Raw genomic sequence first — 237558 nt, 5'->3', positions numbered from 1 at the left:
TCAAACAGTTTGACACCAAGAAGGACTATCATCAGCTAAACTTTAGAATTTCAAACAGTGCTGTTAAAACCACTTGTCTAAACTTGTTAGGGAGGAATTTTCCAGCTGAAGACAGTAAGACTCGCTAATTTTTTATTGCTCTTAAATGCCAGTGACATTTTCGGTCAAAAATTCTCCTTTGGTTCTTATGCCGACCTGAAAATCACAGTGATGGATTTTTCTTTTCTTCTGTTTCTTAGTTTTTGCATTGATAGAGAGAAGATTTTTTAGAAAAAGCTTTCAGACTGCCTAACGTCAAATTTCATTTTACATTCCAACTGAATCAACTATTGAGATCTCAAATCAAGATACCTAGGCCAAAAAAATTATCACTGGAAGTTACTAGTTATGATGACGTCATCTAAAAATGTTGAAAAATGCTTTAAAAATCTGCCAAGGACTTGACCTCAACTTTTCTTGCGTTCTTCCACTAGATTAACTATGCAGATTTCAAATCTGAGATGGAACGAAAATCTGAACCACAGGACACCCAACGCATGAATCCTCCCCTCCCAAATCTTTTCTAAAAATCAATAATCAATGTTTCTCTGAGAATCGACAAATTGTCTATACTCATTGAAATTTAATGCAGAACTTTTGATAAAATGCCCCTTTTAACAAATCCATAATTTCTTCCTTTTTAGATCCACAGATTTGATTTACAACTCCACGAAATGAGTCAGATCCACACTTATTTTAGTCCCTGTAATAAGGTTATGCGAGTACATTTGCTTAGAAGGAATTTTTTAAATTCAAAATCAAATCACAAAACATTTTAATTTTTTCAAAAATCAATAAGCCTAAGCCTAGACGGGAGGGGGGGGGGGAAATTATTCAGTATTAGCATGAAACCTATAGTAGTAAGCATAAATCCAATATTTTCATGAAAAAAGTTTTTTCTGACCGCCGATTGCGCGGAGATCCATCGAGATCTATCGAGACAAAAGACGCCCGCGTATCCTAAAAAAAGAGACCGCACTTTTCAAACCTGGAAAGGCTAATTACATGAGGTACCTTTGATGCATTTCTCACAAGTTTATACTGTTAACGACCGGGGTAAAAGGTCGTTTGTTCCTCTAAAGACTTCGACCCCAATGCCTTTATTCATTAATGTCTTTTCGGAGGAAAGCTGCATTTCACAACTGAGCCAAGTCTACCTGAAGCAAGAGAGAGGATACTTTTTCCAAACTGTACAAAGCCAAGTGCTCAGTCGGGTGCCTAGGCCCCTACGTCTACGAAGCTTCTTGCTTAGTTAGTCGTTGTTGTTTATGAGTGTCGGCGCGGCTAAACGGCAGAAAGATGTATGTTAGAAAGCTGAAGTGCATGGTTGTACTTATTTCTACATTTGCTGTGTGTTATATTTATTACTTTTTGAATGAACAGAGTTGGTCTTGGTACCTGCATAGCGCTGAGAAAAATTCTCGGTGTCAGACACCTATTGAGGAGATGAGGGACTTGATTCAACTTACCAGAGATACGCATATTATTTTAGACTCTAACAATCTGACGCATTTCCCTATCTATGGGAGGTGAGTATATTTTTACATAAATTGCAGTGTTCATTGTCTCTTTTCCTAAGTGGCAAGCCATGTCCATATATCAGGGGAACTCTAATCTAAGCTGTATGTTGGGGTGAACTAACAATCAATGAGGGAGCAATGAGGCTATATTTAGACAAAAATGTGCATGTGGATGATCAAATATATACAAAGAAGTTTCTTTATCGATTTTTTGATTATATATTTCGATATGAATTGTCATAGGAGAGTTGTATGGGACAGCAATAAGTTGAAGTGTCGAATGACCTGTTATGTTATAGCATTTTCAATGAATACAATTCATATTTTGTCAAATCTCAATAAGTGTGATCGTAAAATATTCATATAAGTCACCCAATATAAGAGATATTTTGTAGGGTCCAAATTACTTCAGTGTGCTCCAACTTTCCTCTGCCCCAAAATTACCCCAAGTTCATGTGTTTTACTAGGTAATAATCTTTGGGTATCTCTATAGAACAAAGCCAGGGAATTATCTAAGAACAATTTTGAGGACAGGGAACTGTGGTGGAACACATTTAGAATATTTTTGTAAGAATGTTTAAACACAAAGCCTGCATAACCCTCTTCATTTAAATCCTCCCTTGCCTACAAATTCTAAGCTCCCAGGACATTGAAGCAGGCCTCTCTGGGAAAAAAGACTATAAAAAGCCCTTGCCAGTTTGGCTGTGTGGACTATTTAGCCCTTGCAGAACTGTTGTTTATTTTTCTATAATTGAGTGTTTACAAAGGCAAAAATACATTACCTTAACAATTCTTTAAACACTTATCACCTTAAGAGGACATTTTTATGTGTATTTCTACCTTTAAATTTTGTATTACCACTCCTTAAAACAAGACAAATAAGGAACACCACTTGTTAGGAATAAAAACACGCTGGATCCAATGAGAGTCATTGTCATTACAAAAGTTTAATAGCAATACAATGTTATCAAAGGCTAACAGAAGATAAATTTGATTTGCAACCAAGTTCAAGAAAATATTATTCAAGTATTTGTAATACAAAGTCATTCTATGTCCATTTCATGATTGTCAACTTCATTTATACGACTGATTGAGTCACTGAGCTCTCATTCAGATTCATAAACTTCTTCAAATAGTGCTTCAACTCTTCTTCTCTTCACTTCAGGCTGTCCTTCTGTCAATTCTATTCTCCTTTATGACATGTAAATTTCAAGGGCTCTTTCAAAATATCTTCTCTTTCTTGGCATCCCCAATTTTTATTATTGCATTTAATAAGCATCAAGTCCTCCATGGTTTCACGGTGGAGAGAAAGCCTTCTGCGACTTAGCACCAATGTTAACACAGAGAAGGTAGCTCCAGTGTGGAGTTGGAGCCAGAAAGACAAATCAGCAAAGAAACTAGCAGGCAGGCATTAGGGTATTCACTCTTGCGATGTGTGACAATATTTTGCCATGTCTTCTCTGGAGTTAAAGGGTTTTTTTACAGCTGCTTTTATGAAAAATTTTACAGCAGCATTACATTGCCATAAAAATTCGTGATTCAAAATCTTCCAATCGCTTTCTCAAGATATCAGTTAAATCAGCAGATATTGATGATATTTTGTTCAATGATGTTTGAGCAGTGTCTGGACAAAGTTGGCTAATATCATCCATCCTTAATTTGATGTATTCCCTGTTTTGTGGACTTGTTGCTCGTGTCCTGCTCTGCAATATTCTCAAACCAGCACAATCTTTCCTACGTCATTGTCTTCAGACGTAAACGACCTCAGATGGTTATCAAGCAGTACTTCTCTGTGGCATTCAAAAATATCTTGGAGCTGGCCAATAGAAATGTCTACTGTAGGCTTCATATTAAAAGCCAGAAGCCCTACACTTTCAAAAATAAAGGACAATGGTTGCATTACTTCGAGAATATCCAAAGCTGTTGCAATCCCACAAAATGTCTGCATCTTTCATCCTCTTAAGCAAACATTTTAGTTTGTCCTTTATGCTCCCACATTTCTGCTCAGTCACATAGTTCTCAAATGCTATCTTCAAAGCTGGAAGCGTTTGCAACCTGTGAGAGTTTAGGAACGCGAGTTTTTGTTGAGCGGCGTTACCTAATAGTTGTGTTTCTTTGACAAGCCTCCGTTGACGAGTAGAACTTCGGTGTAGTCTCTTATTTAACGTGCAGAGAACACGGAGTCAGAGGAGCTTCAGTAAGACGCGTGTTGACTTGAACTGGGGTTATCGTAACTAAATTAAATGAATCTATCTACACACGTATATTAAACTGATTGTTCTAGATATAATCGAATGACGCCAGGAAAACAATGCATAGGTTGGGAGAGGCAAGGTGACAACAGATGATCAATGGAGAGGAAATGCCATGGGGGAATAGCAGTGTTTTGATGCTGGTGATCTTCATGGTGATTAATGATGATGATGTCGTAATTGCCTTTTGGGAAATGTCTTACGTGTTAAGTGGAATGTGATGAATAGGCAGAAAAAAGTGTATGGCATAGGATGGAAAATAGGCCTAGGCAGGGTCACTACAAGAGAACCCACGATATCTGTGGGAAACAAAGCATGTTCCAGTTATTTTAGGCAAAGCTTAATAAATAGTGCCAATGGCTTCAGCAGCAGCTGTGACTTCTGCTTTTAGGGCACCTGACTGTTTTAAAATATTGAAGGTGCTTGTGAAAAAAGTTTCAACGTCTTTGATGCATGGGCTGTTCATGGTAGCCTTTGCAGCAAGTTTGATTCTATGATTCACACAGTGAATGGTTAGGAGCCAAGGTCATTCAAGTTTGAGTTGTGTGAGAGAACCTCAATATTTTCCCATATTCACACTTGCCTTATCTGCTGTTGCACTGACCAAACATGTACCATATTTTGAAACGCCAAGTTCCATCTTTATCAAGAAACCGTTGGCTTTTTTACCTGATTGTGCATCTGTGCCTCCAAAGTGAGCCATCTTGCCCATCTTGTTTTCCTTGTATAAGTTTAACTCAATTTTGTTTTTTGACATTTTACCAACACTTCAAAATGCTTTAGCGGCATGCTTGGTGTTAAAGCAAGCTCATATACAGTTCTCAACAGCATTCTGTATGAATCCTTTGCAGATGCATTAATGCAGGACACGGCAATTCTTTTATATATCGGTCAATCCTGCTCAACTGACAGTTCAATTTCATTATATTGCTTTTCAGTTGTTTCTAAATTTTATATTTGGTAACATTGTTTGCCCCATCAACAAAAGGTTTCACTGCTGTTTTTACTTCCTCTTTATAGAATGGACTTTTGATGATGGAATCATAGTTTTCGCACAAACTTTACACAAAATATAATTCACCATAGTTGTCCGGCTTTTTCCAACAGTTTTGAATAAATTACATTCTCTTTTCCCCAAGAAAGAAAATTACTGAGTTTCACTGTTTCTGCCTTTGCCTTGTTTCACAGGTTAAATGTGGCTTTTTTTGGAATGCCTAGTTCATATATTGTGACTTGAAAAGAAATTGTTTTGTATTTGACAGCATGGTGTAACTTTTCTCATTTTAATGTTTTGAAGCGTTAATCACCCTATATGTTGTTCCTTTCTTGTGAAAACATTCCTTTACCATTGCAAGTTTTAAGAGGTCAATGCAATAGCTTGTTGATATGTGCTATGTAAGGAAACAAAAGTCTCCTATTTATAACGCCATTTGATAAACACATAGTTGTGTTAAAGTCAATGACCTGATCTAAAACATTGTCAATTTACTTTCATTTAGGTATGTGCTCATATGTTGTGGTGATAACTGATAAAAGGACAGACTCAATGGCAATATTGAAAAATGATCAAATTCAAAACTATATTTTTCCCAACAGGAAACGCTTTGAGGTCCCCATTTTTATAATTCACTTTAAGCCTAAGCACCAAAGCGTGAGCACAAAGTATTCCTGCAAAAAGTTCTGTTCATCACAGATAAAAGGAGATTCCCTAAACACTTTCAGTTTCTGAAAGATGCCAATAAAACATGCTTGAATGATGCACCCCTGGATAAATTGAAATCATAAAGATTTTTGCCATGGTTTTCTGTTGTTGCAAATCAACTTGCTACAATATAAAAACAGCCCTCCTGATTTCCCTTTAGTTTCAAAATGTATCCTAGAATTTTTGGAGATTGTGTGGGACAAGCCGCGAGAAAAGTTGCTTTATAATCTGTCATTTTTAAATAAACCTTTCCCAAATACCTATAAATAAACCTCTTGTATGTATATTTTGTATGAAGAATGTTTAGAATTTGTAGATAATATGTTGATTGTCATAACAGGTGTTAAGTTTGGTTCGCATTTTTTATTAATTTAAAAATTTCAGTCAAAATTGTACAACGATTAATTTTTGTATCTGTAGCTTATTTGGTGCATTGCGATACAAAGATCCACTGCCTTGGGACACTGATGTAGACCTATTTCTAAGAGCAGAGGAACTGGATAACATAGATGAAGATAAACTTTTGAGTGATTTCAAAGCTAAAGGTATTAAAATATTTTATCGTCCATGGTTTGGAGCATACAGAATCACTAGAGGAAGATCACGTGGTGATTTGATGATATTTAAGAACTATTCAGGGACAATGAACAGGGTTGGGATGGAGTCATATGCTTTCTTTGTCAATTATAGAAAGCATCACATATTCCCTGCTCATCTGATAGAAAAGCCTTTACCAACATTGAATTTCTGTGGAATTAAGATGTTTGCACCTAGAGGTGGTATTGAGCTGCAGAAATATCATTATAGGAATGATTGGTGGCTAGAAAAGAAACCCAATGGATGCTACAATGCCTCAAAATATAAAAAACCAACAAAGGAATGAGTAATGTCATTTTCTTACTTTATCCAGTTTATCAAACTTTTGAAATGAGTTAAAGTGCTTTATTGACAAAATTTCAACCAAACTGAAAAATTAATGTTCTATATACCAACCAGTATGTATAAATAGCAAATTGTATAATTAATTCCATGATATTAATGCTGTAATATTTCATAATTTGTTAGGTCAACTTGAGAAAATATTCTGTGTTTTTGTAACATAACGTAACATGACCTTCCCACTGCAATCACTCCTTGAACCTAAACTTTTGTATGCTAAATTAACAGAACACAGGTATCCCAAATTACTAGTAAACAGTTTATGTTTATATACTACAAATATCATCATCATTTTCAATCCCATCAACAGTGAATCATCAAGAACTTGATTTTCCTGATCATCTTCAGTTTAATCATTTAAAAAAAACCATAAAAACTGTAAGGATGCTTCTTTTAAATATGAGAGTTTTTTGTCCAAAGTACCTAGTAGGGAGATGGAGAAATTAAAGAAAGCTAGCTAAATGCAATCTTCAAAGCAATGCTTTTGAAGAGGACATATAAGTTCTAAGAAGTCTATGTAGAGAGTTTATATTTGTATTTTTACAATTTGTACTAGAAAATTGTTTGGTCCCTTTTCTGTGACATTGAAGCAAAATCCTATCCCTCTATCAACAGTGTAGTAATCCATTGATTAAACTGAATTAAGAAATCTGTCTTTATTCAGAAATATGAAATAGCTGACAGAATACAAGGAGTTTTGTGAGATGTGTTTTTAAGATTAGGACAGAGCCTATTATGATATACACTTTGAGTTTGAAAACCTTGACCCAATTTGTGCACATAATATAACTTTCCCTGAAACATCAAAATGTCCTTGCTCTGTTCTGTTAAAAGATCTATGCAAACCACGAAATGAAATTATGATATTAGAGCATATGTATATGATGTTTTAATTGCATAAATATTTAATTTAAAATTTGTCTTAAGCCTGTAAACAACATTATGCACCTTATCAACTTGTACACCAAACATCACTTTAACCTGTAAATTACACAGTTGCATCTTATAAATACTTCACTCAGAGCCAGTTTCACAAAACAATGCACCTTTTGTAAATAGCAACAAGTTCAGCAATATTATAACTATATGTTTTCACACCTTTATATTTTATATATATGTTTTTTTATTAAATCAATACAATACTGTTGAAAAATTACTAGTAACATTAAGAAATGTACTTCCCTAATAATGTCTCCAAACACTAAGAATACCTTTGTTGTCTATAAATTTATCTTCTGCGAAAAATGTCAACTGCCCTACAATCAAGAAAAAATCTCTTAGTAAAATTCTGTTGTCACAGCCTTTTCAAAAATTACCATCTTATCAACATTTTCTTTTTTCCTTCAACTTGTAATTTTTGCCAGCATTGTCAAGCAAGTTTGTGTTCTTTCCTGGTTGCTTAAGATTTGTTTCTTTTCAAAATAGAGCTGTAAATTGGTTCCAATTTATATTTATTTTCAAAGTAGTGAATTGATTATTTCTATTTCAATACTGTAAATTATTGATTTCAGTTGTTTCAGACGATAAATTGCTTATAATATTGTTGTTTTTGAAGCATTGCTCTTTTTCTACTGATGACAGTGTGTATCCTTGCTCAACAGTTCATTCATTATCATAGCAGTTTACTTTGTGGGAGTGGGTCTGCAGGTAAAGTTACTGAAACCACTTCATGGGCGACGCCAGAGGAAGGGACTGGGGGGCTTCAGTCCCCCTCCCCCACTTTTTTGCACAAACGTGTTTTTATTAAAAACAAGAAAAACAAAAAAGATAGAAGAAAAGAATAGTGCAATAAATCCTTTTATTGCTTAATGTCTCAAGGAATAGGTCTATAGTGCCTCATAAAGTAATGAATTGCATTTTAAAGGCTGGAATTAATCAATCGCAATAAAAGCATGCCTTAAAAATGGTAAAACATTTTCAACGGTTGCAAAAAAATGACTACAAGAAATGTTCTGAAATGTATTTTAAGCTAATCTAAAGGGCGTGGTTGCAAAACACTTTCCGCTCGCAGGGAAGCCTTTTCTTTCAGATATACCTACGGCCTCCGACAACATCTTGTCGGTCCTTATAATGTACCGCATAACGAGTGCCCCATAAAATCATAGGCATGAATTATCGTGAAGCATTTAAATGTGATTCTCATTCTCAAAAGTTGGTTTTTAGTCTAACAATGCTGTCAACTCGAGCCCCTCCCCCCCCCCCCCACTTTGAGTTTCTTGTGGCACTTTCCTTTTCAAAGATTGAATCAGTATCGTCCACCCAACTTGCTTATAATTTATTGTTTGCCCAAGATGACTTGCTTGTCAAAATACTGATTTGACAGATTATCGAGAAGATCGGAAGCAACCTTGCACCATATCAAAAAGTTTGTTCCACTCATACATGAAAATTCTTTTGTGTGGGCCACAAGCCAATTCTGCAGCCATTGCAGTAGAAGTAATTATTTTGTAACATGATTAAATGTATAATTGTGCTGCGAAAATAACCCGGAAAAATGGTATCCCTCGCTGAACTGTTGTTTTTAAATGACACTTTGTCAAAGCCTTTATTTACTTTACTTTTCAGTGACAACAGGCCATCCAGAAGACCTGATTTTCTTGAGATATGAGTTGACTAGAAATCTGTAACACCAAGATTTTTTTCTCAAATCTCTTTTGTTATTAAAAGTAACAAGAACTGAAAAATATACAAGCGAATCTGAATATTGACCATCACAAGTAAGGTCCTCTTTTCATTCAATATTATTTCCCTACACTACTCTCGTCTGGAAAAAATGCCACAACTACATAGTCTATCATAACATAGTCAATTGACTATGTTCAAAATGTCGTTTTCAATTCGTTCGAACTCGCTCGTAAAAATTTGCTAACGTCTTGTCAAAGTGTTGCTTAATTCCTACAAATTTGAAGATGACGAAGTAAATTGCCTAAATGTAGCCCGAGGCCACCTCTTGGAATTAGAGAACGTCTTCTAATGAACGCTGAAATATATTTTATGGATTACTTCACCAAAAATTTTTACATGAACTGTGACAGATTTGCATTCGAAAACAAATCGATTTGAAATCAAATTTGCAAGAGACTTTTTACTAAAATTTTGAATGCTTTCTCCCTTTATTTGAAGAAATTTCCCCTTTGAGGAATTTACATTGATATTTTATCGTCACAGTTTCAAAGAAAAGTATTAGAAAGGAAGTAAATATGACCAAAAACTTTTTCTTTAAAACTTCACATGATTATTTAAAAAATTTCGAAACATCTTCGCTCAAGTTCATCATCAGAAAATTTCTAGGCCGAAAATGCTCATACTGTACGTGCCATGCTTTTTGCAAATACATTCTATGTTGCCTGTTGACTAAGATTTATCCCCTTTCATCACCTGCAAGCTTTCATACATAAACATAGGCTTTGTACTAACGTTGGTTGTAAGACTGCAATGGTGAGTCGTAGTTCATGATTTTAAATGCAAAGCTGTTCCAAGGGAAGCACTCTAATGAGCTTGGCATTTAATGACGAGCTCTTATTTGCTATCCTTAAACTCTAAACATTGAGCCAACACCCTTGGTGTCTGTCTTCTACTAAACACTGTGTTTTGACTTCAGTTCAGTTCTTGATCTTTTCTAATCTACCAACAGAAAAGCGATTCACTGGTAAATAAACCAACATTTAGTTAATGAAACAGCAAGGCTCGAATATAAGGGTTTCTTATAGCTAGGGAGATGACCGCCAAGCCTTGGTTATTGTGATATTAACAAAACAATTGCTTTTTTTTTCTCTTTTAATTAACACACCTTTGTACAAACGCATTAATACTAGAAAACTTGGGTTGAATGTAAACAGTTGAAAAATGTGCTATAATTTTCAAGTTGCTGCCATCAGCTTGAAGGCCATTTGGCCTAGCTCTCCATCTGGGCATTGTACTTTCATTTCAACACTCAAGCAAGTGCAGACACGACCTAACATCAGTAGACAGGAGCCATGCTATAATTTTTTTGCCTTTCATGTGATCAGTTTAGTCCAAATATTCTACCATTATCTTGCATCGTCATGTGTTGCAATACACGTTTTTTATTTATAAGAAACTTTATTACTAAGAAAAATTTAGAAACTGTAAAGTCTCCAATTTAAAAATACAGTTCAAAAGTTTTTATTTTGTCGATTTTTATTTTCATTTTGGAAATGATGCCGTTTGGATTTTGATTTTCATTGGTTTTTTCGTGAAGATCTGCGTCAATATTTTCAAAATATGCTCAAATTTAAGGGAACTTTAGGTCCCGAAAATATTGAAAGTAACTAAGAAACTTGAAGTACTATAACGCCAAATAAAGACTAAGCTAAGCTAACGAACTTTTAATATTTATTGCTGATCCAAATTTCTTATAAGAAAAACGGGTAGTATATGTAGCATTCAAGTTCTTGTTCGAGCCCAGTTTTTCAGATACTCTATATAAAGAATTTACAATCTAAAAAGATATGTATTTCCTTCCTCATAAACAGCGATAAAGTGATACAATTGGATGATGATTCGCATGAGTTTGTTATTGTTTGTTATTAGTTATGGTCTCTTGTGCCGGGCTTCCTTGCGTTTTCCTTGTATCCGCTTTTTACTAGTTTATTTGCAATACCGGGGGCGCTTTTTGGCCTCCTGGGGATTTTATTTATAATATAAGGGTAAGGTGTGTGGTTAAATCCTTGCGTTTTCATTCCCTTGGTTATCCTATCAGTATTTAAAGTTTTGTCATAGCGTGGGTCTCACTTTGCTTGTTGAAGCCTCAATTGAAGTGTGTTGTTTAGTTTTTACGTGTGACTGAGTGAGAGCTAGCTGTAAGACGAGTCAAATCATGATTGGAAAGGTCAGTGTTCCTCTACTTATTAACCAGGTACGTTTACAAGCTGTTTTAGAAAATACTTTTGTGTTTGTTACTTGGCAATTTCACCTAATATAAGTACGGATTCGAGCGTTCAAGGCTCGCTCGAAGAAATAGTTTTTCACCATGTGCGCCGGCTTTCTCCGTGGATTGTTTCGCTCATATGTAAGTGCACCTATTTCTGTCCGTAGTTCCGCAATCATTTCGCCGTCAAAATTTTCCTGAAAAGTAATTATTTACGGCTCTTTAGCAACACTGTTTTCTATTCTTCCAACACGGAAAGAAAAAAGTTTGTTTAAATATCCAGTACTCGGGCCTTGTATTTTCTGTTGACTATTTCTCGCTATAAATTTAAACAGCCTCTGAAGTTTTGTTTTTCTTCTGAAGCTCAATTTTTGCAATTTGAACGAAGCTTTAAACTTATAAAGCGAATTCAAATTGTATCATGTTTAATAGATTTTTGGGTTTGTTTTGTTGTCAATAATTGTCCATTCTGTGCTTGGTGCAGCAAGATAAAAGTCGCTACTTTTTTCTCTCTTCTATTTTTCCAGCAAGGGTCGGTGATTAATCATTATAGTAGTTCTAGATTTAAGCCATATAAATGGCGAATTTTGCACGTTATTGAGAAAAAAGCTAGATTTTTTCCAAGCAAGGTATTCCAATGCTTGGCTGCTTTTTAAAATGTTTCTGAATTGGGCCGATATACAAGACCCGTACGGCTTCTTTTTAGAAATCTATATATATATATTTTATATTTTAGAAATCTATATTTTTGCTGGTTATCTTTTGGAGAGATAAAAAGTTTACAGTCCTTAATAGGGTACATTAGCGCAGAAATTTTTTCTAGCAGGCACCGTGTAACATTCTAAAAGAAGGTAGGCTGAAAAGGGCGTGACCAATAATTTTTGGGACCACGCCCCTAAGAACGCCGGAAAATGCCGTTTTTAGAAAATACTTGCCTTTTTCCTCTCTTTTTTATAAAAAGTCCAATTTAGAGAAGATTTAACAAGACAAGACGCCAAGAAAATGACCAAAACAGGGTTCCTAGTCAAGACGAACTGCCACGTCTTTGGATCCGTTAGAGTAAAATTTCCAAAGTTGCATTAGGGTAAACTTTCTAAAAAGTTTTAACCCATTATTGTAAAAAAAGTGGTGGGCTATAGCCCCTGCTAGCCCAATGGCTGCGTGCTGTCTGGTTTCTAGTTCAAGTTTATGAGCATAAAATATCCTATAGCTCGCTTTGGGGTAATGCAGTTTGCAAATTTACAACAGCGCTGCTGCTTCATCAGCTACCGCTCCGGGATTCTGAATATCGTACAAGTTTTACTTTACCATACATTGATGAAAAAATTTTACAGTAATAAATTGCATTTAGGCATACTCTTTTCCATATGGAAACGATATACAAATTTTCATATCGTTCCGGGTTCCATATGGAAATTTCACCTAATTTTTGTTTTTGTCTCCTGGAAAATCCAAACAAATTCAATCTATTTGGTGTAGCCCTTTCCCCGGAGCAAGTAGAATAAAGCTAAGTAGGATCTTTTTATTTATGAGAATCAAATTTCCCAGTTAATGAATTTCTTTATACTGAGCATGCCAAAAAATTTTGTTTAAGGGGGCAACTAGGGGTAGTTGCCCCTCCCTCACATAGTTGAAGCAAGTCTGACGCCCCTTTTTGGAAATCGTGCGCCTTTTTTGAAGAAAGAAAATCATGTGAAAAAGTTTCTGAGACTTATAAGTTAATTTACTCCAAGGATGACCTCAAAGTATAGAACAATTATTTGGAAAATTTCCATATAAAGTTAATAGAGAGCCTTCTGTCAGTAGTTAGAGTCTGAGATTGTTGTATACAGCGCAAACTCGTCACCAATTTCTGATAATATTTCAGCGCCCCCGCTACCAACTACCCCTCCTTCAAATTTGCTCCGGATTCGCCCACGTTGAGCAAGTATAAGGGAATGCATTGTTCAAGTTTTGTTAGTGTATGAGTGAGTGTGTTGCTCATGTTTGTTGTGTCCACCATGTTCGTTTTTGAATGTGGTTGTTGTGGTGCTGGGGTTAATGCAGGGGGAAGCCTAGGTGAAGAACACTGAAAGTGAAAGGGACTCTTTTTTAAAATATAACTTTGTTGAGTTTTGTGTATCGATTTTCTGAAAGAACCAAAAATACCCGATCCCTATTTTCACACTCTGAGATTATATAATGTTGAAAAAGTACGAGAGAATGTTGTTTATGTTGAGCATGTTGAAAGAGGTAGACGTGAAGTCAATCGCATATTAAACTAACCTCACACTATATCACACTAGGATAATGTGACATCTGTCCTATATCACACTAGGATAATGTGAAAATTGACTTCAAATCGTTTTGTTTTCGGAAAAATTCCCAAAAATCCTATTGTTTCAGAACATTTAGTATGCTGTATCGAAATAGTAACCCGTTTGTGTCTACCAGATTGTTTCGATATTATTTGAATTAAGGGTGTATAACAAAAAAGGTGCCCTCGAAAGTAACATAAGCAATGATCTTTTGATGACAATTCGTTTGCTTTGCAGCTTTAAATGTCGTTCGATGGACTGTTACCCAGCGTCGTCTGAAGCATTGTTTCTCAGACAAATTTTCCCGCCATACCCAAGAAAAATTCCTACATTTCCATGGTATGTGTAACCCTACATAATAAAATCTATCTTGTCGTTATCTATTGTTAATCTGTTCCCTAACATGTGGTAACCTGTGGTAACTTGGGAGTTAACTCAACGCTTTTCGCTGGCCATTTAAATTTCCTATTGGTTGAAGTACACAATAGACCTATTTTACGTATCCAATCAGCTTATTCTCAGTGTTTTCTCGATCATAAACGCGCAACAAAACCTATTGTTATCTTTGAACGGTTAACTCATGGGACAGAGTGCATTTAAGAGAAAGCATTGGGTCAATTGTATCCTTAAAATGTTCTAAATTTTTTGAGATTTAGTTTACTGAAGCCGACACGTAGCTGCGTAAGGATCTATAAACCTTTTGGATCATGAATACCAAAAAATTATTCTCCGGGGGGACGAATAAATGATGCTAACCTCTTTTTGAAAGCACCTACTGTTGGTGATATGCTTATATCGCCTGCCCAATCTGCCGAGGTATAACAATTTCCACCCCAGTTCTTTGTACAGCTTCTTGCGTTATGTGCCCCTCCACGCACCAGTTATCGCTAAAGCAGCTGAATATTGAACAGATTTCAACTTATTCGTAAGATAACTATTTTTAAAAGCCCTGTTTTTTTAAAGTTTGGAATTTAGCTTCCAAGTCCGCCTAAAATGGATTCACTTCTATTTGTTCAAATTAAATATATCATAGGAAAATGAAATGTGGAAAAATTTCTTATGTATTGCAACTTCAAACTTAATGAATAAATTTAGTTATTAATTGTCCCGCATAGCGCTGACAAACCCTTTATGAAATTGCTGGTATGCTCAGCAAACATCCTTGTACTTGAAATTTGAAAGTTAAGAAAGATAATATTGATGTTGCCAAAGACAGGAGAGGTGCTAGAAAAGATTCTTGCGATGCACCAATTCTATAGAACACATTTTGCAGTCTTTATCTCCAGTCCTACAAAACTGTTTGCTTATTCTCAGATATGATTAAATTAAGAATTCTTTATATCTTTTGATATTTTGGCTTCTTTAAAAAGATCTCCGGTGATAAATTCTTCTTCGAGTTTAAAAAGGATTCTCCGCATTCTCTTAGTATCTCGCACAGTATATTCTAAGTATCGTGTTTCAAACAGCATGAAACTCTCTACACACAAAAATAGCTTTGTCGAAGATATAATTTTCATCTGAGCATTGATCAGAAAATATATTAATTGTGATTTAACTTTAAAAAGCATCCTAAAACGCCATTTTCCTGCTCGGAGTCAAAATATTTATTGATTAAATTGTCAACAACGCTTAATCGCCATTATGTAAGACAAAAATTACGGAGAAAGTTAATTCTTATTTTACAAGTGATGACCGTCTATGTATGTAAACATCGTTAAAAAGGTAGTCATTTCAACCTTTATGTACAACAACGCCATCAGATTGTAATAACCCCCCTTCATTCTTTTCAAAAAATGATCCTCAAATGATCTTCCAATAATTAATGATATGTAAATCTGCAGTCTAATTCCGTATAATTTTTTTTGTATCCTGGGCAGTCTGGAAAAACCTCTTATAACCCAAAGCTCAAAATAGCGGAAACCTTCAAATGATATACAAAATAAATTTGTCCAAAAGTTGGCCTTCCTTCTGTTAATGCCCTTGTACAATGGTCTGGGTCCTCTCTATAGAGATTTCTAGACTACATTTTACCATGAATATTAAACTACTGCACTCTTACTTCGCCAATCTGTTATTGGATTAAGAGAGTGAGGAAGGTGTTTTTTCTCCTTAGCAGAGGAATCTATTTTGTGAAACACGACATTTGTTTGCATTACGCGCTTTTTGTCTTGTTTTGGTATAAATTTAGTGATACTTCAATTCTTCTGGGAATTTATGTAAATCCACTGTATCTTGTCTATCCATTTCTAGTCGGGATTTCTAAAGGTTTAGCTTTTCACCTGCTGGATCAAGCAGAGACGATTAAAACTAAGCTTTTAGATAAAATTCCAAGTAGAAAAGCCTTTGGGCCTTCTTCGCATCTTTAGGCAAATTGAATAATTTATTATTGAGCCTTAGAAAATAAATCTAGCATTGACAAAAAATGTCATCCAACATGATTGGATAAAATATGTTCTATTTGCTTGGCCATGTTGTTTTGGGTTTTTACAATGTTTCATGGTGTTTTATGAAATTTGCCTTAGATCAAACATTTCGTAGATCATTTCAAATGCTTATTAGTTAGATCATTAATGTTGATCGTTAGCTAAAATGTAATAATTGTAAGAAACTGTGCAGCAACAGTGCCACAAATTGTTTTGAAATTCTTTTGATTCACGTGACCAGACCATAAAACATAGTCCAATAATATTTGACTTTCATTGCTGGATGAAATCTCAATAGAGCCTTCTTTCTTTCTTGCTGTGCAATTTTTCTGCACACATTTCTATTGCTCAGGTTTTCTTAAAGCCAGCGGCGTGATGCACTACGTTGTAGGAGCGTAAAAATACGTCACAATTTTTTAAGTTTCAAGCCGCCATGCATAATGCCAAACACGTATCTGCTCATTCAGTTATTTGGCATTCGGAGTAATGTGAAGTATAGTATATTGATCTCTTTTAAGAGCTTGCAAGAGTTCAACTATCTGGATTCACAGCCTTTTCATCGCCCTCTTCTTTAAGGTTACTTTTTACTTGGAATCCTTTTCAACAGCGGGTTGTATAATGTACGTGCTTAAAAAATATCATCGTATTTAGATTAACCATGTGGACAGGAAAATTTTGATCAAAAATCGTCTTAGAAAGGACATATGGCTGTCAAACTCTGCTTAATGTAATAATCGTTCATGTTTATCAGAATTTCCACCTAATTCACATCTGCCTGTCCTAGCATATATGGCAATCAACCAGTATTTAAACGCTGTTTCTTGCGAGCTGCCTAAGTTAAGGATAATGGAAAAAATTAATACTTATTCAAGGTAAAAAACTACAACAATTGATTGCTGCTATCAATGTTTGTCCTGTAGAACTAGAAAATACTTAAAAAGAAAATAAAAATTAAATGATAATTACATCTTTAGGAACATAGTTGTTCATCAATTGTTTTGTTATGCATAATAACTATTTATGATCTTCCTGAAAGCAGCTGCGTTGTCAGACATCTTTGCAGCCAATGGTAGTTCATTAAAAATCGTTTCACCCATGCAGAAGATTTCTATAGAGTATTTCCTTGAAATGTAAATTTGTAATCAGAGATTGAGTCAATCGGAGTCGTTCGTATTAAGGCAGCTATAGTTACAAAATGCAACGTTATCAATTGCAAATGTTAACTTGGAATGGCAAAAATGTCCTTTAAACTTTTCATACTGTGATCCGTTGATTTTAGGTTGAAACATTTGAACTTTATCCTTGTCATTGAAGTGACGACTCCGTAGAAGAATTGAAAGCAATCAATCGCATTTTCAAGCGTGCATTTTTAGAAATTGGGAGGACAGGATGTGATATAGGGTTCTGTTAATCGTCACACTACTAGCCATAAGAAGTAGGACAACCCTTATCAAAAGAATCAAATACGAGTCTATAATATAATTGAGAGTGTTTTATCATGATTGTGCATGATTCTTTATCGGAACAACATTGATACTTAAGAATTGCAGCTGTCTCAAACGCAGCGTCGCAATCATTGGAGGAGCTGTAGCCTCAACTCCACTATCCTTCATCTTTTCTGGCATTCTTTGCTTTACAAAAAGTCGCTTTAAAGTTTCCAAGTATGAAATTAGCTGGACGTGATGGCCTTGATAAAAAAACCCAAGTAGCATTTAAGTAAAATATTTTTATCACGTAAAATATGGCTGTTGTTACACTAATTTATCAGGGCTGCCCCACCCTCCAAAAACAAAAAGTTGTATCTTGGTCTTTGCATGATTGCACGATGTGGAGAATGCAAATCGTGTTTTCAGCTTGTTAAAGGAAGAAAGGAGAAAATCTAAAATGCTTTAGAACGTGTTAATTACGAAATATGCGTTGCAAGGCAGATGTGAATTTGGTTGATAAAGCAAAGTGTGGCAGCCAGATGTCCTTCATAGGAATTGTTTTGATCATAGGAATTCATGTCAACAAGAAAATGCATTGATGTTTTAAAGTGAAGCTTGTTCCTTCTTTATCACCCATGGATCTTTTTACAGCATTTTTAGAGAGTTGGTTCAGCCATGGATATGCTAATTAAACAGTGTGACAACTAATGCGCTTATTGGGAGGCTAACAGGTGATTTAGATGGTAAATTTGAGGGAACACAATCCATGCTGTATTAGGAATTGCTCTCTCTCTCCTCTAACAAGAAAAATAGACCATAGTTAATTCACAACATTTTACGAAAACGTTAGGAAGAAAAATTATTGCTGATATTAAGTGGATGGATAAAAGTACCTGTCACCTACAAGTAGATAAAAATTTTTCTCACATGCCTTGTTGTCAATGAAATCTATGACAGAAGGCTTTTTGCCGTTTTGAAAAACAAAAGATATCATCTAGTGCCAACCCACTTGTCTAGACCTTTGCTCTGTAGAGAAAAACACAACATACCCTATAATCTCGCATATAGGCGCCGCTCGTATATAGGCGCCGCTCGTATATAGGCGCCGCTCTCGCATATAGGCGCCGCTCGTATATAGGCGCCGGCGCTTATATCCGGATAAAGGCGCCGTGGCGCCTATATCCGGCCCGGTTTTTTTAATATCATTTTTCTTACTGTATATTGTCAGAGAAATAATAAAAAGCGATTTTCATATAGAAGATTCAATTATTTTCACTTAGTCTTTCACATATATCTTTAATTATTGGTTCTACTTTTGATAGAATATGTTCTGACACCTTGACAGTCACTAAACAAGGGACCTCTAGCTCCTTTCCTCTTTTGTTCTCCAGTGATGAAACAGTTAGAGTTAAACTCAAATACACAGGGACGACATTTAGTTGCTCTCGCCATTGCAGAATCATGTAAAAGGAAAGATTTACCACAAACGCTAAACTCCAAATATAAACTTTCAAATTTGACCCATAACATCTGAAAAAAATTTATACTAATGCAATCATAACATTCGAAGGCTCTGGTTCTGATGAAGAACACGACGAGGACATTATCGTAGAGCTATAGCATTGTGTTTTTAATCTGCAAAATTTCTACAGTTAAGATGTTTTTTAGTATCAGATGTGATGCAAAGTGATTTTTTTGCGATTTAAAGTGATTTTGTTGCCAAAAAAATTATAGGCGCCTGGCACCTATACGCGGCCCTATTTTCTAGACTTGAAAACCCAGAAATTTTAAATATCCGGATATAGGCGCCGGCTCCTTAATGCGAGACTATAGGGTAAGCATCAGTTTACACCAGTCTCATATAAGATGACTATGAAATCATTAAAGATCATCAAGATAAAAAGTTTAGTAATTTTTGAGTATGAAATTAAAATTAAATTTCATAACACTAAGAAATGTTGATTTAGGCATAGAGTTATAGAGGTAAATACTGCAAGGGGAGGGATAATGAAACGATGTAAATCACACTTATACCGATTTTGTCCCTTGTGTACCTGTGCTTGGTGGTACAGACTGGTAAACTATGTTGGTGGTTTGCCACCATTATCTTTCAATGTCACAACCTTAATGTCTTACATCAGCATAAGTGGGGCGCTACATCCCCCAGCCCCTCATCTCTAGCGCGGCAGTTCTTTGGTTAAAACAATTAAGAAACAATTTGGAGACACCAGACACTTTCCTTCAATAGCCTGTACTCATGAAATAAAACGCAAAATGGGTTTGTCAATAAAAGGAATGAGGTCAGTGGCATAAATGTTAAGGATGTGGACACACCTCCAAATTTCTTTTTCTTTAGACTTTTTCACTTTTAAATAGATCTTTCAGTTACGATAAACGCCTGTTCGGAATCAATTAAAACCAGTTGTATAAATTTGGAATTATTAAAGGGTGCTGCACTTGAATAAAAACGTCTGTTCTGAATAAGTTCAAACAAATTGTATGAATTCGGAATAAATAAGGGTGCTGTAGTTGATTTAAGATAACTCTGTTATCCTAAAAGTTTATAAGCTATTCGCTAGATATAAAAACTTCTTTAATCTTTTTTGAGATTTCAATGCATCGAATCGTATTGAATAACGCTGGTTTTCAATTCTTTTCGTAAATTGCTTGCTATTTGTGTCCAAAATGTTTGGCGTTTGCTATAAATGTTTGCAATTTTCTCCTTCAGACCCGTAGCCAAGGGATGGCATGGGGGGGGCAATGCCACCCTGGAGCAAGAGAATACCAGCTGTTTGCCACCCCGAACATTCTTCTGTTTAGAAATTTTTTTGATTGGATTTTTAGTCGTTTTTATTGGATGGCCGTAACAATTTGAGTGAAGTTAATATTGACGGAAATAAAATTTTTTACTGGCGTTTCATATTATCCATTTAGGACTTAAGATGATGGCTGTCGCTCAGAAAACTTTTGCTGCTAAGCAAAACTTGAAAAAATTGCTGAAACATCTGCCTGTGTGGGGAGATTTCCACCTCTACTCCGCAGGCCTGGCTTCAAGCTTGTCCTCCATCTCAACATTCACATCATCCGCATTCTGTTGTCTATGCCTCGACAGGTTTTGATGCATATAAAAGCATTTTTAAGGTTAAGCAAATACTCATAAGCCAGAACAAACATTTTTGAAATGAAACATCGTAGTTATGTCAATGCAACTCAATTAATTTGCAAAATGTTGTATTTAGATTAACTGGTTACATAAACTTTGTCTATCATATCCCGTTACCTAGTTACAATAATTCAGATCGTACAATTGAAATATTTTATTTTGTTTGATATATTAGTTTTGAAAGTTCTAAAAGCATAGCGGCACGATTGATCTCCTAATAAAATGGATATGGAACGTTTACAACACAATTTCTGAGGTTTCATAAATTGAGGTAACCTGTTGCTACGGATTATGAATTAACATTTAATTAGCAAAAGTTTCATTATTTTCAACTTTAAATAGAGTTTGGTTTTAATGAAAATTATATCAATGGAATATTTTTAATTTAGATCCACTATAATAGATAATAACAATTTGTTTTTTACAATTTTCTGTTTCAATTTATTACATATTACCTTTGCTTGAACTAATAGATTTCTAAACCACCAAGGCTGTGTTGCTTTTTACATTTTAGTATCCTCTGTGCGAGAGCCACAAAGAAATGGCATGATAAACGTCTTGAGGATGACACTATGGAGGAGAAGATGCGACTCCACAGGGTCGATCTCATATTTCTCTGTGGCTCTGGTACCAAGACAGAATACAGTGCCTACCAAAAGTACATAGATAACACCGAGCAATTCGCTCTGTGTTTCTATATTTTTTCCCCTCTTACTTTCCTGAATACTGCTATTATAAACTCACAGGAAAAAATAGTCCCGTCTCTTCTTTGTTTTATCGTATACCAACAATGTTCCAAGGAGTAGAGGGAAGTGGTTAGAGACTTTTGGCAGACATGGAAGTTTTGCAAAAAATTTGAAATGTCACCTAGCAGCATATTTTAATTATTTCTTTTAACATTTCATATCTATGAATAGTCTTTGCATAGTTTTTCTAGACCATATCTATGAATAGATAGATCTTCCAGACCTTATTTTATGTAAGGCTTTTGCAAAATTTTCGGATATCGTACCAATCTACTTTCAAACGTATTAGTGTGATTGTTCATTTTTTGGCTTACAAACGTATCACTGATAATTGGCATAAGTTTGACAACGACTTCATTTTTAAGTAGAAAATGTGTCTCATATTTAGCCATTCACTTTCTAGGTCCAGGAGAATAATAAGACTGTAGGATATCATTGGATGGGTTAAGGCTAAGGTATCTGACATCGATATATTTCAAGTATTACCAAAACCTTGACAAGACGAAATTTATTTTGTGCTGAAGCGATTCTCTGCAGTGAGTTTCAATACAACGAGCTTTCTGACAAAAAATCGGGTTTGGAGGCTGGATGCAATACCCTGCAAAATTGCCACCACAGCAAAGTTCGGAGATAGCATTTTATCCGTTTTTGTCATCTTACAGAATATCTTACTTCTCTGCTCTTCTTGAAATAGAAAATGTGCGAAAAATAAAAAACATAATGCATTGTGAATAGTAAAGCAAAATTAAGAATTCTCTTTGTTAAAAAGACTTTTTTTATCCTGTTAGTGGAAATTATCTAAGTAGAGTTACAATGGAAGCTATTAGTCAAAATACGAAAGGTAAAACTGATAAGCATTTTTTAATGTAGACCATACCCTTAGCCTGAAAAATCGTGCTTTTTTGCTTTCATAAATATAGTGGAACTTATCATAAAATAGGTTCTTGACAAATGGAAAACAATTTTGCCATACTTTGATGCCAGAAGGCATTATCTTTATTTTCTTTATCAAAATCGTGGCTGCTACTTCATTTATGACGTAAGTATAGAGATCTAATTCTCACATTCTGATTGTAAACCGGCAAAAACAAATGTCTTTCGTGACCTGGCTCTGTTAAGCTAATTAAGGAAAATCTCAATGAAATTCGATTAATTGTTAGTTGAAATTTCCTATAATTAATCAGCTCACGATAATTTCATGCTAACATTAAATCAATGTTTGGAAAATAGACGGGAAATGAAAAAGAAGTGCCTGTTACTTACAGCTTAGTCCGCACCAAATCATGTAAATATTGCAGCTTTCTCTACGCTTCAATTTAAATTTTTCTTCATTGTCAAGGAAACATAAATAATTCTATAGCTTAAATTACGATTTAAGTTCTAGTGTTTTTGCTTAGTACGAAATGACATGGTTTGCAACTAAGTAGTGTTTCAAACTTTAACTTCATTTCACATACAATCTGAACAATTTTTTGGCGGTACAAAATTTGTAAATGGCTTGATATAAAGCAAAAATTTTGTAGCATTCTGAAAGCTTTCTCGTCTGACAATGCTCAAAGCATAAAACGTCAGAATAAGGTTATTCTGAATAACGAGGAGTGTAAGCTGTAAAGTAAAAGTATTTGCCTTTTTCGAAGCCATTTTTAAGAAAAGTCCTTGCCAAAATTTATCGAAACACCCTGCAGTCAATGAAAGATTTTGATGAAATAAAATTGGTGGCCGTATAGTGCAAAAATACCTCCACCCTGTCCTAAGACAAAGCTGGTTGAAAGGCCCATTACTTACTCTAACTGATAGAGTTACGTTGGTTGAATTTCAAGTTTTCAAACTGATGTAATTAAGCAATGTTTCAAGAGAGAGAGGGATGCTTCTGGGCTTTTTTATTTTTCACAAAATTGAATAGAAAATGTTTTTGAATTTTTTTTTAATTTTTTTAATGGCATAAAAACACTAGTACAGAAATTGGAATGCAATAACAGCTAATTTATAATTAAAATTTGATAGAACCCTGCCAAAATAGAACCCTGCCAAAAATTCTGATATGCCTTGCGATCAAAATAATGTTTTGATTTTTCCAAAAGGAAGGTCTGCCACTGACTTAAAAATTTAGCATTTTTTAACATTTTTAGCCAGTAGGGAGTTTCTCACTGAGAATGTCATATATAAATAAAGTGTGGATCATACAGGCGTATTTAACTATGGCGGAACAAGATTTTTACAACCTTATAAGGTTTTTGCCACTCTTGATACTAATAACATACTATATGCTTTTCTAATTGAATTATAATATCAAAAGGTCAAAACTTAACTTCTTTTAGAACTTATGCTTGCTTGCTATATCATTACTTCAGTCTTGGATCATTCGATTAGTGTTTTTAGATTACTAAGACACCCTATGTCAAGTTTGAAGGTTAAGAGCGGAATATATGTTTTTGCTTATTATGTTGCACATCTTGTGTTTGTATTTAAAATAGAAAGTTCTTATACTTATCTTGTTAAGAAATAATTTAGAATCCTTTCAATAATATTCATTAATGAAGCTCTCTCTTTGAAAGCACCGATGTTTACATATATTGCGTATGCTTTTTGCAAGACAGCAGACAATTATAATTAGGTTTAATCTAGCTACAAATATTTTATTTCAAATGTAATTTTCAACAAATGCAGACATATCTACACTATTATTGAACCTCATAATCAACCGTAAGAAAATATAAGAAATTTTTTTCGTCTCTACATATTTGTCAGTTAATCATCAAAGTAATGTTATAATCACAACTTTAGCTTGCAATATAAAACAAGTCATAGCTTGCTAGGATTAATCGAGAGGCAAATCATTTCAAGAAAATATCGTACACCCTTGGTGGAAATCCCATTGTTTTATCGTAAAATTTCTGGAAATCCCTTTGTTTTCGTAAAATACCCCCATAAAGACTAGGATCTGTTTGAACATCTCAGACATGCGCCGAAATAGAAGCATCAAGATAGAAGTACTTTGTTTCAAGCTATTCAACATTAGAATTACGATACATTTGGGAACAAAACTGCATGAATACCCAATGGCTAATGAAAGAAATGATAAGAGGAAAGGTAGGCGCACACGAGAGCAAAATGCTTAAGCAAACTGCCACGAATGAAACTTTGCTTCAGCATTTTGCTCTCGTGTGCGCCTACCTTGATCAAAAGAGATTCATAAGGTGTAAGAGACGATAAAAAATCAGGAGTTGGTGTATGAGTTTCACGTCTGGTAGATAAATGTGATTTCTAGATAAATTGCAGATAGAAATTGATGCCTCTACCAAAGGATCAGGTTTACTCCACTTAGTTACACCGGTGGAATGAATGAGTAATGTTTATTTTTTTGTTCTTTCTCTTATATGTGCTACAAAAATGAAATACTAGCTCTCGGTGCTACTAATCCTTTGTTTCGAAAAATATTCTTTGCTTTATTCAATAGCGTATCCTTTATCTAAGTCTTTTATGTGTACGTAAGAAAGAATAAACTGCATAAGACATGAGACATAAACTGAGAAAAAAAATCCTCTTCTCGAGCTTAAAGACTCGACCCCATCCCGGCTTATCTTACAGTTTATTTCAAGATTTTTCCTCTCCAGACTCTTGTCACTATTAATTTTGCAGAATTTTGCACCAATTAGTTTACCAGTAAAATCGTTTTTGGACCCATCTTCTCTTTGAGGTCTGTGGAAAATTCCATGAAATAATCAAAACTTGGTCTCAAGTGTAATTTGTACTATTATTTTAAGTTGTTTACAGAGAGATATCTCGACAGAAACTTTAACAGGTCTAACATTTTTTCAATTTGATTGTCTCCTTTTGTATATGGCTAGAGAACTGAAGAATGGTGTCTGACATTATGCATAAATGTTTATACAAGTGCCCGTTTGTTTCAAGGAGGGCATTGAAAATCCTTGGTTTTTAGGTTGTTGTTTCTTGGTTAAATGCTATCCTCCATTTATGTGCCAAAAATTTTATGAGGTTAAAGTTATTCTCGATATCCCACGCAACTAAATTTGCACCCCGAAATGACAGTGAAATGAGACGTGTCATCAGCAAATTTTCTGTCACTCTACTTCAAAATTCACGTCAAATAATTGATATTTATAAAAAAGATAGGAACTAAGATCGAGCCTTGTGGAAGTCAGTGCACGGCGCATTATGCAATTTCTGACGAGATTAAAACCAAACAAATTGCGCTAAGAGTAAGAATTAAGCCTAAGACTGCTTCGTAATTGGCAATATAGAACCTTTTTGACTAAAGTGGAGTTTGTTATCAAAGGATAGGAATATGCAACACTTTGCTGCTTTGCTATTTTACATTGAAAGTCAAAGCCTTAAAAGTTGGCAATATACCAAAAGCTCTCCCCGTAACATTTGGAGATAAATTTCTAATTCGTCAATCAAACTTACAACAAATTTTGTTACCTTTCTGCGTGATTGAATAGTTACCAATCATGTACCGTTACAAATTGCCTTCAGTGGCGGAGCCACGGGGGGAAAGGAGGGACTAGTCCCCCCCCCCCCCCCCACTTTTCCAGTTGGTCCTTGAGATTCTTGCAAACCTGATGAGAAAACGTCAGGGGGGGGTTATATACGGTATCAGGACAATATCTATATCCGGAAGAAAATGATTCAAACAGGGGGCAAGGGTGTGGTTCAAAAGGGCATGGTCCCTGACACACCTTCCCCCCCCCACTTCTCCTAGGCTGGAGCCGTCACTGGATGCCTTTAGTCGCCATGAACAATATTCTTAATAGTGATGAATGTGATTTCGTCCCTTTATTCTTATTATTGATAGTAGTGACACAAATTATCCTTTGCCACCATAAATACTATTCTAATTGATTGAGTAGTGATACGAATCATTGTAAGCTGCCATGAATATATTCTAAAAGGTGATTGTTGTGATAAATTTTATCTTTAGCCACCATGATCAATTACAGATATTAGTGGCACAAGTCATTGTCCGCCGCCTTAGAAATATTCTAAATGATGATAGTAGTGATACAAATAACTGTGAACCGCCATAAATAATATTCTGAATAGTAATTGTAGTGATACAAATTGACTTTTGCCGCCATGAATAATGTTCTAATTGATGATAGAAGTGATATCCTCAACCGTCATTTATTTTATTCTTATTGGTGATAACAGTGATATGTATTATGCTTTTCCACTATGAATAATATTCTTATTAGTGACAAAAGTGATACTAATTGTACTTGGCCGCCATAGAAATATTTTAAATGACGATAGTAATGATACGAACCTTTTTGAGCCGCCATCAATAATATTCTTATAAGTGATAATAGTGATACAAATAACTGCTAGCCGCCATGAATAATATTTTAATTGATGATAGAAGTGATGCAAATTGTTCTCAACCATCCTTTTTTTTATTCTTAATAGTGATAGTAGTGATAGTAGTGTATATCTAGTGATAGTAGTGATAGGTCGTAAAAGTTTTTCTGTGGCTGCTGCGCATTTTTACAGCAACATTCCTATTTCAGCAAGAAAATTAGACTCTAGGGTTTTATTCAGAACACAAGTACATGATTTTATTTAATTATATAAACTTTTTAGCTAGCTTAATTTAATCCTTATTTTAATTTAATCAGTTTGTATATTTTCTTACGCACAGGACCCTAATGATAACAGTATACTTGTCATACTAATAGGTTATTCCTGTATAAACATTCGTGTAATTTTATTATTATTATTATATGTGTTATGCTTAGCTACAATGAATAATATTTTCATTGGTTGCAGTAGTGATACAAATTGTCCTTGGCCGCCATAAAAATAATCTAAATAATTATAGTAGTGATACGAATTATTTTGAGCCGCCATGAATAATATATTTAATGATGAATGTAGAAGCTATACATATTACCTTTATCCGCTATCAATGTCATTCTTGTTTGTGACAGAAGTCCTAAATATTGTCCTTAGACGTCATTCTAATTTTTTCTCAAAATTTTCTAATCAATTTTCCTTTATGAGGATCTGGTCGTAGTTAAAGTCTCTCAATTGCCTACCTTTTCAAAAAAGAATCTTTTTAGACGGCACACATAGACTTGTTTTTCAGTTTGTAACAGGCAGAAGGCTTGAAAAGGCAGTTTGTTTTTCAATTTGTAACAGCTTGCAGTTTAAATAGGGTATCGAAATAAGGACGTCACAAAAATCTACTTTTAGAATTTTTAAATTTTGACAATGTATCCCAAACAAGCATTACAAAACACCTCTAAATATGCAATATCAGTTGAATTTGTTTCAAATTGGGTGAGGTATGGACACATAAAGTCAATCTACCCCATCAAATTTTTTAATTTTTTCTCGGTTCATAAATTTATGAACCAGGCCAGAATAACAGTAATCCGTTAGCAAGCTTAAAATCTTTCTTTGGCCATATCTCGCCCAAATTTGAATAAGTCTAACTGATTTTGCATATTGCGAAGTACAGATGACTTCATATTTTGGTATTCTTTGACGTCACACTATGCTTGTTTCATATAGCTTACCTTTGTTAATCAAGACTCTAAAGACCTTCCATGTTTACACCCTGTTTCTTCGATATCTGGGCAAGATCAGATCCTCGAATAAGAATGAGTGTTGACCAGATCCAACCGTTTACATGGGATCTGGTCCAGATCGAATGCATACAGGATCACCTCTGAAGAAATCTTAATGTTCTCTTATAGCGGATCCACTAACTCTCTTGTAAGCAGAAGGTCTATCTTTCCTCTTCTTGATCCAATCCGGACCGAATCCATTCTCCTGTAAACGGAATGGAACAGGTAATTAAAAAATAAATTTTCCAAAGATTGATTTTTCGCGCAATTTGGTTTTATTGCTTTTATTGCTAATGCCACCTTTAGCTGCGGTCTTTTATTACTGTATAAAGCCCACGGAAGACAAATGCAAATCATTTGTCGATTACAGTGCAATTTTCGCTGATCAGATTTATCGATTATAATTTCATCACGAGGAAAATGAACACGCCGCAAAGACGCACAGTTTGCTTGGAAGTAGATAATTTGTCAAAATCATTCTGAATTTGCTAGAGTTATTCACGGCAACGGTAAACCACGTTTTTAGGTGTTAAATATTGGGCTTCTTTGTTGATAAATAAGCAAAAGATAAGGATGAGTATTTGCTGTTTCTAGGCGACTTTTGGTTTATCTTAGTAAGTACCGAACATCTGGTTTGAATAATACAGTTTAAGAGGTGAAGCAAGCAAATTTATTTATGTTCGACTTCGCAACAATTTGGCTGTTGCTGTTTCCCGCCCTTTTCAATCATTTTTTCATAACTGCACCTCTAGCAATGGATTATGCTATCTGACGTCATTTAAAGGAAAGGCATTCGCTTAGAGCCGTCCACTTGGTACGAAATGACATTTAAACCCCAGCCAGTCATAAAGATGGATGCATTTCATTTTCCATTCGCCTTAACAACTATTACATCTCACTATTACAAGGTAATTTGCAATTGGTTAGCCTGGTTTTACAAAAATCTTTCACAAGAGTGAGTAAAATAATCAAAAATGATAAAGAAAAAGCATGTAAATATAATTAGAAGGGTATGAGGTTAGGCTGGGCATGTCGATAATAAGAATACTTTTTACCATAGGCTTCATTATTTTGATCATAATATTTAGTAATATTTACAGGTTATTTGAAATGTTTATAGGCAATATTCTTATATTTAAAATCTATGTTTATGAACCAATATGTTGGTAGGTCCCTAATTTCTATTCATAATCAGCTAATTACTTAAGATTCAACCAGACATCAATTTTTCAGGATGGCACTGTCATGACACTTAGAAACTGTGCGTTTATTTGGCTACCTTTAACCTAGGATTCTAGTTTTGGTCAGGAAAAATGATTTTCACTCATCGATCAGATCGCTTCTGACGTTGAGAATTATGCTACTTTAGAATTTGATATAATTTGTAGCATGTCATGAATTGCTTCTGGACACAACAACTTGGGCTCTTATTTTACCTATAGTGTGGTTTTCGGTAAGCTTTCTGGAATTTAAAATTGAATACTTATAAACAGGTGTTTGGCTGCTGATAAGACCTTTAAAGGTTAGATACCTGTGATCAAGAACGTTATATGAACGTCTCTAAAATTGGAGTCGAAAATTCACAGAACTTTTCAAGCAACTCATTCTGCACAAACAACCTAATAAGTTCTGGGGCTCTTGATATGTGCGTACGAATAGCTCTGCCTATACTCCATCGACCACTTTTATGACATACAGGTAGCACAGTAATATTAATTTCTTGCAAAGATAAAAAATACACCATGTAAAATTTCTTGGCCGTCTTTTTGTTCAGTCCTTTGCTGCTTTGTTTACTCACTCGAATTTGATTTATGATTGAGAAAGAAAACTGAGCTATCTAAGGCCCCATAGGGTAGATGAACCAAAAGTTTAGGTTTAAGTCAAGGTTGATAAACAGCAAAACCAAGAAAGAAGAACGTGATCGTCTATGAGCCTACAAGCTGTCATTCTCTGATTAGGTACTTCATGTTTGAAAATTATTTAGGGTGACAAATAAACAAGGATCTTTGTTTATTTAGAAGTTATCTCTTTGCCGGTTGATAAATAATTTATGATTTTGCTTGTTGAGCAAGGACTATTGACAACTCTAATCTGTAGTTTACAATTATGAGCTACAACCAGCCCCCACTCCCAAAAAACAATTCTGCATTTGTGATTGTTAAACATTTTTGCATTATGTGTAATGAAATATAATTTGCCTTTCTTATCTCCCAAAATGCAAGAAATATACCCCTTGGAATAAGAGCATTTGAACCTTTGAATTATCCTTTGCATCTGTAACATACCGAAAAGCATGCCGGTGCCGCAGCCTTAAGATTAGATTCATAATTAGTGTGACTCTTACAAATGAGATTTTTTCTTTGTACTGATTTCCTGTAGAAGATACCTGCTAGACAGAGTTTCTTTCCATTAACAAAGGCCAACCATTTCCCCATAAATAATTTTTTGGATGGATAGAGACTTCATTAAAAAGGAACTCTCAGCCAAGAGTTGATTTCGCGTATTGCAAAATGATTATGAGATATACTCAAATCGACTTGAACATTATCCTTAATTGCTTTTACTTTCTTTAATACCAATTACATGCTTGCAGTATTTTATCAGCGAGCATACCGTCTTCTTTAAAATTCGTTATCGGCTTTGGTTTTCGATATCCAAATGTTTTTTAACCTCGCCCCAAAATTCTTTCAGTTTGGTCTGTTTCTTCTGATTCTTTAGAGTTCCCAAAAACCACTTTCTCCGGCAATTAATCCATATTGGAATTGAGTTAATAAGTGTTGGACCAGAATAAAACACGTTTGATAAAGCACGTCGATAGAAACGATTTATTCATTATGTACGTCCTAAGGAAAGATGGATAATTTCTTTAGAGGAGGAGGGGGCTGTAATGGTTTGAATGAGTTGAGCCATTCTGAGATTTAGCACTTGTCAAAACAATGAGTAATAAGCGAGAAAAGACATGGTAAAGATTTTTTACTCGTTTGAAGACGTCATTTTGCAATATTTTAAAAGGTCATATCTTTTGACAGGTTTATTTAACAACATAGTTTTTTTATGATTTTTTGTTCATTTTTGAATGTTCTTTAGAACAATACCATTGGTTTTAAGATAAGATTAAAAAATGTTTTGATGGCCGGGAACAATAAAATGATTGACCACGTGACCACCAGCCCCCTGATTTCAGGGTCCCTGACGGATTTTGAGTCAAAGACCTACCAGGATCACTTATCAAAAGAAAAAATCCCGGTCACCCTGATTGCTAGATTGCTCACGAAATTTCCCTGTCTAAAACCAGTTAAAATACGACATTCAATCTACGTATATTCATCATTTTTTATAAGAAAGCCCTTGTAAAATTTTTCGAGGCTCCCTCTTGTAGGTTTGACAGTGTCTGGGGGCACGAGCTCTGAAGATTTAGAGTTAGCTATAGAAGAAAAGTTACACAAACTTTGCTAGACTTTTCGTATTGTTAGAATTCATGAATTTTTTCATAAAGTTCGTGAAAGAATAATAGCTAAATGCAAATCCTAGAATATCTTGCATGTTTTCATTTATGATAATTTTCTGCGACATGATAGTGTTTGCAATGATCATCAAAGATTCCATCTGCTCTCTATTTACGCGAATTAGTTATAAAATACCTGTTAAGTAGGACGTTGTCTATATCTAAATTATGGGCTCCGGCTCAAGGGAAAATTTAACATCCATTACAAGAGATCTTGAAAAATACTTCACTGTTTAGCCAAAAAGTGGTGGGGGTCATGCCCCCCGTCCCCCCTCTTCGTCGGAGGACCTGTATATGCACTCACGTTTTCACCATGCGTAGGATAATGCGAGCTTCGAAAATCAAACGCCATTGAAACCTCTTTATTTCATCTTAAGGTAGCTCGTTTTGGTTCCTTCGGAAACGCCTTTAGCTGAAATAGTTTGATTTTTTTCGTTCACTAACAAATAAAAAAACGTGTTTTTTCGAACTTGCATCGAGTCTTATTTTAAGTGCAGAGATAATGGAGCCAGAAAAAGGAGGAAGAAAGGGCTAGGAGTGAAAAAATTAATATTGATGCGATGAATAGTTAAGAAAAATACAGGATAAGGGTGTTGTTGCAAAAAAACGAGTGTGAGTAAAAGAGGTGGTTGCATTGTGAATGAAATTGTGAATGAAACCCGGAAATGGAATTTATGAATGAATGAATTTACATGGGCCTAGCATAATCAAATACTTAGACGGGAAATAGTATATCAATCTAATAAATTTATTGATTGTTGTGTGAAAGTTGATTTTACGGTTTTAGGATAGATAAACTGTCGTAGGGAAACGGTGCATCACTTCTTCCATAGACATATTTGAAATGAAAGATGCGATATTGCATTTCGATAACAGTAGGTTCTAAAAGGCAAGTTTCCCTTGGCATATTCCTGGATCTCCTTATTGCCATTTTCTACGGGTTTTGTCTCTTCAAACAACTGTAGGCCCAGCATCTTCGATCTTCTATTGTCCGATGTTGAAAGCTTTGCTTTTACTAAAAGCTAAAAGTGTATTCATTAGTATATGCAGGTTGAGACTAATTATAAAAGGAGCAAATGTTGACATCTTCAAACTCGTTATATTAATAAGCTTGTAAATAGACTTGAGTTATACCCTCTCCATTCCTGGAACAGTAAAGGCCTTTTGATGAAGTGCAGGGGCGTAGTTTTGATGGCTTTTATCATGTTGAGTCTTCCTATGGGTAAACATATTTTTCTTCAAATTTCATGAATTTGCAGGAAATTTGCCAGTAATACCCAATTAAAATGGCAATATCATGTGGTCAAATGCACCCAATTAGCACGCCCTCTACCAAGTCCTCCTTACCAGATATCAGATAAAAAGGCTATTTTTTATTAAGATTGCTTGCTATAGCATTTCTGCCCGAGTCTTCTCTAATTCACATGCGGATACCTGTTTGTTCTCCATAACAGAAATTCTTTCAGAATTATGAATTCTCACCTAAAAATTATGAACATCACGGGTTCACGCAATCATACCTGTAAAAAGCATGAAGTCATGTGGCTATTTTTATTAGTTGTCTCATTTTGAGTGTGCAGTTTTAGCACGTGTTCGCGAACGTGGATACAGATGGCTATGTTGCCATCATTTGTCAGTTGAATGATCGTCGTGCTTTTTCTGGAATGTTTGAAAAATCAACCTGTCTTTGCTTCGCTAAAAGTTAGATAAAGCTGATGTACCGAAGGTGCTTCTTTATCATTGTCTATTGCTGTCTGAAATTGTTTGGCCTCGGAAAAACTAAATTCGAAAAATTATATCATGAGTTCACCGTATAATTAATTATATTTCAGCTGAAACGCCCTACCCTTAACCTGCCTCTAGTGTTCGCCCTAATCCCTGATTCGCTTTCTTTATACAGCATTTCGTCGCCGGCGATAAATAGCAAATTACATTCACGTTGATTTCGTACAAAGTTTACCTGTCAGCAGGAGGACAGCTGTTTGCCATTTTGAATTGTAGCAAAAATAATACTTGCCTCGTGTTACGTTTCCTTCAAATCATTTTGCTCATTTTTCGTAGTTCCCGAAAGAAATTGTTGTAGGCTGTGGGCGTCCATAGATTGCATGCATAAAATGATGGATAGGTGTCTGTAAGAGAACAACTTTCATAGTTGCGTTTGCCTGTTGCCAACCATTTTGTGCCCGTTAGCAAGAAAACCATGTTAGGATCTGCTTTACTGTTTCGTTATATTCGTTATATTATTACTTACAAAATATATTTCAGTATCAAGGAACAAGAATTGGAAGCAAGAAGAAACTGCTTTAGTTTTCAGAACATACATTTATCAAGATGCGTAAAATGAGATGATGTTTTAATCTTTCTAGTACATAAACATACAAAATATTATAGAAATAGCTTTTCTGGAATAGATAAAACAGCAAAAAGATTTGATTGAACTAGCTAGCTTTATAAATGGATAGCAACATCTAGAATTTGACAGATATGCTTAAAAGTCACTTTAAAGTGCAGATAATGTTGGTCATAGTTCTTTGATGTTTTGATGTTTTGTTTCAAATTTGCAATCATTGTTCCTCGATGCAGGATGCTTTTGTGTCAGTAGAACAATGGTCATAATAGAAGTCCAAAGTGAGCGAACAGAAGCCATCACAACCATGTTTAGTTGTTTACTAATAGCAGTCTGTCAAACTTAAGTCGCTGTTAAATTAGTTTTCCGGATACTGGCTAGTTTACATCATGAATACATTTTTAGTATAATCCTATCTTCTACAAATTACTAACTCAAATTGCTTCGTTGTCAAACTAAAAATGGGATTATCTTGATCAACTTAACGTACTTCTTGTAAAAATCGTTGTGTGTTTTAAATCTAAAGATGGCATCAGCTGATTTAGATTACAATAATCCACATCAATCCGTAAATCTGAAATATAAACACTGATCTAATTGCATTTCCAAGACTTGAATCCTACCTGTCGATTCGGAGCGAACCCTGGGCGAAGACTGCATAAATCTAGTTTTAAATCCTTTTGGTCTAAGAACCGACAACAGCAGCTTATAAAGAGAGAGATAACATCGATTTGGTCATGATCTGAAATACTTCATATTTTATCACAACTCTTGGCGTTTTATGGTGTCGTGAGAGGGTTTCTTAATGACTTGATTATTGATTCCTGTGATTACTAGCAAAGCGATTGAGTGTGATTAAATGATCGTTAAATCCCACTTATCAATTATCGTCGTGGCAGTTGACTTGTGAACGGCTGTAGGTGACTGGTTACCCGTCGGTATTATCTTTTGAGAGGCTTACAGCATTAATAATACGAGCCTCGATTGACACCGCGTGAAACGAACGCGTAAGTTGTTGGATAGCCAATGTACTGGATTGAATTTTATAATAATATGCTGATCACTCAAGCATGAAACAAGGATTTCTCGCTCGTTTTCCTTGCATATGGTTTTACAAATGTTAACCGTAATTGCGGCAACACCAAGATGCCTCTTGTAAAAGGTCGGAACGCACCGCAGAATGTATTTCTGGAGACTTTAGCGAAGAAATTCGACGGATCGAGTAAGTTTAACCTACATTTTGAATCCCGTTAACTTTCATATGTTTGTTTTTCCCAGTTTTAGCTGTTAAGGCCGACATAAGCTTTTTGAAGCTAGGATGATAGAGTTTTCTTTTCTTCGTTATGTCAAAGTTGTGTTTCTAAAGAAAGTTCACCGATGAATTTTTAAAATTTAAACGATATAAGAGCACAAAATTGACAGACCGCTGTATTTCCACTCAACAGCTATTTAATACACAAATAACCTCCTTTGTTAGTGAAAATAATTTCGGAATATTTCTCATGATTTAAAATGATACTTGCTCTACTTTAGGAATTAAATATCACTAAAATTCATGTTTTGAGGATATTTAATTGCGTTCAAATAATATTTCATTCTGAATGATATTCTTTAATAACGAAATTACGACCAAATCCTGTTGAAAAAAAAGCCGAATTGTTTGTTTCTTTTAAATCACTTTTTCACGCAAGACACAAAGGGTTTCATAAATTTTAATCGATGAAAATGTAACTTTTGACGGCTGTTTTACACCATACAAGTCGAAAGCAGATTTTCAAAAGACTTCGACACCATCGAGTTTTTAATCACCGTAACCAACACATTTCATTATGAACATTTAAAACAGATCGTGTTTCTTTCCTGACATGTAACTCCTTTAAACGATAACATCAAACACGTTGATATTGATACTTAAATCTCTGAATTTATAACACGAAAGTCAAAATACTTCAGTTTTATCATATGCATCTGTATGCAAATTTGCCAAAACATGATATGTATTCCAAGCTTTATATTGTATTAATTTTGCGTAACTGCAGCGAAAACCTCAAAACAGAGATAAACTCAATAGAAATTTGCCTGGAAATTTGTAAAATGAATGCACAGTAGGTTGTGTCTGGGTGAAATTTTGAAATCAGAGTTAATTTACATCTACCATAAGGTTTTCCAAATAAACATAATGCGGGCAGCCCTTTGTTTAAAACCTACATATGTTTTCGTAATTTTGTAAATAAGTTAATAGGCCATTCATTTGCATTGCGAGAGGGATCTCCTTTGTATATTTGTTTGTCCTTGCTGTTCAACTATGTTTACAAAGCGACATGTCCGCTCTTTGAACACCCAGGCCTTTGTGTAATTTCTGGTTTCGAAAAACCGATACATCCTGGTGATATTTTGGTCGTGAGTGCTACCACACAACTTTAACGCACACAGAACTAATTCTTTCTTTGTGTATACATCAATCAGATATTTTCGCTTGCCATACTGTTCAAAACCCGCATTTTCGTCAACTGTCTGGTATGGTGATCTTTTTAATATGCAAAGTAATTCATAAAGTATGATCCTCTCTCCGAGATATAAATTTTTCACAACATATGGCAGGTAAACATTTAAAAACAGGCAACCCCTATTTAAAACCTATCTTATTTAACTTAAAATCTTATTTCTTTTATTCCGGATAAGCAAATTCTTTTCTTCGTTCAAATCCAAGAGCTTCAGTTTGGATAAAAACTTGTCCCTGCTAATTATAATAACTTGTCCAGCGAAACTGAACCTCTTATCAATCTTGAATTTTTTCCCTTTAAAATACACACTTATTCCAAGATGGAAACCCATTAAAACCAACAATTGTGTGTGATACACTGCTCTAGTTGACTGTTTAGAATCGCGAACGCAGAATACAAAAGTTTAAGAAAACTGGATAGATGTAGAAGAAAAGTATTGTCAGCTGAAAATTCTTGTCATCTTGAAAAATTTGTGTAGTCCTACAAGATCTGCATGGATTGCGTGAAAGATTGGCAGATATTGGCCGAGGTTTCGCCTCTTTGTGTGATACTGAACCTAGTCTTAGAAAAGCCCGCACAAATTTTATATGCAATATTACCAAGTTGATTATATCATAAATATTATGATTATATCATCAATGTTATGTTATTTTTAACATGGCCGTTCGTTGACCTATTCTGGTCGTGGTGTGATGAACTGAGGTAAAGATTTAAAGACAAATGACGTCACAAAATTCTATATTTACAATGTTTGAATTTTGATCACGTATTTTGAAAGAGCATAATAAAACCGAAAATAGTATAATCCATCTTTTGTTATTACCGATTTGGCTGAGATACAGACCAGTGAACTTTCCTGTCAAACCACTTTTGGTTCTGAACCCTGAACTCTGGGAGATCTTTTCGTAAACAGGTTTGTCTGAAAGAACATTTTGTAAACAGAACAGACAAGAGGGCCAAAATTCAAGGATTCTGGACATATGTAGTTATGACGTCATCTTTTTCGAACGTTTTTCTCAAAAGCTTGCATCAGTTTCCCCACTTAAAAGCCATTGCTGCTGAACAAGAGCATGCAAAACACCATGAGATAAAGAGCATCGCAAGTATGTTTTGCACGATTAAAGGATTAATACCGTATATAGAAAGCGATGCCATTAATCCAGGAATACACTTTTGGATCCACTCTGTGCTATTATTGTCCCTACAATTTCTTTCTTATCGCTGCCCCCTAATCTCATTTTTATTCTATCGATATTTAAGAGTTGTTTACTGGTATTTAGGCAAATCTTTCAGCTCATTGACGTCTCGTTGCGATGATGCCCTCAATTCTATGCCTGACATTTTCAAATCAGTTATCGTTAAATCTCTAATTTCATTATTTTTAAAGCTGATTATGATGTAATCTACGATCGACGAAACTCGATTCGATTTAACAATAGAACAAACAAAGAATGAAACCCTTGGCATTGAATGGAGAACGGGAAACGATAAATTCTAAGAAAAACTGGCCTTGATCAGGAACAAACTATGTATCTTCTGTATCCCTTAATTTGTTTGGGTAGTGTTCTGCCTCATCAACTTTGAAATTTATGTTTCATTTTTCCCTAGATTGGCCATAAGTACTCTGTTTTTTCTTTAAATAAATCAATGTAAATTTCAATGTTTCTTACAGTCACCAGCATTTTTATCAATAGGAAATTTTAGCCAGGGTCTGCGCCACTGACCCAAAACTGGAGAGACCAGCAATGTAAAGAGAATTTTCTCTTATCCCCTCTAGCCCCAAATGTGTCAAAATTTGCTGACCTTGTTTTTCTTGTAAACCTCTTGTGGTCTATTGTATTCGCTATTATCTAAAGGTTTATATCTAAATAGATAATTAGAGTCGATTTTGATCGTTCATTTGGCAAAAAATTGGGACGTCAATAGCCCCCTGGCCCCCCTGTGGTGCAGGTTATGCTAGCAACATAAATTTGAACGATATGAAATAAGTTGACGTAGATTCAATTTGATTTTTCTTTATTCTCATGCTTTTTGTATATCAATTGGGTATATTCTATCAAAATTCTAATTTAGCGCATCATGGCAATTCTAACCTACTGACATTAGTTCATTTGCGGCATCCTTAACCCAATTAATATTTTATTTTTTTACTATCCGTTTCCTTCTTTAAATGTATCCCACCACAACAAAATTACTTTTCTTTCTAAACGTTTTGACGAACATGTAATCACCTTTCTTTATTTTCCAAAAAAAAATTTCCTTTTATCAAAAATATGACTTTAAACTTCCCACGCTTTTTAGCACTAATTACATGTTGATTGGGAAAAGTTTGTTTATCACTTTTAAATTGGATGGAAAAACCCTTTTAATAACGATAATATTGTTACCAAATAAATTGAGTACGCACGAGAATGAAAATATAATAGTTTGATTGTTAAAAACACGACGTTTCGAGCATGTACTCGTTTCGAGTATGTATTTGGCTTGATAACGAGTATATGCTCGAAACTTCGTGTTTTTAACAGTCAAACTATTATATTTTAATTCTGGTACGTACTAAGTTCATTTGCTAACTACATTATCTTTATTTTTGATAAAGTACCACACGCAACGTACATAAACCCTTTTAATGTCCGCTGTATATTAACTGAATGAAAAGAACAGTTGTTGTATCTCAGATCTCAGAGCAGTGAAAACCTTGTGTGAATATTATCGTAGACGCTTGCTTTGAAGTTCACGCCACTGCGCGGGACATAAACCTCTTTGCTAATGTCAAGACAAAGACCTTCCCAAAGTCAATTTTTGTTAAACTCCTTCGTACTACTGAGAGGGCATATCTAAACTGCGAAGGAGAAAAAAAGTGGGCAAAGGAAAAATAGATGACATTCAATAGACGATAGACGAGATATTTTTTCTTCGCCCTCCATTGTCTCCTTTTCAGTTCCACTGATCTATAAAAGAGACTCGATCTGCTATTGTGATCAGGAGGTTGCCATCCGAGAAGAGGGACCCAGAATAGCCCATCCGAGGAAAGAGCCTTCACTGTCACTCCTAGTTATGTTTTCACCTGCTTTGGCCTTGTTCTCTTTAGCACTCGTCCACACTGTATTGCAGCTCTCGTACATCCATATCATTTAAGAATTGGTTTTGAGAAATGGCTTCCCGCTTTTGTTTGGGGCCCTCTTCCTTCTGAAATCGAGCGTGCTTCACTTTGGTGCTCAAGACAATTGGAAGCTCGATCCAGTCTTTTTTAGAGATCAGTGGGAAAGATTCATAGGCCGGGACTAGACTGTAGGGTCAGTAAAGTGAGGCAGTGACAAAACTGAGGCTCATGGAGTAAGTCTAGGCCGGGACCACAACGACAAAACACGCGTATGACGGTTAGCAACAGCGTAGAACAGCTCAAAAACCCTTCAGACCACCATGACAAAGCGAGCTGAATCCGGCAATACAAACAAAAGAGTATGCCAAAACGACAAACGATATTTACAGATCTTTTTTCATCCGATATACGATCCTTTTTGAATCCTTTTCTTCTCAAGTTCCATTAATTCTATCTTGATCTTAAATCGAACCGCCACTTTCAGTCAAATGCCTGTCTCAAATAAACGCCTCTCTGATAATTAACGCCTCCAAGTGACGTAGATATTGGTTTTGACAGCAAAGGATTAATATGCTAACAATAACACAAAGAGGCTTTTAATTTTGATCATCATTTTTTACAAAATATCCTCTCAACCTAAGAAAGTTCTGAAAATACAAGTATCATGTTCATTGGAATAGATTCATGGTCTGGACGATTTCCCTAATATTCGTCTCTTAAGTTTTCAGCGGAATGTTTAGGAGATATGATTTGATGAAAAATCCTTCCATCTCAATAATTTATCTAGATAGTTAATAATAATTGCCAATTTCAAAGCTGCATCAAATTCCTTTAAAATCTTATAAACGCCGAGCTTAATTAGAGGAAATACGGTACTCAAAAACTTAACAACAATACAACTTTGCCCTAAGTGTAAAAACAAGTCTGACATTAATCCACAACTCTAAAGTTGCTAAAGCAGTTTTCAGTCAAGAAAAAGCTTTTATTCAAAGTTCCTCAGATCATTTTTATCAAACCAAAACACGACTATCCTGTCAATCTCGTCTAAAAACAACTAGATCATTGCATAGTCTTCCTGTGAATGTAATACAACAGGATAATGTGGTAAAAAGCCATTTTGCTAGGAATGGTCCTACCCGAGATAAAAAGGGCGTGGTAAAAGACAATAAACTCTTTAAAATACTTTACTTTACTGAGAACTGCTAGCAATGATTTCTCACTATAAGGACATGTGCTCGTAATTTCTGTAATCATGTGACAAAGCTTACAATGACTGCCAAAGGTCCTTGGAACACCCTGAGATTTCTGTGAATTCGCGTGTCCCCTTCTATTTCCATGTCAACAAGGAGGGTGCTGCCCCCCTTCCCTCTCATACAATGTTGATTCGCTAGCTGAAAACCATAGCTATATAAAAATGTATCACTTGTACATGTAGTGTTATTTATATTTCCGTGGCACAACATTGTACAAGGAGGGAGGGTATGTTGCAGCTCGTGCACAACGTAAATTATAGCAAGTGTTCCAAGACTTTGGCAGGCATTGAAGCTTATCATCTTATCAGTCAGCAAAGCAAAAGGGCTGCTATATTCCAGAAAAATGTTATATGATCGTTTGATTTAAACGTCAAGTGTCTGACAAAATGGAGACTCCCTTTGGCTCTGCGCCTGTATACGCTTTTTCTTGTTCGCCATGTTTTCACTGAAGCATGTAGCTCCATTCCAACTTTTTAAGGAAAAAACTATTATTTTTACACCTTGGCATAGTGCTTGACACGCGCTACACCTTTAGACTGGACCTTCTGGCAGTCCGTGAAAAGTTGCCTGTCTTAATTTTTTCCAAGGGCCTCAGATGCTTCCTTTACGCCACTGATTGAACTAGCTCAGTGCGTCTCACTAACTAGCTCATGCGCTTAAACGTTTCAGCTTAATTGTTTGTTATTCTGAAGACAGCCAATGGCCTATGCACCCGTGATTGACTCTCCACAGCAGCTCTCACCACTGATATCACTGTTTCAATTTCCACCCACTATCGAAAATTGCACCTGTTGAAGTCGTTTGCAACCTAGAGTCGGTCTTAATAAAAAATACAATAGATTTCTTTCGGCTAGATTTTTACATTTTTCAAACGAGACTGCCGTATCAAAGATACTGCAATGATGCTTGTGGTCGTATCTAATCCAGAGCTTTGCTGATAGTGTTATCAACAATATTCATCAAAAACTGTGAACAATTTAGCTTATTAAAAGCATTGACAGCAATTTAGTCTGCTTCAAATATTGGTCCTTCGTTGATCTCAATGCGTTGCATATAAACACATTCTATTTCTTAATTATTTTTGCTTGAGTGGTATTAATAAGCAAAAGGTTAAGATAGTTACAGAGGCAGGACTGTAGCTTTGCTTCCCAATGATCCTACTAGACATGAGAAGGAAAGATGCAAAGTAGAGAGGATGAGTATGAAAGGAAGGAAAATGTAGAGTGGGTTTGGGTAAGAGGATGCGAGTGAGAGTACGGTAACCTATATAAGAAAAAGACGAAAGGGCAACGAGAGAATTTCTTCCAAGGAAGAAAAAATGAGGAAGAGAGGTTTGGAAGAATGATTGACTCAGAAATGAAAGGCTTTAAGATAGAAGGAAAGAATGAAAAAAGGGATTGAAATTCTGTAAAGAAGAATGAAGGAGAAAAGGAAGAGTAAATGAGTGCAAAGAACGAGAGGAGGAACGCCTAGAGGAAGTGGGAAGAAAGAAGCGGACTGCAGAGAGCAATATGCGAAAATGCCTAAGCGTGCCAATTGAAGTTTTAACTAAAGTGAAAGAGGTAGGAGAAAAAAGATGAAGCAAAAAATACTTGAAGCTCAACCTTTTCTTCGTCACATTTATCATCTTCTTCAAACTCCACATTCACTCTCTTTCTCAACTATTTCTTCATCACACTCGTTGCAGCCTTACTCGCAATGCACGGGAAGCGAAGGGACAAGGAAGATTGTGATAAGAAGAATAGTCGAGAAAGAGAAAGTGGATGAAGAATTTGAAGGAGGTGATGAATGTGATGAAGAAATACTGGAGAGAAAGTGGATGCAGAATGTGATGAAGAAGAAGGAAGTAGCGAAGAAATAGTAGAGAGAGAGCGAGAGAGAGGATGATAGACATAGGAAAAAGAGGAAAGTTATAGGGGAAAATTCAAGAAGTTTACTGGCAAAGCAGATTCAGACACATAGCATGGCGATGCATTTCTTTTATTTCATGAACTTTTTTGACAAAACTTCTTTTTTCATGACAGGATCATGAATTACGTATATAACGACCATCGAGTTTGCAATTATCGCCAACTGCGATCAGTGCAATCACAGTTATCGTATCGAGGAAACCGTTGTGTCATTTTGGTTTACTGAAGCGCTTCTCCGAAGAGGATTAATGTCGGATGTTTAATGATTCTGTCTAGATAGAGCGATGTTTGATGATAAACCGGCAGGTTATCATTTCCATAACCCGGAGAAAACTTACATACGTATGATGAATATATCTTCAAACGGCAGCGAAAAGTGGTTTTCCATAAGCACCATTTGGCTTTCTGGTACCTGCAAGATAACATTGCATTGCATTTACAATTAAGGAAAGCTTTCAGTATTAAATCGAGTCATAAAACGTAGCCGTTGAGAGAGAACGTAGGAAAATCTTCTTAATACTTCGGATAAGCTTGGTCCCACCTGCCGGTCCGATCTAGCGTTGTTCGAGCTATCCACTTTTCCTTTAAAATGATATTATTCATAAGAATATTGAAGCACAAAAATGCTAATTAAGAATAGAATTAAGAAAAATAGAGGCAAAGGTATATTAAATATTCACCTTGCTGTTCTATATAATTCTTAAATTTTAATGTTTTTTTCAAGTTTACAGTAATAAACAGCAAAAGACCAAATCTAGATTTGATTGTCGCCTACCCAAACAACACTAGCTTTTTTCAATTTCATGAGGATGCTTAACACAAACGAGTTTGTTTTCTACAAAGGACTGTTTGTTCCTTCTCCACTGCCCACCCCACCCCTCCCACACGATATCTATCTCTTTAAAACAACTTTTCAAACTATTAAACCTCAAAACAAAAGTATTTGCACCCATAAAACGCAATATGCTAGTATTATTCGAAATTGTCTATGTTTTCAAATTGTTGAAAAAAGAACACGTTTACGAAAGATTAGATTTTTTCTGCTTCTCGATAAAAAAATAATATTTTGCTATGCTTTTGTTGAATAAGAATTGCTATTCTTTATTCGCACTTCTTAGTTGCAACTTGTAAGATTGCAAGATTCAAGGGTTAAACTGTCCCTTCATATTTAATGTATGGCTTTCATAACGATGATAGTTTTCAGAACGATTTGCCCAAGATTTTTATAAGATAGAACAAATCGACATTTGTGGTTAGTATAAGGGTTCAGAGGCCTGCCTTTAAAAGAGAAGTGGTTTAACTGTAACGCTTTTGATAAGCTTTGTATCTAATTAGATTTTTGTTATTTGACTATGAAAATATTTCCCTCTACTAAGAGGTCATTAATCGATGTATGAAGCGAAGACTTCATAGTACCCACAGTCGACTCTGGCTTTAGCCCCTCCACTTGAATTCATTTAGCCTGCGTGCAGACTCGAATGGTTTTTCCAGAGATGAATTTAGTTGAATGGATATTTAGGGAATAACAGCTGCTCTCAAAAGCACATTGGATATGGTCAGTGGTGTAGTGCTATCAAAATAAAAGAGGGGCTATTGCACATAATGTTGGGGAAAACAATAGCAAAAGAAGAAATTGACAATTTTTGGCATTAGCAATGGGGGCTCAGAGCCCCCTTGAGCCTCCCTTAAACTACACCCCTGGATATGGTATATGAGAAGAACATTTATTCATGTACCTGTTCCATTCAACTGAATTTATATCTTGGAAAACCAATCGAGTCTGTGTGCACATTCGCGTAAAACTCCAGCCTAAATATGCAAACAATTAATGACCATTTACAGCCAAGGAAAATGGATGCCTTTCTACTACTACAATATGAGTTCTGATGGCAGATTGTGTGACTTTACAGTATTGTTTGAAAAGTAACGACTTTGTTTATCGATTTCTAATCCAAATACCCATGTGGTAGAATTTCTTTTTTTTTCATGGCCTATGTTGTGCTGTAGATCAATCACTATTAACACAAGACTGGAACTAGATCAAATCCAAAAATTATCCGGATACGGGATCCAAAATAATTTGCATTTACCCTGGATTAGTCCCAAACTCTATACGTATACCCACAAAGTACGTTGCTAAGAGACATTGTAAACCCGTTCTGATTTGGATCAGATCCAATCCTTTTCCTTGTGATAGCGGATCCAAAAGTATAGAGACCAACCACCTCGTGAATGCAGTGCCTATTCTTACTCTTCTACTATTAACGGGGTCTTACACGATTTTGGAATGTCATCCTTGTTTTCATTATAAAGTGGAAAATCAAGATTCTTACGACCCAATTTATCAATTAAGAATTATTCAGCCTTTCTTTTTACTTATGGGCCACGTTCAATTCAACAGCGACTGCCTTACAAGATCCAGTGTTTGCCTCGCTTTTTGCGAAGCTCCAAGCCTCCCCACCATGCTTTATTTTAATTCTAAACATCTCATATATATGCCCTGTTGCTTTGATCGTTTGCTAGTTTGATAAGAACACCACAACACCTGTTGGCCAGTGATTATTCTTTCAATTTCCTATTTTTAATCGATACTGCTTTTGCAAGTTTAGAATAGTCATCTAAAGAAAGATAAATGTCAATCCTTTATTACCTCGATTCAACACACTGTTTACCGATGTAGCTAGATTGTCTAACACTCAACGACTGTTTCTTGTTCTAAATATTTATGTTATGCTTCTGATACTGCAAGAACCTTTTCTCTAAGGTACAAAATGAATCACCAGCCAAGCCCTATTTTATTCTGTCTTGCCCCCCCCCCCCCACATTTTTAGAATCTCTTATTTTCTCAACGCTTAGCCGTGACTGCCCCTCCGCCTAAAACAGCGTTGAGAGTGTAAGTGAAATGAAACGTCAACTGTTTTTAAACCTTATTCTTCATTTTATGGTGAAATAATATGGTTTTAATAGGTTTGAGGGGAATAGCTTAGTGGATCAGAAGATTGCAGCATCACATACTTATCATGAATCTAGGTTGTTGAGGAACTAAGGGGGAATTTCAGAAAGTTTTTAGAGAAGGATGTCATCTCGAGTTGGACTAACTTTTGAAAAGAATGAAAAGACATTTCTCAATTAATGACGAGAAAAATAAACAACAAAATTGTTTTCTAGGAATCGACTGGCTTCCCTTATTTGCGTCCCGGACAATAATCCTTGAATAAATTTCCAAAAGAGCTGGAGATCATGAAATAAACATACCCATAGGTACATGCATGTAAGAAAATGTCTGAAAAAAGAGAGAAATATCCTGAATTTTGTTTTATGGGTACTCCATTTTCGCACGGTTACACATTGCCAGACCTCATCACGAAACAACGTGAGCTTCATGGAGTTATAGCTTTTCAACTCTAGAGAAACAGAATTTGTATTGTTTTTTTAACAAAACCATATGATGTCTAAATAGATTTTTGATAGTCTTTGAAACTGAAGTCAGTTTCAACCACTGAGGGCTATTATTGTCTTACAAAACAGTGTCCAGCATTCTCTCAGTGGTCGGTTTTGCTGCCCAGTGCAAGATGCTTTGATTTTCTCCACGTGAAATTCAGTACCTTCAAAATAACATTTCAAAGACTTTCAACTTAAAAAGAAAGCAATCGCCATGTGAACTGTTCTGAAATTATGCAAAATGTTGGCTCAGTTGGTCCGGTTGTTTATCAATCCAACCAAGCATTATTAAAAAATTGCTGATGCAAGCTCTTCTACCTGTTTTTGATTAACCTATCAATTTTTGTCCGAATGCTGTAGGTTTTGAACATCAATTCCTTACGTACTCAACAGTAGTTCCCCTCACCAAACGTAAGAAAGAGGCAAAAATACATGTGTTATATCTAGGGCCGCCGAGAGGTTTTGGTTGCCGAAACACTAGGCCCCCTGCGAGGGAAGCATGCAGAAGGTTTTTGCGACCACGCCCTTCAGATTAGCTGAAATTGCTTCGCAATATTTCATGCAGTCACTTCTTGTAATCGCTTAGCACTTTTTATTACAGTATCTTTAGGCACAACTTTGCAACGTTTGCCTAATTTCATTCTTAAAATTAAATTCTTATTTTCAAAGACCTCATAAACCTGGAGGCCCTGGGGCAATCAGCCACCTGCCCCCAGTCTATATCTAGATGGCCCTGGCTATATCTTGTATCTGATACACAGAATGGACAGCATTATTTCTAACGTAGTTGGGTGACTGGCTTCTGAAATATTTGAAACCTTTCTAAGTCTGTAACGAGTTCTATTATCATGTATGGCTCTGAATACAAGCCTCTATTAGCTATGGAATATGCCGTTGTGATGATGATTGCAAATCGCATTTGCGTCATCAATTTGTCGGTCCCAACCCCCCTGCTGTCCTCTGCCATCTCGGTTCATATGGTCTGAAACTCCTCGCATACAATGCAAGCAAGCTTTCAAAAGAACGATAAACCTTTTAATTAGAAAAAAGAGATAAAAAAGTATGGATAGCTGAGTATTTGTTTTTATCATCAAGAATTTTATACTGCCATCTCCCTTTTCGTTGCGATGATGTAACTTTGGCGTGGCTCATACATGTTGATATAATCTTTGTCAAAAGTAATTATTGCATCAACATGAAATTATTTTGCAAAACTTTAGCAACATCTTTATTTTTCATTTTACATGTTGTTTTTGTTGGATTTTGATAATTACTTAAGCATTCGTCCATAGCCAATAAGATAATTTACTGAGAGACAAACAAAAAGGCCGCTTTTACAATTTAAGGAACTTGAGGCTCGAGTAGAACCGTTGGTTCTCCAATTGGTAGTGTAAAGGTTTTAAGCGCACTGGGTCTAGAATTTAGAAGGGCCTGCTGATAAACGAATTAATTAGGCAAAACACTGTATGCTTTACTTTTCCACGATGACGTAAAGCCAATGTGATTTTAGTGTGGTCTTGCCTGCTTTAGGTTGACGTTGTCTATCAATAAACTTCGGTCTGCTCATAATAAGCGTATTTCCATAAGAAGCTAGTGTCGGATAGCATGTGTTTCTCAGTTTTAATGCTTTTACTGGCAGATACTGGGCATACTTTGATGTTTTATAGTACATTTGAATCCTCGTTTTGCTTGTTGTTATTCTTTTACCTCGTTTAACACTTCGCTATTCAACAACAGCAAAACGTTCGTTTACACAATGTCACGCCTTGAAAAAATCAATGATATCACCAATAATTTAAGAAATTCATATTGCAAGCTGTCGGATTAATTAGAAAAAGTTTAAGATTCCTTTTATAGACAGTAGGTTTATCAGCAAATCTTGGAAAAACAGAGGCTTTATGATCAAGTAAATCGGATAGTAAAAAAGATTTGCCTGTACTGAAAGGAGAGAAAACAATATCGAAGCAAATTATACTTATGTCTCTCATTACAAACAATGTTTTGGTAAGACAAAATTGAAAAGTTGCTTAGAATGTTTTGAAATGACAAACGCTTCAGTATACTTTGAAATTTTTTCTTTTTTTAATCATAACTTTTAGAACTTCTCTTCGGAAATGCTTCATTTGATCAATAGAATTATTTTCTAGTCACGCTAACGCATTAACGAAACACTAAAAATTGAACTATTATGTTGAATACATTTGTGCATAGTTCATGTGATACGCTTATTTCTGCTCAAATTTTTTTAAGACCCAGTTCTTCAAATTATTGCAACAAAATAAAGGGAATTCAATTTGTTTCCTTTCATAATGTCAATTGACGATCTCCATTCTTCTTAAAGTTTGTTCATCGTTCTTTCGTCGCTTAGTGCTCTTAAAGATTTCTTGGATTAATTCATTTCTAATCTGCTTGAAACTGAATCCATGTTGCGATCAAAAACACCTGTAGATTGTAGACATAGAATATTAGAGTACTGAGTCGTACGTGCATATGTACCGAAAAACAAATGGTATAGATTTCAGGTGGGCGAATAGTCTCTTAGAGCGTGTGAAATTCGCAGTTGTTTATGGGTTGCTTTTAATCGTTAAAGTTTAACTTGCAAAAGCTTTCCATATCATGGAAAAGTGTCCTCTGAAAAGGGACTATAAACATAGATGGAAACTTGATTTGGAAACGTTAAGATCTTAATGAATTGTTATGAGGGAGCCTATCAAGGAAATCGTCTTTGCATTATAACATAAAAACGTGAATCATTTTATTCAATCATTTTATTTTGGTCACATGATGCTAAAAAGAGCAACAAAAACTGTACAACTGCAAGGTTGCTAGATTTTTATTTAAGTTTGAGCTCTGCCTTTCCGAACCTCGAAATTGCTGGCTGGCCAATCAATACAAGAATTTTGTGAGAAACAGACTGCTAGCCTAAAGATCTTCTCTCAGATTCCCATATGTAGTTAAGCTTATTTGCCCCCTTTGTCTTTTGCAAAGCAAGAAATCATTGATTCCTAGTCATTTTGAGAACCTTCCCTTTGCTAACCTAAACAATTTTGAAGACCTAACACCGCATACACATGCCCAATGCATAGAGTCTCCAGAATACTAGATACTTGACGAATTTAAAATTATATATTTTGAATTTCGCAGCAAGAAACGGCGTTTGAAGCCAAACTTTTCTTTTTAGTGAAATCACCATCCACTGATACCTCCTAATAGTGGACACCGCCTTATAACGGACATCTTCCAAAAGCGGACACCTGGCACCTACCATTAACGGAGCCCCCCAATAAAGGATGCCTCCCGATTAAGGACACCTTCCAGTGACGAACACTTTTCGGACAACTCCTAATAACTGACATCGACGGACACTTCCTTATAACGGATAGCAATAATTGACATTTCTAAACAACGGGCCAATGATTTCATTAAATGTTCTCACGCATTCCAAATGCTACAGGTACCTGATGTAAGCAGCTTTACTAAGCAGCTAAACTTTACAGGTTGTTCTATACACATGTGAGAAGCAATGCTGCATTAAGGAAGTTGTAATCAGTCTTTGTACATCGCATTTCGTGATCTCAAATTTGAAAACAACAAAATGCGGTTCCATTGAGATAAATTCTCACAAAGCATGCTTACATTTTGCACCCGCTTAACGATGAATCTGCGATAAAACATCAACGAATATTCGCTAAACCGCAACTTTGCTTGGTTTGAACAAACCCATTACCGCCATTTAGTGATAATTTGAAAGAACAACTGCTTTAAGGAAAACATGCGTATTTTGCTGCACGATAACTTCATAATAACTAAATAGATTCTGAAGTTATTAACAAATATTATATGTCACGTTAACCCTATGGGAAAGTCGCTTTGACAATCAAGGTCTGTTTTGAAAAATCGACGTTTAGTGGTGATTTGACTGGGAAATTTTTAATTTCGTAAGATTTTGACAGAGCTTTCAATTTTCAGGAGTGTAACGAGGCCGGTGAATACATTCTTGGTAATAAGCTGTGATTGCCATTATAAGTGTTCCAGAGCTATGGGGTCACAAATATCTATTTCTAGCATCTGGAGCATGTACCTGAATCGCCATTATGAAATACCTCCTAATGTGTGGAAACTGCCAGATGTGTTACAAATTAACTGAAATACGACCATATCAGCACAGGCTTTTCCCCGTGAACTAACTGTAATTATAATCTTGGTTTTCTAATATAAGTCTGTGGCAAAAACATAGGTAATCCATTAGCAAAACTTAGTTCTTTAAGGTTCTTTACCTTTGTCAATTTGCAATATATTTAACCTAAGCACGTCAAATGATATTGATAGTGCTCTTTCATGTGATGTATGAAAATGCAAAACTTTTTTAATGACGTCACTCTTTGCATTCTATTTATAAGAAGTCATGTGTGCAATAACTCTTATTATTCTATAAATGACTGTTTCAAGACTCGATATAATGTTTGGTAAGCTTTTCATCTTTTATCAAGAACCTATTATGTTAGTTAGTTAGTGAAAGTGACGTCAAAATAAGTTCCATGTTTCTGTCATATAACTGATACGTACATATAGAGCTCTCTAGACTTTTGTTTCCTTGTTACAAATTACGTGTTCTTTAGAGAATCAAGCATTGTACATGTTTCAATAAGCTAATGGTGATACCTTCGAAAAAGACACTTGGTGTCGTTTGAATCACTGATCTGTTTCAAAAGAGTGATTTTGATCAAGCTGTTTTGACACCATCTTTGACAAGCCTCTGATTCGGAGTTGTAAACGAGGCGGTGGAACTACGGTGAATTTTTCACCGATTAGCCCCAGCTAACTACTTTACCTATATCAAGATACTTTTGGCACATCTTGCAATGTTGAATAAATCTTAGCTCCTTAGGCCTTCAATTTCATAACTACATTTCAAGCTTGTTTACAGTTGCTGCTATTGGATTTGCATACAGAAATATGCTAGACTTACTCCATGAACCTATGTTGTAGCGTCTTTTAAATGAGGCAGTAGCGAAACAGAGGCTAATGGAGTAAGTTTAGAAAAATAATTGTTTCCCGATTGGCTATTAGCAAGATAAAATAAAGAACTGTATTTTATCTTGCTTTTAGCTGTTCATCTTGGGCTGTTCTGCTATTTAAATTCATAGTATGCAGTGAAGAAGTTATGTTTCTGCAATCAAGCTAAATTCTTATATTTCTCTACTGAGAAAGCATAGAATGTGTCATGTTTTTGTTCGCCATGTCACGAAAACAGCTGTTGAAATTTCGGCGGCTAAGTCCTTTTTATTTCAGTTAAGTCCTTTAAGCTTCCAAAGTACGTTTCGAAGAATAGTATTTTGTGATAATTTCCGACACAAGAACCATCGGGATTTTATTTTCGGTCGTTAAGGTATTTCATCTTAATTTCATCTATGTCTAAGGTCACTCATTGCATTGTACAGCTGAAATTTAAAAAGGCAGCCAAAAGCTGACTTTGTTTTTACTTCGATGTAATTCAAGAATTCATTTTTTCAGTAAATGCCCAAATTATGAAAACTTTGCCTTTATCTATAAATTTATTTCTATAATGTGTAGACTGGACGGAAATAAAAACATTTTGAGTTCTTTAAAATTTTCAGAAGTAGTTGCCAAAGTTGCCTCTATCCCCCCTCCTCCTAAATAAAGTCTCTGCGAAGTAATATTTTTTGTTATTTTACTTCGAAACTTCTAGATATGATCGGCGAGTTCAAAGGATTGCTCAAAATTGAATTGCACATAGAATTTCATTTTAATTTTTTTCTAATTTATGCATATACCTGGATGAAAAATTCCCAAGAACCTGACAGCTATGTTACTGTGACTATTGGCTCACAACCTCAAAATACTTTTAGTTTCAAAAAACAAGACTGAATTGAAAAATATATCTATTGCAGACAGCATAAAAGGTAATGTTTTCGACAGTGCTTACTCTTTGAAAATAAATAGCATTAGGTTGATGCATGATAGTCAATGATTAATTTTTAATGATCTTCACATAAAAACACATTTTAATTTTAAGGCTGGATTCGTTCTTGGAAAATGTTGGCCTAACTAAGATTCAAAGTTTTTCGTTACCTGCATTTTTACCCAGGGGCGTTTTTGTGTCACAATTATTCAAATTATTTGTTCCCTCTATGAGCAAATCTACTCCCTTCCTTGTTCCACAAAGCTTTCCAAGCCTTAAAAATTTAACAAAAACACTGGCACCGCGGAGCAAAAAATGCTAAAGCCCCCCAGCCCCCCTGCCTCCTGTCGCACTTTTTGCAAAAAAAATGCAAAACAGTTAATCAACAGTAAAGCCTTTTTTATTCGGTTATAGCCCCGCGCTTCTTTTTTAAATTCCCCCATTTTCACAACTCTCCGTGGTGCCTGAAACAGCTTTGATTTTATAAGAAACTGTCAATTACTCAACTTTCTCGATTGGGGCTCGTTCGAAAAAGAACCTTAAACGAGAGTGGGGGCTTATGAGAATTATTTGAAGTTGCTATATAGATAGCTGGTCTTGAAAGCCTTTACGTTTTTTTCGGTTCACTTTAAGAAATTGAACATTAAGCACGTCTATATTGACAAAAAAACACTTTTATAATGCTACTTTCTTTTTAGCATTTTTGATTGTCTGTAGGGATATGAGTTATGATGGGCTTTTGTTCAATAGCGATGTTCATTTTGGGTAGGGGCTAATCGAAGGAAATCTTATGTGAGGAAGGGCTTATTTAAGGGATAGCATCATTTAGAATAATAGAATTGGCATCAAGAGCCATTTTGGTTCTCAAACTTTTAATAGGGGCCTTCTGTCGATCCTTTAATACATTACGTCTTCTCCTTCAATACTTTGCTCATCCCTCTGAGAATTTTTAAATCTCTCTGTTTCCAATAAACAACTGCCGTTGTTGCGTGGAACAAGTTTAACAACGATATCAAAGAGGCCCCCTCGGTATACTTGCATAAATCTAAGTTGAAACAGTTGGAGTACGAAGATCTTTGATTTTGTACAGATATCTTATTGTATTCAGATGTATATATTATTATCTAAATTATTTGTTATTACTTTATTAGCAACTTTATATTTAACAGGGCCAAATTGTAAAACATTAACTTTTATTGGATTTGTACCCTGTATAAATATGTATAAGATATGAAATATATATGAAATATGCCTTTATATCAATGTACGTCAAATCACCACTTCCATAGAAATTTAGTTTTTTCTGTGAAACGGTCCTCTACAAAAACTTTTTATTGATTTTGTTTTCTTTGCATTACTGCTTTTTTAGAGACAAAATAGTGTAGCAACTATGCGCAGGAGCATTAGTTGCTATACTATTATGCGCAGGAGCATCATATGAACCATGTAGATAGATAGTACTATCAGTTTCATATTACAGTTAGTTATGTGTGTAGGCCGTAGGAGTTAATATTTTAATCATTGTTCTGTTTCGTTTGGAACCCATGCGTTGTTCTGTATCATTCACATCTGAACAACTTCCTGATTTATGCTCTCTATCTTTACAGAATCAAGTTTTGTTAAATTTGTAGGATTCTTTATAAATTATAATTTTTTGTTGCAAATTTATGAATTTTTTCAACGATTCTGTCCCATCTAATCTTTCTTTTTATGTGATATATTCAGAGATGGCAAAGTGTTCCACAGCCGTCAATAGAACAGCTATCTTTGCTATATCCTTTAGGATGACACCGAATCCACTTTCCCTTGAAATACCATAACCACATCACACTTACGTTTCCCGATAACAAGGATTTTAATGATAACTGCTGATTGTTGTATCAATGAAACTTAATTTCGGCACTCCAATTTCAACGTTAGTTCTGCTTATCAAACTAAGCACATGGTGCTGTAAAGCTAGGCAGATTGCTAACATATCTGATCAGCTTATATTTCTGGTTTAAAGAGCCTGAAGAACCGAAAACATACGACTCGATCACAGTTTGCTTAAAACTATAAAATTCGTGGCTTTATGATCGATGCAAAACAACTTTAAACCAAAGGCTAAACGCTATGAGCTCTGAAGCAAGTTCTACCAGTTTAGGCGCATTGCTTCGTGGCTGACAAAAGGGCTCTCAGAAATCGAGCACGGCAATAAAATCAGTGTAAACGATCCCCTGCAAATTTTCCTCAGGTTTAGCACCCCCCCCCCCCTCCTTTGCATGGCTATGGAAGCTCGCCACTACATGACAACCTCACTATCATGGAAGCGTATGAGGTGAACACTTTGATGGTTCTCCACGTTTAAAGAAAGTTTGAATGAAGTCTAATTGACGAATTTAAAACCGTCTGTAGGAAATAAACGTACAACCCCTAAACAGAAGTGATTAGTGATGCTCTCAGTGGATTACCTGGAATAACAATAAAACTAACATTTTCTTACTGTTTGAGGTACAAAAAAAGATTATCTTTATTGATGTGTCGTCCTCGTAATTCTTCTTATCCCCTTCAAAACCCTTGTTCCTCTTGGTCTTTATATTTGTCTGGCAAAGAAATTAGTGCTCCACAAACACATTTCACCCTCAAATTGGTCTTAAAATCGCCTTAACGATTAATCACGTTTTTGCAAGCCAGGGCAACCACAGTTCACTGGAACAGTGTGCAAGCGTAGGTGAATTAATCCCTCTCTAGAACTATGGCTTCATCCAAAAAATCAAACATAGTGGTTTGATAGAGCAATTGAGATTAAACTATGGACCCCAAAATTTCGTACAACTGGACTAGATAAGTAATTACTTCTCGATAAAGAGCACCTGATCTTTTATATAAACCTTGCTTTGGTCTTGTTTTTGTTTGGCCTTCTGACACTGTTATCTGCCCCTGAGCTCGTTCAGTCTGTTTAGTTTAACCTAAGATGAAGTGAATTACAACGTCCGGCGTTCACTCTTCGTCGGTTTTAACGTTTCAGTTATTATACTCGACATGGCCTTGCACTGCACTTGCAGACAATAATGCATAAGGTGTGAGACCAAGTCAGCTTCGTCGACCCCAGTTCATTCCACCGCTTTAGGCCGACCTCCACTTAAATCTTTTCGTTCGCGCGTGCGCTAAGACCGTGCGCATGCATTTCCTGAGATTGCTTGGTCGTAGAGAAACAATTTCACTAGCCTTGGTTGTACGTTGAAATCCAACTCTCAAAACGCATTCGTGCGAACAAGCAGGGACGGTGGCAGCCCCAGCCACTAAGCTCTAGGGAGAGGGAGGCCAAGACAAAAGTTTTGGGCCACGCTATAAGGAACGCCAATTTTTCCTAATTAGAGGGCCAATAACTTTTGGTTACTTAAAGGCAGATTGAAAATCATGGGATTAAATCACAAAGAGGGCTTTCCCATAATATCGATCTTCCCTAAACATTTACTCGTTGAATTTAGACGAAACGCAAAATTGACCCTGCCAAGGGGGGCGTGTCACCGCTATTGGTCAGATAGGAGCCAATCAGACCAGAAGATTTCTCAGCGTGCGCACGAGCGCACAAAAATAACGGGTATTAAAGTCATCTACTGTCTATTATGTGTCACAAAGTTGTGCATTGTTCATATTCTTGGCAGGAGGACCACGGTCCCTCTGTCTGTGATGAACTGCTGCCTCGAATGTTCTAGAGCTACTTTTTAGCTTGCATGGTTGCCCGGTATTATTCTTTTGTGTCGTTCATTTAAAGTTTATTTCACATCTGCTATTACCAAAAATTGTCATTCAGTTGCTCTTGAAGTAATCGCCTTTCGGTTTCAGGCATCAAAATTTGTTTGATTGGATTGCTTTTCAAATATCAAGACGGTATTTCAAAGATAACAGCCTCAAACCGGCCGCTATCAGTTACATTAGAACTATACCAAAACAAGACGCTGACATACATTTTGCTTGTAATTTGTTTGAATCGCCTTGAAAGTCGGTTGATGGTGAATTGCTATTAGCGTTGGAAAAACAATGCTTAAGAACGTAACTCTGAAGATACGTGGGATTAGACTTTGGACAATTTAAGATTCAAATCGGGTACAGGATTAATGAATCCTTTGTAAGGTAGTCTGGATAATAATAATTAATTATGATTCCCGTCAAAATAATAATTATGATTCCCTTCGCAGTCTCTGTCTCCCTTTCTTAATTTGTTTGCACCTTAAATCCTACATGGCCTAAAACTCATCTGCACTTATTCTTCTTAGGGCACTTTGGTTTGGCTCCGCAATTATTTCCCAGTAATATTAACAGACTTTGAAGACAAGGTGGTTCAAAGTTGCAAGTCAAATTACAAGCCTAATGTTATATATGTATTTATCAGATAACTAGACCATACCGCTTTGTCAACCGCTCTTGAACAAAATATTTAAATTAAACTGTCTAGGGTCAAATAAAGTTTTCGACAAAAGATTGCTGCGGCAAAAGAGCCAACCAGTCCAATACAAGGAAAGGGTTTAAAACCTTGCTTTGCAGCAAAAACAAATGTAGTTTTGATAACTGACGCATAAAATATCAGCTTCCAGAAGTAAGTAAGTAAGGAAGTTAGTAAGTATTTCAATGACACTAAAACTAAAACTAGTTACAAACTATGTGGATAAGATTATAAACTAATTACAATATACTATGCTTCAAGTTAAAAATACGGAAATCTCAAGATGAAGTGGCAGGGACAGCATCAATAGATCAAAAAAAATTGTTTTTTTTCATTGTTCCCATGACAAGTTTGCGTTTCAAAGACAAAATATTCTAAACTGCTTTCATTTTGTAGTTATTGTTATTATTTTAATTTTAGGTAGAAATTTTCTTCAAAATAATTTTGGTTCTATGTTTGAATGTGTTTACGTTTCTTATGTATCTTATATCAGTAGCAAATTGTTCCTTATTTCAAGACTTTTATTGCAGAATTTATTGATGTGAGGATCATGGCGCGAGCGACAATCTTTAAAGAAGTGAAGCTACCCTCCGTCCTGGAGTCAGAGAGCATAAGAAAGATAACATTGTTCCATGCGCATGCTCTTTGACTCCAGGGCGAAGGGCTACCTCACTTGTTAAGAAATTCACCTTATTGGTTTCCCCAACAAGCAGGAATGATAGGTAGCTCGAATGGGGGGGGGGCGGCGTTTAGTGCAATACGCATTCTTGATGGAAATTTTAAGTTTTCAAACCCATGATACTCTGCTGAAACTGCCTTTCTGTTTGAAAATTGTAGCCTTGAGTCCTCCTTGAAGGAAACTTGAATTTCCACAAATGTTGAAATATTCAGTTGAACAGCACACAACGACAACCAGGTGGGCCTGTGCTCTCTCGTGATTAGTAGCTCATTAACTGGAGGTCGTCTTATCAAAGTTGTGAAGATCAAATTTTGCAAATTATTCCATGAAAATCTACTACATCTTTATTGGAAAACCTATTATTTTGTCCGAATAATCTGTAGAAATCCCCACGTTTTCGTGGATATCTCGTACTTTTTTGCAAGAGCAAATTGCCTCTCGAAAATTTTGATACTAAATAGATTGTCCATTTTTTCGAGGTGTCCGTAATTCTCCAAATAGTATGATTTTGAGTTGTCCGTTGTTTCAAGGTGTCCGTTGCTTAGAGATGACCGTTGCTCCAAGGTTTTAGTTGTTCCAAGGTGTCCGTTTTTCCAAGGTTTTCGTTGTTTCAAGGTGTCCGTTGTTTCAAGGTGTCCGTTGTTCCAAGGTGACCGTTGCTCCAAGGTTTGAGTTGTTCCAAGGTGTCCGTTGTTTCAAGGTGTCCGTTGTTTCGACGTTTCCGTTGATCCAAGTGTCTGTTGTTCCGAAGCGATGTTTGAATTTATGGACGTTTTATGTGTACTGTGAACGCATGACTGCATGGTTTATCACGAAATTTAGTACTGTTTTGCCCTGAGAGGTTTTTCTGCCTTCCATCGTATTTTTCTTCAGTTCAATGAATCTGACAAGTGTGTTAAATCCTGGGGATCAATAAAATTTGTTTAATGATTAGAACAATGTTTACTTGACAATGTATAGGTGGGATGTATTTCTGTTTTGCGTGTATTAAAGCCGCAAATCAAACGATTTATTAAAATATTTACGATAAACATAAACAGTTTAAATCTTTCAATATTTATTGTTGAATTGCAATATTTTCCCGACTAATGTAAAGTTTCAACATGTACAAGGGTATAGAAAAAAAAATTCACTACGGTAAGACCTCCTACGCACGAGTACCTTTAAAGCAGGTTTTGTATATTAGGCTAGCTTTCAAGACCTTGGCATTCTGTATATTTCCGCAAAGACGAAAATCGTTAAAATGCCTGATGTTGGGGGATTTTTTGCAATCCCGGTGACGAGTTATGTATATCATTTCCACTGTCACATCATATCACATCAAAGGAGCATTTGTGACATCAAAATATAACGTACAAGTTTGCAGTCTATAAAGAAAATCGTTAAAAATCCATTAATTTCAGGAGAGGAAGCTTGCTTAAAATAAGCTTATTTCTTTAAGCAGAGGAAAATTCAGCCCTTCTCCAATTTTTAACTAAAGAGGGATTTGTGCAAAGCTAAAATGGCAGTTTATGTCTAAATGCAGCAGTTTACTGATGCTCTTTGTGCACGATCCGATAAAGTTAAAATAAGATAAAAAAGACAGCAAATTAAGGGCTATAGTTTATGGAACTACTTTAATTAGCAAGCATTTAAAATCTATGTCAGGTTTGAACTGCACAACCACGTATACATTACGTACACTAACATTTCCATCAGCTGGCAGAGATAGACTAAGGTCTAGTGAAAAAACGATGCCTGAACGTACGAGGTTTGAACACTTAAAAAATTGATAACTTGGCCTGCTCATTACTGTGCTTTTCAAATGCGGATACAATATGCTACGCTTTAGAAGTCCTAAACTTTTTCAATTTGAAATAAGCTCGCTGAAAAATAAAGCCTTTATGCATCTAATTTTCATCAGCTGCTACTTAACAGTCCTTGGAGCTGCTTTTGTGAAGATAACAGTACATTTCAATTCATATTAGAATCGGAGAGATGTTGCAGATGAATGTGTCCAAAATTTCTTCCGTCATAATGGATGTATTCGGAAATCGACAACACGTTTATGTCAATCATATTTGACTTAAGATCAACAATTATGAATATTTTATGTATTTTTATTTACTATTAGAATATCCTGCATACCAAATCATGAATGCAGATTAAACCTTATTCGTAGGATGCAGTGAAGAAAATGAGGTTTTGTGATCTCTGACAGATTAACAAATTTAAAAAGCATAAAAAATTGTTGCTAACCTAATTATAAAAACAGAGGAAGTCGATAATAGAGGGCTGGTTTTTAAAAAAGGAAACCAGAGTCTTGAACTTGTCGTTAAGACATGTAAAAGCTTAGTTCATTGCCATCTCTGGTGTTCATAATTACCAATTCTTTTTTGTTTATTCCCCAAAACATTACATCAATTATATAATTCTCGCAGTTAAACAATGAAAGTTAAATATTTGTTTTAACAGAAACGTATGAATGTTTTAGAAACATTCTGTAATCTTTTCTTGAAAACCTCTGTGAAGAACTGCTTTACTCTCAAGCGTCTCCTAGCTACAAACAAACTATCAGCTAAATTTAGAACCTCTTGAAAAAAATACAAACATGATGGCTTGTGATGACATGAAAAATATATTGTACGAAATTGACCAATTAACCTGAAAGAAAATTGTAAAATAATCTGACATGTAAAATGCAGTAGATTATTTCCAAAATTGCTTCAAATGTGAACACGTGAGCGGTAACTCGTTATCCATCAGTCCTGTATAGTCTGGAAACTATGAAGCAAGCCATGACAACAGTACTAAATACATTGTCGCTTTTATATTTCACTAGCCAGAGATTTTGCTGCATTGCACAATCAGAGGTATTCTAAAGTATGCTTTCTCATTAAACTATGAGGATTCCTCAAGATCAAACTGCTCTAGATTTAAAACATTATGACTTAACCCTGCAATCCAATCCCTTCAAACAGAAGAAAAATTTTCAAAACTTTTGATGTCAATTTTGTATATAGAACGATAACTGTTGCCACCAAAAATCTCCACTTTTTGCTTGAAGGGATGAATAGAATACAAATGAAAGTGTCTGGAACAAATAAAGTCACTGAAAATACTCTTCTATACACAAAGATCGTTATCAAGTATAGAAGAGGGCAATAAATATTCACTTTAAAGGCTCTAGCGCAACTGGCATGCTTTGTGGCAGCTGTCATGAAAAATTGACTGTATTTTTTATTTCCATAAAGTACGACGTTAGGCCAGTTTTGGAATCATTGTCGCAAAGCATACCGGTTACGCAGGCACTTTGAAGCACAAATTAGGACCATGATTATTCAAAATGCTTGCATGAGTCATTATCTGTTTTATGCTTTTTCCACCCATGATTCTCCCCTCACTGAAAGCCCAGCATTTCTAATTGCGATGCCACCCGCTCTTGAATATCCATAAATGAGTGCATAAAATTTGAACGATATTGTAACAGTCAAATGTCTACCTGATTAAGTAAACGAGTCTCAATGTGGCTGGTTTCGCAATTAGGTTTGATTTGTTTCATGTCTGGTTTGATTTTGAAAGTTTAAACAAACCAAAACAGAGCAGAATGTCTGCCTTAGACTCATCATCCTTGGAAACCCATCATTTTCTTATCTGATCAAGATAACTTGTTATTAGCCAATACGTTTTTTAATATCTTACAGCCTGGATATGCTTTAGAATTAACTTTTAATTTGCAAGATAAAAGTTTAGTTTGGGACGATATCTCTTTGTTTAGCATTTATCTGTATTGTTTATGTTCCTGCTCTTACATTTAGCATTTTCAAATTGGCGAATCTTAGTCACACTTTTGTTGCTTCTTTCAACAACCAGTTATTACGTTAAAAGGTTGCTTGTGCAGACGTTAGTGTATGAGATCTAAGGTCTGCTCGTACGATTAAAGTCAGCAAATATGTGTCTGCTGTTGAATTTTTCGTTGTCAGGTGGTGCATCCAGGATTTTAAGATAATTTAGGTTTTTGATTAATATCTTAGAGTAGAGCGCAGAATATCTAAGGAGCAAGCGTGAACCCAAAACATTTTGCGGAGTGGTAAAGAAGTGCTTTTTGCCGACAAAAAGGGTGTGTCTCTCTCTTTAAGAGTGTGGTCATAAGATAGAAAATCTTTTATGCTGCTTTTATGCGTTTCTATTTCAAAATTCAAACTGCTATACTTTGAATGTTCAACTACTACAGAAATGTTCTAACGTTTAAATTGTCGCAAAAAGGTTACAGGATGAGGATGAGATTCATTCTTTTGCCCGACGAAAATCCTCTTTGTGCCGATGGACAAAGTGTTAGGGGTATAGCGCCTCCCCGTCCCCCTTTGGCGATACCCCTGCAACGGAGGGGCGTTTCTTGACGAATGTATTGTGAAGAAATTGATTTTGAATCTTTTAAGAATTTAGTTTACACAAGAACATTTGCGTGATTTTTAGGATGACAGTGTCGAATCAAAAGACCAATAAAATTTAGAAAAAAGAGATACGTGTAATGAGAAGAGTGGTAGTGAAACTCTATGATGTGAATGTAATAGTTTTGATTAAATGCTGTGAAGTGCCAGGAGATGTGAGTTTTGTCCTTAAGCCTTCGCCCTAATGCGCTTGTGCAAATAATGCAGGTTTTCATTGGTTCATACAAATGGATGAAACAATAGCCCTAAACAATAGGAGTCTAGACTCGTCTACCAAACAGTATCAGAAAATATGGAAAACGAATTCTCGTAGTTGTTTGATCGTTTTGTCTTATTTTGTGACACTGTTAAAGCAAAAGATTTCTATTGGCTGAAATCAAACTTAAACCCGATAGAATTGCTTCCATTTAAAAGTTGACATTAATGCAGTGTGGCTTTGTGAGCTTTGGGAGAGTATCCTGAGTAACACAGACTGTATCTTCTTCTGCTTTTCAGTATAATCTTGCCATTCATCAAAGTATTGAAGTTCTCATCTTTTTTCACTTTTTTGCCTGCTTCAATAGGTATTAGGGTAATGATTTCGTTAAATCTATTTTTTGGATTATTTTTAATTTGACCATGCAGGCTGAAAGTGCTTTATAAATTACTCGTAGCTGTGCAATGTTAGCTACATGTTTTGCAAAATGGCTGAAAATGGCCGATATGGCCACATTCGCTCTACCTCTCTCCCCATCAAATCACGTTAATTTGTTCTTGCCTCTAGATTATATAAACTAAGCTAGAACAACAGGAATCCCCTAAAAAACTCAGTTCTTTCATTCGATATTTCTTATTCAATTGGTGACATATTTAACTGATTTTGCATTTTTAGAGGTAGTTTACAGATTTCTTTCGGGTTGTGTGGTCCAATGGAAAAAATACCTCAAGAATACTTGCGTTATTACGTCATACTTTGGCATTTTATTGCTCACAATCTTTGCACTTTTCATTTGAATATCTCAAGTAAACAACTCTGCGTGACGTCACTAGGGATAGCCTGCAGTTTCGATAAACATTCTCCGTCAGTTCTGTTTGGATATTTTCTTTTTGACAGCTAATTACGAGTTCTCTCGTAAAAAACCAGGAGAGTTTCCAATTATTTCATTTGAATTCCATTTGAGGGCATAGTCATTTTATTTCTTTATTTATCATGACCATTTTTGACCACCCCTTCCCTTCTTCGTATCCCGTATTCATAATGAAATTAGATCTTAACGATGTTTCCATTAGATAACATCAATTTTTGATTCAACTTTGCAAACGAATTTTTGGAGCCCATTTTTGGTCAAACAAATGAACACGTCTTATCCTTCGATGTTTATTTTTGACGCAGATTTGAGAATTATATTCTCTATTTTACCTTAGGTGCTAGAGCCACAAAATTTCGAGCGCGTAAACAGAAAGCTAAGCGTAGAAGCGGAGGAGTGGTTTAGCTTTTAGCTGAAAAGAAAAGGAGCTCCTCCGCTTCTGCACACCTACCTTCTATTTCTGCGATCGAATTGATGTGGCTCTGGTACCCAGGACATCTTCGTTACTGTTTTACCTGGGCAATTTCTGATTCAATCATTGAAAGAAATTCACCATTCACTCGACATTTGATTCAGAACTGCGATCGCTTCTACAGGACACATAGATGTTATGTGTATGGTATGGGTCGCGGACATCAGACCCAAAGTTTCACTGAAAGTTAGGATAAATCGCAAGTTTTCTGTTCTCGGCATATTAATCATGCGGTGTAGTCACTGCTCGATAAGCACTGCATCTCGGTGTTCTGAATGCTAACAACCTTCGTTGCTGGGTAGAAAGGAAAACAATTGCAGACAAAATAGATGTTACTTCTTGATTGAGTGTACTCTATTCTAAAAGTATTTGCAATCCATAATTTTACTATTCAGGCCTTTTTTCTCGCAGTGACAAACAAATAGACCAGCTACGAAATGTTTTGAAAGTTGAGAATGTTTTTGCTTATATGCTAAGTTGATGCAATTGTCTGCTATCTTATACAATGAATGTTTACTTGTTCAAACCTTTTTAGAGACTTCTTATTCATATGTAAACGTGAAATAAAATAAAAACTAAACAATATCTTATACAATCTTCTATCAATCTTTGCTAGGCCATGTTTTTCGGCCTCCAACTAAGCTCGACTTCCTGACAATTTAAATCACCACGCAAATCAAATGTTCTTCTGATTTCTTCGGAACCATAAATTTTCCTGCCTACCATTTAATCAAAACTTCGTATAACATTAAAATATTTCTTTAGAATGATACTTTAATTAGAAGCGTCAGTGTTTCTTTGACTTGTTTTGAACAAAATTTTGCAAAGAACGTTGGCTACGGTGTTAAATACTCTAAAGCGTCTTAAACGTTTAACGGCAAAGAAGCAAAAGCAAAGCCTCTTCCAAGAATAGTTTTACATTTTTGAGACTCGTTTTTTTATAAGATTTAGAGGATTTTCTATTATGAGACCTAGGACGATAAATCTTGACAATTTTGTTTGTATTAGTTTGGTAGGCTGATAAATTTTTCAATCCATAGCGCATAAAAGGCGCTTTTGTTAAAGTGGGGGCTAGGTTTTCCACAAATAGATCATCTTTTTAAATCTTCTATATCCAAAGCAGATCAGCTCTTTTATTTTCTCTGTTATGACTAGTGCAGTAACCGAGATGCTGTTAGCTGACTGTTGTTTCATTATCGAAAACAAACGCAGGTTAAGCACTTCAGTTAGTTATACGTATCGACTTTTAGACAAGTCAATTGTAAGATTTAGAGAAATATTTATTGCTAATAGTGGCTTTTGATATGCGGAAACCTTTGGAGCTTTTTGTGTGAATTGATACAATAAGTATTTATAATGAAATATGATGTTTTGACGCTATATTATATGATATTATATTACATCTTGTCAAATTATATTACATTATGAAATGCAACATGGAATAAAAAGTTTGATACAATATTATACAATATTATCAGGGGCATAGCTAGCGGGGGTGTAGGGGGGGGGTATAACACCTCCAATAATCCATCAATTCGTCGGTAATTCTTCAGATTGTCTACAAAACCCTTAGTTTGTCGGTAAAGTCATCTATCAGTAGATGAAATAGCATCTGAATTCTTCTCCATCTATGTCTTCGTCGGTAAGTTTTTCTATTGATGACCCTCCACCCCTCTAGTCTGGAAGGTCAAGAGACGCCACTAAATATGATGTTTAACGATATAATTTATCATCATTTAGTAAAACATCTTACAATTAATAGTACAACTTTCTTGCACTACACATTAAAGCGCTTGTCTACTCTGGCAACTTGGAGCACTCTGCAAAAGACATGTTGTTTAAAATGGCTTTGAACAAGGCAAAATTTTAGATTATGCTGTAAGCTTTCTCGTCTGATACTCCTCAGAGTATTTGCATGTTATGTTGTGAAAGCTTTTAGCATGTTAGTTACATACCATAGTTATATTTCTGACAAAAGCTCTTATTTATATTTTTATCTCTTTCAGTAAGCAACTTTGTCCTTGGCAACGCTCAAAGTGTTCAAGATTATCCTATAGTATACTGCAGCGACGGCTTTTGTCAACTAACTGGATACACGAGAGCAGAAGTCATGCGAAAAAGCTGCTCATGCAAGTTTCTGATTGGTATTGAAACTGAGAGAGATGTTGTTACAAAACTAACAAGAGCTTTTCAATCACAAACGGAAATGAAAGCGGAAGTTAAGTTTTACAAGAAAAATGGTATGGATGCACTATTCAATGGTTAAAGCTCTTTGTCATATAGGCTTATTCATATGAAATCTAGGAAATTTCATTGGTTCCTTATTTTTCGAAGTGATTGCCCAATTCCACAATTTTCGAAATGATTGTCAAATCTATTCTCGAATCTAATCAAAAAAATTTCTTGGGCTCCAATTGGAAAAATCTTTTCTGCAACAGCAATTGCAATCCTGTCTAGGACTATGATTCTTCCAAAGTTTTGATGTTTTTTACTTTAATGATATGTGCAGATTAGAACGAATTTTGTTTCTGAACGTGCTTGGATCTCTGCTTATCATATTAACCATGATTCACTTGATTTTTAACTATCTTTTGAAAGAGTTTCTTGCTTTGTGGAGAAGAAGGCAAAGTACATACTCTGTATCACTAATCAACTCAGAATTATGAAGAAGAAATTATATCACAAAACAAATATAATGCTGGCGGATACTGAGAAAAATTCAAGTCACAATTTGATAGTTTAGAGGAATCACCCTTTCGTTAATAATACTAGCTCTCCTTAGACAATATTATGTTTGTTATAAATCGTATCTAATTTGGGAAAACTCCATCTATTCGATACTTGGAACATATCCCTTGATCTTTCTGCAACAGAATGCGGACACAGATATGTTTAAAAACATTGGCAGAGGCTTGTCTCTTAAGTCACACACAAAATTGCTAAATCTATATGAATTTGCAGTGCTACTTTATCCCATTTTATTGAAAGGTCTATTTTTCAAAAATGCAATGAAAATCTTTGATAAAAAAAACTCGATGACATAAAGTGGATTTGGTACTTGGAAATTAAACTGTATTTGCAATACGATAAGTTGAAAATACATATAGAATGAGCCCAAGCATTGCTTAATGGAACCTTTGCTGCTTTTCACCGCTGAATAATTCACAGAACCACACTGAAATGCAATTCATTTTTACTGGTTCATGTACACATTCAGTCATGCAGCTCATCCTTTGCCTTCCAAATGTCGAAAACTTCTTCCAGATCTTAAACATATGGCAAACATACGTGTACTGCCATGTCAACAATATTTCAATCACAATTGTTTTAAAGTCATGCATTTTAGCATCCATTGCATGAAGAAAACATGTTATTATAGTAGAACCTTAATTTTTCTGAAAGTCACGTGGAATATGTTTTTAGGGATTTGATTTTATCCGTGCTCTAAAAGAACTGTTTTCTAGACAATCGTTGTGAGATGATCTCAGTAAGTTATGTGTAAGTCACAATTCAAGCTCAGTCAAATTGTCAGCGTATCTGATTTTCGAAGCAAGAAAGACGAAACCTTTCAATGTCAGCTGTCCTATTGTAGTTACTTTTTTTACTTCTGCATATATTTCCCAGTACCTCTTACAGTATTTATGAATTTTGCAGATTCTGCTATTTTACGGGTAAAAAAATGCATTCTTGACTCTGTAGACGGCGATTAAGCAGAAATTTTTTGACCTGTTTGAAGAAAGACATTTTGCTCAAAGAACAGAATTAATTGAAAAAACTTTTTATAATATTCAAAGTGTCTTTAAATTTTGAATGTTCTTTGGGAATATGTTTAAAAATGATAAAAGTGTTTCCTTCGATGAACAAAATACTGAAGGCTTAAAAAGTAAATGCTACTCAAAGATTCTTGATTTCTCAAGGATAGATATGTATACCTTTTAAGGCCACTTTGAAAATCTTTCATGATAGATAGAGGATTTTATCTTCTCTTGGTGCCTGATGTGCGAAAACTTGTAGCAGTGAATGTTCTGATAATCGGTTTCCGGAACTCTTTGTTTGAGGAAATCGTTTTAATTGTTGATGTGTATAATATAGCAAGCTTGCGGCAATTTTTGAGAAATTTCAAATATTTGAGAAATCTTTTTTTATAAACTTGCTACTTGCTGAAAGATAATTTCCTGAAAAATAATTTAAATGAGTTTTGTTAAATGCTTTCAGAGCACCCGAAATAAAATTTATAGCCAACTAAATAAGAACTTCAACTAAATAAGAAAATAAGAACTAAATAAATAAGAATAGTAACTTTTGAATAAAAATTTTGCTGGCGCTAGCAATTATCAAATGATCCCCATTCATAGATTTTAAATTTTAACCCATATTAAATAACCATTTATTTTCAAATGTCTTCAGAATTTTAGATTTAGAACTCTGATCAAATCTTTTTCTACTGACAAAATTTTCAGTGCTTTTGCTAAACTATGTCTATCTGTCAATAATACAGAATAGTTTTTTTAAGTCTATGCTCTGTTCAAAATACATTTTTTCATTAATAAGGTTTTGTTTGAAAGCATATCAAAGGATAAACTTTCAATTTTGATTTTCAGTCGAAAATAGTAACTTTCATACCTACTCGTTACAAAACTTAGAGAGAAAATAAGACAATTTTATCTGCAATGAAATTTAATGAAAACCTGCCACTTTCATCTTTTAAGATATTTCATCGAGGAAGGGCCAAACAACATCAATACTACTGATTTTTATGATTTCATGGCCATAATTTAAAGCATTGAATTTATTTACGATATATTCTAACAAAATAACAACTCTTCTTACAATTTATATTACAGTGTAATTGCTGCCTATGACTTAGGTCCTAATTATTCAAATTTCAAAACCTCGTAATTTCAAATTTACTCATATTGTACCAGTTATGTCATTGTATGAAAATAATTTCAGTTTCGTGTTTAAAATTAATCGTTTCAAATTTGCATCAACAAACAAAACTCAGCAGCTAGCAAAATATATGATTTATTATCCTCTCTAAAATTTGAAGACATGTGACGACATCAAGTTCCCTGTATACAGTACTTACAATTCAAGATTAGCATCTTGTTAAGATAGAAGAACAAAAAAGAACGACATGGATGCTGTTGACTGTACTTGCTAGCGTGTTCAAGTCTTTTGGTTGAAAGAAAAAACAGAAAGTAGCTTCTATGATTGATTTTTTGCAGTATGATTAATCTGTGGATTACCAAAAAGAAGTGGGTTTTAGTCATACAGCTGTAGTTCAATGAGGTAACTGAAAAATAAGGCATGTCTTCGATACAAATAGAGAATTGGCTCGAAGATTCCAAGTTTTCAAGAAAACAAAATAACTAAGCAGAGAAACATTAAAAAACTAAAACAGAGAAACTAAAACCAACATTATTTTAGACTTCAAACACTGAATTTTTTGATCTTATCAACTGATGTGATATGCTTTAAATTTGCTGATGAGTTGTCAAATTATTTCATTTTTCCCGAAGAAAAGTATTTATCTATGAATGTATTTGATGAAAAAATGAAAGAATTTTAATATAAGGTCAAATTAAAGTTGTTTTTGAGGCTGGATAATCTAGACAAAGATGCAGTTTCCATATCTTGCCTAACTGACTTTTTATAACCTTTGCATACATGAAATAAGTAAACCAATTCCTTCAGCTTGTTAATTGCAAGTAGCATACACCTCCTTTTAACTAACAGTAAGCAAGGGGCACAAATTTTCGTCCCTGCATTTCTCATATGTAGTCCAAGCCAGACAACTAACATCCATAAGCGAAGGAGACAGTTAGCTGGGAACGAGAGGGATAGGGGGTCGACAGCTCCCCTTGTTGGGCTAAAATCAGTGGCGGCTCTTGCTAATGGGCATCTGGGGCAATGCCCCCTCAAAAAGATTCAAAGGAAATCTATGATATTCATATTTAATTTTGAAGATAGTCTTACTGTGGTTAATTATGTAAGTTTGTATCTCTTCTAGAAAAAGCTCCTTGCTATCCCGTCTCGTCCTTAGCCTCGCTTCTGGCCCGCTAGTGCCTTGAGCGATGATGTCATTTTACGGGCAAAGTTTTTTGTGCCCCTAGCCGACATGCGCACAAGCTAATTTTCGACCTCGGGCATTGCGAAACGCGGCCTGTGATTGGCTTATTTGGAGGAATTCGGGGCAAGAAAAATTTTGCCCATAAAATGACATCATCGCTAAACAACAACCAAATCTATATATGCTTTTTCTTCTGCGCTCCATGACGATCAACATCAAACCATGATTACAGTGAAAAATTTGCCAACTCGACCTTTCTATCGATTATCGCAATATTGATGTTCTGCCCTCCCAACTGTGAAAGTTACGAGCCGCCACTGGCTAAAATGAATGTCGTTGTAGTGGGGAGGGGAAAACTTGCGGTATTTAAGTGGAATCCTAATATTTTGTCCCTGCCGTTCATTCAGGTAGAAAAGTCGCAGCTCTTTAAAATTTAAGTGCCCATATTCCAACAAGGATACCTCTACCTGACGGTAACTTTGGTTCCAAAACTGTTTGTTGTATGCAGCTTTCATATTTTTGCTAGGTGATGACATCATTGAAATCTGAATCTTGGTTCAGAATTTTCGATCTTGGTAGCACAATCTACAGAATAATTATGAAATAACACTAAATGTTGCTTTAAAATAGCAAACATTTAAATACATTATTAAGCTTCAGTATGTGTTTACTGGCTTGCATTTATTTAGATGTCTGCTTTTTCAAAATGATTTTTTAATTCTGAGCCGCAAAATATTTTTACCAGTCAATTAAATCTGTCGCAAATCTGCTAAAACATGGTACATGTACTTTGTCTCAAATCCCATAAATGTCACTGTTATCAAGACTTTGCTCTACAATTTATTAACCAAGCCAAACGAACAGTAGTTTTTTAGCAAAATGACTTTTTACTTGATATATCATAATCAATTTACATCATAACCGATTTTGCAACATTCGAGATATTTCATAATCCTTTAATGTGCAAACTACTGATAACTTCTCTTATTGATCCAGGTGCTCCTTTTTGGTGCTTACTTGACCTGATGCCAATCAGAAACGAAAATGCTGAAGTGGTTTTGTTCCTTGTATCTCATAAAGACATTACGAAGTCGAAGATTTCACGAACCGAAAATAACGACTGTAATTCGCACAAAGGTGAGAAAGCTTTCATAGTTTTCAATGCTGTAAGTAGGTTTTCAGAGCACATGTGCTCGAATTCTCGGCTGTCGTAATTACATGTTTTTTATTGCGAATTTGCTATTAGGTCTTTTGGTCCTATTTCACCTCATCTTTATAGCAGTGTCAAAATTGCGAGCAAGTTATCAGGGCCGTCACTACGATGTGGCGGGGGTATAAAAAACACCCCTTGGAAAAATTTCATTAAAAAAACCAGGAGTTTCTTGCCATGTAGGGATGCTTTGTCGACAAATTTTCAGATATTTCGGCCAATAAAGGATGGCTCACCCATGTTGTCGGTAAATGGATCCATAACACACCCCTTGAGTACAAATAACTAGCGACGGCCTTGCGAATTGTCCATATATTCTTTAAATGATATTGTATGTTACCCGCAGTTATGTATCTTTTTTTAATTTTTTCTGCGCATGCTCAAAGTGATGTGCTGCAAATGATCTGTTTTATGACTATATAGCTGATATCAAAAATGATAATTCGTGTTTCTTTCGCATGTTTCAAATGAAAGTCTTGTTTTCCTCCAACAGTTCTTAGAAAACGCAAATTTTAGAGCTAAATATAGCTTAGGTCTGTATCCATGCAACTATGGTTTGCCTAACCATAGCATAGCTAAGGCCGCAGAATAAAAATGAAAATTTTATGTCGTTTCTATTTTGTGCTAAAGCATATCAAAAAAACATTCATAAAGAGCTGGTAACTTTCAATTTGCAATAACAAAAGGAAAGTTTCGCTATTCTGAAAATTTTCAGGGAACTTTAGATTTAAGAAGATTTACCCATACTAAAAAACAACCATTCATATCTGGCTTATCTTTAAATGCATATCTTTTACAACAATTTACCTCACGATAAAGAGTCATTATTGTAAAGATTAAGTTCTACAATAACTGCATCTCAAACTTTGAATTCAGAGATCCCAGAGTAGAACGAGCTTGGTTATCAGTTATTATCAAGTTACTGAAAAGTGTAAGAGCTATAGCTCCCTGTGTCCTGTTCCCAGTCCCCTTGATACCCACCCTGTTTGTTTTACAACTTCTGTTGCCGCATGACCTTACAGCTTACTTTGCTGCCAAGAACCTATCCTCATTCATACTCATATCATCCATTCGTCATTTCTTCACTTTGCCATTTTTCATGCATTGTTTACTTAACATACTGGTTCTGGTCGAGAAAAATAACATAGTTATATATTTCTGACTATACTCGAAATTTTCATGCAAGCACCTCTTTGGAAGAGAGAACAATTTAACACTTCAAGAACATCAAGTTACCGTTGAAAATTGGCTCTAAAATGCTCTGTCAGGAAGACTTGCAGATAAATCAAGAAAGTTAAGAATCGATAGCAAGGGTCTCCATAGTTTTTTAAATTTTAAAATTATTTAGTTCTAATCGATCCCCAGAAATAAACAAAAAAATGATGCAGAAAATAATTAACTAGATTTCCAGTTCTTTATACGTCTATTGATCTTTGTGATTATCCCATTGACCAACTTTGGAAATCGCTGAATTTTAATGTCAGATGTATGACGTATTTTAAAGGTCAAAACAAATATAGAAGAAATCATTCACAAATATTAGCTTCCATAATATCCAGCAAAGAATTCAAATGTCTAGTGACGTCATTTATTAGACACAGGCGCACATTTAATGAAATAAACTTGCTCCAAGCCTGAATATCAAGGGTATAATTTAGCAATATAGAAAATACGTCATACATTGATAAGAAAAAAAACCTTAAAAAATACGTCATACATCGATAAGAGAAAAAACCTTAAAAAATACGTCATACATCGATAAGAAAAAAAACCTTAAAAAATACGCCATACATCGATAAGAAAAAAAACCTTAAAAAATACGTCATACATCGATAAGAAAAAAAACCTTAAAAAATACGTCATGCATCGATATCTCATCTGGCAATCGGGAAATATTGTTTATATTAGCATCGTTTCAAATCATTTGCTGCATGGATTGCAACCAGATCTTTGGTGGGTGGCCAACAATTCAACGTCACATGCTTTACTTGCTATTTTCTACGAAGAAGGACTGGGGTCACATCACTAACATGATATTTATTTACGTGTATCCTGAGTTTCCATTAAATTTGGCACTGAAACTGCTGCTCAAATAGATTGAAGAATAATGAGAAAAATATACATTTTCTGAGAGAAAATTTGATCTGATGATGAAAAACTGCGCAGGTGCAGAAAGTGTGTTTCAAGACCTAGGCAATAAATACAACATCATGCTGCAGAGTGAAACATTCTTACTGCTTCTTAACTTGGTGCTGAATCGTTGAAGAAACATGGCAAAACGATGAAATATTTCATTTGCTACAATTGTTGCATCAAATGTTACATCATTTGCCCAGGACTTGGCGGTGACCGGGCTTATCTCTTTTTTTCAGTAAACACTCGAGATCCTTCCATCAGCTAGAACTTGATTTGTTAGTGAATCAGAAGGAATTACCTAAAGTCTTATTAATTTCTTATTATATTTTGATCAATGGTTCCAGATTTAGTGCAATTTGGCTCAACAACTTTACACTGAGACTTTATTCATTGTAATTTGAAACAGCAGTGTACTTAGAATGACGGTGAAATAATGTTGAGCATAAAACTACATTTAGCAAAAATGGTGAAAAAGCCTAAAATGATTTTTAAAGTCCCTTCTAGAGAAATTGGCTGTTGGAATCCTACGTATCCCTCTTTCCACACCCTCTATCCAAAATTACCAAGCATATTATGACAGTCATGGAGAAGAGCATCGAAATCAATAGTTCTGTTACCTCCCTCCTCCACACTTCCTCCTTCTTTATTGCATTTTAATTGCCTCTTCATACCTCCTTCTCACTTCCACCTCTTACCTTCCTTATTATGCCTTCCTCCTTTTTTTCATTGCTTTTTCATTGCTTTTTCATTGCTTTTTCATTGCTTTTACATTGCTTCTTCATTGCTTCTTCATTGCTTCTTCATTGCTTCTTCATTGCTTCTTCATTCCTCCTTCTCACTTCCACCTCTTTCCTTCCTTATTATGCCTTCCTCCTTTTTTTTCATTGCTTTTTCATTGCTTTTTCATTGCTTTTTCATTGCTTCTTCATTGCTTCTTCATTGCTTCTTCATTGCTTCTTCATTGCCTCTTCATTCCTCCTTCTCACTTCCACCTCTTTCCTTCCTTATTATGCCTTCCTCCTTTTTTTTCATTGCTTTTTCATTGCTTTTCATTGCTTTTTCATTGCTTCTTCATTGCTTCTTCATTGCTTCTTCATTCCTCCTTCTCACTTCCACCTCTTTCCTTCCTTATTATGCCTTCCTCCTTTTTTTTCATTGCTTTTTCATTGCTTTTTCATTGCTTTTTCATTGCTTCTTCATTGCTTCTTCATTGCTTCTTCATTGCTTCTTCATTGCTTCTTCATTGCTTCATCTCACTTTCATATATTTGTAAAAGGCTTTGAAAAAAACAAACATTTAGTAAACTAAAGATTTTCGTCTGACACTCTTCAGAGTTTAAAACTTCTTCTTCCTTCTTCTTCCTTCTTCTTCCCTCATCTTAGTCCTTCTCAGTCCTTCATCTTCCTTCTTCTTCCTTCTTCTTCCTTCTTCTTCCTTCTTCTTCCTTCTTCTTCCCTCTTCTTAGTCCTTCTCAGTCCTTCTTCTTCCTTCTTCTTCCTTCTTCTTCATTCTTTTTCCTTCATCTTCCTTCCTCTTCCCTCTTCTTAGTCCTTCTCGGTCCTTCTTCTTCCTTCTTCTTCCCTCTTCTTAGTCCTTCTCGGTCCTTCTTCTTCCTTCTTCTTCCTTCCTCTTCCCTCTTCTTAGTCCTTCTCGGTCCTTCTTCTTCCTTCTTCTTCCTTCTTCTTCCTTCTTCTTCCTTCTTCTTCCTTCTTCTTCCTTCTTCTTCCTTCTTCTTCCTTCTTCTTCCTTCTTCTTCCTTCTTCTTCCTTCTGCTTCCTTCTTCTTCCTTCTTCTTCCTTCTTCTTCCTTCCTCTTCCCTCTTCCTAGTCCTTCTCGGTCCTTCTTCTTCCTTCCTCTTCCCTCTTCTTAGTCCTTCTCGGTCCTTCTTCTTCCTTCCTCTTCCCTCTTCTTAGTCCTTCTCGGTCCTTTTTCTTCTTTCTTCTTTCTTCTTCTTCCTTCTTCTTCCTTCCTCTTCCTTCTTCATCCTTCTTCTTCCCTCTTCTTAGTCCTCCTCGGTCCTTCTTCCTCCTTCTTCCCTCTTCTTAGTCCTTCTCGGTCCTTCTTCTTCCTTCTTCTTCTCTCTTCTTAGTCCTTCTCGGTCCTTTTTCTTCCCTCTTCTTCCTTCTTAGTCCTTCTCAGTTCTTCTTCTTCCTTCTTCTTCCTTTTCTTCCTTCTCAGTCCTCCTTCTTTCTTCCTTTTTCCTCCCCTTTCTCCCTTCTTCTTATTCATCTCTCCCTCATCCTTTCTCATTTTACAAGGCTCTTGAATAACCAAAGCAAACTTTTGAGCCAGCCAGTAATATCTTAATTTGTCTGAGATTCTATATCAACTGAAGTTTGGCGTTGATGTTAAAGCCTCTTGTGCAACCGGCATACTTAGCGGCAGATGTCTTGTGAAAATGACTATGTTTTGTAGTTTCATCACTGATTTTCATGCAGTACGATATTAGGCCAGTCTTTTAAATTATAGAAGAAGAATTTCTTTAAAAAAACATTTTTCAATCTATATATTTATAAATAGCCCTTAAATTTCATTTTGCTGGTTTTGAGGACAATTTTTTTTTTGCAATAAAATACAGATCAGGGTCATCCAGAAATTGGTCAGCTAGCATATTTATGCCTCATTTTCAGCAGCTGCCTGTTTCTCATTGTTTAGAACAGAGAATCGCATCACTGACATATCTCATTATTCTAAAAAGCGTGGTTTCTATTATAAGAATAGTTTAAGAATTTATTCAGGCTCAAAACAAAAAATTCTCAAGAATATCGAGGCTGGACCAAAATCTATAGCATTCTTAAGTGAATGAAATAAATATTGCTTTTGAGGCTAGCGATGCTATTCACCCCCAAAAATTTTTCTCAAAAATCATCGGTTTATTGAGCGACCCACTCTAATGATCTTTTTTTTTGATAATATGCTCTATAAGAAGGCAATAATTGATTAAGCCTTTTTTTCTCAAGTCCCGCGTCTAACTCCACTTTGGGAGAACCGATAGCTCGTTATTCTCAATTAAAGCAAAAGAAAAGCAGTATTATTATGTCGAAAAATATTGAGCTCCAAAATTAAAAACCTCGCGTCCTTTTAAACAGTTGTTGCCCTCCCAGATTAAAAAAGAGAACGTGAGAAATTTCACATGATTCTTCCACAAAAACAAAAATAACTACTTCATCTAGCTCTACCCAACAGGCCACGTGCAAATTTCAATCTTTTAAGTGTATAACTGTCAAATAAATCTCTTTAATCCATTACATATTTGATTTATCCAATTCTAGAATCTATTGGAAATGGTTCAATTACCGATGCACCTGTGCCAAGATTTCGAAAGTTTAGCAGAGATGTTTTGCTTCATATACAAAGACAATACAGCGGAAAGAATTCTCCATCGGCTGACAGAGGTGGAAAATTCCCGACCTCTTCCAGATCTGTGAGTCTACATTTCTGCTTTCTTTTTTACATGCGTCTTAGTTTCTACAGCAACCTTACTTGCAGGAGTAGCTGAAATACTGAAATTAGCTTTTGCCACTTGTGTCTCGATATCACGGGTTGCAAAGGCGATTAAGTGTTTAAAAGCTATTTCCACTGTGACGATGCTCTTCACGCAAAAGGAGCATTGCACAATTCCCAAACCCAACAGCTATGAAGCTAAGGGGGCTACAGTTGTATTATATCAACTTGGCCTACAGTTGTATAACAACGGCTAGTTTCTTTGGCCCAATTATCGTGTGGGATAATTATGGAATTTTGATATTACTCAATAAACGTAAATAGTTTCCTTTTCTCTACTCTATAATAACTACATTTGTAGCACTTGTTTAACAGCATTCTACACTTCTGAGAACAATAAGTACTAAGTCTAAGAACAAATAAATAAAACATTATAGAAGTAATGAAAAAGGTAAATCAAAATTAAATATTCAAAGTTAAAATTGTTAATATTTTTGTTAACATTTTTAAATGCATTTCCTTTCTATTTACTTCATTATATTTCATAAGCTAAAATCTATCTAAGAACAAATTAAATATTTAATATCTAACATATGTTGAAATTCTTTTTTCAAGTTTTTATGTTTTGATAGATTATATGGTGAATCGTGTAGGAAAGAAATTTCAAATAAATTGAACAATCACTCAAACAAAATAGACAAAACAACAGCTTATACGTAAGATAAGTTACTTTATATAAGCTTCTTTGAGCAATTCTATTACTGAAAAGAAAATTCACCTTTTGAAGGGTACTTTGGTTATATAAACTCTTTTTTCTAGTTTGCGATTGCCTACCGCAGATTGGCTCACCAAATGGTCTTTATCTTTTCTATTCCATTTTTACAAAAGGATAGCATTAAAATTGCTCAAAGAGGTGCCCCGTTCTATTACTTTGGATAAGCTGGTGTCCTCAAATCGAATTTTTTTCTTAAAATTGAATTTTATTAATTCATTCTACGCTAGAGAAAAGACAACCTACTTCTCCTGCTAGAAATGCTCGTATAAATTTCTGCTAAAATATAAAGTTTCTTTTTGATTTCACAATTTTTGCTCAAACCTTCTGCATTTAGATTTAAGTTGAAAAAGTGCATTGAATCTTTGGATTTTGGAAACATAACTTCATGATACTCAATTGTGCAATTGCTCGAAATGCTGTTGAGAATAAGAGATTCAGCAATTTTGGCCAAGTTTTTTCACAACCACAGTGTGAATCATTTTGAAAAAAGAGCAAATTTGCACTGTAACTAAAGTGAAACTGCTGATTTCCTTTCGAGCTGGAATAAATATCACTGATTCCTTCTGAAACATTCATAAAATACAAAACAATACAACATTCATTTAATTTCATCGTAATATTCCCCTGACAAGCTACCTCTTTGGCATATTCGATTCAATTCCTAACTTCAAAAAATTTACATTCTGTACCATTTTTGTTAAAAATATTATCTTCAAAGTATTAGCATAATGCCAATTTTTTGAATAACCAAACTCATTTAGCACAATTTTTTAAGAATTGCAATAGGAGCACGTTGAATTATAAGTAAATTTTACAAATTCTTAGCTGAAATATTCAAGGTGTTCATTTGAAAGATTGCCACTTATCAATTAAACGTGAAATATTGCTCTTTGCATTTTACTTTACTTTTTCCATAAAGAAACTATACCCAATAACTACTGTTCTGAATCTTTCCGGGTTGAAGGTACGAACCTGTCCATGTAAAAATAACAGCAAAATCTATTTCTGACTCTTTTAAATTTAAATAATACAGTTTTCAGTGTTAGCATATTTAACAAAGTAGTGTGTTAGCAAATAATGTGATTTTTGATAAAAAGTTGAGTGTCTCTCTTAGAACATAAAATGTAGTGTTAAGAGACTAAAGTTCCGCGTATAAAAGCATTACCTTGACGTTGCAACAATAAAACAGATAACGATTTCAAGTAAATGTAGCAACTATTTTTCAAGCTCACAAAATACCACTAGGCTATGCCTGCAGATACCATACGTGAATTGTCGAAACGCAGTTTTTATGCTAAAACAAACAGAACACGTAATACGTAACAATGATATACTGACGATACTCAAAAGTTTTTCGTTTTTATATTGGGTTTGTATTTTAAGTATAATCTCGAGAACTCTTGTAATTTCAAATTCCCAGCTATATTTAATGTGCGGCTTATGGAGCTTCTCGTAACGTTGGCGATCATCTTTTTTGATACCGTAAATGATAGACGTTAAGCCCGCAAAATCCGGACTCTCTGCAAAACTAATGAGATATGAATGCGCGCGGCATCTTTTCAGACCTTTTCAGCAATCAATCATTGTTTTTTCTGTAGTTATGCTTTCTTTAAAAGCTATTGATAAAATAACATTGACTGATCGTTTTCTAAATTTCTGCTCATTCTAAGCAAACATTTGGTGAGCTTTGAGAGTGATTTAAGCATTTGATCCTCGTTGATTTCCCCAATCCTTGTTTATTCTCTTCATCCTGGATGGATTTTTCAAAACCTTGATTCAGTTTTAGAAGCTATTCTTAATTGGATTGAAGCATCCATAGCAAGCATAAGTTCATCAATTCTTATTCAAACCAAAAAAGATCTTGCAAAGCACTTTATGAAAAAGTTTGCTAAGCAAAACGATTTTTGTATTTTGGTGCCTAGAGGCACATTTTAAAGTTATCTCAATCGTCATAAGCGGTCAGATTTTGATAGAGTTGTCTATTAAAAAGACAGAATATTTTAACGACACTTATGAAATACCTTGTGCAAAGCCTATATCTGTATTCTTTTATTACACCTAAGGTAACATCTTTTGTAGCCATGAAGGAAGAATAAAAAACTTTCTTGAGGATATGGTATTCAACATGGCCCCTCAACATGGCCCCTCAACATGGCCTTCCTTCTACCTTCTTGCTGCATACTAGGCTAACATAAATTGCAGGGTAACATGTCGGATTTTTTGAGAAAGAACTTTGGGATATGTGAAGAGAAGTCATCAAAACTGATAAGGCCATTTGTTCATTTCCACAAGAAGATAGTAAACCTGCATTTGCATTGTAAAATTTCATTTTCTTACATGTTTCAATGCTATCTGATGAGGCCTAAGAACCACTTTTCATAAATTATTCAATATTGAATATATAAAGTTAAGACTGCTTTCATTCCATTGTTGTTATAGATTCTCTTCGATTTCTCTTATATCGGTAGTTAAATGTGTTTGGCATCCTCTTGATCTTTTTCAAAATACCATTCTAGTCAGTAAGTCGTTCTCTTAGCATCTGTATCATAATGTGCCCCATGAATTGAAATTTCTGTTATTTTGCCCTTTGATTTCCCCGATCTTGTCAAGCACACTTATATTTAATCTTTTTTCCGTGCAGCTGATTATTCAATCTTCTGTATGCTCACAGCTCAGACGACTGTATTCTAGCTTTTTCAAACTTTTTCATTGCCCAGCACTCAGAGTTGCGATTGGAAATACTCGTCAAGTTTGCGAAGTTCTTTCTAAACTGAAACAGACTTTCCCCCTCTATCTCTAAATACTTTTTATCAAGCATTTCTGTTATTTACTAATAGAAAAGTATAGGAAAAACCTTTGACAGGCTGACTCTCCTTACCGTAGCACTCATCATTTACTCTCAAAATTTTGTTTTCAAAGTTCACTTCGAATGCATTAAGTTAGGAACGCTGAACGTCTTCATAATCGAAACCCTGCTTTCCTTTTTAAAGTGAAAGCTGGTGTCATCGTTAGTTGCAATTCTCCACCAGTATAAATTTGATTTATTCAAGCATTTTTCTGAGGTTTTATGAACTTGGCATGTCATGTAAAAAATATTTTCTTAGTGAAAAAAAGGTGTTAGCAATCTTGATGTCTTTTGGTGACATGTAAAATGGAAATACAAAAACTAAAGCTAATACAGAGATCTGTGAACCGACAAATTTCAAGATATGCAACAAGTTTCTGGATATTAAACCTTGCGTTTGCTATATTCTGTGTCCGCCCAGGTACAGAACCAGAATTTAAAAGGATCAGTATGGAGATGTAGATCAGTATGGAGAGTTATGTCTATCACTTATGAACATCCTCTTTTATTTGGTAGTTTTCCCTTCAAATATCTTAAAAGGAAATTCTTACTGGGACAAAAGTCTTGACGGATCCCTAATATGCGCTAAAGACGCAAAAGAACTCTTTGGATCCCACCCTGTTTTTGTTCCTTGAAACGCGTTTGTTCTGATGCTGAGGGCTAAAATGGGTTGTTTACAGTGGTGGCGCCAAGGGGTGGTATGGGGGGTAATCCCCCCCCCCCCCCACTTTTCTGAAAACATGGTCTACATATCTCTTCTAAAAACAGATTAAAAAGCGCTGGATAGGAGTAGATCAAATTTCCTAAGGAAAGTTAAATTGGTACAAATCACTGAAACAAGGCAAAAGGGGGTGTGGTCCCACTGGCCGCGCTCATTACCCTCCCACTCTGTAATAGCTGGCGCCGCCACTGATTTTATACTTTGCTTTGTAGCGTGGCAATTAAAAGTGAGTCAACTTCTGAGCCCTTTGCTCTTCAACATATTTTATTCAAACTATTAAACATTAACATTACGATCGATCTTTTTTAAGGCAAAGGCGTCCATAACATCACCAAGTCAATCTTTATAGAAACGTCATTTTCAATGCCTTAGCACAGCCAAGTCATTATGTAAGCCATCATTCCTTGTTGTTTTGACAGATCCACTTTGCTAGCCTGAGTTAAAAATCGTCCGTAAGAAGTTTCAAATATAAATTACCCAAATATATTTTCAAAAACTTCGATATCTAGTTTCAGGCCTTTATGGACCCACATAAGAAAACCTTTCCTGGATGATGGATAATCGTTAAAAAAGAAGAATGTACCTTGATTCATAATCGTTAGAAAAGAAAATGTTCCTTCATTTTGAGATCAGGCCCCTTTTGGGGTCGTAGTCCCGGGGCATTGCCCCGGCTGAACCCCCCTTTCGGCGCTACTGTTTTGATCAAGTTCCTGATAGATTGAGTATTATGTTGTAGACAAAATCAGATGAATCGGCTAGGTTTACTGAAGGCCCTGTGCTTAGAGCAAACAAAGCTTTGACAGAGGCTTTGAATTGCAATTGTTCAAGCCACAAACTTTTATCAGGTTAACTAGTTTTTTGAATCAATTACGTTGAAGTGCTGATGGATTTATTGTTAGTAATTTTCTTGCGTCAAGGCCAAATGTGCATTTTTCTCTTTCACACAAAAAATGTTACAAGTACTTCAACCTCTTCAATGAGCTTTGACACCTAACGCATGAATTTTGCTGCGTATCATTGAAAAAGAGAAAATCTTCCGTCAAAGTGTAAAATGCTGAGAGCGACAAAAGAAATTATGATCTGCATTTATGAAAAGTTGTGGTGTTAACGTGAAAAGCTCACCTAGACGTGTTTTGCAAATTTTTATCAATCCTGCTAAAATTCATATCCGAAATTTCTCTTGTATTTGAAAGTTTCCAGCTGCAATCAGAATGCTGCATATTGCTAGGAAATCTCACAAAAAGGCAAAAGCAGGGTGTAATAATATTTTGGTCGATCAAGGCTTTATCGAAAGCGCATATAACACATGATTTCTGAATCGCCATTGAACTCTTTCTTTCTGCGTAGAATTGTTTTTTTGGTCAGTGCACGAATCACGATTTACATAAAGGCAGCATAGAATTGTTCGCAAGCCTTTATAAAACCTATCTAGGATCGATCGTATCAATGGCTAGAGCCCCTGCTGTTGCCATCTTATATCATTTTTAAGATTTTTCTGGTAGAACCAGAAAATTTTTAAAACTTTTAAGATTTTTCAAGAAAGCTTGCGGCAGCAATTCTTATGAAAATCCCGCACTAATAACCGACAGGCAGTTAGAAAGAGCATTTAATTGTATCGAGCTACATCACAGGAAAACTTTTTGTACCAGCATGCATTTCGGCCCTTTCTCCGGCGTCCTTGGTCGTGCATCGGCTTCAACAATGCTGCTTTTATTCGAGAAGCTAGAAGTATATACCTGGTTAACAGCACAAAAGCATTATGTACAGAATTCTATCATTAGATTAAAACTTTACTCATGTATAGGACTACGGCTTGGCTATCGTAGTTCATAACACTACGTAAATTTTTAGTACACTTTTCCCCGATGATTTTGTTTCCTGGCCTTTTCAAAACATTTTTTGTCGTAGGTCACGTGCATCAAAGATTCCGTATCATAAATCAATAAACATTAAGTAGCTGCCATCTTTCTTCCAAAAACCCAGTGTGTCGGTTACATTATATATTTTGTTTTTGAAAATGTTCTCTAAACTATACCTGTCCTGAATGTCTTCTGATCTTCCCTATTGAACCATTAATGGCCTACTAATTAAAAGTTAGAAAATTCCTTTACAGCTCTTTTAAATGCTTTTTATCAAGCGTTAGAGCGTAATGGCCTGATTCGTGCTGATTTAAGTGTGTGAAATGATAAGTAAACCACTGTTTTTGCCTTATCTAATCGTTTCAAGCCAAACACGGAAAAGGGAGAAGTGTCTTTGATAAAATCATTGCCAGCTGGGATCTGAACGGAGTTTGCCTCTTTATTCTTTGAGAAGCTAAACTTCTTATTTCGGTGTTTAATCGTCAGGACGATATTTTTTTATATTTTCAAAATGCTGAGTCTTTAGTGCTTCCCGAGACGATGCCCTAGTACATACTCAATACTATGTTGTTTAGGTCTCTAAAACAATCCATTCTACAATTTAGAGGTTTAGCCAATCTCATTTAAATGCATTACACAACCTAAGGACTTTTTATAAATTAAAGGACTGTTCATTGATTATAATTACATTGCCTCTGGAGCGTATTTTGTAGGCCGTCTATTTTGAATAAAGCTGTCGGCCTATAGAAATAGAAATCTTGACATTTCATCATTTCAACAATCACTTTTGATAAAACTCGAACTCCTGTTAATGTCTGATAAGAATTTTGCCACAAAAGCGAAAAATATTAAGAAGCTGCTAATTACACTTGTGATTATGGTTTAAGCTTTCAGCCAATTTTGACCAAATATTTATGAATGACTATAGGAAACGAAATTGTTCGGGTTTTAGAATGTGATGCAAAATGACAACTCTGTTTTGTCTCTGCTTTATAAAACATGATCTCCTAAATAACTGGTAGAATACAAGAATACGTGAATGCGAGAATATATTCATCTTAGAAGCATTTCTTGGTCAACTCACCAGAGACATAGATTGTTAGGAAATTGTAACCATGATTACTTCACTGTTTAATAAATGGCTCTATAAGACCAGGCGGAGAATAGGGGAATGGTCACCCGAGAGCGAAATTTACGAAAGTGCTTTTGGTCAATTCGAGGGTGCTGATTTCGAAAATCGATGTTATATGGGGATTTTGGGTGCAATCAGCCTCTTTTTTGTGTTTGAAGTCTCGTTTTTGCGTATATGAAAGTAATCAATGAAAAAACAGTTTAAATGACAATAGGTTAAAGTCTTAAAGTTAATTAAGCATATTTCTTGTGCATAAATGCTTAAAATTGAATTATGGTCTGTTAAGGGGTGCCAAAAGCCTCGTTTTCACGAGAAAATTGCGTAATCTTAAAATTTTATCCTTAAATAGACATCCAAAAATCTTAATACATCTTATGTAAGGAATAATTTTTGAATTGTCATCCGAAGGAACTAGACAGCGCTATTAATTACTAACTGATAAATAACACTATGAAAAAACAACCAGATCATCTAAACCATAGTTTAATCGTTTCAAAGTTCTTCAAGATCGTCTTCTGAGTCACTGCACATGACACTCTAAGCGTAAAGCTCTTTTTCACTCTGACAATAGAATCCTCATTCACCCCAATCATGATCTATTTATTATGAAGCCTATAGAATAGAAAGACTTCTGCTTTCTTTTCATAGCGGTAGAAAACTGAGATTTAGGATCTCTTTTTGACTTTGGAACTTCTGCTCAAACAACTTGTGTCGGAGAAAAATTTACTCAAGATTTTCTTTGATTTCTATAAAATACACGACAAACGTTGCTTAATCATTGCCCGGTTTGTCACTCCCAATCAGTTGTGTACCCATGCTCATACGAGAAATACAAAAAGACCCCTTTCCTTTGACTTCTATGTGAACTTTCAAAACCGTTTTACTGAGATATAATGCCAAATGATAATGAACTTTGCACAAAAGAAGAAAGTGAACAGGAGTTCCTGCTCTGCTACACTATGATTCTGTTACACTATTTTGGCTAAAACTATACTTAATGGAGAATGCCGAAGTTTATATGAGTCTTGTTTTTATTGATTTATTGGTTTGTCTAGAATGATGATAAGTGAAAAAGGAAGACTTTGTGAAGCAAAACTGCCAACATTACTATTATAAGTTGCAAGTGGCCTTTTTACATGCAAATATCTTGTCTTGCAAATGTTGGATTGAATCAAATTGAGGTGGTGCACTTTCTCAAAAATCTTTGAGATCCTGTGATATTGTCAGCAACAAGTAATCTTGTTCTAGGTTGGTTGTAGAAAGAACCTTTTTTCAGTGATTTTTGCAGATTCAAAAAGTCCCTCTTTTTTCAAGTTTACCTATCCTAGGTTTAAGGAAAAGACCACCCCTTTCAGGTAAATGTTTCAAATGAGCTTGGGTACATCTGACAGTGTCGGCGGGATTTCCCAACTGACAGTACCCTCGAAAATACTTACTTTCTATTTTTAAAAAAACTGGAAACAAAGTCGTTGCAACCTTCAAGGATTCGTCAGTGAAAATAAGCTGAACATTAAAGGAATATAAAAGAGCTTACGGAGAGACATTCTTGGTCATATAGTTGTGCAATCGAACAAGCACGATGCAGGCAACTATGTCAATGCCTCTTAGCACAGCAGATGGTGCCATCAGAAGGACTGTTAGAGAATAATTGCGTGAAAATGTCACAAGTGACCATCAGCAGCTCCGGTGAACTATCACCTGCGGGGAAATTGAACAGGTTAGGCTTGAAACTTGCTGCAGCCAAATTTTTGGTTTGACCTACATCTACCAAGAGACAAATGGAGACCGAAATACCAGTACTGCTACCATTCCAGACCAGTGCACAAAAATTTTGATTGCCTTTCACAAATACCAGGACAACAGCATATAAAGGATTGTGAAAGAGTTGAGAGAGGTAAAGTTAGCCATACGCCTTAACGAGTCCCGACATCAAGGTGCTATGTGACTTCAACAGCTTCCAAATCAATAAAGAAAGCAAAGAAATATTGTTTAGTCTTTTTCAGCTTGCAATTATTAAGGATCGTAGTCAACTTTGTAACAAGGCAATGATCATTTCAAACAAATTTCAGTGTACCAAAGTTACAGAGGACCATGTTGAAGTTCCCAAAAAACTGGGCAAGTGACTATTCTAACAATATCCTTGTCCCAGGAATTGGGTGGAATGAAGATTTTCATAGATTCTCGTGGTACTTGAAAACAAAAGAAGATAATAGACATGGTATCATGAGTTCTAGAAAAAGAAAACATTACTTGGCCTGCACGCTTGAGTTTTCTCCGACACATATTGCTTGTGCAGAAGTTTGAAAGACATTAGGAAATCATAAATCTTAGTCTTATGCCTCCTTGTAAAGAAAAGACAAGGCTTCATATGCTGCATTACATCTCTATGATTTTCAACGTTGTTTGACGCTTCAGTTGGGTTTACTAGTAGATAGATCATGATTAAAGTGAATGAGGATTCTATTGTCAGAGTAAAAAAGTGTGTGCAGTGACTCAGAAGACGATCTTGAGGAACTCTAAAACGATTAAACTACGTTTAGATGATCTGGTTTGTTATAGTGTCATTTATCAGTTAGTAATCAATAGCACTGCATAGTTCCTTCCGATGACAATTCAAAAATTATTCCCAACAAAAGATGCATTTAGCTTTTAAGATGGCTGATGGCCTCCAAAATCCCCGTATAATCCCCATCGATTTTCGAAATCAGCACCCTTGAATTGACCAAAAGCACTTGGTCTCACAAATTTCGCTCTCGGGCGACCATTCCCCTACTCTCCGCCTGGTCTATTTCTATTCCTTTTACATAGTTTCTACAATCCCTGCCAGCAGTGTAGGAACACCACTGTCTGCGTTCAAGGACTAATTCTTCCATCTCTATTTTCAGCTAACGTAGGAGATTGAGAGGTACTAATTTCCATAGCTTGTATGATGTGTCCCTAAACTATCACACTGTTCTCGGGGAAGGGGATAGGAAGTATTAATCTTTTTGGAAAGCAAATGAAAAATGTTACAAGAAAGTGCAAATTATCTGGTGTTCCAAGAAATTCTAGCAGGTATTGCAGACACATTAACCTACCCTACACAAATAGACAAATATTTCAGCTAGCGCTATCGTAGGAGTTGACCCTATTTGCAGAATGTAGTATGTGCATATTATAGTTGGCAAGTGGTGAAGGCGTTTAGAATCCCAAATTACGCAAGAATGGCGGAAATGTAGAACCTTAGCATACTCTTCATCCGACATGAAGTATAAGGAAGCTCAAGGATTTTAGGGTATAATTAATGTACTCAATCTGTAGTAGAGACTCTATCCCCGATTTTGCAGTCATTAGGTCCCAGTTCCCTCAGTTATTAGGTCCTAGTCCCCAATTAAGAACTTTGAACACGAGTAGCTAAGATGGCGACCGCCAATAAGTATGCGAAGTTATATAAAAACAAAATTGCGCAATATAGTAGAAACATAAAGCTGCATTCTCTATTACAGACGAATGGTGTACTTCGTGCATTTTCTGTTTTGTGACACTTTGAAACATGTTAAAACTGTTTGGTGAAAAACTGAGGTTCCTGTAAAAATACTTATCTTTCTGGCCTATTCTGCAAATCTAAAAATCCACAAAATCGTTAAGCTAAAAATTAAATAAAAGGTATAGATATAAGCTGTCATCAAGTGAACATCAGTGTGGTAAAGATACAAATCAGTTCGCAATTTGAATAAGAAAGTAGTTCCATCCATAAAGTCAACCAGTACTTTAATATCAGCAATTTTAAAAGATTGGTTAAATTAAATGGAAAATGCATTAACAGTAATATCGAGTAAACTTTTCATACACAGTGATTCTATTTATGAGAAGTCTGATATGTAGCTAGGATAGTCAATACTTAGTTTTTTACAAGGCTACACGGTGAAAATAGCCCAATGACGCTACTGTATTTAAAAATACCGTAGGGAGTTTTGCAATTTCACATTCCCCTCTCTTCAAAAGACTGCCCCTCCACTAAAGGAGGTCTATAAAATTTCTTAATTGTACTTTACACTTAAGTTTGACGTTTTAGCTGCCATATGGAAATCAACCTCGTTTTGGTATAGAGGCTTCTGAAAACATTAATTTATTGAAGACTGAAATCGAAAAAGAGCTGGGTTTATCTTTAAGTAAAGCAAAATTAAAGCAAAATTTCTTTAAATGACGGTAAAGATTGCTTGGTTTGAGTTAAGACGCAGGTGTGGGCGGCACTGGTGAGGCAGATGTTTCAGTGACGTCATAGCCATTTGAATGTACTCCACAAACCATGGATTTAAGTGCTTCTGACTCAAAATTTAAAAGCAATTTTCTGCAATTTGCAAGAAATTATCGAAAGGAACTAGCAAAATCAGATACGTATGCTGATTAAATAACCAGCCTTGTGCTATGAAATAAGTTTGACAACAAATTAAGTCAACTATACTTTAATTAAGAATTTATCCAGGATCAAGTGTAAGCATTTTGGAAAAGAGTACATGGCTTTACGGAGAATTGTCTTACGTAGATTGAAAATAAGGTCTCTCTCATAAAAGCGGTGCCTCCTGTCAAATGATGATAGGTCTTCTAAGAATATTATCTAATAGACCTGGCAGATACAAAGTAATTCCACACATGCTTTATTAATCAATCATGTGATTATACTTCACCCAGTTACTGTTTTAAGGGGGAACCAGGGGGCCATAGTCCCGGGCTTATGACAGCCAAAAGGAGCCCCAAATCTCAAAAAAGATGGAAATCGTAAAGAAAAAGGGCCCCGCCGCCCCATAGTCCCTAAAACTGCCACTGAATTCACCCCATTTTAGGATGGAATAAATCATGAAAGTTTCAAGTGAGCAGAACGACTTTCTGAAACCTCCTCTCAAAAAGATGCACCCAGCTCTAATCTTGAATAAAATGATAAATTTCATCTTTTTCCATCATGAAAGTAAGCTAATTTTGAGATTTAATGTATATTATATCAAAGTTTTAATGTGATATTATGATTTTCTGAAAATGAAGGGGAAAGTGTCATCGGACTGGAAGTCGTTGCATGAAAGGGATGTTATTTCGAAAATAGCCTGTTCAAAAGGTGACTTGAGTTAAATCGTTTTATTTGAAAAATATAAAGATCTTGTTTGGTATAAATATAAATATAGCTTGCATTTTCAGACTTTTTAAAGTTATGCATTCAATACAGAGAAATTGTAGCAAGATTCTAGAAAAAATACCCAAGCATCAACTTCCATTGAATGGAACCCAGTACAGGTGAAAATATGATTTTTTTGTTGCCAGATTTTCCCTTTATTTACTCAGATTGGTTTGTCCTGTCGTAAGACTCCAGTCTCATTGCTTTAGATGCCCTGTGATGAATTTCTCAAGAATTTTTGCAGCATTTTTCAATTGTTGGTGGGTCTTCAATAATAAAGTGATGCTTAAAAAATATCGTTTCATTAATATTAAACCCTCAAGAGGATTAGTTGTAGTCGACCTTTTCCTTTATGTTAGTATGCAAAGACTGATGCTAGTGATTTGAGTTCTGTTTTAGCAATAAACTCTGCCATTTCTAGCTGAATCGCATGCTTTTGCTGTGTTAAACATTACCTCTGACCGCCATTTAATATTTATGAATGTTTTAAATCAAAAGATTATCCTTGCATGCTAAACAATTTACTGGTACGTCTAGTCCCGGCAGTGTCTGTTTTTTGCCGCAAAGGCTCCATCTGAACCGATTACTTGCAGAGCCAAGCAGTTTCTTGAAGCCTTAATCTCTTCCTTAGTGCTAGAAGCTATAGATAGAGAGCGAGTCATTCCATGATCAAATCCTAAATCTGCAATCAAATCTTAAAGCTCTGATTTGAGTTACTAGCTTCAAATTTGCTTGTGTATCATATACAATAAAATTATTCGTGGCTTTTATAATCCTCGACAATCAACTATGCTTCAAGTGGCTCATTCTATTAAACCAACTAACAGTGCATGCAATGTAATTAAAAATGTACTCATTAAACTTTTTAAAAACTTGCTTACATTTTTTCCTTTTCCACAATTAAGTGATACGTCTGTACTAATGAATATTAAGTGGATAATCATATTAAATCAAAGACAGATTTAAAATTGATGTTTAAAACAGCCACTGATTTTTTCAATTGGCAAATTAGGAGTGGCTGTGTTTCAAAGGTTGGAGACAGTCTATACTCCCATCAAACCTTGTAAATGAATTTATAGTATATGGTTTGGTGTTATATCGTATAATGTTTGGTGTTATATCATGATACAAAACCTATATTAACAATTAACGTGGTTTTGTTTCTAAGAAAACTATTGTTGGCCCTTGCTTTGAATTACTATCACAGTTTTACCTTAATTGTTGGTATTTTCAAACCGTCCTTTTTGCGAATGCTCTGACTAATGTCGGTCAATCACAGCTGTTGATTTTCAAAGTCAACAGGATTTCTTTGAGTTTCCTTGGCTTAGTTTGAGCTTCTCTGACTTTCCCAGACATTCATGCTTAAGTGTTTCAGCACCCCTAGTAATTTTGACCGCAACGGTCATAAAATTACTCCAGAACTTTGCCAAAGCAGCATGAGAAACACTTTAAGATTCTTCAATCCTATAACACCCAAAAGTCTCGAATTACTACTTCTTTCTCAAATACGATGCAAATCGATTTTAGTTCAACCAAGCTAGAGCTCCTGGATCCCTTTTTAGCCTGCAACCCTAGAAATAGCACAGCTAGTTATTTTGGAGGCAAGATCGTCAGTCTTTGAACGATTGAAAAAACAATGTAGGCCTATTTGGATAAACTCTGTGTATCCTTAGCCGGACAGTAGCTTCTAACTTCAAGTAGAACAGACTGATTTCTGCAAAGATTGCAAATTTAAGATACAGGTGGCTTCATGAAGTTTACAAAAAGTACTGAGGTGAAGTGGTTTACATTTTTTATAGTTGGAAACTTCAATACTCCTAGATATTTGAGGTTCATCTTGAAAGTCCTAGAGTATATGAGGTGTCTTTAGAGCTCAACAAGCAAATATGTTTTGCATTACTTGAAGCATTGTGATATTGCACAAGGATGTGGTTTCAATATTTTTGTTATAGGTTATACAATTCAGGCCCATCACCAACTATAGCCTCTCTCTGCGGTCCCTAGTAGATCAAGGCAAACTTGCAGCAGCTCGACCCTTTGCGGTTCGTTGCATTGCTCAAGGACTAGTACCAAGGAGCGCTAGCAGCAGCAATACATACCAAAGAGCAATACAAAATCTTTGCTTTTATAAACAATGAGTCCCATTTACCATTTACGGGCCCCACCTAGCAGAAAACGCCCGTTAAAGATAAACCACAGAAAACTCCCGATAGCTCGAATCCCCTAGAACCCTACCAACAACCAATAACCTAAATCGAATTGATACTGCTTTTTCTTTGGCCAATACTTTTATATAAAAATGCCCCCGATAATTCGAACATTTGCTATCTCGAACTATTTAATTGGTCCCTTGGAGGTATGGGTTATTAGGAGCTTATTGTAGATATCTGCTAACGGCATTCAAAGAATTCTAAAATTGTCCACATCAAGAGTTAAAATTCACTTGATCTTCTCCAAAGCTTAATCTTTAGACCCAAGAAGCTAAAAAAGTTGATATCATGGGTCCTCTTGAAGTTTCTTATTTGTAAATATAACTTTGACTCTCTGTGATTAGTTCGTTTGAAGGTATCTGTTTTGGATGTGAGGATGCGAGTCTTTTTTGATGTGACAGGTGTCTGACTAGGTGAATCCAAAATACTTGATATCAGGGATAATGTTGCTATAAGCTGAGAAATTAATAAACAATTTAAATTCTGTCGAATTTCGAAGTACAAAATTTTTGGCTCGTTGCAGAATTAAAAGGCAGCAAAGACTGAATGACATATCTTCAGAAATAAACATTTTTATCAAATACCCATTCAAAAGGTTGATCTCTTTAAGGTGATGAGATGCACTCTTGTTTGATCAGGTTTCATCAAAATGTTAAAAACTTAAATCAACCATGAAGTTGAATTTCAAAAAGGATTATCAAATGCAAATTAATGTAAAACCTCATATACGATCAAGTCTTATACGAAAAAGCATAGAAGATTTGTGAACCCCACTCTTTATAATCTCCTTAGGTTCTGTCATTTGCTATGAATATTTTGCAAGTAAATTCCTTCTTCAATAAGTCTAAATAAATCTAAATAAATGAATTCTTCAATAAGCTTGTAAAATAACTTTGTGTAGCACAGAAATGATGGAGGTACCCCCTAGACCTGAATCGGTAAATCGGGGTACTAATCTTACAAAGGATATAATGAATTGTGCATGAATATTATAATACTAATATTATGTTTCGCGAGCTGGGTATCGTCCTTGAACCTATCCAATATTTTTTTACTTTGATAAGATGATTTTTTTCTGTTATTAAACGTTGTGATGAGAGAATAGCAATCTATGATTTGAACATTGTTTTTTCGTAAAGTACAAGAAATGTTTTTTGTTAGAAACAAACGAACAATTTTCCAAAAGGTTGGCAAATGATTGCATGGAAAAGTACGAAATAATAAGATTTTAGCATTATAATAGTTATTCTTCAAGCTGTTTTTGAATGAAGAATGGTTTGATTATCCCAAACGGCTTAGAACAACAATTAAACTCTGCAAATGAAGATACTTTTTGTGATATTGTCAGCAAATACGATACACTCTTACAGTTTGAGCACTTCATATAGTCCTATATTGCTTTACTTTCAACAAAGCAATTCCTCCCCCGTCATTTCCAAAATAGGATTAAGTGCACAAATCTTACACGGAAACATCATAACTTTGAGACCTGTTTGAAAGTTTTGCGACTTCTGTATGATGTTCTGCATTGGCTTCTACTGTGCACCCCCGTATTGGCAGTAGATGATTTCCTCACGTTATAGCAATATCACTGAGATTAACGAAGCAGCCCCCGTTCGCTTTCAAATGATTTTCTAATTACAGGTGAAAGTACTTGATTTAAAGACGCTTGAGGTGGTTGCTGTTCTTGTCATAAAAATGCCAACAGAGTGCTTGTACTGGCGAAAGCATTCGACATAAATTGATTCATGTTCAGCCGTACGCCATTTTTTCTTCTCGTCTACTCGTAGTTCAGCTCCCACGATGTCGGGTTGTAAACATTTATGAAAAAGAGTTCTTCAAAGTACTGAAGCTTTTGAAGAAAGTATGAGATTCTCATGAGAAACAGCTGATGGAGTTCATGATACAAGTTTCTAATGAATACAATTGATTTTTTGTTAAATCGCATTTGCAGGTTATCTGAGCGTCGCTGCCATAACCATACGCTTTTTAATAAGCAGAACTGGCAGGCAGGTTACGTAGCTTGAAGTGAACAAATGGTCGTTTCTACGCTATTCTAGCCACGTGGTCGCAACGATAGTCGGCCAGCAGTTGTTTTCAACTTATCTGTTTGTTTTGCAATCAACTTTTACAGAGTTCAGAAGAATTGATTCGGGGTCATGTTTTTAAGCAATGACTTGCTCGAAATTGAGAAGCAACATGTTTGCTTTTTCTTAACTTGATGTATTGTTTTCGCAATAAATCACCTTTACGAAAAATATCTGAAAATATGACGGAGAATTAACACGCCATGTTCAAGTAAATTTCATATGGTACTGCTAAAAGGGGTGGCTGTTTTCGCGCAATGTTATCTTGTTTAATGAAGTGATTTTTGCTGTGCTGGATTATATGATATCGTTCATCAAATTGGCTGAAGGAACAAGTAGCTGTACATGGGAAGTGTGATTTTAGATGGTGGCATTGGTTGAAAGAGGCTGTCGTACTGGTTGCTTGATTTTCAACCGTTGAAGATATGCTTTCCTATGGTGGTGCGAAAACCCGAAGAAAGGGTATAACTTCTCAAGGAATTCAACATCATCTTGTCATGGGAACAGTAAACGTCGCGATGAATGGTCCGAGAAAGTCGGCCTGGAAAAGGCTCGCTCGTCGTTCTTCGGTTTTCATTCCCGTAAGTTTGTTTTTCAATGGTTTCATACATAACGCTGGTTTCATTGGATAACATAACAGTGGTTTCAATGATCCCCAACCTTGTTAAGAGCAAAAATTTCTTAAGAGACGCGGGAATAAAAGTTTTTCTGACGCCTTTATTCTGCTATCTATCACGATATCGCAATTTGCATCTTTAAACAAGTATTTGCATGCAATGTCGCCATTGTATAGCTAAATGCATTGAAATCTTGACTAAAATCGAACCAGTTTTCAATGGAAAACGACACTTACCTCAGCAATGTATTTTTAGGCCATTATCATTATCGTAAGATTCATGCTGATAGGCAAACCAAGGTTTTTATTTCAGAGCGTATCTAAAGCAGTATTTCTTAATCAAGTTACGTACTGAAAGAGGAGAACTTTACAACCTAGCTCTCCAGCACACACTGTTTGAAATGATTATATGTTATCACTAAAAGGCCTAAGAGCTTATTCTTCTTCAGAATTTTCCGTGGTCAGTAAGCTTGAAGCCAACGTGCATAATTCCTTACATTTAATTTTTCATAATGTTATTGAACTTGCTTCCACTTAAGTCTGTAAGAAAGTTGATGAATCGTCTCTTTGTTGAAGCCATGAATTTCCTTCATATGTCGTTGATGGAAAAATAGTTGTTGCCATAGATTACATGAGACATCTGTTTGACTTCTACTCTAGAATATTTGCCTTGATATCACTTTTAAATCGTACTTATAACCCGCCATGTACATACCTGTTCAAGCAAGGAAAAAAATATAGACAATATCTGATTACTGTTGGCTCTACTTCTAACAAATTTTTCTTTCGTTGTTATCTTTAAAAATGTTTTATTGACCCTTAAGGACTCACATTCTTTTAAAAAATATTCTATAGTTACAAATTTTGCGAACTAATATCTTTATATACAAAACCAGACCACAGTTTCCAGATATTGCCCATTCTAAACCAACTAGACAAAAGGTGCTTGAAATTTAACTAATTTTATAATTTCTTATACCTTGGAACTTGTTTATACTTTCAAACTTTCTTGACGCGTGCTGTATTTCATTAGACACACTAAGAAACCTAAAAAACTGTCATTGCAAAAGAAAAATCGTCGAGAGTTTCCTGTGTTGTACCGAGCAACTACAACAAATTTATTCATAGAAAAAGTATATCATCAATTATTTTAATTATATTAGTAATCACGATTTTCATAATCAAGTATAGTTTGCTAGTATCCTAGTAAAAGAAATTCACAATGTTACTCAAAGATCATTAATTGGATTAGTAAAACAGATTTACATTAATCAGAAAAATTTTGTTCTGAAACACTTCGCAAAAGGCCAAAAAAAAGAAATTAGGATGGCATCATTAGTTGAAATCAAAACAAGAAACCAGTAATCTATTACTTGATGGTTTCAAAATGCCGCAAAATTTTTCTTATTAGATTATATTTTCACACGAAAGCCGCTTTTTGTTTTGCCTAAAATTTTTGTGACCAGTGAGTACACTTCTTTCATGATGTTTTGCCAAGTAAGATTAAAAGCAGTTTTGTTTAGATCCCTCGTTTTATTTGCTTGCATGCTATCTGTGTAGTTACGTCCTGTTACCAAGTTACGTCCTTAGGCCCCTGGGCAATTATTTTTAACTACAGGGAAATAACGAGGTGCTGTTGATCAAGAAACAGTCTTTAAGAAGTCTTGCTTATACAACTTCAAATCTAAAAACAGCGCTGTTCGCGGATTTTATTTTAATCTCGCATTTTTTTTACTTTTCTTCAAAGAAATGCCTTTTGCGAAGTTCTAAATCGCCTCTGATCAAATCCTTAACTAACTCTTCATACTAGTGCAGATTATTAAGCTTCAAATTTTTCTTGCAGTTGCTCGTCTACAAATGATCTAGAACTTGTGTAGTACACTCTTTTTTTAAGAACCAGTAAATTTAAGTTCAGGCTGACTGTTCTTAATTTTTTCGAAAATCTGAGGCTGGATTGTTCTTAATTTGTTCTTAAATTAAGAAGGTGTAAGCAGTGCTATTGCGCTCTAAAGAGGTGTTCAGGCCTCATTTGCCAACAAAGTGAGTGAGACAGCCTTAATTTGCTGACAAATTTAATATTCACCGAAAAAGCACCCACACATCGCTAAAAATCCACGATTTTGAGAAAAAACGTTGTTCAAAATTGCATTTTGCAGAAGCTCAGCCTCACCTTGTTCTTAATTTGTTCTTAACTTTAGACCAGTTTTGATGCTCGGGTTCTTATAAAATTGTCCTTATAAAAAAAGAGTGTATAATAAAAAAAGCTGGTGTGTGCCTGCTAGTGTTAGGACCCAGAAAAGTCACTTAAACTTTTTAGATACGGGAAGATCCATCCGCAATTATAAAAATTCACCTAAAATCATCAAAACCAAATTCAACTGACCTGAAATTATCAGCTAAAAATTTTTGACCCAAAAGTATCAAAATGCAAATTTTTCCTGTTTAGCACATAAGAGACTACCAGTCGTAGTATTTTAGAAAGTTTCCTAAAATAATCAGTTTAGATACATCTGTTCTTTTATTCCCTTTTTGAAAATTTGTTATGTGAACCCATAAGTATCAAAATGGTATATTGTTAAGTGAGGTACCCAAAAGTATCAGATCAAAAAGAACATGCTTGGCCATAATGATCGGGTGGACCCCCCTGTATATGAAATGTTCAAGTGATCCCCTGGGTGTTAAGAGTATGAATAGCCGCATGCTGCACATAAAATGGCCTCAAAAAAAGAACAGCTGCTCTAGTTTCGCTAGAGTTGCAATTTGATTAAAAATATCTTCTTAGCCATATGGTTAAATGTTGTAGAAAGTCCTGAATTTTCTTAAATAACATGAAAGCATACATTGACATCATCTTCCAGAATTTCGCTCAGGTATGATCATCCTTTCATAAACATGTTCTCTTTTCCTTTAACATCACAAAAAGTGAAATATTTTATATACAAGAGGAGGCTTTGAGATCACGTCAGATTAAAAGGAACACTTGCTGACAAGGTGAAACATACCATGAATCCGTTTGTTTTGTTCCTCTTTTAGTCAAAAACAAACCATTTATAACTAAATAAGATCATAAAAATTGAGATTTGTAAGTTTTGACGTTTATGTTTGCTCTGGTCCGGTTAGGTTAGGTTAGGTTAGGTTAGGTTAGGTTATGTTAGGTTAGGTTAGGTTAGGTTAGGTTAGGTTAGGTTAAGTTAGGTTAGGTTAGGTTAGGTTAAGTTAGGTTAGGTTAGGTTAGGTAAGGTTATGTTAGGTTAGGTTAGGTTAGGTTAGGTTACGTTACGTTAGGTTACGTTAGGTTACGTTAGGTTACGTTAGGTTATGTTAGGTTAGGTTAGGTTAGGTTAGGTTAGGTTAGGTTAGGTTACGTTAGGTTACGTTAGGTTAGGTTAGGTTAGGTTAGGTTAGGTTAGGTTAGGTTAGGTTAGGTTAGGTTAGGTTAGGTTAGGTTAGGTTAGGTTAGGTTAGGTTAGGTTAGGTTAGGTTAGGTTAGGTTAGGTTAGGTTAGGTTAGGTTAGGTTAGGTTAGGTTAGGTTAGGTTAGGTTAGGTTAGGTTAGGTTATGTAAGTTTTTTCAGGGTGAATTGATGTAATGCTAGGTTGAATTTAGCTGAAATAGTTGCTATAATCATCCTAAATCTGGTTTTGATTGGTTATGTTGTGTTAGGAAATGTTAGATTAGCTTCGTTATACTAGACTTTGAGCTTAGAAAATTTGGCGGTTGCACAGTTAATTTCCGTTAGTAAGGCCAGTACAACACACTCACTTGACGTACATACAGCAAGTCTTGGTATTCCTGCAGAAGTGAATTTCTTTTGAGTACAAATACAACACAGTGCAGCTGAATTTATTTTGAGTACGCCCGGGCCAAATACGTGTAATCTTTATAGCCATCTAAAGGATTATTCAGCTGGACAAAGCCTTTCAAAGGGCTTTTCATAAGGTCATAGCTTGATGAAAGCTGATGTGATAGGAGCTGTCTCTTGCTTTAGCCTATCCTTTTTCTTTCTGCGAGATTAAAGTGAACGCTTGCTCTAAAATATCACAATGTTGTGTTTCTTGACGTCTAGAAGGCATATTTAATTGTTTCCAAAAATTGAACCTGTTGCATGCCTTTTCAATTTGTTAAGCCTAGCAAATTGTTTAAGGCAAAGCCTCTACTGATGAATTAGCATAGCGAGTTTTTGGAGGCCTATATGCTTTCCTGACGCTATAGTAATCCAAATCTCCTGCATGTAACCACCGCTGTCATAACTTTACCAGTAAGATTGATCCTTCTTGTTTAAGTTGACGGGATTGCTACACTAGCGGGTCTGGTACCCAGGGTAGGGCTAAGGGATGCCGGAACACATTTTGGGAGGCATTAGACAAATTGGCACCTTTTTATAGTAGTTTTAAATAATATGCAAAAACATTTATATCATACTTAGTTTGTGATTCTTCAAGAGGGCTACGAGAATGACAATAAAAGATGCCAAAGAGTCAGTCAACAGGCGTTTTCAACATAGAACCTTCAAGCATTTGAACATAAATCATAAAAAAACTAGAAAAGTTGGCATTCTTTAAGACTTCTGGCTTCTTGTTTTGAAAGGAAATTGTTGGAAGTTTCACATCTGCCATCAAACAAATGTTAAATCACTCGCTGTTAATTAAACTTAAGTTTCAACTCAAGAATTTATAGATATGTGCATAAATAGTGAGGGATGATAGAAAAATGGATTTTAAGCACCGAACATTGAAGTCCTCAAGGTATTACAAAAATGTTATTGGAGAGGGTATCCCCATGCTTCGAGTTTTTAAATTTCTTCTGAAAACAAGTCAAAGGAAGGCGTTAAGAAATCTGGCAAATATCAATTATGGTAATTTTGCTCTTGTGTTTTTTGTTGCGGCCACATCTTTAATTTTTAGCAAATAATTATTTCCAACTTTTTGATACTCATTGCCAGTTTCGTAAGGCATAGAGCAATCCTAATATTGAAGAGCAATTGTAATCTGCTAAGCTTTTTAATTTTACTTTGAAAAAAGTTTTATTTATATGTGCTTGATGTTTGTTTTTGAACCATCTAAATTAGATGAGCTCGGGAACTTGCGACAAAAAACGATTATAGGCACGTTTTTATTAAAAACAACAATCAATGATGATAGGAAGGATTACAAAAGTCGCTAAAACGCTAAGCCACAGCAGACAGAGATTTTTACATTAATGTTTTTTAATTCCCATTTAGAAACAGATTATTAATCTTGCTCTGTATTTAACGTTGTAAGCTCAAAACCCCGGGGTTCATATCAAATTTCATGTCAACAAGATCTTATCTTTAATCTACAGTTCTCTCAAGGGAACCAAAGCTAAGAGAATATCCTTTGAATTCTGGAATAGGCAAGCACTTTGTGACACCCTTCCAAAGAGGAGGAGGTTTTCTCCCCAGAAACAATTTAATCCAAGACTCACTTTCAGACTAATTTCAAGTTTGTTTTTTAGACTTCAATTTTTTCTGTCCTTCAGCCTAGTTAAATCAAGTGAAAAACTGTTCTAATGATTCTGTGCATGAAATTGCGTAAAAGCTTCGCATTTGCTCTTTAATTCTTGTTTCCATTTTTGTTTGGGACAGTTTCGTTCTTCTTCGGTTTACCTGAAATGATGGAACTATTTAGTTCCGGTTCCAAATTGTGCTTATTTCTGCTGTTAAAGTGGTCGTAATTGGAACTACTTGGCTAAGTAGTCGAAATTGGAACTACTTGGCTAAAGGGGTCGTAATTGGAACTACTTGGCTAAGTGGTCGTAATTGGAACTACTTGGCTAAAGGGGTCGTAATTGGAACTACTTGGCTAAGTGGTCGTAATTGGAACTACTTGGCTGAATGGTCGTAATTGGAACTACTTGGCTACGATTGCAAAAGCGTCTGACTTTTGCGCTGAAGAGTGGATTGCTGAGAAGATTTGATTCCAGCTAAGGAACTAAAACCATTCCGGCTAAGGAACGTATCCATTTAACAATTGGGTGTGCTTTGCCTGTCAGTCCGTTAATTCAGTCTTGTGAAAACGAGTCTCATTACAGTTCTTTATCTTTTTACTCAAATGTATAAAGTGAATTTTAGACTGAAAACAGGCTGGTACAAGTACTAAATACTGTATCCCCGGATTCATGAGGCTCTGGTACCCAGGGTACAAATCACTTTATAGTTGAAATCGGTAAATCCTTACTCAAAAGTGAATTGCACCTCGATAATATGGAAAGTACTTTCGTTCAGGTAATTTACGTCGCTAAGAAGTTCGTTTCACTTTTCGGGTTTACCCACAGCTCAAGTTTTAAAAATTTTCCTACACAACAATGATTTTTCCGAAAATCCGTCAAATTTTGAAACCAGAGAGGACCACGCCCCCCGGTTACGCCCCCAGCCCCCAGTTTTTAACAGTTTTTTTGTCCATGCCAAATTAACGGGGTTTTTGGCCCTCTATTTAGGGGACAATTGTCTCTACGGTCCCAATGTGACATCTTTGTTTAAAACAGTAGACCGTTTGTTTAAAATAGAAATCCTTTTTCTAATAATACAAAGGCTTGATCCCCCGGTTCAATTCAACTTTACTGTTTGCTTTTTTCAAAGCCATTTCGTAATTTATTGAATATAAAAGTGGGCAGTTTTGTTAAACCAGTAGGTGTGTTTATGAGCGGTTGAGTTGCTTTTAAAACTGGATGATAGATTGCTCAATACCCTTGTGTCTTAACCATACAGTGCCGTCGGAACGAAGTTCATATTTGGGGGGCTGCCAATTGTTTTCCTTCTCATTTAGTACATTGTTATAAAGGAAACATACTACAGTTTGACAATTATTGCGGGGCTCCAACCGCCCTGGCGTGAAACAAGCTGCCTCCTCAAGCTATTCTTCTTCTATCAAGAAAAACAGATCATTTAGTGGCAGGAACTCTTGTTTACATTCAAATGATAGATTTTGAGGTTATGACCATCCATGTTTCATTGTATTTCGCCACATCCTAACACGTGCCTGACATGTAAACTGCGAACAAAAGTTTCAGCAGCTGCATATTTTAGGTTTTTAGCTGTTGGGCTAAGTCAACTATAAAGTATTTAATCAGATTAGAAATGTCTTTGCTTTTTTGACTCACCAGTTTCCCTTCAATCGTTATCTCCATTTGCTAAAAAGGAGTAAGTGCCGGCTGACTCTCCATTCCATCTTAAAGTTCTGCTTCTGTTGTACAGATTATTGTGCTTATGAAATGGGTAATTAAATTGTCACTGTCTTTTAGAAAAGAATAGGTTTTCTCTCCGAAAATGTTTTCTCTCCGAAAATGTTTTCTCTCCGAAAATTAGAAAAAATGTTTTCTCTCCGAGTGCCAACTCATGGTTTACAATTTTTACAATAATTGTTTCGCCTCTTTCGTTTATTTATTAAAAGCAACGTATAGCCATCATTGTTTTATTGTTGAATTTCATTTGTCGAGCTTCTGTTCTTTGAAACATTCCTGTCAACCAGAATAATGTTTGCACATTGAGGTGACTTTTAACACACAAACTTTTGGGGGAATTCCCTACTAAGGGTCTAAAATTTCTTTTTGTTCCACGATTCCCTACTAACAACTACAGAATTATTTTAAAATTAATTTTAATGGTATCTGTTTACAGTCTCTTTTTGTTGTTTTGGTAATGTTTGTTTCATCTAATTTGTGCTATGATTATTTCCATCGTCTCCATAATGATCAATGGAGAATTTTCACCCTTTTTGTTCTCGTTCTTGCTCTCAGTAGAGTCCGAGTAAGAATAGGTTCTTTTTCATCAAATCTCCACAAGTAGGAATTCCTTATAAGATCACCATTTGTTGCATTTAAGATTCAGGCTAAAGCCGTCAACTCTTGTGAACTGCAACTCCTTTTTTTTCACTTGATTTTTACACTGATATTAAATTTCTAAATGACATAAATGCAGTGTGACGTAAACATTCAATAATAATGAAGGAATAGTCTTTGATGGTTAAAACGGATTTTGTTGAGATTGAATGTAATGCATGATAAGTTTAATCATAGAACTGGAGAGCGTTTTGAAAATGGGGGCACACCCTCTAGTACCTACGTCTTTCCGATTAATATCAGAAACACAAATCGAGTCATTATGAACGAGGACAATAGAGTTCTAAAGTGACACGTGACAAGAAACAATTTTTATAATTTTTGGATTTTGGACCTCATAAAATGAAAGAACACTATGAAATACTCCCAAGTATACAAAATCTACTTAGTAAAACAAAAATCGGATGATATATGGCCTATATTCCTTACGGATTTCTGTTGTTTTAGCTCTGTTCATAAAGTTGAGAAAGAGCCTGTGCTCATCTGGCCGTATCTCTGACAATTCGTAATACCCTCAAATGATTTCTCCTATTTAGCGGTATTTCGCGATGTTTTTCAAGTAATGGGATCAAAATTCAAGATTTCTAGATATACATTTTAATGACGTCATCATTTAAGTGCTCTCTTCATGAAATATTTCAATTTGTCCATTGTTACCAAAATAATTGTTCACGACCTTCTTTTTGCCCGATTTCCTTGCTACAAAGCACATTTTTGCAGTACTGAAACAGACATCGCTTCAAAACTGTCATTGAGTCATTTATTATAATTCAATGTGATTAAAGGTCTCCATCTTCGCCATTTTTGCATCTGTATTAAACATTCAATCATCAATATTCAAGATGCTCGCGTGTCACCTGCGGAAAGTAATCACCTGCGGGACCAGCTTATCGACTTGTGAACGAAACTATCTCTCTCTTGTTTCAGGTTGGAGAGTCATCGTCGTTTATCCCGCAGTACAAATTAGAGAACGCAAAACTACCAAAATTCATGATTCTCCATTTCGGAAGACCGCGTTTGATTTGGGACTGGATAATTCTGGTACTGGTGTGCTATATTGCCATTATGGTGCCATTCAACGTAGCCTTTAAGGCTCACGACCACCGAAAAGAGCTTATAATTGCTGACTGTATTGTTGAAATTTTCTTCATCGTCGACATTTTTATCAACTTTCGCACCACTTATATTGATAAAAAGTCAGGTCGAATTATAACACAGAAGAAGATGATTGCACTGCATTATCTCAAAAGATGGTTTATCGTCGACTTTTTGGCTGCTCTTCCCTTTGAGGCACTGTATTTCATTGATCATTCTTGGGTAAGTATAGTCATGCTTACCATCTCTTACTAATAAATCGTTATCAATCTCGTGCTAGTTTGAATTGAAATAGTTTTCTTTCATAAGAGCTCAAATAAGATGGCTAGCTTAAAATGAAACCGAATTAGCCTCCGACTTTGACAGCAGTAGCTCATTTCTCTAATTTTTGCTCAAAATGTAATCAATTTTAAACTCAAATCCAAGCGGCTTTGAAATTTACTGAACTGTCTGCCTTTTCCTTTGCTTAACCAATCCTTAAACTGACAGTTAAATGCTTGATTTAACAAAGGAAAAGGCAGACAGTTCAGTAACTTTCAAAGCTGCTTGGATTTGAGGCACTTTATATCCGTGATTTACGCATTGATAACTTGATACTAGATACTTAGGGGTAGAAATGATAATAATAATAATGATAATTTGATAATCAGAGATGACACACCATCGTACACTCGTCCAAATGATTGTATAAGACAATCAATGTAAACAGTTTGCATAGCAACTATTCAAAACGTTCTTATACACCGTTCGTACCCAGTCTCTAGGAATGATATTTCGACATGTTTGTCTGCTATAGAGCAATGATATTGAAAATAGTATGTCAGAGTTTACAAACAAGATCCTTAAAGACAGAGAGATGACTCGAAAAGGCTAACCCCCTCAATGACGAAACATCCTGCTTGTCTGCACTACATAGAGCTGTCTCTCTACCCCTACTATTGGTGTTTCTATCTCATAAAGCAGCTCTTTACACAGGTGTCATCCCTCCCCATTTGTGTTTTCTCTTCTAAGCCTGAAATGACTGTTTTGCTCCAACCATAATCTGTAACAATGTTCAAATGGTTTCATCAATGAATAATTCAAAAGAAAGACCATTGTAGGCGCATGATCAGCTTGACTTTAGCGTGACTAACTATTACACTTCCTCCGCAAAATTTCAAGCTGTTGCATGTGCTTAAAACATTCTCCATCAGCTAAAATACTGTGTGTGCGCGCCCCTAATATTTAAAAGCAATCATGTGTCGTTTTTTTCTCAAGTATGGTGTTGTTCATTTACAATCCGATCAACCAATCAGTACCGTAGGAGGCACCATGAGAAAAATAGAAAAAATTAGGGTTGTTCATTGAAAGTAAAAGATTTTCACAACGTTTAGGGGGCTCAAACCCCCGTTAGAGCCAACGTCACAGAAGCAGTTATAATGAAAGATGGGAACAAGAGATGAGTTTGACATAGTTCCCCACAATCTAAAAATGCAGTAAGAGACATCCTTGCTTGGAAGAGCGATGGCAACTCTAGATGCTATCTTTAGCAAAAGAATTATCCCCGCAACCCTATACTAGTGAATAGAGCAAGTAGACAGTATTTGAAATAGTTTTTCTTTTGTTATAACCCTGCTCCCCTCCTCTACCCTTAACATTATAAATAGCAAAAGAGGACTAACAGAAAGAAGCCTTTTTCATAGTTCGTCAAACAATGCTGGTTTAAAGACAATTCAGTTTCTATAACTTCAGTTTAAGTTTCTAAACCATAGCATTTTTGTGCATTTGAAACAGATGTAGTTCAAAGGCCAATCACTATTTTCGTTAAGATAATACCTTCAAGGGAAAAAATTGCAGCTTGATTCTAGAACTTTTGGATAAATAAAGAATTCTAGCTGGAAATTCTACTTTATGTCAAATCCGCTGTCTAGTATTTGCCCTGTAGTTAAATCCCTTATAAATTGCTCACCAAGGAAATTGAGCATCTCTCCTGGTTAGCTAGCTTATTACCTGAGCAAAAGCGCGAACCTAGATTGTACATTAAGAGAGCTGTCTTTTCGAGTGGCTGATCTTGAGTTTCCTGTTAATCTCATTACTGCAATAATAAAACTTCAGGTAACTGCAAAAAGCATTGCATTATAGGTCCAGTAAATAGAAGCACAAATCATTTGCTCCCTTTCTTGGCAGAATGGCCCTTATAGCAAGGAGGGTCTCCAAGAGATTTTTGGGAACAAGGGAACATGGCAATAAATGGTACAGGAACATAGGAACAAATTAAATTTTCCATTGGGAACATGGGAACATTATTACTAGTTTAAGGAAACAGTGGACCATTGTTATTAACGAGAACACAGGAACAAGTACCCTCCCCCCTTGGAGACCCTCAGCAGGCTTTACAAAACATCTCAATTTCAAATCTAATACAGCCTAATAATAACCCTCCTGTATACCTTTGCCTGGCACCAAATTATTTGAAATGAACGGCAAGATCTTAACACCAGCCTCATTTCTTTTATTAAAGGGCTTTCTTGTATCCCTGTTAAAAACCGGTCGTCTGTTGCGGTTATTTCGCATTGCACGCAGAATCAGCCGTTACATTGAATACACTGCAGCGCTGCTTGGTCTCTTGATGTTCTCTTTTGCAATGCTTGGTCACTGGTTTGCCTGTGTCTGGTACGTCATTGGCTATGAAGAGTTTAAGAAGAATGAGGTAAACGGATGGTTATATGGCCTAGGTAAGTTAACTGCAAGACTTACAAATTACAAATTACAAATTTTTGTTTGAGAGGGGGGCAGCCCTGATAAATTTGTGTAACAATAGCTATATTTTACAGCATAAAAATATTTTCCTATGTTGCTAAATTTTTTTGGGGGGAGGGGGCTCCTTGTATCTCGGTTATTGACAACCATCCATACCAATGATAAGATGATGGAAAGTTGTTTTCTCTGAATCCGTTTGTAAGGGGTTAATTCAAAACGATTGAGAAACATTATGTTTTGCATAATATTTGGAATCCGCTGCTAAAAGAACAATGTTTACGTATATTTCGTAACCTATTTGGCAGTGCTCTGACCAATTTAATTTTAGTCAATTCGTATGAATCAAATGACAACTGATCTTTAAAATGTTTACAAAATTCAATAAGCCACACCTGATAATTTCTTTGTAATAAAGGCATATTTTTATGTCAATTAGTTAATGTCCTTCATTTTTGAATTGTTAAAAATTTTCAACTCGTTTACTTTTTTCTTGTGTTTTTGATGACCTGTTGCTCGCTGATGATCAGAATATTCAAACACACTGCATACTAAATCCTTGAATTTCTGAAGTTAAGTTGTTTTACTCTGTGATCACTTCTGGGTCAACGCAGGTATCATCTCCTTTTGTTCACAAAATCACGATTTGACGCAATTATCAATATTTCATTACCTTTTTTGCGATAATATCAGGTTTTATAAATTTCCCTTAGGTGAGCAGATGGGAAAACCATATGTGAACAGCAGCCTTGCAAGTGGTCCTTCAAAGGGAGAAGCCTACATAAGCTCGCTATATTTCATTCTTACAAGTCTAACAACTGTTGGGTTTGGAAACATTGCTCCAAACACAGCTGCAGAGAAAATATTTTCAGTTGTTGTGCTTCTGTTAGGAGGTGATAAAGATTCTTCCTTTTGACTTTCTTTTCATCTTTACCATTATTGTTAGCAGCTGTGAGCCACGAAGCCTATGACGCACTTTCGGCTCCAGGCCCTAGCACATCCTATGCATTTTAAGCATTAAAGGACTACATTAACAAGGAATTGTCTAGTCTCCTAAACAGATGTGAGAGAAAGAAGTATGGATATTTAACATAGGACCAGCTGAAGACGACACAAAAAGAGACTGTCAAGCAAAAAAAGATCTGTTCTTTGACTTTTTCAGTATAAATATAATTAACGATCACTATGAAAGGTAGTTGATATCTGAATTGCAAGTATGAAATTATTTTCTACATCATTACGCCACTGTAACGTACTTTTATCGTACGTTGGCAGACTACCACTCTGAATCTCGACAGTCTCAGGTTTCGCGATTCGGCCATTATCATATCATTTCATTTCATGTTCAAATTTTCATCCAGGAACAAGAAATCTGATAAACAACTACCCTACAGCTTTCTCTAATAACAATAGACAAGGGAATTAGTAAATCCTTGAAGGTATCTTAGTTCTTGCGAATGTTGTTTAAATTGAGGTGGTACGATTCTTACAAGAGCTACAACAGATTAAACCACCGCAACACAGATGACATCTAGATAAAGTGATACTAGTAATTAGGACCCTATCTCTGTCTTAGGATAAAGCAGTTGATTGCTGTTTCTCGAGTGAGACAGGTAACACTTGCTCATTATCTTTTCCCATCTAATTCTGATGCTGTGTAATCTTAGATATAAAATTTAAGCTGCAGTTTCATCTTGCTAATCTTTGTTCCAGCTCTTATGCAGTCAGCTATCTTTGGTAACATGACAGCCGTAATACAAAAATTATATGCTGTGAGGGCGCGTTTCCATGCCAAAGCTGCAGAGATCAAGCAGTTTGTGAGACTACATAGAATCGAGAACGACCTTAAACGAAGAATAGAAGACTTCTTCCTCACACATTGGTCTGTTAGCAAAGGAGTTGATTCGGATGAGGTATGCTGTAAAAGATATTCTATGTTTTTGCAGTTTTATATCCTAAGTTGCGATATTTACCCAGAACTGGGCTCGTAAAGAAAATCTCTGATCCACCAAAACTGTCTCCTTAAAAACATCTAGCAACTTCAAAAAGTGAACATATTTCTACAATTGTTGCATTGGATATAAGTTTCAGGAAAATGTTCTTAACTAAACACTTCCGAATTTCATATTTATATTATTTTTAATTATTTTTCTAAAATATTATCCAGGTCCAAACTTTGTTAAATTACTGTCTACCGGCCTGTCGTGCTCTATACCGTTTAGGCAAAGCCGTGTGCGCTTTTAGTGTATAGAATGGGACAGTTCTAAGTTGCTACTCCAAGTTTCACGCTTAATGCTATCACAGGCAACTGGTCAGAACTTATGCTTGAAGGTAGCAAGGTTTCAAAGAATTCAACGTAAAAAAGATGCAGATTTCCTAAAAGGCACTGAGTCTGAGCATTTATAGTTGGGACATCACCTATGTTTCCATTGGCTGGATTATACAATGGGCTATTGTCACATGTTCAAATTGCCGTTCGGACTAAGGTTTTCACCTTCTTGTATAGATTCCTTGCATACATCTTGAGTGAGTATCATTCAATATAGGTTTGGCTGCAAAGAATTTCTACACTCTGTCTTCATGATACGAGATTCTATAAAGAAGAAACCCTACTCTCAGGCTGAATATTAAGGCAAAATATTTAAGATGGCCCATCATGCTTTAGCTTTATTTCCAAATAAGTCAAAGATTGGAAACTTTCAGATTTTTCAAGCTAGACTCGCATTTCTTTGGTATATTAAAACATTTCTGTAACTAATAAATTTTATTTTCCAATGAAATCGTTTTTTCACATTTTTTCATAAAGCATGGAAGACATTCTGAAAGCGCGTCTCTTTCTTTGATATGCAAAACAGCTGCATCAGTAGCGGTGTGACCGTGCCATTTGTATGCACAAATGCCATGATTCCCATACGAAAATGAATTGGATCAACGAATGTGAATTATTCATCATGTGCAATCAGTTAAAAAGCTAATTCTTCAAATTTGATGACGTTCCAAGCAAAAAAATTATTTAGAGTAATCTAGTTCAAATGGAAGCCAGTTTATTTGGATTTCAATCTTTTATTTTGCTTACTAAAATGATATGCTTGACGAATGGACGAATTTTTTAAGACCATCTTAAAGATATGTGTGTTCGGAGAAATCTTGTTTGGATTCTCATGAATTTATGATGAGAAAAAGAATGAAATCAGCTTTGTTTTTCGAAAACTGATTTCCGAATTCGAAATCAAGCCATTCTTATAGGTTAACAGCTTTTAATATTGGGTATTTCCCCGTCCAGACCCCCTAAAAAGAGCACAATCTTATGAATATAAGAGATCTGTTCATAGGGAAATACCCAACTGTACATAGGGAAACGTTCGCACTCATCAAATTTATGCTTCATTGCAACCACTTCTTGGCAGTAGCTACAATTATGTGCAATAAGACTTTGGTATAGTAAATATCAAGGGCCCAATACAATATAAACAACAAATGCTGTGCATTTTCATCTTATTCAAATCTTAAGTTTACTACCAATCAGTATTGGCTTAAACATCGTCTCTACTTTCTCCGTTAAAAAGAAGTCAAACCACAATCCTTGTCATCTTAACTCCTACAGTCAATACAACTTGAGGAAAAATTCCTGCAAACAAATTATGAGAAAACTTGGTTTTCCTAAAAGGTTTGCTTTCACAGTCCAAAAGATTAGAATTCTGATCCTTAAGCCTCTGCGTATGCTTAATTTGCGATGTTTAGAGAGACAAAACTGATTATGCGGTAATGACTCTTCAAAAAATCTGATGTATTGCGAAATTCTTGGAAAGCACAAGAAAAAGTTTTAATTCCATTTATAGAAGTTGTATTGTTCTTTACCTTTATATAGCTTTTGGAAGCTTTGATACTATACATCATATTTTCGCCCTAATGAAGATTTTAAATAAAGAAAGCGAAGAGTTTACAATCTACATTAAAACCTGAATTCCTATAATTTCAGGCAGAGTTTTCTTACTCAGATTTATCCATGGTGTCAGATAAATTTAAGCTTTAAGAAAGTCAGCCTAGCCTTTCTTATCCTCGCTTATCAATTTCTGGGAACAAACATCTCATTACTTTGCATAATGTAGAATCTTGTGAAGAACGGCAAATTATTAGGGCAACTTGGGCTTCTCCTTCAGAATTGGGAAATTATTTATCACAAGTTGGGCTCCCTTTGGTTTGACTACTGTGCACTGTAAAGATACATTATTAATTAAACAAATTTTGTAAACTAAAGCTTTTCATCTGACACTCCTCAGAGTTTAAAACGTCAGAACATAAACCGAAAACTCTACGCTAAGAAATATATATACCCAGTTGTGGATCGAAATAGGCCAATCAGAAACACGAGCGCATGACTGTTGAGGTTGACCAATCAGTGCCGCTTGCCTATTGAGAATGTTACCAATAGAGTCCAAAGGTGAAAAAAAACTCCTTTTGTCTACACAGTAGCGGTTTTTTTGTGCCTATGTAGATAGATTCCAAAACTGTTAAGTGGAACGACGATCGGGCTTTACCAATAATCCGAAACATGTCGCCATTATAGTTTTTTGCACAATAAACAAATTTTCCTTTCTTCTTGTGCTACATTTTCTTATGTTCATGATTATAAATTATGATTATGAATCGGGAGGGTCATTATTTTATTTCTTTTCTCAAATCAATTCACGTAAGAATTAAATGTTGTTTGACCTTTCATATTGAATGTCAAATCGATATATTTTGGTTTTTACACAAATTTCTCTTTGTATCGTTTACAGATGCTGGAATCGTTCCCCAGTGAACTACGAGCGGATATCTGCCTGCATATATACAAGAATTTCTTAAGCTTGCCATGTTTTTCGGATGCAAGCAGAGGCTGCTGGAGACTGCTATCGCTAAAAGTGAAACGGGCCTACTTTGGACCTGGTGAACTGATCCTAAAGGAAAGAGATGCAATTGACGCTATCTTCTTTGTTAACAGCGGTACCATTGAAATTGTCCAGAAAGAATGCATCGTCGCTATTCTTGGTTAGAACCCATTCTCTTTTTTGCATATTCAAAGGGAAGTCAAATAATATGGGGCAAATATCTATTCTTTTTTGAATGAAAAAGAAAATGTCTGGGGCAAACTGCAGCTATACTTTTTCAGTGCAATATATCATGTAAACTGCAATCTAATTTAAGTCTAGGAGAACCAAAGTTTTAAAAATTTTCTAAGACATCATTATATGCACGCATCTACTAAAAAAGAACACTGGAAGCTGACCAAAGACAATATTTTTTAAAAGTGGTTAATATAAAGCATAGTGAAACAGTCATTTTCTGGAATGTTTATCCAAGATCATAATTTTCAAATTATTTTAGGTTATCTTTAGTGTTGAAGAAAATGATAAACTGTATATTCCCTACTGAAATCACCCCCCCCCCCCCCCACAGCTCTGGTCAATACTTCTTTCAATATGACGATGCAAAACTTAAATGGTGCCCTCTGATTGGCTGAATCACACAAAAATGTATACAAAACATCTGATTACGGGCAAAAATCTACCTTTGCTGCTTCTAGCCACATGATTAATCAGTTACCTAGTACTTTTCCTGGGTATGGTCTGGGGTTTCTCCAGACTCACAACTTAATGCGAATCAAATGTCATCATTTGAATTTTAGGATCTGGAGATTTGTTTGGCGATGACGTCTCGCGCAGAGTGCCAATTCGTCGTTCAAATGGTGACGTCAGAGCATTGACTTATTGTGACTTGCTTTACTTGACAAGGGACAATTTTCTTGGTGTTATGCATCTATATCCAGACTTTGCTGAGGCTTTTTCACAAAAACTAGAAATGACTTTCAATTTAGGAATGAAAGAGGTAAGCAATCAATTCGAGTACTGAGCAGTAGCTGCAGAAGTGAAAATTCAATTTACAGGTGGGTGCGGGGGTATAAAACCTCTAAAAACAAGCAAATTTGGCGATAAATGACAAAATTTACCGGCAAAAGCAATAAAAACTTTTTTTTAAACTGCCAATTCAGCAAACGCCGTAGAGCTCTCGCCCCACCACCCCCTCCCACACACCCTTGCAATTTTTTACCCGAAAATAGCTGCCCTTCTTTCCATTATGATAACATGCAGGTGCAGGTTTGTATCGTTTATTTGAAGGTGAAAGCGTTAAAATTCGATTCAGTCCTCCTCTAGAATAGTAATAAGCACTCCACTGGAACCAGCCATCCCTTCTTGAATAAGCCCTCCTCTAAGCATCGTGTTTACAATGAGCCTTTCTCTTGAATAAACTCTCTCATTGTGTCGCCAGATGTTGGAAAGAGCAGCCAATTTAAAACAACTTCTTTAAACTTCTTTTTCTCTTTAGAGCATCTAGGTTTTTTTCAAGCATTTTACTATGTTCATACGAGCTTGCTTATTGTGTTCATTTTTCTAAAAAACTAATCTTGTTGCTTTAAAGATATTCTGCGTGATAAACAAGCCCCCTTTCGATCAAATTTTGAATAATTTTGAATTTCGAACAAGATCAAATTTTGCATAAGCTTTTTTGGATTACGCCCCCTCTCTATTAAGCTCCTATCCCTTTTTAGCATCGAGTTTTGAAGTATAATTATTTCAATAAAGTTATTTCATATTATAAAAAGTGAAGCAAGTTTTCAAATTATTTTGAAAATGTCTGTAAGTGTTTCACAAATAGCTGTATGTGGTAAATATTTCTAAATCTAAGAAGGTAGATATCATTTTCTCAGCATCTAAGACAATTATTTTCAATTTCCAAGAGAGACCTTTCGACGTGTGGAGCACTGGATTCAATTATCGAAGGAGACGAAGAGGAGGAAGAAGTGATGTCCGAATCAGCTGATGATGACCTCCAAGAAGAGACTTCGTTGCTACCAGATGCTTCCTCTCCACCAAGCCCTGGTCTTCCACTTTGGCAGCAACAGCTTAGAAGCCGAGAACGGGGACTTAGCAACCCGATGCCTGCCTCGCCGTCGCTCGAGGAGCGGTTGATGAGGATCACTAGTGACAGCAGCATTGACGAATCCACAAAAGAAACATTAGAAATAGAACGGGAATTCTCTTGCCAATCAAACGACAACGACTGGTCATTTAGAGACGGCACAGATGATATTGATGGACAAAATAGCAGTGAGCTAGGCCAAAGATTTGTTTTGCCAAAAAGCGAGGTAAGCATTTCATCTAAGAGTGAAGAGAAACCTCATTATGAGGGGTTTAGCGAAACATCTTTTTTTGATGACAAAGATGAAAAAAATCCATCCAAATATTTATGCACAGTAGCAGACATAGAATTGACGGAGAGCAACAGAAATAGTTACGTAGATTCTTGTGACCAGGCAGCCAATATTGAGAAGGATATCGATTCATTAGCAACCTCACAAACTCTACTGATTGCGACAGACGATGATGAACTTCAGGTCAATGAAACATATAGAGCTGTCGAAAACCACGTACAAAGTAAAAAGGACAGTAGCATTTACTTGGAAAGAACTGAGCCCAATAACATAATTGTTAACACGTTGCCAAGGCTTTCTTGTCGCAGAGAACGATCAAAGCATCGGTATAGCTTACCAGAGCTTTCTGGTGAGAACTGCAGTAGAAATGAGGTATCTTCTTCAGAAAAGACAATCGATGTACACAGAAGCGCGTCAATGTCAAACCCAAGGAGAAAGCAATGTAGTGTCTTTAGGCGACCGCGTATTAACAAGGATTATACAGAGTATTTTGAGACATTACCAGAGGATAATGTACCTGACGTTTCGTTTACTGAAAACATTCTTGACGATGGAACTAATACTACAATATTAAGTGATAAACGAAGAAATTCATCGGACATGTCCTGGGATATGCTATGTCCGGCTTTCGAGGATGAAGAATTACAATCTGTTACCCAAATTGAAAATGGCGAGTGTCATGACGATTCCCCAAGGGTTGATGTAAATGATCTGACATTGCCCAAAGCAAATATTGAAAGACTGAGCTCGGGTATTTTCTCGAGGGAGTTTTCAGATTCAGATTCAGACAGAGAAAGTGATTTTTCAGGTAAGAGAAAACGGTGTAACAGCAGCAACAACGTTCGAAAAAACAGGCGCGGCGCCCGTGAAGTGCACTGCTACGCGAATAACGATTTGAACACATCGCGCCGCGTCTCCGAGCCGATATTCCCAATTGCCGCGCGAAGAATGCGAAAATCAATGGTTGACGGACAAACAATCGTCGAACCTTCGTTTGGCTCTGCTTTCATATCAGAAATGCACCAAGAACTGACGAAAGAAGTAAGATCAACTCGAAAATCGCTGGAAGGAATTGAGAAGGCGCTGTCGATATCCAGAAGTGGAAATGGACTTATTAACGTCGGATATCTCGCCAAAGATCTCGCAGAATCGAAGTCAGCGGTTAGTGACGTGTCAAACAAAATTGATCGTTTAAGTACTGATGTTATTGGCCTAAAAAAGGAGTTGAAATCTCTGACAGCCCTCGTTAGGTTGTTAATAGAACAGCAAGACTCAATGCGATGACATTTGCATATCATATTTTGGTACTAACAAGTATTTTTGGCTATACCTCAATTTGTGTTTAGGTTCAACAAGCTCTATCCATGTAGGCTATTTTGTAAACTCTCTTTGAACCATAACATTACTCCTTTTCTTGTATAAAACAAGTTGTATTCAACGATTTCCTAAATATTTCACAATGCCTGCGCGTTTGCCGAATAGTTGTAGCACAGACTAGAGACTGTAACTTCTATTCTGTGGTAGTGTGTACCCCTGAGATGTCAGCCTTCTGCCATGCAGAAATATCGTTGTAATTTTTATTTGGCTCTTTTCAATGTCTAAGAATAACTCAGGGAGTGAAGTTATACTCTGGTATACCAATAATTTGATGCGGGACAAACAAGCAAGTATCTTATTTGAGTACAGCAACATCCTTTTAGAATTTTACTGACGTATCACAGTCACGAGACAAAACTTCATAAGAATCATGTCTATATGCTTGGGTCAAGAATCTGAAACCTTTAAAAGAGTAAAGCATTTGCATATCGTAATATAAATATTCTTTGAAATTGGATTTCTTATTGCAATCACACAGTTTATCTTGATATTGTTCGTAAACAACCTTTTTGGAGGAGATTTCGTCTAGCCTACATAAGCCCTAAAGTAAGCTTCTGGTATCACTAAATACTTGTCACTAAGCTTCTTCACTCTTAAGTTCCCCTGGCGAAATAGCAAGCCTGCTATGAACATTCTTTCTAAAGCTAGTGACTGTCCCTAAACCAGTAGCAGCTATCATCCAGAAGTTTGCAATATCTAATCAAACCAAATACCTAGCTAAAGAAAATTCCTTGTCCCATTTATCCGAGTGTCATTTCACAATGGACTAATGGTGTCACGAGTTTTCGCAAAAAGATAATCCTTGGATGAGTTGGCAACCTAGTTTACCGGACTAGAGAATCATATGGTGAAGAAATTAGTCGCGCACTTCTTGCTTTCATTAAAGCTCGTGGTCCTGTCCCAAGGAAAATCTTGGTATTAAATATTTCGATAAATAACTACACAAATTGACGCAAATGATGTCCGGTAGCATTTTTGCCTATATTTGATAATTGTAATCTATAATGAAACTTTGCAATATTTAATTTTCACTAGAGTTATTGTTTATGGCTAATGTATTTTATTTAACTGTAAATTGTATATACCAATACGAAAACCTTGATGTTAGGAAATTGTTAGAATTAGCAAAATCCAAGGCTATAGTTTTAGCAGAGTCTCGTTTTGGCTTTGCCTTAGTGGTGAATGGATTCAAATTGTTTCAGTTTCATAATCATTATTTTAATGGTATTTATTTTTGCATGTCGAACCAGACGTCCTTTAATTGTAGCGAAAACATAACAGAGGTGGTCCACACATTTCAGTTACCCTGGCGAGCATCCATTTTGATTTGACGTAAATTGAAGCAACTTTGCCATGGGCAAAAAGCAACATTTTGTGTTTACTATGTTTAGCAGTTCTCGCTTAAGGAATATCCGATTGTTTCTCAAGTGGACATTTAGTCCAAGTATCTGTTGCAGGGACACCGATTATATCAAAACAAAAAATATATTTTAGGCGACATGTCATATGAATGCTGGAAAGGGTTTTCAAGTTTTAGAATGCCAATGGAATTTTAAGCTGTTTAACAATGGAATTGAAAATTAGTATGATATTGATTGAAATCTCCTGTCATGCATTCCTCTTCGTAGAGATTAGAGAAGGTGAAATTTTTGAGGCTCTCCTATCTTAGTGGAACTTCTCCTTTTGGTCTCTCTGAAAGTTTTAGAGGGGAGGTTTTTTATTACAAAGAATGATTCTAACAGGAGGTTTTTTATTACCCTTTGTTCTAACAGGAATGGCTCAGGCAACCTTTATTTCCTTCATTTTTAAAGCGAAAGACGTAAACAACACTTTTTACCAGTCCACCTCAGCTCCTTTGATCGGTTATCAATTTATTTTACCGCTAAGTAAATACGGCCTATGTTGTCGTATTTATTAGCTTTATCCATTATGTCATTTAATGTATTCTCGTTCATTCGACGTTTTATACAAATAAGAATTGATTAATTTATTCATACATACTAAATGGCAACAAATATTTACTACGGTGCTAGTTTAATGTTGTTTTTATGCATCTGTTGCAACCTTGAACCGTCAGTGTTGTCTTCAAATTTTTGTAGTAAGTAGCTGAAATTGGGGACTTGAGATGAGACAGAAATAATCTAATATTGTCAAGGAATGTTTCTCCAAGCCTAACGAGAGTAAAACCAAATCGAGGCTTATATAAACCGAAATAAAACAATATGCGAGTGCATAGTGCAACAATTAGTGTGAGAATTCAACGGACTTGTACAGTAGTTTAAGCAATAACTTTTAAACTTGATAGAATTGAAATGATGTGAAAGCCAAAAGCCTGTCAAGAAGAGCATTTATAGCAATCGATAAAACATAGTCTCTTTTAACATAATTTTTTTTAACCTGCTTACATCAACTTTTAAGTAGTCTTTAATTCAAACTCCTCCATACATGTAAATTTGACTTAATTGCCTAGGGGCGGCCCCAGTTGTCCATGGGGTGGTCACTTTAAATTTTCTATATAAGAATTTTCTTTGTAATCTAGTACTTTTGGGTGCCTGATTTAACAATAAACCTTTTTTATGCAAATTGGTTCAACTGACACATAGCAATTTCAAAAAAGGAATAAAAGAACAGACGTGTTTAAACTGTCTATTATAGTACATTCTAATTTACAGTGACTAGTGGTATCTTATATGCCCAACAGCAAGATTTAGTATTGTGATATTTTTGGGCCATATCAGCAACTTTTAGCTGATAATTTTGGCTGATTTTCTGACCTCCCCATACAAAAAACTTTGAGTGACTCCCCTGGGCGTATATGGACTTGTCAGTAACAAAAAGCGATGACACCCGGGCAATGTATATACCGAGCCTTTTGCATCGGCTACACTTTTTTCTTAAAGGAACCAGTAAATTTAAGTTCAGGCTGATTGTTCTTAATTTTTTCGGATTGTTCTTAATTTGTTCTTTAATTGAAAGGGTGTAAGTGTAAGCAGTGCGATTGCTAGCTTTTTCGCTCTAGGAGGGTGTGCAGGTGCAGGCCTCATTTGCCAACAAAGCGAATGAGACAATCATAATTTGCCGTCAAGTTTGAATATTCACCGAAAAAAACATCCAAACATGGCTAAAAATCTTTGTTTATGAGATAGGACGTTGTTCAAAATGGCATTTTACAGTAGCTCAGCCTCAACTTTTTCTTAATTTGTTGTTAACTTGAGACCAATTTTGAGACTCGTGTTCTTATAAAAAGAGTGTATGCCAATGATCAGTAAGCCGACTGTTACTAGATTCGACCGCATCTAATGCGTCTTGTTCCTCTTTCTTTCGAATAATGTCCAGTTCTTTTTTATTCTCAAGAATTTTATACACCTAGAAGAGATGCAAAAAATTTTGACATTGTCCAGTCATATTTCTGATGACATGCTAACATTTTTTCTGAAGTCAATCAAACATAACTCTGATATCACTTCCTGTTTCTAACGCTATACAAACATATTTCTGACGTCATAAGTTCATTCATTTTAATATAAGAAACAAAGGTCGATGTTGAGTACTTCAGTTTTTTAATGTTCTGGAAATTTCAATACTCATTGTTTCTTAAGAGTTTCTTAATTATGATGTCATGAATGATGTAATGAAATGTTCATGACCTTTTTTATCACGTCAAGAGATTCGCTTCCGTTCTGATGCTGTATTTAGATGTGGGAAATATATCGCCAATCATGTTCTTGGATTTTACAAAATTTCGTTATTCTCACTTTTATCACGATTTAATAGTTTCTTAATTTGTTTGATTCGAGTACTGAAGTTTCTTAATTTTTTCTGACCGTCCAGTACTCGTTTCTTATAGCCAGTTTCTTATGGAAAAATGAGTGTATTCTTCCGACTTCAAACAAATGATATACCTGACATGTAACATCGTATCAGACGTTGGCCATGCACATATCTAACCTAAACAATGAAACCAAACCTATGGTACCGAAAAATTTAAAGATAGCACAGAAAAGCATGCTAAAGAAATTCTCGTCCGATATTCCTTGCATTATCAAAGTCGAATAATGGCCAAATTTATGCAAAAAAAATTTTAATAAGTTTTTTTTCAATTAATTGCAACTTGTTTAATTTGTTTTTATTTTCTCTGTGGTTCTTTTGCAGGTGCTTGCTCTGGTAGTCTTAGAGAATAGCCATACTAATGAACAGTGGCGGACTGGCGGGGATGCTAGGTTGCGATCACAACCCGGGCCTTCTCAACTTCTTGAATCGTGTTTCAAGCTAATTTAAAGGGCGTGGCCGAAAATTTTTCGTATTATATATTTCTGTTATTGCATTTTTATTAGTATCAACTATCACCACAGCATTGAATTTGTTCTTCATTTTTTGCAGTCTTAAAGTATCTATGGTTAGAACAAAGGGGTTACACCCCAACAAATATAGCAGATGAACGTTTCAAAATGATATAAACTGGGATCGTTTTTATATTTCATAGGTGCATTGTTTCCAGGTGCATATCATTTTTGGCGACTTGGGTTTGTGATTGGAGATATCATACACAAGAGTGGGCCTCCTTATGATAATTTTCTCCCGGCCCTTTCCTAGGAGCCACAGCGCCCCTGTTGCTTACATTATACGTAGTACGGGCCCCTTTTCTGTATATAGCAACCCGTGAGATTTGCTGCCAGTCCGCCTCTGCTAATGAACCCCTTTGCTAGTTTACTATTTTTTTTCATGGTGTTAGCTTGGTGTCACGCAGATAACTATTTATCTGCGGTTTGTCTGAGAAACCTTCTTTGAAATCAATCAATTTTGTTTATCGTAGTTTTTTGTAATTGGTCCATACCTTGATTTTTACATAAGAACACGGAGATTGGATTTATCATGAAATAAGTTAGAAACAAAACTGAGGAGATTTTAACTGTCTCAAGAAAAATTGATAGTTTATAGCTATAGAAAACTCACTGTTGAAATAATAAAAATATAACAGAACACCCGAGCCTCAAAAATAAGAACATCGAGCCTCAGCAAAATTTTTCTGGGTCTTAAAAAAGTTCTTATGAGAAAAGAGTGTAGAGTTTATTTGCTGCAAGGATCTTTCTGCCAAATTATTTGATGATTGCAATGATCATCAGATCATGGACACTGATCAGTGATCATGGATCATGAAACTCGTCTTGAGGTTCGCAAAAGAGACAAAAAATCAAAACGAGTCTGTAGTTTTGGTGCAGTCACACATGGGTTACTTGAGTCATGTTCTAGTTCTCTACCATTTGCGAAGGAACGAAGTAATTTGTACTCAATTGATTAATAAAAAAGAAACAAATTATGCCTCCAAAGAAGAAACAGGAACCGAACAAAAAAACTGTGGATAAAGCCAAAGAAAAAGTTATTGAGGTAACTCGTCATTATTAATATTTGTTCATACTGTGTTTAACAAACCAACGTTTAATTTTAGTACAGTCGAGCTTTGATGGGCTCTAGGCTAACAACAAACTACATACTATATCAGCAAACAGACTTGTTATACTACAGAAAATTTGCTATCGCATGCTTTTCTCCCTTCTGAACAATGTTGTTTTATGCAATATGAAGTGGTTGGTGAGTCAAATCCAATAAACGGATCCTGTCTCTTCTCTGTCTGTCTGTCTGTCCCACAATTACGACATTAGCAAAGTTAGAAATATACTAAATTGATGATCGCACCTAATTCTTATTCCTGATAAATTTTCATTCAAGTCAGTTTGTATTTCTTTAAAATTTATCTTTAAATATTTAAGTTAAGGGGCAATGTACCTCAATTAGTTCATTAATGCAGTTTATTCTATGTTTAATTTCTATTCTTTAATATAATCGATATCACATTTTTACTAGATGTAGCTTTAGATTGTTTTTCGAAATTGCTGTCAAAATGTTTGGTCCCAAGCCGGTCTGCAGAGTATGGCACTTTTCGACGAGATCTCCGCTGTGCACGAGCAAAATGCCTGGTGTGCTGGTGTGCACCACCAAAAGTGTCTGGTGTGCTGGTGTGCACCGACTATTTTCCCCTGTTGTGGTTAAAATTTGTGAATTTGCATTTCACCGTAAAAATGCGTGTGAAGTATACTGTTGAAGATAGCGCAAGTTTCTATTTGTATATTTGTCAAGTAAGATTCATGATACCTCAAATTGTTCATACACAACTGTCCTTGTTTTTATCAGCTGACATTTTCTATGGGACTACACCAAGCCACACCCATCTTAGTTGCCACACCCAAAAATACCCAATAGATTTTGCACAAAAATATCTCCGGTGTGCACATGCCAGACTGGGTCCCAAGGACTTGTCCTTAACAAAATGTAGTGCAGCTCAGTTTCTGCTGCAAATCTTGTAAAAGCTCAAATTCTGCATGGCAGTAGGTAGGGACAAAAGTTCTCTGTGCCATAAGCTGAAAATGACTAATGACAGTCAGAAATTAAGTATTAGATACAAGGGGTACACCTGCATCCTGTTCTAAATTTAAGTTTTGAAAATTGGAGGACTGTTGTGGTCAATTTGAAGTGGTCAGTTTGGTCCACATTTCCATTATCTTCAGCCTTGATGCAGAGAGGAGATGAGGAAGAACTTTACGGCCCTCAATTTAACAGAGCTTCCACTTAAAAGGTTTTAACCCTTTTTTCTGAATTTTGGTTGATTGAAAGAAAAAGGGAAGGAATTATAAATTAGAAAGAATTAAGAAGGATTTTATAAGAAATTGGGATGAAATTTTTTATTTAAAAATTAAAAAATGGGCTTGTTATTCATTAAGTGGCCAATTACATCAAAAATTCAAAAAATATCTTTTTTATGGTGCCACATTTAAAAACCCTATTGCCACTACTCGCCATTTCTAAATGCTTCAGAATTTTCATAAGGTTATGAAACTAAATAAGGGAAAGTTTTGCAACTAAAATAGGAAATGTTTTGAAAAAAGACAGAAAAAAATAACTTTATAAAGCAATGCCAGGAAAAATTTCTTGTTTAAGTTGAAAGTGAAAATAACGGATGAAGGTCATTAATCCATATAAATCTAGTAATAGGGAAATCGGAAGGATTTTTCTTTTTTTTTCGAAAGGAATTTAACCAAAAAGAAGAATAGTTTCAGGAAATTGATTGAGCAAAAAGTGGAACCTTGCCTTTCCCAGGAAGGCCTATGTTAAAGGTGAACTGACACGCAAAATTAACTTGACCTTAAATGAAAGCATATCGAGCATAAATACCTGATGCATTATTATTTTTTAAATATTCAACACAGTTTTCGAGTTATTGAGCGTCAAAGTTAGCCACCGAGCATTTTCCGAGCACGGACGAGTTCGCCCGAGCCTTCCGCATAATCGTGACGTCACAAACACCATGTTCACATCACTTGAGCAACACGACAGTCTGGAAGGCCATACTTTTATGACTTTTTGGATGAGCACCGATACATTAATTGAGTAGGTTTTGGCTACATTTCCACAACCTAATTAGAAAACAGATTATGACTCCTTTACAAACCTTTTCTAATAATGTTTGCAAGAATATCGTATTATTCAACGCGTTTGAGGCCCTTCCTCAGTCTTGGAGGACCCAGTGTGTGGCAGGCCAACATCGTATAATGGTAGCGATAAATATATCGACTAATATTTCAGATAAATATGGCTGATAAATATATTTCATTTTCTGGAAACCTAAGTAAAATACTTTTATTTTGTTAAATACGGCTGCTGTTAGGCTAATTTATCAGCCATCACCCCCCCCCCCCCCAAAAAAAAGTTGATTTTCTGTCTTTGATCCAGGTTAACTTCAATATTTGCAGCAAAGATTTCGAATTTAAGTCACTCATTTTTGGCATATTTTTTATTCGATCACATGAAAGATTTTCAGGGGTTAAGAACCTGGTACGATCAAATCGCTATTTGCAGGAAAACAACTTAGTAAAATTTTCAACTCCCAGGCCGCTGCACTCCTGTAACTCGGGTGAACCGATGAGTTTGCAAACCCAAAATAAAATAACGTTCATGATTTATATGGATGTAGAAATAATCTATCGAAGTAATAATATATTGAATTTATTCGAAAAAGAAGCTAGATTCATCATAAAATGAAAAGATTCTTACATTCGTCCGCATGATTGACTTCAGAAATGAGAATTTCTTCGAGCAGCTAAAAGTGCCTATTCCTTCCAAACTTAAATTCCCTCCTAACATAACGCAGTACCAGCCAGCACATATCCTTCATATATTTCATTAGCCTCGATTTTTCATTATTTTGGATCAAAGGCTACGTAGATCTCCTCGAATAGTAAGTGAACAAGATGAACTGAACTGTCCAGTCCGTGCGTGATTTCCATTCAAGGAATAAAAACATGGTGTTTGTGACGTCACACGCACTGGGTCACATGAAATGCCGACAATGGTCGAACATTCGACGATAATTTCATGACATTTAGAGCGGAATTGCGTCAAAACGGACAAAAATAATTAACCGAAAACTTGAAATTAAGATTCCATGCATCGTTTTCTACATTATATCAAAAAATAGTTTTGCGTGTCAGTTCACCTTTAAATTTCCAACAAGATCAGAATTTTTCCATTTAGATTTTTAGCAAAATAGCAGTTTAGCTTCACAGAGAAGTGTTTTACCTCTCTGACCCCCTTCATGCCACTGTCTGAACTTATATCTGAACTCTGCAAGCAACCTTCTTTTGGGGGTAGAGAAGGTGCTATATATTTGTTTTCTACTGGAAACAGTTGTTTTTTTAAAGAAAATTTACATATATCTTATTCTGTATTGAATTTATCATAGTCAATTAAATCACAAGAGGTATATGATAGTTAAGCATTGCTAAATGTAAAATTTTCACCACTTTCCATTTTATATAATTTAGTATGATTGAATGTAATTTCTTCAGTCAGTCCAGTCAGTCTAAGAATTTTTTTCTTGTATTTATTTCTACCTAACATCCAAAGGTAGTTTTTGGGACACTGAGAAGCTTATGCCTATTGAGCAGTGTCCTGATCCTTCCTCTCAATGTGACCACACCTCGTGATTCCTATGCCTAGAATTACAGAGAGCTGGTGACTCTCCTCATTCTGGGTGAAAGTTTGGTCATGGCATCTAACAACTGAGCCACCCTTGCACCTAAGATTTCCTGGAGATTTTAAATTTTTACTTAAGAAAATCATGGAAACTTGGCCAAAAAACAGGGAGATCATCAAAATTTTAGAATTTCATACAGCTGTATAAAACATTTGCTGGGCAAACAGGTATTGACAAAATTTGTTAATGAGAAACTTGTTCATTAATGATTTTTAGTGCTTTTTGTTAATTCCTACTCTAGCAAAAAAATTTTTAAGAAAGTCATTGAAGTCATTAGTATCTCTGCTAAAAAAAGGGAGAAACAGGGAGAACGTTTTTAAAACTGGGAGGCCAGGAGAAAACAACCAAAACCTAGAGGCCCCTGACAAAACTGGGAGAGTTGACAGGTCTTTTTACTTTCACTAATGAACCAAATAAACTTCCATACCTTCCAACCTGTAGAGAAGGAAAAGCGAGAGACAGCGCAAGCGGAGCGAGGGAAAAATTAGAGCTGGGGGTCTGGGGAGCGCTCTGAGCCCCCCAGCGGGTCCAGGGCATCGCCCTGGTAGGGGTCCAGAGGACGAAGCCCCCGGAAGCTCCTGACAATTTGTCATTTCTGAGGCCTCAAAATGTCTCAGGATTCTTTATTTTCTCTGTCTGTAATATGTTAATAGAAAAACAGTTCTTCGGAATCAATAGGTCAGTAATATCGAAGAACTTTCTTAGAAAGTGAGGGGGGGGGGGCAAATGAAGAGGCCAAAAAAGTTCTGGGCTTAGAAACGCCACTTGTACACTTGACCTTAGGAAATTTTTGACAATCAAAAGAATTTGTTACGAAGAGCATTGAGCAATAAAATTCCACAGTTTGGCGTCTGGCTTTATCCGATGTCGTAACTATTGTAATGTTGTGAATGCATCAAATCGTTTCGTTCGTTATGAAGAGGTTGCACTGTTGACAATGATCTTGATTCTTCTTTATTTTATACCAGCTTTTTATTTTTATTATAAGTTTTTTTCGAAAATCGGGAGGATTTTTTAATTGTTGGGAAGTCGGGAGATGACCTCTGAAATCGGGAGTCTTGGTTGGGGAGGGTTGGAACATATGATGAACAAGAAGCTGAGTTTTCCATGGATTTTTGACATGCCTTTTAACTTAAGAATAATCTATTTCTCAGGTTTATGTCAACAAAGCCCTTTTCCTTTGTTTTTTGTTTGTTTATTTTTTAACCATTATTTGAATTTCACCCATTTTAGGATAAAACATTTGGACTGAAGAACAAGAAGGGAAAAAAGCAGCAACAGTATATAAAGAATGTCACTCAACAGGTAATTATGCTGAGATCTATGATTGATCATGAATATATAGAACTTAACCTATTAAGTATATACGCTGGAAGCTTTTGTAGATTATGCTTTTATGCACCAAAGCTATTTTGCATGAATACACTCATGTATTCACTCTAAGGCAGTGACATTCATACAGAACAATTTTCAAAATTTACCATTTTAGTGTATATCAGAACAATGATCGATGTAGGCACTAAATAAAATGTCCATCAACTTATGTGTTGTTTCCAAATGCAGTGTCCTATTTAAGGTATGGAGAACACAGAGCCAGAGAGGAGATTATGTGCCTGTTTCATGTCTTGCTTCAAACTGAACTAAATTACATGCAAAATAATATACAGAAATGGATATCTAAAATTAACATCTATACTACTATAAGAATAAGAATATAAGAGTACTATAAGAATGATATGAGGAAAGCAAATGATCAAAAGGTCAAGTCAAGGTGATAAGTGAAATGAATAGCATGGCAAAGATAAAGTGTGAAATGAGAGTGACATAGAGAATGCCTGTCCTGCAATGTTACTATGTGATGGAATGAATGAGAAGGAAAAATTAACATAAACTGGCCTAAGCAGAGTCACTATACCATGTTTTGTTGGGAAAAGGGTAAGCCTGAAATTTGGGTGTAATACTAGTTGTTAAGCCATTTTAGCAAGTATTAAAGTATTTTAGCTAATTGGTGAATATTTGCCCATTTTTAAATTATTTATTTTGCACAAGGGTATACATTTTCTTTTTCAAAGCTATTTCGCAAATGGAATATAAAATTTTTGTTAAAAAGCTCAAAACTAACACAAAACAGAGGTTTTTGAAAAAGGAATGGATTAATGTGAATGCATAAAAACAGGGTTTTTCAAAATTCTCCAGAAAAATTAGAAAAACGGAAGCAGTGTGAATGGTAAAAACCACAAAAGGAACATTTTTTCTCTGTTTCTGTGTGCCATGTGAACACACCAAAATCAGGGTTTTTGAAAATGAATTCATATTCATCGGAACAGCAAAAACCCAACAATACCAACATTTTTTACTCTTGTTTCTGTGTGCACTGTGAGTGCACAAGAACAGACATTTTCCTCTCTGTAGACTGAGAAAAATTAAAATGAAGCATTATGAACTAGGGCCCTTTTTACACGATACCGTTTCTATTTCACATCAATCACAAAATACTCTTTTATACTGGATTAGCCTCCTGTTTACACAAAAACTATCCATTAGTCTATCCATTATCTGATATTCTTTATACCGTTTTCGCATTTGAAAATGGAAATGCTCAACACACCTTTCCAATTGCACATGCAACACACCTTTCCAAAGATGGTCTGCTGCCTGTATACACCTTTGTTTTTGGCACCTTGCTATTTGACAAGCACCAGTTTCCATATTCTCAAAAACAAGTAGATTTAAGATATTATCAAATAGCATCAATAGAAAGTTGATTTGAATTTATACACATAATTTCACTGTAACAGTCGTCCCTGGTTAGATGAGGCACTCTACTCATAAAACTTTTAGATCTTTTCTAGAAGCATAGGGATGCATTTGATGGAGCTTAAGTGACCCTCCTCCCAAGGACTGCAAAATAATGCTAAAATTGTTATTTTTCCAATTCTACCACATGCACATTATTTTTCACTGTTTATGTTCTTTTTATGAGCAACCATCATTCCTACCTAAGTACATTTTTGATCGTAAGCTAACTAAACTGCATAACTTATGTCAATGCTGTTTTTATTATTTCTAGGTCAAACAGGGAGGTACTCCTAGTGCCAGGAGGGTAAGATGTCTTGCTTTTTCAAATTTTAAGGCATTGCACCAATACATATGAGTGTAAACTGTGAGAGAGATGTGAGCAATTTTCTTATCTAATTCCGACTAAAAATTTGCTAGACAGTGAAACAGCCCAAGCAATAAAATGAGACAAGCACCTTGTAAAATGTTCCTTGATAACATAGCATGGTCAAATCTGATATTGATACTTACTACTGAAGCATGGTTTAGTCCAAATGTTTTTCTTTTATAAAATGTTTACTACCATGCTGAATTCATATTTGTGGAAATGAAGCTCATGTTTCATGGTGGTCCTCATATTGAACTTGCTAATGAAACTGTGCTTCCTTAACTAATCTTTTTGAGCTGCTTCATATATAAAAAGTTACATTCACAGGTGAGTCTTTTAAGCTTTAGTAAGATTTAAACTGTATTGCTAATTTCTGTTGTCTTTTTGTGCAAGTTTATTTCATAAATGAAACATGGTGCTATGTATGCTTTCCAATACCTAGCTTTTCATTATCTGAAGCCAGATGTTTAACTGAAGAAATATGTGAAAATGTTTTAGGGTTGTGTTGAAGTTCACATTAAGCTGTTAGTGCTGATAAGGTATTTGAATTTTCCTTGCACTTTCTAGTTCTTACACTGTTCAATTTTGTTTTACAGCTAGAGCAAATGAAAGAGGCAGAAAAGGTTGGTTGTTTTATTTTGTTTTCAGTCACTGGCTTTTTGGGCCAAGGATTTTAAGAGATCCCGTGTGTTGTATGACAAATTATACTTAGGTAACTCTGTACCTTAAATGTGTTTATAAACCATAATTAGAAACACACATACACTATCAAAAAAAATGTTTCTTTTAGAATTTTCGCTGCCCTTTGGCAGCTTCCTCAGTAAGAATGCATCCATTTAAGAAATTGGAAAAATTCATATTGAGTTTAGATTATTAAAAGTAAAATTTTATGATTTATAAAAGCGAGATGATTTACTGATAATTGGGATTTATATTTGAGAAGTTTTCCTGCATGAGTTATTGCTATAAGCTTTCCTGTGTTCGTGCACGTTTTGAAAAATATGTGCAACTAAATCGTTTTAGTAATGATCTCTGTTTCATTCCAACTGCAACTGCATTTAGCTCAGAATTACTGCAACAAGCTTTCCTGTTTTACAAGTTTAGTTGAAACAGAACTTGGTCTTGAAATTTAAATTTCAATGACAACTGAATCAATCTTTTCTTGCAGCAAAAGAAAAAGGAAGCCAGAAATCAACTTGATGAATTAAACAAGTTGTTCAGACCTGTCCAGGAGCAACAGAAAATATCTGCAGGTTCCTTTCACCTTATCAGTTCTTGCCAATTTTATGTGTTGATTCTGAAGTTATCCAATCTTAAGGTTCACCATAAGACAATTTTCTACTAGAACATGTCATGCCTATGATTTCATCCAATGCAATTTATATCATGGGGTGCTTACAGAAAAGGAGTGATTGTGAATTTTACTATAAGTATGAGGAAAAACATAGATCAGCAGAACCTAGCACACTAAAGAACACCAACGGTTCTATAAACAAATAGTAGAGTTAATAAATTTATCTGCCTTTTTTCTTGCTTAATATTTAAACCACACTATCATGAATTTTTAGATACAAGAAACAAGCATGTTCCCTAAGCACTAGTCAAAAAGGTTCCAGATAGTTCTGATTAGAAGCCTTCTGATGCTCAAAACAGATCAGTGCTGTATAAAGAACGAGGGGACCGAAAAGCTCCTCAAAACAATGTCAAAATTAGAAAAAGGGTTGTTTAAATGGGCTCAGCCCCCTGAACCATCAACTCTACACCGATGGGTAAAAGTACAACAGAAAACCTTGCAAGAAAAGTTGTTACGATCACTAAAAGGCGCCATTTGTAGACAGATTTAATTTGATCAATATGGTCCTGATCGTGCTACCTATTCAGAATTTTAAAGTTGTTTGTTTGTAGTTTCAACATAAGAGTTAGATTTGGTAGGCATCGTGGATATCCAGAACGTAATCGACGCTGATAATCGTTGTTGTTAGAGACATTTTCAATTGGTGAAATGAAAAAGGAGAGGGAGAAAACGATGAATCATTCTGCCAATAAAGGAAAAACAATATAAATCAAAAGATATCAATTCTATTGAATGAAAATAGTTGAAAGCATCATTTCAAATTTGTTTCAGTCTTCTGTCAGCCTTCTAAATGTATTTTGCATCGACGAGTTGCCACATCTTGATAAAAGGAAACTGATTATTCTTGCTGAACTCCTTTCTTCCCAAGTTCATTGTCTTTGCGTCTAGAACTGCGCAATTGTAGAGAATACCAGGAATGTTGGCAGTATGTTCAGTTGTAGCCTTGCTATTTCCTATTTGTAGCTATGTCTTGCAATCTCGGTGTTTTCATGGCTGCAGCATACAACCAATTTCTTCTTTATTATTTTTAACCGTGTTATTCCTTCTTTTCATCCTTTCTAAACATGACTTACAGAATTATATTATTATGTTTAGGTGCGGATCCAAAGTCTGTTCTTTGTGCTTTCTTCAAGTCGGGAACATGTGGAAAGGGCAATAAATGTAAATTTTCACATGACTTGAGTTTAGAAAGAAAAGGAGAGAAAAGGAGCATGTATGTGGATGAAAGAGATCAAGGAAAAAGTGGTAAGATGCGTTGTTCTTAAAAATACTGTAAGACATTGTTTGATATTGCCAATACTTAAGTGGGATCTGAAGTTCTACGCCACCATCACGATATGAGTATAATTATTTCTACTTTATTTATATTTTAGCACCTCGTTTTTCTTCGAAGGAACTAAGTTTTCTAGGCCATGCCTTGAAATCGCGCCAAGAATGTATCTCTTTGCAAAATACCGTTCTTTTATGAAAATTCGTACATCTTTAATATTAGATAAAATTAAAAACAGTAATATAATTTTTCGCATTTTTATATAGATTACAATTGTTTCGAACGTTTGTAAGGTTAGTAGTACTATGAGTTGTAAAGAGGTGTTTTCGACAGGTGGTAAAAAATCTGATATTCTTTATCCTTGTTTTATCCTAAAAATCTTATGTTTTATCCTTTAGAGGATGGTATGGAAAATTGGACGCAAGATAAATTAGAAGAAGTTGTCAAAAAGAAGCACGAAGAAGCTGAAAAGAAGAAACCAAAGACTGATATTGTAAGTCGATTGTTATGTCTGCCATGTTCGTTTTTGTTTGTGGTTGTTGTGGTGCTGGGGTTGTTGCAGGGAGAGGCCTAAATGAGGAGAACTGAAAGGGAATTCTTTTTTAAATATATTTCTTGTTGGGTTTTGTATATCGATTTCCTGAAAGGTAACAAAGAATATCTGATTAATTTTTCAAAGTCTGAGACTTTATATCGATATATTGCATTCTGTTGTGAATTAGTCTCATAGTGAAGAGTGTTCACAAGGAAAAGACCACATTTGGGGCTGGTTGTTAGACCGAAGAGGCTGGCTGCTAGTCCATAATAATATCTCGAGAAGGCTACTGCATCACTCTACAATAAGTTCTTCTTTTTAAAATTCGTTTTCGGAATATTCCTGTGATGGGACTTAATGGGACGTTGATATGTTAAAGAAGATGTTTGAAGAGCCCAATACTGCTCAGATTTCTTCTATACCAATTATTTCAAAGTTAGGGACATTTTTTACAGAATGACTGAAAAATGTGTATTTTCCTGATAAAAATCCCTTCATGCTGGTTAGTCCGCCATTTTCGACCAATTTGTACTAATTTGTGCTTTTAAGATTTGTATATAAAATTTTTTATGTTACAGAATTAAAAGTAGTTTTGCAAAAAGCAAATGTTACCGATCTTTTCGGAAAAGTATTGAAGCAGATTTTAGCTGGTTAGCTTGTAATTATTTAAGCCAAACCCCCTAATCTTTCACTTCATTTTCTTGTTGACAACATCACGAAATTCGATCATGATTGTATCTTACTATCTTGATATACATTTCGCATGATTGTTTCAATTTTTTCAATTTATTCTCCAGATCTGTAAATACTTTCTCGAAGCGATCGACAAAAATCTATACGGCTGGTTCTGGACCTGTCCTAATGGCGAGAAATGCATCTACCGACACGCTCTACCATCTGGCTTTGTGCTTAAAAGGAAAGAAATGGCGAAGGATGATAAAGAGGAAATTAGCTTAGAAGAATTAATAGAAAATGAGGTGGGCCTCTTTTTAAGTGTATATAAGTGATACTCCACCAGCACCCATTGGAAAAGATTGGTACCATGGTTTTTAAAAATGGACGGGTGTCTGTTTAGCCTGGCCTTTCCGATCGTTATTGCAAATGTTTTGCAAACTTTTTCTTTGTTAAAAAACTATGTAATGGCTTATGGTGGCAAAAGATTTTCTACCTTTAAATAATTATTTGCTGATCGAGACACGAGTGTTTGAGTTCCAAAAATCAAAGAACAAATATTTGATCAGCTCATTGATCAGCTGTCATTGCCGTCTTTTATGGTACCATATGTACTGCTGTTGGTAAAAATCAATCCATTTCTATTACATTCATAATTATTTAACCAAAAGTTTCTAAATTTTCAAGGTTTTCATCTGTTCTCTGCACAAGAACTGTTTCTGAAATATCAAATTTTTTATTTGTTAAATGAGTCTTCGGTGTCTTGAAATTGACTAAAAAAGAGTAATTGTCTATCATTTTCTTAATTCTATTTATAATCTGCTTTTCGTTCACCAGAGGGCATCCTTAGGATCAACTTTGACTCCGGTTACACTTGAAACATTTATGATATGGAAGAAAAAGCAGGTAAACTCAGTTTTGGCATCATGTCTTCTAAGTTCAAGTTTTAGTCTTATTTTATTTATTTGACAAAAATATACACAGTGAAATTTTACTATTTCCTGTATTCGACTGTATTTTGTTTAAAAAGCCAGGTAAATTTTCAAATACATTCATTTCCATTCTTTAATTATTAAGAATCCCGAAACACGTTTCTTTTAAAAGAGTGGTTTAGTTTTATTTAATTACCTGGCTTAGGATATCATAAAGATAGTTTACTACTGGAATGTCACAGACATTTAATGTTGCTAGCAGAAGAAAAATCAGTGTACTGTTTTGATACTCCACATAAATACAGTCACTCACAGAAGTATAGCGTCTCTTGTCTTTACTTTACTGAAAGGAAGGTGTTCTATGTAGATTTGTTTTTAATTTAATACTGACCTATTTTTCGGCATCTTTTGCCCTATTTTGTTGTGTCTTGGTTAACATCTGCTCTAGAATTTTTGATGCATGAATATCATCGGCCTTTTCGTCGGCCTTTCCAAAGTAATAATCGATATTTGTTTAGTTTTGTTTCTTTGCTTTTTAATAGCCACTAAGATTTTGCTTTTCTTGAGGCTTCGCTTGCTGTCTAGGTCACCTCAGATAACATCCACGATTATGTTATCATTTTCATTAATCGTGCTATGAGGAAGGTCATTACTTTGCTCAATGTTTCATCACTAGGTTGCACCTGCACTAGGTCATTGCTCTCTCTGTCCGATATTTGTAGACTTGGAAGAAACTTCGAAAACTCAATTAAAAACTCTGTGGTGGACACTTTGGAACATGTTTTGTAGCTGCCCCACCCAAAAGATGTTACAAAAAGCCATAACTTTGTACCTGTGTTAAAGGATGGAAACGAATTCTTTTACTCAGGAAACAGCAACCTACCTGTCTTCTATGCCTATGTCTGTCTTCTACGAGCTCGTTAGGTGAATGCATAATTTTGCTTACTTCTATACATACGGGATCTAAATTTGAGCTTGATTTATTCCTCTAGATTCAAAATAAAAAGGACCAAAGAGAGAGAGAACTGAAAAAGAAAAAGGAAGACCTTGAGCGAGGCAAATCTGTTGGCAGAGTATGCGATTCTTTATCTTCTGTTTGAATTTACAATAACTGACAATATACGGAGGAGACCACTGTCTTCGCTCATTTTTTGGCAGGACGGGATTGCCTTAGGGTATCCATATCAAATCTAATCATCGTTAGTATCATACAGCACTGCGAACTGTTTTTTCCGCTATATTCGAGAATAAGTTTAAAAAGTGTCATATGTATATTGTTCAAAGTGAAGTGTTAAACACTCGATATCTTTTACCCACATTTATCAATAGTCCTATGTTTTCTTGACAGCCACACGTACAGATAGCTTTCCACTATGGCTTTTCAAGTATAGATTATTATCATCGTTTTTTCCCTAATTTAAGACACTTTTCTATGGAAACATGAGAAATTTGATAAAGTAAACAACTCTAATTTGCGTTAAACGAAGGGCCTGAAAGCTCTTGTAAACTATTGCTTGTTGTAAAATATTTGCCTTCCTTTTTTGAAGGTTATGCTGAAAATGGCAACAATTTAACCAAATCTTGTTGTTCGCTCCATTAAATGGTGTTCTTTATTTTAGGTCAGCGGTCGTGAGCTTTTCTTGTTCAAGCCAGAAATGGCCGGAGATGACGATGAGGAGGCTACAGATGATCCAAATCTGTACAAGAGAGAAATGGCAAGTCTAGGCGAACTTTGTGTGATCGCAAATATACCAAGTCATAATCATGAACAACGAGTTTGCTTCTCATGATAATTTTGGTTGAAATTTTGCCTTTCTACAGATTGTGAAACTAGAAGACCACGCCCCAGGCGCCTGAAAGTTTCCATGTTCTGATACATGGGAAATGTCCATACGCCGAGCTGTCAAAAAGTTTACCAAGTTTTTTTGATTGAATTTTTTGATGGACAGTTCTTTGTTGGTTGAAAATATAACTAGTGAACTTCTTAAAGGTTTCTAAAAGTTGAGCTCAGCCATAACGTTCTATTTTTCTCGACTTTTACGATGCAGATACTAATGAGAAAATAAGAATGAAACCATTTTGGTTGCATAAATTACACATATTTTGCATAATTATAAATATAGCTGGTCATAATAGACAAGAGCCAGCCGATTGCTGAATATTCTCCTTAGAGAATGTGTGTCAGCAAATGGCTGTTGAGAGATTTCTGCATGTCCTTAAGATATGGAAACTCTTTTATGCACATTGCTGCATAGTATCATAATTTAATTCTCTGGATAGCTTAAACAGTAAGTTATTACTTATTCTGAATTTAAACCACCCTACTTTGTATTGTTTGTACGTTAACCTGATAATTTAGTCAAAGTATGATTGAAGAAAGGTAATATTTAGTGGCAAGGTGATGGAAATTATTGAAAATAGAGTTTTAGTGGAGTTTCGGACGATTTTTGGTTGAAGAATGAACACTCGTAGATTTCATTTTTATTAGATTTCAATTCTTTCCTGTCACACCCATAACTTGCAAAACATCCTCTTTCTCCGATGGAGGGTGATGCGATAAAATACTATAGTATTTTTTAATAAATTTAATTTCTATTCTGCCTATCCATGAATTGGAAAATCTCTTTTTCAGGTAGAGGATGATACGCCTGTCACTGAAATCACACTTGACGCGTTTTCAAAACCTAGCGAAGAGAGCTACGAAGTCGGAACCAAAGCGAAATCGAAAGACGGTCCTAGGGCCCCCGGCGATGAGGTATTGTTTGATTTTCTTGTTAAAAGATAGCAGTATGATTTAATATGGATGTATGACAGCACATTTTTGGCCCTAGAATTAAAACTTTTGGGATATATCCTACAGAAAAAGTTTAAAGTAAATCAATCACATCTTGAATTTTTCATATTCAGTAACCTGCTATTGTTGAAGACTTCTGGTGACCATTCAAATTTTAATGAAGCTTAATAGATAGTATTTTTGGGCAACGCTCCTCGGTTTCATTTAAAGCTGATGACGTATTTACACTCTGTAAAATAAGATGAATCAAATATTCAACGAAGAAAAATATTTTTTATGCTGGTCAGAAAAAGAAATACGAAATTGTTTGCCTTTTTCCTTGTAAAAGTCTAATCTCGTCAAAGTTCTCTGATGAACAAATCCAAAAAACAGTATAGTCCAGTTGAAAGTTTCCAAACCTAGGCTATTATCTGTTTAGAGCTTGTGTCTCTATGATTTCATTGCAAAATATCCACCAGCTCCTAGCACCGCTGTTCTCCCTTCACATAACGATTATAAATCGGTACCAAGGTCGAAAGTGGCGACACGGGGCGCAAAGGGGGGCTTGAGCTCAGCAGTTACCTAACCAACCCCCCCCTCCCCATTGGCAGCCAAACTTTTCAAGCTTTTCAAACAACGTTGGCATTGCATAAATTTGTAATGAATTTTTGTTTTTTACACTTGGCATAGTAGATAGATAAAAATACTCAACTATTATAGATTTATGGATGCCAATTTTCTTTTTTGGTTAACCTGACAAATTTTTATCACTTGAAACAATTATAACATCCTGCTCAGTTTTGTTATTGAGGCTCTAAATTTTGTTTTGAATTTTGATATATGAAGTTTGTGTTTTCTAATGTTTTATACCATGAAGACTGTCATACAGAAGGCTTAAGTATGGTTGTAAACCATTTTTGTTGTTTTCTGTCGTCTGCATCTGCTGTTCACAGTCGCCATTTTGATTTTAGGTCCAGCCTGTTGCTCCTGCAGACATCAACGGTGCAGATCAAGCCTGCGCAGCAGTTGGCAATGAAAACGAACAAATTGTTTTAGACGGAGTTCCTGTGGAAGAAAGTCTTTTTGACGAGGATGTTGACGATTTAGAACTAGACGAATTAGACATTAATGATTAGAATAATTGGTGCACTTTGAGAATAAATGTGTTTTCAGTTGATTTGCAGTATTTTTAACGGCGATCTTGAATTTTTTGTGTTATCGAACAGTCTTGGTAAATCCTAGTCGTTTGATATTACTTTAATAACAGCAAGATATTTTGGACCGCTTTTGTATAAGTTCTATCTTGAATAGGGTGCATAACTTGGACCAGGATGAGAATCTCAAATGTAATGCACCATTTCTACCAAAGTCTCTAGTATAAATTTATCAGTCTTTCACTATGATAGGAAACACCGCTTTCCTTTGAATTGCTTTATAACATCTTGATTTCTTTCAGATATGTTTTACAGAAGTCTCGAGTCGCACATCAGTTGTACTACTTTGACTTGGATCTGTTGTTGAGATGACTGATGGTGAAAACTATGGAAGGCAACCAAATAGATACATTTATCTTATGGTACCTACAAGTCTCCCAAAGACCTCTCGTTAGAAAGCGTGGCTACAAGGGTGGGGGTATTACACCCCCAGCATGAAAAGCATGATGGTACAATAATATTCGTCCAAATCCTATTTATCATTAAATAATACATTTTTAACCTTATGAATCCTAATCGCATCATCTAAACAGACATTGCTCAATTTTTAGGAATGGTAGCAAATTTTTATACAAAAGTTCTAGCTACTGGAACCTTTCATATTGAAGAAGAATTATTTTGTGGGATGGGACGTCCCATCTTCATTCACCGATCCTTTTTGTTAAGGCTGGTTTTCATATAGCATATTTCGATGTCTTTAATCGCAATTCAGAGTCTACAATCAATTAAGATTATATCCGTTATATGAAAACTGACCAAATTATATGAAAACCACCTATCGCAAATAATCCTAATCGAACGTAATTCATCGGAAGATATCAAAAAAATTTGTTTCTCCGGGCAAAATACGCTGAATTACGATGAATTAAGATGAAATAGGTTTTTCGTTTTTCTTATACCGTGAAAATCATGGACCCTGTATTGCGATGAAATGCGTCGTAATACGTTATATGAAAACCGGCCTTTACTGTGCAACAATATTTTGCCTCAAAGAAAGTGCCTTAATTCCACATTTCCACAATTTACAAAGCACTTTAACCCACAGAAGTAATCTTTCTGTAATAATCTTGTGTGTCTCTGGTACACAGCTTCGACATATAGAGAAGGATATCCCTACTGTGAAAGTAATGGTCTACAGAGCCAATCAATATATTGATTCCGGCTTACTTTGTACGAGGCCATCAGGCTAGGGGCTCTGTGAATGAGGAATACACTTTCACGTGATATTCCCTATTACTTTTGATATATAATGAATCTGATAGCTCACGGTCCTGTGAAATTCTTCAAGCCTTAGTCGCTCACTGATTGTGGAGGTTTTACTCTTATCTTATAGCTTCTCTCTAAAAAATGCTTCAATTTAAATATGGGTAAAAGCAAAGGTCCTTTCAATTTTCGTTTCATTAAAACTATTATTGTATCAATCGCAAAAGACATAAGTGCATTACTAAATTCTTCGCAATAAAAAGAGATTGATCTTTACTGAAATAGGAATGTGTGGATGAAGCTTGTGTCAAAAATGTTCCAAAGAGAAGCAACGATCAACGTCTAATTGACGCCCCCGTTTTTTTAGAACATTCTCATTTCATAACATTATGCGACAATTTAATAATTTAAGCAAACGAAGCGTTTCCTATTAAACAATAAACGAACTCTATTCAAAAAATTTCTTAATACTCTTATTTCTGATCTTGATGTCTAAAAATCGTCTAGCTCGCATTCAGGTAATGATACCGATTTTAAATGCTGTGTCTGATTTTAATTGCTGTACACACTTTTTTAAAAAGTTAAAACAAGACAATTTTGTCCATCCTCGATGTTCTTCTTTCGTGGATAATTTGAGACTCCGGGGTTTTTAAAGGATGTACATATGTTTCAACGTTGATTTTTCTACAACTACATGCTAGAAATTGTTTGGGACACCACTAAATAAAGGTTTTCCTTGACATTTTTAGTAACACAGTAAGTTGACTGATAAACTCTGTGGTTTATGCCAACTGGAGGGTAAATTTTCAAAAACACATCGATTATTCGTGGTTTTTTGGCAAAATGAGTTTAATGTTCTTGTCAGTGTCTTTCTGAAAAAGAGTAAAAATACGATAATTTCCTTGCGACGAAACTTGAAAGCATTATATTATGCCAGTTTCAAACTTCCTTGCACTGAATAATCTTCCTGCAAAGCTTTTTTTCCAAAGGTTTTGCAACGATAAATTTTTCGTCAACAACATGATTGCGGTTGAGACTTGCTGGAAGTTCCTCAAACAAAGGACCGTCTCCAGATTGTTTTTGTCAACCAATCAAAATCTGTCATTACGAACCTCTCATATTGGACTTTCAATTTGATAATGCTGTGATGTTGTGCAGGTGGAGGCAGTTGTGCAGTAAAGCCGACATATAAGTTCTTCATTTGCCAGTTTTGAGGACATTTTCCTCTGTGTTTGACAAAATGCCGGTACCGACAGAGATTTCCACACAAGGTAAGGCTTTCGGTTGTGGTTCACCGCATTATCAATGCCGCAACTGTTCTCAAAAGCTTTGCCACTAAAATAGGCCTATCTTGATCTCAAAAGTTGCGAACTTGTGATTTTTATGGCATTATTATTGTAAAATTGTACACTAACGTTGTCAATCGGGTCTTCATCCATTATTTTTTAACTATATTTTAATCAGGAACAAGGTTAAGTTAAGAACATAGTTGCATTTTTTCCGATTGGTATATTGGTATACGGGAACAACGCCTTTTTCTAACGACTAACCAAAGCAGAAGTTCTTCCACTGTCAAGATAATGTTTGTATGGCCTGAGTCAAGGCATCAACCAAACGCTGTTTTGTGGAGCAATTAAGTAACTACTTAAAGGGAATGATTTGGCTATAAATTCTTAATTGCATCCCGTTGGCGAAGAACTGTTTGTTATGCTTTCCATTAACTACCTGCAATTTGTTATTACTGTAATCGATTGATTTCGGAAGTTTGAGCCTCAAAACTGACTGTTGTGGTAACAGTAAAGGAGCAGTAGTCTTATTTGTTAGTTTTTCGGTACTTCTATATTAGGAACTTCCATGTGTGCAGTGAGCAAACCTGTTGCTTATTCAGGTGTTTTCTCTGTCATGGGTTCCTTAGCATTAGTGAGATATGCTAGCCCCTCTTGATATTTCAATTCACGCAAATCCCTTTATAACTTATGTGAAAGATGGTGATTTTTTTACTGCAGCAGAAAATACCGTGAAATATAAAGGGAAGAGCTATGTTTTTAAATGGCTTATTTCTTGACCTAACTGCCCAAACATCAGGAAAACTTTCAGCAAAGACTAATTTCAACATGAAGATTCTAATGCTATGATTCATATTTGGCATAGATGAAGATATTAACAACACTAAATAGAAGCCATAAATAACTCCAGGTAGTCATACAAGGTTGCCATTGGTATTGCGTAAACCAATAGCTGTAACCATTGGTATTGCGTAAGCCTTTCTCAGCACAAATTTCCTAGAAAAATGGGGAACAACTGCTTTCTCTTCACCCATGACTCTATGCTATTGCCACCTTAAGACTGATTCCACTCAGTGATTTTTGTCGTGTGCTTGACTTTTTGAGATTGCTTACATGGATGTGCATGCATGCAACAATGTTTTTATGCACTAAGTTGAAGTGCCCGATCGGAAAAAGAAGTAGAAGTCCATCCTACTTTTTGCAATTGATTGCCTGATAGGATTATCACTAGCCAATCAAAATCCTCAAAAACCGCACCAAGACGATCTTGTCCAACACAAAAACAACAAAAAGTTTTCAGATGACAGTCAACATGATGACGTCGTAAATTACGATAGAGCAATTTCTTCACGCAGCGAATCCTGCTGGTCTTAGCTTAGAGAATATTACAGATGAAACTTTATTCGCTCAAAAAGATACCAATTTAAATATTGTTCCAACTACTAACGTCCATATCGACACAGCTAAAGGAGGAAACATCAAGTTTGATACTTAGTGTTTTATAGATCTTGTCAGAAACAAACCCTGTTTGTGGAACACTGGTGCTGGCCTAAGGTCATATAAAGAACAAGGCAAAAAATGATATGTTGCCACATATCCTAGCAAGTTGATTTGATGGCGTAGGCCCACAGCTAGCTATACCTTTCCCCTCACATGTTGGTTTGTTCTTATGCATATAAGTATGCTCAACAATTATTTTTAAGTGAAAAGGTTTTAACTCTAACATCTTGTTTACAGCTATTTCACAATGAAAATATATTTTGTATTAATTTGATTCCATCTCAAACATGGACGTAACCAGTTGGCTGCAGCAAGAGCTTGAGTCTCTGTGAAATAAAGAGCCTGCTGTTGATAGCCGCCACCTTTGTTTAGTTTGTGGTAAATCAAGCGGGCAAATTGAGTTACGAATGGAAATTCAAACTAGCAAGTGATCGCAATAAATCGATTGCACTAAGTTGTGCACACGACAAAAAGCTCTGAGTGCAAATCAGCCTTAAGCCTGGACATATTTTTTCAGGTTTTGTTTTTTCATAGAACTTGTTAGACAAAATGAAAGTACAGGTAAAAATTTTGTTTTGATATGTTCAAGTAGCTGTGTTTTAAGGCCTTGAAATTATCACCACTTGATAAGGTTTTGCTGTTTTCCAAGATCAAAGTGTGAATTTTCAAACAGTTTCATTTCAAAATATTATAGATGCATTGAAGTTTAATACATGATTGGAAAACATTTCTCTATTATTCATTTACAAACTTGAAATGGCATTTGAAATCTTTTACTTAAAGATTATGGCATTTTGGTCAAAACTTGCGAAGTATCAAGTTGACAGGAAAAAGCTTTTATTCAGCTGTTTGCACTGTTTGCAGACAATGTTTTTAAAATCAATAATACTTTGCAACTATGTAAGGTGTAGCTTGACGTTTTTAGTGGGACATGTATGTTTTAATTGCTGTTGTGAAAAACACAAATTTAATAGATATGCACAGGTTGCTCACTGTAGACCATTCTCTTATCAATATTTTTATCTGTTTTTTTTTGTTTTTCATGTATAGAATAAAAAAAAGAGCAATATGAAATGGAGCAAAATAGCATAATGAAATGTGAATTTCTTTTTGAGATTTGAATGTTGCAAAGAGCATTTCTTGTTTGGATAATTTTTGTAACATTTTTGCTAGGATTTTTAATTTGATTTTTCCAACCCATTAGATGCATTGAAGATAATTGCAAAGTCTTTGGATGTCAGTGGACATGCTGATCTGTTTGAAAGTGAGCGGGATGTGCAGTTTTTGAAAAATGTTCTTTCTGATGCAACTCTGGGCACATTGGCAGAGGTATGATATAGGTTTCCCAAAAAAATGTTGATCTGGTGTTTGCATTGCATTTTTAGATTACAAGCAATATGTACCATCAGTGCAACAAGGATCCATTAGTTAGTTTTCAGTCTTTCAGCATTTTTATGAGCTCAATTTATTGTCTTTTTAAGGCAAGAATTCTTCAATATTGTCCAAATATAAGATCAATTGGTCAAGTCCTCTATCTATCTTTGTTGTATTTGAAGTAAAAAAACTTTTATTTAGTAATTTTCTAATCTCTTTTTTTTAAATTAGGCCTATGATGTTTTGGAAAATCCTAGAGAGGATGAGGATGAAAGAAACAATATAGAGCTTTGCAAGGAGGTTTGTCAGCATTCTTGATGGTGTCTTATACGTAACTTAAACTTTGTTGATTGTAAAGAGAACTAAAGGGGCTATATGTTTTCAAATATATATGATATGTTTATTTATCATTGACTTTGTACCAAATTTATAAGTATTAGTATTTGATAGCTTGGTCTTTTTCTAATGTGTTCTCTAATATGGAAATTTTGTAATGTGTTTTTAATCTTTCAGAATTGATCCCAAGTACTGTGATGTTATAGGCAGTTTATTTTAAGTGTAAATTTTTAATTTATGACTTGTAGATTTATGTTTGTTTAAGGCTATCATAGTTTTTTTTTTATAGTCACACAGTATGTTTTTTTTAAATTTGGATTTTTTTTCTTCAGATTTTGACAAATTTTGATCCATTGGCACACAAAGATGACAGGGTGAATGAGCTCTTCAAGATAATGGAAGGACCTCATTTCCGGGTATGAACATGATTCCTATTGGCCTATGAGCATTTTTTTTGCCTGTTAACAAACCATGTCTTTGTGTTGTAGAAATTTTAGCCCATGGCAAGGTTGATCATTTCAGTCTGCTAATCATAGAAGGCTATAATCGCTGATCTATCTGTATTTTTGAAACCTACCTTAGATACAGTTTATGGTGCCAGGATAGCATGCAGTGAAGTTAGGGAATATTTCCCAAAAGCATCACAAAAGAAAGAAATTAACCTCATTATAATGTTCTCATGGTCCTTTTATGAGAATAATGACAGAGATAAAACAGCTGTAGGTCTTCTCTAACGATATTGTGACAGCCTGCTCTTTGCATAACAGAGCGCTACACATTCAACAAAGAATGAGAAATTTGTCAAAATAATCAAAATCTCCTACAAAGAATTTTCAGTAGTAGCGTAACAGCTGTTGAGATAAATTGATGTTTGTATCATGTTTATTCTATCTGATAATCATGATTAATGCTGACAAATCATAATTTTTTCTGTTTTTTTCTCAGAGCTTAGTTGAGGCTCACGATAATATTTTGTTCCGAACATACAAGCCAGAAGCGACACCTGCAGGAAGTGCAGCCACTGATCAAATTATTGCTAAAGAACCAATTGTACGGATAATAGGACTTTGCAAAACATCAAGTGAACCATTAGTAAGTCATTGTTTTTTATCAACCAACATGAGGATTTTTAAATGAATCAGGGATAAAGGCCATTTTCTATATTTTTATCCTCTTTGATACATGCAAAGAGTTGGAAATTTCTGTAGGTAATGCCAGCATGCAGTTGACAGTACAAAGCCATCGTGTTTGCTTTCTTGGTTGCAATTTCTTTTATCTTTTTTCTCAGAAAGATTAGTACATTCATTTGGATTATTCCATACATATTACCCTGATGATCCATATAAACCTTAGCCTCTTGTTTTGCTTTGCATCATGCTATGTATATATGATAATGAATTTTATTAAAAGTCTTCCTTACCCCTACTAACTTATCAAATTTAGCCAAAATTTTAAGTGAACCTTTATTGTTGGTGAATAAGAGATGTTTCTTCAACAGGGGATTACATTGGCTGTTGATGATGAAATGAATGTTTACATAGCAAGAATTCTTCATGGCAGTTTGATTGACAAGCAAGGTATTCTTTTTGTGTAATAGTTTTTAAGTAGCATACACTATGTCTAGATGAGTTGTGGTGATCACCAAAATTCTCTTTGGTGATCTATACAACAGACTTTTTACACATTCCATAAGCACTTAATATGGTTGACATTCAAAAAAGAAACAGCCATGAACAGAACCTAAACTCAAGATAACAAACAGGGACTATAGATGAGAGTAGGAACAAGGGAGCTTACCCATTAACTGTTCAATGTAAGCTAAACTTCTTAGGGTAAACATTTGTTTAAAATTGGCTGCAGCCAACTGGCTATTTCCACTCATGTTTTGAACTCTCCACAGTACCTATTGTTAATGGAAACCAAACACCTACAGAATATTGTGCATTTGATTTTTCTTTCCTGAAGCAGAAGGATATTGTAATGTTGTAAATTTAATTGGTTGTTGACCCTATAATCTAATCTAGCAAGTTTTAAAAAAGCAGATCACATTCAGTCTTTGATTTTAGGTGAGTGAACATTGCCTTGCTATGTTTTGCATTTATTATGAAAGAAGATAACGAAATGTCCAGGAAGGAATGGAGCTGATTCTGTTTTGGTGTGTTTTAATGTAAACAATATCATATGACATAAAAGCCACCATTTTTCAGGCCTGCTACATGTAGGTGATGTCATAAAGCAAGTCAATGGTGAAAAAGTGAAAGGAGATCCTGATGCAATTCTAGCAATTCTTGTAAGTAAAAGTACTTTGCTATAGGTTTTCACGATATTAGATTTCCATATATAAGTGTTCGTTTGTTATTCACAATATTAGAGAATTTGGAAAGTTGTACATTGATGATGAAGATGAGAAGTGGATCATTATGAAATTGTGTTATATTTTGATTCTGTTGTGATGGTCAAATACAACATATCCTACATCCTCTTAAGCTTTCCGCACACATGATACATCCTGTCACAACTAGGCCTTACTGTATCATCCAATCTAAATGAGAAGTCTCACATTTCTCCTATTGCTAAATATGCATCTTAAAAACTTTTGTTAACTCTCTGGGCCACGTGGGTTCTTCTAATCACCCCAACATTTTTACAGTTTTCAAATATCAGATACAGTTTATGCAATTTTATGGGTTAATACAGTGCTGTCGGAACGAAATTCATATTGGGGGGGCTGCCCGTTGTTTTCCTTCTCATTCAGTACACTGTTATAAAGGAAACATACTACAGCTTGACAATTATTAGGGGGGCCCCCCGCCCCCCAGCCCCCCGGTTCCGACCGGCCTGTAATATTATTATGCTGTCTTAAGCTTGTAGCATGACATTAGATCTTGCCTACCGATCTTCCTTTATAATCTTGTTCGTCAATGATATATTTACATCATAGAAAAACGCAAGTGGGAACATAACTTTGCATATAATACCAAGCTATCGTGATAACCAAGGAGTTTGTCAGGTATGAAAATTTACAGTTGTAAAATAAATTATTGTCGATTTCTTTTTGGTTAAAATGATTTTTATATTTTTTACATTGTTTAGTGCTTTTTAGTTTATTTGAGCAAACTACGCTTTTCGCTTATCATCTAAAATTTTTGCTTTCATTAAGCAAGGCAACAGTCTCTTGCTCTGGTTTTGTAGCCTGAAACACATTGACTTGTTTTGCGTTCTGACTTAATCAAATTGTTCCAATTAGTTGAATCGTTTTTATAGATTTACAAATAGATATTGTAACCCAAAATTCCTTGATTGAGAACAAAATATATTCTTTCATCGTGTGTAATCACGTAATTCTATTTGGTTTATGTTGGATATATCAGTAAAAGATATATCAAAAAAATTGCATTTGCTTGAAAATGCATCGAAAATCAGCATTCTTGTCTCAATGAGCACAAACAAATCTTCTCTCAATCATAAAATTATTAGTGAGTTTTAGTAGTTCATTTATGATTGTCCTTAGCTGGGGTAAAGCTTTTTTTGTTTCGCTACACCTCACACCCTTTCACAAATTTTCAATGCCATCCTCAATAAAAAAATATAGTTAATGATTTACTCCGATGTTGCCCTCTACCATCATCTGAGAAGGTTTTTTACCAGCATTTACTTGCATTTTTTCAACGGTAAAATCTGCCAATATCCCTAGAAATATATTAAGCTTCTAGAAATTATGACTAGATATTATGACTAAGACATCGACTACATGAAAGAATATTTCTTAGATAGAACTTCATGTTCCTTCCAACATAAGAAACAAAACTGCCCCTCAAAGAGAACAGCCTCCTCCATCTTGTAGGTCTAGATACACTGTTAAAACAAGTGATTCTGTGGCCATCGGTCAACATATTTTAGATAACCCAGATTGTGCAAAACTCTATAAGGATGATATGTTACAGATAATTGGCAGAGCCCGACCTTTCCACCTAGCAGTTTTGAAATCAATCTACAGACAAACGAAAAAGCCGCCATTGTGTAGACAGAAGAAGTTCGTTTTCTCTCTCGGACTCCAGTGGTAATTTTTCTTTAGGCACGTGGCACTGATTGTTCAACTATACCGGTCTTGTGCTTGCGTTTTTCTGATTGGCCTATTTCGATCCACAACTGGGTATATATTTTTCATCGTGTTCTTTCGGACCCTTATTCTGACGTTTTATGCTCTGAGGAGTGTCAGATGAAAAAGCTTTTAGCCAGCCAATATGTTGTCAATGTTTGCTATTTTCAAAGCCATTTTCAAGAATATTTCTGTAAAGTTTCATCATTTCATTTGCAGATATACGTGAAAACACATTTTGATTACGATGCGACAAAGGATAAGGAGGTTCCATGCAATGACGTAGGCCTTTCGTTTAGAAAAGGAGACATATTAGCAATCGTTGATCAATCTGATGCCAACTGGTGGCAGGTATGAATGGCATCTCATACATACCAGAAAATAGCAATTTTCATGCTTCTAATGCTTATCCTTGAAAGATTTATCAAGCAATCTTCAGTTATGCTTCAAATTGACTGATTGGTCAAATAAAAGCCAAATAAGTGTTTCCATTTTCCTAGTTCCGCTTGCATCTGGTTTTAAACTCTTCCTTCCCTTGGTTATCACCCAACGTTTCATGTTTCGGCAAACCTTCGTGTTTTTCGACTATCAGCAATTTGATGTTGATAACTTTTGTCATAAACAGTAAAAAAAATTTGGATCAAAAGTTTACAGTTTAATTGCTACTAATTCTACCTTTGATGATGGTTGTCAGAGAATTATGATTATTTTTAAATTTTTATATGTTTATGTATAGTATCTAGTGTCAGGTTTCCTTCCATTTATTTCCAAGGCGCGGACATACGAAGGTGGCAAAACTGGACTTATTCCAAGCCAAATGCTCGAAGAAAGGTATTAATTTATGTATATTTATTAATATCTATGTTTGAATGCATCACATTTATTGTTATCAAGATCGAAAAGTGTTTTTATATAGACTTTAGTATTTTCGTATATAATACCTACATTGTTTTACCAACTATTTACCTTGCATTTTTCAGTCGAAGAACGCAAATAACACCTCAACACAAATCTTCAAGAAGTAAGTTTAGAATTTCGCACAAGAAATAGTAACCATTGTATAGAATAAGTAAATTTTCTTTGTTTTCTAAACTGTACTTGGGAGAAGATTATTTAATTAATTTTGATATTGAGACCCAAATCAACTTATTTCCTGTTTGCACATTTCATTTGTTTTTCGACATTTGATATTTTCTTTAGTTTTGCATCCACAAAGTTCAAATACATTGTGGAACATTTTCCAATAGAATTAATATCTGTTTTGTTAAATTTGAAGATATGTTTTTCATGCTATTTATCTGCTATGATTTTATATTACTATTATGGCTATTTATCTAAATACTATTATAACAGTTCATGTAATGTAATTATATCATTCAAAATTTTTCATCACATTCAGTAATAAAAACTCCTTTTCATATCTCAGTTATAAGATGTGGAGGATCTCGAAGTAAAAAGAGAAAAATGATGTATTCAGCCAAGAAAAATGCAGGTAACTATATCAGCTTTAATGTGAATTTCCAAATCAAATTTTGCTTTATTTCAAAACAAGATGGAAGTGTAGCTATAATGTATTATGAAATTTTTCCATTTGCTTGTTTTTTGCAAAAACATAATTCCTTGAATATAATAAAATACCAAAAGCTAGGTATCATTTATATATTAAGCCTACCACTCACTTCTAAGTATTTTATCCTGCCTTTTTTGCATACTTTTTACATTATTTATCAACAGTCGTATATATATATAATTTTTTGCAGCATTTGACCGCCTCAATGTCCCGATTTATGAGGAAGTAGCGAAGATGCCACCGTTTGAACGGAAGACTCTCGTCCTAATAGGTGCGTATGACAGTGTTTCGTTAAATTAAAGTTGTTGCTATTTGCTTTTAAAATCACATTCCTTACCACGAAAGTGGGGTACCGTTTTCTTCACTCGGATGTGACTTCGTGCGTTTAATCGGTGCTATCTTTTGTAGGTGCCCCAAGAGTTGGTCGAAGGACTCTTAAGAATAAATTGCTTACCGACACAGAAGTCTTTGGGACCACTGTTCCACGTAAGAATTCCGTTATTTTCGCATTCTGTAAACCTTTTGATAGTCTTTTATTTTAGCTTGTTGTTGATTATAGCATGTGTTATTTTTTATCTATTTTGACAAATCTTAGAACCCATGATATTTTCTAAGGTTTAAAAGTACCTCTTTAATTTGTCTTTATTTATTTCTTTATTGAATTGTCAGCATTGAGGCTTTCTTTGAGTGATTTCACATTTAATGGCTTTTTTCAAATTCCCGTAGAAGCCATCAACCAACGAATCCAGCATTCTGATTTTTTGATGACCTTTCCTTTGAATCCTCCTTCTATGACTACATTTGACAGGCTGTCTTGTCTTGTCATGGAACATTAATAGCTAGATTTTCCAAGCCCTTCTGGTAAACTACAGCTGTTGTTGTCGGTTTGATCTAATTTGTCAATTGGTCACTAAAGATGTTTTTCACGTTTTCTCTCTCCACGAGTAGGCTCCCGTGGTAGTACCCTACAGGTATTTTTGTCCTTGCCTCTAAAGCAGTGTCACGATACCAGTGACATCAGAAAATTAAAACTGTTCAAGTCATATCAAATAATCTGTTGTATCATACAGCTTTCTCTTCGTCTTAGATACAAGCAGGCAGAAAAAAGCTGGAGAGGAGAACGGCAAGGGATACATTTTTGTTTCAAGAGCTGAAATGCAGAAAGATATTGACGAGGGCAAGTTTGTTGAGTGGGGAGAATACGAAGAGCACCTTTATGGAACAAAAATTGACTCTATACGAAACGTAATGCGCACTGGCAAAATGTGTATCTTGGATTTGAACCCGACTGTAAGTGAATCGTCACTGTTTCAGTAAAGACGTTGGCATCCATTCTTCTTTTTATAGGACAATTTTTCCTGATTTGAGACTAGAGGTATTTGTGTCTTGAAGAAGCAGGGCCTCCGAGAGGCAAGCCGGGCGCAGGGGCGGTCCTTGGACCCTTTTTACCCAAAGCAGTAAATCTAAATTGCGTCTAATATAGATCTAAAATGGAAAAAATTTCCTTTATTTACTTTTCGCATTTACTTTTCCCAATAAAGATATGATTTTTAATAACCATGTTATTTAGAGTCATATCTATATATTTATATGTTCTAGAGTCATGTTCAATAACCATGTTATCAAGAGACAGTTCAATTACCAGCGGGCCCCTCTTTGCTTACGAGCCCAGAAACATTTGCGCCTCTTGCCCCTCCCCCCTTTCGGTGGGCCTGTATATAAGTTGTGTTTTTGTCACAAGAAACCTAAATGCAATATGTTATCCCTCCATATTGTCGTTTTTATATTCAAAAATAATTTGTTTAGTAGTCAGTATTCATGCATAATAGGTCTTGGTTGCACTGTTTCAAATTCAATCAGATAAATTGAGGATGTCCAAAGTTGTGAATTCCCAGAGCCTTAATTCTAATGTGCAGGACCACAGAAGTATATTTCAAACCACTATGAAGAAAATACTTTTGCTTTTTGTAGAAATTCGTTGTATGTAGATTGTGGTTTTTCTTTCAGGCGCTGAAAGTTTTAAAAACTGCAGAATTCATGCCTTATGTGGTTTTCGTAGCCTCGCCTAGCTTCGAATTTTTGAAAAGAAGGAACACAACAAGTTACTCTGGAAAGATGTTCACGGTAATGAATTTCGAACTCCTTGTGTCCCTGTAGGCCGTTTTTGCTGTTATGTGTTTTCATGAAATGCTTCGAATTGTCTCTTTAAAAATATAAACAAAGCGTTGCTATCGCTGACAGCTTTTTGGGATTGCACTTGGGGTATACCATAGAAATAGGATAATACCTATGGGGTTTACTCATATCAATCGCAAATATATTGACGGTCTGTGGCTAGGCAAATCCATTACATGTTGACTTCTTTGAAAGATATTTCATTGGAATTTATGCAGAAAGATTTTTATTCTTGTGGACTCGTGGCTGCAGATAATTTCCACACCCCTTAGTATTGCATTGGTAGTCTAGTGGCTTCATGAAAGCAGTTAGTCGTAAATTTCGGCTTATATTTTTGGTACGCTGGATGTTCTCTCGAACTCGAAAATTGCGATTTCAGTGAACAAAGGTCGATTGGCGTTACTTTGTCTTGGGTCGCATCGATATAAATAAACTATTTTTAAGCATTTGATTGTTGCCTTGTTTGAGAAACGTTTAATCGAATTGAAAGGAATAAGGGTTGTACTCAGTTAAACCAAACAGCGACTTAAAGCTTGTCCAAGGCCCACGTCGAATGTTTTCAAATGACCTTCAACATCTTCGCTTCTTTTCATTCGACTTTTGTTATTTTCGCAGGACGAAGAACTGCTTGAAACTGTTGAAGAAAGCCAGCAACTTTACGACTTATACTCGCATTACTTCGACCTCACAATCATAAACGAGGACTTTGAGAAAACGTACAAGAAGCTAAGGGACTCGATTCAAACACTCAGCACAGACGCTCAGTGGGTGCCAGTCAACTGGGTCTACTGATTTGAGAACTGTTTCTTTAAGCGTACGTCTTCTTTGTCTAGATTTAGATATAATAGGTTTATATGTTAAAGATCAGATATATGTACTGTCCTAAGGATTTCGTTGCTTTTTTAGAAAGCAAGTAGGTTTTAGTTTTGAGTGAGTAATGTGTCAACTGCACGGCTTGATACTCATAGATTAAGATTTTAGAGTGAGTCCAAGCAGTACCCCGTCTTGTCTCTTTTGCTAGGGGCGAGTAAGCAAAGCTTGGAATCTTTGGGTCGATCCTTCTAACGAAGTTATTGGAAACAATAGAATATTCGACGCCCAAAGCCCAGCTTATTTTTTTTGTAAGGGAGGTTTCCAAACCATGGATTGATCTGTGGGGGGGGGGGGATGAGCAGCTGTCTTGATACTGACTTTTTAGACTCTTGCTAAAGTAATTATCGGTTTCATGCCATCAATGGTAGCTGTTCAGTTAATGGTAGCTATTCTATCAGTGGAAGCCATTTGTATTTTTCATTATTTGTAACCGCTTCAAGATTGTATTCCAGCCAATCTGGATTTCAATTTAATACTTATTACGTAACCTCTGTATATTGATTCGTCAATCCCATTAACAGATGCTTTCACGGTTAAAGCATCTACATCGTTTGTTTATAATTTGCCCGTAGACTGTTTCAAGCAAGATGCCCCTCGCATAAGCATTTATTTTTAACCTTCAAAGCATTGAGTCAAGTTAAATGCGCAGAGCTAACTGGTATTTTCTCCTTACCGTAAATGAACATGTGATTGGTTCTGCTGTAGCTTGTCAAACACTGCCTGACACCCAATTAGATGTTGACAATAGGTTATGTTCAGGCCCTCTTGCATAGCATTCTAACTCATTGTGGAGCATAGGCGACAGAAGCAACAATCAAATATTATATTTACGCATTTACATTTTAAACCCCTTGAAATGCGTCAACAAATCTTTAATTCTGCCCGCAAATGCACGTCACAATGTCTGGCTATAAATCTTCATCCAGCATTTGGTCATCTTTTTCTAACCTCCTATTCGATTTAAGTCCCAGAAACCTTCAGTCCTTATTAAAATGTCAAAGAAAAGCGGTGGGCTATAGTTATCAGTCCCATTTCTTTTCGATCCATTCTCAGATATTCAATTCCGATTGCCACTGGAACACTTTACCTTCCCTGTCAAATACGGTACACAACACTAGCTGGTGGGATGACGCCGATCCGCATCACCTATTGCTCTGGTGGTAACAAAGCCAAGACAAGATTATCTAATTTTATGTCACTATTTAATTTTGTAAGTGTATTTTATGCTTTATTTTATCTTTAATTTCAACAGGTTATAAGATGTTTTCAGTAGCGGTCATAATGCTCTATCGAGTTCTTGGAAGTAAATTCCGGAAGTTACTGGTAATTGATAACACTAAGACCCTTTTCTTTGTTAATTTGTTTTCGTAAAGTACTTGAATATGCACGTTTATAACTGTATGGTTTTATGATTATAATTAAGCTGATTATACAAGCAATAAAACTGGAAAGAGTGAACGAGTGTTTTTTTGAGATAAATGAACTGCGTGATGGATGTTGGTGATTTTGCTAAATTCATGTTTAATTCATTATTTAATTAATTCATGAAGTTAAGCGAGAAGGATTTTGAGTTTCTTTTGGCACGTGGCACTGATTGGTCAACAAAACTGGTCTTGTGCTTCCGTTTTTCTGATAGGCCTATTTCGATCCACAACTGGGTATATATTTTTCATCGTGTTCTTTCGGACCCTTAGTCTGATGTTGCATGCTCTGAGAAGTGTCAGACGAAAAAGCTTTAGCCGATATGTTGTAAAATGTTTGCTTTTTTCAAAGCTATTTTGAGTTTGCAAGAAACTGCCATTTAACCCAATTTTGCTTGATATTAAAATGTTTTCTTTTTCGACAATGGATTTAAACTAATTTCTGGTATTAAGACAAGCCAAAAAAGGAATCTTACAATTTTGATAATGTGACGTTCCTGCGAACTATGAACCCTTATACAAGTTTAGGATTTCAGAAACCGAAAGAGATAGCATTTCTGAAAACTTCCCAATGCTTTGTGTAGTTATTGGTTTGAAAGACAGCCTAATCCACAAACTTTAATTTTCGAGTTATTGTTCAAGTATAGACCATAGGAAATGTTGATTGAATGTACAGACTGCATCGAACTTGAATCTTGTTACTAGGACAAACATTCGTAGACACCTAAACGTGTGCCGGATAACATGCTGGTATAATCCAACCTCTTCGCCTCTACTCGAATATGAGGCTGGTAGCTATGAGCTGTAATAGAGGAAATACCAACATCGAACTGGAGGAGGGGGTGGAAAATCTCAACACCATTTGTTCGGTATATTAGACAGAACAAATAAACCATTCTAGTGTTTATGTGAAGAACCTATGATTGCCACGAAATTATGGTCAGAATGAGGCTCTACCAGCAAGGATAAACGGAAAAGAAACTAATCTGTTGCAATACATTTTTTATTTGACCTTGACCCCGCATTCCTCTTTTTTAGATCACCTTTCCCTTTTTAAACATTAATTGGTCACCTTTAATATTTGGTGCCACCAGTGTTACCTGAATAGGGTGGCTGTTATAAGTAGAAACTGAAAAAACAAGAAAAATTAGGTTAAACAAGACAATGACCAGCACAGATCTGCTACTTTATTTTTTATGAACAACTAAGGTAAAACCAATGAGGGTAAAACTAAAAAACCCATGGTACAGAAAAGGTCGAGTCTAAATTACTCAGATATAAAACGAGTTTGAAAAACTGTGAACGAAAAATTCTTTTGGGTCTTACATCTTTACAACGGTTGCAAAACAACACGATCTCAGTAGAGCAATGTAAATCCCGCACTTGGAGAAAGTTACATGATATATGTCGTTTAGAGGTAGCCTCTCAGAATCAAGGAAAGAATCCCTTACACGTGCTCAGAAACAGAGCCATTTCTGTACTTCTACGAAAAGTACAGACGATCGGGACTTTGTGGAAGACAAATGGTCAAACGACTTTTATCGTGTTTGATCGTGCAGTTATGGCCAATGAGATCATGAACAACAAAGATCCTTATATCCTAATTCTATCACCAGTTTCTGTAAAGATCTTCAAATCCTGAAGTGCAATGAGATGTTTGTTGAAATGACAGCCACTTAAATCATGACAACTTGGAACTGGAAGAGCAACACTGTAATTAGCCTGGATCTTTTCGATTATGTTTATTGTGAATATAAAATAGTGGAAAGGATTTTGGTGCATAATGATATAGATATAAAAAGAAAACAAGGAAGAAAAGCAAGAAAGCAATGAAAGATAGAGAAAGAATGAAAAGAGACTGTCATTTCGAACTGGTTGAAGAATCAGTGAAAGATACACTTTCAAGCTTTTGAATGTTAAAACGAAAATACTCCGTTTATTCTGTAGTTCGTGTATGCAGCAGTCCTGGCCGAGGGAAATATACAATGTGGCTTTCCTCTTGAACTGACATGACATGCAAGATTTGAGTGGGATTTAAGAATCCTTGCATCTGTGGTATGTGGCTTCAAGAAACATCCTTGCATTTTATGTTAAGTTGATTACTTTTCCCCTCATAGCTCAAAAGAATGTAAATCCATTTTTCGGGACCATCAGAGGTTTTTCGAGAAATAAACTTTCAAATCATTACGTAATGTGAGAAGACCTTCACCAGCCAATCGCTGAGAAGAGCATCACTCTTGGTGGTTAGAAACAGCTGCAATGCACCTCGGGAATCATACAAACTAAAAGCTAAAGTAGTCTGAAAGCGGAGTTAAAAATGGATGCTGTTTTTGGTGAAAGACCAATTTCTTTGAGGGCCTTGGCCGATTTTTCACAACTGTAAGTCTTCAGAATAACTTTTTTGCATTAAACTGTGTTAACTTTAGGTTCATATTGAAATTATTTCGCTTTTCAAAGCCCTTCTGTTTGTTTTGCCTTGACTTGGCCTGGCCTAGCTCTAAGATTGTTTCAAAATGTTTTCTAAGAAGTCACATTTTGGGTGCAATCAATTCAAAACTTGCTCAGATATCAATAAGATATAGGTCTAAGCTAAATAATAGTTTCCAACTTTCACTTGAATGTTCGATGCATTTCCAAAACAGGTAAATCCAGAGTTTGTCCTACCACCGCTCCCAATATTGAGAATTTGAAAGTTCAAGAAAACAGTTTGTTGTCAATCGCCTTACTCCAAATTAAGTAAGATAAACCTGTCGTTTTATTCAATGGGCAACTCATAGTTCCTCAAGTAGCTAGTTGTCGGCCTAGATTTGAAAAAAAAAGATTAATAATAGGTTATCATTTTGCACAAGAAAAAAATTGTTGAAACAACAGGCAATGACTTGCAGAATTTGCATCTTTTATCACATCTGTAGCATTCTTGCGTCATATTTTCTATTTTCTTTATAGCTGCAACGATATTTTGCATTTATATTATGTTTGATTTTCACAATACTGCTTTGATTATATTAAATGTTTATCATTTTAGCAAACTAGTAAATGCAATTCAGTCAAACTAATGATGAAAAATACACTAATATTGCCATCATGCTGCATTACAATATGAAATATTGATTCACAAAAAGTTATTTTAAAAAGAATGTATTTCAATGAGCTAAAAAAACTTGGATTTATATGTTGTTTATTCAAAATGTATCATAATGAATCTGATTCTTGGCTAGTAAAAAAAGTTAATAAAATTTAGCACAAAGACATTGGGGGCATTTTTGAACATTTGTTAAATTTAGAGTTCGGTTAAAGGCAGCGTATTGCACTGTCTATTAGTTATTGTTGGTTGAATTTTAAAGGTCCTCAAAATTAGAGAAGTGTGGAAAATTAGCAATAAGAAAGATACATCCTTTTTTACGAAATGAAAACTCACTGAAATAGAAATTTTACTATTGGTTTCTGGTAAACCAATAAACAGTGTGACACACCGCCTTTAACCTCAATGAATAAATGCCTATTTCAGCCATAACAAGTTGCTTGTTTAATTATGTACAAAGTTAAATGCCAATAAGTCACATAATTTTATTTTCCATGTCAAAAGATGTTCAAAATTCTTGACTTAAATTCCTGATTGATTTTTTTGACTGTTTTAATATTGTAACAATTTAAAAATTTTCAGTGATCAACAAACGCGTAGTCACTTGAAAAATGTCTATGCTGCCCTCACCTTGTCAACATTTTTGGCAGCTGGTGGTGCTGGTGTCCACATATTTACTGATGTCCTAAAAGTAAGTTTATTCAGCTTTTCAGAGAAATTTGCAACCTGTCTTATACATTACATGTTTATTGATTTTAATAACTTGCTGTTGAATTCAATTTTGATTGCTTCAGCCCCTTTGTAATATCTTTAGCACCTGGAAAGTCAGCAAATTGTTTAAAAAAGTAAAAGGGATGTCTGAAGAAGTTTTAGTTGACAGGGAGGAAATTCTCTTCTTTATCATCACATTAGTCAATATTTGGTCAGCATTTGCTCAAAATATTCTTTCATAGGAAAGCTTAAGGAAACTTTTCAGAAGTTTAGATTCTATAAAAGAATATTCTGTTAATTCTTTAAAAGATTACAAGTTTTGTCTTTCCCTTTTTCGGCTATAACTCATGTATTCTTTATTAAATTTATAATCTTCAGGACTGAAATTTTCTCATTTCTAATCTGATTGTCTTTACATTTCTACAAGGGAGGGTTTTTGTCTGGCATTGTTGGAATTGGACTCATGCTTGCATTGGCTTTTACCTCAAATGAGCCAAAGAATCAAATGAAGCGAATGGGTAAGTGACATTATTATAAGAAACTGGTTTAAAAGACAGTAACACACCTTTCTAAAAGTTCACATTTTATCAAACCTATGATATTTCAAAAAGTATTTGCAAAATCACAATTTTTCAAATGACAAATTTATTGTACCAATGACTTGCCTAAAGAAATATTTTTGCAAGTTTAGAATCCTAGTGTCTGTGGCCGTTGATTGATATATGAACCTTTCCCTTGAATGTTTTTCTTCTGCCCACAAATACATGATTTAAGCACTCTAGTTTCTTAAGCACTGATATCTTAAGTACTATATACCAGTTTTCAAGAGTTTTCCATGCAATAAAACATTATAATAAGCAAGAATTTATGTAGAGGAAATCTTTGATGAAGGTAGTTCATTGAATCTAAATCATGGGACATTTTTTTAGATTTATAATTTTAATGCCTAATAATTGTCCTTCAATACCAAGTTTAAAGCCCACTTGCCAAATTATACTTTAAGAAAATGTTTGTGCCCTGGATGTGCAATAGTGGAGAGCAGATTAATTATTGTTAATAATGTTTGAGACAGTTTTAAAATTATGGAATCAATAAGAAAGAAGATTCTAAACCAGAAGAAATGTCCAACATACAACCCAGGATCCAGATGTGCCCCCCCCCCAAAGCATATATATGGCCTGTGCAAAGTAAACATTTCCAATTCTTTGGTCCTTGAGCTAGGTTTATGGTTCTTGAGTAAATTTTTAATGATTAGGCATGCCAATGATTTGCATAATTATTCAACTGGCCGGCCTGTGCAATAAGATTTTGTCTATGACCCACCCAAAAAATAGGTTGGAAACCCCTGTTCTAAAATAATCATAATGATTTACCACAACATTTCTTTCCTGAGATTTTTTTCTCCTTGGTAATCTTTTATTTCCATATTAAATTTCTTTAATCTTATTGAACTGTTTCTTTGCCTTTCCAGGTTACCTTGGTGGATTTGCATTTTGCACAGGTTGGTCTTCTTTTACTTCAAAATTCTGAAAAATTTTAGTTTCAATATGCATGATCTTCTAAAAATTGCCTGTGTAAAAGTAGTGAATATGTTTTTAGTTGGCTACACATGTACACTACCAGGACAAAAGTATTGTAATGCCCTAATCATAATTAGTCTTCTTTTCAAGTTGTAGCCTCTTTGTCTTTTGATCAAACCAGCTATCCGCACGGTCAAAATAGGATTTTGGTATAGCCTTTGGTGCTACTGTATTTTTTTTGTTAAGGTCAATGGGTAGCCATGCCTATTATGCTCCCATTGGCATTGTCTTTGTAATATTGTTCTTGTAGAATGTACTTTTTTAGACTGTGTATAAAAGAAAGAAATTTCAAAAATTGTTGGATGCCATTTTTCTACTGTTTCAAGAATTTTAAAAAATTCTAAACTGAAGGAACAGTTCAGAAATCAAGGAGAAGTGGCCAACCAAAATAGTTGATGCTAGGAGTGAGCGAATGGTTACTCGAATAATGAAATGTCACAGGTTTGACAAATTAAGCATCATAACGGACGTCTTTAACCAATCTTACCCTGGTAGTAGAGTGTCAAAATGATGTGTAAAATGCATTTTATGCAAGTATGGCATTCGCAGCTATATAAGAAAAAGAAAACCATTTGTTTCCTTGGAAAACAGAAGAAAACAAGTCCAGTAGGCAAATGCTCTGAAAGATTGGCAGATCAAAGACTGGAAAATGTTATTTTCTCAGATGAGTGTCGGTTTCGCTTAACAAATGACAGCAAAACGTTGAGAGTTTGGCGAACAACTGGTGAAGAAGATAACCCCCAATTTTTGCCTCAAAGCTCTCCAATTCAATGTCAGTTATGTTTTGGGGTTCAGTTAGGCCTAAAGGAGTTGGAAAACTTGCTTTTTTGTGATAGGCGAGTCAATGCAGAAAAATATATTCAAATACTGCAAGATAATCTGTTTAGAGGAATAAAATCAATGCTTGGAAAACAAGGGGAGCCATTTATTGTCCAACAAGACAATGCACCCCCTCACAAAGCAATTTTTCCAAAAAGTTACCTGAGAATCCGAAAGCTCAGTGTCCTTCTTTGGCCTGCACAGAGCCCCAACCTAAATATTATTGAAAATGTCTGGTTGCAAATGAAAAACCAAATGATTGCTGATCCACAAGGTCCTCCAAGGTCGACAAGCACTTATTGAAAGAGTTCTTGAAGAATGGAAGAAAATCCAGAAGGATTTAAAAAACTTTATGCATCAATTCCGAAGCGACTTTCAACAGTTATCAGAGCTAAAGGCTACTCCACAAATACTAGTTTAAACCAAAAGTTATTGCAACTATTAATTCTAAATTTTTAAAACTGAAAATGGAATATTCGAAGTTGCATTCATTGAATTTGCAGTTTTATTTGTATGCCATTGGCTGATTAAACAATAGCTTAATCAGACAACAATAAAAGTGATTTGTGATCCACCATTAATGGCCTTCGCAGGTGTTGCAATACTTTTGTCCTGGTAGTGTATATCTGTTTTGTTAAACAAGTAATTAAACTTTTATTCCTTTGTGAGAATGAACTTTTCCTGGAAATCGCCTTTATTTCTGCTTTATTTTCTTGCATTCATATTGGTCTTTTATTTCAATAGGCAGACATTTTAATTTTCCTACTTCTTAAAATTACTTTTTGTATTGGGATTGAATTCTTGATTACTATTGATCATTAAAACTTCATTTCATTGTGTGAGAAATTAATAGGCAACAGAAAAGCCTCTTAAAATGCACATGCTTTTGATGGATGTTTTTATAGTTGTGTTGGATTTGAACATAATGAGAACATATATTGTCTTGTGTTGCTAGTAATACAAAATCAATTTGTATTTGTCAGTTTGGAAGACATCATATAATATGTAAATTTCAAATTATTCTAGATTGCGTTGTCTATTCTGACTTGACAGTGCTCGATGTGCAAAAGCACAGAGCAATAGATATAACAGAAGATAGGCTAGAAATGAGACATGTTCTCTGTTACTCTGAGTTTCAAGCTTGCACACTCATCAGACAGACTATCTGATGGGTGCCCAAGCACGAAACTCTTAGTCTGTCTGATGAGTGCGCAAGCACGAAACTCTGAGAAACAGAGAACATGTCTCATTTCTAGTCTATATTCTATTATATAAATTATAAATTAGTATCTTTCATGTGTATTCATTTTTTCAGTCATCTAACAATCAACTGATTTGTGATGGGGTAATTTGATATGACATAATGTTCTTGTTCTTGTAGGCCTTGGACTTGGACCACTTATGGATGCTGTTATAGAAATTGACAGAAGGTTAATCTGCTTTTCTCATCTCTGAAAAGAATATTTATTAAAATTCCTTCAGTCTTTCTTTAAGAATATTATGCCTCAAATTGCAAAATTCAATTTGAAAAATAATGATTATAGTTTTTCCAAATCTGTATAACTGAACTCCTTTGTTCTGATTTTGCACATTTCTTTGAAATAATGTATTTAGCCATTTTTTCAATTTTTTAACCTTTGGTATTAACAATGATGTATTGAATTGTTCAATCAACACCTTTATATGAATTTTATGCTTACATTTGGTTACTCTCTGGTATTTGCACACTGAAGGGTGTTAGACAAAGTACTATAGTTTGCTATTTTCCAGCTATTTCGTCTTACCATCTTCAAATTTTTTGGTACCAAACTTATTTATTTTATCATTTTATGGCCAATTTTGTAAACAATTTGTCCTGACATTAAGCATTGTTTTGAAATATGACTTGTTTTTCCACCAGCATCATCCCAACAGCCTTCCTTGCAACTTGTCTCATTTTTGCTTGTTTCTCGCTGAGTGCCTTGTGGGCAAAAGAAAGAAGCTATCTTTACCTTGGCGGTATGTATCTACTACCATTTTATATCAATTTTTTATTTATTACCATGTCATTTCCGGTTATTCTGCTAAAGGGTTTTAGCAAGGGCAAGGTTCTTTCCAGCTAGATTTGTTTTTCAAAATTTTGATGAGACTTCAAGAAGTGACTTTGAAGAATAATATTTATTTTCATTCAATTTCAAATCCCAGGTACCCTGCTTTCCGCTCTGTCCGTGATGCTGTTGCTGGGTATTGCAAACATCTTCCTGGGTTCTCATCTTATCTATAAGGTTTGTAGAAATATTCACAGTGTTTTATGTTATTTTATGAGGTTTGTAGAAATATTCTCAGTACTTCAAAGTTCAGTACTTGTCACAGAGCCAAAGTTCCTTGCACTATTTTCTAGAATTTCGTCCTTTTTTCAAAATATTCCGTAATTTTGCTCAAGGTGATGAGAGGGCCAAGACTAGTGCCAATATGATGATTGTCATCCTCAGAAAGGCTCCTGGTCCTTAAAGAAAAATAGAATGATAATTCAAACCTTAGATTTATTGTTATGCTGGCAGTTTTCTTGCAAATGTCAAACTTTTTTGTTTGTTTATTGCATGATTTTGTCTTGTATTTATGTTCTCCCGAGTTTCATAACAAGGCAATCTCAGTTTCACCACTCTATTTTTAGGATTTCTTCATTATTTGACCGAATTCTAAGAAAGAAAAACTTTATCTTTCCAACAGATCCAACTCTATGGTGGCTTGGTCCTTTTCTGTGCCTTCATCCTTTACGACACACAGCTGATTATCCAGAAGAGAAAGAATGGGGACAATGATTTTATTTGGTAAACTTTGCTATTGTTTCTAAGGCGATTCTCTAGAAAAGTATGATTACACCCTTTCCATTTCGTTGAGTATACTTGTGACAGACCAACATAAGTATGGTCTGTCACAAGTATTTGCCAGCAGATAACAAAGTTCAACAGTAACCAATTAGGTTGGCCTTTTTAATCAGTTTACAGGGATCAACTGTCACATACTTCTGAGATGGAAATTCAATCTCTAGGTTGGAGGCAAAATCTCCAAAAACAAGCGAATTTGCTGATAAACAACAAATTTGACTGACAAAACTGTGTTTTAACTTACAATTTAGCAACATTTGAGGATTTCCGTCATTTCCGCCCATGACTTACTTTTCCACGATATTTGTAGGTTTCTAGTTTTGCCAGTGGTTAAAATGAACTTACACTGTGCAAAACACATATAAATCACCATTTTGATAGTTCAAAGTAATAATGCTAAACCACCCTTTGCTAATCAATACGAAGCTGCAAATTCCTTCACGCACACAAGACCCAAACTTACTTGTTGTAGAGGGTGTGTGTGTCGTGTCAACATTCCTGGCATGATAATGTTTCTGTTGCTTCTCTGCCGATCTGAAGAAGCTCTTTTCTGCACTTACAATATTTAATTCTATTTCACTCCAAAGTTAGAAGAAATTAGGAATAAAATTGACTATGATGGAAACCAATATATATATGAAAGAATTGTGACATGGTCCACCTATGTGCTCAGCAGTCCCATTCACCCTAAAGGTGCCAACAGGATAATTCCAATCGCACTTGAAACTTTTTCCTGTCGCTCCAAAATTTTACTTTTATTTTTAATCGTTAAAGGCACTCCGTTGATTTGTTCCTGGACTTCATCAACATATTCCGTCGTCTCATGGTTATCTTGGCCGATAACAAGGTTTGGAACTTTTTTCATCCTGTCAGTTGCATTTATTTACCTATAAAACCAGGAATATGTATGTATTTATATTTGTGTATGTATGTTTTTTTGCTGAGTGTGTGAGGTGAGATGAGATTAGGTGAGACGAGATGAGATTAGGTGTGACAAGATGAGGTTAGGTGAGACGGGATAGGAGGAGATCGGAGGACGTGATATCTTGCAATGCTTTGGTCAATTTTGGTGCTTTGTGGATATGTTGCACATTAAATCATGTCTGAAAACTGTTCTATATTGTTTGATTTTTTTAATTGTTTAAAAGGGTTTTTCTCTGACATGACAATGCTCTTTTTCTTTAAACAGGAAAGCAAGAAGAGAAAGAATTAAGCACCCATCATTTGTCCCTGTACAAGCTGTTCCGGCAATTATGAAACATTATCACAAACATTGCAATGTTGTCGTTATAATATTAATGCTTATTAATAATTAAATAGAGAACAAGAAAGCTAAGCATCTTTTAATCGTTTTGTTTGCCTCTGTCATATAAGCTCACTTCATTATTGATATCCGATTCTGGCGAAATTTTCTTTCCAATTCGGATGTTTTTTTGTTCCATTTGTCCTCACAAATTTTTCTGTAGAATACTTCTTTATTCAAGTGTCCTTAACTACGCCTGCTTAATTCATCCCAGTTTTTAGAATAAGACTTGTAGCTACGTGCTTTATTTAGCAATAAGTAATTGTTGTGTTGATAAAACATCTATCTGTCAAATCCCCTGCGCATTTCTTTGTCAATCTTGTTTCTACATTTGGTCAACTTTAGACGGCGAAAATTTATTAAATTGCTCAAACGAAAATTGGGATAAAGGTTAAGAAATATTTTTTTAGAGAAGGTCTGTCTATTCACAATCGAAAGGTTCACAGAGTGGTTGTCGATACTTTTTGCGTTAGTACATTGTGATAAGTGAACAGGGTTTGGGAAAATATACTGAGAGAAAATGTGTGCAAGTGACAAGACTGGCGCAGGACATGAACCCACGACCAGCAACACTGATGTCCTTGAAGGAACCAAAAGTATTCTTTTGCCAGTGATTGGTATTAATGAGTGACCCCAAAAAATGAAATTGTTTCATCGACGTGGTGAATTTTCAAGCTTCAGGCAAAGAACAGCGTAAGCTAAGGAGGTCTAATTAATATTTTAGGGTCTAATTTTGATAATTCTATTATTCAATAAACATGATATTTTTGCTCACAGTTAATTGTTTTCTAATTAATGATTTGTAGCATATTTTTGGGCTTATTGCAGAAAACCAGCAGTTAATGTTGGGTAGATTGCACGAGACCATCATTTTGAGCTCCCAATAAATTTGAACTGGTATCCATTTTTCCTTCGCCTCTCAAATCGGTCATATTCCAAAGCGAAAACCTTATTATGGACGGAGGTTGCCTCTGCTTTTGGAAAATTTGTTTTATCAGGTTCGTGGAAGCCAGGGGGCACCAGGTGTACGTGCCCCCAACTTGGAAGAGTGCCTCTTTTCTGAGACAGAATACCTTTTTTAAGAACAAACCTCGATAGAAGCTGAAAATTTTCCTCTTCTGTTAACAAAACAAAACAGATTTTATCAGCTGATCAAAAGTGCTAATAGAAATACCATGAAAAACTGATAGAAATCAACATGTGAATTGAGATTGTTCCCGTTTCTACCTATGCCACTACAGATTTCAAATCTTCCAGACGTACCTGTGGGGGATTCTACAGCGCGCATAGCAACCATTTAGTTATGTTATATTCTTAGATATATTGCTTTTTAAAGACAACAGGATTTTCTCTATTAATTATATATTGCTTTATTCACTTGAGGACTCGAAGTAGCTTAATTTGTTTTGTTATGATATTATATTTACGTACTTGTCTCCTGTTAATGTGTATGTGAACCAAGTAAAGGAAACTGATATTCGTGATTGTATTTAAAACCTACGTAAGACCTTTGTATCGGTATAAGCAAATATAGGTTCCCTGATTTGACATGTTGATTAGCTGAGTAATGTAAATTGAGTTCATAAAAGTACAGTAGGGCAGTGTTAGCGTAAAATGTGTTGAGGAAAGACGTGTAGAAAAATGGAGAAATGATGAGACAAGGCGTACGTTTGAGTTTTATTTGAAGAGATTTCTTGGTTCGTGGAGAAGTATATATGTTTCGAGCCAGCTTAATTGAGATAGATTGCGATCTATAACAGTACCTAATGTTTTTGCATTTCCTAGGAGTTTTGTACCAATACCTCTTTCGGGGAAACAATACGTCAGTCACCATATTTAAATGCTTCAAAATGTGAAGTCAAGATTTTCAGTGAAAGCAAAGTTAACGTGAGTAAATACGAAAGGGTATAATGGCTGCGTCACTCGGTAAGTATTAAGATTTTATATAACTGCGTCTGGTCCTCTGGCAAAACAAAGGGGCTTAAATATTCTGGGTCAACCACTGTTTTCCTTTTGACCGAGTTTTTCTGAAGATCTTCCAATCTACATTTATGAATAATTTTGTGTAATTTGCCTTTTGCTGCAGCGGATTCTTTAATTAATCCTTTGGGAAATTTATTCAACACTTCGTTATACTGTTTTCGCGCTCTTACCAACTACTTTTTGTTTTATTTTGCAGAACAACAACGGGTTCGTACGTGAATCAGTCCCATACTAACCTGCTTCTTAATCAGCAACCTTATTAATTTATAATTATCACCAAGAACTGCCCCATAGGCCTCGCTGTATACGTATTAACGACAGCAAATACGAATGTTTTTTTACAACAAGCACAATGTCAGTGGATTCTCTTGACTGTGGTGTTAGCAAGATGACGAGTGAGGATGTTGATGTATTTTTCTCATCAGAGGATGAGTTTGATAGCGATTATGAAATAGATATTGTGAACAAATTCAGCTTTTCCTCACGGTACAGTGGCAAACCAGGGTCAATTTGCAGTCGACATTCGCGTTACGACCCTACCGGGAGAGACACATACACCGAAGCCTGCCACCTTTTAAAGGTAACACCAGCACAACAGTTTATTAGGTGTATGACTCACCCTGAAGTTGATCTAAGTCATCGCGGGCTGGGACCGACAGGAGTCCGCGCAGCTGCTATCGCTCTCTTGAAAAATACCTGTGTTTCGAAGCTGAATCTGAAGGACAACGGCATGGGAGAAGAGGGTATGAGATGTATTTGTGTCGTTTTCGAGCAAAATTATTTCATTACTGACCTGGATGTTGCGGACAACGGCTGCAAAGGCAAAGGTGCAGAATACATTGCAAAAATGCTTGCTTTCTGCAACACTCTCAAAAGGCTTGATGTGTCAGGTAATCCGTTGTCATATCCTTCTACTTGCTTGACGTTTGATTATTTACCTGCAAGACTTCTCCTTTATAGGCTTATGCAGAAACACCTAAAACATAGAAAGGGGTAACCATTTAAGCCATACCAACATTTTTGTCAAAGTGAGGATTTGAAAGAATAATGTAAGTTTTCTCCTTTAAACAAAGGAGACTGTAGCTTGTGCCACTAATGAATAATAATATGAAAAAACAAACATTTAGTAAACTAAAGCTTTTCGTCTGACATTCTTCAGAGTTCAAAACGTCAGAACATAGTTTTAAACTTTAGTTTTAGTTTACTAAAATTAAAGCTTTAGTTTACTAAATGTTTGCTTTTTTCAAAGCCATTTACAACTTTTGTACAACCAAAAGATTGTTTGAATAATAATATCTTTTAATTCCCAACTTACCTATCCATGTGGCCAAGACATATTCGTGTGACAAAGACAGATCTGCGTGACAAAGCCAGATCCGTGTAGCCCAACTGTCACATTTGCTATTATATAAGAGCGCACAAATTGCTTCATTGGTCTCCCTACAGGTTTTTCATATACAGGTTTTTCTTATTTCATGACATTGCTGTATTTGGTAAAGAAATAGATCTTCCTGTAATCTCCACCTTCCTGTTGACTTCACTCCAAGACTGAAAAAGTGCCTAGGGACCGACCCTAGTGTGCTTTTTCTTCCTTTCTCGTAAATGTTCGAAAATTAGAATTGATCTAGTCAATGAGACGCAGTGGCGAAGCCAAAGGTCCTGCTGGTCCTGCTGAGCAGGACCAAGAATTTCCAAAGATAAGATTTACTGTAAACAATAAACAATTTCTTCCTTGCAAAAAGGAAGTTTCAAATTCTATTTGATAAACAGTCCCCAGTTCCGCCAGCTGATACAGGCATCCCGTGCTAATCTCAAGGTCCTGTTCTCTCCTACGGCAACCCTGTATTTTGGTCCTGCTCATAACTATGATACCCTATGTTTGGTCCTGCTTCACAATGGGCTTTTGTGAATTTAGTCCTGCTTCACAATAGTCTAGAACAAAGAGCAGTCCTGCTCAATCTCGGGAGCAGGACCTCGTCGAAATGATCATCATAACATTTCGTAAGCAGTTGTGATTTGATTGGTCGAGGGTTCACCTACGTAGGTCAAAGAGCATTGTTTTGAAAACCTTTGGTCCTGCTATTTCTGAGAGCAGGACTGCAAGAATTGCCCTGTGCATTCTCGTTCTGCTATGAGATACTAGCAAGGAGGCCAGTTCAAGTATTATGGCGAGGCGATGTGAATGCGGATTTTCTGCTTGCTTTGGCAATACCAATGATATTATTATTGACAGCAAAACTTGCCTCAGTTGAGCTGCATAAATGTTATTTGTAACACGAAAGAGTCCAAAGTTCGCAAGAAAGAAATGTAAACAACAAGAATTGGCTGTATGAGGCACTCTGATTTCGGCCTTCGTACGATCGTTTGAGGCACGGTATATCATGGTGGCCTAAATAAGATTTTCTTAGACTTGGACAAGGACGATGAAAGCATAATTGAATTTACTGTTGTGTGATTGAAAGTTTGGAGTTGGAGAATAAACCAATTTCAGCGGAATTTGCATTTTTCTACCTGATTTGTTTTCTCGTCTAATGGTTTGGCTAATAAAGTTGTTTTCATTGATAATGCGACACATTATTCAATTGTACCTCTCTTTATCAGCTGCAGAATAATTGTTCTGCAGAATATGTGAACTTGCCACTACAGACTTTAAACTCTGTTGTTTATTAAAATTATTTTAATAGAGTATCTAGATGGTCAGGTTTATAAGACCAAAATCTGGAATACCACAAATATATGATATGCAACTTCAAATGCCACCCCTACCCCCTTTTATCGTCAAATTTAGTTATCACCAATTTGAACTTTTACTTCAGTTGTAGAGGCTTACTACAATTTAACATAGATTTGTTTGAAAAGTAAGCACCCTAAAGCACGTCTTTAAGTATGGGTTTATTTTTCAAAAGATAGACATCGATTTAAAATTTGCTTTTTACTGAATTTAAGAAAAAATTCATCTGCAAAAAGGAATTTTTGTCCATGGGCTTTTCCTATTGAATATGGGCGTGGCCCTGTCCATATAGCAGGACCAACAATTTTTGGCTAGCTTCGCCACTGATGAGACGTCATACTTTGAAGAAAAGTCGGAGCGTTGATTGCTGCAATGGAACTTTATTGACTTTTAGAAATAAACTCAGTGTTATTGATAGCGTATGAATTTAACTCAACCAACTGAATAAAAGCTCAACTAAGTTTTAATCATTGCTTACTTCTCGCCTTAGGTAATGATATAGGGAATCGTGGAGTTGAACTAATTGCAGATGCACTTAGCATCAACTATACATTAGAGAGTTTCTCTCTTTCGAATAACAGCATGTCCGAGGTAGGTGCCAACGCTTTAAGCAAAGCACTTGATGGAAATATTTCGCTCAGAGAGCTAAACCTGTCATGGAATAACCTGAGATCTAAAGGTGCAAGAGGTAATATGCTATAAACATCTACGATCAATTAATTTCTTGTTTTATTTTTCTAAATTATTTTGTATCGCCAATGTTAATTTCAAACTTTCGTGTGTACGGAGGCGAAGCAGGACCTTTGCCGTCTCCATTTTTACGCGAAACAAAATGATTTACAAGTAAACGATCTTTTGTAATGGGCCTTTAATTTCTTTTTCTGTATGAGTGTTTAATCTGCATTTGGACCTCTCGAAATTGCATTGGAATCACAAATTCCCAGTAAAGAAGGTTGGCTGGGTTGGGTGATGTCAAAAACACAGACAGCTACACTTATACTGCATTTTATGCTTAATTTGTACTTTTCTATTTTGTTCAGAGATATAGATTTTGGAATCAACATCTTTTGTTTACAGATTGCCCCCGCTTCTAATGATCTGTCATTCACCCGCCCGTACCAGAGGCTCTCAGTATTACTGTACTGAATTTCATGTAATATAGCGTAACTGCAATCTTGGCTTCATTTGTTTTTTTCAGCCATAGCAAAAGCGTTAACCGGCAACTCGTCACTGCAAATACTGGATTTGTCTTGGGGTGGAATAGGAGACGATGGCGTGAAACCAATACTGACAGCTCTCAAAGATAACACAAGCCTTACTTCTCTGAACTTAGCAAGTAACAGGATCGGCGATGCAGGTATTCCAATCGTTACAGTTGCTTTCAGCTTTTCATCGGTTAACAGCACATATCGTTGTTATTGCTGACCTTTTTTAGATTTCGTTTTGTGAGTGTTTTTAACTAACAGTCCCTCACTCTCAGTTGTTCCCTTGCTTCCAGGTGTATCATGATTAAGTTGGCACCTTTTAATTCCTTCTTTCTCTCTTACTTGGTGACCCCTACCCTACTGATTCTTCCAGCCGTACCACATTGCCGGGACCGTTGCTATTGAGGATTGGAGGCTTATTCTACGACACCCACGTTCGATAAAAATCTCGTCGGCGAAGTTTAGTTTTCCCATCTAGGGGCGCTTCGTCGGCGAATTAAGGGTGTTTTACCTACACATCCTCTTTGATACTGTGCTTTTTGTTCGGACGCCTCAACCTTTACACAATGTTCTTTGAAATTAATGAAGTCTTGTTGATTAAAAGCCTAGACGTCCATCCCAATGTGTATACAACTTTAATTGCCTAATTGTACCCAATCTGTAATTTAGTTCTTGTTTTTATGTAATACAAAATATATATTGTTTCAAAAAGGAAATATGGTAGACTTCTCGTGTCTTTTACAGGTGCTAGACTTTTGATAGACGCAATTCCAGAAAACGAGACGTTAGAAACACTAGACATAACCATGAACCTTATAACTAAACACTTGCTAATGGAAATTGTGAAGGCACGAATGGACTCTCCAACAAGCAAACTAAAAATCATAATTTGCAGAGACAAAACATTCGCCAATGATAAAGAAATAGCAGATTATCTGTGCAACATGGCTCCAGCTGATGCCGACTTTAAACTTGAACTTGACCATATTAAAATAAAGGATGACCCGAATGTTATTGAATGGCAGGAGAAACACAAGGAGGACCTCTGCGAAAGATTTCTTGCTTTCATCCGTGGGCGACGAATAAGAATGATGGATTTGTTTCAGAAGTTCGGGGCAAGCGGTGATTTGGTGTTGAGCGTAAACAAGTTTTGCCAAGGCTTGGAGAAATTGAGGAAGGAAATGAGAATGAGCGATTGGGAGATTCGTGACCTGGCGGACTATCTTCGAGGGAAAGATGGACAAATACACTGCAGCTATTTAACCTCTCTTTGATTGGTTTAGTTCATCGTCTCTGGTAATCGTACAAATACTTGGTTTTTGTATTGAAAATTTGTCAATCTTACTACCGTGTTTCCTCTAATGAATGCCGCCCTCTGATAAACGCCGTCCTTTATTGAATGCCGCACCTTCAGCCAACCGTTTGGAAAAAACGCCGCCCTCTGATAAACGCCGCCCTCTATTTAACGCCGCATCTTGAAAACACACCCCTATTCGAAATTCATTAGAAAACACACCCCTATTCGAAAGCTAAGAAAGTTTTTATGTAATTGAGACGAGGACTCTGACGGAGGTAGGGGTATTGACATTCCTTGACCTTTCCATAACGTGAAGCCATCTTTTGTAAACTTTCAAAAATTGTTCACACAATCTTTAATACGTGTTTTGGGAAAAGAAAACATTTTTTAAAGTCTGTTTTTTATCTTTTTTCATTGCATTTTTCATTTGAAAAACTTTTCATTTTATATTAAACGCCGCCCTCTGATTAACGCCGTCCTCTTTTGAACGCCGCACCCAAAATTTGGAGTTTGTAATAAAGGCCGCGGCGTTCTTTAGATGAAATACGGTATTCTTTCAATCAATTTTGAGACACTCTAATAGATCATCTTCAACGACTATGAGGGCAACCATTTCTGTCTTCCGCCCCTGCAATAAAAACATATATATGAAAAGAGTCCAGTGCCCCCTCCTGTGGCAATCTTCTATATTCGATGTTGTATTTCCACACTCTCTAATTGCTAAGCTGTAAATCTTGGCCACCCTTCCTGATTGCGACTGTAGCTCAACATAACTACAGTGATGTACAAGATTTTATACACATGGTGGATAATCTCCCTCCCATATTATCTGAAAATCAGACTTCCTTCGACGAAGGTGCCTGTATAACAAACTCCAATTCCGAATAAAGGCCTTTAACTCGATCGTTTCGACTCTTGACAAGGACATTCTGAAATCAGTTTTCATTGAAATCATTGTCTCTGGGGCATGCACTTCCAATATCCGATGGTCTTCAAGGAAATATGTCCACGTGAGGCCGTCCCCTTGGGAAAATGCAAGGCGCTGGTATGTCCTTATGTCCCCCCGCAGACTTCTCTGAATTGGGCTTTGTCTGAAGAGAGCTTTGGTACTGCAAGTGGAAGTCATAAAAACAAACTGCTAAGATAAGCCCGCGAAATAAGAACTTTATGCAAGACATGTTTTTGCAAAACATTCTCCAAGGTAAGCTGCATTAGTTCTTTGTTGTACTTCTTTACTGTTGTAAATGCAAAGTGGTAATTGGCTACTAAAACTCTAGCCATGAAAAATTAAACGATGCAACATCCATGCAACATCACTCTTTGCCTTGCGATGATACTTTTCCGTTTTATTGCGAAACTCTTTGATCATTCTTGGAGAAGTAACTGACTGTATTTGATGGCTTTTGTCGCAATATTTCGTTGGCTTTTTTGCAACCAGTTTTTCCCATTGGCTGTTCCTCTTTGCCACACCGATGGATTTGAACGTAAAGAGGCCATCTACAATATTTTAGCTGCCAAAGCATACATTGATGTTTTGTATCGATTGCTTTTCGTTTAAGTTTCGCGATTGCCAGTTACATTTATCTCTGCTCAGAGACAAAAGGGCGTAGCCTTATGTAGCGGGGGCAGCACAAGAATGGAGGGAATATGAAAGGGGCCTAGGGTGCATGATACTTGAGGGTATTTGGGGCAGTCGAGCTAATCTTAAATTATGAATCGTAAGACCGCTCCTTGGCCTTGATGACCTTTTCAAGACATACTAACCAGAAAATACCGCTGGTTGATTGATATTGCCAATTATAGTTCTACTGTTGTTGAAACTCTGACTTCCATGATGTAAATAGAAAAAATGATGATAAAAAAGCATGAAATACTAAAATAAATGAAACTCTAAAGATATTATTATAAAAGAATACATTCAAAAGACAACAGCAAAAAATTATTAATAGCAAAGCTTTAGATTTATTCAAGCAAATTATAAAAAACCCACTAAATTATGACTGAATCTAAAAACAAAATTGGTGTCTATGCTTTCAAAAATTATTAAAACATTTTTTAGATAATTTATCTGGATTGCACATGAAAAAATACTGCCCAATCTCGGTGCTTATTTCAGGTTTTTAAATCAGCAACACTTTTTTCTCAAGAGAGGCATTTCTTCTTATCCAGATAAATGGCACGCATCGAATTTGGCAGCAAAGTGGGAAACATGTGCCCACGGCTTCTAGGTCACTGTCTTTTGTCCTGAATAACAACCGTTACAAGACGTATAAATTTGGGTAGGTATTGATTTGGCACTGACCCATAATATCAGATTCTGTTGTATCCTTAGTCGCCTATTTTAGGGTTTTGAAAAATAGCTATTACCTCTTCGACTTAAGCTAAATCTCTCTCATTTCTCAAAAACTATATTTTTTCTACAATGATATATTTTGAGAATCGTTCTCTTGAATATAATCTTTTTTCTGGATTAACCAAAAAACAGTAAAATTCGTAATCACCCTTGGATTCCATTGGCAATATTTTCAATAGGCAACCTACATCGATTGAGTAACTTTGACGGTCATTGGCTTGCGTTTCTCATCAGTACTTGTGGTATATGTCTATTTTCTTTGAGTTTTCTATCTATGTTCTGACAATTTCAGCTCTGAAGAGTGTTAGACAAAACAGCTTCAGTATGATTCAAGATATTTTCTTTTTCAAAACCATTTTCATAATTCTTTCAAGCAGCCTCTTTGCGAATTGGAAGTATATATGAATGGTGTTCAGTCAGGGTTATATATGGTATACGGAGAGACTCGTGCTTATTGAAAGTTCTCTTGTACGGTGTTAAGAGTCGTGTTCGTGTATGGTAGAGAGAGTCGTAGAAAGTGGTAGAATTCATGCTTATTTGAAGTTCTCTTGTTAAGCGATAACTGCAAAACATTGTGTTTAGAGTCATGAATAGTACACAGAGTCATAGAAAAGTGTGGTGGAAGTCAAGCTTACTTTAATGCAGCGCGTGTGGTGTTTTGTAATAGGTGCTGTGTGTTCCAGAAATGCTGTAGGGTTCCAGAAATATCGAACAGTTACCGAATTGGCATATGATAATGGTTCACACAGTAGGTACATGTTAATTTTGAGCCAAAAGTAGAATGAATATATAGTATACAAAAATCGTATAAGAATCATATCGTACATTTCTATTCAACAATACAATCCAAACCACTACGAATTTGTAAACTCTCCAAAGAAAACGTGACAAGAAGCTTTATAAATCTGCATCACCTAAATTGACGGGATTTTGTGTTTGGTTAGGTGGGGTTGGCGACGGTTTTAATGAAAACGTCATTATTTTGCGCCCGTTAAGCGGTTGTACTGGCCTAAAATTTCCACACATCCTCTGGTGGTTGCCTTGCAGCATCCTCCGCCAGTTGTCCAAAATTGCGTTTTTCACTTTAACCGGTCTTTGAAAGACCATCCAAATAACAGACTCAAAACATGGCGGTGCTGGCAATGATCCTTTATATCCGAACCACTTCAGATTCCTAATACCTTCTTTCAATGCCGGGACAAGATTGATAATTTGAATCCCTGCCTCGACAACTGCTTTTTCTTTGGGAATCCTTAACTCTGTCAGAAGCTGGTTTATCTTATTCATTTCTGAATTTTCCACACTTTCATCTACATCTAGGAAGAATGCAATGGCCAAAAGTCCATCAGGAGCTTGAATCACATTCTCCATTGTGCTGTACTTGTCATTGCTGAAGACAAAATGAATTTCGCCAGGAAAACGCTTCCCGTCAATTGAATGTTCAGATCCACTCTCATTCTCGCAACCAAAATGAAAGTGAAACTGTTTCAGCGTGTACAAACCTCTAAAAGCGATCTTTATTGGAGCAATTTTTGAATCAACCCCAAACCCGAGTGCCCTCCCGTTATTCTTCAATGTCCCTTTGACTGTTAAATTATCGGCTTGACCTGACTGAGGAAGAATAAACTTGATGGGAAATGTAGGCCCACTGTGCTCTTCGGCACTGGCAGTGACAATATCTATCGGAGATTGGCGTTGGCCTGAACACCTATCAGATAGTAAATGCCATTTTTCTGGTCCATAGGATTCGTCGCTTGATTTGTAATCCCATGAAGCTTTGGAGACAATGTCTTTGGTTGGTTTCTTGGATGGCGCAGCAGTTGTTGCTATAGGAACTGTACTGGTGGGCTTCGCGTTGGTAGAGTACGAGTTCGTAGTTGGCCGCTGGATGGTAGTTACTGGTTTCGAAGTTGGAAGCCCTGGTATGATTTTGACAGAGGTGTTTTGGTCGGCTTTTGAGCTGGATAGGGACGAGATGTAGGCCTGCGGGCGGTGATCCTCGCTGTATTTTGTTGATGCTGCGGCGCTAGAACTCACAGACACTTGACAATCCACCAGTGCGTGCAGCATTAGAAATACTTGGAAGACTGCTGGATAAAAGGTGTACATCCTTCGGAATATCTCCATCCACCACCTGAAAAAATATCGCTGGAATAAATAAATGAATTCGGGTTACAGGCAATCTGCTGATGTAGCTCTTGACCGTATAAAGACCTAACTTAAAAACTTTCACCGGCTTGGATCAATGTTGATTGGAGTTAATTAAGGAAAAAGAGATATATACAAGAGAATCAACAGACCCGTGTGTTCGACAGGTTTCAGTCTACTATGTCTTTGCAGTTGCGTCAGAAATCGGCTTTAAACAGCAGCTACCTAAAAAGGGGCATATTCTAACCATCCATAAAAGCGAAAGCTAAAGTTTAACGTGTAAAAGATCGAAGGCTCTTGTACTATTGAAGAAGTATTCTGCTTCTATTGACATACATTTTTGTATTCTGGAAGAAGTAGGTCAAGGTAATAAAGAAATTTGAAGCTATTTGAAGGCTTCAAGCTGCAAAATTTCGAAAAGGGTAAAATGGGGGACTAAACCGTGGAAGGAAATGTTTTCAAATTTATGTGCACCTTCTCCCAGCCTTTAAGGTTGTAGTCAAAACATTTGAACATTTGGAGAGACCCCCCACTTTCCCAGGCCATACATACTGGTTGGTTTACCTCCTATCATAACGACAACAGTATTGCTCTTTCAATGTTATTAGATCCAGTTTTAATATAATGACCTGTGGTAGCCTGCAATGATCCTTTTTGAGCCCTTTTCTGCTGAAAATATATCTTGGCGATTTCGAAAAGAGTTTAAAACTTTCAAAAGTTGCAATGAAACACATGCCACTTTTGCATCCGAAAATTGCAAACAATTAATTCAAAATAAGCAATATGAATTATAAAACATCTTGAAATGGATTAGACAGACTGAAAAACGTAACCCAGAAACCCAAGAGAACTGAATGAATGGTCATTAACATTCGACAAAAACTAACAAATTGAGATAGCTCATGAAATGATACTAAACGACTTGGAGATAAGATCAAGCTGCCTGGGCTCATTGTTAATCAAAACTTTCGTTGGAACGATCAATTTAAAAACAGTAAGAGCAAGGTCAAGTGGCCTAGCATGTCTAGAACATTTAAAGACATTTACCACGAACATAACTATGTGGCTCTAACTATGCATTTCTTCTATTCTTAGGCTTTTTATGGAGTTTTATCACAATCTTAATTTGAGTCTCTCCAAAATTTTTGTAGCAGAACCTACACAATGATTGAATATGCCAAGATAAAAGACAAATAGTAAAGAAACTAGTTAATGGTAAGTAGACTAACTAGTTTTGACCGTTCAGCCATGATTTATAAAATTCTAAACAAGCTATATGTTGAGGGCTTGGCGAACCCCAAGCGAGACCATGGAACAAATACCATAAAATGACATGCACACAATTTACAGAACAAGGAACGGTATGGATCTGTCCAGTGGCGGAATTTTGGAGGTTTTAGGATCATGTTTGTATTTTAGCTGCATAGTTATTTACAATAACTGTTTATACAATACCCTGTTATGTATGTATTTGTTGATTGGCCTTTTTTCTAATTCCTACACAAAATGTATCCGAAGTCAGAGGTTAATTTACAGAGCAACGTCCAATTCTGGGAAGTTTATATACCTGATGGGAATATCATGTACGTTCAAACAATAATTAGCGAAAAAGAAGAATAGTCGAAATAATTTGTGTCTGAGAATAGTTGAAAAAGAACGGTGGAATTGGAAATAACATTTGTTTGCTCAACAAGAAACACATCAATGAAGAATATAACCGACTTACATTTTGACAGCTGTTTAGCTTTTCATATTAACGCTGTAGCTTGATATATCGTGATAATTTCGAGCCTGTCAAGGATGCCTAAACACGCTTTATTGTCGTCAGCCAGTAACCGTAAATGATTGACAAGTACCTAGAAAGCATCATAATCAAATTTACAAGTAACTTCACCAACAAATTGCAAATGCCATTTTATTTATTGTTACGGTTACGGTCGATAAGACACGACTCATACACATGAGTAAAACTTTCCTATGCTATCCATAAATTCCATATAGTTAAGCGTAATTATATGTTGGTACAAATTAAAAATTCTTAATAGCGTTTTAATAACGAATTCTTTATTACCTTTTCCAAAGAGTTCAGTTTGATTTTGGTCCATGCACAGGAGCAGGCAATTTGAAACCCTGGACTGGACTGTAACTGATACGACGCTTCTTAGAATATTTGGATTGATTGGATAATTAAGGTAGATACCATTATCTCTTTTGATTCAAGACTATCCGAAATGTTTCACCAATCAAAAGCACGGAAGCACACTAGCTAGGCCGTCAAAAACAGCATTCGTCCTGGCTTTCCAGGCTTGAAAAAATTATGAATTGTTAACATTTCTGGATGTAGTCTTGGCTTTCCAGGTGTTGTTGAAAAATTGTTATGGTTCTCATAGTTAAGTGCTGGTAACGGCAATCTAATTATAGGCGAAGCCCAGTATTCAAAAATGGCCTGTTTGATCAACATGGGAAAAGTCAACATCCAGTATTTTTTGACATCTAATGATGATTGGTTCTTATATCAGAGCAAGAGCCATACACATATGCTCCTCTGAAGCATATGCCACTCATTGTAAGAGAAGTCAGTAGAGACGTAGAGACTAGCGTAAACACAGCCTTTTTTGAGCGACTTCATGAGGGGAAGAGGGAATGGATGGGGAAAGGGAGTTGCGTCAGACCTTTGTTATTCTAAAAAGATAAGAATCTACTAAATATAAAAATGTCACCAGGACAAATGCGGTAATTGCCTTACGGTATTTCAAAAGGTCTTGGCATATCTCCTTTTCTCTTTCATACAATCTTGAAGACTTCAAAGAATTATCAATTCTGAGATATAGCCAAACATCCCTTACAGAAAATTGAAACAACTAGAATATAACAGTTAAGATATCCATCCATCAATTTTAAAACTCATTCTGTCATAATATTCCATGAGCCACACGTGCCCTTCTCTATAATAGTTTTGTTTGGTTTCTACCAGTTTCTGTTCATAAGTCCATATAAACACATGAAAATGCCATTGGTTAACATTGTTTAGATGAATCAATTATTTGAACTGTACAAATTTGATATAATTGTACGCAGCTTCAGTACGAAATGAAACGTAATTGTTCAAAGATATCCCATTTTTGGCGGCTTAAAATTTGGTATTTTGACAAACCACAAAGGACTGAAGACTTTCTTACCGGCAAAAATTCACAAATGGTTTTATTTTTGTTACTAAACCATTCTCTACTTGTTTCCTAGCACTAATACTGAAAATATAACAAAGGACAATTTTTAGTGCTAGAAGGCATCCTTCATATCAAATTCTTCTCTAGAAAAGATTATGATTTGAATAAAGTACCACATAAAAGAGGCAAATGAAGTAGTTCAATTAGCCCTTTAAATAGCACAAAATCGATCAAACTATAACATAAAATCGATGAAAATATAACAAAAAAAAGAAAAACAAAACACATAGGCTTTGCATTGCACATAACAAAACCTTAAAGAGCACTTCTTATGATCACATTTGTGGCTAAAAATCTTAATGTCATTATACATTAGCGTAACCGGTATTGCAGAGGTATCCAACTAGCAAGAAGATTCATTAAAAGAGACAGCACAGAACAATCTTGTAAATATAAACATTTCATAGCTCTTATATTTCATTCTATAATACAAGATAATAGAATTAAAGTTAAGTTGATATATTTTGCAACAAATGTAGCGCAACATTGTGTTTTCAGTTCATAAGGTATAGTGAACCATTCCATCTATCGACCAGCTCCAATCACACCTTGATTAATCCAGGACTAGATTTCTCATATACACACAACAATTAGAGGTGCTAGGAGTCTTTCACTTGTCTTCTGTACATAGTGATGGATGCCCTCAAATATGGTTGAATATTGTTTTCAATCTTAAACCAGATCGCCTTTTACCATATACTCAACATGATTTGAAATTGCAACAAGTGGGTCTTTCTTATAATCCGGTAGCTGAAGAACCTTTTTAAATAGATTTATGTCATTCAACCTAAAAATAATGATATGAATAGATAAACTCTTTAGAGGAAGGACAAATAAAAACAATGATCCTCGGGTAAATAGCTTTAGAATGTGCAACTATTCATAAAAATGCAATTTTCACCTAAGATTTGCACATAAATGATAGCAGATCGGTGAAGAATGGGGAAAGTAAAATCACCCACCCCATTTAAATTTTTATAAGATGCAGGTCACCTAGTTATTCTAAAATTCATAAAAATTGTTGGGTAGGGGATGCATCAAAAATCATATTTAATAATGGAAAATAGCACCTTAGAAGAGAGCTGCTCTGAAATAATACAACAGAGGGGCATTTGTATACGCCTTAAAACGATAATCAAGACTCTTGCCCTTGGACCCCTGTTACCCAAATATCAAATATCAGCTGGCACCTAAGAAATGCCGATTTATGAATAAGGAGCAAAATCATTAACAGAAGCTTTTTTATATAAAGAATTCACGAGAAAGAACAAGTCAGAAAGAACCTACTAGGGACCTACTGCAAGAACTAAACTACCTTTATAAGCGAATGGTTGCTATCTTATACAACCTGTACTGTTCTTGCATACCTGTACTATCCAGCTATCCTCCCCTTGTTTATCATACTGGCTCTTCATTCTTAGACAAAGGCAATGATCTATCAAAACCTTACAGCAATTAATAAAATGTGGAATTTAGCCAATTTTAAGATTTAATATTTCGATACTTACTCTTCTTTTCGTTTAGTTCTCCATTTCTTATCATTCCAGTTCTTTGACTTTAGATTTGCTTTTTGGCTGGAAAAATTCAAGAACTATGAATTTATATACTACACTATAAATTATATAATTGTTATAAACTACCAAGACGAAAAAAAATTCCCTTGCTTTGGCAGAATAATTAGGTATTGTTAACTAAAAAATTTTGAAAAATATCTATACAATTGTGCAAACATTATAGAGACCCATGAAAGCTAGATGTTTGCCGCAACAACTTTACTTCAATTTTATGAAATAACGAGGATTACAACGTCCATCATTTAAAATTCCCTTACTCCTATGGCTATATACAATATCAAACATATTTGAATGCTAGAATGGCTCAGTGGTAAGAGTTGCTGGTGGTAGATCAAAGGGTTTGTGGTTCGCGCCCCTTACGTAGAAATCACGAGAGGTGGTCATAACCAGAGGAAAGACCAGAATACTGGTCGATAAAACATAGCTTCACAGTGTCCCAAAACTACCTTCAGTTGCCACGCAGCCAATGCAAATACAAATATTTTTGAGTCTCGAAGATGAAAATGTCTATACTGATGTAGCAAAAAATGAAAAAGAAAAAATATTGTGAAATTTAGTGGATTCCATTTCATAGCTGCAAAGTTTTCAGCAAAGTTAGGTGTGGTATTTAAGTCAATCAAACTTCAAGTGGAAACTTTTACATTAAGTCCTTGGAACCTACAAGATGACCTTGCAGTTCAGATTTCGAAATAAGCAATTGGAGAGTTGCATTTTGTTTCTTGATTTATAATTGTGGCTAATTTTCCTAACGTAGGATTGAAATGCTAGGATATATGATACATGTGTTAATTTGATAGAGCTTAAAATTTCTTTTGGTTCAGCATACTGCAGAAACGTGCACACTTGGAATCCATTTGTTCAATAGCAAATGACCTCTACCTGGAATAGTCCAAACTTTAGGATCATTGAATCTGACATATTAAGGCCTGGTTTTGCACAGTTATCATTAATAATTTGAGTTATTTTTCTAGCTAGTAGCTTGTTACGAAATTTTAGAAGATGATAGCACAGGCTTTTCCTGGGTGTTTACCGTATAGTGGTTTGATCATAATATATAATGATGAAATTGCTAAATTGTCCATCAACCAAACTATTTGATAGAAGATTTGTTAAAAAATGAGTTTTAAAAGCCATTTCTACTGTAAAATATACTGGAAGTTGGGCAAAAGCACTTCATTTCTCCTACCATCTACCCATTTTATCACAGCATTGTAGATACAATTTAGGATTTGAACCTTTTTGTTATAGTTTCAGAACATTTGCTTTAGAAGATTGGCATGGTTATGAATTGGTTGTTGCATTACAGTAAAATGCAAGGAGGTTTTAGTAGTATTTCTTCTTTTGAATGGCAAAGTAGATGGCATGGCTATGGGTCTGCCATATGTTTGTGTGTAAGGTATAGTATTGCTAAGCTGGGTTAAATCTTTCTTAAGCATTTTGCTCAGAAATCAGAGAGATGTCCAAAACTAATATAGACATCCGAATTCCATTAAACATAACATTCTAATCAAAAAAGCAAAAGTGATAAAATTTTTTTTAATGCAAGATACATATAAAATGCCACAGCTTACTTTGTTGTGTTGCTAGCAGTTGCAATTGGTGCTGGTATTTCTGGAAGTGCATCCATCAATGGTTGGATATCCCCAACAATAGCAACTTGTGATCTTTCTTTTGCTTTCTTTGATCTTTCTTTTAGGGACCCTGATGACTTAACCTCTGCAAAAAAAGTAGTAAAACTATAGACAAGAAATCTATGAAAAATTATCAAACATAGAAATGAATATTATACAAAAAACTTGCATAAATAAACCAAAACTTGGCATTCAGCACAATCCATCTCTGAGACCCAAAAACTTTTCACTAGAATTTTAATTTAAGATGCAGGATATAAATGTACATTTAACTCACTTTCTAGCAATGTTTCTTTTCTCTTCTTTCTTCTATCTTTCTTTTTCATAACTTTTGATGTCTGTGTATGGCTGATCTTAATATCTTCTGTCACTATCTTATTTTTTGTTATTGGATTATCCATGATACTCTTACCAGAGTTATCACCATCACCCTCCAAAGAAAAAAAGGTTTACAATACATGGCTTAATACAAAAATATAGTGTCCTGAAAATAACTATCACCCAGTCTCTCATTCTGTGCTTGTTGGCACATCATGTCTTTTATTTCTACAGAACTGCAAAATTGGAAGATAGAATGCAAAAAAATGTGATAACGCCAATATTGGGGTAAATGAGATATATAATTGAGTCCCAACTAAGGAACTTATATCTAAAGGAACTTGCAAAAATAAGGGTTCATGGGACTCTAATGTTCCACTAAAGTTTAGTTACACAGATACACAGGGCTTCATTCAGAGGCATGGTGGGAAGTTTTTTTGGCCGGGAAAATCAAGTTTTTAGGGGCACACCATGCTGACTGTTTCTTGTTGTCATCTTTTATGATATTTGGAAATGAGTGTCGCAGAGGCTGCATGGGGCCTTACTTTACTTGTCTTTTCTCACAAATCTGATGTTACATATGATAAAAGCTTAAAAGAAAGAAAAATCCAAGGGGCCCACAGAAAAGGTTTTAAGGGGCCTACTGGGGCATTTCCAGAGTCCCAGTGGGTCACCATGCCCCTGGTTCCATTTCAGATCCAATCAACTTTGGTCTACTATAAACAGCTCCAAGCATAAACTTTCCCAAAATCTATTTAATAGACTTTTGATTCTTGAAGGCTTACAAATAATTAATGACCTCATACAATTGGAGCCGGACCACATTTGGCTTGGCGCAGTACTCATCTTTCAAAAGGCCATTCAATGTTGTTTGCAAACAATACACTAGAGACGGCTGTTGTTATAGTACCCGGAATCCAGGAGGTTCAAATACAAAGTTACTAAATTGAAAAGCCTATGTGTCAACCAAAGAAGTCAATTGAAAATTGTTTAGAAAAGTGTTGGGTAAAGGAAATAACTAGAATCTATCAAGCCCAAACATTATAAATGACATTGACAATAGCACAAAAGAAAAATGACGAGTGATCAGCTAAAAAGGCTGTATAAACTGGCGAGTGATAGTACGAAGTAGAGGAGGTTCTCAAAAATATCATAGTAGAGAATACACTTAATGTTTGAAGATAGTTAAAAAATTGCTGAATGTTTAATGAGATAAGCTGCCTGAGGCTTTTGTAACATCTATGAATAAGTCTGGGTGTTAATTCCTACATCCTTCAAATGACTTCTTTGCAGGCGGTAACCCCCAGAACTAAGGGCAGAACTAATGAGAATATTGTGGGCTAATTAATTATTCATAAGCCTACAAGAGTCAAAAGTCTACTTTCCTTCGCCTTCCTTCTATCGTCTCCTCGGCAGTTTAGATGTGCCCTCACGAAGTACGAATGCCTTACAGAGTTAAGAAAAATAGACTTTGGGAAAGTCCACTCTAAGCATGGATCTAGCTAAAATTTTGAGTGGTGTTGTGCTTCCCCCTGCTTTCTCTTGGAACATAAATATTGCTATATTGAATATTCCAGTACTGAATATTGGCACATGAATGCTCAATAGACCAATTCGACTTATGGCCTAGTTTTGGAAATTTCTTCAAATTTAATTATACGACTTTTTTAAGCTTAGATTTTGTTTTATCACAATCGATTTAGGCTGGATACAATTTTTTAATTTTGTTTGTGCTTGTAATTTAGATTTTATGGAGAAATGAAGTCTGAAAACTTGCAAGGGATTTGACCGCAAAAATCATTCCGGGTGAAACTTTACCCCCCTAGTCGCCAATCACAGTCAAATCTCGTATAAAATTTTTATCTTTATGTCATCATAAAACCAATATCGTGAGCAATACTATAATGAAAATTTCCAAGTAGACTAAAATCAGTAGGTTAAAAATTTTGTACAAAAGAATTTGAAGATTTTTTCAAAAAAGGGGCCGTAAGTTGAATTTGTCTATATAATATTTTTTTAAGCCCTGTTGATTTTTGTATAGTTTATATTACTATCAATATGTAAGTTTAGGTACATTAGATTAGTGTCTAGATTACTGCATTAGATTTGTGTCTAGTGTGTCATATGTATGGCATTTCCTAAAACACCCTGAAAGATTTGTGTGATTTGCAGTAAAAATCTGAAATTTACAGTCTTCCTGAAAACTCAGGCCTTCAAATCTTAATTTAACTAAGGGTTGCAAGATAGAAAATTTTTGTTGAAGGTGCTGTATCTCTTCTGAAAGATGGGGTATTTTGCATATTAGAACTAAGTTCTTGGAGATTTGCTAGATATGTCAATGGTCATGTACAGACCAACTGAGATGGGAGGGGCAGGAGGGCAATTGTCCCTGGGCCAGTAAGCAAAAAGGTACCCACTTGTAATCAAGCTGTCTCTATTCAAAATATGACTTTTGATAACATAATAATTTAAAGAAAAAACAAATCATATCTGTACTGGGAAAGCTTAAAAATGCTTTATGAATATAACTTAAAAATAAATAAATAAAATTCTATAGTTTTTAAATCCATACAAAACGCATTTTGGGTTGTTTGCTTTGGGTGGTAAGAACTGGGCCCATCGGGCCTGCCCCTGGGCCCGGCCCGGTGTAGCTTTCGGCTGCCCCTTGAGCTATGAGAATTACTAACCGATTCTGACCCAAGTGCTCAAGTTTTAAATAACTTTTTTTGGGAATGTGACCACGTGGCCGGTGTGGCCGTAATAAGTAAGTATAATAAAGTTATGGTTTTATAGTTGCTAGGCAAAGTAATTGATTTAGGAGGGAAGAAAACGAATACCAAGTACCATACCATCTGTTGATCTGCTGAAGAAAATTCATCCTGAGGATTATCGTCTGGTTTGACTTTTTGTTTTCTCTTTATATTTCTTGCCTTCGGCTTCCCCATCTTGTTTTCCTTTTCTCCTCGTGTTGTTGCTGTTGCCGCTGTTGCTGTGAAGTTTGCTTCCGCTCCTTCGCAGTTACTCGGATTATCAAAAACAGAGTGCTTGTGAATGTGAAAGTTTAGAATTTTTTAAATTGTGATTAGGTGCAATTTTTGGCATAACTTGTTTTTGTTCAGGGGTTTGCAAGTTCTCTTTCCAGCTTCATATGCAACAAACATGCATCAGTCGTACACATCACAATCCAAAAACAAACTAACTTTCACAAACTTGGCTTTAATCGTCCAGATAGCTTTCATCCATTAGCTGTCATCCTCAAGAGTAGTGTCAATCTCTTACAGAGGTGCAGACATTTTAGAATGATTTCAAATAGCTAACAAACATCATCTGGAGCTATCCAAGTATGTGCTAACCTTGGTCCATCCATAATTACTTCCATGATGCTAATTTGTTTATTTCTAATTGTTTCCCTTGTGTTTGAGTTTTGATGCAGTAAATATCTCACTTTTTAAGGGTAATACAAACTTATCACTGCTTCTCACTAAAGTAGCATCAATCTCCTTCCTTTGAAGGGTGCTAGAAATTCTATAAAGTAAGTCCTTTCAAAGAAATTCCATATACCTTTTTGTTCTTATCTGGAATGCCTGACAAAATGTTTAGTTTGATAGTCCATGTTTCTATCTTTTGGGCAATTTTGAAATTTTACAGTATGAAATAGTTTTTAAGTTATTTATACCCAATCCTAAGGCTGGCATATGAATTATGTATGCCAAGATTAGAACTGTTCTTATTGACATGACATGTTTGGCCTTATTGGAATAGTTCAACTCTTTCCAAAGGACAAAATCCAAAACATTTTTGCAAAGTGGATAACAATCATGAAGTTGAATAAAGGAAGGAAGTTACCATTTATTCTCATAGTAACCAACTGTATTTGACACTTAAACTCACCAAATTAGGTTGGTCTTCAAACGAAACAGAAATGATACTAAAAAAATTTCAGTGGAGAAGGGTAATCTTAGTACAGTTAATGAAATCCAAGTACAGGTTTACAAAACATTAAACAATTAAAAAATGAAATGGCTGTTGTAAAAAAGGTTCTTACACATATTTATAAATGTTGAGAGGTTTATATGCAAATAGCTGCTATTACAAATCATTATTCTATATTCAGTTTATAAATAAATTAATTAGGAAATACAAAAAACTAATGAAATACAATCACTGATTACAACATGGATTATTTTGTGCTGGGGGCCTTTTATTCATATTTTCTACATTTTGAACAACAATGGGTGTCTCTGCAGCAGCCCCAACTTGGTTACGAATCTTCTCTAACTGAATTTTATGAACCTTTTTAATTGTCTCTGTGAAGGCAGCCTCAACATTTGTTGCCTCTAGGGCTGAAGTTTCCGTAAACAGCATGTCGTTTTGTGTTGCAAATTCTTGCGCATCTTCGATATTCACTGCTCTAAGATGTTTCAAATCACTTTTATTCCCAACCAGCATCACAACAATGTTTGGATCAGCATGTTCTCTAAGCTCTGTTAACCATCTTTGGATATTGGTAAAACTACGTAACTTAGCTATGTCATAGGTGACCATTGCCCCAACAGCACCCCTGTAGTAAGCACTTGTTATTGCTCTGTACCGTTCTTGACCAGCGGTATCCCACACCTAACAATACAAAAGTTGTTTAATTGTTTAGCAACTCAGACTTTGTTAGATGATTTTTAGAATATGAAATTATATAATTATAAACACACACATGCCAAATCCGAGCAACAACTTAGAACCCCCTGTTCTATAGACAGCAACATAGACTTAAAAGATTAAATTCATGAACGTTAAAATGGCAGACTGCAGATGTAAGAGCAATTTGGAATGTGTCAATTTGTGCAAGAGGGCTGGCCTGACCTGACATTGTGTGCAATCAGTTTGCAATGTTTCCAAAAAGGGTTGCCCTTGAATTTATAATTACCTACACAAATGTATTTACAGTCCTACATTTTGGTGAGCATTAGAAAAACCTCGGAATAAATGTGTGCACACGTCACATTTTCAGACTGGTTAAAACAATGAAAGCTACTATTAAAACATCTAAAAACTATTCTTGCCTCGAAGAAGGGGCGTTTCCAAGGTAGGCTGCTCTGGAGATGTCCCAGAGTAGCCCTTTCAAAAATTCCCTCGTATTGTATCCATAATCAAAAGTATTTCTAGAATTCCAGTAGTTTTGCAGTTACAACGCCTACCAAAAACTTCGTAATTTTTCACACAACCTTCACCCAGAAAATAAGTGGAGTTCAAATTTATCAGCAGAACGGGTGGCAAAGTTATAAAATTGTTTGAAACTGTGTTCTAAATAAAATTCTGCAGCTGCAAAAAACTAATTACCGCCCGGTTTTGGCAGAAGTGAAAGAGATTAAATTTGTCTCCGCCTACCTGGGCCTTAACAATTTTATTGTCAAGTTGGATGCTTCGAGTAGCAAATTCAACCCCAATCGTCGATTTAGACTCTGAATCAAACTCGTTTCTAGTAAATCTTGAAAGCAAACATGACTTTCCCACTCCTGAGTCTCCGGTCAATACGATTTTGTACAAATAATCATATTGATCCTGTTTTGACGACGCCATCTTCTTGCAGACTTGGCTTGTTTTGTTGTATTTTGTGCGCAAGCGCGCGCCGGTTTTTAGTTTCGAAACCGACTGACAAAAAATCGGGGGACGGGGAAGTTGTTTGTGAAAGGAAAGAGAAAATATTTTCGTCTCTTCTATTTTTTCCCCAACAACAACAAAAAATGTGTAAAAGTGTTGAAAGATAGATCAAATTGTTTTCAAAAATCGAATATTTAATGAAATTATGAAAAAATTGCCGTTGTACACAGTAAAAATTCCGTGATCGCTAGTTACGAGGTCATTCCCAACCCTTTATATGATTAGGAAAGAAGGAGAAGGTGCAGGCAACTAACTGCTATTAAGACAGCTTTAATTTAGCTTTAATTAGCTTTAATAATTAAATGTAAAATTAAGAAAGCTTTAATTTCACATTTGTCAGTCATATGTAACTTTTTGTGTAGAAAAGAGAATGATATGGCGTCATAGAAGACCCGGTTGCAAATGCATGAAAATTGACGGTTACATTTTTAATGAGTTGTCATTTTTAATGGTGGGTAAAAGGGTGAAAAAAATTTGGAGACAATCTAGAGAATTGCTACCCAATTCACTGAATCAAATAATATTCGAATCCAAATTCAAAAAAAAGAAAACATTTAATGCCCCCAAGAATTTTCATTCCGTGTCTTACATCCAATTATTTCCTTTTCGTTATATCAGAATCCAGTCAGGCCCGTAGCCAAGGGAGGTGGCATTGGCTGGCAAGAGAATATATGCCGCAGTGAAATATTAGTATTCGTTTTATTTAATCTGTTTTGAATTACATTGGATTCTCGTCACTATTTTGCTTTGATCCTGAACTTTATTAATGAAACAAGGATAAAAAATTCATTCCCCTCCAAAAAATTTTCAACCCCAGTTCCAAGCATGCAAAATGACAACTCCATTACAGCAAAAATCATTGGAAATTTACCACGTAAAATTATGAAAAATTATCTTTTTTCGTTAAAGATTTCAGGGCCTAATTTAGTGTGGCTTTTCCCCCATTTTGTGGTCTTGGAAATCGAAAATGTGGCCTTGGAAATTCAAATTTGTGGAGTGGGTTTTTCATCTTAGCTATATTTTTGTAATAAATATGTTTTTCTGTTGATAGAGTTTTGAAACTTCATAACATAACAGAACAGTACAAAACATCCATGAATCGAAGCGAAAGTTCCTTGGTCCAGTTTAATTGGTTCCAACAAGAGCGAAAAATGTTACAGCCAATCAGCTTTATGCTCTCAAATGGTGTAAAAGCCAATCAGAGCTTGTAAAAGACCCCCGAGTCTAGCGACAATTACAACAATTGTGGCCAAACAGCCACCAAGCTGCGTGAAAGTGCACTACAAACTTCGAACTGCTGCAAGCGAAATTATCTCAAGGCAAAATAAGTCTATGATTTTTTCAATATGTAAGGGTCGTTCTAGATTTTCTTCGTGCGCATTTTAGAATTACGCTCCTAAACTGAATATATGACTGCATAAAGGTAGCCTAAATCTCGGCCTAAACTCGCCAAACTTTTACTCTGTTAAATAATTGCACAGGGGGTTATTGTCATTAATTTTTTATATCGATTCTCTATATCATCCTCTAAGAATGAAACCCCTGTAAAGTTAAAGCGAGAATGGAGATATGACTGCATAAAGGTAGCCTAAATTCGCCAAACTTTTACTCTGTTAAATAATTGCACAGAGGGTTATTGTCATTAATTTTTTATATCGATTCTCTATATCATCCTCAAAGAATGAAACCCTTGTAAAGTTAAGCGAGAATGGAGATATGACTGCATAAAGGTAGTCTAAATTCGCCAAACTTTTACTCTGTTAAATAATTGCACAGGGGATTATTGTCATTAATTTTTTATCTCGATTCTCTATATCATCCTCTTACGCTAACGCAAGAATGAAACCCCTGTTCAATTATCTGTATGTGTCTCAAAACATGCCAAGCCTATCAGAATTTGACCCTACTTCAGCTGCTTTGTTTTGGATAAACAAAAAGCGACGACGGGAACATTCGGATATTTTGAAATTCCATGCTTCATATACAACCTTTTTAAAGTGTGGTCTTGGAAAATTTCCATAAAATAGGCCCTGAAAGATTTAGACAAACTTTTTCGTTGGTACGGAGCAGGGTTTTTTTAACGTGCAGTTCTTCACAAAATGTGCAGTTCTAAAAGCTTTTTATGCAGTTCTGAAATACACTGTGCATTTAAATGGATTCGATTATTGGGCCCATTTAAATGAAAAAATGTCTCCGTTTACACTCGTCCATTAAATTGAATCAGTTTTTTAAAGCGTCGCCTCATTTTATCATTGACTCTGATCATGTTGCTGCTTCCGCTTTGATTGCAATTTTTTATAAAGAACGAAAACGTATGTGCAAAAAATTAAATAGGCAACAAAAACCTGTCTGGGCTAAGCCCTAGTTGACCCAAAGAAATGAGCTAGGAGTTGATAACACGCTTTTGCAAGAATTCCGCCTGGAAGAAGTCGACGAATATCAAATGCTCTTTAGAATGTTTTGCGAAAATATTGATGAGCTCTTGCAACTCGTTGATTTTGATATTGAAAAAATTAACACAAGACTGCGAGAGGCAATACCAGCAAAGATAAAATTCTCAGCAAGGCTCGCTAATTTTGTTTGTCTTGCATCTCTATTGAGATACAGAGGCGATCTTGTGTCCGCTTTCCTCTTTCAACAAATTTATAAACTCTTCGCATTATGGAGGGTTAATGGGGGTCAGCCACAAAAGGCTTACATTTGACGGTTATTGTGTTTGATTAGCCAATCATTGCCACGTAAAAAAGCCAAAGTTTTTTCAAACGCATTTACAAAATGGAGAATTTTCCCAAATTCAGAAGGGTGTGGTCAGCAGGAATGTTCCCACGGGTAAAGCCTTGGACCCTCTGCTGTCGGAACCCTCTTTGCCCCTCCAATCTTCCGACCCTCGCTACGCCACTGGTCTGAAGCATAAACTACCTGTCCCTGCGCATCATGTAAATTTTATTTATACTTATAAGAACCAACAATTATTCTTTCTACATAATGCTCCAGAGAAAAATGTACAACTCTTAATTTTCCTTTAAAAAACCTGATATGGAGTAGTAATGGGTTTCGTTCTCTACGGAAAACAAAATACCATCCATCGCTAATACCACGTGGAGGACTGGAACTTGTTCTTGTTTACAGAGGACTGGTACTTTAGTTCAATTTTCAAGATATCAGATGAAGAGATACATTACTTCCAAGAACTAAGATTTGGAAACTAACATAGGAAGTTGGATTGCCAATGTGGTATTTCCCCTTTTAATAGCGATATGAGAGAAATTGATATTAAAGAAATCGATTAAAAAGCCATGGCCAAAAATAAAATGGTCAGAACGAAGAATAATCGTAAGAAAATCTTCATGGAAAACAAAACCCTATTACGTTTCCATTGACGACTGAAACATATATTTGTATCAAATATTCTTCATCGCCTCCTCTCTGCATCTAGGCTCGCTGCAAATGCCATACTACATATTACTAACGTTTATAAATTTAACGCTCCTATGAAAGGAGCAGTTAAACCTCTGAAAGGGCACTGGTAAAATTGTTGGGGAATCCTTACTATTTTGCTATTCTATAGAGGCCCTCCCGCGCCCCAAGCCAAATCATATTTTATCAATTTTGATTATTGCTTGTCTAAATTTTATGCTATAGCCAATATGTTGCTAGCAAGTTCTTTTGACATGATTTTTCCTATAATTTCGATGATCTACATTAAAAACGAAAACGGAAATTTTGGAGGAAGAGGAAGGCACATGAAGCACGAGGCAAAACAAAAGTGACGTCATAATCCTATTCAGCAGAATATCGGGAAGGAGCGTGGCGGAAAGAAGTTCTGCGAAGAGAATGCCAAATACATGACAAAAAAGCTTCCTGTGTTGAAAGTGAAAGGAAAAAGTATTAAGGTATATTTTTATATGTATCTTGACCATAGGTATTTTATAATGGTCTTGTTTGAAAACCGTCAGATGTAGAGTAAATTTGTTCGCTAAATCGCATTTTAGGCCTAACATAACATGACATTGGTGAATGGAATTTGAATCAATGAGACGATATCATGATAATAACATACCAAATCCACCCAGAATGCTTTTTATGTCTCAAGGAATATCAAAAGCATATAAAGACGGGGACAAAGCTAGATATCCAAAAGTCTATTACCATACTTTTTATTCTTGTATTAAAAATTGAATTTGTTTGATAGTTGAAAATAGCCTAACCGAGGCGATGTAAATTCTAGGATTACACGATTTTCCTTTTACAAGGAACCATTTTATAAGGAACCTAAATTTAGAATGCGGAAAAAATTGAAGAACCTTTTTTAATACAGATAAATTCCCTAAGGAACCTTCCAATTTTGAATATTTCTACTTTTGCAAATAATCAAGAATTAGGAAGATAAAAATGGAATAAAAATGGAATTTTCCTTCTTGAGTGAACAGCCATTTTTTCATACATCAAACGTCTTTCTAGTCTTCTTTCTGTTTTGACCTTGTTTTCAAGCTACAATTGATAATCTAGCAACACTTCTACAGAATTTAACTATATTATATGCTATTTACATGGCTAAATGAACTTTTGGTACTAAATTTTGATCAACTAATGTAAAAAATAAGGAACTTCAAGACCTAGGTGTTAAGCTAGTTCCCTTATAAAAGAAACATGTTTTCAAGAATAACAGGAACAACCTTAAGAATCTGGAAGCAATTTGTCACTCTTGCAAAGACACCCGCTACTGTCTACTTCCTGTTCAACTAAAAGTTGCTATGTAGTGTAGAAGATGTGAATGAACAAAATGAAGGTGTACTATTCACAGAAGAAGCCAGTATCGAAATATGTTGTCACCTTGATGTCAACTACGCATATAAGTATGTATATAATTCGCCACACTAAAGGTATTTTCAAGTTATAAAAAATAAAAAGAATATAATACAATAATTTACATTAAAAAAGAGAGACACCCCTAATTTCAGTAGCAGGGATAGCATTAAAAGGTCTAGTTGACCTTGTTTCCACAATGGTCCCCTTAGAGGTGTTGGTTTATCAGGAAAAAGAAACAACGGAAAAAAGTATGATACAGGAATTTTTTACTGCTGTTAGTTACAAACTGGCCCTTAGTAGTAGACATTTATGCCATCTTCCGTTTTGATAGGTTTTGAAAAAAATTCTCTTTGATCTTATGCTTGAAGGTGTTGATATAAGATGTTCATTTTAATGCTGGTGGAAAACTGCTCCATAACCAAGGACATTTTCAATGTAGACCTCCTGCCAGATATTGGCCAGAAAATTATAATGCTCAGAAAAAAGTACCACATCTTAAATGCTAACGCCAAAAATTTTAGATGCACTCCATAATGGAAATTATTAATCCATTTACCAGGAAGCAATAAATGATTGCTTAAGTACAGCTTGCCATTGTCTATAAGTCATACACCCAAACACAGAAACAAACTCAACCATTTTTATGCCAGCAAATAAGTTTTTCTTCATTTTGCCCCATTACGCTAAGGATTTCTCTGGCATAAGTTACACGGATTCCACCCAGACATTTTAGGAAACCTATAAATGTACTATCAAAAGTGTACTTTTCGGGGTAGAATAAAAAGACATTCTTGACTTGTGATGGTTTGCCTGCCTGTATTTTATGCTTGGAAATTGAAAGAATATATTTCATTAAAAACCTTTGCTTTGTAGATAAATTTAGTTCCTTAGCAAAGAAGAGTTTGATTGTACTTGTGAAATTCTTTTTTTCTTAGGCTTCAATCAAGATGGAATTTGGACATGGAGAGTTTCTTTGGTGAAAGTGCAATATCAATTATTGGTATACAAAACAGGTATATACATTATTTCTTTGTTTTTTGCAGCACACCACTGACTGTTTTTCATTACCATTGTAGGGCTTAAGTAAGGATTGTCAGTAATGTCCTTTAATTTTAAAAAATACAAGCTTAAAACTGATCATTTGATGTTGACGTTACTAAAAAAATGGATAAGCAAACCCAAATTTTTGAATAACCACAATTTTAGCATATCAAACTATATTTTCAAAATTTTTATAAATGTAGCCAAAAGCAACCAAAATAACAAACACTCTCATGAATCTACTTCAAATCGTATCTTCTCTTGAAAACAGGCTATGCTTGAAACATCATTAATTCATTCTTTATTTTTTCCTAGTACAATTTCACTTGAATTACTAGTTATATTATCTGGTGTGTGAAGGGGGGAGGATTCCTTCTGGTTAGTTTACCTACTAAGAAACCTCATCCGAAAGAAGAATCCTGCCTCTAGTCTTTTGTTGAATTTGGATATTTAAGTGATTTCTTCTAAACTTGTGTTGCAATCACTGAATTTAATCATTATTCTTGTTGTTGTAGTTGTTACTGTTGCTTTTTTCTTTAATCATGGTATTGGCATAATTTTGTGTCTTTCTGAAATTTTGCAATTTGCTGTGAGAAAAACAAAAGATAGGAAGGGCAAGTAAAGGTGATGAGTAAATTGAATAGCTTGGCAAAGATTAAGTAAAAAATATGGATTAGCAAATGCGTGATATGAGAGTGACATAGAGGATGCCTGTGCTGCGATGTGAGAATGTGATGGAATGAATGAGAAGGAAAAATCAATGTAAACAGGCCTAGGCAGAGTCACTACAAAGTCAATAAGTAGAATTTTCCAATGCTTTTTAAATGTTATAGAAATGACCAATAAAAATATGTAATAAAACACCAGTTTTCTACATTCTCCACCACCGTAATCTCTCTAAATGTCAAAGCATCTATGTTCCTATTGTCACCTCCCTTGTTCTTTCAAACATAAAGTGGAATCTGCTTTGTATGATTTTGGCAAACAAAGCTAAACATAGCTTAAGAACCTGTATTGACATTTTGTTAGCAGCATTTTTTTAATGTGATTTGCAATAAATCCTCTATTTGTGCTCTGTTGAATTGTGTATATAGCAATATCTCATTTCTGTTAAAATCTGACTTGACCCGCAAATTTTAGTAATGGTGATCCTGGCTATAAAGAATAAGAAATTATTTTTATTGGCTTGTCTCCATGTGCCAAGATACCTCAGAAGATAATGTTTCCTATCTTCAGTGTTTTTGTAAGCTGTACATGGTGTTGGCTCAAATGGAGGTATAATATCCTATCATTTCTGAATTTTGCCTTCTGTTGTTTCATGTTTTTCATTTCTTGCCAGATGAAAAATGGGAAACTCGTCAAACAAATTCAAGAAAGCATTGCAAGAAGGGAATGAAGTTGTAGCATGCCAACTATATTTACAAAATCCAGATATCAGAGAACGATTAGATTTGAACAGTCCAAACAAAGACAGCATTCACCACAACACACCACTTCATTATGCAGCCAAATACGGTATGAAATCATTATTAAAAGATTTTCTTCTACGAGGTGGAAATCCCAACAAACAAAACTCATTAGATCAAACTGCATTGCATATGTTGATGATGGCACCATCTGGTACAATGAAAAGTGTCGATCAAAGGCGACTTGACTGCCTTCATATGCTTTTGAAATGGAATGGAAAAGCCGCAAATGATAGAGTCAAGGAGAAGCTGAAGCTGGATGCAACAGATAATGTATGTTGCATATTTTTTAGCTTACATTAAAACTGTCATAAAAGATTATTCTTTCAATCTTTTGAATGTTCAAATATTTTTCGAATATTCATGAATTCTATATTCGTGGAATGTAGAGCTAATTTTTTTATTGACACATAATTCCTGCATTCCATGTTCTGCAGAGCATGATTGTTAAGAAGAGCAGCTGTTTTTATGCTCTGCCAACATTTGCTGGTATTAATTGTTATTTTTATTCCGTTTTTAAATTTACAAATAGTTTTCCCTCGTCTCAGCTAAGCCTTGTCCATTATCTCACAGTAAACACCTATTGAAGCCTATACTGTAAAACGTATGTAATGCCTAGGATCTTTTGCGAACAACAGCAGTACCAACCTACGTGTAATTGTATTGGCGTGGTGTGACTTTGCTAGTTTTTAGTTCAAAAATTTGCTGGCGTGGCGTTAAATTTAAAAATGTATTTAAAGCTTTCTATATTTTGCCAGTTTAAGAGCATTCACGTTGAACCCTTAGTGTGTTTGGTGTAGACATTTATTTTTCGGGATTCTCCTACCGTTTATACTAAACTTTTACATTGGAAACCACGGAAAATCATGCCGCTATAACACTTCCTTTGCGCTGAAAGATTTCGCTTGTAGGCATAGAATAAAAAGTATTTTTCAAAAACGGCAAATATGAAAACGGCATTAAAAGTTTTACCTTTAAAACTGAAGAAAGACGTTGTAGATGTAATAAAAGGCAAACTGTTCATTTGTCGTTCTTCAAATTTGCCACAACCCAACCCCCCCCCCCCCCCCTCATTAGAAAGTTGGTATCTGAGAAAGTGCAAATCTGCAATGTAATAAGAACCTCAGTTAGGATTGGTTTGATATGTTAAACAAAATTCAGGCGGGATCCAACAACAGAAAATATCAAAATAAAGGTATGAACAAGCAGTGGATAGTTAATACATTCTTAGCCAATCTATAGGGCGTGTTCGAATAAACATTTTCTCCTCTTAGATTTTATCAAAGTGCAAATAATTTCTTGTGACCCTTATTAACGGCACTTAAGGGCGTGGTCTGCAAAACATTTCCCGTGGGTAGACCCCTGGACCCTTTCTGCTAGATTCATATGTACCCAAAATCTCTCCCCCCCCTGATCTCTGTTTACTGTTTTCATTTTACAATCTTACAACATTAAACATTCTGAGGTATGTGAAAACAATACCTTACTAAAGGCCACACCCCGTCGGACAATTTTACTGCGTATCCTCCCGTGATGGTTGCTTAGCGTGGCGTAGCGTGGCGTGGCGTGGCGTGCCCCTTGAATTAAAACAAGCTAGCGATAGTAATCGGACACCAAAATTAGTGGCGTAAAGCCTATGGCGTGCAGAAAGCAAAATTTCCTGCATTGGTTGAAGCACTCCCCTTAAACTAATCTGATCAATCCCATTCCCTCCCCATTGCTTTAAATATGTCTTGCCTTTTTTTTCTGTGTCATGCTGAAAGTTTTATAAATTTAAGGAATTCTATAAATCATTCGCTTTTCTTGTTTTTTTTTCAGGAAACGAAAACTGCGCTTCACATGGCCGCTTTGTCTGGTCTTTCTTTGTGTGTTCAGGTAACTTTTTCGCTGACAATTTTTTTTATCCAAGTTTTTATATCTCACCTAGCTGTTTCGATTCAGTAGAGGTATCTTGATGATAGAGTAAGTTTGTGAGTTTAGAATCTTCACTGAATTTTAAATGGAAAAGGATTAATTTCTTTTTTATCTCATTTCTATCATTAAGCTGAGAAGCACATTTTGATAAAATTGTGTACGCCAAGTTACTTTATAATAATTTCATAGTTTGTAAAGTGTGACATATTATACAATGTAAACAGATAACATTTGAAGGAAGTCTACAATTGTTTGTTCTATGAAAATTGATTTCAGTAGCTTTAGAAAGTGCTCAAATTTCCCGTAAAGTAATAGCAGACAGCAAAATGAAAACGTAGCGGCTGTTAAAACAGCTAAACCGACGAAGAGGTTTCGCTATTTTGAAAACTAGACAGAGGATTAAAACTTTTTCAGTTTATTAATCTAACTTTGTACCTTCAGAGTTTGGTTGCAAATGGTGCTTCACTGTTTATTGAAGACAATCAAGGTTTGACAGCATGTGAGGTGGCAGAGAAGGAACAACATCATGCTGTTGCGGCGTTCCTCGAGGCAAAAATGGTCTTTAATTTGCAGGTAGCGTGATGCAAATACGTTCTGTTATTCTCAATATAAGATATTATGTTAATGAATAGATACAAGATTTTTTAGTTTTTTGTGGTAGCATATCACGAAAAAGGATCAGCTGTCTCTGAAACCCTATACAAGTATTCATGGGATACAAACTCAAAAAACTGAAACCTTTAGTTGTAAACTACATATCAGTAATTACATCATTTTTCCAATAATTTTAGTGACGTTTTTGCAAGCTTTTACTTTAGATTCCATATGCAAACATTCTCGTGTAAGAACAAACAACTCTCTAGAATACAAGGACCTCTAATCAAAATGAATTCTAAGCCTGTTTCTAAAGTGCCCCCCTTAATAGTCTTAGGGGGTTTCAAAGGAAGAATTCATGACCCTTGTACTTTATTGTTGGGTTCAATAGTAGTATAACCTCATGACGTAAGAAAATCGGTGATATTTTCCCCACATTTTCTGTTGAAAATATGTTTCAGCTACTGTCGGTTGTAGTACGTTAGTATTTTGTTTATTAAGGCCTATATTTTCGTGCTGGCCAGGCAAATTGGAAAAGGATGTTTTTATCAGAGGCACCATCTCCTAGCCTTTTTCCATCCAAGGGTAAATCACAAGGCAGTGGTAATTGTAACCCTGGTGTGGGAGGCTTAGTGGTTGCTATGGCTTGCCCAAGGCCAAACTACAACCTAGTGGAGTGAAGGAGCTGGTTTAAAACGGAGTACGTTAGAGTTAATTCATTGATAAATTGTTCATGCTAGCTGTGCAGCTGAAGAATTTTATCATTGAATCATATATTGATAACCCTAGCTTAACTCTTGTCTGTAATAACAGGAAGATGTTGTTTTGGATCCAGAAGAAGGAACCCTAGATACCCTACAAGATGAAGAGGCATGTATCTTAATATTGATAGAATTAACCCTTATTTTCAGTAAAGCAATGCGTATTTAGAATGGCTTTGAAAAAGCAAACATTTTATAACATATTGGCTGAAAGCTTTTTCGTCTGACACTCCTCAGAGCATAAAACGTCAGAATTTTCAAGTTTTGTATCGCCAAGAAATATTTATTTATGTATATCTTTTGGTATTTTGTCATAATGCTTATCAACTTGCTATAAATTTATATTTTAATTGGTCATTTTCTTGTAGTATTTTGGACTCTGTGCTCAAGATCTCCAGGAAATTAAAGATCAATTGATAGTAGAAACATCTGATATGCTTCAGGTATGCATTCTGAATAAGACATTGTCTCCAATTGAAAATCACTTTGTTGTCCAATAAAGAAGCTTTTCTGCAGGTGTAACGAGAGGCAGTTTTTGTTCAAATGTTTGTTTTTATTCCAAAGATTTAGTATGCCGTGAATTCCATTGGGTCAACTCCAAGAAAAGAGGAGTTGTGTGATACAGGCTGCCCGAGTCTTTGCAAAATACTGGATTGCAAAACAAAAAAGTATTTTTGGCAATACCTTAATGTTTTTGAAACCTTAAAAAGGCCCACCTCTCAATGCTTTATTTCTATTTCAAGTTGAGACACCTCGTTTTTGTTGTAGCAAAGGATAATGATGCATTTAGTACAAGAATTATTTGATAATTATGGTTGCTATGGGTTTTGCATTAGATGACGTCTATTTTTTGTCGTTTTATATATTCAATGTGTTGAAAATATTAATAATGAAGATTATTGCATTGAGCTTGAAACTCAAATCGCGCAGTGTAAATTGAAGTATTTCTCACTTCAGATACCGTTATTCACCGCTGAAGGGCTCCTACGCAATCACGAGTGGTCACGAGAACAGCTTCTTGAGGCATGGATGGAGGATCCACCTGCTGCCTGCGAAAAAGCTGGCGTCAAATTATCTCAGGGTATAGTAAATATGCTCATATCCTTTGCGTCTTTTGCGAATAGAACCATATGTTTTTCTGCATAACAGCAACACAATCTTCGCGAATACAGAAGGTGCTAGAAGACATTGTTTAAGAGTGCTGATTCTCTATGAGAATTAATAATATTTACCTGATAGCAGAATTCACCTTTCATCTCCTGCCAGTGAATTATTTGCATATTTTCTAATAACAACATAGAACTCCTTACAAACTTGTCATAAATTGGAACGGCAAGCCTGACAAATTATTTGCAACACAAATTTTCTTTTGTGATAATTAACGAGTAGGAGAGTCTTGTCTAGAGCTGCGTTCAAGGATCTGAAGACTGCCCTTTCTACAGAATCGGTTGTCCTGGAAACCCAACTGAAAGTCTTCATGCAAAAATTGTTTTTGGTTCTTTTTGTCAGGAAGTACTTTCCTCTGCTTTCTGTTATTTTTTGGAAAACAACTTGTCTTTTTTATTCAAGTGGGATCAAGGGTGAAAACTTCTCTTTTTAACTTCAGTGTTTTCTTTGTAGATCATATTGCTTTAGATGCTATGAAAAACAGACTAAATGGTGTTAAAAAAAGACCGGATGTTTCAGGTGGTGACAGCAATACCAACAAGGTATGTTTCATTTGTCAGTTAGATATGCTCTTAGCAAAAGCTCTTAAAATCTCCTGCGTTGTTTAGCTTTTTGCCGGGCAAACCTACAATTTGTTATTTCATTAGTCTTAAGCTCTTTGGAATTGCAAACATTTTGGATTCAAATTCAAAGAGCCTAGTCAGTGAATGCTTATCATATATTGTGTTATTGTTATTGAACCAAGCCATCGTCAGTAAAGATCCAGTATAAATTGACATCTTCTGTCATGGATGCATCCACAACTAGCATTTAATACCAGCTGCAAGCATCTTAACGCTAATTATATAAACACTGGAGTATACGTTGCTTTGTCGGGATTAATCAGGGATTATATCGTCTCAAAATCGTCAATACATCTGTTTGAAGCACATCGAGCAAGATTTTCTTAAATTTTCAAGCAGGATTAGTGTAATTTGCCCGGGATTATCATATAAGGATGGCTCAATGATTAGATTCGCGGACTGCAGGTCCACGGGTCCTAGGTTCGAGTACTTGTCATGACCATGCTTTCACATAGAGTGAGAAGACTCGCCAGCTCTCTGTTATTCCAGAAGTAGGAATCACAAGGTGTGGTCACATCAATAGAAATTACCAGGACATTACTTGATAAACAAACTTCTCGGGGTCCCAGAACTACGCCTGACAAATAGCAAATGGCCTTCGTGTTGTAAATTAATGATAGTATTTTGAAATATCTAGAAACTGGTTTTTAAGTAATTCAAACATTTTTTGCAGCACAAATGCGATATATGCGATGAAATTATTTCAAGTGATGAAAATACCATCGATGTTCCCTGTGGTCACATGTTTTGCAAGGATTGCTGGGAAAGGTATTTAAAACTGTACAGTTAAGAATTTTTTTATTCTCGTGTTTATACAGTTATCTGATAAGGATTTTGTGGCGTATAAAACTTTAACGCTGGCTGGCTATTGAATATTTTAAGTTTCTTGGAGTTTGCTTCTGTGAAAATGGCAACATGATTATATCATTGTTCCCAATTCCTGAAGACTGTATTTTGTGTTAAAGCATATAAAAGCGAGAAAGACAGCTTCTCAGTAAACTATGAAAAAACTGTGCAGTATCGACCCCAGCTGCACAGTCGTAGGCTGTAAGGTTCTATAACAATTGCTTGTGTAATTTTCGTATTGTTCAATGTGAAATGTGGCAAAGTTGTGATTTTTTGTTGTTTTATGTGAAATGAATACAAGTTTTTTTATTTTTTCTCAAAAAATGCGGCTTCTATTCAAGAGAACTTTTCATTGAAAAAGTTCAAATATTTGAATAATTTCCCACGCTTGTTCGAATATTCGAATGAAGAATTCGAATGCTGAGTTGCAAAGAAGTCGAAAGTTCGATTTCTGGTAAAGGATTCGCAGCGCAGTTGGTGCTGGAAGTATGGCGATTTCCAGTACGAAAATTCAGAAAACCTTGACCTATTTACATGGAGCAAAATTAAAGCAGGTGTTTTGTTGGGGAGACGAGCGAGTGAAAATCTTCAAATGAGTGAGGCAACCCTCCGTCCTGGAGTCAGAGAGCATGCGTAATAATAACTTCGTTCCGTGCGCATGCTCTTTGACTCCATGACGGAGGGTTGCTTCACTTATTAATAAACTTTCTCTTGCTCGTCTCCCCAACAATGTTATCCTATCAGCACCGAATGGAACAGGAACCAATTCGTGCATGAATAAAATCCAGAACCGCTGGAAGGTTCCTTGTTACTGTAGACCTGCCCACCCCTTACCCTATATTACCAGCCTGCTAAAATTATCCTTTTCTTAATTGTAAGTGCACATAAAGGTTTTGACTAAACATCTTCTATTGTTAAATACTTATGTCCAGTCCTTTCTGTGATAGGTACCTTTCTACAAAAATAGTCGACGGGGATACCCTGAATATATTATGCCCAGGTCACGAATGCAACAAGCTAGTGCCCGTGGTAAGTAGAGTTGTTTTTTCAAAGACTTACTTGTAAAATTGCCTATATTACTTGTATACCACGCGGTCTTAAGCTTCTTTTATACACAGGCACCGCGAAGAAAAGAGAGAGAGAGGGGGGGGGGGCTGAACACTTTATATACTGAGCTTTTTGCCAAAAATGCAAAATATTAAGAAATGAACCACCAGTGAAGCTCTTTATTCGGTTTTTGCTCTCCCCCCTATTTTAGACCTTCTACTTTTCTCAACTCTCCGCGGTCCCTGATACTACATGATTTTGTTTCAAGGTATCTAGGCCTTTCTCGTCGTAACCAAATATCTGCTATATATGTCAGCTCATCGTAAGTCTCGAACCTGTTTGTGTCATATAATTTTTGCAAGAAGCAACCGTTATATTCCCTACAAAGCGTCTGCAGTTGGCAAGATCAAGATTTGCAAACTCTTTTTATACTAGATGTATGAGAGACTAATAAGTAGCTATCATGTCTTACTGATACTGTAGTATTGTACTGTTACCCTGTTAATCTTTCTTTTGTTTCATTTCTTAAAAGGAAATCACGGAGAGGTTAGTGTCCAGGGACATGGCAAAGCGATATTTGCATTTTGATATTAAGGTTAGTTATTCATACATTATGCATTAGGACAAAAGTATTGCAACACCTGCGACGGCGATTAATGGCGGATCACGCAATAACTTTTGTTGTTGTCTGATTAAGCTATTGTTTAATCAGCCAATGGCGCGCAAAAAAATTGCAAATTCAGTGAAGCATTAATTCGAATATTCCATTTTCACGTACACGTACATGTCAGGAATTACAAAAGTAACTGAAACGAGTGATAAAATCTTCTGGTTGTAAGTTCACATTGACAAATAATTGCTAAATACTATTCGACAAATTATTTTTATTAATGATAGCACAACCTTGAAAACAAAGATATAAAAAATGACAATTTTAATAATTTTCTTGCATTTTTTTAAAAATGTATTCGATTATTACACTAAAACATCCTCAGTATTTGACTCGGATGCTTGGGATAATATATTCTGGTCTTCATAATTTTAAGTAATATTCTTGAAGGCCAGGAAAAATTTTACAAAAGTTACGTAAGTTAATTTCATTTATTTTAAATAACTTTAGACTTGCTAACTCCCAGGAAACCTTGTATATCAGGGCGAAATATAAGCATCTAGTTTTGACAGTTGCCCAATGACCTAATTGGCTGTGAAACTCCGACTTGCAACCTACAACTGTCAGATTTGTCAGATTTATTGCACACGCAAGTTGCCTATAACAAAAAGGCAAAAAGTTTTGCTGTGATTCTCAAACCATCTTTTTTCATGAATTCGCAGCCATATTGCTTACTGTATATTCTCTGTTTTTCCAGGCCTTTGTCGATACCAACCCTAATTTGCGATGGTGCCCGCATCCAGGCTGTGGTCGCGCTGTAAAGTTGCCGTGTCTTCCATCAACGTCACGAGGGATTGATTTTTCCACCAGTAACAAAGCGAAATCAGTTGACTGTGGCCAAGGTCATTATTTTTGCTGGTAAGTTCGATTACCTCTCTTTGTTTATTTTTTAACGAATGTTGTAATGCCCTGGAAGAACAACTCGTGCATATATTGTCTCTAAAAAGATTCGAAAAGGGAAAATTGTTCATTTTTGCATAAATAAATATGTGGACCCTACACGCTTATTACTACCAAGCTGGTACCATTGCCTGTGTCAGAAATCGTTTTGGTAATTTGTTCTGAACAGAGAAATTTTAATGAAAACAGTGGCAAAATAGTTGGGCTGCTATGATGAAGGAAAGACGCAAAAATCATAGAAAACGAATAGTAAATTGTAGTGGAAAAAGAAAAAGTAAATGAAAGGATGGAAAAACAATATGTATTTAAACATGAGTGTTAGGTTTCCAGAAAGGCGTTTCAGGGGGCATAGAAGTATATTTAATAAGACCGAAACGAATTTATTTATTCAATTCAGTAGTCCCTTCACTCTTCATGTTTAGTGTGTAGGGTATATTTATTGTAATCACTCTTTTTTCTCATTTGAATTGTATTTTTCTTTGACTTTGATTGAAGGACCTGCCTTGACGAGGCTCACGAACCATGTAAATGTGAAGTATGGCAGCAATGGAAGAAAATCGTGGAGGAAATCAATCCTACCAAGGGTTTGTAATAATGATGTTAAATTTTTTTATACTTATATTATGTTTCAAAATAGATAGCTGCAGAGTCAAAGCTGTACAAAGAGCCAAAGCTGTACAAAGAGCCCAAATGTTTTATTCAAAAGTAATGTTTTATCAGGTGGAATGTTTGATTTTTAGATAAAGCTTGCTGTTTTTATCAAATAAGTTTAGCGCGTTTAGATCTGATATTATTCTTTTCTGAGGGAGGGAGGAGTATGAATTATTTTTGGTATGAATAGAGTTTTAATGTGTTCGTTTAAAACAAGGTGTCTCGTTTAAGACGAGTGATGATTGAGGAAGGTTTTTGCGCTCGTAGTTTACAGTGTATTACTCATATTTAAGTCAGTGAGATTGGGACAAGCCAATTTTAATCTTTCATTGACTGCTGCAGACACACATTAAGAAATTTCATACCGATCAACTTTCTTTCTGGAAATGCGTCTAATTTCTGACTGTTTCTTTTGCCTTCTCAAAATTAGAGTTTAAATTAGTATATATTTGTTTTTCTGCCTTGTTGATTGCTATATAAATATATATATGCTCTATTTGCGTCCATCTTTACCAGCATGTTAAAAAAGAAATTTCTCATTGTAACTTTTTAGCAAATGAACAGTCAGAGGAAAGAGAAACAGTGGCTAATGCTTATTGGCTGATATCCAATTCAAAAAAATGTCCTAATTGCCGGTAAAGGAACTTTTGTCATACCAGATATGTGCATTAAAATCTCTTGTTTTGGAAACTTTGCAAAACGATTGCCTGACTTTTTTGTTTTTCCTTAAATTTATTGCTTGTTGATTTGGTCAGCTGTTTCCTGTAGCCTAATTGCATTTTTTGTCGTATGCTGATTGTGTTGATCAATTTTTTAAGGAGTCACATCCAAAAGAACGAAGGCTGCAACCACATGACCTGCGCAAAGGTACCTGTTTGCTCTTAGCTCGAGGCTTCTCCCATCTTCAAATACTTGCTAGCTTGCCTTTAATTTCAGCCAGTAATTTCAGGCAAAAACAAGCCTGTACACATGCTGTTAAAAACTCATACTTTTACAGGTAGCCCGACAGTTTCTGCGGAGTAGAGAGCGATCTTGTTAATGTATGCACACAATCTCCTTAATGTATGCGCACAGAGAACAATCTCCTTAATGTATGCACGCAATCTAAGATCGAAGTTGTTGGTTTACGGGAAGAAAATTCACAAAACTGCATAATTGTAGCTATTTATCTGTGTCTATGTAGAAAAATTAGCCTAGCTGAAGAAAATACTGGAAAATGTTTTTATATTATATATTCCATCGACTGAAGGCTTAGTCATTAAAATGCTGCTCTACTAAGTAATTGGATCTTCTTAGAAGAAGCTCAAGTTTTATTTTCTCGGCTAATTCTTTTTCTAGTGTAAGCACGGGTTTTGCTGGGTTTGTCTGGAACCATGGAAAATTCACAGTGCAGAAACTGGGGGCTACTTCAGGTAGGTGAACTGAATGCCTGGGTTTACATTTTTCAACCAAAATGCACTATTATCAGGGCTGAAACTGGATCAGGATTAATCTTCGAGGTCTACACCCATCATTCTGCTCCGTCGTAAAAGATCAGTGACTATAAATTGTATCTTGTATGGATAGAAAATTTAAGAGTGAGCCTGTCTTCATGCTAATGAAATGCTGATATCGTTGTAGGGAGATTTATGCGTTCTTATTCTCGGTTTGACATGTGTAGTGTTTTCTCGTTGATACATAGTTTTGATGTTTTTTAAACGATGATTGAGGAAAATTCAATCAAGATATTTTGTTGCCAAAGCACAAAAATGATTTTGAATGATTTCAAGAAAAACTAACCCTTATCTGACTGTCTAAAGGTGTCCTCATGTTTCCCTTCAAAAAGTTGCTTTAATTTGTCGTCGTCGTCGTATGGTGCCTTGTCAGATTCTGAAATTGGCTGTTACAGTATGGTACAATGTTTTGCTTTCTACCAGTTGAATATTATCCATGCATCTTCTTTCTAAAGCTTTCTTTTTCCATCCGAGAAATGTCTGTCTTTATCTTCCTCGGTCTCTTTTCCTTCTATTTTTCCAGTTACCATTTGGTATACGGTGCCTTGTGTTCTTAGAGACTACATTGTATCTGCAGTATTTGTTTCCTTAATTATCTTTTTGAAGTATAAACATCAGCTATAACTAAAGGTAAGCCGATTTTTATATAACAAGGTTCGGGTCGAGAGTAACGTGAGAGAAGGAGTGGGCGTTCGATTGGCTTCTCATTTTTTACCAATCAGTGGCTTTAAGTCTTTCTCTCTTCACAAGTCATAGTCTATTGGATGCACCAGTCATGCTCAATTCATCAGATATGAACAAGTTCAAAACCATCTTAATATAATAACCTTTGATTTGATTGTTCAATGACAATAATTTATTCATATTTGATTTATTCTCTTTCTTATAGATGCAATCGATATGAGGTTGTTAATACTGTTGAAGACAATTATGAAAAAGAGCAACGAAAGGTAATAAGTCATTTCTATTCTTAGTGTCCCTCAAGAACCAGCTGAAGTTTCTTGTATAAGTCTTGTTGCTATGCCGCAACGCATGTACAGGCGACTTGTTTGAGAGATTCAGTCACGAAGAGCTATTCATTTTTTATAATCATTGATAATATTTTTGTTATTTTTTAAAAATTTCTTTATTATTTTTTTCTCGCCCTTTCATTTTTTTAACTTTTTTGTGTTGATTTGATATTCATTCTTTATTGTTTGGCTTTTCGTAACTTCTCATTTTTTTCTTTGTTGTCAATGTTTTTTTATTTGATTTTTATACACTGTCCTATTTATTATTTACTATTTTTCATCTATAAACATCACGTATTAACTAAAGGTAAGCCGATTTTTATATAACAGGATTTGGGTCGAAAGTAGGCTTATTTATCGTTGATTAAATGCAACAAGCTGTTCAGCAATGAATTTCAAGATAACAAATTTAGCCTTGAGTATCCTTTTTGGCAAACAGCATTGCATTCCATTGCCTCAAATTTGAAATGAAAATATTTGAAAGATTTCGACAAGCTTTGGGTTTTATTTATCTGATCTTCAACCTAGATGAAAGACTCCGTTCTCAGATTAAAGCTTCTCTGCTAATCGACTGTGGAGAATGTTTGTTTTTTGTTTTAAATGGTTTCGCTTCGTCATAGATTGAGAAGGAACATGATGAAGCAGAAAGAATAAACAGATTTATGCACTATTATACTCGATGTAAAAACCACGAAAACAGTTTCCAGGTATGGTGTATTACAAAAACGAGAACAGTTTCCAGAACCATTCATCTAAGCAAACTGTGTAATTTCTTTATTACAACATCATATTATTCCAAATATAATGTATGTATTTGGAAATGTCACAAGTTCTTTTAACTTTTATTTGTTTTGACCTAAAGATAATTTAAGAGTTATTGCCAGTGCCCTTTCAAACAGCATAATTTGTCTGAAGATTTGTGAGTGGAAGCTTCAAATTCATTCTTGGTAGACGGGACTTGTTTTTGCCCTGCACAATCCATCCCGAGATTGGGTTCTAAAAATTATCATTTATTTTTGCATTTTGTTTTTACCAGGTGCTGTTTATGCCTTACATGATTCCTGTAATATAATGATGGGTTTTGTAAAAAATTTTGTTCTTTTTACTTATAATTTGTTTATTTCCATACAGCTGGAGTCAAAACTTCTAAATGCCGCACAGGAGAAAGCCACTGGTTTGCAAAAGACTGCTGCGGAGCTTGGTACATTTTCGATTCTGTTTTACATACGATTGGCTTTCTAAAAGCTTTAGAAATTTTAAAAACCCGGTTGTAAAAGTTTTTGATATTGACAAAGCATGGCGTGTTTTTTTAACGCTTTGACATAAAAAATCAAGGGCACGGCACATTCTTCGCTATTTAATTTGGATATTGATAATTCTCTTGCTTCCCTGAATGATCGGGGTGGAGAAACACCCTACAGCTATGTCTTGCTGAAGAAAAGAGTGCGACTCTGTAAAAAAAGTATTTCAAGAAAACATTTGGTCATTTGTACTCTCTATACGTCAGTCGGTTCGGTTCCTTGCAGTGTTTTTTTGGTGGTGCCTACTGCCTACTTTTGTACCAATTTTTGGAAATGCAAAAAAATATTTTTCAGTGCATATTTTTTTGTTTCTCAACTGTGAAGACCTTTGTTTATTGCAAATCTTGGATGTATTTAATTTTGAACTTATCAGCCCTTTGCATACTTCTTTTTCAAGATGAAGGGTGTGTCGTTGATGTCAACTTTATAGAAGAATCGATCAAAGAGCTTTTGAAAGCGCGACAGATTTTGAAAGGATCATATCCATATGGCTACTTTCTGGAAGACGTACGCGGCGAAAGAGCCGTCTTTGAATCTTTGCAGGTGATTAAGTCGTCTGTTTTTAAACTTTCAAATTCCTAAAAAGAAACGATTATCCTTGTGTAGCAAGAATTTTTCACTTAGCCTCTGCTACGAAAAGCAGCAATGTGTTGGATCGGCTGCTTGCTGACAATCTGATCGTTTTGGGAGTAGTTTTATGAGTTTTGCAAGTAAATTCTGTGGCCTTTTTTGGAGGTGATTATGAAGTAACCTATATTTAATGTTTATGGATCATTCATGGAAGCAAACATGCAGAACCCAGAGCAGTCTGATTTAGGATGATCATGAACTGTCGTCTGAGAGTTATCAAGTTTTACTCTTTTTTCTTTCCTTTGTTCCTTAAAAATAATAGAAAATCATTCTGCTATTAGAAAACATTAAGACATCTGAGATAAACCAGTGTCCATTTGAGAGACTCCCAACTTGATAAACCCCCAGAATACCCCTACCCCTAGTAAATTTTCAAATGCTGACCCGAATTTTGTCATGTTTGAGAAATTTAGAAGATTTACGCAAGATTTATCTCAAAACAGGACGAAGTGGAACAGGCCACTGAGATGCTATCGGGAATGGTTGCAAGGCAATTTTTGAAGACACCGAAAAACAAGATCATTAGCGCTGCTCGTAAACTGCGACGCAGAAAGCGTGAATTTCTCTCTGCTGTCGAACGAGGGCTGATTCCTGATGATGATGATTATGACTTCACTGGTTCAAAGTAAGTGACCAGTCAATTCAAGTTATGATTTTCTCCAGTTAAAGGAATGTTTTCACCAGATATTTGCCGCAGGAGGGGAATTCAAATCGTTCTGGGATTTTAGAAATGCCTCTTATGAGTGTATGGTTTTTCTGTACGAGGATTGACTTACTTTTAAACCCGAGTTAGTTTACATATAGTTTTAAGCGGGACTGTGTGGGTAATATTGAGTTATAGAAAGTGTTTTACATTGAAATTTATGCCATGACCTGAAAGATAGATGTTAAATGTCTTTATGAGGGCATGGATATTCAAATAGGTTCGCCCGTTCATCAATTGAACATTCTATTTCAGATCGTTCCAGCAGAGTACTAGGCCACGTGCAATTCATAGACGGGAATCTGTAAGTGACTTTCTTACACTTGAATCAGTTTTTCCATCCACAGAACAATTATGGTCAAGCCACTTGTGTGTACTTGTTTTTCATAGCAATTATGGCTCTGACTGATTAATTGATAAGCACAAATATTGCATGTTGTAAGAGGTACTTTTGTTAATTCAGATTATATTGCTGCTTTGCGTCATTTTGATCAGTAATGTTTAATCATTTATGAGCTGTGAGAACATAAACTTACTCCATGAGCCTCTGTTTCGCTACTGCCTCGTTTGACTGATGCTACAACAGTTAGGCAGTAGCGAAACAGAGGCTCATGGAGTAAGTCTAGTGAGAACACAGTTACATATCGAACGTCTGACAGATCCATTTTAGCGGTCAGATCCATGTGATGCAAAATTTAGTATTCAGCAAACAAGTGAAGTAGAGTCCGTTCGTCAGTGACACGGAAAAGGCGATGTTTGTCCTCTTAGATTAATTGAGAGAAGCCTAGGTTTAATGATTCTGGTGTGTGTAAAGTATTGATGCTGGAATATCTCTGCATCTGTGTGCTTACCTTAAAGGCAATCGACTTAAGCGGATAGGGTCATCTCTCAATCGGTTCTAGCCAATCAATAACCCTGTGATTGGTATCACGCGCGCTGATTGGCCGATCGCTGACTGATTGATGGCTTAAGCCACTTTGGTATCCTGTAGTTTCAAATAAGACATTGTGAGTTTTTGAACAGAATTTACTTTTTAATAACCTGATTTGTAGGGTGACGAAGACAGTTCCTTATTATGGAGTGAACTTCAAAGGCGACGCCAGAGATCACGCCATCGCAAGACATCAGATACATTAAATTCAGACTCTGATCAAGGGAGTTTGCCACTAGACAACGAAATCCTTCACTGGCTAGAAATGATACGATTAGAACTCAGGGAAGCTAATTCTAGTGATGGGGATAGAAACAGACAGGGTGCAATGTTTAAGCTTAGAAGGAGAGTTGAAGAAGCCTACCGCAAGCGAAAAATGAATTCAAAGAAGAAGAAAAGCAAGCACGGTGGACCTGATGCTTATCAGGATATCACCACTCCTGAGGCTGGCGGAGCAGGGGCAGGCACCAGCAAGGACCGAACTGGTCAGTGATTTTGGCCTTCGTTGTTTTCTCGTTCAATTACTAATGAAACTTTACGTTAAATATACTACTTGATTGTCTTAAATATGCTACGCAGTAGACTTACTTCATGAGCCTCTGTTTCGCTACTGCCTCTGTTGTAGCGTCCGTCAAGTGAGGCAGTAGCGAAACAGAGGCTCATGGAGTAAGTCTAGCTACGCAATTAACCCGATCTCTTCAGCCTTATGTTGGCAGTATAGAGCGAGCTGACTGGGTGTTTAGGAAAATGCCTTTATTTTGTTCAGGGTCCAGAAAAGAGTTTATCTGCTCTTTCGAACAATGCCCTTAAGCTCTATAAAACCAATTAAAAAGAAGGTTTTCATTGTGGCACTTTGGGTTCTTCTGTTTTCATTGGTCTTCTATACGGTTGTTTACCTCGTGTACCCATGTCTTCTGGGTTCTCATCTTTTTGTTTCTTGAAAAGATTGGATTGCTTCTAGTTTCGGAAAGCTGACAGGCCCATTTTGTTCCAAGGGAAAGATATTTTGAAGTACAATTTTCACTGACATTTACCCAATGTCTTTCTCTTTTATTTTATAAAGTATAAATTACAACTGTCCGGAGAAGGGTAAATCATACCTCACCACTTCTACAAATGATTCATCTAATTAATTGTCCTATTCGTTTCGTATCTATTTTGTAAATGGCTTTGAAAAAAGCAAACATTTTACGACATACTAAAAGCTTTTTCGTCTGACACTTCTCAGACCAAAAACGTCAGAATGAGGTTCCGAAAGAACACGATGGAAAATATATACCCAGTTGTGGATCGAAATAGGCCAATCAGAAAAACGCAAGCACAAGACCGTATAAATTAGAGTATAAAGTATAAATTAATAAAATTGTGGTAGTATCCATCCTTTGTTTATTTTCTGATTCACGTATGTGTTAGGCTATTTTCTAAGTTTTCAAATTAGAAAATTGAATTACCTCGAAAATTGTATTCATAAATTTCCACGCAACTTGAATGCAATTTTCATTGTGATGTTATGAAACTTAGAAAGATTCACTTTGCTAGAAAACGCTTCTCAATAACGTTCCTGTGCGTATTTAGGCCGACCGCGAGTTCGAAAGGTCGTTCTGTTTACGGATGAAAGCTCCTCATCAGAGGAAGAACATGGCTACGCAAAGAAGGCCTCTCGTGCAGATGCGCCAGTAATTGTCACTGATGACAGCGATAGTGACACTTCGGACTTTGGTGTGACTGGTCTTCGTAAGTACCACTTGTTTCATAATATGCACCAAAAAAATCGTGTTCTGGGTTTGCAAAATTGTCTTCTTAGTGGGGGGTGGGTAAATGAGACAGGTAGCAAAATGAGAGAGCCTAATGCCAACGTTAATTTTAAGTCGACATTTGATTTAATCTTTTCAATATTTACCCGTTTTTATGTGCATGATTGCTCAGTATTGTAGTAAATTGTTTTTGTATTTTGGCACGTTCCTGCGACCGAACAACAAGTTTGATCTGGACCAATTAGAATCTTTGCCAGATAACTGGTATTCGTTGCATGACGTGGCACACAGTGACTAAACAATCTTGCTTTATATCGGTCAGTTGTTTTGAACAGTTTCCTTTCCCTTGCGCAGAGGCTGCTGCGGCATCCATAGTTGCCCCCACAAAGACGTATGTAGCCCAATTTGATTACAATTGTGAATCTGCAAGTGAGATATCTTTAGAAGCTGGTGACGTTGTGGAAGTTCTTGATCAACGGAAAAGTGGATGGTGGCTCGGCCGATGTAGAGGCAAAGAGGGGCTTTTCCCAGCAAGCTTTGTGGTAGAAATTGATGCCGAACAGCCGAATGAAGCAGCGCCCCTAGTTCCTGATGTCCCTGCGGAACAGACGAACACAGAAGGTAATGTACATTCGTAATTGTCAGTCGTTATAATGAAATCTGTCTCAAAACGTCATCTCTTATTTTTAAATATTATTTTATGTCGATTTGTAGTGTTCGTTATTTAATTTCGTGTGATTTGATTTTCAATAATCTTTTTTTTAGAACTTGACCATTTGCTACAACAAGCTTTAGAGTTGTCACTTGCAGAGAAGTAAGACGTGAGCTTTGTCGTACCAAAGCTGCACGATGTATTCTGATGGTAGCATGCCCCAGGAAGTAGCGTAGAGAATCTCGTATTTTCCCAGTTTATTGGTATCTGCTATAAGTGCGATAGTGACAAACTATTCAAATTTTAGTTGCCTTTAAAACAAGGACCTCATCAAGAGAGATATTTAGTTATGCAAGGAAATGGCCATAAAAAGCATACAATAGCGAATTCGCCAGGTTGTCCATCAAATTGAAAGGATAATCCGGTACTGTACATTTCACTTCAAAGTATCTCACTCAAATATACGTTGCAAAAATGTTGGCACATTTGCTCAAAGCACTGCATACCTATTTTGCCTTCTCAAAAGCGCCATTCTACAAGGAAATGATCGCGGGTTCATAAAAAGTACATAAATAAATACATTCTTTGCTGTTTTGACCCCGGCCTTGACCAGCTCCACTTGGTGTCCTTAGACCTTGACGCCTATAACCTTTGCACCTTTTCCAGCTTGTCCTCTAACCTCAAGACCTTTAAGCCTACCTCGAGGATGTTACCTCAAAGAAGGCGGACAAGATAGGGTAAGGCAACCCTCTATGTTGAAGTCAAAAGCAAGGGCATCAAACTACAAAAATTTTACGCATGCTCTTTGATCCAAGTCGAGGGAGGAATAATTCATAACGCTAATCGAACATAATAGGTGATGAAAATTTCTCGTCAAACTCACCTATGGCTTCTTCAGCAAATGTAGGTACAACTACCTATATTTAGCGTTGCTCTTCGCTGTGCGTATTTCTCTCAACACATTGTGTGCCTGAGGTTGTATGCATGTAATAAAACTTGAATTCTATTAACTAAGACTTCAATTAGTTTTGTAATCTGTAATTAATTTTTAACTTTAAGTTAATATACTTTTCAAGTGACGAATTCTTTTGAGCTCTTCTAGATTTTTAGAAGTAAATTAAATTTGTAATAAATTCTAAGTTTTTTTAGTTAATTAAAAAGTCTTTTTTTAATTTATCTTGTTATTATTAAGCAGATACCTTTAGTGGGAATGATACACACTCAAATCTACACATCAGCTTGCGAAATATGCACCCTGTTTTGAAGAGACGAAATTTGAAAGCATCATCAAATAAAGAATATTGGAGTGTAGAACAGAATCTGTTTCTGAAATTCTAATTGAAGTTTTGTTTTATCAACCAAAGAGTATATTTGCCAGAAGAAAGAAATCTCAAAGATTTTACTTCTCTCTTGTTTCGCGTGTGGCTTTTTTAAAATGCTGCGTTTTGCAACCGTATTGGTGTTATTTAATGCTGTTAAGAAAATTGTAGTTTAAACGGGTACACCTCAAGCCTTTTTCCGCTTTGGCGATACCCAAGTGTAGAAAAACTGTGAAATTCCAGAAGTGATTTTGATAGGAAGGTACTTTTCTATAGGGATAGAAAGTCGAAAATTAGAACTGAAAAAATAGAAAATCTTTGCACGAAAAAGACAAATAAACGCCATAAAGTAATTTATTTCACGACAGGCAGCCAAATGTCTGCAAAAAATAGATTGCTCCACACCGCTTCGAATATACAGTTGCGAGAAAAGCGATTTCGGAATATCGCTTCCCAATCTTATTTTGTTAATTGATGCGAAATATTGTAAGAAGCTGTGATTTTACGTACTGTGTTTTTATTTTTATGAAATTAGTATTTTAAATTTCAAATTCGTGAATTAAGAACTTTTGACTTTTAATTATGTTTAAACATACGTTCATTAGATATTTAGTGTACAATTTCCTATGCCGTTCGTTTCTTGATTCAAGAAATAAAATTCTTTATTTATGACGTCACAAAAGTATAATTTAACAATTTTTGAATTTGGTTCCCATAGCCTGAAAGATCATCATAAAATACCCTTGAATATGGAAAATTCATTCATATTCATATTATAATCGATCTCTTTTCATAGCCTTATGAACAGAGCCAAGATAACAGTAATCTGGTAGCATACTTGAAATATTTCGAACGTCATATCTCACCCTATTTTTGACAAAGTTGATTTTGCATTCTAAGGCCTGGTTCAAACGTCGCACTTCTCATGTGCCGAGCCTAACTCGAGAATAAAGTACATGAGGGGCGCGACGTTTGAATCAATTTGGTACGGCAGATTTAGTTAGGAATGGCAGACTAGTTTGGATCGGCAGAGCTTGCCGAGCCGCACGGCTCCAGCACGGCACGGTTTCAAGCGTCGAACTTGTCATGTACCGAACTCAATGCATAATTATATTTCATTTAATTTATTTTGAAAATTTATCTCATAACATTGGATTCTCGTCGCCGTTTTGCTTTGTTTCTTACTTTTAAACCAAGATACTTCTTGTAACAATCCTAAAACCCATTTTGCGTGACATAATTAAGTTCGAGGTTTGAAACGGGAGTCGCGCTAAACATGCTGAAGTGTCGCTCCAAACAGAGCTAGGTTTGGCACATGAGAAGTGCGACGTTTGAACCAGGTCTAAGGCTAGATTTTTTACGTAAAACCACACTTAAGAACTCTATCAAGAATCAAGTAACGATTTAATTTTCCCCAAGCAGCTAATTTATTTTAAATCGGCTATCGTGTAAAAGAATAATGACTTTATGGATGCATCGGAATATGAATTGTTGAGAATGTGTGAATACTTTTCTGTCATTTGCTTCTTCAACCTCTTGGATTTCTGTTTTAGGTTGAGACAGCCCTTTGTGTTCCCATTTCCTAACGATTTTAAATATATTTGATTTAATTACACTTATCTAGAGACACAATTGGATTTCATAATGACCAGCATTGGTGTATTTTCAAGTTTTCCTTCCCGATTGTTTTTCTTTCTATAATTTTCTTTGTATGATATGTGGCATAATTTCTCATTTTAATATATATATATACGCCAAAGGCTGTTTCATGCTGAAATGTTAGACTAGTTAATAAGAAAGTTGTAATGACGTAGCAGTCCAAATCAAACACGTGCCTCGCAAATAGTTCGTTCTTGCAGTTAACATAAAAAAATTAAAAAATTAATCGTCTGTCTATTGAAGTTCTGCAAGCAAGGCAATAAGAAGTTAGGCCAACGCCGAAAAAAAGAAAGCAAGTTCTGTCAGGACGGTGCTAAGGATCAATCGTCTTCATGTTGAATGGAGATCTACCATTAATACGCACAGAAGTGAATGACATTGCTACAGTATTTCCATAAATCAAATTTTCTCTTTTCATGAATAATTCAATGTCCAAATGCGCTGTGAAATTAGACTTACTCTATGAGCCTCTGAATTCGCTACTGCCTCACTTGACAGCGCTACCACAGAGAAAAGTGAGGCAGTAGCGAAACAGAGGCTCATGTGAAATTATGCAGGGTCAAGCCTCATAGCTGGTTCACGATAGTCTCGCTTCGAGGTCAAAGAAAAACAACCATTGGACGTTGGAGCGGTTGCAGCGATAAAGCTTCATAGAAAACGCCTGAATCCCGAGGAATGATTAAAGAATTTCAGACTGTTTCGTGGGCATACTCTCTCCATACCTCCGATCTACCAACAACTAAAGCCAATAGAAAGGTAGAAAGCTTATAATTCGACACATTCTTTTTTTTGCTTTTAGAATCTTTGACTATCACAAAGAGACCCTTTTTATTTGTATTCTGCCATTTGATGTTATAAATGAAGATAGGCTTGAAACAATTCCTTTGAGTTTCCTAATAAACCCAAAAACATTAGTCTATTCTTTTCCATCATTCGAGCGCCTTTTTTGAATTCTTTCATCCTCTTGTATGTGGATTTGAGTGTTAGGATTTCCAGCTACTTTCTGCTTGTGCGCAAGCTAGTCTTTTTAACAAAATCCTTCGCTATTCTTGAGTTAATACTTTGTTTACAGCAGGGGCGGATCTAGACGTTCGCACATGCGACAGTCAAACTTTTAAAATTATGCTAAGAATCCGTCTCGTTCTAACAACAACATTCTTGCTCATTGGCAAATTTCCCATTTGTGTTTTAAGTGTATTTGCTTGGGAATTATGCTTCAGTTATATTTGACAACTGAACACCGTGCAGGAGCAGGAAGATCCAAGGTCTGAATCATGCATGATTCAAACCTGGCCATAAACACAAGCAAAATCTTAAACACCATCTCTAATTCAATCTCGATCTTGATTCAATCTGATTCAAATCTCAAAGCATCCTTACTAAAAAACAACAAGGTACCAATGTAGTTAGATTAGGGTATTTCGGTGCACAGTATGATTAGTAGCACGTTCGCACCGATTCGCACAGCTTTTGTTTTAAAATATTTAACCAATCAAATTGCTAGATAGTGCGAACTTCGGTGCACAGTATGTTTTTTTAGTAAGGTCGCACCACTGGGCAAAGATTAATCCGTCCTCATTGCGTGTTTGTACAGTTTTGAGCTTATTTATGCCTGGCATGGGAATTTCTTCACTGGGGAATAGGAATTTTGTGTTATGGAGTCGACTGGCTACATGTATAACGAGTACGTTAAACCTGGTAATTTGGAAGACAAAGGTCGCTAGATTTTCAGAGTAACATTCGACACGGGATGTTTTCAAGTTTCCACATTCATTACCTCCTCCATGGATCAAGGGCCTACAAATTTCAATAAATGCCCTGGACTGGGGTGATACCTGCGATTTGGCTCTGGCAAATAAATAATGTTCAGGACGTTGGCAGAGTGAAAAATTTTTATTTGGACAAAACTTTCAAAGTGAATCTTTTCAATGTGGATTCTCAGTTCCTTATCAGCTTTCAGATATTTCCGGGTAAAGTTTACTTGCTTGGGTATTCCCCTGAATTCGAAGGGGTTTCTTCGGAGTAAAATACATGTTTACACGCTGATTTGGTTTAGCTATTAAACAATATTAGTTATTAAAAAGTGCAGGTTTTTGTGAATATTTGTGTACATTTGTTCTATTTTGTTAGTTATGAAAATTCATTGTAATGATATTTTTCATTTTTTGCGTGGCCTGGTTTGTCATCGTATACCATAAACAAATCGAGAAAGACGACTCGAATGTTTGCCTGATTATGAAAGGAAAACCGTGTCAATACGTTTAAGAATTTCAAGTTGTTTCTTGCTTTACGCTTGGCTAGAAAACAACACAAATGATTCTGTAGTATCAATTGAAAACTCAGATAAGGAATAAACAACAGTTTGACAACGTTCTAAATAAAGCCAATTTAATGTGCGTGTCGATTGCTCAAATGAGAAGGGGGCGAATATCCTTAAAAACTATGGGTGTGGTGAAGAATGATATTTCCGACCACACCCTTGTGTGCGACAGTCAGAATAATTTCTAGATCCGCCCCTGGTTTACAGGTCCTTTATATCTTCCTACTCTGCCTTGTTTATGCCAAACATTATTTTAATATGAATCTTTAGAAGCATATTGTTTATGACAAATTTATTTGTACATAATGAAAGGTTTTTCTCAGCTAGCAACTCAAAGAAAGCAGTTCAAGATATCCAACAGAATACATAACAAAACTGCCTAAAGTATTGCAGGAAACGACACAGAGACTATAATTGTATTCAACAAACAAAGTGATATATAAAAACAACTACAAAATGTATAATATAAACCAAACGTAAATAGTGAAAATACTATTGAATTGTCTTTGTTATAAATTTCCAAATGTTCATTTTCTTCCAGGAGATGTTCGCTTGTAAGCGGCATTTTTCTGCGCTAACAATTTATGAATCACTTCAGCGACAGTCCTGCGTTGTCTTTTGGAAATTGCATGCCTATGATGCAGTTTTGGTACTTCCATATCCCTTTCTGTTTCCATCCTTGGTCGTACAACAGGTTCGTTGTTTTCACTAATCGCTTTATCGGCGTCTTTTATTCTTGAATTTGCCTGGTCAAGCTCAGTTTCAAATCCATCAAGACTATGTGAACTCCTGCGTTTAAATTCACCGGAATTCTTTCGCAGCGTGCTAGATCTCTCAGCAGAGAAGGGGCCTTGAAAAGTACGTCCTTTTGCAATTTTTGTAGAATAAACATCATCTTGCTCAAAATCAGCTCTGATCTTTGCTTCGAAGTTCCTCAGTTTACTTTCATCTTCTTCACTTCTTTCTGAATCTCCATCCTCGTCTTCCTTCTTGTGACCATCAGAAGTCTGTTTCTCCTTTCCTGCTGCTTTCCCAACTCTGTTATTTAAATGATCATCAGACTCGTTCTCGTTGTCTCTTTTTAAAAAGGCGTCATGGTTTTTCTTCCATTCCATCCACTTGAAATATGAATCGCAGGTATCCTGATCTTCCTTTCCATCTTCACAATCTTTTGTGAATTCTGAGATTCTGCTTTCTTCATCTTCCTCAATATTTCGGTGCATGTCTCCTGGATTCTGATCGTATAAGTCTTTTTCGTTGATGTTTGCAACTTCGTAAGTTCCCTTAGTATCACGTCTACCACGCGGGAAGACGTTTTCATCTTCTTTCTCTTTCATCAGATTGTAAAAGGAGTCACATGTATCTAAATCTTCCGTCCCTTCTTCACAAGCCTTTTTGAATTCTGAAATCTCTAGATTGGATTCATAATCCTCTTTGTCCTTTCCAGTTTCTACCAGTGCCTCAGCATTGCGTTTACGACGAAAAATATTATTTTTCTCATTTTTCTCTTTCATCAGACTGTAAAAGGAGTCACACGTATCTTTATCTTCCGTCCCTTCTTCACAAGCCTTTTTGAACTCTGAAATCTCTAGATTGGATTCATAATCCTCTTTGTCCTTTCCAGTTTCTATCACTGCCTCGGCATTGCGTTTACGACGAAAAATATTATTTTGCTCGTCTTTCTCTTTCATCAGATTGTAAAAGGAGTCACATGTATCTTTATCTTCCGTCCCTTCTTCACAAGCCTTTTTGAATTCTGAAATCTCTAGATTGGATTCATAATTCTCTTTGTCCTTCCCAGTTTCTATCAGTGCCTCGGCATTGCGTTTACGACGAAAAATATTCTTTCCCTCTTCTTTCTCTTTCATCAGATTGTAAAAGGAGTCACATGTATCTTTATCTTCCGTCCCTTCTTCACAAGCCTTTTTGAATTCTGAAATCTCTAGATTGGATTCATAATTCTCTTTGTCCTTCCCAGTTTCTATCAGTGCCTCGGCATTGCGTTTACGACGAAAAATATTCTTTCCCTCTTCTTTCTCTTTCATCAGATTGTAAAAGGAGTCACATGTATCTTTATCTTCAGTCCCTTCTTCACAAGCCTTTTTAAATTCTGATAATTCAAGATTTGATTCATTATCAAATTCTTGCATTTCATCTTCCTGTTCAGCTTGGCGTTTCAAGCGAATGTTGGACTGTTTTGCAGAGATTTTCTCAAGTGCACTCTCGTGGGCGTCCTTCCAGGCCAACCATTCATTGTAGGAATCACAAGTAGCCTTGTCCTCGTTTCCCTTCTCACACTCTGCCTTGAAGTCATCTACCTCTGATTCGATGTCACCAGGCTCTTGTTCAGCTTGGCGTTTGAAGCGAATGTTGGACTGTTTTGCGGAGATTTTCTCAAGTGCACTCTCGTGGGCGTCCTTCCAGGCCAACCATTCATTGTAGGAATCACAAGTAGCCTTGTCCTCGTTTCCCTTCTCACACTCTGCCTTGAAGTCATCTACCTCTGATTCCATGCCACCAGGTTCTTGTTCAGCTTGGCGTTTGAAGCGAATGTTGGACTGTTTTGCGGAGATTTTCTCAAGTGCACTCTCGTGGGCGTCCTTCCAGGCCAACCATTCATTGTAGGAATCACAAGTAGCCTTGTCCTCGTTTCCCTTCTCACACTCTGCCTTGAAGTCATCTACCTCTGATTCGATGTCACCAGGTTCTTGTTCAGCTTGGCGTTTGAAGCGAATGTTGGACTGTTTTGCGGAGATTTTCTCAAGTGCACTCTCGTGGGCGTCCTTCCAGGCCAACCATTCATTGTAGGAATCACAAGTAGCCTTGTCCTCGTTTCCCTTCTCACACTCTGCCTTGAAGTCATCTACCTCTGATTCGATGTCACCAGGTTCTTGTTCAGCTTGGCGTTTGAAGCGAATGTTGGACTGTTTTGCGGAGATTTTCTCAAGTGCACTCTCGTGGGCGTCCTTCCAGGCCAACCATTCATTGTAGGAATCACAAGTAGCCTTGTCCTCGTTTCCCTCCTCACACTCTGCCTTGAAGTCATCTTTCTCTGATTCGATGTCACCAGGTTTTTGTTCAGCTTGGCGTTTGAAGCGAATGTTGGACTGTTTTGCAGAGATTTTCTCAAGTGCACTCTCGTGGGCGTCCTTCCAGGCCAACCATTCATTGTAGGAATCACAAGTAGCCTTGTCCTCGTTTCCCTTCTCACACTCTGCCTTGAAGTCATCTACCTCTGATTCGATGTCACCAGGTTCTTGTTCAGCTTGGCGTTTGAAGCGAATGTTGGACTGTTTTGCGGAGATTTTCTCAAGTGCACTCTCATGGGCGTTCTTCCAGGCCAACCATTCATTGTAGGAATCACAAGTAGCCTTGTCCTCGTTTCCCTTCTCACACTCTGCCTTAAAATCATCTACCTCTGAAACCATGTCACCAGCCTCATGCTCAACTTGGCGTTTGAAACGAGGGTTGGACTGTTGTGCCAAGATTTTTGAGCGTTTCGAACGAAGGTTGGAGCTTTCTGAGGAAATTTTATAAAGTGCATTTTCATGAGCTTGTTTCAGGGTAAGCCAATTCTTGTAGGATTCACATGCAGCCTTGTTTTCATGGCCCTTTTCACACTCTAGAATGAAGGAGTCCACGTTTGTATCAATTTTTGTGGGATTTGAAGTCATTGGTGTATTTGTCTGCGGTTCCAAGTCTTTTCTGATTCGTCTGTGTTTTTCTTGAGCCATAAGTTTAAGCGAATCCGAGTCGTGACTTGGTTTGCAGGAAGGATCGCCGTTGTCTGGAGGACATGGAAGCTGTGCACCATCGTCCATACCCTTAATTCCTTCGCTCTCAACTTCAGCTGGATTGAAAAGACCAATGTTTAGCATCTTTTTTCTTAAAGTGTACTAACAAACTTTCAAACTTTTTGTTTTATAGATTGTAAAAAGTCTTTGTAAAACAATTCCTTATGTTTTTAAATAATAAATTGCAATCAATTGTTTATTGTCCTCAGAATTACTATCTATAAGTATGTCAAAGACTACTAATTTTGTAGTTTTTAGATTTTCATGATAATATAAAACTAAAATGTTGCAAAAATACCTGCTATAGATGACTTAAGTGTTGTTTCAAGATGAGCTTCATGATCAAGATTCCTCGTCCAGTTGTTCGGTCTGGTGGTCTGAAAATATTCAGGTAGATGACTATTTATTATTAAGTTTAAAATCAAAATTCAATTTAAAAGTATACTTAAGAGAAACCATTTTATCAAGCTATGAATTGTAGCAGGGTGTTAATTGTTATTGGCTATTTTATTTAAAATGTCTCACAATATACTTGAATCCCGTTTCTCAGTTAAGATTACTTACCGGTATCGGTTTGGCATAGACTGTTTGGCGTCCACGTCCATCAGGTCCTGCTCCAAACAGGCAGAAAAGCGTCAGCAATGTTACCACGATCATAATTATCGTAGGAACACTTCGAATTTCACAGAAATTTAACCCTAAATTTCCACAGTACACTAGCAAAATGCAAGCACCCGCTCGTGTCAACAAATAAAGATTTGTGAAGTTGATTGCAAATGTAGCCAAATTAATGTGACGATTAGCGTCCAATCATACGTCACAATAGTAACAGAAGTCACTTGACATATCCTGGGTTCTGTGATTGGTGGAAATGTTGTAAATGAACAGGAGATGTCAATCACTCAACTTGTCGGAAAAGATAGCCTTTTTATCGGATGAAGGAAGATCCAAATTTTTTACGGTCAAATTTAGTACATTTAACGTTACATTTTTATTGACGATTTTACTACAATTTCATTCGATGTTATCAAAATGTATCATAACATCAGTAATTTCTGGCCATACACGAATTCTTAAGGGAACCTCTCCGTAAGGAGCAAACATGTAGAAGGCGAACACAAAGAAGAGATGCTCTTTTAATGGGTCAGGCAGCCCTCTATTCTTTAGTTAAGGAGCATGCGCCAGGTACAAAGTCATTCTTACGCATGCACTTCAACCCCAGGACGGAGGGTTGCTTCACTCATTTGAAGATTCAAACATTTTTGGATATCATACAACTAAAGATGAAATCCTTTAGAAACTTCTCAATTTTTTAATATTTGTATTATTGCAGCAATCGAACAGCAGGAAGTGCTTGGACTAAAGAATAAGTGTGACGCTAGAACTTTTCTTTTTATTTGTCTATCCACGAAGCTTCCTTGAAAGTCTGAAGGTTGCCGTTCATGGATCTCCACTATCCTCTGCATTGCACTTTTTGTTTCGGTTAAGATTAAATTTTTGTAAAAACAATGATCGTTTGAATGTTCAAAGCTCAGCCTTTTATTGGTGGATTTCTGTCTATTTCAAATGAGCCCCCCTCTCCCATTAGCGCCCCATTCTAATGACCGTCCGCTCCCCTCTCTGAGGCCAAAAATCAAATCAGCGTCATGGGCAACGAGAGAATACGGTGTTTTTTGGAATGGGTCTATATTTTGATGTTATCTTTCCACATTTTCCGAGTTCTACCCTTTGCTTTTTCGTTGCTTCCTGAGGCTATTTCAGGTCAAAACTAAAAAATTCTGATTGTCCTCAACGCACACGCCAGTCCGAGGCTGTTGAACGCGCCAAATTCTTTGCAAGCTGCAAGCCTTCAGGTGAAGACAATTCAAAACTTCAAACATGTCGGAGGGGAGGAAAGGCCAGTTACAAACCCGATTTACAAAAATAAGAAACCTTGGCTCGGGCTCATTCGGAGATGTATGGCTTGTGCGCTCAAACTTTAGTTTCAGAAACTACGTTGTAAAAGAAATGAATAAGAAATGTAATGATGAAAAGGAACGGGCAATGGCGGTAAACGAGGCGAACATTCTTGCTCAACTCAAGCATAAGAATATCGTTCGTTATAAAGATGCATTCTTTGACTGTAACAAGTTTTTTATCGTTATGGAATATGCAGATGATGGTAAGTCAGCATTTATTTCAATTTTTCAAAGAATTCTTGAATCTCGGGTAATCATTATTACTCTAAAGTAAAATTTCTTTTCTGCAACGGTTTGATAAATATTCTTCAGTTTCGAAAACATAACAGGTATGATTTTGCAATTGAATTAAATCTGAACGTGCGAGCGAAGGCATTTGAGCTCAGTACCTGTGAATCCAGCGTTCAAGCGAACAAAAAATCCAGCGTACGTGTGAGCCAATGCAAGCTTTCTAGCCTGGATAGGACCATTTTTCGATGCGTGATACCAGCTAATTTTCCACATGTACATATTTTTAGAAATCTGACGACTTTTTCATTTCAAATATAGTAGCGTAAATTTGTTAGTTAGAAACCTTTCATAAAGACTTGCTTCTTTAAAATTAAGAAACTGTTTTCTTTTCTTTAGCATTTCAACTCTCTTGTTTTTGATGTGGTTTTCTAATGTTTATAGATAAATGTCCCAGTAAATTATTGTACTTAAGCATCATATGAAAATTGCTCATTCTGTTTAGCAACATACCTTTTAAACTTAAGGTGAAATACAATACGGAATAGGAAAAGGAACAATGTTGAGTAAAAATATGTAAAGCCTAAAATGTATAATTTTATATCATTTCTCATCTTGCAAAGCTTTCATATGTATGTTTTGTATTGCAAACATAAGGGCTCTTTTTTAGTCTTGTCACCAGTATTTCAAAGGGCAATGAATAAAATTAATAGCAAGACAAAAAAGGTAAACATTAGGATTAGCAAATTTCTGCAGTTTGCAAGATCTTGTAGAAAATTTGTCTAAACTTTTGAAACCAATACTCATATAATCAAATATTGTTTGAATTCTGAGGTGTTTAAAACCTTGAATGTTTATTGTAATCTCCTTTGTTTCTAGAACTGCACTCATTAAACATTATCCAAAAAACCAAGCCTAGAACAGAACAATATGTCTTCATGTCTTTAAAAAGTATTTATGATTAACTATATGCAATATTGTCTAGAATTCAGAGCAGATCTGACATTTTGCTTGTTTGCACTTAATCCATCTTCTTGTTTTTTTTCAGGGGATCTTTCAACCAAGATAAAGAAACAAAAAGGGCGTAAATTTCAATCTGCAGTAAGTATGCCTCTTGAATTCATATTATGAGCAAGTATATATCATTGAATTCATTCTATCTTTTCCTTTTATTGAACTACAATACTATCTTTTGGGTAATGTTTAAATGCTATCCATAATATTCAAGAATGTTTTGCTTTTCTATGCTATTCTAACAAAGCTCAGGTTGCATACATTCTTTGTTGTAGCAAATTCTTGATTGGTTTGTTCAATTGGTAATGGCAGTTAAATATATTCATGATCAAAAGATCCTTCACAGAGGTTAGTTTGTCATTTTTGAGCTTCTTCTTTTATTTTCAAATACCACATATCAATTTACAAAACCTTAAGATGATAAATATGCTGGTATGTAAGATGTAGGGACTTTGAAAACCCAAAAGTTTGGGATTTATTTCTTTTTATTTAGTTAACAAACAAACCAAGTGACTCTGATACTTGCAAACTACCACTACTAATATAGATGAGGAGATTTCTAAGTACTCTTGTGGTTCTAGTATGTCTCCTCCTCTTCTGCAGATCTCAAATCTCAGAATGTTTTTCTGACAATGGCCGGAGTATTAAAAGTTGGAGACTTTGGCATATCAAGAGTCCTTGGTTGCACCTCAGAGTATGCACAGACTGTTGTTGGTACACCTTATTATCTCTCACCAGAAATATGTCAGAGAAAGCCGTATCCTTTGAAAAAACTCTTTTCCTGATAAAAACATTTTTGATTCTTTGTGCAAGCAACCTCTATTATGGAAGAGATTGTACGTCAAAGTACTAGTTTGTGTTGGTATGGATGCCTCTTGTCTACTTGGATAAAGTTACTCAAATGCATGTATGTTTTGTAGGTAACAGATGCAATTGTAAGCAGAGAAGTAAGTAAAATCATTTTGTTTTTGTGAGTGATGAGAATGTCTTAACCTATTTTTGTGCCAAAATGTTGTTGGTCAGGAACATTTTTATAATTTCACTTGTCAATCCTTCTTGGTTTAGAGTACTTTAGCCAGTTAGTGCTTTATTATGGCAAAATTGTTGAATGACATATATTTCGTTTTGTTTCTGTCATTTTATAACAATCATCACTTTTACTACTTATTGATTGAATTGTAGTAGAAAATGATTCCCTTTTCACTATGCAGTAGCAATCAATGTTTCATCTACATTTTCTGTCAAATATTTCACTTTGGATGTAATTCTACTTTTCTTGACCGACCAATAGTTACAACCAGAAAAGTGATATATGGAGTCTTGGCGTCATTCTTTATGAAATGGCTATGCTTACCTATCCATTCACTGGAAAAGATCTTTCAGAATTGGTATCTCGAATTCTTTTAGGAAAATATGCTCCCATCGACAGGTATTGAACAATTGTTTTCATATACTTTATTTTGATGATAAAAATTTTTAAAGAAAAGTTTGTTTTGATATCTTGAACACCTTCAAACAATCTTTAGAGTATTTTCTCAGAACGGTATTTCTCGGAGCTACTTAAACAGTCAGTATTTAAACTCCTTTTCAAATGAGGAAGCATGTCATGGCTATGAAAAAGCCTTAAAGAATAACCCGAAAAAGTAGCGACAATCCTTGCCAACATTGTTGGAACATTTGTGATATGTTGATAGGGTAGTTTTAGACTTGCTTTGTTTGTTTGCATGCCGTAAGGGGAAGGCGTCCAAACTATTTTTGAAGTGAACCCCTCTTTAACTACATAGAGAAGTTTAAAGTGACATATTTTTATTGGAGTTTTCTATACTCATTTCCTTATTGCTTTATACATTGTAATTGTAATTGTTGTAATTGTATAGCTGACAGTTTTTTTCTTCAAGAATGGTTGACCCATTGATACGTGACCTTATTTTGATCCTTCTGCAAGTCAACCCAAAAGACCGCCCTTCAGCTGCTGATATACTCTGTATACCATCGTTCTTAGTATTTGCAAAGACATTTGTCACTAAGATGAAGCAAAGTGAAGCCAGTGCGAGGAAAGACTCTTTTGAAAGCCCTCGAATTGAGAGGAAGAGAGACAAAGCTTTCAAATACGACGTAGTATTCGATTTGACAGTTGACGATAGTGACTTGAAGAAAGATGAGAAGAAAAGTCCGTTTGAAGAAAATAGTAATATGGAGCAAAGACGCAGGCAAGATTTCTGCAAAGAGAGCGTTATAAATACATCTTTGTCTTCGAAAGAAAAGAGGAATCATTGTATTCGTGGTCAGGGAAGTTTTTCAGTCAATGATGATTTGAACGGTGCTGCTTGTGAACCAGGTGGATTTCGTCAATATCATAATACTTCGGAGAAGCGATTCCACCAATTTAAAGATTGTGACTTTGATGCTGTTTCTGTGGTCACTGTTGAAAGCAAATACTGCTCTGACTCGCAAAATATTGTAGGGAAGAAAAGAAACCAGAATGGTCCATCTTATGAAAGCTCGAAGAAACCTCGCATTCATGAAATCGATTCTTGGACAAGTTATCATTGCAAAGTTGAAGACCTCGGTTCCGTGACGAATTTCTACGAATTGATTCAATCGTCCTCTTATATTGAAGCTGGAGTAAACGAATCAGAACCACAGAGAAGTTTATCAAAAGTGAGGGAAACAGAATCTCAGCAAAATATGGAGGACTTCAAAGCTGAGGTTACAAGAAACATCGAAAACAGGAAATCGCTTCTAGATCTTAAAGGAATGTCTCCAAAAATGAAAACTAAGCTCTTGGAGAATGCACGTCAAAAACATAGTTTTTCTGAAGAGAGCTGCCAAAGGAATTGCACACGTTTTAGTGAGGTGATGAAATACGTGTTAGATTATCTTAGATTCAGCAGTACATTTATTTAGACTAGTAAATTTTCTTTAATATTTAGCAAAAAGTTATCAGATGAGAGATGTGACAAAATCAAATAGATAGGAGTTAGATCTGATAGTAAGGTTTTAATGTTGTGGTAACTTTTTATAATGCTTTTTGTAAAAAATTCTGTCAACAAAAACTTTCAACTGTCTTACGATTTAACTATGGAAAATGTGCAAAATTAGATTTATCTGTATTTCAGCAGTTCAAAGAAAATTGTGCATCCAATGATGTCAAAGCTGCAGACTTCAATTCTCTCAGTTGTAAAGAAATGTTTAGCCATGAAAATGTCCAAGAACTGCCTTTTAACATTGAATCCGGTGAAAACCTTAGAGACGTTAAAACAGATCGTGAAATATTGGTATTTATTGATGATGATGAATTCTATCAAATTGTGAATGAGGGGATGAGCAACAGAAATAAACATCTGATCAAGAAAACCTACGGAATACAAAGCTTGGACAACATGCAAAGTGTTCAGATAGAAGAGATTCGCAACAGAATGAAGCTTTTGCAAAGGACATTGGAGACCAGATTTGGCGCTGAGAAATTGCGTGATATTTGCAGATATCTCAAAAAAGAGAGACTAGCTTTGTTAGATGATCATGTTCATAGTCACACCCAAAAAGTCCTGGGACACGAAGCAGAAAGATCACTGACAATGATTTTTGAACTTTTACTGCTTGAAAAGAAGCTAGGAAAAATTTGTTATCCAGCCAACGTAGTTACGTTTCCAAAAGTAAGTTAGATCCGGTATTCCACTAAATTTATTCTTATATAAATATATATTTTTCAATAGCTTTCAAAAATGCATATTTATTTTGTAACATTGAAAATTATTCAGAACATTTTATTTATTGAATCTTAACTGGTAGGATTGTGTAAAGGTATGAATTTCCCGTTACATGAGAGTGAAAAGACGAGAGATTGACGATCACGTCGCAAATCTCTAAATGGCTACATAATGTTTTGAAACCCCGAGCTTGAAATTTACGGAAAACATCACTTAAGTCCAGAGATATTTAACAGTAGCAAGTGACTGGACATTTCAAGCAATTGATAATTCATGATTTTTAACTAAAAGAGTTTTTGGTTACCAAGCGTCCCATTTTGGTTACAATTTAATATAGTGTATTTAATTTATTTGATTTAATTTATTTGATTAATAATTTGATTAGGTATATTTGACAAAGTTTATTGTAAGAATATCATATATTAATTGTCGCATTTGTTTTGGAAAGCCATTCTTCTTTCATTTGCCAAGCGATGTGTTCGAAATGTTCCAGTGTAGAGAGGTGTGTTAGGAGTGTTTAGTTCAAGTTTATTACCAAACATTCGACCCCTTTCTGCTTAAAATGCAGCATGGGAAAGTCTTTGCTATTCTAAACGATTGTATGAATTTGAAATTGCTCAATTTTCAATTTCCACCCGTGTCTAACCGCAAATTTCTTTAATGTGGCTTTGCCGTCGGGACGAAATTCATATTTTGGAGGGGGCAGCCCATTGTATTGCTTTCCATTCAGTACACTGTTATAAAGGAAATAGACCACAGTTTGAAGATATTTGGGGGGCTGCAGCTCCTTTTGCTTCCGACGGCTCTGTACTATATCTTTCTACAAAGCCACGGAAAGAACGGACTGCAACGGAGACTCATTAGTGTAGCCTCGTTACGATTCGTTTCAAAACTTCCCGTACTTACCACAGGCTTGATTGACCAGCTCATTTTAGCTTCTGCAAGAGAGCAAAATGGAAATCGAAGTCTTAGTCAACCAAAGGCACCAGTGTGGAGAAGGACCACATTGGGATCATGCAAATAACAGGCTGATCTTCAATGATATTTCTGGCAAAAGTATAACTGTTGTGGATCTGGAAACAAAGGAGGTTAGTATGAGAGAGGCCTAGAATCGTGAAGGCCACGTGGGTTAATTGGAAGCCTCATGCATAAACCCTAAGTGAATAACTTTGAAATAGCAGGTATTGTCAAAGTCACAAAGATTGGCTCTAGGTTATAGATGTAGAATCTATCTTTTTGTTATCAGTATGATGTTATGTAAGAAGCCGCCATACACAATCCGTTTGTTTGACACCTGCGCCCAAAAAGACATTGTTGCATTGCATGCATATTTTACGGTACTCTTAGGGTTGCATGTATAGGGTGCGAAGAGCTACCAAACTGCCTACCCAGAAATGGAGAGCAGACATTTCAACAACATTTTATGTTTGCAAGTCATCTTTAAAATGAACATAACATACGTTTGCAAAAAAATAAGTTGTAAGTTGATAGCAAAATCTCACAAATTTATTTGTAGCCTTACGCTTATATTGTTCATTCTCACATTAAGTTCTGACTGTAAATGTGAAAAATTCCCAGTATAATTGTGATTATGTCTATTTCACTAGCTCTCCTTCATTTTCAATTAAACAAAGGTTATGTCAAAATGAGGAGAAAAAGTTTTTTAAATGAAAAACAAACTTAAAGAATGCAAACTTGGGTTGCCTGACTTTCAAACAAACACTGAACTCTATCCTTTTCCTTTCTGTTTTGCACTTCAAATACCAATAAGAACTAATGTTGCTTTTCAATGTATCAAAGGCAAAAAGAGTTGATGGCATGCCTGATACAGTCTCAGCAGGTAAGACAAACTTCAGTTTATGTATTGGTGTTTTAATTTATGTTTCATCGAGTTTAATGCTTGGTATTATCTTATGAAAGAAACTTCATTTGTTGTCAAGTGTCTAATGAAAGAAAAGCAATTACCATTAAAGCTCTATTAACCCCTGAGGAGGGGTTGTTTAGTCCAAAGGGAGCACTTGAAAAGGGGGCATATTAGATAGGGGGCTTTTGAATAATTCAATTAAAAAAAATTGAAAAATGCCTTTATGCATTTTTTGTTATGAAATTGTCATACAAATTTTCTCATAAATCTTTGCTAGCAGCTTTGAAATTATAATGTCCTAATCTTCATCAGGGTCACCAAGATCAATTAATTATCCCCGAGACTTTTTAAACAAATTTCAACTGACTTCTAAGGGGTGCAAGTAAATTTTTACATGGGCCACATTCTATGCACACTGTCTCATTGTCATCAACCCTGTCAAGAGAATTACTCAATGTGCATGTTTTATTTGTTTGACAACAGGGGCTTAAAAGAGGGGGCTAAACAAAGAGGGGGCTTATTTAAAGTTTTTGCTTGATAACAGAGCTTTATAGAGAAGGGGGCTTAAAAGATGGAGGCTTGATAGAGCTTTTACAGTGGTTGAATTAAAGGATATGTCAAAATATCTTATGAATCTATGATTGCTAGTACATGTTAAGCTAAGTTAATGATAATTAGTAACATGAAGGTATGATTGCTAGTACATGAAAGTTAATAACAATCAATTTAAAGACATGGATTAACCAATATATTTGATAAAGAATTAGCAACATTGTAAAGTATTGTTTCCTTTTCAGCAAATCATACCACTTGCTTGTTTGCATTCGGGGATAGACTCATTTTTTCATCCTACAACTGCTATCCTGTTAGTTGCAAAGCATTTGTTTTTCTTCTGTTACCTGGTACTTTTTTCTTCATTGTAGTTGTGCCAAGGGCCTCAAATAAAGATGAAGTTGTCATTTGCCATGGACAAAATCTGGAAATTCTGAATCTAGAGGTAACATACTAACTGCAAGTTTTTCACTCCTTCTCAATAAGCATCTTCAAAATCAAGAGAGCATATGCGTTAAAAATGTGAACCTTGTTGTAGAATATCCCTCTGTAGAACTGGTAGAGTATCCTCAGGGCATGATTAAGGTAGGTGCTGTTTGTGCTACGACATTAGGCTCATTCCTGAAAAAGGCACTGATATAAAAAGACAACAATTGCCTTGAAGCTGAATAGGCCAACTAATCAACCCTTTTTATACTCACCATTTCTAAGAGGAGGAACAACCAAGTAAAGAGTGGAACAACCCAGTAACACATGGAACAACCCAGTCACAAGCAGAGCACACACTTGTTTTGCGTGTTACTGGGTTGTTTCGCTTGTTCCATGTTTTAGAAATTGCATTTTGAACTGCAGCATCAGGCCCAATAAGGCCTTAATCTTTCACTGGTCCAAATTCTTCCAAGAACTTTCTCCTTCCCTATGTCTGCCCAACCTAGCTTTGCAAGGCTTTGATTATCCTGGTGATGAGTTTTACCCCAGTGCCCTGAGACAAATACTGATCTGAGTTACCACTCAATAAAAATGAGAAAGGTCATTTATAGCTGGTAACATCCAGTTATCTAGTATGAGGCATGCTATCACACTCCCATGCCCACCCCCTAATTTTCTGAAGCATGCAAAAAATTGCACATTCAAAAGAAACAATTTTGTTACAAAGATTTTTAAAGCAGCAGGAAGGCAAAGTTGCAAATTTAAAGGCAGTTCTATCAGTTTCCAAGGTGTCAAAGTATTTTCATACAATCAAGGGATTTTCACACAATCAAGGGATTTTCACTTGATTGAGGGACTGTAATAGGCTTTCAAACAGGAAAAATTAGAGAATTGGTCATACCAAGAGGTGCTTTATGAATATCCCCTATAATATCATACTTCTTAGCGATCATACTTGAGGCTGTGTTTACACAATGCCGGATAACTCATGATCTGGGTAAAAAGTTATACAGATAGATTGCGCTTTTCTCAACGAACAGCTTCACTCCAAGACAAAGATTGATGAAACTCTCCTTGCACATTGGCAAATTTTCAATCCATTTTCCTGGCCCTACAATATCATTGATAAAATTATCCCACCAAGTGCTTGTTCTTCCAGACCTTTGCCAACACTTTTTCGCATGGGCAAAGGAATCAAGACGTGCAAAATGCTTCAAAACTTCCTGTGAAACTTTTTAATAATTGATTTTTCAAGAAAAGTTTTTTTCCTAACAAAAGAAGCAAACTGATGGGTGCTTTGCATTCCTTTTTCAGACAAAAAAGAGAGAAGTTATTGCCACAGTTGGTAAGTTTTATTCTAACAAGTATTTGCTGATCATTGTCCATTGTTTTAAGTTTTATGTTTCATTCAGATCATTCAGTGTCATGATAAATAAAGTGCTAGGATTAAATCTACAAAAAACATGTATGCTCAAGGTTAATAGTTTTTTATTTGAAATATTTGTCAGAAATTGCTTAATAATTCTGTCTGAAATGTCTAAAATTCTGAATTTGAAATTGCTGAAATTGCAAATATTTAAGACAAATAAAAGACAATATTTGACCAAGTGTTTGCCCCTGCTGCTTGAGCAGAAAATGGCAAGCACTTAATAGAATTAAGAAGAAATATCTCACAGTGATTCCACTGTATCTATGATGGTAAACTCAACCTACGCGTGTATAAAGTACTTATACCTACAGAATTTTGTGAATTTATTATCATGTAGTATGAAATAAAAAGGGATTCATTTAATTTTTAGATGAAGGCACAAAAAATAGATTGAATGATGCCAAGTGTGATCCAGTATGCATTGGTTTTATTACTACTATGAATTAATGTTTATTTATTCAAAATGAATAGACTCTAATGAAATCTATGCATTGTTGAAATCATCAACATTAATAGAAGCCAGCACTTTTGGTCAATTTTCTTTGCCATGATTTTGAATTGTTTGGGGCTGCAATTTTCAGTCCAATAACAAAAATGGGTGCTGTAAATTTATGAAATAGCAACAGAAGGACCTGTTAGTATTTTATTTTTTAACCAGCCTTTATTATCCTAATTACCAATTGATTTTAGATATGAATTCCTTGTAGGTTGCATTACCTCCAGTATTCAAACCCAGCAACAGAAAGAAATAAATTTATGCAATGACTATGTAATTTGCTAGACAAAACTTTCTGTCCAGAAATAATTTGTCCTCAGAAGAGTTAATTTTTCTCTCTTGAAAATAAGAAATTTGATTAATTACAAATTTCCAATTTTTAGTTGTTACCAGTTACAACCTTGATAACACCTGTAGTCAACACTGGAGTGATATTTTAACCATTTTTCCTTTATTCAAAACAGGTTGGAAGGTTGTGGGCAGGTATGATATTTATCTACTTTCTATATGGACATTTAATTTCCTTGATTGTCCATAAAATAGCACTTGGTTCTAAAAGTTTTGCTGACTTTTGCAAAAACCTATTTATCAAACCTATACATTTAAACCTATAAATCTATATAGAGGAATTGCTCAAACACTACTGTATGCACTTTCTCTGGATTGATTTCTTTTGTTTTCCAATATTCGTTAGAACAGTTTCCTTTCATCTAAGTGTTCTGAATCTAAACACATAGGATAAAAATCCTTTTTATGCTAAGACATTAGGAATGTATTGATAAAGATAGGAATCAATGAGTGACAAACAAATAAGTCTATAAATAAATGAAGGAGTTAGAATGAATAAAGTAGCAAATTAATTAATGCTATAATTGATCAAATAGATGAACTAATTAAAAGATGAAGAAGTTCACAATGAAGTAATTGAATTTGTGAAAGCTAATTTTCAGATAAATGAAATGTTTCCGTTTCTCCTTTTCTTCTCTTTTTTATCTGCTGCTTAACTTTATCTGCTTTTTATCTCGCTGAAGTGCATGATATGAAGTAATTGAATTTGTGAAAGCTAATTTTCAGATACATGAAATGTTCCCGTTTTTCCTTATCTTCTCTTTTTTGATTGGTGCTTAACTTCATCTTTCTATGAAACAGGAACCATGGGCCCAGAAGCCTCTCCTGGCAATGTGGATCCAGAGAAAGGATCAGTGGTCTGTATACAGCATTGTGATTGCACTTCTAAATACAGGATATGCTATCAATGAAGAGGCCCTTAAGGTTTTCAACTCGTTAAACAAGTGTAAACTTTGTGTATTGCTGGAATGGAATTAAGGCCTATTCGTTGTAATGCTACATTGATTTAGTGAATAACTTATTTTATTTTTGATTAAATGACTACATTGAATATGTGATGTATTTCTTTCTAGATTCAGTCATTCAACTAGTCTCTATTTTAATAACTTGAGCCATATAATGTCACGAATTTTTGACAACATGCAGATTTCGATTAAATATATCGCTACAGTGAATTGAGTAATTCAAGGAGGTAACAATGAAACTAGTCTGTGAGTGTTGATTCATAGGGTTGACCCTTACCCTTTTTATCATTTCAGTTTTGTCTAGACAAAGACCGAAAGATTGAAAAGAAATTTGATAAGGTATGAAAACCTGTGTATTAAGAGAAAATTTCTGTGTTCCTGTTTTTATATAAAATTTCATGCTGATCTAACCTGTGATATAAAATTTCATGCTGATGTAACCTGATACTTATCATTATGATGTTATGTTGTAAATTCGCTATGGGATCATATTTGGAGAAGATCTTCTACTTAAGGGGTTGGGGACAACGGTTCGCAAAATCCTACCAGATTTCTCGTGTATAGGCTTGGAAGTGGATCGGCCTTACCTTTTTAGCTGATCTCTTACGTCCAAGCAAGGCGGAATTTTCGTGCATTTCTCTTACAGGAAACATGTCAGGAGATCTTTGTTTTATTAATTTTAAATGAAACAGTAATTGTACTTGACACAGGATCTTATACCCAATCTCAAGTCTTTGACTCTTCATTTAGCTTGAAAATAAACAAAACAACAAATAACCAGTTACTCTAGGCGAAGGAATAGAAAATTGAATTTTCAGTGCTTTTGATATCCTGAGGGCAACTGTATTTCTTTTATGGCTTTCTCATAAACACGTCCAAGCAAGGCGGAATTCCGTTTTCATCAAATCAGATGCTTTTTTTACCAAATTTGCCACGGTTTGTTTAATTTTTCAAGGGACAACTGTTTTGGTGGATGCCTTTTGAGCAGCTGCTGTTAGTACGGGAATGTTTGGACTTTCTGATTTCTGATTTAATCAAGAAGGACTTTGAATTAGCTAGCTAAGATACTAGAATGTACATTGCAAATGGTACAATGCGTCATGATACAAAAAACCATGTTATGTGTGTGTGTTACTTTCAGATATGATGTTCGTGAATGTTATTTTCTCTCAGGTCAACATTGCAAATGGTCTGGCCTGGAGCCTTGATCAGAAGACATTTTATTACATTGATTCCTTGCCAAGGTATTTATATCAAGAATGTATTACATACTTCAAGTATTTACAAAAAATAACACTGTAATTAGGCTGTTTGGGGGTATGTTTCGAATTTCGAAATGAAATGGGAAGATAAACAAAGCCCTGTAGGTTTTGGAAAAAGAAGCAAATTTGATTACATATCATTGAGGCATGTTTTTTAATTCTTTAATTTCAATGCCATACGCTACAGTAAAGTATGTTTTAGCTTTTTCATGCTACTTTTAAATTTTACTCTGCTTTTGCAACGTTTAATCAAATTTCGGCAAGAAAACATCTTTGAAGTATTCACATAGATAATGGGTCTGGTCAACAGCGGCCGACTAGTATTAGTATCAGTTATTTTCTATTACTTTCTTGATTTCAGGGCATATTTGTTTTTTTTATATATATATACCCATTAAAAAGTTACAATACATAAATACAAGCTACGCTACTTTAAAATTTTTCTGTTCTGGCCCTTATTTGTCCAATGACATCTTTGTTGCAAAGAGAGTAGTGTGGCAGTTGAAGTGGTGAGATTGGGTCCTTAGTATAAACAGGAGTTAAATTATTAATGATCTTGTAAAGCAAAGTGAGGCGTCTGCTCCATCTTCGGCAACTCAGTGATTCCCAGCCAAGCTCCGAGTACAACTTTTCTCGCGATGTTCCTCTCCAAGTTCCTGTAATAGCTCGCGCAGCAGAATACTGAACAGACTCTAATTTTTCCATCAAGCTCGGTAAAATGACGCTACCACTGAACTCGCATACTTTTGCTGGTCGCACATAGAGCTTATATAGCCCGTTTAGGGTATGCCTGGGCAGATATTTGGAGAGATATTTCAGCAAGCCAATACACTTTCATAAGCAAATTTGTATTTGAATAAGCATGCTTAAACTACCATAAAAGTCCTTATCCGTCAAATTTTAATTTGATCATAAAATTTTGGAATGTTTGACGTTTCTTGGAGAAAACCAACTTTTGAAAGTAGCACGTAAGAGCGGCAACACATCATACTAAAGTACTTTTCGTCTTACGCTCTTAAAAGTATGAACTTCGGATAATGTCCAACTGAAGCAAAAAACCAACTTTAGTTATAGAAAATAAAATGTATCTGTTCTATCAATGAAGATTAAGCATTGATCCGTTTTTTTGTAGAAAAGTTGATGCATTTGACTATGATGTTGCCACTGGAGAGATAAAGAACCGTAGAACAGCCATCGATGTAAAGAAATTTGAAGATTTTGCCCACGTAAGTTGATGTATTTCTCGATCACATGACATATCGAGAAGCCTACAGTATTTTCATCAATTTTAAACTGAAGGCCTTTATTAGTGTGTGGTGAGCGATCAAAGTCAAGTGCACCTTCATACAATACCCTTAAGCTCCGGGAACCTGTTTTGAAAAACATTGGGGTGTGCCACTTTGTAAAATTGATGTCGTCTGTCTTTGTCAAAATTGTTGAACATTGTTCTCTGGGCTCTGGAATCGATTAGTACTAAGTCTGGAACAGGAATTCTCGGTGTTGCTTGAATTCTATTTCCTGGCTTGTTTACTCTTTTTTTCTGTATGCATTCCTCAACAAAGTCAAAATTTGTAGATTTTATTGATACAAAATGTCTTTTTTTTCACGCATGAATATAGCAAATATGTTTAACGTATGTGTTTGTGCTTCTTTCAGCGAAGTAGGCAAGGTTATAATAAAACTTGACTGTTAATTTTTTACAGCCACGTACACCTTTTATTTTTGTATATCAACCAGGAAATTCAGCTGTTCATAAGTTTTCCAAAACTTTGTTCTTGAATCATTAGGATGTAAGTCGAAGGAATTTAGATGGGAGATAATATTTTATTTCAGAAAAACTTTGAACGGGTGTCGTGCAGCTATTGCTATTTTAATTACATTAGCAAAAAATATTCCCTGTCCTTATAGAGATATCCTAAAAAACAAATGTTTTTAAATTCTTAAATTTTGTAGCAACTCAGCCTCAGTTTGCTTTTTTCCCCTTAAATTGGACCAATTTTGTATAAAAGAGTTTATTTGATTTCTCTGGTGACTGAGAATATGTGAGATTAATCCCATTTATTTTAGATCACGGATGGGATGTGCATTGATGAGGAAGGAATGCTTTGGATAGCCTTGTTCAATGGAGGAAAGGTAATTCTCCTTTTCTGTATTTAACAATCGGCGATCAGCAAATATTTCAGTTGAATTCGAAACAAATCATAAAAATGTTTCCGATGAGAAATGCTTGAAAAGTAATTTTGCGAGTATGTTTTGTTCTGAATACATTGTCAAAATCAGAAACCTTATATCGTTGATGATACAGAAAATTTTAACTTGATACACATAGTCACTTGAAACAAGCTCATTTCCTGGACACCAATAAGGTTTTTGTGCCAGTATTAATTATAAAGTCATCTGGATTTTCCAATGAATGATGTTTTCTTTGTACTTTAATATTGTTCCTGTGATTTTTAAGGTTATACGTTGCAACCCAAACACTGGTGAGAAGCTGTCTGAGATACTTCTGCCTGCAAAACAAACGACGTCGTGTTGCTTTGCCGGACCCAATCTTGACCAGCTAATTGTAACAAGTGCAAGGTAACTGAGTATGAATTTATTCTTTGGACTCTGAGATTTTAATATCTCTTTTTACAGCTTTACTTACCCCAGATGATTGTGATAACAAATTGGAGTTTGTCTCAAATATACTATTACATTCGCTGCATGTAAACATATTTTTTATAGCTTGATGCCCGCTGAACGAAAATAAACTACTCTTCCAAGCTAGCCCAATGCTTTTATTGGACTTAGCGAAAAAGTGGAAAGAAAACCTTCTGCTACTAATAGCTGCTGTAGCCCTCTTTTTAACTGCACGACCTACATTTTTTCATATGTTTCTTTGTTATAAGTAGTATAATTTTCAATTATCTTTTTATAGTTTACTTTCTGAAGAAGAATTGAAGCAACAACCTAAGGCTGGGTTTGTCTTCCGCATCAAAAATGTCGGAGTGCGTGGTGTTCAAGCAGTCTCATATGCTGGCTAAAATGATTGAGAAGAGGGAACTTGCCTGCAAGGCTTAGGGAATTTAGTATGTATGAATTGAAGTGGGGTCATTTTCAAAGAATTAACTGTTGTTTTAATTTTTGTAGCAAATTTGACTAGTGAATGTAGCATTTTAATTTTGATTATATATTTATTCTAACTTGCTTGAAGAAAAACAAGAAAATGATTTCATTTCCAGCAGTTCTGGTCAAAATCAATTTCTGTTTTCTTTTCTTTTTGAATTTCATTAGATATGTTTTCTCAGCGAATCTATAGCCCCTGAATTTCGAAATTAGCCTTTGCCATCCATGTTTAGTTGCAAAAAAGTATCGAAAACAGTGAATCGCGAAAAAAACCTTTGACCTAGCTAAAAAAATCTAGCTCAAATTCGCCTAACCAAAATCAAAATTAGTTTTGTTTGTAGTGATCAACAAATTGACTGAGCGGCAGGGGCGGACACTTTATCAAATATTGGGGGCAAGCCATCCTCCCTCACCCTCTGGTGTCCGCCACTGCTGATCGATTTTTAATTGATCATTAAAATCTTTCATGCACGTGCTCTGGAGTTCTTGCTGTCTGAGTCCAAGGAACTTTTGCAGGAATTTTGACTAAAAACCAAAGTAAACGATTAGTTAAGGTTTATGTCTGCTCACGATGCCAATAGAGCAAAGTCTTTAATACATTACCTTTTTGAAATTACCTTCCTTCCTTCCACAATCGATTAAAGTTTATCCCCATTTTACGATCAATTTCCTGCTTGTTACTTCTCATATATATATTTATACAGTTCGCAAGTCTCTCTGCTTTTCCACTGACAACAACTCCATAAACCTGATTTTCGTCTTTGATATCCTTTATAACCAATTTGTCATTATTCACTATCTTGTCGTTCGCAGCCCGTCAATCAAAGCCATATCGACACTCCCATCTAATACCGTGTCGATCGCCTTCATGTACTCTTTGTAAGAGAAAACTGAAAGAAAATAGTATCATCACCATTAAATTATTCCTTGTTTGCTTTACATTACGGTTTATGTCCCAGTTGATAAGCATGTTTTTTCAGTTTATCAAGATTTAGAATTATATTATCATTTTCTTAGTTTTAAGTACTTGAAATCATCAACACCTATAAAAGTCTGAAGTATCAAGGAAGTAAGTACCATTCTCTTTTCGAAGCAAAGCTGTTTGTCAAAGCTATGTGAAGGCTAACACAGTATTTTGATTAACCATTGCCGGATAAATGCGCCTATTTGGATTAATAAGTTAGTTCATAAAAAC

The 237558-nt window shown here is 35.5% G+C and overlaps 12 protein-coding genes, 1 long non-coding RNA gene and 1 pseudogene across 17 annotated transcripts; 9 read left to right on the top strand and 5 right to left on the bottom strand.

The window, feature by feature from the left end:
- The first annotated feature begins 1036 nt into the window (after positions 1-1036).
- Positions 1037-8647, top strand: LOC135681505 (uncharacterized). The gene is made up of 2 exons (XM_065196014.2): positions 1037-1568; positions 5934-8647. Exons 1-2 carry the CDS (start codon positions 1339-1341, stop codon positions 6394-6396), a joined length of 693 nt encoding a protein of 230 aa, XP_065052086.2. The 5' UTR covers positions 1037-1338; the 3' UTR covers positions 6397-8647.
- LOC148958700 (uncharacterized) lies at positions 3720-4960 on the bottom strand (annotated as a pseudogene).
- A 23254-nt stretch (positions 8648-31901) lies between the features above and the next one.
- LOC148958699 (uncharacterized) lies at positions 31902-34596 on the bottom strand. Its single transcript, XR_016144463.1, has 3 exons — positions 34465-34596; positions 33508-33623; positions 31902-32706 (listed from the first exon to the last, which is right to left on the bottom strand). It is a non-coding gene; the product is annotated as an uncharacterized LOC148958699 (long non-coding RNA).
- A 143-nt stretch (positions 34597-34739) lies between these two features.
- On the top strand, positions 34740-115650 carry LOC135681562 (voltage-gated delayed rectifier potassium channel KCNH4). 2 transcript variants are annotated; one of them, XM_065196098.2, is made up of 11 exons: positions 34740-35063; positions 65056-65289; positions 70119-70259; positions 75741-75892; positions 102088-102477; positions 104756-104969; positions 105705-105884; positions 106705-106904; positions 109773-110022; positions 110660-110859; positions 111770-115650. In XM_065196098.2, the coding sequence occupies exons 1-11, from the start codon at positions 34988-34990 to the stop codon at positions 113525-113527; spliced, it is 3795 nt and encodes a 1264-aa protein (XP_065052170.2). In that variant the 5' UTR covers positions 34740-34987; the 3' UTR covers positions 113528-115650. The 2 variants fall into 2 exon arrangements, with proteins under 2 accessions (XP_065052170.2, XP_065052171.2); XM_065196099.2 differs by lacking the exons at positions 34740-35063; positions 65056-65289; positions 70119-70259; positions 75741-75892 and adding an exon at positions 76848-93268.
- Positions 115651-118842: 3192 nt separating this feature from the next.
- Positions 118843-134609, top strand: LOC135681567 (zinc finger CCCH domain-containing protein 15). 2 transcript variants are annotated; one of them, XM_089111808.1, is made up of 13 exons: positions 118843-119005; positions 123942-124013; positions 125779-125811; positions 126471-126497; positions 127043-127127; positions 128324-128473; positions 128897-128991; positions 129831-130010; positions 130543-130611; positions 131630-131710; positions 132257-132352; positions 133270-133392; positions 134382-134609. In XM_089111808.1, exons 1-13 carry the CDS (start codon positions 118937-118939, stop codon positions 134544-134546), a joined length of 1245 nt encoding a protein of 414 aa, XP_088967934.1. In that variant the 5' UTR covers positions 118843-118936; the 3' UTR covers positions 134547-134609. The 2 variants fall into 2 exon arrangements, with proteins under 2 accessions (XP_088967934.1, XP_065052178.2); XM_065196106.2 differs by having other exon boundaries at positions 132257-132356; positions 133274-133392.
- Positions 134610-136939: 2330 nt separating this feature from the next.
- LOC135681563 (protein PALS2) lies at positions 136940-150498 on the top strand. Its single transcript, XM_065196100.2, has 17 exons — positions 136940-137098; positions 139818-139942; positions 140219-140287; positions 140656-140739; positions 141269-141415; positions 141822-141900; positions 142531-142613; positions 143265-143333; positions 144642-144773; positions 145195-145253; positions 145403-145443; positions 145849-145914; positions 146183-146263; positions 146401-146478; positions 147080-147282; positions 148000-148116; positions 148783-150498. Exons 1-17 carry the CDS (start codon positions 137068-137070, stop codon positions 148957-148959), a joined length of 1641 nt encoding a protein of 546 aa, XP_065052172.1. The 5' UTR covers positions 136940-137067; the 3' UTR covers positions 148960-150498.
- Positions 150499-152679: 2181 nt separating this feature from the next.
- On the top strand, positions 152680-161117 carry LOC135681568 (bax inhibitor 1). Its single transcript, XM_065196107.2, has 10 exons — positions 152680-152840; positions 154126-154234; positions 154682-154772; positions 155726-155755; positions 158035-158083; positions 158554-158651; positions 158838-158917; positions 159363-159463; positions 160295-160367; positions 160710-161117. Exons 1-10 carry the CDS (start codon positions 152779-152781, stop codon positions 160731-160733), a joined length of 717 nt encoding a protein of 238 aa, XP_065052179.2. The 5' UTR covers positions 152680-152778; the 3' UTR covers positions 160734-161117.
- A 151-nt stretch (positions 161118-161268) lies between these two features.
- Positions 161269-168219, top strand: LOC135681564 (uncharacterized). Of its 2 annotated transcripts, XM_065196102.2 has the most exons (5): positions 161269-162749; positions 163003-163696; positions 166028-166225; positions 166736-166894; positions 167487-168219. In XM_065196102.2, the coding sequence occupies exons 2-5, from the start codon at positions 163159-163161 to the stop codon at positions 168014-168016; spliced, it is 1425 nt and encodes a 474-aa protein (XP_065052174.2). In that variant the 5' UTR covers positions 161269-162749; positions 163003-163158; the 3' UTR covers positions 168017-168219. The 2 variants fall into 2 exon arrangements, with proteins under 2 accessions (XP_065052174.2, XP_088967932.1); XM_089111806.1 differs by having other exon boundaries at positions 161269-163696.
- A 2981-nt stretch (positions 168220-171200) lies between these two features.
- LOC135681141 (carbonic anhydrase) lies at positions 171201-174396 on the bottom strand. The gene is made up of 2 exons (XM_065195448.2): positions 174267-174396; positions 171201-172526 (listed from the first exon to the last, which is right to left on the bottom strand). Coding segments are annotated over exons 1-2 (1239 nt in total). The 5' UTR covers positions 174269-174396; the 3' UTR covers positions 171201-171289.
- Positions 174397-176160: 1764 nt separating this feature from the next.
- Positions 176161-182292, bottom strand: LOC135681138 (uncharacterized). The gene is made up of 5 exons (XM_065195446.2): positions 182140-182292; positions 179250-179403; positions 178913-179057; positions 177276-177341; positions 176161-176554 (listed from the first exon to the last, which is right to left on the bottom strand). Exons 1-5 carry the CDS (start codon positions 182233-182235, stop codon positions 176440-176442), a joined length of 576 nt encoding a protein of 191 aa, XP_065051518.2. The 5' UTR covers positions 182236-182292; the 3' UTR covers positions 176161-176439.
- A 921-nt stretch (positions 182293-183213) lies between these two features.
- On the bottom strand, positions 183214-184903 carry LOC135681140 (ras-related protein Rab-11B). The gene is made up of 2 exons (XM_065195447.2): positions 184673-184903; positions 183214-183907 (listed from the first exon to the last, which is right to left on the bottom strand). The coding sequence occupies exons 1-2, from the start codon at positions 184862-184864 to the stop codon at positions 183452-183454; spliced, it is 648 nt and encodes a 215-aa protein (XP_065051519.1). The 5' UTR covers positions 184865-184903; the 3' UTR covers positions 183214-183451.
- Positions 184904-188681: 3778 nt separating this feature from the next.
- On the top strand, positions 188682-212733 carry LOC135681137 (ankyrin repeat and IBR domain-containing protein 1). The gene is made up of 27 exons (XM_065195445.2): positions 188682-188838; positions 190690-190767; positions 192135-192534; positions 194080-194136; positions 194617-194748; positions 195583-195639; positions 195899-195973; positions 196488-196611; positions 197151-197239; positions 197994-198088; positions 199114-199195; positions 199746-199808; positions 200581-200741; positions 201279-201367; positions 201988-202069; positions 202253-202301; positions 202773-202846; positions 203817-203877; positions 204558-204644; positions 205069-205138; positions 205636-205781; positions 206312-206493; positions 206827-206875; positions 207624-207987; positions 209078-209236; positions 209611-209877; positions 210022-212733. The coding sequence occupies exons 3-27, from the start codon at positions 192142-192144 to the stop codon at positions 210072-210074; spliced, it is 3060 nt and encodes a 1019-aa protein (XP_065051517.2). The 5' UTR covers positions 188682-188838; positions 190690-190767; positions 192135-192141; the 3' UTR covers positions 210075-212733.
- Positions 212734-218775: 6042 nt separating this feature from the next.
- Positions 218776-226535, top strand: LOC135681143 (uncharacterized). Of its 2 annotated transcripts, none has more exons than XM_065195452.2 (7): positions 218776-221161; positions 222235-222287; positions 222476-222548; positions 222804-222957; positions 223492-223629; positions 224099-225056; positions 225323-226535. In XM_065195452.2, the coding sequence occupies exons 1-7, from the start codon at positions 220879-220881 to the stop codon at positions 225863-225865; spliced, it is 2202 nt and encodes a 733-aa protein (XP_065051524.2). In that variant the 5' UTR covers positions 218776-220878; the 3' UTR covers positions 225866-226535. The 2 variants fall into 2 exon arrangements, with proteins under 2 accessions (XP_065051524.2, XP_065051523.2); XM_065195451.2 differs by having other exon boundaries at positions 225320-226535.
- Positions 226536-226792: 257 nt separating this feature from the next.
- LOC135681144 (regucalcin) lies at positions 226793-236481 on the top strand. The gene is made up of 13 exons (XM_065195453.2): positions 226793-226998; positions 227711-227750; positions 228698-228771; positions 230070-230100; positions 230555-230598; positions 231145-231163; positions 231830-231885; positions 232288-232332; positions 233167-233237; positions 234388-234481; positions 235323-235388; positions 235714-235835; positions 236176-236481. The coding sequence occupies exons 1-13, from the start codon at positions 226864-226866 to the stop codon at positions 236279-236281; spliced, it is 903 nt and encodes a 300-aa protein (XP_065051525.2). The 5' UTR covers positions 226793-226863; the 3' UTR covers positions 236282-236481.
- The last annotated feature ends 1077 nt before the right edge of the window (positions 236482-237558 follow it).

This window comes from Rhopilema esculentum, chromosome 12 (genome assembly GCF_057945365.1).
Source record: "Rhopilema esculentum isolate cy_ngs chromosome 12, ASM5794536v1, whole genome shotgun sequence".
NCBI classification, from domain to species: domain Eukaryota; kingdom Metazoa; phylum Cnidaria; class Scyphozoa; order Rhizostomeae; family Rhizostomatidae; genus Rhopilema; species Rhopilema esculentum.
This window is presented reverse-complemented; position numbering and strand designations above follow the sequence as displayed.

Coding starts and splice junctions, on each gene's coding strand:
- LOC135681505 (XM_065196014.2), top strand. CDS start 1,339: ATGTATGTTAGAAAGCTGAAGTGCATGGTTGTACTTATTTCTACATTT. Junction 1,569..5,933: donor CATTTCCCTATCTATGGGAG/GTGAGTATATTT, acceptor TTGTATCTGTAG/CTTATTTGGTGCATTGCGAT.
- LOC135681562 (XM_065196098.2), top strand. CDS start 34,988: ATGCCTCTTGTAAAAGGTCGGAACGCACCGCAGAATGTATTTCTGGAG. Junction 106,905..109,772: donor AAGGAGTTGATTCGGATGAG/GTATGCTGTAAA, acceptor TATCGTTTACAG/ATGCTGGAATCGTTCCCCAG. Junction 110,860..111,769: donor TCAATTTAGGAATGAAAGAG/GTAAGCAATCAA, acceptor TCAATTTCCAAG/AGAGACCTTTCGACGTGTGG.
- LOC135681567 (XM_089111808.1), top strand. CDS start 118,937: ATGCCTCCAAAGAAGAAACAGGAACCGAACAAAAAAACTGTGGATAAA. Junction 126,498..127,042: donor AAATGAAAGAGGCAGAAAAG/GTTGGTTGTTTT, acceptor CTTTTCTTGCAG/CAAAAGAAAAAGGAAGCCAG. Junction 132,353..133,269: donor ATCTGTACAAGAGAGAAATG/GCAAGTCTAGGC, acceptor TCTCTTTTTCAG/GTAGAGGATGATACGCCTGT.
- LOC135681563 (XM_065196100.2), top strand. CDS start 137,068: ATGCCGGTACCGACAGAGATTTCCACACAAG. Junction 145,254..145,402: donor AGCCAAATGCTCGAAGAAAG/GTATTAATTTAT, acceptor TGCATTTTTCAG/TCGAAGAACGCAAATAACAC. Junction 145,444..145,848: donor TCAACACAAATCTTCAAGAA/GTAAGTTTAGAA, acceptor TTCATATCTCAG/TTATAAGATGTGGAGGATCT.
- LOC135681568 (XM_065196107.2), top strand. CDS start 152,779: ATGGATGCTGTTTTTGGTGAAAGACCAATTTCTTTGAGGGCCTTGGCC. Junction 154,235..154,681: donor TATTTACTGATGTCCTAAAA/GTAAGTTTATTC, acceptor CATTTCTACAAG/GGAGGGTTTTTGTCTGGCAT. Junction 158,084..158,553: donor GTTATAGAAATTGACAGAAG/GTTAATCTGCTT, acceptor TTTTTCCACCAG/CATCATCCCAACAGCCTTCC.
- LOC135681564 (XM_065196102.2), top strand. CDS start 163,159: ATGTCAGTGGATTCTCTTGACTGTGGTGTTAGCAAGATGACGAGTGAG. Junction 166,226..166,735: donor GAGATCTAAAGGTGCAAGAG/GTAATATGCTAT, acceptor TGTTTTTTTCAG/CCATAGCAAAAGCGTTAACC. Junction 166,895..167,486: donor TAACAGGATCGGCGATGCAG/GTATTCCAATCG, acceptor TGTCTTTTACAG/GTGCTAGACTTTTGATAGAC.
- LOC135681138 (XM_065195446.2), bottom strand. CDS start 182,235: ATGGGGAAGCCGAAGGCAAGAAATATAAAGAGAAAACAAAAAGTCAAA. Junction 179,404..182,139: donor CTTCAGCAGATCAACAGATG/GTATGGTACTTG, acceptor TTTTCTTTGGAG/GGTGATGGTGATAACTCTGG. Junction 176,555..177,275: donor AGAACTAAACGAAAAGAAGA/GTAAGTATCGAA, acceptor CATTATTTTTAG/GTTGAATGACATAAATCTAT.
- LOC135681140 (XM_065195447.2), bottom strand. CDS start 184,864: ATGGCGTCGTCAAAACAGGATCAATATGATTATTTGTACAAAATCGTA. Junction 183,908..184,672: donor ATAAAATTGTTAAGGCCCAG/GTAGGCGGAGAC, acceptor TTGTATTGTTAG/GTGTGGGATACCGCTGGTCA.
- LOC135681137 (XM_065195445.2), top strand. CDS start 192,142: ATGGGAAACTCGTCAAACAAATTCAAGAAAGCATTGCAAGAAGGGAAT. Junction 199,196..199,745: donor GCAACAAGCTAGTGCCCGTG/GTAAGTAGAGTT, acceptor ATTTCTTAAAAG/GAAATCACGGAGAGGTTAGT. Junction 206,494..206,826: donor TATGACTTCACTGGTTCAAA/GTAAGTGACCAG, acceptor ATTCTATTTCAG/ATCGTTCCAGCAGAGTACTA.
- LOC135681143 (XM_065195451.2), top strand. CDS start 220,879: ATGTCGGAGGGGAGGAAAGGCCAGTTACAAACCCGATTTACAAAAATA. Junction 222,288..222,475: donor GGCGTAAATTTCAATCTGCA/GTAAGTATGCCT, acceptor TCTTTGTTGTAG/CAAATTCTTGATTGGTTTGT. Junction 225,057..225,319: donor ATTGCACACGTTTTAGTGAG/GTGATGAAATAC, acceptor TCTGTATTTCAG/CAGTTCAAAGAAAATTGTGC.
- LOC135681144 (XM_065195453.2), top strand. CDS start 226,864: ATGGAAATCGAAGTCTTAGTCAACCAAAGGCACCAGTGTGGAGAAGGA. Junction 232,333..233,166: donor TTGAAAAGAAATTTGATAAG/GTATGAAAACCT, acceptor ATTTTCTCTCAG/GTCAACATTGCAAATGGTCT. Junction 235,389..235,713: donor CCTTGTTCAATGGAGGAAAG/GTAATTCTCCTT, acceptor GTGATTTTTAAG/GTTATACGTTGCAACCCAAA.